The sequence below is a fragment of the Zootoca vivipara genome, chromosome Z, assembly GCF_963506605.1.
Source record: "Zootoca vivipara chromosome Z, rZooViv1.1, whole genome shotgun sequence".
NCBI lineage: Eukaryota > Metazoa > Chordata > Lepidosauria > Squamata > Lacertidae > Zootoca > Zootoca vivipara.
This window is the reverse complement of record NC_083294.1, coordinates 17523698-17810653: the sequence shown is the minus strand read 5'-3', so window position 1 is coordinate 17810653 and position 286956 is coordinate 17523698. Positions and strand designations below refer to the sequence as shown.

Below are 286956 nucleotides of genomic sequence, written 5' to 3'. Positions count from 1 at the left end.
TCAATAGAAAACCCTGAGCTTATAAGGGAGATGAACGTTTTGCAAACTGAGCTCAGGGACGATGGGCTTGTGTAAATAAAACAAGCAGCTACCTGAAGGCTTTATAGTAAATAAATAAATAATTAATTAAGGATGGCCAAAACAGGAAAGTGAGCAGATCACATTTGTTCTTCCAGCATTTGCATTACACCGCATTGCGCTGTTTATTTATTTCATATATTTTTTTACACTGCTACATTGTTTTACAAACCCTCAAAGTGATTTACCCCAGCTGCAAATGTGTAGTGTGGTGGTTAGTGTGTCTGCCTAGGATCAGAAAGCTACAGGTTCAAATCTCTGCTCAGCTGGATCTCTCGCTGGGTGAATTGGGGCTAGCAGTGTTGCTCAGTCTAACCTACCTTACAGGGTGGTTGTAAGGAACCCTGAGCATCTCGGAGGAAGGGGTAGTGTTGTTGGAACAAGCCAGAGAGTCAAGTGGCTTAAGGAAGATCACACACTCCCACAAGAACATTGGGGTTCATTTGTAAGCTTAATATCCTATAACTTTTTAGGGTGGCAGCACCCATACTTTGGAACTGGCTGTAACTCTTCCAGCACCTGCTTAAAACATGTTGACAGTGTAACTGTTTTCAAGGGAATTTGCCTGTTTCATGATTACCACACACTAGGTCAATGTCTTCATCAAGCTATCTGCTTTCTACAGAGATGCAGGTGGGGTGCCCTTAGGGTGGAGGAATATCGCCCAGTGCAGGAGACAAACTCCTAGAGGAATGTGACACACAGAAACAGGACTGATAGCAGCCATGCTGTGTCTCTGGAGCTATAGAACTGATTCCATGTCCCCACTGTGGACATGGATTCTCAGCCAGAGGAGCAAGAAGAGCAGCTGCAGACCTCATAAGATAGTGAAGTGGGGCAGTGGAAGGTGCAGTGTACAAAATAACTCCCCAGACAAGGAAGAGACTTCTGATGGTGGCAGGTGACCCCCTGTGGAGGGGGACAGAGGCAGCAGTGTGCGGAGGAATGACTCATGGTTTCAGTTGTCTCTACATGAATGCACTGAGTATGGGAAATAAGCAAGAAGAGCTTGAGCTCTTAATTCAGGGTGGCAAATATGACCTAGTAGGCATTACTGAAACCTAGTGGGCTGAGATTCATGAGTGGAATGTAGATATAGAGGGGTACAACCAGCTCAAAAGGAAGGGAGGAAGAGGAGCATTATATGTAAAGGATGCGTACATGTGAAGAGATCCATGACTTGGAGCATGGAAGGCAGTTTGAGAGTATTGGGTAAAAACTGTAGGGGAGGGAAACAACAGTGACCTTACTGCAGGTGTCTGCTACAGACCTCCAAGCCAGACTGAACATTTGGATGATCATAGCTGCCAAGTTATCCCTTTTTTACAGGGATTTTCCCTTATGCTGAATAGGCTTCCTCGCGAGAAAAGGGAAAACTTGGCAGCTATGGATGATGCCTTCCCAGAGCAGATTACCAAACATTCTAAAAGGAGATATATGGTTTTCATAGGAGTCTTCAACTACCCCGATATCTGTTGGAACTTAAACTCTGATAAGAATGTAAGTCCAACAAATTCCTCCATTGCCTCACTGACAATTGTATTTCCCAGAAGGTGGAAGAAACAACAAGGGCTCTTGAATCTGGTTGTCACCAACATGGAGAAACTAATTGACAAAGTGAAAGTATGGGAACCTTGAGAGTAAGTGATTGTGTCCTCTGGAGTTTCACAAGTGCGATGCCACATGGTTCTGTCCTGGGCCTGGTGTTGTTCAACATCTTTATAAATGACTTGATTGAAGGAATTGAGAGGGATGCCCATCCAATTTGCAGATGGCACCAAGCTGAGAGGGGTAGCTAATGCCAAGAAGACAGAATTAGGATTCAAGATAACCTTAATAGATTGGAGAACTGGGCCCAAAACTACCATAATGAATTTCAGTGGGGACAAATGTCAGGTTCTGCACTTAGGCAGGAAGAACCAGCTGCACAAAGATAAGATGAGAGACACCTGGCTTGCCACTAGTACACGTGAGAAGGATCTAGGGGTCTTTGTAGGCCACAAGGTTTAGTCAAGATTAAGTGTGTTGCAGCAGCAAAAAGACCAATGACATCAACTTACTAGGAGATTTATAATCAAATTTATAATGGCAAGAACTGTTCAACAGTAGAACAGACTCCCTCAGAAATTAGTGGAAGCTTTTAAGCAGAGGTTGGGTGACCAACTGCCATGGATGCTTTAGTGGAGATTCCTGCATTGTACATAGCTGTCAAGTTCTCTCTTTTTTAAAGGAAAATTCCCTTATGCTGAATAGGCTTCCTCGCGAGAAAAAGGGAAAACTTGACAGCTATGATTGTAGGAGGTTAGACTAGATGACCCTTGGGGATGCCAAAGTCCATTTCCTGTTAGTCACCACCTGTTCAGACCCTATGAGTAGATGTGTGAAATTAGAGGTTTATTTTTTTTTTATTTTACCCCAGTGTGCACATTACATGGGTGGGGAGAGAAATGCAGGCTTTGCTTCTGAGATCATCCAAGACACATGCAATGCACAGGTCTCATTCTGCCTGAAACCTCATCCTGTCTCTGAATGGAGGTTGCAATACCAGAAGAGCCTGGCGGCTGGATCAGCCAAAAGGAGACCCATCTAGCTCAGTGGCCAGTGCCACCACCACAATCCTGATGCCTCCCAGTGGAGAAACATTGGCAGAAGGGATGCAGGCAGACAGCCCCCTCCCCCCAAAAACCCATCACACACACCCCAAGCCCACATCAAAATTTTCCTGACCCCAAACTTGGCAGCCATTTCAGACCCCAAACCTCATCCATCTACTGCGGAGTTTCTCTCCTGAACAGTTCATATATTTCCCATACAGCATTTTAAATTATACGTCTAAATGAGTCAAATAAATTATGGATAATAAAATCCCCTGCACATAATTTCCCAGCAGAAAAGGAGCCTCTAAAGAAATATTTTCTCTGCCACCACCTCTGTTCCCATTCCTTTGCCATATAACATTTATTCTAATATTAAAATGGCAGCCGCTCTATAAATTGTGAATCATTAAGGTGCTCCATCGATTTCTCCCTCCTCCTCTCCCCCACATTTCCTCAGACAGCCTCTGTGTGTGAAGATCAGTCTATTGGATTGAGATTCATAAGCTATTTGTGGGTCAAAGACCAAGACCTCGTGTGCTCGGGCTTCTATCAGCCCAAAGCTGATCAATGCTCATATATATATTTGATATATCCTGCTAAAGTGGAGTAAGTCACCATCAAAACAATTAGGGATGCAGGACCACTTGGATGAGGAATGTGAGAGGGAGGCAGTGGAGTTCCTGTAGAGATCCTGGTGGACCAGCCACAAAGCACCTGACATAAGAAGGTCAAAATAAACTGCTGGATCAGGCCAAAAGGAGCTCATCTAATCCAGCATCCTGCTCTCATAGTGGTCAAATAGACCTATGAACATAGGGATTCAGACTGCTTCTGGACTGGGAGTTTCCATAAGAACAAAACAAGAACCTGTCTGCTGGATCGGGCTAAAGGGAGCCCACCTGGTCCAGCATCTTTTCCTCATGGTAGCTAACCGATACCCTCAAGAGAAACCCACAAGCAGAACCTGAGCCCAAGTAGCAACAGGTCCACAGCAACTGGTATTCAGAAGCATCACTGTGTCTAGGTCTGCCACAATTGATCACTGAAGCTCCTTGACTCTCCAACCCTCCTGTACAGAAAGGGGTTCTCTGCTGGTTGCGTTCAAAGTGGCCCTATCTTAATGACACAACCATAAATGGAGAGAAATCTATCAAAGGTGGCTTCATCTTCAAGAAGGCTTACTGGGATCTGGAATCATGAATTAATGGGGTTCCAGATCTTGGGGAATTTTTAACAGAATCACAGAATTGTAGAGTTGGAAGGGACCCTGTGGGTGCATCTGGACCAACCACCTGCAATGCAGGAACCCCAGCTAAAGCATCCATGACTGGTGGCCATCCAACCTCTGCTTAAAAACCTCCAGTGAAGGGGAGTCCACCACCACAATTGTATATTGATGCCTATTGTTTTGATTATTTCCATCAATCAGTTTGTTCATTTGGCCTAAAACGTAGTATAAGGTAAAGGTAAAGGGACCCCTGACCATTAGGTCCAGTCGTGACCGACTCTGGGGTTGCAGCACTCATCTGGTGTTATTGACCGAGGGAGACGGCGTACAGCTTCCAGGTCATGTGGCCAGCATGACTAAGCCGCTTCTGGCAAACCAGAGCAGCGCACGGAAACACCATTTACCTTCCCGCCAGAGTGGTACCTCTTTATCTACTTGCACTTTGACGTGCTTTTGAACTGCTAGGTGGGCAGGAGCAGGGACCGAGGAACAGGAGCTCACCCCCGTTGCGGGGATTCGAACTGCCAACCTTCTGATCAGCAAGCCCTAGCGCCACCCACATCCCAAAAGGTAGTATACACACACCTAAAATGAAGAGAGAGAAATGAAGACATAAAACTCCCCTTATCACCTTCCACAAACAATGGTCCCGTCCACTTCCTTCCTTTGTTTTGTCTGGGTCTTTCCAGCTTTGCACAAATCCTTGGAACTAGTGGTCCCATTGCTACCACACAGACAATGGTCATCCCATTTAAATCTTTTATTAATGGTGATGCACATGGGATACTGGGGGGATGAGAAGAGAATCTCCTGAAACTCGTAGCAGAACAATAACCGGTTGTGTGTGTCTTTGATCCAGATAATAATGCAAAGACCTGGAAAGTAAGAAGCATTAAAATACTGAAAGGTAGTGAGCTTTGGCACTCAGGGAAATTGCTTGCCCATTTATAAAGTCTATTTACAATTGTTTTCCTTCCCTTTGCAATATTGCAACTAGTGGGAAATGTTCTGAAGTGAATGGATGGGATTTGGATGGTCTGGAGCCAAATCTCGGCAACACTGCACCTTGGGGAGTAAATATTAGGAAATAAATAAATCTAATATTAACGGTTGGTGATGATGAAGACAATGACTCCTTGAATTTCCACTGGGCTTTGCACCTCTAGGCTGGTAAGCGGAAAGCAGGTCCCAGGGAATCACACAGGAACAAATATTGAGGAGGGGAATATGGGAAAAATTAATTTCTGTTTGCTTGATTAAATTAATAGAACACCTTTTCCTCCAAGGTGGTGTATATGGTTCTCCTGATTCCTCGTTTACTCTCCACAACAACCCTATAAGGTAGATTCAAAATGCTTCCCCATTTTCATTGCCTTTTTTCATTCTGGAGCAGTGGAGGGCAGCTCTTGCATTATGGTGCGGCAAAGGTGAGACAAACAATAAACCAAAACAATTTATGGTATAAAATGTTACAGGATTTCTGCAGGAGGTTGCAGGATGTGCACCAATTGGAAACAAAGCAGTCTGTGTCCACCCCAAACCTTTTGCAGATGCACGCAGTCTGTGGGATAACCAGCCTGATATAACCAACAGCTTACGTCCAGATAGATGGATGGATGGATAGATAGATAGATAGATAGATAGATAGATAGATAGATAGATAGATAGATAGATAGATAGATATTGTCCAGTAGCACCTTAGAGACCAACTAAGTTTGTTCTTGGTATGAGCTTTTGTGTGCATGCACACTTCTTCAGATACACACACGATACATGCACACGAAAGCTCATACCAAGAACAAACTTAGTTGGTGTCTAAGGTGCTACTGGACAATTATATATATATATATATCTACTGTGTCAAACCAACACAGCTACCTACCTGAAGCTTAAGTCTAATTACAGAATGAATGGATTAATACCATAGATGGAGGGTGATCCAACGCACAGCATGAGGACTGCATGCGGACCTCAGTGCCTTTTTTGATGGCCCTCTGAAACATTTGACACACCCCAGCTCTCACACTGCCTTCCCAAAGCAGGGCTTTGACAGGGTTCTAGAATCCTCCTTCCTCTTTCTCAAAGTCTGGTTAATACTTTCCCAGCTTTAGGAAACAGGGAGGGCTCTAGAACCCTGGCAGAACCTAAGGCCTCCTTACCAAAGCCCGACACCTCACTCAGCCAGCTTTGAGAAGGCTGTACAACAGCTGTGTGTGTCAGATTTGGGGCTCACTCCCTGTCCCTACCCCCATCCCCATGGGTTCCATGTTGAAGTACACATTTGGTATGAAAAATTGAGCTGCTGTGTCATAGAGTGAGCTGTCATGCCAGGCTCCAGCTCCAAGCAGCAGATAATAACCCCCAGTGCCCCTCCCCAGCTCACCCTTTTAGGGTGTCCACCCTTTTAGGCTGGACAACCAAAAAATGGTGGCACGATAAGAAGGAAGAGAAAACTCTCACGCAGGGCAGTCTCGAGCAGGTAGGGCGCCCTGGTGCTGAGGGGCAGAGATCACTCCAGCGCCCCCACCCTTGCAGGGGGCAGTATGGCTTCCGCACGGCTTTGCCGCGCAGCGCCCCACCTACCGACCTCGCGCCACCGGGACTCTACCTAGAGCCGGCCCTGCTCTCACGGCAGAAATTAAAAAGCTTGAGGTGATATACCACAAGTCAGAAATGGCCACATCTCTTAGAGCATTAAAAGCTGCATGTGCAAAACTGCAGCTCTTAGAAACTGAACAGATACATAACTAGTATGAATTTAGCAACAAAGCTTCTCGACTATTAGCAAACATGGTAAAAAAAATGTAGAAATACAAATCTAATTACTGGGTTCTGCAACCTTGAAAGGACAGTATGTAATCACAAAGTAGAGATCAGCAACATATTCAGAGGATATTAGGCTTCTCTGTACTCATCTGACAACCTGCCTCAATAGAAGTAGATTTTCAGTCAGTGTCAGATGAGCACAGACAGTACCTAAATCAATCCATCTCTCAGGAAGAGGTTCTAGAGTTAATTAATAATTTAAAATTTGTGTGTTTAGACCTTTAAACCTCTCCCCTTAAACAAATTCAGACAAGACTCAAATTTTGGTTTGGTTTTTGGCAGAATTTAGGCCACTACTTTATTGATTACATCAGGTAAGTGGTTGCATAGGCTCTGGTTCATCTAGCTCCCTGCACTGTTGCAGGCAGCGCTGACCCAGGGCACCAGCATAGGTCAGCCTAGGGTGAACACCTGGAATGGCAGAAAGCCAGGGACTTGCTATGTCCACCACCCAGGTGTCCCCCTGGGCTCAGGCACGGGCACAACCCCCTCGCAGGGTTGACCAAACCATTGAGTCCCTGGATTCCTTTAATGGAATAGCCTTCACATAGGGATGGCGAGAGCGTTCCCCCATCCCTATCACCGGAACCAGAGCCTATCCGCAACCTTACAAGTTGTGACGATTTGCTACGCAGCAGGTGAAACCCAAGTGGCACCAGCCAATCAGCCAAGTGGGGGAAATTCCTGCCGTGCCCCTGTCCCAACGACAGACAACACACAACAGCATAGCAAGGTCAAGCACACAAGCCCTAAAAGTAGGGAGAGGTGGGCAGGTGTTCCAATGCACTGACCAAAAGAGGAAGCTCTGGGTCACGTGCATGGGCATATATAGGTCCCTTGATCGGTTTGGCTAGTGTCCCATTGGCCTGATAAAACCCAGCATCAAGGGACCTACCAATAGGGTGTTGTGGCTATCCAATCGTACCCACTCACAACACAAGGGTTTGGTTGCCAGGTCGCACTGCAAGACGTGCCCTCTTTGAGGGAGGACACAATCTGGAAAGTCACCAGTACTGGATGGCTTTATGGGAGAATTTTATAAAGCTTTTTGCAATGAGCTTGCCCCATGGCTGACTAAATTCTACAATTCAGTCCTAGATGGAGGGAAGCATCACAAATGCGGCATTCTTCAAATATTGAAACCAGGGAAAGAACCTATGAGAGCAGAGTCATATGCCAATAGCTCTCGTTATTGTAGATGCAAAGTTGTTCACAGCAATAATGGTCAAATGTCTAAACACTTTTATAACTCAATACATACCTCCACTTTAAATAGGGTTTGTGTTAGCCAGAAGCATCGCAAGTTCCAACAGAAGGGCACTAAACACTATACATGGGTTCAATAGAAAGAAAATAGATGGTGCATTAATCTCTCTTGATGCCTATAAGACTTTTGATAGAATTGATTCATTGATTTATTTGACACACCTGCTAACCAAATTGAAATTTGGATCTAAGTTCTTGCACCTCATTAAGCAACTATACTCCAAATCAAAGAAAGGTGGACCCCTTTCTTTAACTATGTTAATGACCCAAATCAAGACCCAAATCAATATTCTCAGTGGAGAGGTTAAGTAATATGTTTGAAAACTGGATGCAAAGCTTATGTCATAAGTCAATGGCTAGAACGAACACAATTAGATGTACTGCTGGATATGTGTTTAATGGTTCTTGTATTTGTATTCTTTTAAAAACCAACAACATTTTAAAAAGACAAGTTTTTCTGCCTGTGCAATGCTTTCTGAATGCTGTATGGAAAAGCACATGAACCTGATCTTCAGAGTGTTTGTAAGTAAACAAGTTTTAACTTACATAACTTTTAGTCTTTTTCTATGATAAGGGAAGAGGGAAGTACTAGAAGTCATAAGGGCATATTTGAAAGCCTAGATTTCCACGCTTTACTTTGCTGCATGTTTTGTGATTTTAAATCTCTATTGGGGTTCTCTCACCAAGTAGTACTTGCCTCAAACCTGGGTATTGGCACTGAGGAATTCTTCCCTTATATACCTTTTCCTTGCATGGGTTATGAGCCCAGGAAAGAATATTTTCATTGAGATTCCAGTGATGAATGTTTATGTGGACATTTCAGCTTTTTAAAATGAGTTTTTAAAGCCTGCTTTTAAAAGCAGTGAAATATTTTTCCCCTGATCTCTCCCAAGCCATGATGTTCTAGGCAAAGCTTTTCTGTTCTATCATTCTTTTCTTATTCTGAGTTCCAAGGAGACTGATCCCCCCTCCTTTTCTCACCCCTTTCCAAGTAGCCGTTCATTTTTTTCCTGAGGGAGATTTTTGAGAACAATCTCCCATTTTTTTTTCCATTTATCCTGCCATCATCTTTATTCTTTCTGGCTTTTTCTTTCTTTTTACAATGGATATACAATATCCCTTTGCTGCTCACAGCCCCAAACTGCGTAGATTTACAGAGGGTAACTTTACCCAATGAAAGATAAGATACAAAGTCACTCTGAGAACGATAAGGGTTATTTCTTGTGTCCGGCAACAAGAAAAGCCTATAGATGATGCAGCATTAATAATCAGATAGGAACAGTAGGATCATGTAGCAGTGTCTGTTATTATGGGTAGTCTTTCAGACTCCCAGCTACGGTAGTTTACACAAACAACTGTGACACAACCACTCAGATGATTGACAATTTACAGAAAGCCTTTGGATTTACAAGCAAGCATTCTTACTGAGCTTGGATGAAGGAACTATTCAAATTAAAGCTTGAGTCCAAGAGAGACTCTAACAGCCATGTGACACAGTTCCTAGCTATTACTAAGAAGCTGGAACTAGCAGATTTTAAAATGGATAAGTATGCTACTTTAGCCATTTGGACCAAAGTTCGAGACATTTGCCACTTTCTTGGATGACAGTCTAAAGTCAACTCTATTTGATGTCATTGGTCATTTGAGAGAGGAATGTGCTGAAAGGAGAGCAGGACTGATGAACCCAATGACTCAAACTATATGCCCCACTCTTCAGAGGAGTGTTAAGGCTCCATCCAAAAGAATTACTAACAAAGAAATACATATATCCAAATTTTGTGAAGCCCCTAAACCAGCAAAAAACCTCTTCATCTATGCAACCACATCCCAAGGGACAAGAGAATCCAAATAAGGGAAAGAAAGGACAAAGAAAGCAATTTTATTTTGCAAGAGAAGAGTATTGATGTGAACAGCTTTGAAATAAAATCAAACAATTGGTTAATAGATTCTGAATATATGCAGCATATGAGTTATGATAAAGATTCTTTGGAGGCATTGAGGATATTAACCCACAGTGGGTAGAAGCATTCAAATTGCAAACGGTGATAACATAAAGATTTGTGGTACAGGTTTTGGAACCTTAAACTGCAAACTAAGCAATAAATGGAAGGAAAATCGTGGATCAGCTCCTATATGTCCCACAATTAAATTGCAACATGATCAGCATGTCCATTTGGGACAGAAAAGGCTTATTCATACAATATGGAAATGGCAAATGCAAGGTAACCAGAGAAGGGAAGTTGTATGTTGAAACATGTTTGATTTATTATGTCTACAAGACTAGTCTTTCAGCAGACATTGTAAATGTGACACAGACTTTCCAGAAAAATGAAGCAGACCCCGAACTCTGTCATAGAAGGTTTTTTCACAGAGCCATCAGAGCAATCATGGAACAGCAATACAAGGAGCTTGCAACAGGGATTAAGGTAAACCAAAGTGCATCTGACCAGTTTCATATAACCAACATGCTTAAGACTAATTAAGGGGTTAATGCCAGTGCTTTTTTCCTTTAAAAAATGTTTAGGGGTACTCTCATTTTGACTCAAGAAAATCACCATTTTATAGTTCAAATTGGGAAAAATCAATACAGTAAATGGACAAAAGTACAAAGATTCACAAAATGTTTAGGGGTATGCGTCCTCCTGCGTACCCCCAGGGAAAATAGCACTGGTTAATACAGAGGAAAGTGTCTTGCCAGCCTTAGTGAGGTCACTTTCCCTTACCTTGGGAGGAGCTACGGTAAGTAATCAAGCCTATTGTTCAACCTTGCTCCTCACCTGACAAGCTCAGCATATGAAGAGGCAAAGCTGGTTGCTCCAGTTTACCCGCATGGCTCTCACTAGCCACTCTTGAGTTCCTATACCAATAATTATAATTTTAGGAACTTTCACCACTGCAATTTAGTCAAGTTTTACTGCATGTACAACTGTTCTGAATGCTGTATTGAAAAGCATGTGACCTATGGAGAGTTTGTAAGTAAACCCTTTTTAACTTACCAAACGTCTATGCTGGAGGAAGAGGGAAGTCTTGGAACTCACAAGGGCATATTTTAAAGGTCTAAGAGCCTATATTTCCATGCTTTACATTGCTGCATATTTTGTTATTTTAGGGTTCTCTCACCAAAGAATACTTGCCCTAAACCTGGATCTTGGCATCCATGAATTTTTCCTGTATATACATATTTTTCCCTTGCACTAAACAGTCTTCAGATTGTGTATTATTAACCACCCTGAAGAGACTATGTATGCAGTGCAGGAATCACAACCAAAGCATCCTTGACAGGTTACTGCCCAAACTCTGCTTAAAAACCTCCAATGAAGGAGAGCCCCCTACATTCTTAGTATGTTTCACAGTTGAATGGCTCTTGCCCTCAGAAAGTTCTTCCTCATGTTGGAATTTCCTTTCTTCTCATTGGTTCGTGTCTGGAGCAGCAGAAGACAAGCTTCCTTCTTCTTCCATGTGACAGCCCTTCAGATATTTGGAGATGGCTATAATCTCACCTCTCAGTCTTCTGCTCTCCAGGCTAAACAGACCCAACTCCATCAATCATTGCTCATAAGGCTTGAAAGATATTGCATAGGCCCATCTACTCTATTCCCTAGGGCCAAAACAGCATTCAACTCCTGATATGCCATAATTATGGTTTCATGGATCAGAAGCATCAATATGATCCTTCCCCCACTTTGGATATGTTTAGCCTGGAAAAGAGGACTATGAGAGCCATCTTCAAATATCTGAAGGGCTTTGGGAAGGACCCAAATTGACAGATTCAAATGTCAAGAAAGGAGATTCCAAGTAAACCTTAGGAAGAACTTGCCAACAGCAAAATCTGTTGGACAGTGGAAAGGACAGCTCTGGAAGGTGATGGACTCTCCTTCCTCGGGGGGGGGGGGGTTAAGCAGAGGTTGGATGGTCAAGGGATGCTTTAGCTGTGATTCCTGCACTGCAGGGGGTTCAGCTAGATGACCCTTAGGGTCCCCTCCAACTCTGCAATTCTATGATTCTCCCTGTCCTTTGGATGTCCTTCTGCAAAGGACTTCATTAGCATAAAGAAATCATTCCAGCTTGCTATGCAAGTCCAATGTATTACAGTCTCATATATTTTCTGACATAACCGCAGGTCTTTATTGTTACACACTGAGGTCACTGACAAGTAATATATTCAATCGGTTAAGTTATTAGGGAGATAAATAATTCGGGGGCCATCTGAACTGTGAACCTTTACATTTTCCTTCCAATCTCGCCTGCTCTGGGGTAGTAATTCCATTAGGGTTATGAGTGCAGCTGTACATATATGCAAGGCCTTCCAATACAATTTCTTTATGGAGATAGGAATATTAAATTTTAAGCCAAAGGAGGATGTAATTTAACCAGCATTATTTATTGTGGACACAAATCCTTTACAATAGTGCAGGATAAAAGAATTAGGAAAAGGGAGATTCCGTAAACAATCCATACATATAGATATAGATATAGATAAATCAAATGCATTTCTGGATTTAATGAAATTGGATTTGAGGGTTGCCTAGAAACAAGTTTTCTGCTTGATGTTGGAGCAGAAAATCCAGACCCCTTTTTGCCAGCCTTGAGTTAGATTTTTTTCCCTAGACTACACACCAACACAATTATTCAATATTGATTTATGTGATTGCCCCCCCCAATGCATTTCTGTGATAATCTGTGATTAACCTTTATTAAGAAGCTCTTTTGCATAATAAGATGCAAAAAGAAGGGACCCATTGCAAGCAGCAACAGGAGGAGGGAGAGAAAGTTTTAGGATTGGTTCAAATCAGGAAGAGCCCAGGTGTGTCTGACATCAGTTGGGTCTAGTAGGGCAAAAGGCAAGGGGCCACCTGTAAGACGAGCCAGACCTAGCTGTGTCTCCCACTCCTCCTCCCTGTTGAGGTCTTCAAGGGGCAACTCTGAGACTGGACTGGTTGTAAGTCAAAAGGCAGGCAGTTGGGGGCGGGTTGGGGGCAGACTTGCTGCCTAACAGCCAGCACCTCATGTCCTTGGAGGTTTGCCTTTGGCACATAAGAATATAAGAAGGACCCTGCTGGATCAGGCCAATAACCCATCTAAGTCCAGTATCCTCTTCACACAATGGCCAAATACTCCAAAGAACCTGGGAATCTTGACAGGCGGCCTTTGGACTTGGAGGTTCCATAAGAACTTAAGAAGAGCCTGGCTGTTGGATCACACCAGCAGCCCATCCAGTCCATCACCCTGTTCTCACAGTGGCCAAGCAGACACCTCAGTCAGAAACCCACAAGCAGGACCTGAGCACAAGAGCCCTCTCCCCTCCTAAGGGTCCCAGCAACTGGTACTCAGAAGCATGACTGCCTCAGAGTGTGGAGGCAGTGTAGCCATTGTGGCTAGTAGCCATTGATAGTCCTCTCCTACATGAATTGTATAATCCTCTTTTAAAGCCATCCAAGTTGGTGGCCCTCCCTGCCTCCTGCAGGAGTGAGTTCCATAATTTAATTCTGTACAGCACAAAGAAGGACTTTTAGTTATCTGCCCTGAATCTTCCAACACGCAGCTTCATGGGATGTCCACCAGTTCCAGTGTTAGGAACGAGGGATAAAAGTTTTTCCCTGACCAATTTCTTCATGACATGCATAATTGCACAAACTTCCACCATGTCACCTCTTACTTGCCTTTTCTGTAAATTAAGAAGTCCCAAAAGCTGCAACCTTTCTTCATAGGGAAGTCACTCTGTCCCTTGATCATTTGGATTGTCCTTTTCTGTACCGTTTCCAACTCCTCAATATCCTATTTGCTTCCACCTGCCTGTCTGCTGAGCTCTTCCACTGAGGTCCTCCTGCTTCAGATGAAGTACAGTGGGGATGAGCCACCCATGGGTGTCATTTCAGCACCAGGCTTTTCCATCTGACCTAGTTTATCTCTTCTGATCTCTTCTATGCTGCTTTATTTTAATTCTTTATTTCATAAAATATATATACACTGCATGATTGTAAAAGGGGGGGGAGAAACCCTCAAAGCTGGTTACAAAATAATAGAAAAAGAAAATCGGGGGGGGGGAACAACAGTACTTTAAAAGATACACAAGCTTAAATTCAAAAACAGATTAGAATTAACATGGTAACAATATTGTGGCTCCTGGTTTGCAACTGGGGTAATGATGGACTGCAATGGGCCCTATGCAGATCTGGATGGGTTGCAGATTCTGTTTTCCTGGGACATGAATCTCTCTCTCTAGTGACATCATATTGCATTAGGTGTTTGTCTTCCAATCCTACATGATATGTCAAGAATTTCACCCAATATTTCATGGGTTCTGACAACCAATATGCTGTTTCCGAATCCCTTTTCTTTGCCATTTGGGTGCCTGATGCAAATATTCCCCAGCAATGTTTAAAACTGGTTGTCAAAATAATTAAACTTTGGAATAAAGTACCGGTATTTTGAACGGGAGGCTGTGCAGGGAAAGCAGGGGAAAGGGGAAGCCATAAAACTTCCCCTGTCAGTGTTATTAATTTCCTCATAGCAATATATTCAAATATCTCCCATATTTTAATAAGACACTTAGTTTAATGAAAAAGGAATTTGCATAAGAGGAACTCTCTAATTAGATCCTAAAGTCTTGTCCACCTAGATCCTTTACATATTAGTCCGTGTTCAGAACGACAAAAGGAAACTGGGTCTTTTCATACAGGCAGATGGATTAACGCAATGAGGCAGACTCACCGGAATCAGGGGCTTACTCATAAGTAATCTTGGCAGGCAGGGTTATGGGGCCTTCCCCCCTTTCCCAAGCACTGGAGGATCTGGTATGATATAGTGGTTAGAGCAGGCATCCCCAAACTGCGGCCCTCCAGATGTTTTGGCCTACAACTCCCATGATCCCTAGCTAACAAACCAGTGGTCGGGGAAGATGGGGATTGTAGTCCAAAACATCTGGAGGGCCAAAGTTTGGGGATGTCTGGGTTAGAGCATCAGACTAGGATCCAGGAGAGACCAGTGTTCAAATCCCTCACTCGGCCATGAAGCTCACTGGGTGTATCTTTGAGGCCTCTCAACCTCACCTACCTCCCGGTGTCGTCGTGAAGATTCAGTGAAGAGGGGAGGGCCATTATTGTTGTTATATTTATTTATACCCCACTTTTTTCCCTGACAAGACTCAAGGCAGAAAAGGTGGGATATAAATGGAAAATATTAAAAAAGTAAAAAAACAGATCAAGGTTTAGGTAGCTGAATAACCCATTTATGACAATTCTTCATCATCATCATCTTGGGGAACACACACGAAGACAGAGCATTGCAGCCAACTAAATTCTGCTCAGAGTAAATTCACTGAAATTCACTGAAATTTATTGAGTCATGCCCATCAATTTCAGTGGGTCTACGGTAAAGGTAAAGGTAAAGGTACCCCTGACCATTAGGTCTAGTTGCAAACGACTCTGGGGTTGCACGCTCATCTCGATCTATGGGTGTTTGTCCGTGTACATGCCAAGCAAAGTTTTGGGATCAGCTGAGTCGCCGATCGCTGGTGCGGGGCGGGGGCCGGTGAGTGTCACCCCCTCCAGGGCGGTACCCAGGGCAGCCCCCCCCCTGCCCTCCGTAGCAACACCCCTGACAGGCCTATGTGGTTTTTAGTGATAGATTAGAACAAATTGCAATCCAGGGGAGACCCAATTTGCCCTTTTTCTCCAATTGAGCTCTAAAGAGCAGTTTTGCCAGGGGGAAAGTAGCATGACAAGAAGTGTTGTGTGAAACACACGTCAGCATTCTACATGTGTCTGAATAGGTTTACCTAAACAAAATAAGATTCTTGCAGGTAGCAAAAAGGACAGTGAAGGTGTCTGCCTCATATAAATAGGCCAGAAGTTTCAAAGTTTGAGTGGTGAGCAAGACTCACAAGAGGCAGGACTCAGAGAAGCAAACTCAACATCCCCTTCTAACTAATACCAGTATATGTATCTGGTCCAGCCTTCGCAAGCCTGGAGCCCTGAAGATGTTTTGGACTACAATTCCCATCAGCCTCCACATCATATGGCTGTCCTGGCTGGGACTGATGGGAGCCTAGCTGTGCTTGACTGGGGCTGGTGTAAGGTAGTACAAGGCACATGGAGGGCCCCAGTTGGAGGAAATGCAGCCTTCTGACTCTGTTGCTGCTGCCATTTTCATATGGCTGGGGAGCGAGTTCCTTTCGCCCTGGCCTGTCTGTTGAGTCATTTAGGATTCTTCAAGCTCATCATCACCTAACTTGAAATGGGCACTAGGGTGATGACTTTTTTACAACCTCATTGCCCTGTATCATAATTTGATGAGCTTTCATTAAAGATTAGATAAAATCTTACTTTCAAAGAGATTTGATTTAAAAAACCTCTCACACAAAATGATTTTAAAAATTTTATTTATCAGTTTTTTGACCATTTTTGAAGTCACTGTAAGCTGATATAAAATTGAACCCAAGCTCATATATACAACATTATATACGGTCATCAAACACTCAAGGAAGCTTTTTTTAGCTGCAGTAACAGTATAGACGCCGCTAGAGGACGATGTTTTGCTACCTCTCCTGTAGCTTCTTTTCCCAGCATGCCCGGCAGGGTCTGCTGGCTGAGTTTTGAGGTCCCAAAAAGGGGCTTTTACCTTGCGCAGGTGTGACATTTGTATACCCTATGTTGCTAAGAACACTCCCCATTGTGGAATGTGGTGGTGTGTCCAAATTTGATATGAAATATATATATATAGAATTGTTAATACAATTTTATGAAATGGTAAAACGGCATACAAAAAAATTAAAAACTGTGCGTAACCTTTTTAAATATTTCAATGGAATATACCTCATTTTAGTCATTAATAGGCAAAAGTTCATCCATTTGTGCTACAGGAAATAATTTTTGAGGGGGGAAAATTGAAAAAGTCATCACCCTAATGGGCACCAGCCTTGACCACCCTCAAAGCTCTACTAGGCTCCCAGGAATATAGCAGCCTATCCAGAGTTAGGCCATCTGTCCATCTAGATCAGAATGCAACACAAGTGGTGGGGGGAACTCTGGTGCTTTGCTACTGAGCTACAGCTCTTCCCTGAAAATATAAAATAAGATTCTGGTCCTCATGGGCTGAATTAAATAGGAACATAGGAAGCAGCCTAACACCATGCCATGAGTCCATCTAGCTCAGGATAATCTGCATTGACTGCCATTGGCTCTCCGGGGTTTCATTCAGAGGATCCTCCAAGCCCTGCTTGGATATGCAATTTGAAGCTGGGACCATTTGCTTGCAAAGCAGTTTCTCTATCGTGGAGTTTTGGCCCTTCCTCGTCTAAGACAAAGCAAGATTCTAGTCATCATGGTTCTGAATTAAAGACAGGTCTGTGTGACTTGGAGGCCTCCCAGCCCCCTCACCATTAAAACCTGATCCTTATCCCAGGGAAGCAGTGTCGTCAAAACAAAGCACCAGATGACAGTAATACCAATTCACATCCATTTTCAGTCCCCAGGGATTAGCATCTTCTTGCCAGGGCAGGTAGGCTTTGTTGTGACTTAGAGAGATGCCCTGTTTGCAACCCAGCAGGCCCTGCTTAATCATCCCATCTCACTGCACCTTTTAAAAATATATTCAAAGGGCTGGCAGTTTAGGATTGACGACATCCAGGGCAGGCTGGTGTCAAGCGCTCCTAATGAAAATGGCCCCATTTGCTTTGGGTCCTGCCAGCTGCCATGAGTCTCAGTCCACAGGCATATGGAGCAAGCTGGAGCAAGGTCATTACCAGGAGGGCGGAAATTTATGGCATGCAAAGCAACATCTGTGGCTGCACCTTCTAGCTTCCCAGCCAAGTCAGGCTGGGAAGGAGGAGAATCATAGAATTGTAGGTTTGGAAGGGATCCCTAGGGTCATCTAGCCCAACCTTCTGCAATGCAGGAATCCCAGCTAAAGCATCTGTTACAGGTGGCCAACCAAACTCTGCTTATAAACCTCCAACCAAAGAGAATCCACCACCAGCTTCCTCTCTCCTTCTTCCCAGACGTAACCTTCCTCTTTGCAAACTTTTCACTGCATTTTTCACCCAGCCCTTTTGTCCTCTTCCAAATTAAACCACGTAAGCATTTTTGATCCCCCATCCATCAAAAGGCAACAGAGACTCAAGGAGAAAAAATTATATATGCCCCCCCCCTCTATGGATCTCAGTCTCTATTCCGTGTAAACTATCAATCCTTTGCAGCCCATAATTGTTCGCATTACTTTGGTAACATTAATTTCAAAAAAACCACTAATAGGGAAGAAGCTCTTTAAATTGGCAAGGAGATAAATGAGATCCAGTGAGGTGACCTTTCCCCAAACCGCAACGCCATGGAATCATTTTAGTGCCGTTTACATTTTCATCGTTCCTTGAAAAAATGTTGACAAGGCTTTCAGGCAGGGGCCTAATGTCTCATGTCCCCAGGAAAATGCAGCTAGAGAGCCAGCCAGCCAGCTAGCCAACCCTCCTTTTACAGGAGGCTTTTAATTAATGGCCTTCATAAATGAGAACTTTCATTAGTGCCACACCATGATTGCTGCTTCCCCAACATATTTCCCCAGAAGAGGGAAGGTGGGTAATTTTTTACTGCCGACACAAACCACCTCATCCATCTCATAGAATCATAGAATTGTAGAGTTGAAAGAGAATCTAAGGGTCATCTAGTCCAACCCCCTGCAATGCGGGAATATCAACTAAAGCATCCCTGACAGATGGCCATCCAACCTCTGCTTAAAAACCTCCCAGAAAGGAGAGTTCACCACCTTCCGAAGGAGACTGTTCCAATGTCGAATGTCTCTTGCCATCAGAAAGTTCTTCCTTGGATATGTTGCTTGCAGGTAGGTGGCCATTCCTTCCTTCTATGGGAGTGAGTTCCACAGTTTAACTCTGTGCTATGTGAAGAAGGCCTTTCTTTTATCTGTACTGAATCTTCCAACATTCAGTTTTATTGAACGCCTGCAAATTCCAGTGAATGTGGCCCTGTGGGGTTAGTGGAGTAAGCTGGGTCAGGCCCCAGGTCCACCTAGCTCTGTGTTGTCTGCATCATCTGGCAGTGACTCTCCAAGGTTTCAAGATGGAGTCTTTTCCCAGCCATACCTAGCTGTGCCATTGGGAAATGAATCTGGGATCTTCTGGATGCAAAACAGATGGTCTCGAACTAAGCTATATTCCCCCCCTCTGAAGTCTCTAGTCCTCATGGTGCTGAATGAAGGTCTGGTTTTAAAATGTCGGACCATTGGACGAGATGGTTGGACAGTGTTCTTGAAGCTACGAACATGAGTTTAACCAAACTGCAAGAGGCAGTGCAAGTCAGGAGTGCCTGGCGTGCTATGGTCCATAGGGTCACGAAGAGTCGGACACGACTAAACGACTAAACAACAACATAAACTCAGTACTGTCTACAATGACTGACAGGTGCTCTCAAGGGTTTCAAGGTGGCATCTTCCTCCAGCCTTATCTGGAGACACTGGGCTTTGAACCTGCTCTGCCACAGAGCCACAGCCCCCTTCGTTATTTCCCCATATTTGTGTATCGGAGGAGATCACACCTCTCATTTAAAAATAGTGGAATAGTGTCTATCTAAAGTGTGACTATCACACCGTCATTAATGGATCTGCTCCTGGGTTTAAAAGTATTCCTTATTATATAATCTTACACACACACACACACACACACACACACACACACCTTTCTCTTCTCCCCCAGTGCAATTCTCCTGTTTCAATGCCTTCCAGAGGCTTAAAGCAACAACTTGCCATCAGGAGCAGCAGAAGCGATTCCCAAATTAATTTAGATTTCATGCATTCTTGCTACGCCAGCTGGATGCAGCAGGCTCGATCTTATCTGTGAACAGTTCGGTCTGTCCCAGGAGGACACTTAGCAGTTTATAAATCTGTCCGGGCCTTAATGCTGATGACTAGCTTTCACCACAAAAGGTTTTTAAGGGGGTTGCACTACCCACAACCTACAAGATACGAACTGCAGTTCACAAAAACAGCACATGATGAATTTGTCTTGCAGATAATTAGTGTTTGTGGTCGATTCCCCTGCCATATCCTCCTTCTGAACCAAGGTGCAAACATACCTACCCCAGAGCGACATTTAATCCCCATCACTTGGGAGTTCCAAAGATATATTTACATGGTGAAGAAGGATCCCTCCCTTAGGCAGGCCACTCTGGTTTGCAATTATTGTTGTCATTAAAAAATCTCTTTGCCTCTCTTTAGCAAACTTTCGAAGCTGTTTAAGAACATAAGAGCCTGCTGGATCAGGGATGGCTGAAGTTATATCATTTTGCAAAGAAGCAACACTCTGGCCCCAGATGAGGTACATGCATCTAATGGTATGTTAAATGCCATTAGATGTCATGAGCTGAAACACCTGTCTCACCTAGACTGTGAGGAATTGAAGAGTAGAGCTGTGGGGGTGATCCTCCAGAGGGGTGTCCCCTGGCCCCCACCCTCCCAGCCTACAAACATAAGAACATCAGAAGAATCGGCTGCATCAAGCCAATGACTCATCTAGTCCAGCATTGTCTTCTTACAATGGCTCAACAGTTGCTTGTGGGCAGCCAACAAGGAGGTCCTGAGTGCAATAGCCCACTCACCTTTTGTGGCTTTCAGCAACTGGTATTCAGAAGCACTAGTACCTCCAACTATGGAAACAGGACGACCATCGTGACTAGTAGCCATCACTAGCCCTATCCTCCCTGAGTTTGCCAAATGAATACATCTCTCCAGGGCCTGGTGAGCAGCACCCAAGGATACTAAAGGAACTTGTGGGTGTAATCTCAGTGCCTCTGTCTATAATCTTTGAGAATTCTTGGAGAACAGGTGAGTTCCCTATGATGGGTTTTATTAGGTAGGTGAAGGAATATAATTAACTAAATATTACCCCTCTACAGACCCACAAGTGTGGGTTAACAGTCAAAAAGATCAGCTTACTGCTTGCATTTGAAAGTGTGGGGCTGAGCAGTGTTTAAATCCCATCTTAAGTAGTTTAATTGAAAGCACAGGATTTAGCCATTAGCCTGATCTCCCCTTTATTCCCCTTGAATTGACAACACATAAATAAAAATATTGCTTGTGTACTGCCTATGAAACTTAATAAGAATGTACCACTGGACAAGTTGATGTATATATATGTTGTTCTTGTATATACATGAAAATCAATAAAATTATTTGGATAAAAGAAGAAGAAACAGGCTAGAGACTGAAAAGTAAGTTTAAAGCATGTATTTTACTCACAGTCAAGCATTTGTCCTTAGCAGCAGCTTCAAGGGGGGAAGATGGCAAACTAGACATCTCCTGTTGATGGTTTCTTGACAGAGATAATTATGTGGTGATTAATGACAGCCAAGCAGTAAATCTTTGTTATCAGATTTCCTCTGGAAATACAGAGGGGAAAAGGAATCAACCTCTGATACTCTGAAAAAGTGAGAGGTGGCAGGACAGAAGTTTTTAAAATGATGCACGGCATGCAGAAAGTGGATAGAGAAATGTTTTTTCCTCCTCTCTCCTAACAGTGGAACTCGAAGCTGCAGGTTAGAAGATTCAGGGCAGATTTTTAAAAAGTCATTCTTCATGCAGTGCAGTGTTAAAATGTGGAACTCAGTCCCTTAGGAGGCAGTGATAGCCACCAACCTGAACGGCATTAAAAGAAGATTACAGTACACAAATTCACAGAGGAGAGGGCTATCAATGGTGGATGACTATGCTCTGCTTCCACACTTAAAGGCAGCAATTCTGAATCCCAGTTGCTGGAAACTGCAGGAGGGGAGAATGCTTTTCTTGTGCTCAAATCCTGCTTGTGGGTTTCCCGTAATGGGCATCTGGTTGGCCACCGTGAGAACAGGATGCTGGACCAGATAGGCTATTGGCCTGATCCAGCAAGGCTCTTATTATGTTCTTAGGCTTGTCGCCTTTGTGCCTTCTTTTAATGGCTTCCTAGAGGCATCTGACTGGACACTTTGAGAAATAGGATGCAGAGGCAGGTGGCTTTTGTAGGGTCTGATGTGTTAGGATGATGGAAGGGCACAGCCAAGGGTTGCATGGACCCTGTAGGGACAAGCAGGATGGTTAAAGTAAGACAGGTTGGGGATAGCAGAGAAAATAATTATTTGGGATGAGCCCCAGTGCCATAATGGGTCAGTGTGTCTGCCTGTTAACCAGAAGGTGGTGCTTTGACAGCTATGGGACAGCTATGGGCAGGATTTCTGCATTGCAGGGAGTTAGACTAGGTGACCAAGGTCCTTTCCAACTCTACAAATCTATAATTATGTGTACAGTGGTACCTCTACTTACAAATTTAATGCGTTCCGAACACACATTCGTAAGTCGAAAAAAAATGGAAGTCAAATCCCATAGAAATGCATTGGGAGAAAAAAATCGTAAGTCGAAGCAACCCTATCTAAAAATTCGTAAGTAGAAAAAATCCTATCTAAACTGCATCCAAGATGGCGGACGGAGGTCCGTTCGTAAGTAGAAACATTCGTAAGTAGAGTTATTCGTAAGTAGAGGTACCACTGTAATCCTTTCCTCTTCCATGAGGGTTTCCATATGGAATGAAACAAACTCACCACAGTTGTTACGAGAGTTGTAGGTTTCCTCTGAAAGTTTTTGTTCACTGTGGGAAAATAGTTTCTGGACATCTCCACTGTTTCACTTTCCTCCTTGAGGAAATACATCTAGGAAGAATAAAATGTACTTATTTTTCCCTAGTGAGGGAACATTAGATTGGATGTGCCTGAGCTTGATCACTACAGTGTGCTTAGGGCTTTTCACTATATTTTGTATTCCAAGATTTTCTACCTGTGCTATTCTTGATGCTGCATGGAAAAACACATGAACAACACATGAATTTGACCTTTGGAGTTTGTAAGTAAAGCTTTTAAAATCACTAATGGTCTGTTCATTGTGAGGGGGGTAGAAACCAGAGAAGCACTTTAAGTGGACTAAATGGGATGTTTAAAAGGTCTAAGTCTATATTCCTCAAGCTTCACCGTGTTGCATAATTCTGTGATTTAAAATGCTGCTGGAAGCTCTCTCTTGCTGGGGCGTGTGTTTAGCCCTATGCTTTGGATCTACGGATCCAGCCAATTATTTTATTAATTACCCCACTTGGGTGATCTATATGTCTATTTCCCCCCATAACCTCTTTCTTCTAAGAAAGAAGTTGCAAACACTACAATCTTTCCTCTGAGGGGAGTCGCTCCACTCCTTTGATAATCTTGGTTGCCCTTTTCTGAACCTTTTCAGGGTAGTTATTTGTACTGTGGTTACTTGACGTATTTATTATTCCTTTTATTTTTATTACATAATATTGATACATTGCTTGATTGTTTAAAAATACTTCAAAGCCGTTTACAAAAAGATAAAGCCAGAAAATCCAGAAAAAAAATGACAAAGGTACTTTAGAACATGCAAAAAGTTAAAATATAAAAACAGGTTAAAATTCATACAGCCTTAGCTGTACTTTTTGCAGCATATGTCAAAAGCATTTTTTGTTTAAACCAGCCTGTGCAGGTGGTTTTCTCTCCCATCCTTATGAATGAGTGGGAAGCTAAATTGACACTAGAGCACTCTATGATTCTATGATATCAAGAGGCCGGGAGTTCCAAAGTGTAGGCGTTGCCATACTAAGCAACCCCATTCTTACAAACGCAGTATTGGGGATGATGATGTGCACTCATCGACCTTTGCCATAATCATTACTAACTCCAAAATGACAAACACCTGTACTGCTGAATACATTTTTTATTATTCTGGACCCAGTTTCTCTTATTGAAAATAAATAAAAATATACCACCCCCACCCCAAAATAGTGTGGTGTGTGAACAGTCAAAGGTTTTGCAAAACAAAGGGCCTTTTTTGCTTGACAGTTCAGTTGCCTGCCTGCCTGTCCTTGCCTCTCTCCTGCCGCCCTCCCCACACTCTATGCCCCACCACATGGCTCTGTCCTCGGCACCAGAACAAGGCAGCCCCTGATGGCATCTGTGCTAGTCAAGGTCCCAGGAGAGGCCGGCGTCCCAGGAGGTGTTGGCCACAGCTCGGCAAATCTCTCCGCTCCATTAGGCACCAAATTGTGACATTAATTCTAACGGCTCTGTGGAGATGTAGCTGTCAGGAGTGATTTACTCCCCTCCAGATGACAGGGGGACATTTACAAGCCTTCCTGTGAGGCGGGGCAGGTGGCCTCGGGTTGTATTCATGCATCCCAAGCTTGGTGGCGGCAGTAGCAAGTAGGTGGAGGGTTTAATCCTCGGGAGGGGGGCTGCCAAAATGAGTGGGCTTGAGTGCCCTTGAATGATAACTGGATACAGAGGGGGAGAGTTGGTATTAAGGGCTCCCCATCAAAATAGCCCACATAAATCTCTGTGTATGTGTTTAAATGCAGCAAAGTTTTGGGTTTTTTGCGTGCTAGAGAGAGATCTTTTCAAATGTCCTTTATTACTGCCTCTGCTTACCGTAATTCTACATTCCAGTAACAAGAAAAGAATCAGCGGTGCCCAAAAGATGACCAAGAACATGCAAGGAAATTATAAACCAAGGAAAGTAAAAGAAACAATCAAACACATAGTTTGCTAACACTAGAGCTTGAAGACATCTAATGAAACTGAACGTTGTAAGATTTGGGACGGATAAAAAGAAACCCTTCTTCACACAGTGCAGAGTTAAACTGTGGAACTCACTCCCACAGGAGGTAGTGAGGGCCACCAAGTTGGATAGCTTTAAAAAAAGGACTGGGTAAATTCATTGAGAAGACTATTGAAGGCTACTAGCCGCAATGGCTATGCTCTGCCTCCACAGCAATGCTTCTGAATGTACCAGTTGCTGGAAACCACAGTTGGGGAGAGATACTGACAGTAGCAGAAGCTGTCCAGGGGTTCAGACAGGGGTCTCTCTGAGCCCCACCTGGAGATGCCAGTGTGGATTGAAGCTGGGATCTTCTGCTTGCAGGGCAGGTGCTCTGCAGCTGAGCTACGGCCCTTCCCCTGGCGTTAGATCTGCTTGGCACAGTGCTGCAGAAGCACAGAGATCACCTAAAAGTCATCCTGTGAGTTACACACAAGCTTTGTAACAAAGGTTGCTCGCTAATTCACACCCTGATCCCATGTTGTTTGTGATTCACCTGGTTGCCAGGTAGACGCAACCTGCCTGGAAACCTGCCGCACCTGCCTGGAAACTGTTTTGATGAGAGGATTGGGTTGGATTAGCAGCTCTTCATGCGACACGTCCTCTCCTGTTTTTCCCATTCTGTTTCCTTATGTTCACAAGGATCAGGTTTCCTACCACCTTGGCAATGAGAACGATGCAGGGTCAGGCTGCCCCAACATCTTTCTCTCTGCTGAAATAGAGAGCTTATGAGACTTAGGAGGCAAATGAGGAATTGTATTTATCCACAGGGTCATGAGGAGGTTTAGAGAAGGTTCATTTTCCATCCTGATGGAACCCAAGTGTGGCTAGTGGCACTGAAAGTGGCTTTATTGAGGGATTCCTCCATGGAAGGGGATCCCACAGGAATGGTCTTTGAGACCATCAAAGGAATGGGTCCTGGCTTCCAAAGACACCTCAGAAGGACATCAAAAGAGTCTTGTGGCTGAGGCCAGCATCCTGTCATCATAGTGGCCAATCTAGGAATCTAGATAGACTGCCTGAACCTGGAGGTTTCATACAGACACACTGGTCACACAGAAACCCATGGAAACCCCACAAGCAGACATGAGCACAAGAAAACACTGCCTTTCTGTAATTCCCAGCAACTGGTATTATTCAGATTTACTGCCTCCAACAGGGGAGGGAAAACATAGCCATTGTGGCAAGTAGCCACTACCACTGACCAGGCCTGGGCTGCCTTGACTTCAGACCCCTTCAGTCCACAGCCTGGGATGAAAAAACAGACACAGAAGACAGTAGGGGTCATTGGAGTGCCCCCCAACACTCCCCCCAATAGTGACCAGTAAGTGTGGGAGGTTTATGGGGTTAAAACCAGGAGAATATTTGAGCACATTGAGCATGAGGCCTCATTATTCTTTTGCTGACAAATTTATTGAAAGTCTTCACGGTATTTGGTCAGAGAGAAAGAGACAACAGACAGAACACATAACCAACAGGTAATATTCAGCATTACAGGTTATGATATACAGGAGTCTGCTTTGGAAAACACAGGGGTTCCTGGAAGAAGGGGGAGGGGGGATGCTTAGAAAACACCCCTTGCGTGTCCCTTGAGGGCTTTAAGATGGGTGCTTGGAAAGGGTCTGTCTCCAACGTACAGAAAGTCTTTGCCAGAGACTGTGTTAGGGAAGCTTTTGGCAATCAGGCAGCAAAGAAACGAATTCCTTTGCCATGACAGCCTCACAGAGGGGACTTTATCCCTAGCAAACTAATGAAATATGGACCTTGATTTGCAGTAAATGTTTAAGCTGCCATCCTGGATATACAGTACTCCGATGTACATACCCCATTGAGCTCAGACTTACTTCTGAGCAGACATGCATAGAACCTTAATTGACTCATTTGTTTGATTGCCCAGTTAAAAACCTTTTGCTCTCCAGTAAATAGGGCATATGCTTCTCTTCCCCCTTTAGAACTATGTTTCAAATCTTACACACAAATTAATGCAAGGGCCGGGTGGCTTCTTAAAGGACTAGCAACCTAATTATGCTATAAACTTTTACAGATAAAGCCCACAGTTTTATCTGCTGAAATGGATCACAATCCATCAGAGAGGATGCCACAATCTATTTGCCCTGCCTTTCCCTGACCAGTAAGATTGACTTCTGTTTTACATCTTTGGATCATCCAAATTTCTGTTTTATTCACCCTGCCATGCTTTTGCATGTTTTCATATTGATGAGTTGCTGGTTTGGGGCTGTGTGTTTTAATGAAATATTGTTCATTTTTAGATAGTTCACAGTGTCAGCTTTTTTAAAACATTCAAGGGTATTATAAATGCTTTTAAATACATTTATAAGCCTTTGAGGTGCCACGAGGCTTTTTGTTGCTGAAGGGAATAAAACCCTTACAACGAATTGACAGGAATTCCTTTGATCAGGGAATCAGCATCCCATCCCCCCATTTTATGTGGAATTGCAAGGAAATAGGAAGCCTGCAGGTGAAAAAAGGTAAAGGACCCCTGGACGGTTAAGTCCAGTAAAAGGCGACTATGGGTTTGCGGCACTCATCTCACTTTCAGGCTGAGGGAGCTGGTGTTTGTCCACAGCTTTCCGGGTCATGTGGCCAGCATGACCAACTACTTCTGGTATAACGGAACACCGTGACGGAAGCCAGAGCAAACGGAAACACCATTTACCTTCCCACTGTAGTGGTATCTATTTACAGTGGTACATCTACTTACGAATTTAATGCGTTCCGAACGCACATTCGTAAGTCGAAAAAAATTGTAAGTCGAATCCCATAGGAATGCATTGGGAGAAAAAAATCGTAAGTCAAAGCAACCCTATCTAAAAATTCGTAAGTCGAAAAAATCCTATCTAAACCGCATCCAAGATGGCGGACGGAGCTCCATTCATAAGTAGAAACATTCGTAAGTAGAGTTATTCGTAAGTAGAGGTACCACTGTATCTACTTGCACTGGCATGCTTTCGAACTGCTAGGTTGGCAGGAGCTGGGGTAAAGCAATGGGAGCTCACCCTGTCATGGGGATTCGAACCGCTGACCTTCTCATCGGCAAGCCCAAGAGGCTCAGTGGTTTAGACCACAGAGCTACCCACACCCCAAAACTGCAGGGAAATAGGAAGCCTGTGACAACAGAGGACTCACCCCCATTGGCCTCCAGCAACCACCTTCCCACCCAGTTGCCTACACTGCTTGGAGAGAAAGTAAAGAAGTGTGGGGAGATGTGTGGGGTGAGGTGTTTTCTTTCACCTTCTCTCCAATTAGGAAACATGGGTGGAGTGGAACAGAGAAGGCGAGGGATCACAGTTATTGCAGGGGGTTGGACTAGATGACCCTTGGGATCCCTTACAACTTCTATGATTCTGTGTCACCGCCATTCCTGGCAACTACGCCAGGCTCCCTGACAGTCCACAGAAGAACCACTTTTAAAAGGAGTAAATTGAAAAAGCACACAAACCCCATTTCCCACTCCAGGAGATGAATGACACATACAGACCACTGATCTCTATGAGCCTATGATAAAATGAGAACCGGTTCTGTAATTAATACACCTTATTCACAGCATGATGGAAATAATACAGCTAGTAGCCTACAAATTAGGGCCACCTTGGCCATTAAAGAAAAAGAAAGAAAGAACATTGCATCATTGGCGTTTGAAAACCTATGTCTTGGGTGCATGCATTTTTTATAATTAAAAAAAAAGGAAAAAACCCATTCTCCCTCCCTCTCTCTCTCTCTCTCATATTCTTTTAAGAGTCCTCTTAGAAGGGTATTTCCTCAAAATATCTCACCTCTTGGAAGTATTCACACACACACACACACACACTCCTTTCTTCTCACTGTGGAAAACTATTTTGAAGCTATGCAATTTTTTTAAGAGCTTCTGATGGGCCTGGGATGGCAGAAAGGTCAGTCCTTCCATTGAGACATGTATGGAGAACAGCATTATTTTAAAAAATAGAAACAAAACCAAAATCAACATCCCTCCCCAGACACACATATATCTTATGGAAAGCACAAGGTCTGTTAGGTGCTCAGCAGCACAGCACCCCGTGCAGAAGCTGCAACCATCCTTGGGGGAAATACAGTAACTTCCTGGCATTTCCCCATACCATTTGGTGCCATCAGTAGGGTTGTCTGGCCCTGTGGTTCAATGGCAAGTGGCCCAGCCCAGGAAGCACTTCCAGACTGTCAGTCAGGCCCAAAAGGCATCTTGGTCCATATATTTTTCTCACACACATGCCCCTAATATGGGACTAGTCCTGCAGTTGGGGCAGTGGATGTTGTAAGAGGATGTCCTCCATCATCTTTGCTGGCTGATCCCAACGCCAGTTGAAATAACATTGTCATTCCATTTTTAAAAAGTCTCAAGGGAGCGCGCACACCCTAGCCAGAAGTGATGGGCTCCGTCAAAACTGGGCATGATCCACTTCGTCCAGCCATGAGGCAGGACTCGCAGGGAAGTCTGGGTAGCCCCCGCTGCTCCCCGTGGAGAGGTCCGAGCCAGGTCCATTCCCTGCCAGCACCCTCATGGGCTGGGGCACGCCCTGTCCGCTCTGCCCCACCAGGCTGAGGCCACCATCAGGGTAAACCAGGCTGGACATCAAGGGCTGGTGGCCAGGCAGGGCCTGCAAAGGGCTGGTAGGGCGGAGGTCATGATACTGGTCTGGAACTGGGAGTCCACTGTGCTCCAGGGCAAAGCCTCCATTGCCCCCAGCCGGCCGCCCCAGGGCAGGAGAGTTCTCCCCAAGGCTCCCATAGACTCCGTTGGTGTGGCTGATCTCAGAAATAGATGGTTCATCTGGAAGAGAGGGGGAAAGAGAGAGCAGCTTTATTTTTATTTTATTTTATTTTATTTTTACTAGCTAAGAGGACTAGTGGTCAGGGATGATGGGAATTGTAGTCCAATACATCTGGAGGGCCAAAGTTTGGGGATGCCTGCTGTACAGTCATACCTCGGTCTGAGAACACTCTAGTTTGAGTACTTTCAGTTTAAGTACTCCGTGGACCTGGAAGTGTTCCATGGCGCGTGCATGCGCAGAAGCGATCTGCACAGTTCGCGCATGCGCAGAAGCACTCTATCAGCACTTCGCGCACACGTAAAAATGGCGCTCAGATTAAGTACTTTTCAGGGAGCAAATGGCTCTCCGGAACCAACTGAGTACTTACACTGAGGTATCACTGAATGGGAAGTTGTTGTTTTTTAAATGCTTAATGTTTTATTATTTTTATATATATGTTGGAAGCTGTCCAGAGTGGCTGAGGCAAACCAGCCAGATGAGTAGGGTATAAATAATAAAATTGTTATTAATATGAAATAGGGCGTCCCTATTTTCATTGAAGAAATGTTGAAGGGTATGCAATTCTACAATTCAATGTACCTGTGAAGGAGACCTCAGCGTCGCTGTCCGGGCCCTCTTCCTGGATGCTCTCCTTGTCGGATTTAGAGTTCCCTCTCGACCGCTTCATATTCCGGAAGTATTGCCCCCACCTCTGCCTTCCAGCGTCTTTCTTTAGCCGCTTCTCTTTCGCTCTCCGATTCTGGAACCAAACCTGAGGAGGTGGCCAGGAGAAGCTCTTAAATCTGCAACATTTAAGTGCTCCTGAGAAAGCCACTGGCATCCTGGGAGCTGCAATTCACCTCTCGCTGCAACATGGGCATTTCCGCAGAGATGTCCATCTCTCACTTATTTTTATTTTTCTGAGGGTTGAGCACTTGCTGCTCAAGCTCACATTTACAATATACAAAACCTCTGAAGTTGCGGGATTCTGTCACCACAGAAATGCTATTATATATAGTTTCCATCAGGTATAGGTATACCTGTGAGTTTAGGGCGGTATATAAATGTCATAAATAAGAATGAGAATAAGAATAAGACTAAATCCCAGCATATGAACTTGATTCTTTAGTGTAGCAGCAACTGCACTTTGGAACTCCCTGCCTCTTGATATTTTGGCACTTAGAAAGTTTTGTACATTTTCAAGTATTGTTACTTGATTTTATTGTTTTATCTTTTTGTAATCTGCCTTGAATGGTCTTTTTTAACAACCAGGTGGTTTATAAATTTTATAACATAAGCAAATAATATAATATATTGAAGATGCACCACTTTACCCTGGCCTTGTGACAGTAACTTGTTTTAAACTTTGGGGGGGAGTATTCAACTAAGTTTTATTCAGTGTAGATATGTTTGAATTAATGAAACTACCTTAGCCATGGTCATTCATTCCAATAGGTCTACTCTGAGAAAAACTTAGTTGAAAAAAGCCCTGTGTTTTTAAATTGCTGTAACCTTGTGGTGAAGGGCAGAGAAGACATTGAATAAATAAGTATTTATTTGCATTTCTACCTCCAATTAGCCATTTGTTACCTTAAGGTGTCCAAGCAGTTAATTTTTTATTAACAGTTAATTATCCAAGCAGATAAATATTTTTATTTATCACTTTTGCATTACAGTACAACAATTCAAAACATGCATGTAATGCAACAAATAGACAATATTTAACAGCACATTTAAATGCCAAATTGCTTTGATGAATTTATTGCTGTGTTTGCTTTATTTGCATGTTATTGCAATCTTTTGTTGTTCTTAATGCTATTGTGATTATTGTGCTTTGAGCTCAACATCCATTATTGGAAAAGCAAAACAAAAAATATCAAAGCAAAGCAAATATTTATATTAATAATTGTTTGTTTCATAAAAATTATACACCACTCAAATGTAAAAAAAAACCAACCAAGCAACCCCCAAAACAGTTTACAAGAAGATAAATCAATAAAATCAAGAAAAATCTGAAACATACAAATATACAAAAATAGATTAAAATCCACAACAACTTTCTAAGCATCTGGACCCCTTTGTCTTAACGAGAATGTTTTTAGCAACTAAGCAGTTTTTAGCAGCTGCCGAAAAGAGTACTGTACAGTGAAAGCACCTGCTTGCTTGATATCCAGAAGCAGGGAGTTCCAAAGCTACCACACTAAAAGACCAAATCCTTACAAATGTATAATGGGTATTATGTGCCAATTATGTGCCACCTATATTAGTGCCAATTCTGCTGATTGAAGCACTCAATAGGGTGTATGAGGGTAAGGCAATCTCATAGGTAAACTTGTCCCAAGTTGTTAAGGTTTTATATATACTAACACCTTGAACTTGGCTCAGCAGCAAATCAGCAACCATAGCAGATCTCTGAGCACAGCTGTTATATGCTGACAATGCATCAGTCCTGCCAGCAATTGTGCTTCAGCATTCTGCAGTGGCTGCAGCCTACAGTTAAAGCATAAGGGAAGCCCCACAAAGGGCTCAGTGCAGTAATCCAACCTTGAAGCAACCAGTGCATGAACTACTATGGCAATGCTTTCCCAGTTCAGGAATGGCTGCAGCTGTCGCAGTTGGGTGACAGTTGATATTAATAACATATCAGCAACTATTTTCCCAACCCAGCACAAACTCTTCTCTCTCTTTCTCTTTATTTAAACAGTTTATATACACTTAACTATAAAGGTCTCTAAGCAGTTTGCAAAGATGCAATTCCAGAATCAGTAAAAAAAAAAATACAATCAAGCATTAGTTAAAATGTTTGCTGGAAAATGCCTGCCCCCTCCCTTGCCCCACACACCCACCCTCAGGTGGGGTCACTCACCTGGACCACCCTCATATCCAGGCCAGTCTCGGAGGAAAGTTGCTCCCTCACATGTCGGGCTGGCTTGGGGGAATTGTTGTATGCATTTTTCAAGGTTTCCAGTTGTTTGGCTGTGATTGTCGTGCGGGGTCTCTTTGCTGTGGACTCCGCTTCTGCAAATGTCCCCAAGAGGAAAGGCATCAAAGATCCCAAAGCTCCAGGAACCACAAACCTATGACCCTAAATCAGCCCCCAGCCCATCCAATTCTCTGGATGGTGTTTGTTTATATTTTTAAGAATTCTTTATTGGTTTTTTTTCACATATCCAAAACAATACAAGCAAACATCTTTTCACCCCTAACCTTGTCTCCCTACCCTCCTCAGAAGAAAAGGTGTCTAGTAACTTTTACACGTGTGTGTGTCTGTGTGCGTGCGTGCACACTTTTCCATAAATTTCCAATAGGCAGTTGAAAGCCATATTCCTTAGACATTACAAATGAAATAAAGGCTGCCCAAACTTTTTAAAAGTCCTTTGTTATGTTGTTTTTCCTTCTTGTTCTAATTTTACACGTCTGGTTTTCTTCCAAATCTGAGCTGTCTGTTCAGTCCACATAGCTCTGGAAAGAGTTTGCCAATGCTTCATTTCTCTGGTCTCTTTTGAACTAATGGAATAAACAATTCAACATAAATGGGACTGAACTCTATAACAAATCCTGCATAGCAGGAGACTGGATGAGGTGACCTTTGGCATCCCTTCCAAATCTACAATTCTATGATTCAATTCTATGGAATCAATTTACAAATTGTACTGTTCATATTGTACTGTTGGAAAACCTGGCAACCTAAACATGTATTTTTTTTCCAGCAAAGGAGAGATAATTTGGGAATCCAAATATTTACACATGTAGTGAGATTTCAATACCAATAATCAGCCTCCATTAACCCAATAAAATAAACTTTTCCGAATCTTAACTCAAGCTGGATTTAGTTTAATCAAATAAATAGTTTTATTATAAAAGAGTATGTAAAAATACAAGCTCTGAGGCCTCTGACAAAATTTGAAAATTTATTAAACACAATGGATAGAGGCGGGGAAAGAGTTAATTTCAAAATGATACTCTTTATTGCTTAATGTAACTTACGGATCTATGGAACCCCTTCAAAAGATATGGGAACCAGATATCGGAACATAAATTCTTCTAATGGATTGGAATAAAATTTAGGAATCAACACCTCTAAAATCTGTTTCCAATTTTCTTAGGGAAACTGACCCAGTGACTCTGGCTCTGCCCATTTCCACCATATACCCCCTGACAGATTCCCCCTGATAGAATGTGGCCCTCAAAGAAAATACCTCACCCACCCCAGGTGTAAAGAGAGGTTGGAGAACTTCCAAAGCAGATAAAAACTCCATGTGACAATGAGTGTGCCAAGCCACTCCCTACTAGGGGAGGCAACCCCCTCAAAGTAAGCACTACTTTGTGACCATCTATAGTGAAAATGCTCCATAAATATTGGAGATGAAATAACAGGGAGCCTTCTGGGTGCAACCCACCTCTCTGCTTGGCTGTCTCGTAGTCTGCTTTGCAAACCAGGCGACTGTCCTCCATGAGGTAGAATTCGTCCCCTGTGGCCAGCTGCCGCTTGCAGACAACACAGGAGAAGCAGTGGAGGTGGTAAACGAAGTCCTGGGCTCTCCGCACAACCTGCGTTGGAGGAATCCCCTGTTGACAGGCCGCACATTTGGTCCCAAACCTCCTGTTTGGTCATTGAAAGGAACAAAGCTTTAGTTGTGATTCTTGCATGGCAGAGGGTTGGACTAGATGATTCTTGGTACCCCTTACAACTCTACAATCCTATGATTCTGTAAATTAATATGTTCTGATTCCTTCCTTGAAATTTTCCTTTCATTGCTGAAGAAACCATATTCCTGTTGTGGTCCAGGATCATTAGCCTTGCAGAGGGTTGGACTAGATCAGGCGTTTCCCAAACTTGTATCCCCAGCTGTTTTTGGACTACAAATCCCATCATCCATAGCTAGCAGGACCAGTGTTCAAGGATGATGGGAATAGTAGTTCAAAAATAGCTGGAGGCCCAAATTTGGGAAACACTGAATTAGGTAATCCTTGGGATCCCTTCCAATTCTATGGTTCTATGATGCAAAGAAAATGATCCCATGGTCAATTGGCAGCTCCTGGGTGTATTTATTATTTACTTATTTCATAAAATATTGTATGCTGCTCAATTGTAAAAATAAAAAATCTCAAAGTCATTTCACAAAAAAGATAAAGCATTAAAATGATCACTAAGAAAAATTAACAATAATGTAAGAAATTCAAAAAGTTAAAATAATAATAAAGACAAATTAAAACTCATCTTTAATTAAACAACTGCAGCAAAGTCTTTTGAAATAAATCAGCAGGGAGAAATTTTATCTCATAAAATTTATACATTGCTTGATAGTAAAAAAAAACAACCAAAAACCTCACAGCTGTTTCCAAAAAGAATGAAACAATAAAGTTACCAATAATAAGAATTAATAAGAATTTAAGACTTTTGAAAAGTTAAAATAACAATTGACTAAATTAAAACTCACACCAAGTGTCTGGAGAGGTTTGTCTAAACAAAAAAAAAATGTTTTTAGCAGGTGCCAAAAAGAATACCCTGAAGAAGGTGCCTGCCTGATATCAATAGGCGGGGAGTTCCAAAGTGTAGGTGCTACCACACTGAAAGATTTGAGAACTTACAAATGGGGAATTTATTGTACAATTCTGCTGTTGAAGAGACCCAAGAGCATGCTGGGACACCTTCCCAAGAAATGGACACAGAGTGAAATCTGGAGTCAAGCGCACTCATCCCCCTGAAAGTCCATAATGCAAGTGCAAGTGGTACGGGGAGCTGGCTGTCTTTATTCATGCTGGGAGGGGAGTTCTGTCCATGCCCAAGCAAAGCCTGGTTGTTGCAGGTGGATCAGGCCAAAGGGGACGCATCTAGTCCAGCACCCTGTTCTCACAGCAGCCAAATGCCCCCAAGAACCTAGGAACTGAGATAGACTGCCTCTGGACCTGGAGGTTCCATAAGAACATAACAAGAGCCTGGCTGCTGAATTGGGCTGAAGGGAGTCTATGTCATACAGCATCCTGTCCTCACAGTGACCAACTAGATGCCCATTTTGGGAAGCCCACAAGCAGGACCCAAGCGCAACAGCAACTCTCCTGTTCCCCACCAGTGTTCAGGTAACCTGGCCACAATGAAGACAGGTGGCTGGACTAGACAGGCCACTGGCCTGATCCTGCACGGCTCTGCTGGTGTTCTTATGCCTCCAATGGACAACTCTTTCTTTTGCTTTTGCAGGATATGAATTGGCCTGAGTCCTACCTCCGGACAAGGCTTGCGGTTCTTTAGTTGTGATTCCTGCATTGTAGGGGCTTGAACCAGGTGGTCCTTAGGACGATCTCTTCCCCTTCTGTGATTCTTTGATTCTGTGACCTTATTTTGTTGCACAGGGGGTGGATCCCAACAGGGATCTCCCCTTAGGAAACGCACCCCCTTGTGGCCCATTTGATTCCCCCTCCTCCTCCACCCCCAGGACTCACTTAAAGAAGTCCTCCTTGCAGTAGACGCTCTCCCCGCGACTGAAGCACTTCTCCGCTAGCTGGACTTGACAATCACTGCACTTCAGGCACTTGCTGTGCCAGTGCCGGTCCAGCACCTTCAGGATGAAGCGGTCCACAATGTGCTGGTTGCACCCTGCGCATAGCGGGACCTCTGTCAGGGAGAAAGACACAGAGACACCTGTCAAGCCAGGTGTTTGCAACCTTGCAACAGGTTTGATGCAGCAGCAAAAATAGCTAATGCGATTTTAGGCCAGAGCAAGGGAAGGAATAGTACTGCTCCATTCTGCCCTGCTCAGACCTCACCTGGGGTCCAGTTTTGGGCACCACATTGCAGGGGGCTTAACTAGATGGCTTCTCGGATCCCCTCGGTGTAGGACGGAGTGTGAGAGGTGGGGGCACTGAATTTTTTTGCTTTGCACATGGTGCTGCTGAAATTTGAGAGCCCAAAGGCTGCCACTGGCCCCCTTCTAGAATGCTATGATCCTTTAGCTGTGATTCCTGCAGTGCAGGGGGCTGGACTAGATGGCCCTCATGGTCCCTCCTAATTCTGCAATGCTATGATCAATGATTTGAGAAAAAACAAAAAACAAACCATTTTTAAAGCATTCTAAAAGAAGTTTAAAATGTTCTCCCAGCCACTGATCTCAATGTTTCCAGAAACAAAGACTTTCCCTTCAAATTCAACGATTCTATGATCCCCAAAGGCCTTATGGCCGGTAAATACAGTAATAAATAAATTTTAAAAAATTAAAAACATAATAGAATATATCCCTTACAGGTGTTAAAAAGAAAACCTGGAGATTTTAGAGACATGCAGATTAGTTCGCTCAATTAAGTAATTGAGTGATTAATCTAGGCATCTCGCTCTCCCTTCAATTCTGCCTCTTGTACGCCCAGTTCTTCTTGAGCGGTCGCACAGTGCCTTGTGGATGGATGCCGGTGAGCCTTTTGAGGGGTGGGGGAGCGCAATATCTATCCTGCCCCCATTTCACTTCCACTGGGAAGCGAGCCGCTCATTGGCATCCCCAGGAACAGGGAGGTGGGGAAATAGAGAGAAATTGTTTGCTTAAGGCGCAAGCCGATCCTAAGGCACGGTGGCTCAGAAGCAAGGTAGCAGGATCATGGCCTTGGGAGCCGGGTCACCTGTTGCATTGCTCACTTTTACTGTGGCTTCCTCCGCCGCCCCCATTTGTCCTTTTTTTTAAAAAAAGTATTTGTTGATTTTCCTAGGGGCTAGTGAGCAGAGGAGGGGTCTTCCTCCGCCCTCCATTGGTGTGAACCCACCCACATCGCCTTCCTCCTCCACCACCGCCATCAAGTCCCATCAAGAAAACGAATCAAGTCCCATCAAAATCACCGCCAAAAATAGGAAAGCTAAATTATTGCTGTTCATTTTTTCTTACTGATAATTTTATGGTTTGTGTAAACTGCTTTGAGAGTGTGGGTGTGGGTGGGTGAGTTTTTAAACAATACAGCGGTGTATAAATTTTACGAAAGAAATATACGATAAGGATTCCCTCCCCCACCGCGCGCGCGCCCAGTCGCGGGCAGGGTGCGGAAACAAATCAAGGCTCAAAATGTGGTTTTAAAGCATCCAGCCCTGCCTCGTTTTTTCCTGGAACTTTCCTTGCTTTTCCTTCGCGTTTTGTTTCTTTTTTGTTTATTATTATTATTGTTATTATTATTATTATTATTATTATTATTATTATTATTATTATTATTATTTATTCTGTTGTTTGTTTATTTTCCACTCTGGAAATTTGGGTTTTGACGAGTTTCAAGTTCCTCCCCCGCCCCCCCTCTTTTTAAGGGAAGGCTGGTTTTCGTTTTCAGTCGCGGCACTCGTCGTATCCCCGAGAGTATTTTTGTGCGCGCTCCTGATTTATTTTAGATCCTTTCCTTGAACTTTTTCTGGCGAAAGACGTCAGCGCTTCAGATGCATTGCTTCTGACACAGAGGTTCGGGATTTTAGGACTCACCTTAAATTTAGGGTCGTGTGTTGTTTTAAAATTTTTTATAAAATACTGGGTTTTAGTGTTGCAACCCGCCCTGGGACCTTAGGGTGAAGGGCGGGCAATGAATAAATTCATGATGATGATTAATCTATTTGACGTTTATTGTTGTTTTAACCATCACAGTCGCATCAACCACAGGAATACACACACACACACTACAAAATGGAGGAACAGCTTCAACCGAAATATGCCTTTACATTAATTTATAGCAAAATAATATGAAAATGAATGAAAACTGTTGTTGTTGTTAATTCGCATTTACCTATATCTATAAAATTGAAAATAAATCCTGATAGCACTTTATTTAGAAAATTGTACAAAACACAGTGTATAATTTGAGGAGGGCGACAAAAAAGAAAGGTTTTGTCTTTCTTAGTTCAGGGAGACACTCAACTAAACATATAAAGTGTTGTTGTTGTTGTTGTTGTTGTGATGGGGAAGAGGATCCAAGCGCTTGAACCCAATCAAGTTTTTCCCCTCCTGGGCCGGAACTTGACTCCACCCTCCACCAAAAAAGCCGGAATGACTCGTTTGAGTGTCAATTTCTACACATGATTTCCTTTCTCTGGGTTCCAGACACGTTTTGTGAGAAGAGCAACCAACATCCAGGACGGGTCATTTCTTAATCTTTTCTCATGAAAAGCGACCACAAAGACTCTGTGATTGATTCCTGTACTGCTGAGGGCTGTACTAGATGGTTTTTTGGGGCCCCTTCCAACTCTACTATGATTCTACAGTATTAGTCTTCGCAAACGAAATAAATAAAAATACTTTCCAAAACAAAATAACCTTCCCCAAACGAAATTTTAAAATTCCCCAGGTTTAAAATAATAACAATTCTCCAGCTTGACCCTTACTAGGCTCAAGTCTCCGGGGGGTGGGGCTTGATTTCTTTTTACGGTTTTTAGTTCCCTTTTCGCCGGAGAGCAGCTGGAGAAAGGTTCAGGGGCGAAAAAGTCCCCGCCCCCAATCACAAGCCGATGCATTTACCAGGGTCGGGATAACAGTTGCATGGACCAGTAAGACTCTCAGGAACCCTTCCATTCCATCCTTTCTTTAAAAATATGTTATTAATATACAAAATAAACCACAATTAAATAGCATTAATAAATAGTTACCACCACCCTATTTTAGCTATTATTGGGATTTTTTTCTTTAAGAAGGCAGAAAACACTCCGGTCCAATATTTTCTCCGCTGCGACTAAAACAATCTTGTGTGTGCGACTGGCCGGTTGGAATTCACTCTCTATTTTACTTTTTAATAATAATGATAATGATAATAATAATAATAATAATAATTGAATTTTTGATGCCTTTGTAAATGCAAACACAACTCAAAATCGAATATCAAGAACATCCAGGGAGACATTTCTGTATATACTAAAACCCACTCAGTTTCGGAGAAGGTTACATTATATTATTTGCTGATTTCTGATTATTGATATTCATTGTTTCTCTTTCTTTATTATAGGAAGCAGCTGGCTATGGGAATAATAATAATACGGATTGATTGAACCAGACCATACTATATGATGAAGCAATAAAATCATGGCCAACAGCATGGAAATTATGGAGGGAAAATTGTCCCCTTTTTGCCTTTAGCTTTTAAGATAATTTTTCATTTCATTTCATATAATATAATATATACATTATACACAAACATATAATCAATCAATGAGTTTATTGTTCTAGCCAAAGGCCATGAGAAGTCCGTAGCAATATATTCATAAAATAATACAGAGGATACACCCATGATATAAACCAACATCCATTGTGTGAGATAAAAATCTGAAATAATTTCCCCCTGTTAAAGTGGTTCAGTTCTAGAGCTTATGTTGATAGTTTTTAGGCACCCGTTTCCCTTTTCAACCCGTTCTCCTCGTGTGTGTTCCTTTTGCGAAGTATAAGAGTCGTTTATATGATTTACATTAACCGTCCATCCAAGTGCGATTGTGCGCATATATATATATAGTGGGAAAGGTCCAATTCGGAGGACTTTCCAAATCTTCCTCCCTCGCAAGAAGTTTATTGGCGGCCCCGATCCACCGATCATTCTTTTCCCTCTCCCGCTCAGCCAACACCCCCAGCCCTAGCCCCTTTCCGATTTCCCCTTTCCGAGATGGACGGACAACTCTTTTCCGGACGTCTCTCCCCGCACCTCGCATCTGGAGGAGGGGGAGCAAATCCGAAGACAGAATTGGGGGCGCGATCCCTTTCCAACTCCTTCTACCCCGCATTGCCCGCAATATTTTATTTGGGTGGGGACTTGTCTCCCTTCAGATGAGCGCAGCGCCCCCCCCCATCTTACCTCTGCGGGCCAGGAGGGCGAGGAGCGTCTGTGTGCCGACGGGGGACTCCATCCTGCCGCACCTCCAAACTGGGCAAGACGGACGTAGGAGACTGGGGGCGGGGCGGTGAGGACAACTGCGGGACCCGCCCCTTTAAGGTGCGCGGTCGGGGGAAGCCCGGCCTGCCCGCTCACCTCCCCGCCCGCAGCTTCAGAACCACGGACAGCGACAGTGCAGCCGGGTACTGTTTTCTGAAGCAGCCGGCAGGAAAGCCGCTCTGAGTTTTGTTTTACAATCAACTTGTATACGTTTTACTAAATTTTACTAAATAAATAAAGGCCCGGGGGAAACATAAGGAACATACAATTAGCAGAGAACTAAAATGTTGTCTTAAAGGTTTCGAAAGAACTAATAAGAGGAGACTAAAATATTATCATCAATATTTCAAAATAAAAAGTCTTGGCTGCTGGGAGTTCCAGCCAAAGCGTTGCTTCCCTGAGTGAGTGCCTGAGTTGGTTTATTTGCTTCACGGTACACCGTGAAGGAGCCCCTTTGACGCAGAAGACCTAAGTATTCCTGACAGGTGGCCATCGAATCTCTGTTTTAAAACCTCCAACGAAGGAAGTTTACGGTTTGTTTTTTTTAAAGCGAGGGAACAACCTGCCATGCCATGGAGAAGCTGAGCTTTGGGCGTGTGGAAGATTCCTGTCTTCAAATTGGCTTGATCTGCATTCGTGTATTTCTTGTGAGCCGCCTTGAGACCCAGGTGGTCAGACGGATTAAAATATACATAAACCTTACCTTTAAACAAAAAAATAAAAAAATATAACAATAAAGGTTTTAGAAATCACTCAGTCACTCGATCAATCAATCAATCCTTTTTTGTTGCTGCTGAAAGAATCCATGTCCCTCTTCGTTGTCTTTCTATTATTTATTTATTAATTTCATATTTATTTCATACAATTTACACACTGCTTTGAGGGGGGAAACCTCAAAACAGTGTCCACAAAAGATGATTTGACTGAGAAAAATTTCGCAGCGAGAGTTTGAAACTAACACAGAATTAAAACGCTATAACAGGTTAACATTATTTCTGTTATTAATTATTAATTAAGCCTATATTATTTATTATATGTATATCCTGACTTTCCCTTAGGCTCCAGGTGGCCACAAATTAAAAGACAGAGAAAATACAAAAAGTTAAAAACATGCAAAAGAATACATATAAACCAGCCTGATTGTTTCATGGGGAAATGGACTTTTTGTGATGTTTTGGAACAACAATTTCAAACCTTATGCTGCTTTTAACCAGCTGTGACACGATTTCTTTATGTGCTTTATCTTTGGTTTATTATGTTTAATAATAAAAGAGAATGATAATAAAAACATGCAAAAGGTAATCACTGAAAAGGGAACTGAACTTTTCTGCATGCCCTTATTAAGCCTTTGCTCGGACTTTGCTCCCTTGGACGTGAGACCCGTTGACAGATAAAAGGCACTTTGCCAAAAGCCCCTGCCCCCGCACAACTTTCTGCAGCTAGAAATCCTGCCCTTTGGGCTCTATTACTCCCTGAGCTGCTGGTTTTCTAGTGGCAAGGGTCAGTTTTACCAGTGTTATAAATGCCCCGCCCCCACTGGCAGACCCCAAAAGGCGACTTTCTGCACCCTGGCAGGTCCTCAAAGGCACTAATTCCTGCATTGCAGGGGGTTAGGCTAGATTACCATTGGGGATCCCATCCAGCTCTGTAGTCCTATTACAGTACAGTACCTCCAAAGGTGATGGATTTTCCTTCCAAAGGAAACGCAGGAAGAAAAAGGAGCGCAAGGAACAGGTGCCCCCCCCCCTACAAAAAAGGACGGCCCTTTGCTCGGGCTAGAGGCGTCTCCCACTGCCCATGGATCAATGGGTGGGGGTTGCCTGGGGAAATCAAGGCGAGAGCCCAATATCGATGGTGCACAGCAGGCAGGTGGGGTCGAGGAGTTCCCCAGAAGGAGAGTGAGGAAAACAGGCAGGAGAAGATGGATAGGGGTGTTCCTCTGGGAAGGGCCAGGGAGGCCGGACTCCGAAGGGACCTGGTCTTCGAAGGTCCCGGTTTGCCCCGAAGAGGTCCCGAAAGTCCAAGCCTGGGACGCTTTTCCCGTAAACAGAATCATAGAATTGTAGAGTCATAAGGTTTCCCCAAGGGCCATCTAGCCCAACTCCCTGCAACGCAAGAATCGCAACTAAAGCACCCCATGAATCAAACCAGCGTTCCGTAATTTTGCTTGGACTATGTAGATTGACGTCAGATCCTATCTGCATTTTGCAGAATATTGTGTAACCTTTTAAAAAAAAAAACTAAATACACATTATGTGTGCAATGCAAAATATAATTTATGTAACATAAACATTCTGCAAGTCTGCTTTGACGCCATGTGGGTGACAGCATGCAAGGACTATTGCTATTAATTATTCATTAATTTATTCACTTTATTTACCGCCTTTCATCAAGAGACCTCGGGGCGGCTTATAGCATAAGACAAAAAATACATTTTAAGATCAATTTCAGTTACTTTAAAAAGAATGTTGCTGTTTTACTTTTGAATGTATTAATTTTTCCTACCAATAAATTCATGGTTTTATTCTTCTCATAAACCACTTTGAGGCTTTTAAAGCATCAAGTGGGAAATAAAGATTATGAAATAAATAAGTGATAAAACTACATAGTTAGTTATTCAGTTTATATCCCACCCTTCCCCTGAAGGATATAAATTGAAAACTTAATTTATTATTATTATTATTATTATTATTATTATTATTATTTTGGGAATTTTTTTAAGGAAAGCGCTGCTGCTGCTCTCTCTCTCTCTCTCTCTCTCTCTCTGTGTGTGTGTGTGTGTGTGTGTCTCTGTGTGTGTGTGTGTGTGTGTTTAATTGTTTTTAATGATTGCTTTCCCTCCCTCTCTCTGTTTACACTGCATTTTGTTTGTTTCTCTTTTAACTGTGACCTACCTCAAGTTCCTCTCGGGGGGGAAAGGCTATCAAAAGGGATATTATTATTATTATTATTATTAGTAGTAGTAGTAGTAGTAGTATGTTCGCCTCACTGCCAGGCCGATCCCAGCGTCTAAAAAGCGGCATCTCTCTCTCTCTCTCTCTCTCTGGCTTGCCTCATGAGCTAATCTCAGGTCCTTCATACTGTGTGTTGGCAATATGCAAAGTTATTTAAATTTAATTTGCTAATGGGTCGGAGGAAGGCAATTTAATCAGCTAAAAGGTTCCCCAGCTGGATGAGTTACTGCCCGTTATTCTCCAGCCTTTCCTTTTGGGGGTCCTTTTCCTCGAAGGCAGCATCCCACGACGGGTGGGGGAGAAAAGCACCACGACTCTCACCCAGGAAGAGCGAGCTGGCCCCACCCCCACCCCAAGAATTCACGACTGGCAGTGTGGAAGACACCCCTGTCCCTCTTTTGGATGATATGGGGAAAGGTGGCAAAGTGGGGAGGGGGGACGGACAGAGAACACTAGAATCATGTCGGGCTGGTAGAGACCTAAAGGTCATCTCCACCCCCTTGTCTCACAATGCAGGAATCTCAGCTAAAGCATCCTTGACAGATGACCATCAAACCTCTGCTTAAAAGTCTCCAATGAAGGGGAGTCCATCACCTTCCAAGGGATTTGGATGGCTTTTGCAGTCAGATTCTGTCCCCCACCAATGTTTATTGGAATCACCAGGCTGGGTGCTGAGAAATTCTGTTCAGCCCAAAAGCTTTCCAGTGCTATTCTGGGCCACCAGAAATCCACCATTCTTCTTTACCTTTTACCCACAGGGTGTTTGCAGCTCCATTCCTCTGATTGCAATCTGGTTAAACTTCGGGGGGGGGGGGGTTAACTTGTACTCCACCCTGGAAGCTGTTGGTGAAGGGTGGGTAATAAGTCCTATAAAATCACATTGCATTGCATTGCATTGCACTGCACTGCACTGCATTATGTCCTACCTAAGACTATTTTCAACCTGCTGTAACAGGATTTATTTCCCTTTATCTTTGGTTTATTTTGTTTATTAATAAAATTAATATTTTTAAAAGCCCAAAAGGGGGTTATGGATGACTCACTCCTGAATTTCAAATATGTCTTTTTGACTTAGATTCAGCCAGACTTTAAAAAAAAATCATTCTCAGGACACGAAATTCACTGCCCCATTCCAGTTCCTTAGAGTAGAGTGTATTTAAACAAGAAGAAAAATTGAAGATGAGTAGCTGAGAGTCGTAAGTTATCAGAGAAGGCAAAAAATCCCAAAACCCAGAAATTAAACATGGAGAAATGGAGGGAACAAAAATCAATTGGATTTTTGTGGGGGAGGAAGTCTCAAGATGCCCCCAGAGGCAGATGACTGCCTTGAATGGGATGGCATCAGAGGTCATAGATCTGGCTGACACCCCTGTTTTCTTCCCTCAGCATTGGAAAAAAATACATTTGTGAAGGCCATTTAAAAGTATTACCTGTCTATTGGCAGGCCCCACTCAGCAGCCCAAAAACAAAGTCTGCTGGACCCTCGAATTCCACAGAGATTGCCAAAAGGATTTACTCTTCAGGAAGGACAAGGCCAGGAATTGTGCACTTTGATTCTGGCTGTCCATCCATCCATCCACATCCCATCTGGTGTAGAATTCTCATGCCTAAACGTACACAAAGATAATTGTGCTTAACCTAAGCTACCTTGCAGGGCTGGTGTGGAAATTCAATGAGGATTAGAACCCGGGAGATAACCAAGGTACAAATCCCCACTTGGGCATGAAGCTCACTGCGGGACATTGGGCTGTTTACTGGCTTCTCTCAGCCCAACCTACCTTCCTCATAAGGTGACCAAGGGTCTGGAAACCAAGCTTTATGAGGCTACGTCTCTCACATGGAAGATGGAGCAAGCTTGTTTCTTCCTGCTTCAAAGGGTAGGACCTGAACCAATGGCTTCAAGTTACAAGATAAGAGGAAGAATTTTCTGAGTGTAAACAATGGAACAGACTCCCCCAAGAGTTGGTGGACTTCCTTGGAGGTTTTTAATGAAAGGTTGAGATTCCTGCATTGCAGGGGGTTGGTCTAGATGACCCTCAGGGTCCTTCCAACTCTACATTTCTATGATTCTACTGTTCTGGGTACTCAGTGAGGACTAAAACCTTGGAGAGGCCAGGATTCAGATGAAGCTCAATGGGCCATGAAGCTCAATGGGTATGAACTTGGAGGTCTGTCACTGCCTTCTCTCAGCCTAAACTCCCTTGCAGTGTTGTTGTAGGGATTAAACCAGGCATAGGCAACTTGGCCCTCCAGATGTTTTGGGACTACAACTCCCTAGCTAGCAGGACCAGTGGTCAGAGATGATGGGAATTATAGCCTCAAACATCTGGAGGGCCGAGTTTGCCTATGCCTAGATTAAACGAAGAAAGGGAGAGAACCATGTATGCTGAATTGAGATCATTGGAGACAGAAAGGTTGGGGGGGGTAGAAAGGCAATAAATAAATGAATAGTGCAAAAGGGGGCAATACTTTTAAGTCATTTTAAAATTGTACTTTAATGCTGAAATCTGCCCTGGGCCCTTTGGGAGAAGGGCAGGTAATAAATAATAATAATTTCAATTCAATACGTTTATAGCATTAGGCAAAGGTATTGACAATTTCATTGTGATTTAGCAACCTACCAGCATAGCATTAATACTGTAGTGCAGAACATACAAAGAATCCTAGAATTGTAGAGTTGGAAGGGACCTCAGGGGTCATCTATTTATTTATTTTATTTTCTAAAATTTATACATCGCTTGATTGTAAAAAAAACTAACTAACTCAAATTGGTTTACAAAAGGATAAAACAAAAGAATCAAGAACAATTCACAACCATACATCAAAACATACAAAAACATAAAATACTAAATCCAATTTAAATTACTTCCATTCTCTAAGCATCTACAAACAAAGAATGTTTTTAGCAGTCACCAAAAAGAGTTCAGCAAAGGCACAGACTTCATATCAATAGGCTGGGAGTTCCAAAATACAGGTGCTGCCACACTAAATGATCAAGTTCTTACAAATTTGGAATGGGTATCATGTGGCTCAAACATTCTATGGTGTTTAAAACGTGTTTGTGGGTGGGGGGTTGGTTTGTTTTTGTTTGTTTTTTTATGTATTTTGTGTTCTCATTTAGTATTTTTATGTTGTGAACAACCCTGTGATCTTCAATGAAGGGCAGTATACAGTTAGTATTAGTAGTAATTCAACTGCTCAAAGTGGTTGAAAGGAAAGGTTGAGTAGGAAACTGGTCCCAAGTTGTTACGGGCTTTATATACTAACAGTAGCACCTTGAGTGCGTTGCAGAAATCAGTACTGAAGGAACCAATGCATGAACTACTGCGGGCAGCCTTTCCCGGTCCAAGCATAGCCGTGCAACCAGCTGCAGTTGGTAAAAAGCACTTCTGACAACTAAGGCTTCCTGAGCTTCCAGTGAATGACAGAGGTGGATTCAGAAGCACCCCCAAAGTGCAAACTTGCTCCTTCATGGGGAGTGCAAACCCACACACAGGAGAGGCAAATCACCCGTTTCTCGGACTCGGGACATCTAAGCCAACCTCCTGTAATGCAGGAATTGCAGACTTCCAAATAATAGTAATAGAGTAATAACAACAGTGACAAAAACACTTTAAAAAAAACCTCTTAATTTGAAAGACAAATAACAAATGAATAAAAAAGAATGTTTTTTTAAAAAAACAAAAAACAAATTCCTTGTGGTGCAAGCCTGACAAACTTTACTCTAAAGTAAGCCTCACAGAGTTAAGCGGATCTTACTCCTAGGAAAGCGAGTGCAGGGCTGAGGCTCCCAGACCCACCACCTCTGGGAATTGTCCCTATTTATTTCCTTGGTCCTATTTTATTTTATTTTATTTTTTATTTGGGGGTTTAACTTAGCGCCCAAAAAGTTTAACGGCACCCAATAGGGGTAACGTGTGTGTATTTCAAGGGATAAAAGGGCCGCCTGTTATATTATTATTATTATTATTATTATTATTATTATTATTATTATTATTATTTGTTATTATTATTTCTTTCTCTCTCCCCCCCCCAAAAGCACCCCCTAAGGAACAGGCAGGGAGGGCCTTTATGGAGGAGAGAAAAGCCCTAAGGCGCGAAAAATTGTCCTTCTTCTTTCTCCCCCCCCCTCCAAATTTGGTCTTATGTCCACACACAAAATAATTACACCCTCCCCCCAAAATCAGGCCCTCCATTTATTTATTTACTTCTTTATTTATAAAAATATTTATGATTGGCACAAAATATTTGAAGGACTCCTAACCTACATACCCCGCCACCCCGTCTATGTTTCTTCTTTCTTTCTTTCCTTCTTTTTACTCTTAAAAAGAATTTCGATTGCTTTGGTACCATCCGAATAGAAAAAGCGATGCGCCAAGAGGATTGGAGCGGGGGTCTCCCCAGACACTGCTCGATCCCCTGCCGGGGAGGATGAACTTTGGAAAAGGATTCCCTCCGTCGCTTCAGGACAACCCGCCCCCTCCAGCACCAAAAGAATATTTTTTAAAAAATGAATACACTGACATCCAGTAAATAAGGTCGCTGCAGAAAAAGGCGGAAGGAGATTAAAAGCCTCGAAAATTTCCTTACAAGAGATCAACCATAACTAGGAGGAGAAATCAATAATAGTTGTTACAATAGTAACGATGGTAGCAGTGATAGTCATAATAGTTGTAATAATTTGTAGTAGTGCAAAAGTAGTAATAGTAACAGTTGTAATAAAATCAGTACCAATAGTCCTAACAGTTCCGAATATAATAATAGCACCAAAAAGTAGCAACATCCTGACTTGGATCCCCGGCGCCTCCTGCGCTGCTCTGCCCGTCTCCAAAAAGCGACTTGAGGCACCTGCAGCCCCCACCTGCCCTCACCGGAGTGCGGAGCCCCCCAAGTTGTAGCAGCGTCTTCCTGGAGCTCCAACTTCCCATCCCCGCTAACACCGGTTGCCTTCACCTCCATAGATCTCCCCGCAAAGAGGACATCCCCGCAGACCTGCTGGACGCTGAGCGCTCTGCGGGTTTTTTCTTTCCTTCTCTTTCTTTAAAACCATTCCTTTCTTCCATTCTGCCTCCTTTTCTTTCAAAGTTCTTCTCAACCTTTCCTTCCTTAATTTATCTTTCCCCGTTTCTCTTTCCCCCCTTCGGACGCCCAGGCCAGATGGCCGCCCCAACGGCCAAGCCGCCTCCTCCGCGCGCCGCCGCCGCCCCGTCGGGTCCCCCTTACCTGCGTTCCGGCCGAAGGCGCAGGCCTCGGCGGGGGCCGCTTTCTCGGCCCGGGCTCGCTCCAAGAGCATCGTGCTGGGGCAGAAAGTGAGTCGAGGTTCCTGTTGGGGTTTCAGGGAATGGGAAAGGCACGCAAAGACACCCAACCCCAGAGGGAGCTCTGACTGCCAACCTGGAGCTCCGGGCGCTGCTGTTGCGGCTGCAGCGGGTCCTTTTTACATTCCCTCCGCGGAGCCCGGGCTGCGTCAGGTCGACCTCTGGCTATTCCCTGCGTTGCTGGGAACGGTTTGGGGTGGGGGAGAGGGAGGGGGTGACAGGACTAGCAGCAGCGAGGGATATCCCCTGGCAAAGCTTGTGGGCGTCACTTGAGCGGAGCCCCCTCCCCTCCCCAGGGGGCGCTCCTCCTCCTCTTCTCCCCACCTCCCCTCCCCCTTCCCGGGTTCACTTCCCATACCAAGAAGCATCCTTAACATAACAAAGCCCCCCAGAGCCGTTGGCAAGCCAGGCGAGGCGCCGGAGTTGTCCGCGGTGCTGAAGGGACGCCTGGCGGGCTTTTATCCACCTTCTCCTTCATCATCATCATCACCATCATTTAGGTTTCCACTATCTAGGACTCTGTCTGGAGGCGACCGGTCTAGACACCTCAATGAGGACTAGGGTCACGGTGTGTATTTATAAATTTATTTAGTTATCCAGTTGCTATTCTGCCCTTCCTCCAAAGGAGCTCAGAGTTGCACATGGGCTCCTTCAAAGGAAGGGTGGAATGAAATTGAAACTGAATAAATCATTATTATTGGGGTGCAGCTCTGAGGAATTTGCATCCCACCCACCCCCATTTTTGGCTTCTGAGTGCCAACTTTTTGTCCTCTTCCAGAAGACACACTGTTCGACCAGCCGCACCTTCCTAAAAACTTATCTAAAGTTGGTAAAAAGATGCTATTGATACCTAAGACCCAGCACAGCTTTCTCAAAAAACAAACAAGTCAGGCCAGATGAATATCATTTCTTTCTTGGTGGGTCAGGACAGGAGAATTCTGTGGACTTAAGTTTTGATTTCAGCAAAGCTTCTGACATAGTCCCACAGTATATTATTGTGGAGAAGTTGGTAAAATGTGATCTGGACAAGGTAACTGTTAGGTGGATTTGTAGCCAGTTGACTGACTGAACTGAAAAAGTGTTCACCAATGGTTGCTCATAATCCTGGGGAAAAGGGACAAGTGGGGAGCCACAAGGTTCTGTTCTGGGCCCATTGTTGTTAAATATATTTATAAATGACTAGGACGAAGGTTTTGAGGGGATGCTAATCCAATTTGCAGATGGCACCAAACTGGGAGGGGTAGCTAATGCTGCAGAAGACAGAATTGGAATTCAAGATGGCATTAACAGATTGGAGAATTGGGCCCAAACTAACAAAATGAGTTTCAATAGGGATAAATGTCAGGTTCTACACTTAGGCAGGAAGAACCAGCTGCACAAAAGAAGAAGAAGAAGATGGGGAACACTTGGCTTGCCAGTAGTACATGTGAAAAGGATCTAGGGGTCTTAGCAGACCATAAGCTTCATATGACTCAACCTGTAATACAGCAGCAAAAAAAAAAAGAAAAGAAAAGTGAATGCTACCCAGTGTGGCAAATTAGTAGCCAAACCTAACAAATGCATATTCTTACGTAGTTAGCATGAGAAAGGGCTAAGGCCATAGAGCTGTATTGCTGATGCACAGATACTCAGACCATAGAAACTGTAGAAATGGCTCTGTGTGATGTCATTTCCCCTCTTCTCCAGAAGATAAAGTAGTATTCTTGTCCTGCCTCCCTCTCTCTTCCTTTGACCAGTGTTAGATGTAGACATGCCTCTTGCTCCAGCTTTAGGCACAAGCCTGAAGCTGGTTATAGCTGTTACTGCTACTGTTGCTGTGAACCAATGCATGATTATAAAATGAATCTTATTTTTAAATTTACTTTACAAGTTTTTGCCTGATATTTTTGTTAAGTGGGGTAAGAAAGGGGGAGCCAGCTTACTTCATAGCTGAATCTGCTGGAAACAAGGTTTTCCAACCCAATTCCCATGCTTTTAATTTTGCCCCAAGTATTTTGAAACTCTGTCCAACCAACACATAATGGGTGCCTGGAATGATGAATTGCAATTAATATACTGTATACTCTTCTACTCATTAAAACCCATCCCATACAGAGCAGGGTGACCAAGATTCTCAAAGATCTTTAAACCTTATGAGGAACAGTTGAGGGAGTTAGGGATGTTTAGTCTGGAGAAGTGGAGAGGGGATATGACAGCCATCTTCAAATATCTAAAGGGCTGTCCCATGGAAGATGGAACAAACTTGTTTCCTCCTGCTCTTGAGGATAGAACCTGAACCAATAGCTTCAAGTCAGAAGAAAGGAGATTCTTACTAAACATCAGGAAGAATTTCTGAAGGTAAGAGTCAATTGGCACAACCTTGAAGATGGGAGACTCTCCTTCTTTGAAAGTTTTTAAAGCAGAGGTTGAATGGCCATGTCAGTGACTCTTTAGCTGTGATTCCTTCACAGCAGGGGGTTGGACTAGATGACACTTAGGGGACTCTTCCACCTCTACAATTCTATGATTCTATGACCATCCTTGAATTGAAGGGCAGCCAGATGAGACTCCCACCTCTACCTGGTGGAGGAGCTCAGTTTCATTACCTGGGGCAGGGCAAGGGCTTCTATGGTAAACTGTGTGATATTGACCAGATCACTGAATAATTGTGACCATAAATAACAATACTCCACGGTATATGAGGTGTTAGAGGAGGAGTAATACCTCTGGTGAGCATGTCCTGCTCCTTCTGGGATAGTTTGCCCACCTTTGGTCCCCACCCTGTCCTCAGCTCTTACCTATGTCTCCTAGATGCTGTCATCTTCTGACAGCAGCAACACCCCATTAAATTACTTTGACTGGCCAGCTAAACCAGGAGAGAGTAGCTGGTGTATCTCAAACCCTTGATGAATTAGGGCAGAGGTTTCAAACTGTGTGTGTGTAGGTGTGTCATGTGAACACACCCCACACTCCTTCCAGGGCTGGAAATTGGCTAGTCTAACCCCTGCTTTGCTAGTAAAATTTAATTTCTGTGTCACAAAATGATGCATGTCTAAAAAGTGTGTCACCAACACAAAAAGTTTGGAAAGCTCTGAGTTAGGGATTTATTCTGCATGCAAAGACAGGCTCCAGCAGATGAGACCAATAGTGGGTCCAACGGTGAAGAAGGCAGTTTCTGCATGTGCTGCAGAGGGAAGTGAGGCGCAGATGGGGCTCATCAAACCTCCACTGTCTTGCAGGATATCTTGGGGAGAAGAAATAGTTAAGATACAAACCCTACGCAAATCCAGAGTGTAGTCCCTAAGTCAATTGGGTAGCCTCTGATGCTTCCAACCAAAATCCAGCTGCTCCCTCATTTTTATTGGAGGTTTTAAAGCAGAGCTTGGATAGCCATATGTCAATGATGCTAGCTGGGATTCCCGCATGGCGGGGGTTGGGCTGGATGGCCCTTGGAGTGCCTTCCAACCATACAATTCTGACTATGTGAAGAAAGCTTGCATACTAATAAGAGCAAGATAACTGGTGCTTAAATTCTAGGAAGGCATGGGAGAACCTTCCTTCTTCAACCCTTCTCTTCACCAACGATAATCAATCCTGAAGCAGATTCAGTTTCTGCTGCCTTCCAGAGTGTACAGGTTCACCAAAGGGGGTTGATTGATTGCTATTCTATCCCACTTTTCTTCCAAGGAGCTCAAGGTGGTGCACATAATATACTCACAGTGGCCAACCAGATGCGCCAGAGGTAAGCCCATAAGCAGGATCTCAATATAAGAGCACTCTTTTGCTGGGGTCAAGTGAAAGAGGCGCAAAAGTGAGGCAGTAAGAGAGGACAAAAACCACCACCTGCTTTGGTGGAAGGAAGGAGAAACATGCAGATGGCAGGTTAGAATAATAGAATGGTAGGGTTTGGAGGAACCCCCATGAGTCATCTAGCCCAACCCCCTTCAATGCATCCCTGACAGATGGCCATCCAACCTCTGCTTAAAAACCTCCAAGGAAGGATGTTCCTTGCAAACTTGGTAGCCAAACACCATACGGATTTGCAAAACTGCCTGCAAAATCTCAAAACAAAATCAGAACCACAAACCTCGAGATCAAGCACCACTGACCACAGGAAAGCTCACTGCACACCCAGTTCCTTTTTCTAAAACGTTGTCCATGTTGGAAGGGCCTAGTCCACAGCAGCCTTCTGCATGTATTTAAAGAATGTGGCTTCTCATAATAAATCTTGGGATCTGTTGTTTACCTATCACAAATCTAGTTTCCAACACCCTCAACAAACTATAGTGCCCAGGATCCTTTGTGGGAAGGATTAGGGTTTAAATGTCCACTGTGTCTGAAAGATTGTATTCTTCGTCACTGCTCCCAGACAACTTTGGCACTCCCATCCTAGTGAAATTAGATTGGCTTCTTCCTTGCTGTCCTTCACCTGACAGGCCTTTGGGCCTGAAAATAATAGTAACAACAACAACAACAACAACAACAACAACAACAACAACAACAACAACAACAACAACGGTTTCTCATACTGCTGTATGTGCCTTTGTTTTGTTTTATTCTTTTATGATTTAATTACTTTTTACCTATTGATAGAATCATATAATTATACAATTGGAAGGGATGTTGAGGGTCATCTTGTCTAACCCCCTGCAATGCAGGAAAATCAACTAAAGCATCCATGACATCCAACCTCTGCTGAAAAACCTTCCAAGAAGAGTCCACAACCTTCCAAGGAGTTCCAAGTCACTATAGAACAGCTCTTACTGCCAGTAAGTTCTCCCTGGTGTTTATTTGGAATCTCCTTTCTTGTAACTCGAAACCATTGGAGTCCTACACTCCAGAGCTGTTAAGATCAACTTCAATCCCTTTAGTAGGTTTCTGGAGCACCAACTCAGTTTCTTGTGCATTGATGAAGCTATTGTCCCCAGATCCAGGTGTTTCCCTGCTGTCTGTAATATTGTCTCCCTCGCCCTCAAGATTTAGCTTACAGCCCTCCTGATCAAGTTCACGAGACCCTTAGCAAACACATTCTTTTCAACACATTTCCTGCCAGAAGGCCTTCCTCAAGGAAGCAGAGACCCTGGTCAAAGAAGCCAAACTTTCCTGACACCACCTGCACAGCCAATGGTTTACTTCAGAAATTTTCTTCTCTCTTCCTGGGACACTTCCTTTAACAGGAAGGTGTGTTGAAAAAACCACCAGTGCTCCAAGGATCTTCAGCTTCCTGCCCAGAGTCCCCTGCTATACGTTAAAGGCTGCCTGGCAGTTTTGTTTGCACCCACATGAATCTAAAGGAAGGGGTTGTGGTCAGTGGGCTTTATAAGACTCTGTGCCACTGAGGCCACCTGAGCCTCAAGGAACCACAAAGGATCCAGAAGTACCCCCAAGCTATGTATATGCTCCTTCAGAAGGAATGTAATCCCATCAACAGTAGGCAACCTCCTAACCTCCTACCGATACTATTTAGGGAACCACCCCATAACAGTGCCTCAGTCTTATTGGGATTGAGCTTCAGTTTGTTGCCTCTCCTACAGCATATTACCAGACCAGCACATCCACTGCCACAACTGCAGATGTAAAGGAGAGTAGAGCTGTGTGTCGTCGGCATATTTCTGAAAACCTACTCAAAATAACACCAGTCCTCCCTATGGGCACCCCTCCATGTCACTGTTCCAGGACAGTCTACTCTGCTCCATTGAGAAATTCCTCATCTTGCCCGGTGGCTCCAAGTGTGGATAGGTCAGCCTCAAGTTGCTGGACCTTCACTTCCAGCAAGGCAACCAGCTTCCACTTGTTACTAGTGTACTTTTGCACGTTCTCCAGCAGGAAGACAAACATGGCACAGGTTGCAGGTCACTGCAGCAGCTCCCTCACTCTCCATGTCTCTTGGTTCTACACACACTGAGACAGCACTCTGGGCTTCCTTATACTCTCCCACTAAACACCCTCACAAACACCCTGTCCATGAGCTCCCAGAAGCTGCAATCAGTTAAGCAGAACTGCTGCTGGCTGCTAACTCCTCTTCCAACTTACTGCCTCCTTCAGCATGTCTTCTTCTCAACAGTGGCCACAGCCCCTCAGACCATGTGCTCTAGGAGAGCTCACAGCCATACCCACAAACTCACAATCAAGCTTCCAAACAGCTCAGACAAGCAACCAGCCTTAATCCAAAAGAAACAAGCTCACACTCTTCAGACTCCTCAAATCCCCCACAGCCATCCCTATTTACAAGACTTGGTCATGATCTCACAGAGGCTGTAATCAGTAAAACAGAATTATCTTTTAAATAATATATTTTAGATGTTTTTGGCTTTTCACATTTCATCCGTGTTGTTTTAATTTGTGGAAGCTGCTTAGAATCCCACCTGGGATATAAATATAATAATAATTATAATACTATTATTATTTATAGTACAGTACTTTCTCAAGTTGCTGCCCCCTGGCTGCCCCATCATTCCAGAGTGATCCATGTTTCCAACAGGCTGAGCATCCCACCGGGGCAAGCTGGATTGGCAAGCTTCCCCACAGCAGAGTATTCAGGAAATATTTGCTATAGAAACTGTTTCCCTTCAGAAACCTGTTTCAAAAGCAAACTCCCTACACTTCTTCAAGAAACCAAGGTGTGCAAGACCAGCAGAAACACTTTAATGTCTGGAACACTTTAATGTCTGTGTGTGATGTGTGTGTTTGGCAGTTACAGGCACGTTTCAATCCAGTCCGTCCCACAACAGGGAGCTCCAGGAAGAGCAGTAGATGAGCACTTGGAAGGAGGGAAAGCACTTTCCTAGAACAAGAAATACTGCTTTTTGAGGAGAAGAAAAAAATCCCTGATCAAAAACCTTAAAGCTGCAGGCCAAGAGAGAAACCGGGGCTTCCTTCTGGCCTAAACATATGGACGGGGATGCCACAATTTCCGGCGCTTGGACCTCATCCGGAAAAAAAAGTACATGATCATCAGGAAGAAAGAGGATGCAACGTAAAGGACAATGCAGAGGCTCATGTCAATGTTGGAGAACCCTATCCCTAGGAAGTAGACAGCTGACTTCATTTCCTCCTTGGCCAAAGGCTTGTTTTGGTCTTTGGCTAGCAATATGTCCAATACGTGAGACTTGGGATCCAGTTGTTGTTCCCTATCAGGGATCCATTCTTCATTCCTTCTGGTGTGTTTCTTATGGGAGTTTTTGTCTGCCTCTTCTTTGGATCCCTCCTCAGTGTATGTGTAGAGAATGTTGCCACTGCTGTAGTGGTGCTTCAAGAACTGAAGGACTTGGGCTTCATTCCAGGCGTGCAGGCCATTTCTTTTTTCGTGGCAAAGAGGGCAAATGTCTGGGGTCGGCCACTGGAGTTTAGGGAATTTTGGGTCTTCGTTCGAGCCGCCTGTCAAGAGAGGAGCAGAGAAGGCCCCAGTTGGAGCAAATTAGTTCAGGAGCCCTGCATGAATCAAAGAATCATATAATTGTAGAGTTGTAAGGGACCCCAAAGGCCATCTATCCCAACCCCCTGCAATGCAGGAATTGCAACTAAAGTATTCATGTCAGATGGACAGATTACAAACCAAAGAATTAAAAAAGTGAATTTGCTTTACAAATCATTTGTCAAACTGCCAATATAATAATACTGTTAATACAAATCTTTGGTGCAATGACGTTTGGAAGGCTGCAGACAGTTCTGGTGGGCTCACTTTAAAAGGGATAAATGATTGGAAATGAATTTTAAATGTGATATGTTTTCTTCTTTTTTGTATTGTATTGTTGTTGTTTTTTGTATTGTAGGGTTTTTGTATTGTATTGTTTTTTCCTTTTTTGTTCTCTCTGTTTTTTGTTTTTTCTTTGCTCTTTTCAGATTTTTCATTTATTATGCTATGTAAAGTATGCAAATTTCTTTTCTCTTTTAAAAATTTGAATAAAAATTATTTTAACAATAAAAGGGAGATGGAAAACAATCAAGGGGATTGCTCCCTTATGAAGCAAGTGGAGAAATGGGGAGGGCTCTTGTGCTTGGATCCTGCTTGCAGGTTTCCCATTGGGCCAACAGGTTGGTCACTGTGAGGACAAGATGCTGGACACTGGCCTGATCCAGTAGGCTCTTCTTATGTCTTTATGTTGTTGTTTTTATGTCTTTATGTTGTTTGGAGCTATAGCTTTCATTCTTTAATACTTGGTGTCCATGCAAGTGGGCCCTGCAGTCCAATGGTGCTGCTTGGAGTGCCTCTTGTTCAATATTCCAGTCCGCCATTCTGTTTCCCAGGACACTTCCTTCCATTCTCAGTTTGGAGGAAGAGACTGCCATGGTTTGTTAGACCACAGCTTCCTCTGACAGCTTCCTCTGACAGAACATAGAACATAAGAGCCTGCTGGATCAGGCCAAAGGCCCATCTGGGGCAGCATCCTGTTCTTACAGGATGTGAACAGCTGCCTGTGGGAAGCCAGCAAGCAGGAACCAAGTGCAAAAGCCCTCTCCCCTCCTGCGGTTTTCAACAACTGGGATTTCAGAGGCATTGCTGCCTCTTACTGTGGACAGTGTATATAGCCACTGTGACTGGTGAATTTGTCTAATCCTCTCTTAAAGCTATCAAAGTTGATGGCTGTCATTGCCTCCTTCGGGAGCAAGTTCTGCAGAAGTACTTTCTTTTCTCTCTACTAAGCCTTCCAACACCAGATGCCCATGAGTTCTAGCATCAGGAGAGAGGGAGAAATATTACAAACTCTTATCATGTTGCTTCTTACTTGTCTTTTCTCTAAACTAAAAGACTCAAACACTGCAACCTTTCCTCATGGGGGAGTCACTCCATCCCCTTGATTATTTGGGTTCCCCTTTTCTGAAAGCCCAAGGTAGAGACTGGTCATCTTGCCCCAGTCCTGCTTTCACACCTGCCAGACGGGCGTTCACGACATTGTGCTTCTCCCAGAGCCACAGCACAGCCTCATCCAGGGTATTCACATCCTTCAGTGACTCCTCAGCCATCTTTTCAAAGTGCTGAGAGCACGCCTGGCACCCAAAGAAATCCCGAAGGTACTTCCTCAGGACCTGCAGCACCACCTGGGGGTTGTATTCAAAATCTGCAATGAGAGGTAGGAGGCCAGCAAGGCTGAATCAAAACCAAACTCTAAAACAAGCAGTGCCCATCAACATCCCCCATCGCATTTGGGCTGATTCACCTGCAGCTCAATAGAAATGGGACTACAGGGTGATTTGTCATCCATCATTGAGGAGGACTTAGAAATGTGTGGAATGTGTTGGCAATAATCAGACAAAGTCCACAGATCCAAAAAGGAGCACAAGATATATATTACATTAACATTTTCAAATATTTTTTAAATAATTGGTTGTGAAATTCGAGAGATGCCTTAAGCTAGGCAATTAAGGGAAGAGGGGTTTTTTTTTGGGGGGGGGTCACACACATACACAAAACATTTTTAATTATTTATTATTTTTATTGGTCTTGCTCTGCTTCTCCAGGACCTCAACTTTCTGAAGGAGTCTATTCCACTGTCAAGTGGCTCCTACCATCAGAAAGTTACTCCTAAAGTTGAGTTGGAATCTCCTTTATTTTAATTTATCCTCATTAGCTAATACCATAGAAGACTGAATCGGGATTCAAGATGACCATAACTGTTTGGAGAACTGGGTCCAAAGTAACAGAATAAATTTTAATAGGGACAAATGTCAGCTTCTGCACTTAGGTGGGAAGAACTAGCTGCACAAATATCAGATGGGGGACACCCGGCTTGCTAGTAGGATATGTGAAAAGGATCTAGGGGTCCTAGTATGAGCCAACAGTGTGATGCAGCAGCAAAAAAAAAAAAAACTAAGGCTATTCTAGGCTGCATCAACAGAAATATAGGATCCAGATCAAGGGAAGGCATAGTACCACTCTATTCTGCCTTGGGTCAGACCCCACCTGGAGTCCTGTGTCCAGGTCTGAGTGCCACAATTTAAGAAGGATATTGGTAATCTCGAACGTTTGCAATGGAGGGCGACCAAGATGATCAAGGATCTGGAAACCAAGCCTTAAGAGGAACAGTTGAAGGAGGTGGGTATGTTTAGCCAGGAAAAGAGACAGATGAGATATGATAATCATCTATAAATATCTAAAAGACTGTCATATGGACAATGGAGCTAGCTTGATTTCTCCTACTCTGAAGGGCAGGATTCGAACCAATGGATTCAAGTTACAAGAACTTGACTAAACAAGGAAGAACTTTTCAATAGTAAGATCTATTTGACATTGGAACGGAGTCCTTTGATAAATGATAAACGCTCCTTTGGATGTTTTTAAGCAGAGGTTGGATGGCCATCTGTCCGAGAACCTGTCTAAGATGCTTTGGTGGAGGTTCCTGCATTGCAGGGGGTTGGACTAGATGACCCTCAGCATCCTTTCCAACTCTACAATACTATGATTCATTTAAATCCATTGGATCAGGTCCTACCCTGTGGAGCATAGAATCATAGAACAAGGAGGAATACAGAATCAGAGCAGCAAAGAATTGTATAATTGAAAAGAACTCCCAATTGTTATCCAGTCCCCAGTCTAACACCCTGCAAAGTGGGAATCACAACTAACACATCCCTGACAGGTGGCCAAACTCTGCTTCGAAACTGCCAATGAAGGAGAGTCCACTGCCTTCTGAGGAAGTTCAAAATCTCTCCACAGAGCTGTTTTGCAGTAAGATTTGCAGAAAGATCTTGGGAAGCAAAGCACAGGGCTTGCTCATCTGGATAAATATGGGTGAATTATTCGGAGGGGATTGTTTGGATTGCAATTTCTCTGCACCACTCTTGAGGAGTTTAAGACAGACGGAAAGACTCCATGAAAAAGGCTCCTTCCTTTGACCAGGCGAGGGATGCATCTTGTGTAAACAGCTGCCGTCACCCGCCCCCGAACTGCTGCGATTCAGGGTAACCCTAATCTTTAAAGTGGGCAAGTCCCATCAAAGCCCACCTGCGGCTGGCAGGATTAGGGGGAGAATCCGGCTTTTTAGTAGATGGGATTTAAAAGCAAGCAATAAGGGGGGGAAAACACCTCCCAAGACCTAATCCAGCCGCCTGACCCAATTCTTTTGCCGTAAGAAGCGATAAAAAAATGTGGCCTGGTTTCAACGGACAGCAAAGTATGTGGAAGACACACAGAGACATGCAGACCTTCAACTTTCAACCTTCCTCTGGAATGGAAGAGTTGGCAAAGGAATTTCAATAGGGACAAATGCCAGGTTCTGCACTTAGGCAAGAATAACCAGATGCACAAATAAAGCATGGGGGACATCTAGTTTGACAGCAGTGCATGTGAGAAGGATTCAACAGTCCTTATATAAGCCAAAAGTGTGATGCAGCAGCAAAAAAACCTAATGCTATTCTACACGGCATCAACAGTAGTGTCTCAATCAATGAAAGTAATAGTACTATTCTGCCTTGGTCTGACCCCCCTGGAGTCTTGTGTCCACTTAAGGGTACCACAATTTAAGATATGGAAAAGCTGGAATGTGTGGAAACAAGGACTTATGAGGAACAGTGAAGGGAGCTGGGGATGCTTAGCTTGGAGGACAGGACACTTAAAGGATATATAATAGCCATCTTCAAATATCTAAAGGATGTCACACAAATATGGAGCAAGCTTCTTTTCTGCTGCTCTGCAGGGGAGGACCCACACCAGCACACTCAAATGGCAAGAAAGGAGATTCTGACTAAACATCAAGAGAAACGTTCTGACAGTAAGAACTGCTTGACAGTGAAATGGTTTCCCTTGGAAGGTGGAGGACTCTTCTTCATTGTGAGTTTTTAAACAGACGTTGGATGGCCATCTGCCATGGATGCTTTCATTAAAATTCCTGCGGGGGGGGGGGGGGTTGAACTAGATGGGACTTGGGGTCCCTTCCATCTCTACAATTCTACGGTTCTATGATGCTGAATTGCAGCTCTAGCCTGTCATACACTCCTCATCTTTTTATGATGCAGCCTTTTCTGCGACTGAGCCAAATATTTTTCCAAAGATGCTCATCACACAAAGACAGCACTTAGGCAGCTCCCTTACTTTGCTCTTGTGCAAACAAGTGATCCAGCTTTCAGTGCATGGTTGCAAGAGGCAGGGAGGCCAGTGCTTTCCCCAGAACCCCAACACGTTCTGTTGCACTTGAGCTGACTGCTTCCAACTGCAGTGCATGCCCAAAGGATGCCAGACCCGCTCCCACACTCCTAAAATCAGCCTTCCTCTAACTGGTGCCTTCCAGAGAGGCTTTGGACTACAGCTCCCATCAGCCCCAGCCAGCAATGATGCTGAGGCTGATGAGAGTGGTAGTGCAAAGCATCCCTGGAGAGCTGCCTTAGAGTCTCAGAGGGACCAGCCATCTCCTACCTGTGTTGAACAGGACCTGTGGCTGGACAGCTGCCTGGACAGTCAGCACATGAAAGAGCTTCCAGAAGGAGCAAGGGTATCCCCGCAGCTCTGCCCGGCTGCCCTGGCACCCGACCCACTGGATGCGGCTGGGCAGGAACAGCCCAGAAATCTAGAAAAAGCCAGTATGTGTTAAATAAAACTACCATCATCATGCCATTAAACAAATCTTTGGAAGACAGTATGCAGTTCTGATCGCCTCAACTAAAAAATGGGATTACAGATTTGGTAAAAGTTTGGAAAAGGCCAACCAAAATGATAAAGGGGATGGAGCATTTTCCCAAGGAGGAAAGGTTGCATTGTTTGGGACTTCTTAATCTAGAGAAAAGGTTTGTTAAGAGGCAACCTGAAAGTTTTTCTACAGGGTGGATAAAAATCAATGATTTTTTTAAAAAAATAAAAAAATGGGGTTTTTTGATTTAAATCGATTTTTTTGATTTAAATCAGATTTTTTAAAATAAAATGCTTTTTGAGGAAAATATATTACCATCCAAAGGTTATTCCATCATGAAATAAAGATCAGTTTTTTTAATTATGTAGAATAAGGTTGTATATGTTTAATTTTGGGGGTAAATAAATTCCATTAATCCATTCACAATGTCATGCTCTTCCAGAGGTTTTTGTAAGATTATTGGGCAGTTTTTCTGCCTACAAGATATTATCACAGATGCTTGGTTTACTTTTGCAGTTCTCAAAACTGAATTTGACTCAACAGAGATCACATGCCTCTTCTTCACAGCAAAAATGTTATAACATGAACAGGGTTGAGAAAAAGACCTTAATCCTATTGTTCTGCAAACCTATGAATACAGAAACAACCCCTTCAGTGCTAAGTTTCAAGTGGACAGTATTTATGGAGTGGACAGTATTTATGTTTTTCATGTGTAGGCTGGGCTGACAGTCTAAGTTTCTTAAAATATATATACCGGTATTTTGTTTTTGTTTAGCCAAATTAGTTAACAAACATGGATGTTTGTTGTTTAAGCAAATAACATATGCTGTAATGTTATTGTTTCAGTTGAATAAATCTATTTAAATTATTATTATTAAGGTAATGATTGTTTTTCTCCTTCCTAAGCACAACAGTAAAGTTGTCCAAATATGAATGATTAACCTATTAAACTGGGGATAAAAAACTAATATGAAAGGTTGTTATTCTAAAAATCTTCATCTACTTGCATATTAAAGTTATACCAGCAAGAATTAGTCTTTATGTAGAAAACTATGATTTAAATCAAGCCTTACTGACTAGTGATTTAAATCGTGATTTAAATCGTGATTTAAATCAGTTTGATTTAAATCAAATCCACCCTGTTTTTCTACCTCCCATAACACTAGAACTCATGGACATCCAATGAAGCTGAATGCTGGAAGATTCAGAACAGATAAAACAAAGTCCTGTTTGACTATGGAATTCCTTCCCACGTGAGGTACTGGGGGCCACCAACTTGGATGCTTTTAAAAAAGGATTCAACAAATTCATGGAGGGGAGAGTTATCAATGGCTACTAGCCAGGATGGTTATACTCTGCCCTCCACAGTCAGAGGCAGCAATACTTCAGAATCCCAGTTGCTGGAAACCGCACAAGACTGCTCTTGTGCTCAAATCCTGGTATCCCACAGGCAACTGTTGGGCCACTATGAAAACAGGAAGCAAAGCTAGATCGGCCACTGGCCTGATCCAGGAGGCTCTTATTATGTTCATAAATACCTGGACAAGCTGGGATTATTGTAACTGACTGTCATTTCAGCATCTGTTTGAAAAGCTCAAAACACCACCAACACCGATATCAGCAATAGTGACAAGACCTGTAGATGATTCTGCCAGGAGACCATGAGGGGCATGTACAATCAGCAGGGCAAATTGCTTTGAGGTTTTCTTTCCATAAACAGTGAACTACAAATTTTCTAACCAAAATAAATAAAAATATCAGGCACTGGGAGGTGGTTACACCTCTCTGTACCAGATTGCTGGAATCGGAAGTGGGGCGACTGTGCTCATGGTCCAGCTTGAGGACTTTTAAAGTGGTACCTGGACGACCACTCTGAGCACAGGATGCTGGCCTAGAGGGGCTTTGGTCTGATTGAATGCTATTAACTAGCTAGAGGGTGTGCAGAGGAGGGTGAGGAGGAGGATCAAGAGCTAGTCTAGAAACCAAGCCTTACAAAGGAACACTTGAGGGAGGTGGGTATATTTAACAGAGAGTTGAGATCACAGCCAGCTTCAAATGCCTGACAGGCTGTCACATGGAAAATGGAGCAAGCTTGTTTTCTGCTGCTTCAGAGGGGATGACTACATGACCCTACATGACTCTTCCAACTCTATAATTCTATGATCCAACTGCCAGGCATTATGGGACACACAGCTCACAAGGACTGTTGAAAATGCTATTTGTGAAGTGAAGTTGTCAGGCAGCAGTGTATTGGATCACACAGCTCCATCCCACATTTGCTATAGCAGCCATTTATAGCTAGTTGGGGCTAGTTGGGGCTTACCCGCATCTTGTTGTTCAGCAGATCAAGGATGGCATCATATGGAATTCTGTCCAGTGGGAGGCTGTGTAGCCACACTTTCAAGGTCTCCAACAACTTCATCACGGGCTGCTGGCCAGGAAACAGCTGCATGAAAGATGAGAAGGTTAACCACATCTTAGAAGTTTATTCTCACAGACAGACACTGTCCGCCATCTTTGCTCCTTCCACTATGAAGATTAAACAGAATTGGAAAAAGTGGTGATGGAAGGCAGTGCGAGCATGATCCATGCATTGCAAAAAGCGGCAAAAAAACAGTCCTGCTTACTTTCTACACTAGAAAGCAGATGCAGGAGAGACAAAACAAGAAGCTGTTCCTTCAAGTAATGAATAATAATTTATGGAACAGTGCCTCAAGATAAAGTGATGAACAGTGTCTTTCTTTCTAAGAAAAATATTTATCTTATTTATTTCCTAAAATTTATATACCACTTGAGTGCAAAAAAACACCCCACCCTGAAGCAGATGAAGATAAACCAAGAAAATAAATAGTTTAAAACATACAAAAAGTTAAAATACTAAAACAAATTAAAATCCACACATTCTAAGCATCTTGGTAGGCTTGTCTAAACAAGAATATTTTTAGCAAGTGCTGAAAAGAATACAGTGAAGATGCCTGCTTGAGATCAATAGGCAGGGAGTGAGTGACAAAGCCTAGCTGCTGCCACACTAAATGATCGAGTTCTTACAAAAGCAGAATAGGTATTATGTAACAGTGCCAGTTCTGCCAACTGAAGCAGTTAAGCGGCCCCATGTGGGGCAAGATGATCTCAAAGGTAAACTGGTCCCAAGAGGCTAAGGGCTTTGTATACTAATGGCAACCCCTTCAACTTGACCCGGTAGCAAATGGGCAGCCAGTGCAGATCTCTGAGCGGGGGTGTTATATGCTGACAAGTCCTCACTCGTGTCAGCAATCATGCTGCAGCATTCTGCACTGATTGCAGCCTCTGGATCAAGCGCAAGGGAAGCCCCTCATACACTGCATTGCAGTAATCAATCTAAGTAACCCAATACAGTAAGGCTAAAAATAAGTTAAAACTATAAAATCACAATACAGCTAAAAAGTCTGCTAGAATAAATAAATCTTCACTAAGTGCCAAAAGTTCAACATGAAGAGGTACTGCTACCTGACCTCAGGATTTCCACAAAACCTGGTGCACAATAATGGATGCAGCAGGGGCTCCTGGCAGGTCAAAGAAAAGTGGAGCAACCCACTTGTTTACCACTCAGGGGTTTCTCGATCAGCTTGATCCAAAATTAATGAGGCTGAATCTTTTTGAAAATCCTAATGTAGATAGATATATTCTCAAAAGAATTTGTCTTGGCAGCTTGAATAGTCACTGCTACTCAATGCATATATCTATATCTATATCTATATCTATATCTATATCTATCATAAAGGAATGCCAAAACATTTTAAAGTGGCTGGAGGTTCTACTTCTCACTGAAATAAATTATGTTATATATTAATATTATATTATATTATATTATATTATATTATATTATATTATATTATATTATATTATATTAGAAATAATGATCTTCCAGCACTGCAGGTTGTTAGACTAGATGACCCCTGGGATCCTTTCCAATTATATTATTCTTTACTGGAAACTTTGCTACTTTAACTTCTGTGCAACTGAACTCATTCAATGAGCCTGTTGTATGGCTTTGCTTTGCATCTTCTCATTTTTATCTTTTGTTATAATTGTTCTCTGTTTTATATGCATTATAAGACGAAACTTTACAGCAACAACAAAGAGAAAGAGAGAAGGCAAAGGATCAGTTTGATCCTCCTTACTGCACATGAAATAAGGAGAGGCAGCTTTCAGGCAACAAAATTCACACCAGATTCCCCCACACAAATCTCAAAGAGCACTCAGAAGGCTTCTCAGAGGGAGCAGAAAGGAGCTCAGGTCTTATGAAGCAGAGTTGCTGCAAGCAGCATTAGCAGCCAAGGAGCTAATCCTGCAATAATCAAAATCCGAAGCCTGAACACTGAGCAAAGATCCCAGCGACTTAGCGATGCTCTGAGTGCTATTCTTTAGAAAAAGCAAGTACAGTATAAGACACCCAGTAATCTGGCATCAGCCCAGCTGTTTTCACACTGAGATATTTAGGCTCAACAAAATGGAGTTAAAATCTTAGGGATAGGGGAGGATAAAGCCCAGGTCACATCAACAGAATGCAGGCTGCAATTCCCACTGCTCTGTTGGGAGAGAAATACATGTACTCTTAATTTCAGAAAATGCTTGTCTGGATTTTTCATAGAATCATAGAACTGTAGAGTTGGAAGGGACCCTAAGGATCATGTAGTCCAACCCCCTGAAATGCAGGAATCATAACTAAAACATCCCTGACAAATGGTCATTCAACCTCTGCTTAAAAACCTCCAAGGAAGGAGAGACCACCACCTCCTGAGGGAGTCCAAACCATTGTCAAACAGCTCTCACTATCAGAAAGTTCTTCCTAATATTGATTGGAATCTCCTTTCTTGCAATTTGAATCTGTTGGTTCAGGTCCTAACTTCCAGAGCAGGAGAAATAAAGCTTGATGTCATGGACTGGTTGGACACAGAAGAATGGTAGGAGGAACCAGTGGAGCTTGGGGAGTGGCGGTGGGAAAACCATGAGTGGTCAGAGGGAGACTAGGAAGAGAAGGTGTCAGAAGCTGAAGAGGTGACGGGGCTTAGTGAGCAGGGAGAGTCTGTGGCAGAGAGAAGTCCAGAAACAGAGGCAGAAGCTGAAACAGGAGGGTGGTAGGAGAGAGGCTAAGAGAAAGAGAGGACTCAGGCTGCTGAAGAGTCATGGGTGTCTCCCCCTCCTGCTGTGTCAAGCTCCCTACCACCCAGTCTCTGAGAACCAGAAAGAGGCATGAAGCAGGAAGAGCAAAGACAGCCACGCAGGCACAGTCATCCAATGCTTTGATTTTTTTTTGGAAAGCAGACATAGGTGGCTGTGAGGAGGCAGGAACCTTAAGTCTCAGCAACTAATTCATGGGGCAACACCTAGCACAGTGTGATTGACTGCTGGTTCGTCCCTGCCAGTTGCTCCATCTTCTACATAACAGCCCTACAGATATTTGAAGATGGCTCTCATATCATATCCTGTAATCTGCTTTATAAAGAAGCCTTTTTCCACAACTTTTTTGATTTTGTTGCTTTTGAAAGGCAGCAAAAAGCAGCCTTGGTTTTAATTTGACCTTTGTGATGGGCTGCAGGGTTGGTGGCTGTTAATTCTTCCCCTCCACATAAACACATCAAAGTTTACTTTATTGGATGTTTACTTCGGCTGATGCAGAGTCCTCCATGGGGCCAGATTTATGGTGCTCTTACCAAATGCAATAAAAAAATCAGAAACGTTTACCTTGGCAAACAGCAAAACAACATCCTTGAAGGTATTCAGCTTGTCTCCTTCCAGAGTCTTATGAGTGGCGAGCTCGATCCTGAGCAAGTAATGCAATCCGGACTCAAGGTCAGCCATGTACAACTTGGATCTGGAAAACAGGCAACACACATGGAGAATGGGAATTTTCAAAGGGGCAGATGAGTTTGTTTGCCAGGAAGAAAGCAAAAGCACTGGAGAACTGACATCACCAACATGTCAAAAAGAGGGTTTATCCTTAGCAGTCTGTGCTCTGAGGTTGCTGTATCTTCCCAGAAGTAACCAATATGTGGTAGATTCATTCCTTGCCTCAGATGTGGGGGTATTCCCCTCTGGAGCAGCAGAAACTGTCTTCCATGTGACAGCACATTGGGGATTTGAAGAGGGCAATCAAATCTCTTCTCAGTCACCTCTCCTATATGCTAAACGAAGCCAGCTCCCTAAACAATTGCACATAAGGCTTGGTTTCCAGACCCTTGATCATCTTGGTCACCCTCCTCTACATGCGTTCCAGCTTGTCAATATCCTTCTTAAATTGTGGCACCCAGAACAGGACACAGTACTCCAGGTGTGGTATGACCAAGGCACAATACAGAGGTGCTATTACTTCCTTGCTCTGAATGCAAGACTGCAGTTGGTGCAGCCTAGAATTGTATTAGCTTTTTTGCTGCTGTACCACACACTGTTGGCCCATGTTAAACTTGTGATCTACAGCATTCTTGAATGATTTGTATATACCTGCTTGCTTCAGAGGGCAGATCTCAATGGACAGAAGATTTGCCAGGTCATAAACTGCTTCTTTCACCACAAGCCTCCTGTGGGGTACTCAGCTGCTCAAAAACGTCCACATCCCTCAAGGCTGGACACGGTCCAGACATCTATTAGGGTTTTTTAGTGGCTTTTGAAATGTCAGAGTTTCAAAACTTTTGCTGGGGGTTGGGTGTCATCCAAGCAAAACCAAGTATCATGGAAATGCTTTCACAACAACCTGGCTTTTGGGCAGAGTTCTGAAACGGTGATGTGCCCTCATCTGCTGCAGGTGCATGAACAAGGGGGCGACCACCTGCAAAACCTTTGCACTTCATTTCAGTATCAGGCATGCAGAATCACTCTCCCTCTCTCTCACACACAAATGCCTGGGGGAGATCTGCACACCCCAGGACCTTTTGTATGCTGCATCTTGGGGCAAATACTGACACTACCTCATCCCTTGCAATAAACAAAAGCATGTTAGCAGCAAACCTTCCTCCCCCCTCCCAAAAAAGTTGAATTATACAAAATTTTGGTGTCACCACATTTGCAACACTGTAAATAGTTCTAATGGCCTCAAAAAGGTTATTGTAGAGTTGGAAAAGGTTCAGAAAAGGGCAAACAAAATTATTAAGGGAATGGATTGACTCTCCTATGAGGAAAAGTTGCAGTGTTTGTGACTTTTTAGTTTAGAGAAAAGGCAAGTAAAAGGTGACATGGTAGTTTTAACAATTATGCCTACATGGTGGATAGAGAAAGGTTTTACACCCTCTCATAACAATAGAACTTATGGACATCCAACTAAAGCACATTTGCCAGATGTCCATATCTCAGGCCTTTTCATTTCAGGGGGTCTACTCTGAGCAGAGTTGAGCTGTTGCCATGAAAGGGGGAGCCGAGCAGCACCACTTACTTGTCAAAGTCTTTCCATTCTTTGATGTCCTGGTTTTCTTCTTGGTTTTGCCTGATGGCTGTTGGTGGAGGTTTTCTTCCGATGCCAGGGAGTGACTTTAAATAGGAAGAAAAGAAAGACCGAAGCGGCTTCAAACTGTGTATGGAAGGACAGTGCAAAAGTTAAGAACAACTGAAGCTCAACAGGCAGAGAGGAACAACAGTGCATTGACAGAAGACACAATCTTCACTGGGCTCAACAGAAATTCTCCTCTGCAGGTTACAGGGGAAAATACTGCCTCTGAGAAAATATCTCTCTACACACAGATTAAGCCATGATGCTTATTATTATTATTATTATTATTATTATTATTATTATTATTTATTATTATTATTATTATTAAAATTTATATACCACTCTCAACCTGAAGATCACAGGGCAATTTACGGTACAAAAACACAAAAATACCTAACATAGTTACAAACAAAATAATTACCCACCAACCCCCAACCCCCCACAGTTTAAAAGGCCAGGGAGAATAAAAATGCTTTTGCCTGGCAGTTAAAGATATGTAATGAAGGCGCCAGGCGAGCCTCCCTGGGAACAGCATCCCACAAACAGGAAGCCACCACAGAAAAGGCCCATTATCATGTTGCCAACCTCAGGAACTCTTCAGAAGTGAAGAAGGGCCTCAGATGGTGATTGCAGGGTCTGGGTTGGTTCATATGGTTAATAGGAGAGATGGCACTTGAGGTATTATGGTCCTGAGTCATTTAAGTCTTTATAGGTCAAAACCAGCACTTTCAATTGGGCCTAGAAGCCAATTAGCAGCCAGTGCAGTCAGGTCAAGATTGGTGTTACATGCTCAGACTGCCTTGCCCTAGTGAGCAAGCAGGCTAGCAAATTCTGCACTAGCTGAAGTTTCAAACCATCTTCAGAGGCAGCCCCACATAAAACATGCTGCAGTAATCTAACCTAGAGGTTTCCAGAGCATAGACAACAGAACTTAGGCTGTCCCTGTCCAGATGGGGGTGCAGTTGGGCTACCAGCCAAAGCTGATGAAAGTCACTTTGCACCACCAACATCGCCTGAGCTTCAAGCAACAACAATGGATCCAGAAGCACCGAAAAAGTGTTTACCCATTCCTTCAGAGGGAGTATAACTCCATCAAGTGCAGGACACCCCCATCCATCCACTCTAGTAAACTATCCACTAACAGTGCCTCAGTCTTATTGGGATTGAGCTTCAGTTTGTTAGCTCTCCTACAGCATATTACCAAAGCAAGATAACAGACCAGCACTTCCACTGCTACACCTGCAGATGTAATGGAGTAGAGCTGTGTGTCATCAGCATATTGCTGACAACATACTCCAAAACTCCAGATAACTCCACTCAGCTGTTTCAGGTAGATATTAAACAGCATGAGGGAAAAGATCAAACCCTGAATAATCCTGCATTGAAGGCTGCACATCCAAAGAGAACTCCCCACACATCACCCTGTAGAAACGACCATCAAAGTAGAACGAGAACCACTGCAAAGAGAAGCCACCCACCCCTAACTCAGACAGTCACTCCAGAAGGATCCCATGATCAATGGTACAAAGAGGTCAAGGAAAATTAACAGGGAAACATTTCCCCTGTCTCTCTCATGACAGAGATCATCATATAGGGTGACCAAAGCAGTTTCTGTGCCATTTTATTAAGGTAGCTGTTTCTAGATCCCCCTTCCCCTCTCCACAATAATCACTGGCAAAAGGTTTATTAACTGTTCACAGGGCAGGGGGTTGCTTTCAAGAACTTGCACATTTGTAACAGGAAATGTTTATTAATCTCCACACTCTTCTTACATTCAGAAAATTGTAGAGTTGAAAGTGACCCCCAAGGGTCATCAAGCCCAACCCCTTGCAATGCAGGAAGCACAGCTAAAGCACCACTGACAGATGGCCACCCGACCTCTGCTTAAAAGGAAGGAGAGTCCACTAGCTTCCGAGGGAATCCGTTCCAGTCAAACAGCTCTTACCCTCCGAAAGTTCTTTCTAACGCTTAGTTTTAATCTCCTTTATTATCATTTGAATCCATTGGTTTGGGTTTTCCCCTCTGAAGTAGCAGAAAACAAGCTTGCTTTGTCTTACATGTAACAGCTCTTTAAATATTTGAAGATGGCTATCCTATCTCCTCTTCTCCAAGCTAAATATATCCAGCTCCCTCAACTGTTCCTCATTAGGCTTGGTTTCCAGGCCCTTGATCATCAACTGGACACAGTACTTCAGGTGTGGTCTGACCTAGGCAGAGGAGAGCAGTACTGTCACTTTGCTTGATCTGGACACAATACTTCTGCCAAAACTAGAATAGCATTAGCTTTTTTGCTGCTAAATCACACTGTTGACTTGTGTGGTGTGAACTTTACAGTCTACTAAGACCCCTGGATCCTTTTCACATGGACTGCTGGCAACCCATCTTATATTTGTGCATCAAGTTATTCCTGCCCAAGTGCAGAACCTCACATTTGTCCCTATTGAAATTCACCACATCACAACTCACCCCTGCTCACACTTACATGTTGATTAATCCATGGGATCCATTGGGATAGATCAGGTAAGACGAAGGGACAGAGGTAATGCTGAGCTTCTTGAGAAAAGCCGTGTTGGAATCCAGCACTCGTTTTACCACAATGTTTTCATACTGACTCAGGTCCAAGATCACCTGGGTGTGGGTAGAAAAACACAAAGGTTATATGCATGCTGCTGCAAGTTGACCTTTCTCGCTGCAAAGAAAGCCAAAGCTTACTCAAAAGATGTAGACATGCTATGGTTCACTCGCCAGAGAGAGACCAGGACGAAGAACCCACACATATTTCTGCATTGCAGTGGTTTGGACTAGATGACCCTGGGTTCCCTTCCAACTCTACAATTCTAGGATTCTATGTTTACTCTCAAGTATATCCCACTCTGCTCAACAGGATTTATCTGCAATGATGCACAGGATTATAGCCTTGAGCGGCTAACCTAACCCCCCATAGGCAAAGGGTGACCTCAATTCCTTGGCCAGTTCTTGGAACAAAATGTCTTAATATAGGGACATAAACCCAAACACAAATCCCAGCTTCTTTCCACTTCCTACTGCCTCAAAACCTTTTATCGTCACGTTTTCTAATGCGATTCTGCATTAATGAGGACCAGAAATGGAAGGTTAAGTCTCAGGTCCCAGTAATAAGGCCAGATATAATGTCATAAACACCCAGCTTGCAGAAAGGGCTCCAGTCCAAAGACACACAAACACTCATAGCCCAGTGGCCAGTGACCTTCCTTGCAGTCAATAAGCTTTCCTTAACTCACTGAGGCATTTCAAACCCCACAAAAGCTTTTTCCAACATGAGGCACACACAACAGCATGTCTGCCTGCTGCACCCCCTAATGAATTAAGCAATGCATACTCAAACCATGGAACTCCCTCCCACAGGAGTTGAGGCAGTAATGGCCACCAACTTGGATAGCTTTAAAAGAGGATTAGACAAATTCACAGAGTGCTATTAATGGCTACCAGCCACAATGGCTGTGCTTTACCTCCACAGTTGGAGGCAGTAATGCTTCTGAATACCAGTTGCTGGAAACTTGTGCTTGTGTTCCACACACTGGTTTCCCACAGGCAGTTTGTTGGTCATTGTGAGGACAGGATGCTGGCCTAGATCAGCCCCTGGCCTGATTAGGTAAAGATTACATTACCTCTCGCCCAACATACGAGTCTGCGCTTTCAAAGATGACAGCAGTGAAATGCTGAAAGCCTTTATTCAAGAGAGAAAGCATTTCTTCTGGCCTTAAAAAAAAGAGACAACAGTCATTTGACAGGGAATTTAACTGTTTCACAAGTGCAGGATCATCTTTCTTGTAATTACCAGTATGCTTTAACAGATCCTCTTCTCTTTCTCATTCTCTCTCTCTCTCTCTCTCCCCCCCCTTATTCTCTCTCTCTCTCTCTCTCTCACACACACACACACACGTTTATTTCTTTTCTATGTTTTTAGGTTTTCAATTTTGTCTGGAGGCCTCCTTTAGTTCATCAGGGAAAGAGGTGGGATTAAATAGAATCCTAGAATTGCAGAGTTGATAGGGACCAAAGGCCATTTAGTCCAACCCCCTGCAATGCAGGAACAAATAAAGATAATAAGTAACAATAATTTCTCCTTCACTTTGCCCTACTGCCAAGTCCATTGGAGTCCAAATCAATTGCGGAGTGATAAAACCATGTACTGCATGTAGCAGTGTGATTAATCAACAGTAGAAAGGATTCTGGGAGCTTTGATATGAACAGTTAGCAAACAGTTTGGCAAATTTGTTTGCTTCCCAGGAGTAAAAGAAAGTCTTCTGTTTTCGCCTGGCACCTAAAGATATGTGACGGTTGTGTCAGGCGAGAGCATTCCACAAAATGGAAGACTCCACTGAAAAGTGTGGGAATGTTCAGGAATGTGGATGAGGAGATATTGTTTAATATATCCTATCCCCGCTTGCGCTAGCAAGCACAAAACTTTAGCAGAGTAAAACATTCCCCTTTTGCAAAATACACAGCAGAAGAACGTTTGCGCAGGCTTGATTTAAGCCACTAAAATAAAGTGTATTTTCCTGGTATTTCCCCTTTTTCCCTCTTAAAAGAAAAGACACAACACAATGCTCTTAAAAGTATAAAAGATGTTTACTTACAAGCATCTCGAGGTACAGCACACTCAAGAGGTAGACTTGCTTAGTTAAAAGGTAATATATACATTGTGAAGTTCACTTATAAGAAGTGAGACTCCATCTCATCTCTCTCTCTAGGCTGGAGGCCTTGAGGGAGAGACTCACTAAGATGTGTGTAGTCCAAGAGGTCTGGTCCAAGAGAGGGAAAATGGCTGTTTCCTTCAGGATTTATCTGCCACTTCCTCAACTCATTTGCATGTGAAGGAAGAGGAAACTACGCTTAGTCATATCCTCCTCCTCAGTCCTCCAAGTGGACTATCTAGGGATTGTTGTGACTTGACTGCACTTAACCCTTTGCATCCCACAAACCCCTTCTCAGGCAATTCACAACATACACAAAAACATACATAAATAACTTTAATCAACCACCCAAGAGTCCCAGCTTGCCACGAAGATCCTGGAACTTCTCTCTTGGCAGGGGCTTTGTTAGGACATCTGCAGTCATCTGGTCAGTGTTGCAGTAACACATTTCAACAAGTCCATCCTCGATCACCTGGCGTATGTAGTGGTACCTGACCCCAATGTGTTTGGTGCGTGCAAGGAACTTTTCACTTTGTGTCAGCTTCATACTGCTCTGATTGTCCTCCATCAAGCTGACAGGTCCCGTTCTTGGCACGCCAAAGTCCTTCAGGAGCTGATCCAGCCAGGGGATCTCTCTGCAAGCTTCCGAAGCCGCAATGTACTCAGATTCTGTGGACGATAAAGCTACACATTTCTGTTTATAGCTGCCCCATGCAATAGCTCCGTCCCCATACATAAAAACATAGCCACTTGTGGATTTATAATCCTTATTGTCCCCAGCCCAATCCGCATCAGTGTACCCAAGCAGTTTAGGGTCTCTGACAGCTGGCAGTTTTAATTTACAGTCCATGGTTCCCTTTAGATAACGAACAACCCTCTTAACTCCAGCCCAATCATGCTCAGTGGGACAACTTACTTTCCTACTTAGGATCCCCACTGCACTTGCCAGGTCAGGTCTGCATGTGGTAACCAAATACAAAAGTTTGCCGACCGCTGACCTGTATTGCGTGTTGTTTGGCAGCAACTTCGAACCTTGTTGATTCTTCAAGAAGTCTGTGGCCATCGGTGTCGCAACTGGGTGTGCGTCCTGCATCTGCATGCTTTCAATCAGTTCAGTTATCTTTTGCCTTTGGCTGAGTAAGAACGATCCATCCTCTTCTCTCTCAACTTGAATTCCCAAGTAGTATTTCACTTTTCCAAGTTCCTTGACCTCTACTTCCCTGTTGAGGTGTTTGACTATGTCTTTATAGTCTTTCTCATTTGACGTAGAAATTAAAAGGTCGTCAACAAAGGCTAAAATGTACGAAAACTGTCCATTCCTTTGTTTGGTGTACAAGCACTTATCAGCAGTCCCTTGCTTGTACCCAAGCTGCACCAGCATCTCATGGAGTTTCTGGTTCCAAGCCCTCGCTGCTTGCTTCAAACCATAAAGTCCTTTCTGCAGCTTGCACACTAGATGTGCCTCATTTGGTTTAATGAAACCTTTGGGCTGCTTCATATAAATCTGCTCAGAAATTTCGCCGTGAAGAAAGGCTGTCGCAATGTCAATATGGTAAACTGACATTTGCTTAGATGCTGCAATACTTAAAAGTAGTCTGACACTGCTGTATCGAACTGTCGGTGCAAACACTTGATCGTAATCCTCTCCATACTTCTGGGAAAAACCTTGTGCCACAAGCCTAGCTTTGTAGCGTTGCACCTCCCCTTCTGAACCCTTTTTAACCTTGAACACCCATTTACTTCCAATTGCTTCCTTACCAGGAGGTAGTTCTGTGAGTGTCCAGGTCCTGTTCCGATGAAGTGCATCTATCTCCTCCTGAGCAGCTTTCCTCCAGAGACTGGCTTCATCTGGTGGCATCCTCTCTATCTCTTCCCATTTGGAAGGTTCCTGTGGAGACGCCGACCTTGTAAGGTAGGACAGCCGTAATGGTGGAACACCTCTGTTGGTTCTGGATGAGCGTCTGACCTCTGGTCTTTCGACCGCATCAGCTTCCTCATCCTCCTCCAGCAGTGGCATATCCCCATACAGCTGCTCGTCATCATCTTCGTCTCTGGTGCTGCCAGGGGCCTGGACCTCCACGTCTTCTCGGGTGTCACCTATAGGGGGTGCTACGACACTAGAAGTTGGATTAGTACTTTGTATTGGTTCAAAAGGAAAAATCACAAATTCCTCATCCTGTGGCTCCTTGGAACAATCAATGGCAGTGTCCTTTGTATCAACTTTGCCTTGCTCATCGAAGTAAATTACATGCTGCGAACTTGTCTTGCCAGTTTGCGGATCCAAGACTCTATATCCTTTTCCTCCAGAAGCGTACCCAACTAGGATCCCTGCCTTCGCTCTGGAATCAAGTTTGTGTCTGTGCTCCTTGGGCACATGATAGTAGCACAAACTTCCAAATACACGTATATGTGACAAATTTGGGGCTTTTCCATGCCAAAGTTCAAATGGTGTGCGCTCTGCGCCTTTTGTGGGCAGTCTGTTCTGAAGATAGACTGAGCAACGAGCCGCTTCACCCCACAGCCTGTGTGACAAGTTAGCTTCCTTTAGCATGCACCTTGTCATTTCCAAAATGGATCTAAATTTCCTCTCTGCAATTGAGTTTTGTTGGGGTGTGTAGGCAACTGTGGTCACGTGTGATATGCCTTCTCTAGCCATGACGGCCTGCATCTCATGTGAACAAAATTCCCCACCATTATCGGACATTAAAATGGAAGGGGCTCGCTGGAACTTGTTCTTGACCATGTTAAGATAGTCCCTGAACAATTCCACTGTCTCACTCTTCTCCTTGATAAAGTAGGCTACGCAGAATCTCGAGAAATCGTCCAAAAATATCAAAATATATTTATTACCTCCTAGAGAAGACACATTCATTGGTCCACATAGATCTGTATGGACAATGTCCAATACTTTAGTGCTTCTCTTCTCTGCACAACGTGGGAAAGAAGGTTTAGTTGCTTTCTCACTAACACAAGTTATACATTTTGATGTTGGTGTATTTGTGTTGCTTTGCTTTACCTGCAGACCTCTCACAAGATCACCTTTCTGTAGTTCCAGAATAACGTTGGTGTCTCTGTGTCCAAGTCTCTTGTGCCAGAGTTCCAGACTTCCTTCGTCCTTTTGACTTGGTTGCGCCACCTTTGCAGACTGGTTCTGCTGGTTCTCTGAAACATTAAGCTCATATACACCATCCTTTAGTGTGCCTTGAACATAAACTTCATCATGCTTAGTCACAATACATTGTCCTTTTTCAAATGTAATTTTAAAACCTTTCCTGTCCAAACTGGACACGCTGAGTAAGTTGCAATTAAGCTTTGGTGCAAACTTAACTTCAGTTATCTTAGTATTAATTGTTTCATGATCTACGTTGAATTTCAAATTCACAGTTCCTGAACCAATTGCCTTTACAATGTTGCCATCAGCAATCTCAATTTCAGAGGTTTCATCCCCATTAATCTCATTAAAATACTCCTTTTCATAACAGAAATGAGAACTCGCTCCACTGTCAAGAATCCACTTATTGCGCTTATTTTCACAATCCTGGACAGCTAAACTCCTCTCCTGCATCAACATGGTTTGCTCATGACTCCCCTTCTTAACACCTTGTGGTTTTGAGGGGTGGGATTCAACTTTATCCCCATTTTGACTCTTGCAGTTCCTTGCTATGTGGTTTTTCCCATTGCATTTAAAACAAATTATTTCTCTAGATGTCTGTCTGGACTTTCCAAAATGCTTGGATGCATAGCTGCTATCCTTCCTCCTTGGATTCCTTTCTTGAGAATCAAGGCTATCTCTGCATTCCTCTCTTAAATGGTTGATAAGCTCATTAAAAGTTAAATCCTTTGTGTGATCCATTATACTTTTAAATGGAGCAAACGTAGGTCCCAATGATGCAAGCATAAACGTTACTTTAGTCACATCATCAAAGGCTCTGGGAGTAAGGGCAATTCTTTGAACAATCTCAGAAAAATTCTTAAAATGCTCTGTAAATTGTGCATAAATGCGTTCAATGTCCTCTAGGATCTTAGATGCATCATCTTCAAAATTTATCATTGATAGATGCTCATTCCTCAAACTGCTCAAAATTATGTGCTTGGCTTCATCATTTTTAATACTCCAAGCTTCTATCTTAGCTAAAGCTTCTGCATCGGTTCCTGTAGGCTTTTCTTCCTTAATGGCCTGCAGAACACGCCTAGCAGCAAGATAAACTAAAACGCGCTGCTTCCACTGCACAAAATTATTGTCATCCAGCAGCATAAAACTTGGTCTTGCCTCACTATCAAAACTGGAGCTTGCCATCTTAAAACTTCAAAAATTTCCAAAATTCAAAAATCTTTCAAAAATCAAATTCAAAATCTCAAAAATATCTTCACTACCTCTGAGCTTTCTCAGTGCTGTAAACTCTGAGGGAGGGGAGGGGTAGTTAATCCCCCAAGCACACTGCAGAACAAAGAGACCATGTGCTCAACCAGGAAATCCTAACTGGAAAAATCCTACAGAGTTCAAAATCACAATCCAAATCAATCCTTCAAAAATACACAAAATACGCAACTCTGGGCCGCAATAACCCTTTGTGGGAATGTTCAGGAATGTGGATGAGGAGATATTGTTTAATATATCCTATCCCCGCTTGCGCTAGCAAGCACAAAACTTTAGCAGAGTAAAACATTCCCCTTTTGCAAAATACACAGCAGAAGAACGTTTGCGCAGGCTTGATTTAAGCCACTAAAATAAAGTGTATTTTCCTGGTATTTCCCCTTTTTCCCTCTTAAAAGAAAAGACACAACACAATGCTCTTAAAAGTATAAAAGATGTTTACTTACAAGCATCTCGAGGTACAGCACACTCAAGAGGTAGACTTGCTTAGTTAAAAGGTAATATATACATTGTGAAGTTCACTTATAAGAAGTGAGACTCCATCTCATCTCTCTCTCTAGGCTGGAGGCCTTGAGGGAGAGACTCACTAAGATGTGTGTAGTCCAAGAGGTCTGGTCCAAGAGAGGGAAAATGGCTGTTTCCTTCAGGATTTATCTGCCACTTCCTCAACTCATTTGCATGTGAAGGAAGAGGAAACTACGCTTAGTCATATCCTCCTCCTCAGTCCTCCAAGTGGACTATCTAGGGATTGTTGTGACTTGACTGCACTTAACCCTTTGCATCCCACAAAAAGGCCCTGTTCTCCCCCCGGCCCCCTCCCATGGGGGGGGGGGCATAAAAATAGGCCTCAGGCGATGATTGCAGGGTCTGGGTCAGTTCATTCAGAGGGGCTGTCCTTGAGGTCCTGGGTCCTGAGTCGCATAAGAGTTTATGGGGGAGGCAGCTACTGATGGCTACTAGCCAAAAGGTCAAAGCTCTGCCTTCACAGTTGGAGGCAACAATGCTTCTGAATACTAGTTGCTGGCAACCACAGGAGGGGAGAGGGCTCTTATGCTCAAATCCTGCTTGCTGGCTTCCTACAAGCTGCTGTTTAGCCACTGTGATAACAGGATACTGGACCAGATGGGCGACTGGCCTGATCCAGCAGGCTCTTCTTATGTTTGTAGATGAAAACCAGCACTTTGAATCAGGTCCAGAAACTAATTGACAGCCAGTGTAGTCAAGCCAGAATTGGTGTTATATGCTCAGACCATCTTGCCCCAGTGAGCAACCTTGCTCCCAAATTCTGCCTCAGCTGAAGTTTTTAAACTATCCGCAGAGGCAGCCCCATTTATTACACATTGCAATAGTCTAATCTAGAAGGTTACCAGAGTGTAGGCTGTCCCTGTCTATACAACTTATTATACTGAATGCAAAGTACTCACATGATTGGCTCTAAAGGGGGACAAGCAGGAGGTTTCGTTTCCCGGGAGTGATTCTGCAGGAAGTCGATCATGGTCTGACGAACTGTCTGCAGTTCCCGATCAGAGCCTGCTAAGGAGAGAGAACAACAATGAATCATAGATTTCTAGAGCTAGAAATGTTCCCAAGGGTCATCTAGTCCAACCCCCTGCAATGCAACAACAATACAGTCATACCTCGGGTTAAGTACGCTTCAGGCTGAGTACTTTCAGGTTAAGTACTCCGCGGACCCGGAATGTTTACTTCCGGGTTCCGCCGCGCGTTCTATCGGCGCTTCGCACACGTGTGTTATCGCCGCTCAAGTTAAGTACTTTTCGGGGTGCGAATGGCACCTAGGAACCAATTAAGTACTTAACCCGAGGTACCACTGTACACCTCCGTGCAGATTCCTAACATACTTTGTTCTTTCCCCTGCTGACAAGCAGAATGGCTCCATTCACAACTTTCCTCTGATCTGGTAGAGGAGGCACACAGAATTTTGGAACACTTAGTTGCCTGAATCACTCAATGCCACCTGGTGTCTCTGAGAGGAAGATCTGGAGGTGACTACATCTGCCCAAGAAGACCCTGTCAAGAGTCGAACACAGGAAACCCTATTTCAACATTAACCTATGACAGTGGTTTTCAACTGGTGGCCTCTGTCCCTCTTTCCTTCCCTCCCTCCTTTGATGCCCTCTCGCATCTCTGCCTCCCAAAGGCTTGCACGGCTGTTTATTGCAGCAGCCCTGGCTACAACCTCAGCAGGCAAATGGTGCCTCTGGGGTTGGTCAGGGGGTGGTGGTTGCCAGGAGCTGAGGCAGCCTCAGAGTGAGCAAGCAAGTGGGCAAGGGAGCCCAGTCAGTCCACTAGCAGGAGAGGAGGTTGAGGGAACACTCCACAAGGGAGGGTATTCAAGAAAGGGGAAGAGGCTGCCAACTCTGCAGGCAAGGGGTGACAAAACTCGGCTCCTGAGCCCCACAGGGTTGCCACCGAAAGAATGTAGCTCATCAAGGGAGCCATGGACTCAAAATGGTTGAAAACCTCTGATCTATGAGATCACATTAACCTATGAGATCACCTTACTCCACATGTGCCCACTCGACCATTTTGATCAGTGGAACTGGTGCTACTATATGTGCCACATAATAACCATTCTGCATTTGTAAGATCTTGATCATGTAGTGTGGCGGCACCTGCACTTTGGAACTCCCTGCTTATTGATATCAAGAAGGCGCCTTTACTGTACACTTTTCAACACCTGCTCAAAACATTCTCATTTAGACAAAGCTGTCCAGATGTTTAAAAAGTTGTTGTGGATTTTAATCTGTTGCAGTATTTTAACTTCTGTATGTTTTAAACTATTGTACATTTTTATTGATTTTCTTGTTTTATCTTTTTATAAACCAATCTGAGCAGTTTTTTACAATCAAGTGGTAAATGAATTTAATGAGATCATAATAACCATCTTTTGCTTATCAGGCTTTGATGATTGCTGCTTGAGCGTGTGTTTTAAATGTTATGGGCTTAAATAGAGTTTTCTCTTAAGCCAACTTGAGTATTCTTTAGTCTTTTGATACAGGAGTCCCCAGTGTTGCTGCTTTGAGTAAATAAAGCGCATATTCTAGAGAATTGGTCTTACCATGGTAGTTTTCTCCTGTTGTGAAGTCTTTGGCAAAAGCCCTGAAATACTGGAAGAGAAAAGAGAAGAGGGTTTTATTAGAATAGCCACCATCACTGCTCATAATAAACAGAATAACGTAAGAAGATCCTGCTGGATCTGGCCATTGGCCCATTTAGTCCACCATCCTGTTGCTTGTGGGAAGCCTGCACAAGAGCACTCTCCCCACTCCTATGTTTTCCAGCAATTGGTATTCAGAGGCAAAGTCCCAAACGCTGCAAACTTTCTTCATAGGAGAACCACTCCATCCCCTGGATAATTTGATTGCAATCATGTCAAGCACCTCTAGAGCAGCTCAGCTCATTAGACACCAATACTTTTTTTTAAAAAAAAGCAACCTTGAAGCCTTTTAAGTTTGTAACTTGCAGGAGAATCACTCCCGATCATCATTCCTCAAGACATCCAAATGCAAATGAACCACCTCGTGAATTTTTGAATGTTGAAGCTGGTTAGGTAAGCCTGGCAAATGAGAGGATGGGTCTTTCAACACTCATCCCCCCCCCCCCCCGGAAAAAGATCCTCTTGCAAATCTCTCCCTCCCTCGTGGCTTGCCCAGCCCTTTTTCCTGGTTGGGCAACTTCTGAGAACAGGATGCCAGACTAGATGGGTTAATGGCCTGATCCAGCAAGGCTCTCCTTATGTCACCTGGGGAGCCCTAATGACTGGCTTTAGGATCAAACTGGTACCACAAGATTCAAAAGGTGGGGGAGAGAACTCACAAGCATCCCTGTCTGTTTGAATAAGCAGAAATGTTTCTGCCAGGTGTGTTCCTGGAGTCACTTACCCTAAAAGTGGGATAGTACTGAACCCCATAATCTTTGCAGGTCTCATAGTTCACTTCATCCCCGCAGTCCAGCACCCCAATTCTGATGGCAGGTTCCCACTCTGAAAGGAAACAGGCAAAGACTTATTCCTGCATTTCCAGGAAGCAACTGCACTCCATTTCCCCTAAAGACCACTTGGGACCAGTTTACCTATGGGTTGGAATATATGATCCTAGGGTTCTCTTCCAACTTTACAATTCTAAAATGAGCCAATGTGACAGTAACATTTTATGGCACTCCAAGCAATCGGCTTAATCTCTCCCACAGGAGAAGGCGAAGGCTACAAGACTCATTGAGTCAAAATCCCCTCAGATTCTCAAGTTGCATTCATCAGACATGGCACAGTTAATAATACCCTCCTCTGTCAGAGCAATTCCAGCAGTTATCAAATCCAAATTTCTCTAACTGGTGTAAAATCTGGCAATGAGAACCTAATTGGTCTGGTTTTATTATCCCTTTGCCATCAACAACGATCCTGCAAGGTAGGTCAAGCTGAGAGTTCCTGACTGGAAGTCACCTAGCAAAGCTTCATGGCTTGAGCAGAGAACTGAACCCAGGTCTAACTTGTGAAAACCTCAACCACTGTATCACCACCTGGTGAGGGGTGAAATATGGCCAAATATCAGGGGCGTGTGAATCAATGAAAACTGACAAAGCAGTGTAGCCAATTACAGATTTCACTTTGAGGTCCAGGGGCCTCTGGTTGTATGCATGCATTTGAGCCCACCCAAACAAGAACCTGAACTTCTCATTTTTGAGGATACAATGTAGCTCGAATAGTAATTGTAACTCAATGGAAAATAGCTCCAAATCTTACACTGGACAGTTGATACAACTCACCCTGGAAGAGAGATATAATGGAGAAAATGATACATAATTTTATATCAGTGATTTGACATTGTTTTATGACATACGACATATATAGTAGAAGCATAATTTTCAAGGCAACCCTTGTCCCAAGCCTGGCAAATCTAGAATTATTCCTGCAGTGCAGGGGGTTGGATTAGATGACCACTGGGATCCCTTCCGATTCTATTTTTTATTGCGACTTTATTACTTTAACCCATATGCAACTGTACTTATTCTACAAGCCTATTTTCTAGTTATTTTTCATCCTTTAATTTTCCCATTATAATTGTTCTATCTGTTTTATATACATTATAAACTGAAATTTCAAAGAACTTTACACTAAAAAGAACCTGAATTTTTCTTTTTTAAATGTATTTATTGAAGATTTTCAAACACAGAAAACATACAAAAATACAAAACACAAGAAAAATACAAAACACAAAAAATACAAAATACAAAAATACAGAAAAACAAAAATTCTAACTTAAATCTTGATCATAACACTTAAGACTCCCTCGACACTCCCCACCTTGGGTCCCTATTACAATATTATTTAGACAGTATTCATTGTTATTTAACACATCTTAAACATTACTCTCTCAATCCTTTATTTCTATATTCAACTATAATTTATTAATATCACCTTTAATCTAATATTTCAAACCAAATATTTCTACTTTCCCTTTATTCATTCTATTAAAATTTTCCCTTCTGCCTATAATTTTTACTAACAATGATTCATCATTCTAATATTAGCTCATGTATGATTATATTGTTTTAGACATAATAATGTATCTCCCCCCTTCCCCCAGATCCAGATTCTCCAAGAGTTTTCAGCGAAATCCATATGTCATACCAGTATTGGGCCTTCCATTCCATCCTTCCTAACAACATTTATATTCTACTGACCCGCTCCCACCCTTTCCCATAATTTCCACAAGACATTTTTACCCCACTTCTGCTGTTTCGTCCCCCATCCACCTGTACCCTCCTTTCTAACTTCCCAGAGCGTGCCCTGTCCCCCCTCTCTCACTGGGAGGGCAAAAGCACACCCTGGTTCCTCCTTGAGGTGTTCTTGAATCCAATCCTTTTGTGTTCCACATCTCCCACTTGTGGAGCATTCTGCCATTCTTCTTCCTCCTCCTCTTCAAATTGTACAGCTTCTTCATACACCATGGAAATGTCCAATGTTGGTGATTCCTCTTTGTTCTCAGCATCCAATTTTACAACTTCATTTCCAGTCCTATTTTCCGTGCAGCTTTCTCCCTTTGCCTCTTTTACTTGTTTATTATATTCACGCAGCTGCTTGGTATACGAATTCAGTTCCTTTCTAATGTCAAAAACTTCTATTATACTCCATTTTGTTACCCAGTCTGGGTATCCTTTTAATTTCACAAAGTCCAATCGCTGGTCCCTCCAGGGACCTGGACCTGGCTTCCTGGGGAGCTTCTTTTAAGTCCAATTGTTAATAAATTAGATACTTCGTTTCACCTTCCCGACCAGGGATCAGGTTACTGGATCACAGTCTCTCAATTGGAAGAGGTCGACTCCGTTTTTAAACCTCTTCCGTGGCCAATTCTGTTGAATCGTAAACTTTTAGAGTTCTTTTACTCACGGTTGCCAAATTTTGATTTCTTTTGCATGGGAGAATCCACTGCTCTCCGCCGCTGGCACGAAGCTTCGCTACCGTGAGGGTGACAAGGACACTCAAAATGGCCCCCACGACTACCACCCCACTCTACCCGGGGCTCTTAACCGAGCTTACCAGAGAGTAGAGGAGTCAGAATTAGGGCACTGCTGAGCACTTCGTCCCCATAAAGCACAATATGGGGCTCTTTCGGGTAGCCGTGTCGCTTTCGCGGCTTCTCCCCCCCCCCTGCCCCGCTGTGCCGGGTTGCCTTGGAGCTCGAGGCGAACCCCGCCGGACGGCGCTGGCAGCAGACCGGAAGTCCAAGAACCTGAATTTTTCTTTTTGATTAGCTTAAAAAATCCAAGGATCTTCTAGGGAACTTGCCCTTTCGAGTTTGGTGAAAATGTGTGTTCCTAACATTATAAGCCGAGCATTCTCTTCTTGCTACATAATGAGATGGGTAGGTTTTCAGGGAGTGGGAAAAGGGTAAAGTATTCTGCAAAACTTTTTTCCATATAGTGTTGGGATGGGCCTAATCCTCCCTTAAAAAAAGGTAAAGGTAAAGGACCCCTGACAGTTATCTCCAGCCGTGAATGACTCTGGAGTTACAGCGCTCATCTTGCTTTACTGGCCAAGGGAGCTGAGGTTTGTCCGCAGTTTTTCCGTGTCATGTTGCCAGTAAGACTAAGCCGCTTCTGGCGAAACCAGAGCAGCACATGGAAACGCCGTTTACCTTCCCGCTGGAGCAGTACCTATTTATCTACTTGCACTTTGACGTGCTTTCAAACTGCTAGGTTGGCAGGAGCAGGGACTGAGCAACGGGAGCTCACCCCATTGCAGGGATTTGAACCACCAACCTTCCGATCGGCAAGCCCTAGGCCCTGTGGTTTAGACCACAGCGCCACCCATTTCCCAATCCTCCCTACCAGACACAATAAGACCTTTTCGGGACTGAGGACTGCATCTCCTCACTGCAACCCCTTCAGGGGTCACCCATAAACCAAAGAGAGGGAGCTGCCACCCACAAAGTCACTTTGACAAACACACACACAAACTAACTGCAAGTCTTTGGATGCTTGGGGTTTATGGAAGTTATTCCTAGAGAAAAAAATAATTTTTAAAAAAGGAAAAGGAAAACACCCATTTATAAAATTATGCATGACCTGGAGAAAGTGGGTAGAGAAAAGTTTTTCTCCCTCTCTCATACTACTAGAAATGTGTGAGCATCCAGTGAAGCTGAAAAAGAAAGTTCTTCTTAGTCAAATTGTGTAGGGAGGCAGTGCAGGTGGCAGTGATGGAAACCAACCTAGATGGCTTGAGAAGAGAGGGCTTCTGATGTTATGGCTATGCGACTGCTACACTGCCCCTATGGAGGCTTCTGAATAGCAGATGCTAGAATCCACAGGAGGGGAGAGAACTTTTGTGTTCAAATCCTGCTTGCTGGTTTCCCACAGGCAACAGTTCAGCCATTACGAGAAGAGGATGCTGGACTAGATGGGCCATTGGCATGATCCAGCAGGCTCTTTTATCTCTTACTTTCCTCAGAAAAGGGACAAGTGAAAATATGGAAGCCTCATCAGCCCAAGAGAAGGACTCTCCATTATAGGTTTTTAAGCCATCTGTCAGAGATGCTTGTGATTTCTGCATTGCAGGGGGTTGGGCTAGATTATCCTTTGGGGTCTCTTCCAACTCTAAAATTCTATGAGTCTCTGAAACTTGCTGAAGAAATGCCTCCTCCCCTTATCTTTTATTTTCCTTTGGAAAAGCTGCCATACTGACAGCTGAGCAGACACCAGACTAGCTACCAACATCCCAGAGCAGATGGGGGAGCGTTCAGGCAGCCACACAATAGCCACCAAGCCACATTTGTCCCAGGAAACACAAGCACGGAAAGTTTGGCTTGGGGTGATCTGCCTCATTCATGATTCAGCACTGCACTCCCCTTCCCCACCTGTCTCCTCAGGCCTCAAGCAGAAAATGAGCCAGGGGCATCACAAAACCAATGCAAATAGCTTGTCTCCCAACAATGCTAGCCCATCTCCAAACAAATACTTGGTTAAGTGCAGCAGCTGGGAGATGGGTTGCTCAGCCTTCAACAAAGGGAGGGGGGTGGAAGAAGGCAGCCATGCTTCAATTCACCCTTCCATTCACAGGCTCATAGTTATGTTGCAGGCTAGAGATTTAGATCACAGAAGAGTTGGACAGAACCCCAAGGGTCATCTAGCCTACCTCCTACAATGCAGGAATCACAACTATAGCATCTCTGACGGACTGGCATCTAACTTCTGTTAGTCAGCACAAGTTATGTTACAACAGCAAACATATCAACAAAAATCAAGCAAACCTAAATGCTAAAGTTGGGAGATGGATTAACGTGATTAGTTTGTCATGGAGCAATGAAGCCAGCCAGCTTGTTTGCTTACGGTAGAATCCTAGGCAAGTGTACTCTGAAGTAAGCTCCACAGAGTTGAAAATCCATATAACCTAACTCTAACTGGCACATACAGTAGTTATATATAAAACTTGCTCCCAAAGGAGGCACTGACCACCAGCTTGAATGGCTTTAAGAGAGGACTGGGAAAATTCATGGAGCAGAGGGACAGCAATGGCTACTAGCCATGATGGCTATGCTCTGCCTCCACAGTTGGCAGCAGTAGTGCTTCTGAATAGCAGTTGCTGGAAGTCACAAGAAGAGAGTGTGCTTTTGTGCTCAAATCTTGTTTGCTGCCTTCCCACAGGCAATTAATTGCTTGGCCACTGTGATTATGGACTGGTGTGATCCAGCAGACTCTTCCTATGCTCTTTATGTTTAATAAAAATCAAGCGAACCCAAGATGGCTTAACATTATTTATTTGTCACAGAGCAAAAACAATGCTATGTCACATATCCAACCAATTGTTTGCTTATGGCACAATCCTAGGACACCTACTCAGAAGCAAGCTGTGCAGAGTTTAGAGACCATATATGCAAAAATGAGGCAGGTGAATTACAAAAAAAGCTTTAAAAGTGTGAATAACCTTAGCCCTACACCCCAAGAAAAGTCTGAAATTCAACTGACCCCCAAACCTCAATTGCCTCTCAGCCAGTAGTGTCTCAGAGGGGAGTGTCAAAGCAGGGGCCCCACCACCAAAAAGGACCTCCCACATATGAGCATACCACAATCCTCAGAGTCGGAATAGCCAAAACAAAAAACCCAGATGTATATGGGATTAGGTCTCTCGGGTATCTAGGCTTCAAAATGCATATATAGCTTTGTAAACCAATGCAAGTAACCTGAAGTGTGCTCAGTACCACATTGACAGCCTGCGTCATCCTTTTAGGATTGGCCCAGTGTTCATGGCAGGCAACCTTGACAGCAAGCCAGAGCTTCTGAGTCAGCTTCAAGGACAGCTCCAGGTAAAGTACATAACAGTAATCCGATCTCAAAGCTACCAGCATACCTGGCAAGACTCTCTCAATCCAAGGACAGTGATAAGCCAGCAAACTATATTTTGAGAAAATTATAAATTCATTGACAACTACCCTTGGAGATATGTAGGTTCTGTTACCATGATGTACACAGAGAATTTGATATACTTTCATGCTGCAAAGGCCAAGTTCTGAACTCTTGAGGTTACCAACAACAAAAATTTGAAAGCACAAAAGCAAAGGTCTTTACAGCCACAGCAGGCACTGCAACTTTCCAACAGCTTGACCTCACTCTTCCATTGTCTCCCAAGACAAACAAATACCAACAACTTCAAGATTTAACTATCTGGAACCCCTATTGTTTACTAGAGAACCTCTTTTGGTCAACTCAGTAAAGAATTTATTATTATTATTTTTTGCTAACCAATCAAAAAATGTAGGAAATGACTAAGTTTGTCTCCTGTGTCTCACCAAATTGTATCCTGAAAAGACCTCTCAAAACCCACCCACATGCTTTAATGTTTTTCCCCAGAAGATAATCACAGCAGAAAGAGTCCTTCCATAGAACCACAGTTTGAAGGGACCTTGATCGTCATCTAGTCCAACCTCCTGCAATGCAGGTGATAAACAATCTCTGCATATTCCAGCATCTGCACACAGCCACCCTGGAGAACATTTATACAGGGCAAAGCCACACATAAACACTCTGGAGTGGCCTTCAGTTTTACACCCTTACTGCCTACCTGGGATGCAGAAAGTCATGGGCTCTTCTTGTGTTCTCATGTTTTAAACTAGATTTGTACATGTAAACCACATACTTCCCCCAAAGAATTATGGGAACCACAGTTTATCCCTCCCAGAGCTACAATCCCCAATGCCTTTAATAAACTACAATCCTCAGGATTCTTTGGCCATATGCTTTAAATGTCTGGTGTTTCTCCAGACAGCTCTCTCAGCAGAGTTTTGCTTTCTGCATAATGACATCCTATGCAGAATTTAGAGAGCTGCAACCTCTGTGGTTACTAGCCGTGATGGCTATGCTCCACCTCCACTGTCAGCAATGCTTCTGAATACCAGTTATTGGGAACTGCAGGAGCAGAGTGTGTTCTTGTGCTCAATTCCTGCTTGTGAGTTTCCTACTGGAGCATCTTGTTGGCCACTGTGAAGCCAGCAGGCTTTTCCTATGACAGAAGTCTGCTGAGCGGGTTTGGGCAGGGTATGTAATCAGTTAAGCTTTTAAAAGTGGTAATCACAATGTCCTCAGCTGGGAAGCCCCAGGGGAAGGTGGATAACTTCACTGCTTTCTTTCTCACACCCTGAACCAGGAGCTGGAGGAGAATTTCTCATGGTAGAGCCATCAGGAAGCTGAGAAATGAGAAGGGCTGTGGGGTGTAGAATGGCTCCCCACCAGGTCTCATACAGGACAAGAGAAGACTACAATTGTTGAAGCTATACACTGTTATCCCGCTTGCTGCAATGTCTTCTCAATTTGGACAGAGGCCGTCACTGGCATCATCTCAGTCCTAGAAATGGATCTAAGTTTCACATACAAGCCAGCTATGGTGGCCTCTCTGTCAGCCATTTAGAACCTGCAGCAATAAACCCTAATCTGTTACATCCCCCAATTAATATGCCAAATGCATTCAGTTGTAGCCCTGGAGAAACAAGCACTCTGCAAAGAAAGCTGCCTTGCATCCCTTCAGACCATAAACAGCTGCACCCTGCTCTGTTATCTAGATATATCTAGATCTGTATATCTATTTGTCTATACATACATTTTATAAGTAGCAATAAGTAAAATAAAAGGCCTGTTTGTTGTCACCTGCGGCCGTCTGACCAGCCTTCCACAACCTGCTGGCCCCTACAAGATGTTCTGGACTCTACCAAGCACCAACTTGGGGAAGGACTGGGGGAGGAAGTGCCAGGTTTGAATCCCATCCCAAGCCATGGAGCTCATCGGCCTATGCACTCTTCCCACTCTGGCCTACCTCATAGGGCTGCTGTGAGGGGGGGGGAAAGCTCGAACACTTCCCTCCCAAACATCCTTCTCCTCCTCCTCCACCAACAATGATGCTCACTGGAGTGGCCCCTGGACCAGCCACTCTCCTCCACCACCACCACCTCACAGCATAACCTGCTTAAAGTGTGGGAGCCAGTGGTCGAGTTCTGGTTAAGAGTGCCAAAATAGGATCTGTGTGGGACACCAGGGCTCAAATGAACACCCCTCCCCCACTAAGCCATAAAGCTAATGGGGAGAAGATAAATGCATAATAAATAAGGCTGAGAGAGTAAGGGGGAAGGGGAGGGGCGCGCCCCAATCTATTAGGCGCCCCCATCCTCTTAGCTCGCTCACCGCGGACGTCCCCGGCCAGCGCCTTCCAAGTGGGCGCGAACGCGACGCAGTGCCCGCAGGCCGAGGAGTAGAACTGCACCAGCCAGGCCGAGGGCGAGCCCCGCAGAACCTTCCGTATTGTGGCGGCCTCTAGCACCCACACCGGGTCCGCGCCCGCCTGGTACAGCCGCGCCCTGGCGGGAACCACAGCAATCATCATCGACGCCGCCAACAACACACGCCATAGCGGCAGCACCTCCTGCCACCACCCCCATCGCCGGCGCCCGTAGCCGCCGCCGCCGCCAGCCTCCATGATCGGGTGAGCCTGGCTGCTAGGCCGCCCTTAGCAACGGACAGCCGGCCTTGGAAACAGGTCTGGTGAGGACCGATGGGGCGCGGCTACCCGCCCGGGTCACCATTATCCACTCAGAAGGCGAGAACTGGAGCGGGGGCGTGGCATCTCCTCCCCCTATCTCAAATGCCTTCTCTGTTTGGATGTGAGAGAGAGAATGAGGGAGCCCGGCAGCCTTAGCAACGGGCCGTCCCCGCCGGGTCAGGACCAAGGGGGCGTAGCCACGTGTCCGCGTTCTAGTTGCCCAATCAGCGGACATGGGGGGCGTGTTACGCAAACTGGCACGTCGAAGCGTTTGTCGGGTCCGCTGTGACCTCATGATTCGCAACAGGCTTGTATGTGTTTGTTTGTTTTTAAATGAGCAAAAATAAGTCTCTCCTTCCTCAACAGAAATAGGTTCATTATTTCTGGTGAATCGGAAGTACCCCAACTGATACCGAAATACAAACATGGCATACTCATATACATACACAAGCACACATGTATTGTTATGAATTTGTGGGTGCTAGGCGCCCTAAGTTACTGTGTTTAAAATGTAAAAAAATCCTTCAGTAGCACCTTAAAGACCAACTAAGTTTTTATTTTGGTATGAGCTTTTGTGTGCATGCCGAAGTGTGCATGCACATGAAAGCTCATACCAAAATAAAAACTTAGTTGGTCTTTAAGGTGCTACTGAAGGATTTTTTTTTATTTTGTTTCGACTCAGACCAACACGGCTACCTGCCTGTAACTTAGTGTGTTCAGTAGGTGTTCTAATTTAATTAAGGCTTAGAATGTTTTAAACTCTGTAAGACCCATGTGTATTTCAGCCTGTGTATTAGACACTTCTTAATCCTCTAGAATTAGCATGTGTTATGGGCTAATTACCTCCTGTATTGAGGTAATCACCTGAGGGACAGGTATTAGGTTCCAAGTTGGGGCTGCTTTCACTCTAAAGCCAATAGCTTACAAAAGAGGAAGTAATGTGAGCCAAAAAGCTTAGTGAGCAGGAGTTATGTGACAAGCAGAAAGAAAGAGGCAGATAAATGGCTGAGGGCTGTTTGAGGATTGCAGCTATAGAAGAAGCCTCTTGGAGTGTGGTGCAGGAAACCTCCAAAGTAGGCTCAGGTTGTATATATGGGTAAATAAACCATATGCCATACAGACACCACTGTCTCCACTGTGCCTTGCTTTTCCAAAAGGAAATACAGACCTTGGGTAAGTGTACCTGGAATCTGACACCCTCAGAGACTTGGGTGGTGTGTAACAATATACACACAGAGACACAATCTACATTGCTATTTAAGTTCTGCAATTTTCATTTCCCCCCTTTTTATGTGTTACTGTTTCAGATTTGTAATGTATTAGTCTAGTAACATTGCTCTACAATGCTTAAAATGTTAACAAGCTTGATGTGATTAATATGTTAAAAACACAATAATAAAAATGAAATTGTGGAGGGCACCAGGTTGAAAAAAGCTGTAGCAGCACATACAAAAATCTAGAATGGCCGTGTGTGTGTGTGTGTGTGGTATACAATAAAACAGGACATACAAGTACATGGTATAAAAAGAGCAATCTTAGATTTTAGCAAATAATTCACTATCCCTTGTAGCTGTTTTTTTTATTCCAACACTTTATTTATTTCTATACTGCTAAATTACCAAACATATCAAAGCAGTTTAAAACTTTAAAAAAGATAAAAACTATATAAAAGCATTTTAAAATTAATAACCATTTTAGAGAGAGAGAGAAAATCTGACAATAGAATGCACTCCCTCAGAAGGTGGATAGGACTCCCATTTGTTTTTAAGCAGAGGTTAGATGGCCATCTGCCATGAATGCTTTAGTTGAGCTTCCTGCAATGCAGGGGGTTGAACAATATGACCCTCAGGGCTCTTCCAACTCTCTAAGTCTACTAGGATGTGAAGCACCACACCATACATTTAAACACACATTCAAAATGCATGACTTCCAAAGAATCATGGGAACTGTAGTTTTCCCCCTCACAGAGCTACAACTTCACACGTCCCCAGGAAGAGGGATTGATTGACAGTGGAATGAACTCCCTCAGAAGGTGATGGACTCTTCTTTGTTGAAGCTTTTAAAGTAGAGGTTGGATGGCCACTTGTCAGGGATTCTTTAGCTGGGATTGCAGTATTGCAGGGGGTTGGACTAGGTGACCATTGGGCTCTCTTTCAACCCTACCATTCTATAATTATTAAGCCACTCTGGAAATACTGTAGCTCTGTGAAGAAAATAAGAGCCTCCCAACAATCCTCAGCACCCTTAAACTACAGTTCCCAGGATTCCTTGAGGGAATCCTGACTCAAATGGCTGGTGTGGAACCCTTTTTCATTTCAAGTTTTAACCAAGAGACTTCTCTGCTTCCATGTGTGCCGCTGCTTCTTTTTAAAACTGTTTTCAGTGCAGGAAACCACTTTGTGGTCCCTGAACGGAATTTAAATGAACCCAAGGCATTTCAAGGGATGGAGAACAGGACGCCGTTTATACCTCATAGAGGCCCTTGTTTTCAGGAAGGATTGCTGCGTGCGTCAGTGTCTGAAAAAGATGGATGGTGGGCAAATGAAATGCAGAGTTTAACGGAGAAATAATCATTTCCTATGAAAGCTAATGACTCCTCTGGAGGCCGCTACTAAGATTTATTGACCCAAGAGGTTAATATTGATCAAAGGCAAGGCAAAGAAAATATTAGACCTTGAAAGAAGGAGAATCACGAGACGGAGGCCTCGCTGGTAACGATATATCTGGCTGTCAGCCTGGAGAGTGCTGGGCACATAATGGTAAAGGGAGTTTAATATGTCTCCCGTGTTCCGCAAGCCCCATTTTGACTCTCCAATCCGTTATTTTATAGCTAACTCCTTCCCTGGCTCAGCTTCCTGATTAATCTGTTCTAAAGGGCCGCTCTCCAATTGCACCACTTGCTCGAGATGGGTCCTTTATATCCTCTTCGTTAATTTAAAAAAAACTATAAATCGCCCCCCTAAAATGCCACCCTGGCTTTTGATTATGCCATTCCTTTAAAAAAAAGGGGGGGAACATGTGGGTCAAACTTTTCTCCACACCAACAAAGCACTTGAAAATTGCTAAGGGTCTTGATGGACCACTTAATGATATTCTCCCCCTGCCCGCCTTAGCAACTGTAGATGCTGTACGATTCTTTAGCTGTGATTCCTGTATTTCAGGAATCAGATCAGGTGGCCCTTTGGGATCCCTTCCAACTCTACAGTTCTATGATTCTACTAGTTGACCTTCCCACGCGTTGCTGTGGGTTATCCCTGTGGCTGCCCCCACCCTGTGACAATCCATGACGTGTTGCTGTGCCTGACTCAGGGTCCTTGTTTCCCAGGAAAGGGGGAGGGCGTGTCCGTTCCCCCCTGGACTATGTGTTTTTTCCTCTCCCCCCCCCCAGTGGTTGTGTCTCATCCCTGTGATTACTCCCATCCTGTAGTGACCCATGAGGTATCCCGTCCCCCCTCCCCCCACCCTGTGGCTCCCCTCACCCTACATCAGCCCATGACTTATTTGGGCCCCTCCTCCCACCACCACCACCCAGGGTTCCACTTGGGATAGTATTTAAAGGGCTGTAGAGCTGAGGCCTAGTCTGTAATGTGGAGCCGAGGCCTAGTCTGTGAAGTAGAGCCAAGGCCTAGTCTGTGGGCTTTAATGTAGAGGCGAGGCCTAGTCTGTCGGCCTTGACTTGGGCTAGTATTTAAATGCGAGCCGAGGCCTCAGCCCTGTATCTTCATTCCTTGACCCTGGCCTGACTCTGTGGGTTGTCTGGTAATGGCCGCCTTGGTGGTTTCAGTTGCTTGGTTGATGACATCATTATTTGGCGCCGTCCTTCAGAGCTTTGGCTGGTGACAGTGCACGATCTGCCTTTCTATTGGATGCTGCTGGAGTCTTCAGAGTTTCTGCTGGTGATGTCTAATTTGTGCGCCACTTTTTTGTGTTTAATCATTCTTTTAGGTATGAAAAGTATGCTTCTCTGGAATTTTTTTTTTTAATGCCAGATCCCTCCCTGATGGGCTTTGTCCTAAGCTGTTGCATTTTGGTTCAGCGGTTACAGAGGAAGGGTGTTACATCCGCGCACACAGTGGGAACATAGATAGATAGATAGATAGATAGATAGATAGATAGATAGATAGATAGATAGATAGATAGATGGACCTCTTGTAGCCTACACACTTCAGATGAGGACAAGTCATTGGTTTTCATGGAGGTATTTCATGGAGGGAGTAGAAGTTGCTCTGATGGAGACTCATGGGGTGCGGGAAGATCCTCGCCTTGGCAGGAAAAGGAGACATCTTGTTCAGTCAGTGATGGCATATCATTGCTTCCAGATGTCAGAAAATCGTCAAAAGGTGATAACAGATCTTCCTTCATTTGAGACAGAAGCTCATCGCTGAAAGTCGCTTCGTCGCTTCGCAAAAGGCAGCTCTTGACTTGGGGTTCCTCCACAGGTTTGGGGGAACTTGAACCAGGCACTGCCACCCCAGATTCCTCTTTGCTTTGACTATGTATGGCATTTTGATTTCCTTCTGCTGCCAGATCTGTGGTTTCAGGGGAATGCAAACAGGCGCTATCCTCTTCATCACCCAGTGATGCTCCAGTGATCTGTGCAGCAGCACCTTCACAAAGCCTGCTGTTGCTGGAGCAACTTTCATCACCTGAATTTTCTGTATAACTAATGGCACTCTCCAAAACGGACCGGGATTTGGAGGAACCGAGTGAATCCTGGAGTTGGTCAGTGATAGGATTCACACTTTTCAAAGACACTTCAGGTGCTTCTCTTACAGGCATGTGTTGGCTTTTAAATTTGGATGTGTTTCGATCTTCACCATCCACTTCAGCTTTGCTGGGGGTTGATAAAGGGTCCTGACCCTCAGGATGCTGAAAGTCCCAGCTAGGTGAGGAGGTGTTCTTCTCTGTCCCAGTCCATATATGAAACAACATCTTGCCCTTGCTGTTTGCATGAGGCCACTGGTCTGAAACTCTGGAAGAGTTTGCCTCTTCTCTGGTCTCTGGTGTCTGGGCTTGAAAGAGAAGGGGTCTTGGCCTTCCACGGTTTGATAATACCACAGAATCAGATTCGCTCTCTGGCCTGCCTTCTGGGGCCTTTTCCTGGCTGCACATAGGTGGCATGCCATCTTGATTTGAATGGGCACTCCAAGAAGCAGCTCGGAAGTGGTGTCTGCTGCCAGATGACAGCAACTCTCCATCCACACCAGTTTCCGCCTGTGGCACAGCAGAGACTGTAGGAATCCTGTTGCCACTACAACTGTCAGGGGGCTGTTCCTGGAAGGCAAATTCCTCTGGCAGGCTCACATCCGTGTCTTGAGAGGAGTCCTCCTCTTCGAAATCAGAGACAGAAAGGGAACTTCTGGAGATATTGACTAGAACCGCATGAGCCTTTAGAAATTCAGAACCAAACCGGGGACTCCCCAGCGTTTGAGAAAAGCCAAATGATTTGGCAGAGGATGTTTCAGAAGACAAACTCCCTGGACTCCTGTCTGAGGTGGAACTATGAGGATTGTTATCTTCTTTGGGATTCTCTGTCAGGCAAACGTTCTCCCTGCAACGCTCTTCCTCATTTTCCACATGATCTGGAAGGAAATAGAAGACAAGCAGTTCTTACTTGCTAACTGATTTTTTATTTTATTTTATTTTATTATTTTGTCACAAGTAACAGTGCAAATGTTTGAGAGGCACAGAAAAAAAATCAGTGTGCCTGTTTGATATTATCTGGTCCACAACTTAAGGATGCAGAGTGGAGAAATGGTTATTGCACAGAGAGAGAAATGATACTAAAAATATAAGGTCATGATTTTGCGGAAGCACAACCAAGTGGTCAATAACATAACCAAATCCAGATAGAATAGGAAAAATTATAGCCAACCGGATGTCCCAATGGGACAGCTGCAGGCAGGATCCAAGCACAAGAATCCTCTGCCTTTACTGTGGATTCAAGCAATAGGTATCCAAAGCATTGATGCCTCCAACAGTGGAGGAAGAGCATAGCCATTATAGCCAGAGGCATATGAAGTGTGGGCGGAGGGGGTGGTCTGCCCCAGGTGCCACTCGGGGGGTGGGGTGACAAGAGGCGCGCACAGTCCGTATGGGCTGCCTCTCGCATGGCAACCGTATGGGCTGCCGCTCTCGCGCACCATCCATATGGGCATCCGTACAAGCTGCCTCTCGCACAGCGACAGTACGGGCTGCTGTGCATGCGCACTCCATATGGGATGCTGTACATGCACACTCCGTAAGGGCGTCACATGTGCGTCACTGGGCGGTTCGGCCCGCCCCTCGCCGTCCCGTCCCAGGTGCCAGAGAGGGTTCCTCCGCCGCTGATTATGGCAAGTAACCATCAATACTCTTCTCCTCCATGAATTTGTCCAATCCTCTTTAAGCCAGCCACATTGGTAGCCACTACCTCTTGTGGAAGCAAATTCAATAGTTTAACTATGAAGGACTTTCTTTTATCCGTCCTGAATCTTCCAACACTCTCCATTGGAGTTCTCGTGGTATGAGAAAGGGAGAAAAAGTTTCCTCCATCCACTTTCTCCATGCCATGCATTGTTTTATAAACTCCTATCGCGTCACCTCTTGCTCATCTTTTCTCCAAAGTAAAAAGTCCCAAATGCTGTAAACTTTCCCCATCACAAACACATTCTGCAACGTGCCCCACAAGCATCTTTTCTATCCTTACCTGTGATCTCTAAGCCACCAGGCTCTAGGATGGGACCTGCAGATCCTTCCCTGGAAGAATTAAGATGCTCAGCCTCTTGACACCCCAGCTGTGGCTTCCAACCAGGGGATGCTGCTGCCATCACTTGATCCCTGTGTGACAACACTTTCCCACACTTAGTGCCAAGGCTGCATACAGAGAGAGGGCAACAAATCAATTGCGGGGTTATGGAATCATAGAATTGTAGACTAGATCATCTAGTGCAGGCACCCCCAAACTTCGGCCCTCCAGATGTTTTGGACTACAAGTCCCATCCTCCCTGACCACTGGTCCTGTTAGCTAGGGATTATGGGAGTTGTAGGCCAAAACATCTGGAGGGCCGCAGTTTGGGGATGCCTGATCTAGTCCAAACCCATGCAATGTGGGAATCCTAGCTACTACTAGTCCTGTGTCCAGTTATCACAGCTAGCAACCATTGAGAGGCCTCTATGTATTTGGTTACTGTAATTTGTTCCACGTGGGGTTTTCCTCGACCCAGAGGCTGCAGTCAAGGAAGAATTCTTGCCTTATCAAGGAATGAGGACTTGTCGACACCTGTGCTCAGAGATCTGGACTAGTTATTGATCTGCTACCAGGCCAAGTTCAAGGTGTTCCCATTAGTATACAAAGCCCTTAACAACTAGGGGCCAGTTTACCAACAAAATCCCCTTGCCTCACATGTGGCCACTCAACTGCTTCGATCGGTGGAAGAACACGAATCTTTTAGTGCAGCAGCACCTACACTTTGGAACTCCCTGCCTATTGATTTATCAGGGAGGCACCTTCATTGTATTCCTTTCAATGCCTGCTCAAAACATTCTTGTTTAGACAGGTGCTTAGAAAGTGGGTGTGAATTTTCACTTGTTTTAATATTTTAACTACTTGTATTTTTAAAATATTTATTTTTTTCCTTGGTTTTCTCATTTCATCTTTGTCAGCTGCTTTGAGGGTCCCCCCCACACACACACACACAATCAAGTGGTGTATAAATCTCATGATATAAATGAGTTATGGAAACGGAATAAGGTGTCCAAACACTTCCAAGGACAGTGTGTTTGCGGTGGAGCTGGGTTAGCCATCTCTCCCCATTCCTTGCCCCATCAACAAGAAGCAAAAGTGAAGGCAGCCATACTTTCGACAGGCCCGGCTGACCTATAATCAATAGTGACGTGACTTATAGATCAGCTCCATGCAAAGATTTATTGGAGAGCCTTTCCATTAACAAAACATGTAGCCTTCCGCTGGCTCCCAATGCTTGGTTTATGGGAACTGACAGTACATGAAGGGTTTGCGGGGGTAGGATTTGTGGTGGGCTTGTGGAGCAGAGAGTGTGGGCAACGCCTACAGCCTCCCCACTGGAGCATCACAAAGAGCCCTTGGCACTTCCTCAGTGTCACACAGGCAGGCCCTCCTGACTTGACGTGCTCTGGGGAGACAGTGAGAGGCAGAGCCAGGAAATGGAGAAACGGACAGCCCTTGGATGGGATCAGACCAACAGTCCATCTCTCCTGGGCATAAGAATGTAAGAGCCTGCTGGATCAGGCCAGTAGCCCATCTAGGAGGGGGAAACCATGCGTGATACCCTTAGCTCCTGGGGAAGGGGCTAGAACTACAACAGATAAATAAAAATAAGTAAATAAGTAGCACATAACAATGGGGAGTTTTTAACTTAAGTCCTTGTCCACTTGACAGCTCAGACCAGCGGCCACTTTTAAGCCAAAAAAAAGAGAGGAGGGTTTATCTTTTTATTCCTTACGTGTTGTTAGCCTCTTCCTGGAGTCCTCGTCTGCTGCTTCTGCCTCCTGAACTCCCTGAAGATGCTACACTGAAGGATCCTGGACCAGAGGTCTCCTTCTTGCCCCCTTCCTTCTCCTCCTCCGTCCCCAGCACAAGAGCTCTTTCAAAACATACTGGTTCTCCAACATCCTGAAATGGGAAGGGAGAGAATTTATTTTGAGGGAATAAGGCTGAGGTTCCTGCATTGCAAGGGGTTGTGCTAAGACTACCCTTCCTTGGGGGGTCCCTTCAACCTCTCCAGTTCTATGAGCTTGGAAGATGGTGGCTTCTCCTTCATTGGAGGCTTTTAAACAGAAGTTGGATGGCCATATAATCCCCGTTCTGCATTTGCAAGTAATCAATCTTTTAGTGTGGCAATCTTTGGAACTCCTTGCCTGTTGATATCAGGCAGGTGTCTTCCCTGCATTATTTTCAGCACCTGCTAAAAACATTTTGTTTAGACAAGCCTGTGTTTAGAAAACTGATGAGTTTCAATCCATTTATTACTATTTTAACTTTTTGAAAGTCTCAATTTATTGTCATTCATTGTTTTGTAAACGACCTTGATATTTTGTTTTGTTTTAGGATTAAGTGATGTATGAAACGAATAAATAAATAAATGTGAAGTTAGCATCCTGCAAACAGCTGGAAGGGAGAACCCCTGATGGGTCGCTAACATTAGGTACAGAGGTTTATTTATAAAGCCCTATATTTATGCCCATTTCTCACTGTATTCATGACCATTTGAAAAAAGGGTGCACAATTTTTCCAGGGATTGGAGTGGAATAATGTTGGTAATATTGTAGGTGCTAGTCAAAAAGTGGTCTCCACTCCACAGCTGGTGTTTCCCTGGTTAAAACAAATCAACCTGCATAAGGTAAGTATCAAGGCATTATCTTTTTAGCATCAGGTGAATATCTTTTTATTTTTTATCTTCTGGGACCTGTTTAATTGTTTTAATCTTTGCTGCCTGTTTTTAATTTTTGATACTGGTTTTTTCATTTCATTATTATTTTTCCAAATCAAATAACAGTGTGGTGTGGTGGTTTAGAGTGTTGGGTTATGATCTGAGAGACTAGTGTTCAAATTCCCACTCAGCTATGATGATGATGATGATGATGATGATGATGATGATGATAAAGATAATAATAATAATAGTTTGCTGTGCAAATGTGAAACTTATATCCATTGCTCTGCCTGCTTTTGCCTCTGGCCCCACCACTACTATCATGTGGCCCTTGGATGGTGGTTGAGAATGGAATATGGCCCTTGGGCTGTGTTGTCTTTAGCATATGCGCCGCTAGGGTGCAAAGATCTGTCCCAGAGCGGCCAACATCATGAAAAGAACACAATAAGCATAAAAACAGACATCAGTTAATTAAAATACATCTTAAAATTAATTCAGACAAGTTAAAATCCAGGCATGTGGCAATTATCAGGGTGGAATTGAGAGTGGTTAATAATTGCCAGGGCCAACTGTTTTCACTGATCATACAAGGACCTGTGAGTGGGTTGGGAGCCTCCTTCGGGCTTGTTTTATACAAAGGAAAGTAAGTCAAACTGCATACTGCCAAAGGCTTGGCTATGAAGCTCACTGGGTGACTTTGTGCCAGTCACCATCTCTTAGCCTAACCTATCTCACAGGGATGCTAAAATGGGGAGGAAGAAGAGAACCATGTACACTGACTTGAGGTCCTTGGACAATGAAGGTGGTGTATAAATGTAATAAATAAATAAATAAATAAATAAATAAATAAATAAATAAATAAATAAGAACTCAGGGCCATCTAATGAAGCTGAGTGTTGGAAGATTCAGGACAGATAAAAGAAGGACTTCTTAGTTAAACCATGGAACTCACTGCTACAGGAGGCAGTAAGGTGGGTGGCTTAAAAAGAGGATTGGACAAATTCATAGAGGAGGAGAAGGCTAATGATAGTTACTTGCCACAATGGCTATGCTGTTCCTGCACTGTCGGAGGCAGAAGTGGTTGAAGCTATAGCAGGGAGAGAGGGTTTTTGTGCTCTGGTCCTGCTTGCAACTGTTCAGCCACTGTGAGAACAGGATGCAGGATTAAATGCATTAGACTGATCCAGCAGGGCCTTTTCTGGTGCTCTTATGGAACCTCCAGATGCAGAGGCAGACCATCTGGGTTACTAAGTCCTATAGCCACTGCAAGAACAGGATGCTGGGCTTGGTGGCCCATGGGCCTGATCCAGCAGGTTCTTCTTATGTACTCGTGTTCTTAACTTCCATCTCCTGTAAAAAACCAGAAGGATCTTCTCCTGCCCAGAGGCCAGAGGGGGGACCTCTCTGCCAGCCTGAGCAGCTGCTGCCAGCACTGCGCTGTCCACCTCTCCTCCTGCAGGAGCTCATTCTGCTGCTGCAAGAGGAACTGCCTCTCCTGGTGGGAAGACCTGGAGAAGTTCTGCAGGTGCTGGATTTCCACCTGAAGGGAAGCAGAGGAACAGAGGGAATAAGGCTGCCTCCCCTTTGACCTAAGAAGAGCCAGCTGGATCACAACAGTGGCCCGCCTAATCCAGCATCCTGTTCTCACAGCGGCTGAATACTGGGAATTGAGATAGAGTGCTTCTGGGTCTGGAGGTTCCATAAGATGACTCTTGGGTGCCCTGATCAACTCTATGATTCGATGATTCGATGATGATGATGGTGATACTAATAATGTAGAATATCAGCAGCCCTGAAGGAGACCCCCTTTTATAATCCCAAATCATATATGGCTTGGAAAGGAGTGGGAAGTGCAAGCCCCATACCTGGCTGGTGGGATCCGTTGTCTCACTCATTTCACCAGATTCTTTTGCAGGGATGGTTCTGCCAAGGAGCTGGTTGGTGGGAAGGGACTTTAGGCCAGAGACCTGGTGCCCCTGGGGGGGAAAGCTGCCAGCAGATGCCTTAGGCTGGAGCCCTAAAGAAAGAACATACGAGCATCAGAAGAGTCTTTTGGATCAGGCCGAAGGTGGCCCATCTAGTCCAGCCCCCTGTTCTCAAGCAGGACCCGAGTGCAAGAGGACCCCCCCCTTCCTGTGGTGTCCAGTAACTGGCATTCAGAAGCATTGCTGCCTCGTCATTGAAACAGAGAATGGTCATGGTGACTAGTAGCCCTCAATATCCCCTTTCAAAACCATCCTTCGCTGTGGGAGGGAGTTCCACAGTTTAATTATGTGCTGTGGGAAGAAGGACTTTCTTTAGAATCTACCCAATACTATTTGTGTTTGGCAGTCATCAGGTGGTGGCTTTTCTTGTCCTGTTCTGACATTTGCCTGCATAATGCCCTCCTCTCCTTTACGCACATGATCCTGAGTGTTTTAGAGCACAGAGAGTCTCGCATTAACTGTCTGAAGTGTCACACGCCCTATTTAACTCTCAGGAGGAGCAGTTTGCATCTCAAGGTATTATTCAAAAAACACTCTCCAGCCCCAGTCTGCTAAATTGCTTCTTGCTGATGACACCCTTGCAAGGTTTAAGCAGAATCCAACAAAATTCCTAATTAAGATAAGCAACAGATTAGCGTTTTTTTCTTATTTTAGGCTGGACAGCAGTCTGTTCCATCAATGGCAAATTCTCTGCCCTGTTTTAAAAACAGTGTCAGCAATAACCACTTAATCCAAATTCATGAGGCTTCACTTTTAAAAACATCGCAAAATAAGCTGCCTTCTATCTATCGCCACTGGCCCATCTAGCTCAGCATTACCTGCACTGACTGGTAGCAATAGCTCTGCGGGTATTCCCAGCCCTACCTGAAGCAGCCGCAGGGGATTGAATCTGAGAACCTTCTGCACACATTGGCCTTCTGCAGCAGAACAATGGCCCATACCCTACAAATAAAGATTATACAGTAGTCCTTGTGGTTCTTGGGAAAGGGCTGAAGATGCTGGGAACTGAACCTGCAAATCAGGTGTCTGCTTCAGGGATGGGAGGCTATTGCTCTCTGTTTGGGATAAGTGGGTGGTTTAAACCTTGCCAAAGGCACTACTGTACAGTGTTTTTATCACCTTGTGCTTAACTAGTAAGAGAACAGCGCTCTCTGGTGGCATAAAAAAGACAGTGGAGCCCCTCCAGAGGACATACAGTATATTACTGTATAGCTTGCATTAGTGGAGAACAGTAATTTAAGAGGCACCTAATGAGCTCAGATATTGGAACTTTGGAACTCCCTGCCTCTTGATATCAAACAGTTGCCTAAATTGCACTCATTTCAGTGGCTACTAATAACATTCCTGTTTAAACAAGCCTGTCCGGATGCTTAGAAAGTTTAAACTATTGTGGCAAAAAGAAAATTGATATTTTTTTAAATTATGTATACCTTTGTATACATAATTATACTGGAAGGACAGATCATGAAGCTGAGGCTCCAATACTTTGGCCACCTCATGAGAAGAGAAGACTCCCTGGAAAAGACCCTGATGTTGGGAAAGATTGAGGGCACAAGGATAAGGGGACGGCAGAGGACGAGATGGTTGGACAGTGTTCTCGAAGCTACCAACATGCGTCTGACCAAACTGCGGGAGGCAGTGGAAGACAAGAGTGCCTGGCGTGCTCTGGTCCATGGGGTCACAAAGAGTCAGACAGGACTAAACGACTAAACAAACAAAAAACCTTTGTATACCTTTTTGAGCTTTTGATTTGTTTTACAATCAAGCAGTATATACATTTTATGAAATAAATATAAAAATAGAAAATATATGCTGTCTTAATTAATTAATGAGTATTTTATTTCTCCTTTTTGCTGTATGAGCTTGATAAGCAGCAAGTTTCACATTAAAAAGTGATTGCTGCTTTGCAGGGGGTTGGACTAGATGACTTCCAACTCTGCAATTCTATGATCTAAGTGCCTTTACAAATTGTCTAGGGGCAATAATATTTTTTTCCACTCTAAGGTCCAGCACACAAAGAAAGGTCTCAGATGATGATTGCAGGGTCCGAGTCAGTTCATATGGGAAGACAGGGCCCTGAAGGTATTGGAGTCCTATGTAGGTCAAGACCAGCACTTTGAATTGGGCCTGGAATCTAATTGGTAGCCGGTACAGCTTCTGAACTGTCTTCCTGGGCAGCCCCACCTCACTTCTAGGCAGCAGTCTAGCCTAGAAGTCACCAGAGCATAGACACCAGAAATTAGCTGTAACTGGCTTGGGTGTAGCTCGGACACCCAACACCAGAGGAAGGGAGGGAGGGAAGAAAAGGTTTCACAAGTGCATCTCCTCACCCTGAATCTTCTCATGATAGGGCTTCTCCCTGGGGTCTTCCATTCTGAAATTCTGGTGGGGGGAAATGCAGGTTTCCACCAAGGGGCTGGTTTGTGGCCTGATATGAACAGAAAGGGAGAAACATAAGCTGCATTTATTTATTTGCTGGACCGTACTGATTAAAAGCAAAGACCCCTTGGCAGTCAACATAAAATAAAAGATTCTTATGAAAAATCGCAATAATAAAAATAGGCCATGGAAATTAGGGATGTAAGCAATCAAGTGGTGCATACTTTTTATTAATTAATTTGAAATCAATATATCAATCAGGTTCCTCTCCAATAACTAAACAGAGGATTTGTTTCTAGTACGAGAGAGATCAAGACAGCTACTCATCCAGAAAGCAAGGGAAAGTAATTACTTTCAGACTTTAGCATGCCACACACCCTAAGCATAGAAACATAGCATTGCAGAGTTGGAAGGTACACCCAAGGCTCATCTAGTCCAACCTCCTGCAATGCAGGAATCTCAACTAAAGCATATCAGACAGGTCCTCTGCTTTAAAACCTCCAATGAAGGATGGCCCACCACATTCTGAGGTTTTCTTTTGATGAAAATAATAAGAATAACAAAATTTTCATTTGTTGTTCTGCCCTCTTTTCCCGTGGCCCTTCCCACCACTGGCAGGTGGCCCCAGAAGGCTTCTTAGAAGACAATGTGGCCCTCAAGTTGAATAAAGTTCCCCCCGGCCATCCCTGTACAGAAGACGGAAGAGCATCTGACATTCCTGGCAGAGATACCAAGGCCAAGTCAGAGGGACGCAACAAGGAAGCCCCTGGGATCCTCTGCAAAGACTTGACTGCCAAGCTGAGCTAAAGGGATTAGAGGGAAATGTGTGAAAAAGCAAAGAAAAAAAAGGACATTTTATGGAACTCCAAGAGAAGGGACAGAACAGCAGCGGATAGAAGGGAAATGTTTTTATATCATCCACAATTAAATAGGATTGAATTTAAAAGGAGAATATGTAAGGAGGAGCTCTCCCACTGAGCTATGACCCCCTAAAAATAAAGTAAGACTCTGTTTCTCATTTTTGCTCGATTAAACAGGGAACACAGGAAGGCACCAGCCCTACCTAGAAATGCATTTGGGGATTGAATCTGGGACCCTCCTGTACCTGGGATGCTTGGCTACTGCGCTATATGACCTTTCACTGCAACCCCCCCCTTTGTTGATGGTAAAGGAGCAGGGTGCCATGCCCTCCTGCTCTCACCCCCCAGCTCCCAAAGAGAACACCTTAATACCTCTAATCTCTCACCCCACAAAGGATGAGTTCAGAAGAGACCAGGAAAAAGAAAACCCAGCTCAGCCTTTTCTGTCTGGTTTCTACACTTTGTCTCCCAAGCCTGGTCAGCCACAGCTGAGGATCTCTTCCCCCATCTGGACAGGAAGGCGTTTCCTGGGTCTGAAGACACCCAGCTGTTGCTGTCATAGAGACGCCCCCCTTTTTGTGGGGGAGAAGGAATAATAACCCAACCCCCTGCAATGCAGGAATCACAGTAGAGAGACTAGGAAATTCACAGTTGTGCCAAAAGAGTTCAACTGAAAGAAATGGAATCCGTAAGGATTGACCACAGGATCTATCCCAACCTCCTCTTCTCATGCAGCTGCCCCAAAAGGAAGTCCCTGAGCATCTGTGGGGATCCTTTGGTGCACCCAACTCACATGGCCTTTGCCTGGGCTAGCAGTGCCACCCTGTGGTCAATTGTAGAACTGTTCTTCTTTCTTTATTGCATTTAAAGGTAAAGGGACCCCTGACCATTAGGTCCAGTCATGACCAACTCTGGGGTTGCGGCGCTCATCTCGCTTTATTGGCCGAGGGAGCCGGCGTACAGCTTCCAGGTCATGTGGCCAGCATGACAAAGCCGCTTCTGGCTAACCAGAGCAGCACATGGAAACGCCATTTACCTTCCCGCTGTAGCGGTACCTATTTATCTACTTGCACTTTGACGTGCTTTCAAACTGCTAGGTTGGCAGGAGCTGGGACCAAGCAACGGGAGCTCACCCCATTGTGGGGATTTGAACCGCCAACCTTCTGATCAGCAAGCCCTAGGCTCTGTGGCTTAACCCACAGCACCACCCACGTTATTGCATTTATAGCCCACCTTTTTCTCCAGTGAGTTCAAGGGCGGTGGTGATTAGTCCCCTTCTCTTCATGGAGTCCCCACAACAACCCTGTGAGGTAGGTTAGGCTGACAGCGAGTGACTTGTCCAAGTGAGCTTCATGGCCATGTGGGGATTTGAACCCTGCTCTCTCCCAGGTTCCTAGTCCTCATTTAATCCCCATGGGGGTTAAGATGAGAGGCGGTGACTGGCCCCAAGGACACACAGTGAGCTTCATGGCTGAGTGGAGAATTGAACCCTGCTGTCCCAGATCCTACTCTGACACTCTAAAACTACACAACACTGCTCCTCTTCTCTGGGTTCATATTAAAACACACACACACACACGAGCAGGCACCACACAAAGCCAAGCTTTCCAAACTGTGTGTCGCGACACATTAGTGTGTCAGCTGCACTGTGTAGGCATGTCGCGTGAACGCTCCCCAAGCTCCTCTCAGGGCCGGAAAGGGGTTAGTTTAACTTCCGGCACGCTAGTAAAACTGGATTACTGTATCGTGAAATTATGCATGTGTAAAAAGTGTGTCACCAACATGAAAAGTTTGGAAAGTTCAGCCATAAAGGAACTGTTCATGAACAGAAAGTCACTGTGCTTCCCAAAATCCTTGGACTACCATTTGCAGAAGCTGAAAGCCGCAAAGGGGCTCTCCGGGAAATGGAGCACCCAAAATCCTTTTTAAAGATATTTGAATTTTGCATTTGGCAAGGAGAGTTTAGAACAGGCATCCCCAAACTGCAGGCCCTCCAGATGTTTTGGCACACAACTCCCATGATCCCTAGCTAAGAGGACCAGTGGTCAGGGATGATGGGAATTGTAGTCCAAAACATCTGGAGGGCCGGAGTTTGGGGATGTCTGGTTTAGAACATAACAGCATAAAGAGAGACCTGCTGGATCAGGCCAATGGCCCATCTAGTAAATATAAATAATAAATATAATAATTTATTATTTATACCCCGCCGATCAGGCTGGGTTTCCCCAGGCATTCTGGGCGGCTTCCAACAAAATATTAAAATACAATGGTCTGTTAAACATTAAAAGTTCCCTAAATAGGGAAGCCCAGCATCCTGTCCTCACCATGGCCCCCAGCCACATGCTCCCAATGGGAAACCTACAAGCAAGATCTGGGCACAAGAACTCATCCCTCCTGTAGTTTCCAGCAGCTGGCTTTCAGAAGCATTGCTGCCTCCATCTGTAGCATCAGAGCACAGCCATCGTGCCTAGCAGCCATTGATAGCCCTCCCCTCCATGGATTTGTCTAATAATTTTAAAGCCATTCATGTTGGTGGCAGCAGCGACTTCGATAGTTTAACTCTGTGCTGCATGCAGATTAGACCAATTCATAGAGGAGGAGAGGGCTCTGGGTGGCTACAAGCCATGATGGCTCTGCTCTACTTCCACAGTCAGAGGTAGTGCCAGTTGCTGAAAGTCACAGGAAAGGAGAGGGCCCTTGTGATTGGGTTCTGCTTGTAGGTTTCTTGCAGGCATCTGGCTGGCCACTGTGGGGACAGGATGTTGGACTGGACTGGCTATTGGCTTGATCATGCAGGCTTTTCTTGCATTCTGATGGGGCACCACAGCAGCAGTGAAGGTCCATGAGGGTCAGGAGGTGCTTACCTTCGGGTGAGGAACTGCAGGTGTGGTGTGGCAGGTGAGGCACCTGGCGTCTCGGGGGAGGGTCCTCTTTCAGGTCCCCTACTTGCAAAAAAACCTTTAGAAGAAAAGGAAGGATTACTGTATGTTCCTGCGTATTAGATCACTTTTTAACCCAGGAAAATTTTCTCAAAAGTCAGGGGTCATCTCATACGCCGGGTCGTATTTCTTATATGGCGAGTATATCCCAAACTCTATATTTTAACTGGAAAAGTTGGGGGTCGTCTTATATGCCCAGTCATCTTATACGCTGGAATATATGGTATGTATGGACGGCTTTGAGGCCCAAGCTCAGTTTTTTTACAATGAGGATGACGTCTAGGTGTCAAATGGGTTTTAATGGGTAAGAATTGTAGAGTTGGACGGGATCCAGAGGATCACCCAGTCTAACTTCCTGCAATGCAGGAATGTGCAGCTGTCCTGTTGCAGGGATCAAACCCACAACCTAGGCATTATCTGAACCACACTCTAACCAACTGAGCCACCTTCAGTTAGTTTCAATTTATCCCTCCAGGAACCCATGTTTGTGGGTTAAACAGAGTTTTAAAATCCCATCCTTGGCAGCAGATGGGATTAGAAGTATAGGAATTAGGCTGCAAAGCTTCTTCTTGAGCAAGTCCAGCAACAAAGTAATCTAGCTTCCACCTTTCTTACCCCTCTAAGCAAAGAAATCGGACAACAGACTATGATTACTAACTCAACAGTCTTGCATTGGTCTTCAGCTACAGCAGTAGTACAAACAATGCAGGTAAAATACTTAAGAGACTTTCAGGCGGTTCGCAATTTAGCAGAACCTGCTCCATTGGGTACAGTACAGGCCACATGATCTCCTGCAATGATTTTGCAAAAAAAAATGCAGATAAAGTCGCTCAGATTCAGGAAGAGGTAGACTCTACCGTGGGAGCAGGGCCGGGGCGGGGGAGTGCTAGAGTGCTGTCTGGTCAAGTTGCGTGGGATCAATTCCAATCTGTTACTTCCGAGGATGTGGACAGGCTGCTTGGACGAGTGAAACCAACCACCTGTCTCCTTGACCCTTGCCCATCCTGGCTCATGGGTGTAGACAGGGGGGGGCAGGAGGGGGCAGCTGCCCCCCCTAGAAGCAAAAAATTATTGTATTTTACAGACCATAACCAATACTTTGCCCCTCCAAAAACTGAAGTGGAAAGGGCTTTGCTTTAGCAAGAGCAGCTCTCCACTTGCTGGGGGCGGGAACACAGCTGTAACAAAAACACATCAAATAAATAAAGCAAAGTGGCTACCAGTACTTAAGCAGTTAAGACAATGGAGCAGAATATCCCTTCAGGCAAGGTCCACCCTATTCACCCTATTGTTATTCAGTGGGAGTTGTTAATGGGCATTCAGGGATCGCATTAACAGTTCTATTGGCGATTTAATGAGGGTGCAGAGGATTCAATTTGACTAAGGTGGCCCTGCAAGGCTAAAAGGAAGTGAATAAGAAGGGCTGTAGCTTTGATAGACACAGTGATGTTTATAAAAAGCATTGGTGTTCCAGTCTGCCCCTCCTCCTGCATCTGTATACTGTAAATCAGGGGTGGCCACCTCCCAAGAGACTCTGATCTACTCACAGAGTTAAAAACTGGGAGTGATCTACCCCCTTTTGGGGGGTTCAGGTCAAAGCTGTTGAGTTTTTTTAAGGAAGGGAAGCCCTGTTTTGGGGGGTTTAGGTCAAACTTGTTGAGCTTCTTTTAGGAGGGAGGGAGGCCCATTTTTGTTTAGGGCTTCAGGTCATAGTTCAGCTTTTTTTAGGGAGGAGGAAAAATTTGGGTGAGCTTTTTTTAGGGGTGCCAGTGATCTAGCAGTGATCTACCACAGACATCCAGTGATCTACTGGTAGATCACAATCTACCTGTTGGACGTGCCTGCTGTAAATCAAGCAGAGAGAAAGCTGCTTACAAGGCTCCTGTACAGGTGTACCGGTATCTTCCTCTTGCTGCAGAGTTCTAGCATCACAGCGTCACCCAGAGGCACCCACAAATGTGAGTTATCCCTCTCTCTATTTCTTCCTTCCTTTCCTCCCTCTTCCATCCTCAATAAAATACTGGGGGGGCAGATAAGCCCCACATAGAAAGCCCATCAACATGGGGGGGGGAGGACTCTTTAAAATACAGTATTTACCAGTAATTTCTTTGGGGGGGGGGAGGCACCTAGGCCTCTAGGAGTTGGCTGCTATGCCTAGGACAATTCAAGAAAGCAGAATCCTGCATATGCTATGGTAATATATCAATAGAATCATGGAATTGTAGTCGGAAGGGACCACAAGGGTCATCTAGTCCAACCCCCTGCAATGCAGGAATTTCCCCCCAATGTGGGGCTTGAACCCACAACATGGTTGAAATATTATGCTGATATGCAGCAACGCCTCGGAGCCATCGAGACTGCGGCCCTGTCTTGCCTCGCCCTCGCCTGCCCTGCCACCCCCTCTCCCCTGCCCGACCCTCCCATCCTCTTGCTGCAGAGTTCCAGCATCACAGCATCACCCAGAGGCACCCACAAATATGAGGTATCCCTCTCTCTATTATTCCTTCCTTCCCTCCCTCTTCCATCCTTAATAAAATACGGGGGGGGGCAGATAAGCCCCACATAGAAAGCCCATCAAAATGGGGTGTGTGTGACTCTTTCAAATACGGTATTTACCAGTAATTGGGGGGGGGGGAGAGGCACCTAGGCCTCTAGGATTTGGCTGCTATGCCTAGGAGTAGGACAATTCAAGAAAGCAGAATGATGCATATGCTATGGTAATATATCAATGGAATCATAGAATTGTAGTCGGAAGGGACCACAAGGGTCATCTAGTCCAACCCCCTGCAATGCAGGATTTTTCCCCCAAGGTGGGGCTTGAACCCACAACATGGCTGAAATATTATGCTGATATGCAGCAACGCCTCGGAGCTGTCGTGACTGCGGCCGTGCCTTCCCTCGCCCTCACCCGCCCTGCCACCCCCTCTCCCCTGCCCGACCCTCCCGTCCTCTTGCTGCAGAGTTCCAGCATCACAGCGTCACCCAGAGGCACCCACAAATATGAGTTATCCCTCTCTCTATTTCTTCCTTCCTTCCCTCTCTCTTCCATTCTTAATAAAATATGGGTGGGGGCAGATAAGCCCCACATAGAAACCCCATCAAAATGGGGTGTGTGTGACTCTTTCACATACGGTATTTACTAGTATTGGGGGGGGCACCTAGGCCTCTAGGAGTTGGCTGCTATGCCTAGGAGTAGGACAATTCAAGAAAGCAGAATGATGCATATGCTATGGCAATATATCAATAGAATCATAGAATTGTAGTCGGAAGGGACCACAAGGGTCATCTAGTCCAACCCCCTGCAATGCAGGAATTTTTTCCTAAGGTGGGGCTTGAACCCACAACATGGTTGAAATATTATGCTGATATGCAGCAACGCCTCGGAGCCGTCGTGACTGCGGCCGTGCCTTGCCTTGCCCTCGCCCACCCTGTCACCCCCTCTTGCCTGCCCGACCCTCCCGTCCTCTCCAGCCAAGCAGGGTAGCCGCCGCCGTTGCCAGCCCCAGAAGCACAAGGTGGCCGCTGCCGCCGCTGCCGCCACCACGATGTCGTCAGGCCAGCTGGCCCTGTAGCCCCGCCCACGTTCCCACTTTGTGGCCCCGCCCCTGAATGATCATGGCTTGCCCCCCCCCCCTAGTTTTGATCCTGGCTACGCCCTTGTCCTGGCTTATAAAAGCAATCCAGGAAGGGCTGGGCGATGGGCTTCGCGGGTTGGTGAATGCTTCTCTCTGTGAGGGAGCCTTCCCAGACCCGCTGAAAGAGGCGGTTATTAAACCGCTTCTTAAAAAACCATCTTTAGATGTGGCCAATGTGGCCAACTATCGCCCAGTGTCAAATCTTCCATTCTTGGGCAAGGTGATTGAGCGAGTGGTTGCTGAACAACTCCAGGCACACCTGGAAGCAGCGGACGATTTGGATCCCTTCCAGTTGGGATTCAAGCCTCAATGGGACTGAAACTTGGTTGATGATCTCCAGTGGCCTAGGGACAAAGGTGAGAGCTGCTTCCTAGTCCTGCTGGATCTCTCAGCGGCTTTTGACACCATCAACCATAACATCCTTCTGGACCGTCTAGAGGGGTTGGGAGCTGGGGGCACTGTCATACAGTGGTTCCTCTCCTTCCTCCTGGGCCATGTTCAGAAAGTGGTGGGGAGGGATGAGCGTTCAGACCCCTGGGTTCTCACTTGTGGGGTGCCTCAGGGTTCTGTCCTCTCCCCCATGCTTTTAAACATCTGCATGCAGCCGCTGGGAGAGATCATCAGGGGGTTTGGGCTGGGTGTTCATCAGTATGCGGATAATAATAATAATAATAATAATAATAATAATAATAATAATAATTTATTATTTATACCCCGCCCATCTGGCTGGATTTCCCCAGCCACTCTGGGCAGCTTACAAGAGAAAAATGAAATAAAATAATTAAACATTAAAAGCCTCCCTAAACAGGGCTGCCTTCAGATGTCTTCTAAAAATCTGGTAGCTGTTTTTCTCTTTGACATCTGATGGGAGGGCGTTCCACAGGGCAGGAGCCACCACCAAGAAGGCCCTCTGCCTGGTTCCCTGCAACTTGGCTTCTCGCAACGAGGGAACCGTCAGAAGGCCCTCGGTACTGGACCTCAGCGTCCAGGCAGAACGAGGGGGTGGAGACGCTCCTTCAGGTATACTGGACCGAGGCCATTTAGGGTTTTAAAGGTCAGCACCAACAACTGTGCTCAGAAACGTACTGGGAGCCAATGTAGATCTTTCAAGACCGGTGTTATGTGGTCTCGGCGGCCGCTCCCAGTCACCAGTCTAGTTGCCGCATTCTGGATTAGTTGTAGTTTCCGAGTCACCTTCAAAGGTAGCCCCACGTAGAGCGCATTGCAGTAGTCCAAGCGGGAGATAACCAGAGCATGCACCACTCTGGCGAGACAGTCTGCAGGCAGGTAGGGTCTCAGCCTGCGTAGCAGATGGAGCTGATAGACAGCTGCCCTGGACACAGAATTGACCTGCGCCTCCATGGACAGCTGTGAGTCCAGAATGACTCCCAGGATGCGCACCTAGTCCTTCAGGGGCACAGTTACCCCATTCAGGACCAGGGAGTCCTCCACACCTGCCCACCTCCTGTCCCCCACAAACAGTACTTCTGTCTTGTCAGGATTCAATCTCAATCTGTTAGCCACCATCCATCCTCCAACCGCCTCCAGGCACTCACACAGATGATACCCAGCTCTACCTCTCTTTCAAATCAGAACCAGTAAGGCGGTGAAGGTCCTGTGTGAGTGTCTGGAGGCAGTTGGAGGATGGATGGTAGCAGGCAGAGGGCCTTCTCGGTAGTGGCACCCGCTCTGTGGATTGCCCTCCACCAAATGTCAAAGAGAACAACAACTACCAGACTTTTAGAAGACATCTGAAGGCAGCCCTGTTTAGGGAAGCTTTTAATGTTTGATGGATTACTGTATTTTACTATTTTGTTGGAAGCCGCCCAGAGTGGCTGGGGAAGCTCATCCAGATGGGTGGGATATAAATAATAAATTATTATTTATTATTTATTTATTTATTATTATTATTATTATTATTATTATTATTATTTTATTATTACAGTCAAAACTGTTTCAGGCTTGTGCCTGGGAGTGGAGCAAGCATAGAGCATGTCTGGTTGAGGAGAGAGAAAGGGAGGAAACAGGAAGTTACATATTGGGTGCTGAGATAGCTCAGCTGGTAGAGCAGGGACCAGCAACCCAGGAAATGCCTCAGCTCACCTTTCCACCTTTCCTTGATGTTTTTTGCACTGGCTGCATGTTGCTCTTCCGCCTCAGAGGAAAGATCCCACTGCGGTCCCTGACCATGAACTCTGGCAATGGACAAGAAGGCCCAGATCCTCTCCATGGCGACCTGGGTTGCTACTGCTGCTGCTCCTTCTGGACGGAGAGAGTTCTCCTGAGCATGCAGTGATGGACTACGGAAATGGTTGGGCTCCCAAAAGGCATTTTCACATGCTGCAGGTGGAGCTTCAGGCTTTGAGGTGGCAGAAGGTCCCTCTGACAGAGATGGGGGTCCCGTTGGCCACCCTTGGTCCCCTGAAGATTCAAGTGGCCTGTTTCTGGCTCTCAGGCTTTTTGTCTCATTTTCTAGCCGCTCACTGAGGCTCCTGGCGAGAAGGGCAATGGCTCTGACTTTCTCTTGTTTGCTTCTGTGGGGAGAAAGTCTGGACAGTTCCGGTGGGGCAACGTCCAGGTCCCTCAGCCTTAGAGGGCTGTGACTAACACTAATGCGAAACAAATCTGAGCTTCTGGTCACCTCTGCTATCTTGGACACCTCTGGACACTCCTCACTGACAAGACAAAAGAACCAGAAAGGAAGGAAAACATTTTTCAAAAACCCCAAAATAGGACTGGTTGCTTCAATTCTATCCCTCTTCTCAGCACCTGGGACCGATGGCAACCATCTTACCTGGGAAACCCTACCTCACCCCTCAGAAGAGCATGTGATGTTTGGCGGACCCAATGCGAGACTTCCGATTCCTGAAATGGAAAAGAGCATCCACTTTGCAAAAATGCTGGATTTTATTCCCCCCCCAAAAAAAAACCTGGTGCCCTCCAGTTAGAATCTCCTTTCCTGTCATTTGAATCCATTGGTTCAGCTCCTCCCTTCCAGAGCAGCAGAAAACAAGCTTGTTCCATTTTCCATGGGACAGCCCTTTAGATATTTGAAGATGGCTATCATCTCTCAGTCTCCCTTTCTCCAGCCTACCCAGCTCCCTCAGCCATTCCTCTTAAGGCTTGGGTTCCTTTATCAACTTGGTCACCCTCCTCTGTCCACATTCCCATTTGTTAATATTCTTCTTAAATTGCAGCACCCAGAACTGGACCCAGTACCCCAATTGGGATCTGACCAAGGCAGAATAGAGCAGTACTATGACTTCCTTTGATCTGAACACCATACTTCTGTTGATGTAGCTAAAAATAGCATAGAGGGGTTTTTTTTGCTGCTGCATCACACTGTAGACACATGTTAAGCTTGTGGTCTACTAAGATCCATAGATCCTTTTCATAAGTACTACTGGCAAACCAGTTGTTCCCCCCATCTTATATTTGAGCAGCTGGCTATTCCTGCCTACATTTGTCCCTATTGAAAATCATTTTGTTAGTTTGGACCGGCGCTGTGGGTTAAACCACAGAGCCTAGGGCTTGCCAATCAGAAGGTTGGCAGTTCGAATCCCTGTGACGGGGTGAGCTCCCGTTGCTTGGTCCCTGCACCTGCCAACCTAGCAGTTCGAAAGCACTTCAAAGTGCAAGTAGATAAATGGGTACCGCTCCAGCGGGAAGATAAACGCTGTTTCCGTGTGCTGCTCTGGTTCGCCAGATAGTCATGCTGGCCACATGACCTGGAAGCTGTACGCTGGCTCCCTCGGCCAATCATGCGAGATGAGCACCGCAACCCCAGAGTCGGTCACGGCTGGACCTAATGGTCAGGGGTCCCTTTACCTATCCAATCTGTTAAGACCATCTTGAATCCCGATTCTGTCTTCTCCGGCATTACCGTAGCTACCCCTCCCAGTTTGCTGTCATCTGCAAATTTGATGAGCATCTCCTCAATTCCTTCATCCAATTTGTTTATAAAGATGTTGAGGAACACTGGGACCAGGACAGAATCCCGCTGCATTCCCCTTTTTTGCTGCTCTCTCTTGGACTTTTGAATTACAGCTCACCAACCATTCTTTCCACCACTCAAACACACATCTTATATCCTTACTGGGCTCCAGTGACACTTGGTGTACTTTGTGGACGTGCTTCCCCGGTTGAACTTCTCACCCACTTCCTCCTCTGGGTAAGCCTTTCTCCTGCTGCTGTTGCTGAAGGCTTCTTTCTGCTTCCTCTCCACCTCTTTTAGCCTCCTCTTCCTTGCCTCCTGCGCCTCCCTTAAAGCTCGCTTTTCTTCCTGGGCCATCTTTCTCCTTTCTGCCATCTTCTGCACCATAAATTCCCGGACCTCATCAAGATTGTAGGGGATCCTCCTCCTCTGTCCCTCCAACCTGGGCTGGTTCTCCATTCGGGAGGTCTCCTTCATCCTCCCCTTGCGGATGGCTGAGAGTATTCTGGGGCACATCCACCCAGTGTCTGCAGATGCACTGTGGACCTTGGGGGAATCCTTGGTTTCCATCCCATTGGAGCAACCTGCTTTACCCTTGCTTCCAGTTTGCCTTTGCAGATTTCCTGCCTCCCTTTCTAGATCTGAATATTCCTGGCTCCTGCAGCCTTGGCAGATTTTGTTCAATCCTGCAGCACCATCTGCTTCTCCAGCTTCTGCTGTTCCTCTCTCCATGGCATGATCTTTGTGGTGCGTGCCACCTCTCCTTCCTAAAGAGCTTTGTTCTACCTGGGACATGGTCAACAAACCTTTTCCCGGTTCTGTGGAAAGCATAAGAACATCAGAATAGCCTGTTGGATCATGCCAATGGCCCATGTTATCCAGCATCCTGTCCTCACAGGGGCCAAATACCCTTAAGAACCTGGGGATCAAGACAGACTGCCTCTGGAGCAGTCACTTCCATAAGAATCAATCCAAAGGGGGCCCATCCAGTTCAGCATCCTGCCCTCACCATGGTCAACAAGGTGTCCACAAACAGGACCCACTTTCCCTTTCTCTGGTTTCCAGGAACTGGATTTATTTTGTTAAACCACCAGTTAACCACGAGGCAGCAATGCAGCAAACCATGTGTCATGGAACACAGTATGGGAATTGTAGTATGGACAACTCTGAATCCTTGGTTTGAAGCAATGTATGCTGGGAGAGGCAGCAGGGCAGTCTGTGTCTTTAACAGCCCTGGCCGTGTCTCTCTCTGCTTCCCAATTAGCTGCCTGCAAAGGAATGTGTTAATTGCCCTTTCGCAGGAAGAAGACCCAGGTGATACCTGTTACCTCGTGACATGTAAAGGGAGGGGGATGAAAGGCCAAATTAAGGAATCCCTTCCACCTGAGGTCGACTCGCCCTCTACGGAATTAAGAAGGAATGAGGGAAATGTCTTTACCACCTGCCAATATACAATTAGAGAATAAAGTTAAGACAGCTGAAAATGGATGGGTTACATCTAAGGCCATTGGCAAAAGTTAATTGATGTGGTGTTCTCATTGGTGGGATAGCGCAACCCCAGCTGTAAGAGGGGAAGGGGGGGCCTGGGGGCTCTGCCTTCTGACTGTTTGCAAAAGGATGATATTTACTGCCTTACGTATTTATTCTTAGTTAGAGCAAAATTATATACTTATTTTATTGTTTTCTATATCTGTAACCTTATAAGAAATGTGCACCGCTATTTTAAGTTGTATGTTTTATACTTTTTAAATAAATCCTTGAAAAGGAATATTGTTTGGACCCTGAGTGCTTGTCCAGGGTGGGGCAACTAGTCCAGTCCCTTAACCAATTGGCCACATACTGAGTGTTAGGCTGCACAAGCGAGTGGGCCTGGGTTTGAGTAGAGAAACCAAACCAGTTGAATTTCTGCCTGCTTCATAAGGAGTAGCCAGAGGCTTGCAACCTAGTAACAAGACGGAGAGCTATCCCTTTTAGACTCTCTGGCCAGGTGCGAGTAAGAAAGGGTGGTGATAGCGAACTACTGATAATTGTTTTGACTACGGTTCACAAGAGACGTGCCGAGTTGTGTGTTTCCCACCAGCTGCCCAAGTCAGGAGATTGGCTGGGAGGGGCAAGTAGGAGCCAGCATTCATTACACCATGCTTGTTTCAGTGGAGATCTATTTTCACAATTATTTTTAAAGCTTTGCTCTCAAGAAATGGGAGTGGGGAGGAAATGTCAAAGGAGGACCATACCTGGGGTGCCCTTTTCTGCCATCCATAGAGAGCTGCTGTTCCCCGGCTTTGGGTATTTCTGGGGTTGGCCCAGGATCCTCCTGGCCAGCTTCTGGCCTTCCCTCCAGGCAGAAGGACCAAATAAATGGGCTCCTAGATTAAACACAGCAGGAAAAGGGTCTTTGAGGAGTGAGACACTCTCCAACTGCATTTGTACCTGCAAAAACTCTGGAACTCCCTCCTTATTGACATCAGGCAAGCACCTTCACTGAAATCTTTTCAGCACCAGCTAAGAACAGTTTTCTTTAGACACGCCTGTCTAGGTGTTTAGAAAGCTGATGTGCGTTCAAATCTATTCTCACACTATTATTAACTCTTCAGATGTACTAAATTACCGTTGTTACAGATAGTTTTGTTTTGTCTTTTTTTGTAAATCACTTGGAGGGTTTCTTCTATGATCAAGCAGGGTTGTGGACAACGTAAGGATAGCCTGCTGGATCAGGCCAGTAGCCCATCTGGTCCGGCCTCCTGTCCTCACAGTGGCCAACCAAATGCATCTTGGGAAACCTGCAAGGAGGGTTCAAGCACAAGAGCCCTCTCCCCTCCTGTGGTTTCCAGAAGCAACTGGTATTCAGAAGCATTGACCATGGAGGCAGAGTAGAGCCATCCTGGCTAGTAGCCATTGATAGCCCTCTTCTCCATGAATTCTATTCCTTGTTTAAAGCTCTCCTTCACTGGAAGTTTTAAGTGGATGTTGGATGGCCATCTGTCAGGGATTGTTCAGCTGTGATTCCTGTTAAAGACCGGCAAGACTGAACCTGGCTTAAAAGCCAACTATACCAGTTGAACTCAGCAGAGTAGCGCAGGCACAGCGGAAACTTCTTGGTTGCAAGATGAAAGCAAGTTGCAGGAACACAGGTACTCACTGCCACTAGTACTGTGTAACTATATACAGCTTTATTTACAAGAACAAAACAACAAACGGTACATAGATCAGTACTTCTATCTCTCTACAACACAATAACCACATCAGAAACACACCACCAACATAGCTGCCAAGTTATCCCTTTTTTTAAGGGAAATTCCATTACTGTATGCTGAATAGGCTTCCTCGCGAGAAAAGGGAAAACTTGGCAGCTATGCACCAACTCTCCACACAACCCCACAAATTCACCCTTAGTCTAATAAGGTTACTGAACCAATCACCAAGCTGTTGCTAAGGCTCTATCACTAGGCAAATTATCCAGCCCTGGAGATTGCTGAATCACTCTTCTGGGCATGTTGCCAGCTATTAATTGTTATATGACCAGATGCACGTACTCACACAGTGAAAAAACCTCAACAATTCCTGCATTGTGGAGGGCTGGATTAGATGACACTTGGGTGTCCCTTCCAACTCTACAATTCTAGGATTCTTTGCCCACCTACCTGAGCCTCCTTCCCCGCTCCTCCTTCCCATGAATAGATGAATATTTTACAGCCAGTGTGGCTTAATTTTTCATTAACTGCTTCAAATCACTAATTCATCATGGTGCTAAGCACTTTGCCTCTGACCTCTGACTTCCCATCCATCTCACCACTGACAAACGACGAAAGGGACCTTCCTGGGGACTGATGCTGACAGGTTCCCTTGATGAATGTGGGTGGTGGCAGCCCTCCCTGCAAGGGAGGCACGCTAGTCATTTTTCAGACCACTCGTTAAAACAAAGCAGGAGGGAGGAGGAAATTATTGTCTATTTCATACATTTTAAACAGGGTTCAGCGAGCAAAAAAAAAAACCCCTCTGCTGATGGACCAGAAACAGGGGATAAGTTTACAAAGTTATGCCTGGCATAGGGGGAAAAAATAGATAGAGAAAAGTTTTCCTTCCTGTCTCATAACACCAGAACTTGTAAGAATCCAATGAATCTGAAAGTTGGAAGGTCCAGGACAGATAAATGAAAGTCGTTCTTAGTTAAACTGATGGCCACCAACTTCAATGGCTTTAAAATAGGATTAGACAAATTCACGGAGCAGGGAAGGTTTATCAATAGCTAACCCTCATGAGAGAATCAGTGTGGAAGGTGTAGTGGTTAGAGTGTTGGTTGGGAAACTGGGAGAGCAAGGTTCAAATCCTTCCACTTGCACATGAAGCTCACTGTGTGGCCTTGGGCCAGTCACTTTGCCTCTCAGCCTAACCACCTTGCAGGGTTGTTGTTGTGGGGATTAAATGAGGGGGGGCATGCTTGTGTTGGGAAATAACTGGGGAATACCAGTTAATCCTGAAGTCCTGCAAAAGAAAAGAAAAAATGGCTAGCTGGCTGCATGGAATCAAAAAGCATGAAATGCAGGAATGAATGAATGAATGAAGAATTGGTCCAAGCAGCACACATGCAGTCCACCATGACTTTACCTCTCTCTTTCCGAGACATCTCAGGGGGAGGAATAATGTGCGATTTGCGCCTCTTCTCCTTTCCTGGCATTCCTCTGCGACCTTCACCAGTGAGAAAAGTCACACAATACATTAAACTCAGATTTTGACAATGCACCACAAAACCACAAATAAATATATATTTTGGGCAGATTCTCCAGCAGCCAAATCCTGCTATCACTTGGACATCCCAGCACCTTCTTTCCATCAAAGAGTTCTGGGAACTGTAGTTTACCTCATGTTGCCCTGCAGTTCCCAGCAACCACCAGCAGATTACACTGCCCAGAATTCTTTGCATGGGGAAATGTTCTTTGAATGAGCACACAGCCGTTACAAGTGAACTGGTGCAACATTAATAATTTTGACAAAATGGGCAAATTCCTGCACAAGAACAGCTATTAACCATGGTGGTTACTCTCTATCAGAAGCAGTAGTCCTTTGAATACCAGTTCCTTGAAGCCACAAGAAGGCTGATCATGTGCTCGCATCCTGCTTGTGGGCTTCCCATAATGGGCACCTGGAGGGCCACTGTGAGAACAGGAGCCTGGACTAGATGGGGCCCCTTGGCCTGATAAACCAGGGCTCTTCAGGTGCTCTTGTGAAACCTCCAGGCCAAGAGGCAACCTATCTTGATTCCTAGGTTGTTAGAGGCATTTGACCAGTGAGAACAGGATGCTGGACTAGATGGGCCATGGACCTGATCCAGCAGGCTCTTCCTATGCTCTTAATAATAATCCTTTGCAGGGATTTCTGCATTGCAGGAGGTTGGACTATATGATCCTGGCGGTCCCTTCCAATGCTACAATTCTGAGTCCAAAGCAATTACCTGTGTTAACTCACCTTCAGAAGCTGGATCCGGAGTGTCAACAATGTGGGCAGCCACCTTGCCAACCTTCCTCTTGAGAGGCCTTGTACCCAGAGTGGGGGCTCCCTCACCAGGACAAGGGGTCTTGGGCCTCCCCCCTCCCAGAGCACGGACAAGACACCGCCGTTGCTGCTCCAGTATCCGCTGCTGCAACTCCTGAAGCTTCTTGTCTGGAGGGAACTTGCCTTTGAGAGCCTCCAACAACTTCTGAGCAATATGGCAATGTCCCGGGATGCTGGCTTTAGATTTTGCCAGGTGGCCACCACCCTCCATCCCCCAGCCTTCAGCTGGGGGGACCAAGGAAGATGGGCAGAGCTCCATGGACCCCCTTCCGATGGATGGATCTTGGCAAGATGAAGCAAGCTGGGAGTCTCGTTGAGGGGCCAGCCTCTAGCCCAGAGTCACAGGATCCAAGGCCCCAATCCTGGGTGAAGGGGTATCTTGTCCATCCCAAAGGAATCCTCCTTCAGCCTAAGGAAAAAGCCAGGAGAGTCATTGCAGAGTCCCTTCCACCCATTTGCAGAAGAGAGGAATCCAACAGGTGCAGCTTCCCAAGCAGGTAGGAGCAAGGAAAGGAGCTGGGTAATTCAGAGCTGGCCCTGGCGTTTGGCTGCCTAAAGGGGAGGTCAAGGTGACTCTCTGCCTGGACTGGCGGTGGGAAGCAGAAGCTCTGAGACCCTTAGCACCATTCAAAACTTCATTAAACACAATGGGTAGAGGGGAAAAGGATTAGTTTCTGAATTGTACAATATAGTGCTTAATGTAAATTATGGATCTATGGAACAGCTTAAAAAGATACAGGAGTTGGATATTGGCACACAAATTGTTCCTGAGGATTGCAATAAAATTTCAGAATGGCAACCATTAAGGTCTGTTTCCAGTTTTCTTAAGGAAAACTCCTTGAAATCACTACACAGATGGAACTGCATTCCTTTCCAAACGTAAAAATAATAATAATGTTTTCTTCTGTATCACCTTATTGGTGTAGTGATTAGACAATAGAGTGTCGGGGTAGGACCTGGGAAAGACCAGGGTTCATCCATGAAACACACTGGGTGATATCTTGGGCCAGTCACTCACTCTCACCCTAGCCTCCCCACTCTCCATTTAATCCTCCCAAGGCCAAGAGAGCTTCATGGCCGAGTGGGGGGATTTGAACCCTGTGCTCTCCCAGGTCTGAGCTTACAATGGAAAGGTTCGCAACATTAACACCCCTGAAGGTAACAGGTTTGGATTCAAGTAGAAATCAGGCATGGCTCTGTCTCCCAGCTGCCCAGCCTGCAATCTCACATAACTCAACTCCCAACGGTGGCTTTTGTCCTAACTACCAAGGGCGAAGGTGCAGGGTGTCAAGGAGCAGTTTGCCAACAGCACTGCTCGAGCACCGGACAGACGGCGGCAGGATCCTCCACTCACGGCTGCAGCAGCGCAATGACGGCAGCTCATGCCACCACGGCCGGGGGCGGTGGGGCGAGCCCCCCCGCGAGGTGCCATCTTATCACCCCCACCCCTCCTTCCTCCGCCACTGCTAACTACCAGTTGAGGGAAGAGGACTCACCCATTTGTCATCTGGCACAGAGCCACTTCCTTGGTTACTTTAACTACCGATACTTAGGCCATTAGCTCACCAGGAATCTAGCCTGGCTATTTCAGAAATTAAACCAGTACTGGATCCAGGAATTAGAAGGGGGCTCAGGCCAGGGGTGCCAATCTGAATAAAAGATGGGGGTGCAGGTAAGCCCCGCCCCACATATTTGATCACATGCCTCAGCAATACCCATCAACTTGGGGGAGGACGGCCCCAAATCTTTTATGGGGCGGAGCAGAAGGGACCTTGGTCCCCAGGAATTGACTCCTATGGGTCAGGCATACAGTCTAATACCCTCCCCAAATGAATAACAATATTTTAAAACGCCACAGAGGCAGAGACTCATAAATAAATAAATGGGATTTCTTTGTGGGTTACCTGCCTCTCACCAGGACTTCCTGCTGCAGGATTTGGCTAACATTTCATGCCTGGGTGAGGAAACGCATTTCAGGATCTGTATCTCTGCAACATATAGTTATGCTATGGACTCCTGCAAGAGGCAGGTGTGGCTGTCTATTTAGATGGCTTTTTAAAATTAAAGGAGAAGTGGGCTATTGATGGTTACAAACTAGTCTTGATAGCTATCCTCTGCCTCCATAGTCTGCAGGAGGGCAGAGGGCTCTTGTGTTCTGGTCCTGCTTGCTGGTTTCCCACAATGGGAATCTGGTTGGCCACTGTGAGAACAGGTTGCTGGGCTGGATGAGCCACTGGCCTGATCCAGCAGGCTCTCCTTATGCTCTTACAGTTAAAACAGATCATAGATTCACAGAATTGTAGGGATTCCAAGCGTCACCCTTTAAAAACCTGATAAAATAAAGGATACTGTATTTATTTGCAGGTTACCTGTCTCTTCCTGTGACTTCCTGCTGCAGGATTCGGCTAACATCGCATGTCCTGGATCAGTGAATGTGTCTCGGGATCCCTTCCTCTGCATATGCGGAGAGCATATGTGGGGCATTTCATCGCTTTTTCTCTGCTGGCAACAGGCAACACACGCCTCCGGTTTATGTTTTCCCTGACAGCAGCTGTGTGTATCAACACTTGCCTGCCTGGGCTTGCCAGTCCCTGGCACTTCCTTCAGTTGGAAGGAAAGACGAGGAGGAGGACCTTGGCAGCATGCAGAGTCAAGCCTGCACACCTCCCTTTCTGCTGCTCTCTTGTCTTAGTTTGATGCTCTGGGCCCGGAGAATAGGCATTCCACAAAGCTTAATGTTAAACTGTGGAACTCCCTCCAGCAGGAGGCATTGAGAGCTACCAACCTAGATGGCTTTTTAAAAGCAATGCTTCTGGATACATACCAACTGCTGGGAACAGCAGGCGGTAAGAGGGCTCTTCTGCTCAAATCCTGCTTGTGGGTTTCCCTAAGGGGCATCTAGCCCTACAACGCATTCCTGACAGGTGCATAGCTGCCAAGTTTTCACTTTTCTCGCGAGGAAGCCTATTCAGCATAAGGGAAAATCCCTGTAAAAAAGGGATAACTTGGCAGCTATGCAGGTGGCCATCCAGCCTCTGCTTAGAAACCTCCAGTGAAGGAGAGTCCAACACTTTCAGAGACCACAGAATCACAGTGGGAAGGGACCCCGCCAAGGGGTAAGCAAGGCAAGAATCCTAGCTGGCCCAGGATGGGGAAACGGCGGCCACCTGCGGCGAGGCCCCTGTGCGTTCAGCAGTGGGACCTTCATATTTAAATTTTAAATCCAAAGCCGGAGATGGGGTAGAATGGGAAAGACGTTGCAAAGGAATCAAGTCCTTTAAATTCAAGACAAGTTTCCAGTCCTCATGACCCAAGAGGATTTTATTTTGGGGGGGCGCTCGGGGTGGTTGTGGGGAATATAGCCCTGCGTCAACCAGCCCCCCAACTTCATCCTTACAGTTAAGCTTACTTTCTGTATTCGAGGTAGGGAGACACAAGCGCCCGCCCTCCCGCGAAAGCGCGCAGGAGGGCGGGCGGGAGAAGAGGTGGGCGTTGACGTCAGAGCCGGGGGCGGGTCGCCCTGCCTCCAAATAGTCGGGGGTGCGGGTGAGCCGCCGTTGCCGGCCGGCTGGAGACGGAGGAGGTGCTGCCCGCCCCTGCTAGTCTGCCTGCCCTCCCGCAGCGATGTCCCTGCTGGCCCCCGAGAACGCCTCGCCGGAGACCCCAGACAAGAGATTGCATTCCAGGTAGGGCAGAGTGGGGGCTGGACAGACAGCCGAGGCGAGGGGCGCCTCCTCCTTTTCGCTACCCCCCTCAGCGCTTTGCGTTCGGGGGCGAAAGCTTGCCGGGTTCCAGGAGACATGGGGCTCCTCCCCGCTCGGGCCTTGGGAGGTTTTCCAGGAAAGAAGGATGGTTCCCTCGCCCTCGGGGCTGGAGAGAGCCCCCTCCCCGTTTCCCCTTTGCGGGGTCACCCTAACCCCAGGACCGTCTGCATCTCGCGCGCTCTCTGTGTGGTTCTTAGCCATTAATAGGAAATAGTCTACAGTATTTCCTTTTGGGGTGTTTGGAGGGAAGTGTTCCCAAGGAGCTTTGCTGCTGGTTGCAATAGAGGGTCTGCCGAGTCGGACCGCTACAGGTTCCAGCACTCACTGGCAGCAGCTATCCGGAGTTTCGGGCAGAGGAAACTCTTCTCCCCTCCAAATATATATATAAAGTAAGGTTCTGCTTCTCCTGGGATGAATTAAATAGGAATGAAGGATTGCGCCTTCTACCGAGCCAGACTGCTGTCCCATTTAGCTTAGTGTAGTCTACTACACGGACTGGCAGCGGCTCTCAAGAGTTTCAGGCAGTGGGGCATGCTCAGCCCTTCCTCCGAAAAGTACAGTGAAGTTCTAGTCCTCATGGTTCCGAATAAAGGACTTAATTAAACAGGAAGCATAGGGGCCTTCCACACCGTAGCTTGTGGGTGCACCACTGGGGATGCTTTGCAACCCACGGTGACCCCCAAAATAAATTGGGTGAAGCAGGGCTGGACAGCAGTGAGGATCCTGAGGTGCTTGACTTTTTCTTAGGATGTCCTAATGAGATCCTGGAGTCATAGGCTGCACCTGCATTTAAAGTGCTGCAATACCACTTTAAGACAGCTTCCCCTAAAAACTCCTGGGAATTGTAGTTTAAGGGTGCTGAGAGTTCTTAGGAGATTCCTCCACACCCATCCCAGAGCTGCAGAACCTAGTTCCCTGGGGAAGAATTAAACCACTCTGGGAATGGGGAACAGGGGCCTCCTGACAACTCAAAACCCCATAACAAACGGTTCCCATGATTTTTGGGAAATCGGCCACAGCTGTTTAAAATGGTATATAATCCATTTTGTTTAAAGAGCCACATGTTTAAACAGCCACAGCTGTTTAAAATGGTATATAATCCCGCTTTAAATGTCTAGTGCTGGTAAGGCCTCAGAAAAACTGCAGGTGTGTATCTGTGGTTCTTGCATTCCAGGGGGTTGGACTAGATGACCCTTGGGCCTTTCAGCTCCATGATTCCATGATGATTAAGGGCCTGATTTTGCAGAGTCAGAAATGCTGGGGTGTGCTTTAATTGTGTATTGCAGTGAAACTCCAGGATTTCTAAAAAGGCCTTGGGTGCTGGGTCTGTGTCCGGGGGAAGACCACCCTGCAAAGGGGGGTGGGTGGTAGAGAGAGCATAGCCATTGTAGCTAGTATCCATTGATAGCCTCTGCCATGTCACCTCTTCCCTCTCTTTTTCTCTGCCTGGAACCCTGGAGAGCTGTTGATGCTACCGGCCAGAGCAGGAAATGCTCATTTGCATTGGGAAGCTCCCTTATGTACTGAGTCCAACAAGCCCAGCATTGCTTACTTCGACCATCAGCAGCTCTCTGGGGAAAGTCCTAGTCCTCATGGTTCTGAAGAAAACATAACCCGGGGCGTTCTGCATGCAGCACAGATGCTGTGCCACTGAGCTACAGCCCTTCTAGGTTGGACTGAGTTGACTGCCTGCGTTCCTGTGCCATTTGGAAGCCATTTTCCATGGCCAGAGAAGCCTAGACCAGGGCTACTATCTCGCTGCTGGATCAGGCAGCTGTTTCTCTGGGCCACAAGCTGCCTTGCTGCCCCACCCCTTGGCCCAGAAACCACAACCATGTTGGATTTGGAACCTGGTCCCTAGAATGTGGGCTCCTCGGGGAGGCGGGAGAGAATGTCAAGCGTGAACAGAGGCGAGCAACCACTTTTGGAGGGGGCCAGTGTTTCCTTTTCCTTAGCAATCCTCTACTTAGCGAACATAAAATTACAGGGTTCATTCCAGGGACCTGCAGTGAGGCAGCTTCTGGATTTACAAGATTTGCCAGGAGAGGAGAGTCCATGATCCCCAAGCCCCCATGCAATGCTTGCCTGATACTGGAGCATATTTCTCTCTCCTGTTAGAACTCCTGGCTCCCCTTTAAACAGAAAAATAATTACGGGGGGCAAGGGGAGTTTTTTAAAGAAGAGTCTGCTGGATCTGTCCAGCATCCTGTCCTCACAGTGGCTGAACAGTTGCCTGGGGAAACCTGCAATCAAGACCCGAGCACAAGAGCAACACTCTCCTCTCCTGCGTTTCCCAGCAACTGCTGAGAAGCATTGCTGCTTCTAACTGTGGAGGCAGACAATAGCCATTGCGGCTAGTAGCCTTGACAGCCTTCGCCTCTTCCAAGAAATTACCTAATCCTGTTTTAAAACCATCCAGGATGGAGGCCATACTGCCTCCTGCAGGAGGGAGTTCCATAGTTTTGGGCCAACAACTATTCCATCATGGGATTTGAGTTACTTACCTGATTGTGTATATGTGTGTGTGTTTTTTAAAAAATATAGATGGTTTTTTTTTAATGGCATTCAGGGCGGATAAAAGAAAGGGCTTCTCCACGCAGCACATAGTTAAACTACGGAACTGTCTCCTGCAGGAGGAAGTGATGGGCACCAACTTGGGTGGCATTGAAAGAGGTTTAGGCAGATTCACAGAGGAGAAAGTTATCTGGGGCTGCTTGCCAGGATGGCTGTGCTCTGCCTCCACAGCTGGAGGCAGCAATGCTTCTGAATCCCAGATGTTGGAAACCGCAGGAGGGGAGAGTTGCTCTTGTGCCTGAATCCTGCTTGTGGGCTGCCCATAATGGGCATCTGGTCCTCCACTTATGTGGAGAGGATGTGAGGGTAAATGGGCCACTGGCCTGATTCTTCTAATACTCTTATGGAACCTCCAGGTCCAGAGGCAGTTTAACTGAATTGCTAGGTTCTATCTATGGGGTATTTGGCCACTATGAAGAAAGGATGCCATTGGCCTGATCCAGCAGGCCTTAAGTTACTCTTGTTTGCATTGGTGCTGTTCCCACCCCCAGCTCTTTCCAGATCCTTCCACGTCTCTTGCGTATTGAGTAGCTTCTGAAGGAGCTTGCAAGAAAGCAGGGCCGGCCCGTAGGCAGGGCTGGGTGGCGCAATGCACCAGGGCGCCGGACTGCCAGGGGCGCCGAGCCGCTGCGTCCGCGGCAGTCGTCCGGCGCCCGAGCCGTGTGGCGCCTGAGGCGCCCGCCGGAGTCCACCACAGCCGCGCAGTGTGGGAGGGGGCAAGGGCTGACGCTCCCGACGTTCGGGAGACCTTTGCGCACGCGCAAAGCGGGGCGCATGTGCACAGCGCGGCTGTGGACTCCGGCAGCCGCCGTGCAGGGCACATGCGCACAGCGCGGCTGTGCTCAAAGGTCTCCCGAACGTCAGGAGTTGTCCGGCGCCCGCCAGACAGCCGCGAGCCGCAACGACGACTGTGGGAAGAAGGAGGTAGGCCAACTAAGGCCACCTTGTGTGAGCCCCTCCCCTTCAAAAACCAGGAAGTGCCCAAATCTGAACGTGAGCACACAAAGTTACATTATACCAGCTGCCTAGTACCCAGCCTGGTGCCCTGGCCTAAAACGCCCATCATCCCCTGACAGCACATTTGTGCTAGCTGAGGAAGCCAGGACTTGCATTCAAAAACATGTGGACGGCATCAGGTTGGGGAAGACTGGTCAAATGGCCCAGCTAACTCCAAAGGCAGCAGCTCTCCACAATCTTGGACTGAACTGTTTCCCCATCTCCTGTAATAATAATATTTGTTTTTATTGTTACCCTGCCCATCTGACTGGGCTGCCACTCTGATATCCTTTAGCTAGAAAGTGAACTTGAGACTTATGTAGTCAAATTATAAGTTCTGTCACTAAGTTATCACAGGGCGATAGATAGCTTAGTGATAAAACTTTAGAAAATCCAGTACCAATGGTATTTGACTCCATACAAAGTTTTTTTATTTTTATTAACTCCATACAAAGTAATTTTATTGCAAGATTAATTAGATAGTAGTAGTAATAATAATAATAATAATAATAATAATAATAATAATAATAATTTATTATTTATACCCCGCCCATCTGGCCGGGTTCCCCCAGCCACTCTGGGCGGCTTCCAACAAAATATTAAAATACAAAAATCCATCAAACATTAAAAGCTTCCCTAAACAGGGCTGCCTTGAGATGCCTTCTAAAGGTCTGGTAATTGTTGTTCTCTTTGACCTCTGGTGGGAGGGCATTCCACAGGGTGGGTGCCACTACCGAGAAGGCCCTCTGCCTGGTTCCCTGTAACTTGGCTTCTCGTAGCGAGGGAACCGCCAGAAGGCCCTCGGTTCTGGATCTCAGTGCCCAGGCAGAACGATGGGGGAGGAGACGCTCCTTCAGGTATACTGGCCAAGGCCGTTTAGGGCTTTAAAGGTCAGCACCAACACTTTGAATTGTGCTCGGAAACGTACTGGGAGCCAATGTAGGTCTTTCAGGACCGGTGTTATGTGGTCTCGGCAGCCGCTCCCAGTCTAGCTGCTGCATTCTGGGTTAGTTGCAGTTTCCGGGTCACCTTCAAAGGTAGCCCCACATAGAGCGCATTGCAGTAGTCCAAGCGAGAGATAACTGGAGCATGCACCACTCTGGCAAGACAGTCCACGGGCAGGTAGGGTCTCAGCCTGCGTACCAGATGGAGCTGATAGACAGCTGCCCTGGATACAGAATTGACCTGTGCCTCCATGGACAGCTGTGAGTCCAAAATGACTCCCAGGCTGCGCATCTGGTCCTTCAGGGGCACAGTTACCCCATTCGGGACCAGGGAGTCCTCCACACCTGCCCGCCTCCTGTCCCCCACAAACAGTACTTCTGTCTTGTCGGGATTCAATCTCAATCTGTTAGCCGCCATCCATCCTCCAACCGCCTCCAGGCACTCACATTGCCTGGCACTCACATTGCCATAAAGCTCCAAAATATTACCATGAAATTGTTTAAAAGACAGGGGAAGTCTTGGGAGCACAGTATTATTAAATTTAGTCTCTGCTGCTTAAGCTTGGGGCAAGGAAGACAGCACCTCAAGTTTCAGATAGGTTTTTAAATATCTAGGTTTTAAAATATTCCTGCGGTTTTCCGCAACTGGTCTTTGGAAACATTGCCCCTTCCGACTGTGGAGGCAGAGCAGAGCCAGGGTTACCAGTAGCCACTGAGAAGCCTTACCCTCCACAAATCTGCCCACTGCTCTTCTAAAGCTGTCCGAGTTGGTGGCTGCTTCTGCCTCCAGTGGGAGGGAGTTCCACAGTTTACCTATGTCCTGCTGCCTCCCTTGGGAAGCAGCAGTTGTGGTGTGTCCTGCCCGGGGCCCGAGTGACGTTCAAAGGTTCAGCAATTTGTTGCTTTCTCAGTAAACAGTTTATTGCCTTTGTAATTACTGTGGTGGCAGGCTGCTTTTTCTGGTGTGGCAAGTGAGTTCCCTGCCACAACAAAGGGTGGGTTGCTTTCTGCCCCCCCCCCCCATTCCACTGCCCTCCTACTTTCTCCCAGATCCTGGCATGCCCTCCTGGTGGTTGTGTTATTGTGGGTGAGGAGTTGTTTAAGATTGGGTGGCTGTCTGTAGGCAATGAAAGGTCTTCCTCCCAGAGCTTGAGAAAGAGAACTGTCATTGTCTAGGAGAGGTTGTAGATCTCTGATGATGCGTTGTACTGTTTTAACTTGGGAGCTGTATGTGATGACTAGTGGTGTTCTGTTATTTTCTTTTTTGGGTCTGTCTTGCAGCAAGTTCTCTCTGGGTATCAGTCTGGCTCTGTTGATCTGCTGTTTAACTTCATCAGGTGGATATTTTAGTTCTAAAAAGGTTTGCTGTAGATCTCTTAGGTGAGAGTCTCTGTCTGTAGAGTTGGAACAGGTGCGGTTGTAACGTAGGGCCTGGCTGTATACGATGGATTGTTTGGTATGTTTGGGATGGTAGCTAGAAGCATGTAGATATGTTTGTCGGTCAGTTGGTTTTCAGTATAAGGTGGTGTCTATACGCCCACCCTGTGTTTTTATAGTAGTGTCCAAAAAACGTATTTCTTGCATAGATTGGTTCATTTGTTTGGTTGATGGTGGGGTGAAAGTCATTGAATGTCTGGTGGAAGGTTTCCAGGGTCTGTTGACCATGTGTCCAGATAATAAAAATATCGTCAATGTATCGCAGGTACAAGAGAGGTTTGAGTGGGTAGGAGTTTAGGAAACATTCTAAATCTGCTGTGAAGATGTTGGCATACTGTGGGGCCATGCAGGTGCCCATGGCTGTGCCGCTGATCTGGAGGAACAAGTCATCACCATATTTAAAGTGGTTGTGGGTAAGGACAAAATGGCAGAGTTTGGTAGCAAAGTCCGCTGTGATTTTATCTGAAATGGTGTTCCTTATGGCTTGTAAACCATGTGTAAATCGCAGGCTTGTATGTGTGGAGTGTGTTTTACTTTGAGGGGTGGTTTGGGGACCTCGGCACACAAAAAAACAGTTTGTTTATGTTTATGTTTCCTGTTTTCTTTCCCCAAGCAGAGATAATATGTAAGTGTGGTGTCAGCTCCCTAAAAAGGTCAACAACTCTGGGAAATGGGGGGGGGGCGCGCCAGAGGGATCTTTGCACCATGGCGCCAGATATGCTTAAGACGGCCCAAATCTTAGCACAATTTAAATAAAGAAGAGTGAAGCAAACACATGCACACTACTCATGCGAGCTGGGAACAGAGATAGCATTATGGGATTCCGGGGGACAGATGCACAGGGTGGGCAGAGAAGCATTCCCAGAAGCATGGTGGCAGCATCAGAGAAACAATAGTGTCTTTAAGAAATGTGGACAGAAGACAAGCTCTTGTCAGAATTTGGCCAGCTGGGAAAGGGTCAACAGGGTGACTGTCAACTTCAGTTTGTCTGGAGTTTCACATTTCCCTTCTCTTATCTTTAAGAGTTTTACTCCTGCATTGTAGGGGGTGGGGCTAGATGACCCTACAGTTCTACAATCCCATGAGTCTGTTGACTTAATGCAACAACAAATCAATGCAATAGGGGGGGGAAAGAAGTGCAAAAAAAGCAGTGTGTGATATCTGGGAGAGACTTCCTATTAGGTTGAGAGAGGACTTGAGGCCGTTGGCTGAACTAAATTTCATGTTGTACTGTGGAGAGGGAGTCCTCTGTGCCTGTATTTAGAACCACAGAACCGTAGAGTTGGAAGGGACCCCCCCCCCCAGGCTCATCTCGTACAATGCTCCACAGTGCAGGCATCACGACCAAAGCATCCAACCTCTTTTTAAAGATCTCGAATGAAGGAGAGTTCACCACCTTCCGAGGTCATAGAATCATCAAATTGCAGAGTTGAGGGAACCCCAGAACAGTCCAGCACTCTGCAAAGCAGGAATCACAGCTAAATCACAACAGCAACTTGTGACATATAAGACAAAATCTTGCCAAAAGAGCACATAATTTTCCAGGACCCTCCAAGCCTTTTGGCAACACTTATTTTTATTTTTATTTTATCATCATTATCATCACCACCACCACCATCCTCTTATTTCATTTCATAATGTATGTAAAACAGAGAACCATTATAACAACAGATGAAAATTAAAAGATGGAAAAACAAAACTATAAGGTACATAGAATGAGTACAGTTGCACAGGTAGCAAAGTTCCAGTAAAGAATCATAGAATTGGAAAGGATCCCAAGGGTCATCTAATCCAACCCTCTGCAATGCAGGAATATCAGCATTATGAGATTATCAAGTCTAGTTCCAGATTTTCCAGGCTTGGAATGAGGTTGCCTTGAAAATGAAATGTCTGCTATATATGTCCTAAAACAGGCATTCCCAAACTTAGGCCCTCCAAATGTTTTGGACTACAATTCCCATAATCCCTGACCACTGGTCCTGTTAGCTAGGGATCATGGGAGTTGTAGGCGAAAACATCTGGAGGGCCACAGTTTGGGGGTGCCTGTCCTAAAAGAATGCCAAACTCCTGTGTAAAGTGCCTGGCGGTTTTAGTCCTCATTGATTATCAAATTTGGTGTAATTTTTTCTATTATAGCTATATTCCAGAGTGGTCCCAAGGGCCCAGTGTAAGATTTTGGGCTGTTTTCCATTGATCTTCTATATCCTTTTTGAGGTGAGGCGGCCAGGAGGGCTGTGCTAACTCTGGGGAGGAAGGAAGGTTTGCGCAGCGAAGTCTGTTGAGCATCTGGTTGCCATTAAAGACCCAAGTGGGTCAGAGTGCCTCAGAGAGAGGAACAGGAGAAGCTCCCCCTGTAATTATCCAGAGCAAACCCTGACCATGTGATCTGCAAACGGATGTACAGGGCCTGGACGCCGTGTTCCTGGCGAGATGAAAAGAGCAGCTCCCTGGCAGCCGGCCGGACTTGGCAAGGGCTGTCATCATGGATGGATTGAGCCCAGCCAGAAGCCAGCCCAGGCACCTTCTGCACCACACTGGGTTGCTGTGGTTAGCTAATACAGCCTCTGATTTCTCACACTCGGAGGAGCGGCCCAGAGGTTGCTTGGTGTTGCAGAGGCTGCTTTCCAGAGTAACCAAAGAGCTGGAAGACCAATTTTCAGCATCCTTAAGAAAATGCCATCCAGTCCAGTATTCACTTCTCACAGTTTCCAAATGCCCCTAAGAGCCTAGGAGTCCAGATAGACTGCCTCTGGGCCTGGAGGATAGACACTAGGGCTAGTAACCATTGATAGCCTTCTCCATGAATTTGCCCAATCCTTTTTTAAAGCCATCCAGTTTGATGGCCACCACTGCCTTCGATGGCAGTGAGTTCCACAGTTTAACTATGCATTGTGTGAACAAGAACTTCCTTTTGTCTATCCTGAATCTGAATGATCACCTTCTGCATTTTCCCTTCTGGGTGACACATGGCTTGCGAGTAAGTCCCCTTTCCCATGACCTTCAGGAGCCCTCCTCCATTTTCTTTCACCATGGGGGTTGCAATCAATCAATTCCCCATCCCACGCCAACCTCTGTTACTCAACAGTGAACCCTGCGTTTGATCAACACAGCTTGTTGAGGTTAATCGATTTTGGCTAATGTGACACCCAATGAACAGTGTCTGCTTTGCTGTGCTTGGAGTCCTCATTTGCCTTTTATTTTATTTTTAAAATGAACACCCTGCCTTTCTGCTTCAAGGATGAGCTTTCAGAGCAATGCATAATGATGGATAATCAAAATGAGTTTTAGACAACGGCAGATAAAAAGGAAAAGACAGCAATGAGTTAGCAGTAAAAACATACTATTTCATTTCTTCAATTTATATACTACCTTTAATCAAAAGACACAAATCTCAGTAGATATACATATTGATAATGTGATCTTGGCAGTGCACATCATCATGGGAACTCAATGGGAAACAGCCTAAAATCTGACATTGGGCATTTGGGACCCCTCACGATGGACTATAGCTATAATAGAGAAAATTGCACTTAACTGTGATTTTGATGAGGGCTAGACCCTCCAGCAAGGGACCCAGGTGGCGCTGTGGGTTAAACCACAGAGTCTAGGGCTTGCTGATCAGAAGGTTGGCGGTTTGAATCCCTGCAACGGGGTGAGCTCCTGTTGTTCGGTCCCAGCTCCTGCCCACCTAGCAGTTCGAAAGCACGTCAAAGTGCAAGTAGATAAATAGGGACCGCTCCAGCGGGAAGGTAAACGGCGTTTCCGTGCGCTGCTCTGGTTCGCCAGAAGCAGCTTTGTCATGCTGGCCACATGACCCGGAAGCTGTCTGCGGACAAACGCCAGCTCCCTCGGCCTATAGAGCGAGATGAGCGCCGCAACCCCAGAGTCGGACACGACTGGACCTGATGGTCAGGGGCCCCTTTACCTTTACCTTAGAACCTCAAGACACTTTTAAAATGGTTTGGCATTCTTTTATGAAATAATGCAGTGAGACCATCATTTTCAAAAAACAACCCTTTTCACAATCCTGGCATACCGGGAACAAGACTCATCAGATATGCTGATATTCCTGCATTTTCAAGGGTTGGATAATAAGATGACCTTTGGGATACTTTCCGATTCTATGATTCTTTCCTGAGACTTGGGTATTTTAAACCCTGTGCTACTGGACTCATTCTACATTCCAGTTTTATGGTTTTTTCTTTTTCATCATCCTTTAATTTCCATCTGCTGTTCTCATACATTTATATAAAGTGATACACACACACACACACACACACACACACACACACACACACATCCCCAGAAATATCCGAATGTCAGTGCACAAAAAAACTTAAGCAAGATAAAAACCTGAACAATACTAGTAATAAATAACTATAATAATATATTTGCTGTACATGTTTGCCCCCATAGGATGGAAGCCTCTTGCTTGGAGCTGGCCCTGGAAGGAGAGCGTTTGTGCAAAGCCGGGGATTTCAAGGCTGGGGTTGCCTTCTTTGAAGCGGCTGTTCAGTTGGGAACAGAGGACCTGGAGACACTCAGTGCCATCTATAGCCAGCTGGGCAACGCCTACTTCTACCTGAAGGAGTATGGCAAGGCTCTGGAATACCACAGACATGATCTCACCCTAGCTAGGTAAGTGTCCTGCTGCCAGAAGTATGTGTTTATTCTCTCATTATGAACATCAGAAGAGCCCTGCTGGATCAGGCCAATGGCCCATCTAGCCCAGCATCCTGTTCTCACAGTGGCCAAATACCCCAAACAACCTAGGAATCTAGATAGTCTGTCTCTGGAGCTCTTGAGGTCCCATAAGAGTGTCAGAAGAGCTTGGCTGCTGGATCAGGCCAGTGGCTCGCCTAGGCCAGCATCCTTTTCCCATGACGGCTGAACAATTGCCTCTAGGAGAAATCAGCAAGCAGGATCCGAGCACAAGAGGCCTCTCCCCTCCCGTGGTCTCCAGCAACTGGTATTCAGGAGCATTGCTGCCTTCATTGTGGCTAATATCCATCAATAGCCTTCTTCATCCTTTAATCTCTCCACTCCTTTTTTAAAGCCATCCAAGTTGGTGGCCGTCACTGTCTCCTGCAAGAAGGAGTTCCGTAGTATCTGTCTGGCAACGGTCAGCTTCATCCATGCCATGCATATTTTTTATAAACTTTCCTGCATTGCAGGGGGTTGAACTAGATTACCCTTGATTAACATTATGGGCTGTATATATTGGCTAGAGTTAGGACTGGCTGTTATGCTCAGTTTCCTTGAAATAATGGATAGACATTTGTGGGTGGTGAGAGCAACAACAAATACATATAATATACAAAGATTATATAATTTGCCTACGAAATCAGCAGCAGGTACCTTCAATGTATTCCGTTCAGCACCTGCTGAAAACATTCAGGTGCTTAGAAAGTGGATGTGAATTTTAATCTGTTTTAGTATTTTATCTTTTTGTATGTTTTGAAATATAGTAGTGTAAAATTTTATTGTTTTACCTTTTGTAAACAGGTTTGGGGGGGGGGTTTCCTTACAATCAAGTGGTGTGTATACATTTTGTGAAATATATATTCCACAATAGTTCATCGATGTCTGTTTTTAACTTAGTTACAGGTAGGTAGCCGTGTTGGTCTGACGTAGTCGAAACAAAAAATAAATTAAAAAATTCCTTCCAGTAGCACCTTAGAGACCAACTAAGTTTGTCATAGGTATGAGCTTTCATGTGCATGCACACGAAAGACAAACTTAGTTGGTCTCTAAGGTGCTACTGGAAGGATTTTTTTGTTATTTTTTGTTTTTAACTTATTATTCTACAATTTGGGGAGGGGGAGTTTCTGTAAACCACTGAAGTGTGTGTGTGTGTGTGTGTGTGTGTGTGTGTATAATGACAAATATTTTTGTTAATAAAGGACATTATTAAAAGTGGATTGAAATGGAATCAAAAGTCAATGGTTACCTAGTCAGAGGGAAGGGAAGAAAGGACAGAAGGAGACAGAAAGAAGGAAGGGAAGGGCCCCATTGGGGTGCTTCATTCCTTCCCATCCCTACCTGGGTCTTCTTTGTGGTTTTGCTGGAGTGGAGCCACCCAGGACTTGCCTTCTGCTTTCTCTCTGCAGGACCATTGGGGACCGCATCGGAGAGGCCAAAGCCAGTGGCAACCTGGGAAATACGCTGAAGATCCTCGGGCTATTTGATGAGGCCCTGGTCTGTTGCCAGAGACACCTGGACATCTCCCAGGAGCAGGGAGACAAGGTACCTGCACACTAAAAATAACACCACAGGAGGGAAGAAATGCTCTGGGGCCTGATCCATCATGGCCTGATCCATCATGGCTCCTCATATGGATGTCAACAGTGATAGCAGAGCTTCCATGCCCAGGGGCAGTCTTCCTGTGAATGACAAGTTGGGGTGGGTGCTGCTGTTGAGCTCAGGTTCTGATTGTGGGTTTTCCATAATGGCTACCTGGTTAGCCAATAAGGACAAGATGCTGGACTAGATGGGCCACTAACCTTATGCATCCATGCTGAAATCAACCAGTGTAAGAGAGAAACCCAAGACAGCATGAATACCTTTTCTCCCCCACCTCTTCTAGGTTGGAGAGGCGAGGGCGTTATACAATATTGGGAACGTCTACCACGCCAAAGGCAAGCAGCTGTCTTGGAGCTTGCCCCAGGAGCCCAACTACTTGCCCAAGGAAGTCCAGGAGTGTTTGGAGAAGGCTTCCCAATTTTACGAGTGAGTGGCAACCCCATATTGAGGCAGTGAGCCTAGAATTATAGAATTGTAGAGTCATCTAGTCCTTGCAATGCAGCTCCAGTGCACCTAATATCCAGCGGAGGCCGGGCTGCGGGGTCTTTGTAAAAATGCCCCATTCTCTTTCAGCCTCACTTCATTCAAAGATGCTACCCTTGTTGCTCGCCTGCTGTGCCTCAATGCCCCCTTTCATGTGAGATCTTCCGTCCTTGAGGATGGCCCCCTCACCAGAAGAGCCTGCTGGATCAGGCCCATGACCCGTCTGGTCCACCAGCCTGTACTTGCAGTGGCTGAACTGTTGCCTGTGGGAAACCAGCAAGCAGCATTTGCTCACAAGAGCGCTCTCCTTCCTGTGGTTTCCAGCAACTGCTGTTCAGAAACATCATTGCTTCCGACCATGGAAGCAAAGCATAGCCGTTGGGGCTGGTTGCCATTGACAGCCCTCTCCTCCTCCATGAATTTGTCTACTCCCTTTTTAAGGCCATCTAAGTTAGTGGCCATCACTGCCTCCTGTGGGAGGGAGTTCCATAGTTTAACTAAGAAGTATTTGTTTTTATCATTCTGTCCTGAATCTTCCGCCATTCAGCTTCATTGGATGTCCACCAGTTGTAGTCTTAGGAGAGAGAGAGAGAGGAAAACTTTTCTATATCTGCTTTAACTTTTCTATATCTGCCAGGTCAATGATCCACAAGACCACTGCCATCCACAACCTGATTGTGGATGGAGGCTTTGGCCTGGCATGTGTGACAGAGACCTGGCTGGATGAAGCAGATGGGCCTGTCCTTGCCGCTGCTTGTCCACCAGGTTTCTCTTATGCACAGCAACCCAGGCCATCTGGGCGGGGAGGGGGGGTTGTAGTGATTTTTAGGAAGTCATTAGTTTGTACCAGGCGTCCTATTGGTGAGACCAGGTTTTCTGAGTGCATATTCTGGAATTTGGGCAATAAGGGCAGTACAGGATTCCTTTTGATGTACCGACCTCCCCGCTGCACCAAGGATTCCCTGCCCGAGCTGCTTCAGGTCGTGTCGGATGTGCTCCTGGAGACACCTGGCCTGGTTGTCTTAGGGGATTTTAACATCCATGCTGACACGACCTTACAAGGAGCCGCACGGGACTTCGTGGAAAGCATGGCCTCCATGGGGCTGTCCCTGAATAAGTCTGGCCCAACTCATAGCCGCGGACATGCCTTGGACCTGGTGTTTACCTCTATGGATGGTGGTGATCTGACACTAAGTAAAAGCGAAACTAACGAAGTGCCATGGTCAGATCACTACCTGGTGCAACTGGACTTCTCCGCGACCCTTCCCCTCTGCAGGGAGGTGGGACCTATTTGGATGGTCCGCCCCCGCCACTTAATGGATCCAAATGGTTTCCAAAGAGTGGTAGGGGATGTCTTATCCCATGTTGATGGCCTTTCAGCCAATTCCCTGGTGGCCCGCTGGAATGTGGAGTTAACCAGGGCTATTGACTGTTTGGCTCCGAAGCACCCTCTCCGATTGCATGGAGCCCGGACAGCCCCGTGGTTTTCCCCAGAGCTGAGGGTGATGAAACAGTCGTTGAGACGGCTAGAGCGCCGGTGGCGGAAAACTCATTCTGAATCCGACCAAACACGGGCTAGAGCTCATCTTCAAGCCTTCCAAGTGGCAATGGCGACGGCGAAGAGGACCTTCTTCACCGTTTCTATCGCATCTGTAGAAAACAGCAGCAGGAGACTGTTCCAGGTGGTTCGCAATCTATCTGAACCACCTTCGTCATCAGGGCCTGGTAGGGACCCCAATATCTCCTGTAATGCTTTTGCAAAGTTTTTTGGAGATAAAGTCGCTCAGATTCAGAGGGAGGTAGACTCCACTGTGGGAGCAGGGCCGGGGCAGGAAAGTGCTAGAGTCCTGTCTAGTCATGTTTCATGGGATCAATTTCAATCTGTTACCTCCAAGGATGTGGACAGGCTGCTTGGACAAGTGAAACCAACCACCTGTCTCCTTGACCCTTGCCCATCCTGGCTAATAAAAGCAAGCCGGGAAGGGCTGGGCGATGGGCTTTGCAGGGTAGTAAATGCTTCCCTCTGTGAGGGAGTATTCCCAGACCCGCTGAAAGAGGCTGTCATTAAACCGCTTCTTAAAAAACCATCTTTAGATGCAGCTAATTTGGCCAACTATCGCCCAGTCTCAAATCTTCCATTCTTGGGCAAGGTGATTGAGCGAGTGGTTGCTGAACAACTCCAGGCACACCTGGAAGAAGCGGACCATTTGGATCCCTTCCAGTCAGGATTCAGGCCTCATCATGGGACTGAAACTGCCCTGGTCGCACTGGTTGATGATCTCCGGCGGGCTAGAGACAAAGGTGAGAGCTGCTTCCTAGTCCTGCTGGATCTCTCAGCGGCTTTTGACACCATCGACCATAACATCCTTCTGGACCGTCTAGAGGGGTTGGGAGCTGGGGGCACTGTTATACAGTGGTTCCGCTCCTTCCTCCTGGGCCGTGTTCAGAAAGTGGTGGTGGGGGATGAGTGTTCAGACCCCTGGCCTCTCACTTGTGGGGTGCCTCAGGGTTCTGTCCTCTCCCCCATGCTTTTTAACATCTACATGCAGCCGCTGGGAGAGATCATCCGGGGTTTTGGGCTGGGTGTTCATCAGTATGCGGATGATACCCAGCTCTACCTCTCTTTCAAATCAGAACCACTGAAGGCAGTGAAGGTCCTGTGTGAGTGCCTGGAGGCGGTTGGAGGATGGATGGCGGCTAACAGATTGAGATTGAATCCTGACAAGACAGAAGTACTGTTCGTGGGGGACAGGAGGCGGGCAGGTGTGGAGGATTCCCTGGTTCTGAATGGGGTAACTGTGCCCCTGAAAGACCAGGTGCGCAGCCTGGGAGTCATTTTGGACTCACAGCTGTCCATGGAGGCGCAGGTCAATTCTGTGTCCAGGGCAGCTGTCTATCAGCTCCATCTGCTACGCAGGCTGAGACCCTACCTGCCTGCAGACTGTCTAGCCAGAGTGGTGCATGCTCTAGTTATCTCCCGCTTGGACTACTGCAATGCGCTCTACATGGGGCTACCTTTGAAGGTGACTCGGAAACTACAACTAATCCAGAATGCGGCAGCTAGACTGGTGACTGGGAGCGGCCGCCGAGACCAAATAACACCGGTTTTGAAAGATCTACATTGGCTCCCAGTATGTTTCCGAGCACAATTCAAAGTGTTGGTGCTGACCTTTAAAGCCCTAAATGGCCTCGGTCCAGTATACCTGAAGGAGCGTCTCCACCTCCATCATTCTGCCCGGACACTGAGGTCCAGCACCGAGGGCCTTCTGGCGGTTCCCTCGTTGCGAGTAGCCAAGTTGCAGGGAACTAGGCAGAGGGCCTTCTCGGTGGTGGCGCCTACCCTGTGGAACTTTCCCAACAGATGACAAAAAGGAAAACAACTACCAGACTTTTAGAAGACATCTGAAGACAGCCCTGTTCAGGGAGGCTTTTAATGTTTAATAGATTATTGTGTTTTATTCTTCTGTTGGAAGCCGCCCAGAGTGGCTGGGGAGACCCAGCCAGATGGGCGGGGTATAAATAATAAATTATTATTATTCCCTATGCTATACATCATTTTATAAACTTTCTGCCCAAATGCTGCAACCTTTTCTCATAGGGGAGTCATTCCATCCCCTGCATCATTTTGGTTGCCCTTTTCTGGCCCTTTTCCAATTCTGCAATATCTTTTTCACAGGAGGCTGCCAGAACTGTACATACCGTAGTATTTTCCAAATGTGGTCGCCTCATAAATTTGTTTAATGGAATTAGGATCTGGGCTGTTTAGTTTCAGTTCCTTTCCTAATGATCCCTAGCATGGAATTTACCACTCAGTGTGTCATCTTCATCAAGCTCTCGGCTGTGACCCCAAGCTCCTGTTTCTGGTCTGGCACCGCCAGTTCGGACCCCTGGAGCAAGTACATGAAACTGAGATTTTTTTGCCCCAACATGCATCACCTTACACTTGTTTACATTGAATTGCACATGCCATTTTGCCGCCCATTCACTCAGTTTGGAGAGGTCCTTGTGGAGCTCCTTCATATCCCTTTGTTCTCATGACTCTGCTGTCCTGTCCCCCCATTGATTTTCTGTGTGTCACATTTTTATTAAGCTTTAAAATCCTTAGTTGTGAACTTCAGATTTCTTATACATTCCCCTTTTAAACTTTGACATCCTTCCTTTTCTTCCATGCTGCTCTTAATCCCATCCCATTTATGTACATTATTCTAATAAACACTTCACTTAGAACATATTACTCTATTTCATATATTATCTTTTCCCCCTGCTGCTGATATTTCAAATCCTGATTATGATATTTTTTTTCTAGATATTGCAACAAGGGCTTCCATTCTCCCATGAAGGGGCCGTCATGTTGCTTTCCTATTTTTGCTGTTAGTTTTACCAGTTCTGCATTGTTTTCCCCCCATTTATTGATTGCAAAACGAGAACAACAACAACATATTTTCTTTTTGGGGGGGGGGATTCCAGAAAGAACCTCTCTCTCGTGAAGGAGCTGGGGGACAGAGCTGCCCAAGGCCGGGCATATGGCAACCTTGGTAACAGCCACTACTTGCTGGGCAACTTCCCCAAAGCTGTCGCTTTCCACAAACAGGTGAGGCTCAGGTGGGCTTTGCGTTTTGGGGGGGGGGAGCCGGAGCCTTCCATTCTGTGGGTCCCTTGATCTGCCCCCCCCCCCAGCCCCTATGCTGTGATCTGGTGACAGGGAATCTCAGTGTCAAACTACAGACATAAAATAAAGCCAAAATGTTTTTCTTTCTTTCTAAAGCATGTTTCTAGCCCTCATCCATGCAGAGAGTAACTTGGCCTGGACTGGCTGAAAACTCCCAAACTGAAAAGCCTTGTGGGCAGAGGCTGTTCAGCGTTCCTTTTGTAGGGTGTCTTGGAGGGGAGCTGGGCAAGACACCCACACCTCAGTCACGTTCAGCCCTTTCTTCGTGAATTTGCCCAGTCCTCTTTTAAAACCATTCAAATGTGTGGTTCATCGCAGGCCTCCTATGGGACTTCTGTAGTTTAACTCTGCACTGCCTGAAGAAGTCCTTCCTTTTCTCTGTTCTCCACTTCTATGATTCCCACATTTTGCTTCGCTGGAGGCTCATGAGCTGCAGCGTTATGAGATAAACTTTTATCTGTTCATTGCCTTTGCTTTCTACCTTTCATACCAAAGCGGTTTATAAGTGAAAATACTTTTAAAAGCAAAAAGTGACAATATTTATAAAATTTATAAACTGCTTGTTCAAAAAAGTAAAATGAAATCTCCAAGCAGCAAACATGTCTGATTAAAAAAAAAACATTTCACCACTAGAAGTTGGAAATCCCTAAACCAATGGTATGCTACAGTTTGTTATTAGTAGAGTTATCTCAAGAGCGTTAACAAGGGGACAAAAGAAACATGGCCATTTTTATGCTATTCTAGATTGTTCAAATGGTCTGACTTGTAGAAATTCATTTTTGACCCATCACCATCTAATTCCTGTAATGAAGAAATAGGGGAAACAATTAATAATGGAATAGCTGCAATAATAGGAAACCATTGTATTATAATTCACCCGATTCAAATCTGAAGTGGGTTTCCTGTATATACAGAAATTCCTTTATGACGACTCATTACCCTGTATCTAGTTGATTGATTTTGAGATTGTTTTTAGCTATGCTTCTTGCATTTTTAGTTGTCTTTGTTGCACCAAAATTTCAATTTTTTAAAAAACCACACAATTCTCTGTACAAAATGCGACTGAACACACCCAAACAAATGAAAAACAAATTTGTTTGAGATGGCAATCGAAAATGGAGATAAAATCAACAAGTGCAACTGGCTCATGTGTGGTCTTATTTTTATTTATTTATTGCATTTATACCCCATCTTTCCTTTCAAGGAGCTCATAGTAGTATCCATGGTTCTCATCCTCTCTATTTCATCCCTGCAACAACCCTGTGAGGTAGGTTAGGCTAATAGGCCGTAACTGCCTAAAGGTCACCCAATGAGCTTCATGGCTGAGAGGGGATTTGAACCCTGGTCTCCCCCAGGTCCTAGTCCAAGACCAGTACACCCCACTGCCCAGTGTTTTCACCGGAGCTGTTAACCACCTCTCTCTCTCTCTCTCTGCCCACTTCCCTTCCAGCGCCTGGCCATCGCCAAGGAGTTTGGCGACAAAGCGGCGGAAAAGAGGGCCCACAGCAATTTAGGGAATGCCCACATTTTCTTGGGCAGGTTTGACATCGCTGCAGAGTATTTCAGGTAAGAAGATGTCTCCCTACCACTTCTCAACCTGCCATGTGATATTATTCTTATTTATTTATAGCTCACCTTTCCCCCCATAGAGCTCAAGGGGGTGTACATGCTTGTGTTCATTCTTCATTGAATTCCCCACAAGAGCCCTGCAAGATAGGTTAAGCTTAGAGGCAGTGACTGGCCCTCAAGGTCCTCACACCAAGTGAGCTTCATAGCCAAGGGGGAAATCGGAACTCTCATCTCCCAGGTCCTAGTCCAACATCCTAACCACTGCACTGCACTGTCTCTCCCTCTCTGCATGTGTACAAGTGAGTGAGAAATGGCATACATCTGTTGTGGTACATCTCAGCTATTTCTGCAGAGAGGTTGAACACCCCTAGAGACTGGGAGAGCAAATTCCTGCATCACAGGGAGTTGGACTGGGTGACCCTGTCAACAATTCTATAATACTGTGCAATCCCAAGAAGCACTTTCCATTACTGCTTGGCTGGCTGGCCACAAACGTGTTCATTTCCTGTCTGCCGTGCCGTCCTGTAGAAAAATCTAAAATGCAGGAAATATTTTATTCGCTTCCATTCAGAGCATCCTGCTGCCACCAGGAATCTCCTCTGATTCCCTGTCCATGAACTTTAGATAAGCTCAGACGAACAAATCCTCAGCAGGCACAAGAGCTACGATAATAATAAAAATTAAATATTGTAACATTGGCCTGGATATCTATTTCAAACCTATATTTACGGTGATATATTAATTCAGCCAACCAAGATAAGTGTGGAGGCTTTTGAGAATTTGAAAGGCTTTCACGCTTTGGTAACATTTCCTTGGTCTGAATAACGATAATAACACAATATGTTTAACAAGGAAGAGTCTTGTGGCAGCCTAAAGTTCCACCAGTTTATTACTGCATAAGCTTTTGGGGACCACAGTCCACTTCACCATCATGTCCACAGAAGCTTAAGCTGCAATAAATCAAATTTATTAAAATGAAAGATAATAATTGGTAAAATGATTAATAGATTGAGGTGCTGCAAGACTCTGTGCTTTGCTGCAGGAGTCTGCCATACTTATTCTATTCAGTTTCCTGCAGGCTTACCTTTTTTTTACGGTTTAGAAGGGGAAAACTATCTCTACTCGCTTCCAAAAGAAACCCACCACCACTTTACTATCCTGTTTTAAAAAATGTAGTTTGAGCCACAGAGTTGTTAAACAGGGCTTTAAAATGCTTGAGGTCTCCCATCCTTTGTGTACATCCCGGAAAGCCCCACATGGGCTACCCTGCCACTGAACAGAAGAAGAGCCTTCTGGATCAGGCCCCGGACCTATCTGGTCCAGCATCATTTTAGTCCAGCCATCAGGGTGCTTTACCTGTGATTTCTGCAGTGCACAGGGTTGGGCTAGATGACCCACAGGGTCCCCACCAGCTCTACAATCCTAGGATGCTATGAAATCAGCCTAGTGGGTTTATGGAAGAACAGGTCTTTTTGGGTAATGTTTTGGAACAACACCTTCAAGGATCATGTCCAGCCTTAAGCCGTTTTAAACCTTTTCTTTATGCTCTTTATTTTCGGTTTACAGCATTTTGTTTAATAAAATACATTTTCTAAAGGAATCTGCTTTTTAATGCAGGAAGGCACTGCAGCTCTCCAGGCAGCTGAAGGACCAAGCCGTGGAGGCTCAATGCTGCTACAGCCTGGGGAACACCTACACCCTCCTGCAGGACTATGAGAAGGCCATCGATTATCACCTGAAACACCTGGCCATCGCCCAGGAACTGGGAGACAGGTGAGGAGGCAGTGGTGCAGCCAGGCTTAGAATCATATCATAGAATCCTAGAGCTGTATTCCAAGGAGGGACTCCCAGGGTCATCCGCTCCAACCCCCTGCAATGGGACTTGATGGAACTTCTTACAGGGAGCCCTCTTTGGACAGCCATGTGCATGGCAGGGTGGGCAGAATTTGTTCATTTAACTATGCTTTCAAATGCGTATTTCCATTTCTGCTGGTCGCTGTTTTCAGACCTGGTTTTAATGCCTATGGCATTGCAGGGAGAGATCGGGGCAGTTCTTTCCATGGCCCATGAACTGCAAGTGGCCCACGATGCCATTTTGACAGCCCTTGGCAATTTTCAAGAGGAGGCGGGGAAACATTGAACATGAATTATGAATATATATTTTGTGCCATGCTTCATGTGTATTACATTCGTTTCATAGTTAAATATATTGAATAGGAGCTCAGGACTGCAATACCTCAAGGACCTCCTCTCCCCCTATAAACCATCTTCAACTAGGCCTTTGGCTGGTTAATATTGCACAGCCTTTTGAATTTGTCTGCGGGACTGGGGTGGTTATTGTTTGGCGGTTTTGTTTTACTTAATTAGTTGTTTTTATCTTTTTTTTTTATTCTGTGACCTGCCCTGAGAAGGGTGGTATATAAATCTAATAAGGTTGTTGTTGCTGTTGTTGTTGTTGTTGTTGTTAGGTGGGCGAATAATACATGTTGATAGCCAGCTGAGGCCACAAGGGGGAGACAGAGATTTTGTGTGGAGTTGCACTTTGTCTTACTGAAGCAAGAAATCACTTGTGGAATTCAGCATAATAATACTAAAGTTGTGTAGATGGGGAAATTCCACTTCCCATCACCCCAAAGGCTGCTTCAGGGGTTCTCTCCACACATGCAACCCAGTTTTGGGAGCAAGAGGGGAAGTCTCAGAGTGGTTTACAGCCTGCATTAAGACATCAAATCAAAGAATCCCAAAATAAAGCATTCCCAAAGAAAATAAAACATAGTATAGACATTCCAAGCAATGCAATTAATGGGAGACTAAAATATTGTCTTCAAGATTACAAAAGAAGACATTACAAAGGTCAGTATAGCACTCACAATGAATGCAAGAAAGTTGACAAACTGTACAGCAGGAAGAACTTTCTGACTGTAAGAGCTGTATGACAGTGGAACAGACTCCCCTGGGAGGTTGTGGACTCTCCTCCTTTGGAGGTTGTTAAGCAGAGGTTGGATGGCCATGTGTCAGGGATGTGGAATTTCCTACATTGTTGGGGGTTGGACTAGCTGATCCTCGGGGTCTGTTCCAGTTCTACAATTCTATGTCTATATGTCATTCTACCTGACTGGGTGGTGCCTGGCAATCTCTACATGCCTTGAGTTGTCATGATGCAGGGAGGGGCATGATAGGAACATAAGTGAATAAATATACCTTTCCTTTTCAGAGTGGGAGAAGGAAGAGCTTGCTGGAGCCTGGAAGATGCCTACATGTCTCTCGGGAACCGTGAACAAGCCTTATACTTTGCAGAGAAACACCTTGAAATCTCCCAAGAAGTAAAAACATTTTTTAATTTGTTGGTGGTCTGTCACATTTAATTACTTTATAATGTTGGGGGTGTCCATAGACCTTTAGCAGCTGTTCAGTGCTCCTTGCACATTAGGATTCCCGCTCTGCAGGGGGTTGGGCTAGATTACTGCTGATTGCGTGACTGCTAATTGCAGCCTCTGGGAGCTTGTGACCAGGACTTGTAAACAGGGGTGTTTGCAGCGGCATTTAATGGGGGAGGCCAGGAATGCTGTCTCATGGGCAACATAGGACCAAGGGGCATGGATGGCAAGGGAGCTGCTGTAGTGACTTGCAACACCTTTGCCGTGTTTGTCTAAGAATGTTTCTGGAACATTGCTGGAAACCACACAGGGGCAGGGGACAGGGAGGGCTCTTGTGCTCAGATCATGCATGTGGGCTTCCCAGCTGGGAATCGGGTTGGGTTCCCTCCCAACTCTACAATTCTATGATTATTTGACCACAGGGTTGACTGCTACAGCTCAGAGGGGTTCAGGCAGAGTTTTGTCCCTCTTTGGGGTCTGAGCTGGGAACAAATGTGGGTTGTTGGGGGTTTTTTTAGTGCAAGAAGGTAAAGAAAAACTGCTCCAAGGAGCAGGTGTGGCTAGAAACTGGCCTTTCAGGATGAGGCCCTGTGGACATGTCATGTTGGAAATCTGGGATGCCAGGACCCAAGTTTGGGGCAAGTACTCTTTGGTATGAGAAACCCAGCAGAGATTTAACATCACAGAACCTGCAGCAAAGAAAAGTGTGGAAACATAAGCTGTATAATGTTTAAAATGTTACCTCCCCAGTTGCTTGGTTACAAAATGGTAAAAGCTCCTAAACTTTTGGTATAGGAAAACAACTCATTTCAAACTCCATTTTGAAATCAAAGAGGCTGGAGGGAGCAGTTCAGAGTTCATGTGTAGACTGAGTATAACAAAAGACTTAGTTGCCCATTTCCTCCCAAGGTGAGGGGAAGGTGAGGGCAAGTGACATAGGCAGAGCCTGGCAGGACAGCTTACTCCATGGCCTTAATCCCTTCATGCAGTAATTAAACTCACAAGCAGACTGGTTATATGAGGCTGCTTACCCTATATATTGAGATGGTGGCATTGTAGCTCAGTGGTATAGAGCACTTGCTTTGCATGCAGAAAGTTCCTATTTATTCAGCGCTTGCTTTGCATGCAGAAGGTTTCTATTTATTCAGAACCATGAGGACTAGGACTTTCCTTTATTTTTAGGGGAAGTAGCTCAGTAGCTCCTGCCAACCTAGCAGTTCGAAAGCACATCAAAATGCAAGTAGATAAATAGGAACCGCTACAGCGGGAAGGTAAAGGGCGTTTCCATGTGCTGCTCTGGTTTGCCAGAAGCGGCTTTGTCATGCTGGCCACATGATTTGGAAGCTATACGCCGGCTCCCTCGGCCAATAATGCGAGATGAGCGCGCAACCCCAGAGTCGGTCACGACTGGACCTAATGGTCAGGGGTCCCTTTACCTTTACCTAGCTCAGTAGCAGAGCACCTGCTTTGCATGCAGAAGGTCCTGGATCCAATCCCTTCTGGCTTTTCCAGGCTGCACTGGGAAACGTCTCCTGCCTGAAGCTTCAAGGAGCCACAGCTGCCAGTCAATGTGGACGATACCAAACTCAATGGACCAATGTCCTCACCTGGTATCTTCCTCTGGACCATTACAATTCAGCCCTTAATTCAGACCTATGAGGACTAGAATATTCCTTCGTTTTAGGGAATGGTAATGAATCTGCCTGAAGCTCTTGAGGAGCCACAACTGCTAGTCAGGGAGGAGCTAGTCACTGTGCTAGATAGACCAATGGCTGGATTCAGGATCTTATCATGACAGTTGAGGGCATCCTCAAGAGTATCCTGATTTTACGTGGTTCCTGCTCTGCAGGGGGTAGGGCTAGATGACACATGGGTGTCCCTGTCAGCTCTACAATTCTATGAAATGGGAAAGGAAGACAAGGCAGAGCGAAGCCTGAGGACCTTCTCATCAGTGTTACACCCCCTATTATTAACCCTTCAGCTGTTCCTGATAAATACACTTTGCTGTCCTCTGAGTAGCACAGATTACTCAGCAACAGATGGGAAGAGAACAATGGGAGGTTCCACGGAGGTGGGTAGCTGGGTAAGGGCTTGGATGTGAGGAGGAGGAAGAGGAGAGTTCCCTAGATAATATAATGGCAGAACTGGCTTGAAGTCGGGGCTAACACATATGCTTCCTGGCTCCGTTTCAAAAGAAGACCAAATAGGTTTTCTTTTGAGGGAAGGCAATCCAGATTCTTGTATATTTCAGAGCTTTGCACTCTAGATAGACTGCCTCTGGACCTGGAGGTTCCATAAAGGCATAAGAAGAGCCCTGGAGCTGGATTAGGCAAAGAGGGGTCCACCTAGCCCATAGCCAAGCCAGTGCCTCAGTAGGAAGCCCCCAAGTAGGACTTGAGCTCAACAGAATTCTCCCTACTTGCAATTCTCAGCAAATGGCATTTCTGCCACTTAATTTATTAATTATTTATTTCCTAAAATTTGTACACCACTTGATTGCAAGAAAAAGAGAAGAAGGAAAAACCACCCTCTGGTTTCCAGAAAAGATAGAGCAGTAAAATTAACACTAAGAAAAATGTATAGCAATAATTTGCAGCATACAAAAAGTTAAAACAACAGTAGACTGGTTATTTGTTCTGTTGTGATTCCTGCATTGTGGGGGTATGGACTAGATGAGTCTTGGGGTCACTTCCACCTCTACAAGTCTATGATTCTATCTTAACTTATCTATTGTATTCATCCACCTTTGCTGTATTGCAGGCATCCCCAAACTACGGCCCTCCAGATGTTTTGGCCTGCAACTCCCATGATCCCTAGCTAGCAGGACCAGTGGTCGGGGAAGATGGGAATTGTAGTCCAAAACACATGGAGGGCCGAAGTTTGGGGATGAGTGCTGTATTGCATTCGCCTGACTGTTACTGGCTCAGAAATTATCAATATCTGGACTGCTGAAGACATTTTTATCGTTCTGTGTCTAGATATCATTACAGCATTGATTATATATACAGATACACACACACACACACACACACACACACACACACACACACACACACAAAAGCACACACAAAAGCACACACAAAAACCAGACAGTAACAAATTAAAACTCGCATCTGGACAAACTTGTTGAAACAAGAATGTTACAGCAGTTGCTGAAAAGAACCCAGCAAGCATGCCCACTTGAAATCACGAGGCAGAAGTTCCAAAGATGTGTGCTTGTTCCATGAATTAATGATGGCTAATAATACTTTGCAGGTCGGAGATCAGGATGGGGAGGCCACAGCCTCCTTAAACGTGGTCCAGCTGAGGGCAGTCCTGAGCCTGAAGCAGAACGGAGAGGATCTGGAGACCCCCGTGGCAGGAACCGGTTATGAAGTGCAGGGTGAGTCAGAATTATTATTATTCATATTGAAAGTGTCTGCAGGTTCTAGTCCTCATCGATACAGGATTGTGCATAATTTTCTCCATTATAGCTGTATTCCAGAGTGAGGGGTATTGAGTGCTCAATGTAAGATTTTGGGCTGTTTTCCACTGAGTTGCCATTACTATTCATGCTGTCAAGATCATGTATCAAATTCTTTTGACAATATATGTCTACATTGGTATCATCAAAAAAGTATTCAGTCACATTAATTTTGGGCAATTTCTTTAGTAATATTTATCATTAAATTCCAAACATCTTGCACCAACTGGCACTCCCACCATAAATGATAATACCGGTATATACCAAGATCATTGCAACCCCTCAGACAATTAAGCAGTATTAGAGAAAACATATTTGACATTTGCAAAGGAGGACAAGACCATCTTCAAGGGATTTCAGGTGCCTCAATATTTGTTTATGAAATAAAATCATGCCATGTATTTATTTAAAAGGTCATTCAAGCTCTGCCCTTTAGAGATTTTTAGTTTCTTTTTCAGCCCAGATGAGAACTGCTGGCAGCACTTCCCTGCACCCCAGAGTCCAATTTGGCCTCCCTCTCCTTTTGATAGGAGCAGCGCTAAGGACTGAGCTTGGGTAAACTTGAGTGCATGATTTCTGGCGTGGGAAGAGGATTGGGAGCTGCATCAATCCAGCAGAGCTCTTGATCTGGAGCTCTCAGGGGCAGCAGTGACCTCATTCATCAGGCCCTTGAATGGGCTCCCATGTTGAGACCTCATCAGGAGCCGGAGGACAAAATGTTCCTGAAGAGGAAAACAGAAAAGAAAATGCAAAGTTATTTATTTTGTTTATTTTTTCAAAGTGGTTTACAAAAAAAAGGGAAAATAAAAGTTCACATCAATACTTTAAAACAGACCAAAGAAAGTTAAGATATTAAAAATGGGCTAAAATTTACATTCTAAACAGGAATGTTTTGGGCAGATACCAGAAGGATTTCAGCAAAGGCACCTGCTTGATATCCATAGGCAGAGACTTCCAAAGTACAGGTGCTACATAGCAAGAGGCTTACAAATGCATCTTTGGTGGCCCAGAGAGGCAGTGGAACTTAAGGGACATTGTGCAGAGGTGAAATTAGCTGGAGGCTTTTTTGGCCATATCGTTGAAACAGAAAGGAGAGGAATGGAGGCAGGCTTCTAAACAATGTTGGGCTCCAGCTCCTAGCAGTCAGCATGGCCAATGGTTAGCAATGATGGTGGGAGTTGTAGTCAGCAACATCTGGAGGGGAGGTACCAGCTTGAAGAATGCCTTGTGAAGATGGCCCTGCTAGGAATTTTATTGTCTTCAATGCTCTGATACTGTGAAATCTTGCTTGGGATTTCAGGGCGTGAGGGCTTCAGAACTGGAGCCTCTCTTGTTTTGATTTATGACCTTCATGGCTTTGATGAAAAGTTATCTTTGGAAATGTGTGGCCAGTTGCCGCTGGTGTCATTCTCCCTAGAACTGGGGTAAATCCCTAATCTTGGATAAGAGACGTTTTCTTCACTTTCTCATAAAAACCACAGACCACAGCCCCTTCTGAAACATGTGGATTCAAACAGTACTGCCAGACACAGACATGTAACAAGGGAATATGAGACTCTCAGTTGGAAGCTGAAGAGCCTTGGGAGCCAGGTGGCCTTTTCATCACAAAGGGCTGTCTCCATGTGCTCAGCATGGCCATGGGAGCTGGCTGGCATTCTGATGCATTCAAAGTCAACAGACGCGCCCCAACCACAGCACTAAAGTGGTGCCTTTCTCCGCTTTGTTTGCACACCTCCAAGGAGACGCAGGTCAGCAAATGCCACTTTTTGCACCTTCAAGCAGGGAATTCTGTTCTACTTGGGGCTACTCTGAGAACAGGCTGGAGCTAAACAAGTCCTTGTTTGTCCCCTGAGAGCCAGGCTCTCTGAATTGCCCCAGCTTTAGTTATGATTCCTGCACTGTTATCCTTATCCTTCCACTGGCAAGTGAAAACTTTCTTTTTCCAACAGACTTTGGGGAACTGACTGCTTTTAATGAAAGGGCTGATGTCATGCTGTTTTTATTGTAATTATTTGTGTGGTTTTAACAGAGTTCTCTCTGTGTGTGGGGGGGGGTTAATTCAGTCAGTATTTGTTTATTACCGGTTGCTTTTCCCCTATGTTTTTAACTGTTCTTGTTTTTATCTATAAGATGCTTGAGTCCCTATCAAGGAAAAAGGCGGAGTACAAATATGTGGGAATATGATGCATATGCTTGCGCTCCCGGTTATAGAATTGTAGAATTGGAAGGTACCCTGGGGCGGTCATCTAGCCCAACCCCTGCAATTCAGGGCGGGGACACTGCATCCCTCTGTCTAATTTCATGCGGCCTTAAGTCCCAAAGCTCCTTGTGAATGATCAGTTCTTGAGCATTATATCCCTTCTTCAGAGAGGAAGTGGGGTGGCATTGCCAAATATTGAACCTTGCTTCATTCACTGCCTGTTCTGTACAGTGTCTGTAGGGAGTTGCCCAGTAGGGAATCCAGGAAAAGGTTGCCTACACCTCAAGGAGAGGCAGGTGGGGCTCTTCAACCTAGGAAGGTAGCCCATCTAGGAAAAGGAAAACCCATACCCAGCCAGCCATCTCAGTGCAGAGCCGGTTGTGACTAGTAGGGGTTGTGGTGGGTTATGAGGCGGTGCCGTGTGGTGGTTAGAGTATCCGACTAGGACCTGGGAGTGTCCAGGGTTCAACTCCCTGCTCGGTCATGAAGCTCCCTGGGTGTGACCTTGAGAGGCCAGTCACTACTTCTGTCAGCCCTACCCTACCTCGCAGGGGTGTTATGGGGATTGAATGAGGAGGGAGGAACCCCTTTGAGCTCATTAGAGGGGGAAAGGTGGGATATAAATGCAATAATTAGAAAATAATAAATTTGGGGGCAAGTGCAGATTTGGAAGGAGGGCTGTGTTTCCATTCACCTCTTGCATTGAAGAGTGCAAATCTGGGAGATTCGCTTTTCAATACAAACTCCAAACTTGGCTCCATGGCTGTGACCTTGCCAGGGCTGTGGCCTCCCAACAGAAGCAGGGAGATGCAACGGCTGGCCTTATCCTCCCAGCTCTTTTGTCAGCAAAAGATGTAAGCTGTGGGCTTCCTTTGACAGGCCCACTTGTTTTTCTCCTTGAAGGACTCGGGTTTGTTGTTTTAATTACAGTTCTTTGGCTGATTCAAGATGCCGTCGGACTTAATTACAGCTTAGCTCAGAGGCGGCTGGGATTTCTAGGGCGGCTGGGGTGCTATATCTCCCACTTATTTTGAGAAATGTCTTTGCCACTGATGCAAGAGGCTCTCAAAGTAATCGGGAAAAGGCGTGAGGGATCCGGTCTCTGCAAGGCTCAATAATCCCTGACAGGTAGTCAGCCAACCTCTGCTTAAAAACGTCAAATGAAGGGACTACAACTCCCACTGCAGTCAACGGCCAGGGATTATGGGAGTCACAGTGCAAAAAGTGCCCCACGGAGGCTTTTTTTAGTGGTACAGTAGTTTTTAACTGGTTGGTGTGTTTTTTTAATGCATTGTTTGATTTTGTTTGTAAACTGCTTTGAGGGTGTGTGTGTGTGTTTACAATCAAGTGATATATAAAAATTTAGGATACTGTAGATCAGTGGTTCTCAAACATTTTGCTTGGGCCACACTTTCAGAATAAAATTTTGCTCACACTGATTTTTTTTATTGATAATTAATGCATTGGAAAACAAACGGAAACATGTTTGGGGGGGGGGGGAGAACAACCAGCAGTGCTTGATTTATAACATAGAACATTTATAACATATTATACTTTATAATATGTTCATGGGACATGCAGAAAGTATAAAACAATGCGGCTGCATAAGAATGTAAATCATTCCCAAAATGCAATTATAAGTGAGCCTCTTCCATATGTGCCTTAAATGTACTTACAAAGTGCATGAGAGGTGTGAGTTTGCTATTGCCAAGTAATCTCATTTATATTAGGTCCGATTTGAGACAAACAAACTCTCATCTCCTCATCAGCACAAATAAGCCTTTGTCTCTTCCGATCTTTCATATTTGTCAGAGTTTAAAATCCCTGTTAACAACAATATGTCGTGGAGAACAGTAGAAGAGGGGTGATTCTGGATCACAACCAGGATTTGTCCTTGGTATCTCTTGATACACTTGCTCTCATTTTGAAAAGACATCTATCCATATTCTGCATATATATATATATTGACACTATATTACACTGAAATCTTTAAATGTTTCTTTGATTGCCCTTGAATTTTCCCCTCCACACTTTCCATCCTTTCCTGCCACATCAGTGTGGCGAGTCACACCCTTTAAGAACCACTGCTCTGTACTGAAGCAAATCCTGCCATGTAAAAGATTTCCCAAGTCTGCTCTGATGCCATGTGGATGACTGCATTCAAGATTCATAGAACCATAGAACTGCAGAGTTGGGAAGGATACCAAGGGTCATCTAGTCCAGCCCCCTGCAATACAGGAATCGATACAGGAAACTCAACATCTGGACATGCATTTGTCCTGGAAGACAGCACTTCCTGCTTGGGAATTATTTCGATTAATTTTCCCCAATAGTTTGCAATTAAACAGACAAACAAAAATCATAGCAAATAAAAAATATGAAATAAATATATAAATGTATTCCTGCATTGCAGGGGGTTGGACTAGATGACCTTTGGTGTCTCCTCCAGCTCTACAATTCTGTAATTCAATTATGTGATTCTATACATTTGGATAACTGCCTCATCCACGACACCTGCCCAGGTGACCTTATATTGCTGCAGCTCAATTAATGACTTCTGCTGTTAATTATTATTTTTTAACTGGGTGTTTGTTTGTTTGTTTTCGGCCATGAAGGTCACATCAAGACGGTGGTTGGCCAGCTCACCCACCCATCTCCTGTTGCTTTTTCAGGGGCAAGGCCCAAGATGATCCAGAGGAACCGCATGAGCAGCCTTGAGTTCCCATCAGAAAAGGTAAAGGGAGACATCAGTTGATGGTGGGGAAGAGGAGGAAGAGGGATCTTGAAGACATATCTGTTTAGGCCAGCATCCCCCTGTACTTGAACTTCCTGATTGATGGGTTTTAATCGGGGGTTTTTTATAATCATAATAAAAAACAAAGTTTTAATTTTTATGCTTTTTAAGTGGCTTGTTTTATTCCACATTTTATAGTAATCCTGAAAGTTTTCAGTGCTTCAATGGAATTCTTTTACCACATGTTTTAATTACAGACAGATTTTATACCTGTAAACAGCTTAGAAGCCATTATAAATCAGTAATGACAGGCCACATTCAGCCTGCGTCTCCTTCCTTTCTGGAATGGCATTCCTCTCTAGAGTGGCAGGGCATGGAGGGTGAGGGAGAAGGGGCAGCCTCTGTCGCCTCTGTCATGTGGCTCCCAGAAGATCACTCCTGAGGGAATGTGGCCCCCAGCAAGAGGGAAATGCCTTGCAGCAAGGTGTCTCCATCTACAGCAATGACCTCTTTGTCACTTCTCCTCAGGATCAGAACGGAGACATGGAGATCCCTGGGAAAGAATTCATGTCGCTGTCGGTCAGATCCAGGAAACACAGGGGAAGCCAGTCCATCCCAGACAAGAAGATTCCACCACCCAGCGAATCCCCGTTGGAGACCAGTGACGTACGGTTTCAGCTCTCCCGACTGGTAAGGAGATGAGGCGGGCATGAACAGTACCCCTCACCTAAAAATTCACAAATTGCTCTTCTTCCTAGGTTTTTTGGTGTCCGCTGTGAAGGACCCCATTGCATGAATGCCTTTCATTTCATTCTTGCTTATTTCATAACATTTATACACTGCTTGATTGTAGGAAAAACCTCAAAGCAGTCTACAAAAAAAAAATTAAAAAATCAAGAAAAAATTGCAACAATACTTCCAAATATACAGAAAGTTAAAATGCTAAATAAGTTTTAAAACACACTTTCTAAGCATCTGGACAGGCTTGTCTAAACAAGAATGTTTTTAGCAGGCACTGAGAAGAGCACAGTGGAGGTTCCAAAGTGTAGACACTACCACATTAAAATATAGATTTCTAAGGAATAATTTGTGTATTAATTTGGAGTAAAGGATTATATCTAAGTATTATTTTAAGATTAAAATTGTTAGTTTTGGAATTGTATAATCAGGAAAATTGCTAAGATGGGATATAATTAGACTCGGGAAGGAGGGAGCGGGGGAGTCGAAGTTATGATAAAGATATTAAAATACTAAGATTGTAATTTTTTTATTCTTTTTTCCTTTTTTCTCTTTTTTTCCCCCTGGAATTTTGTCCAGTTTCTTATTTGTGCTGTTTTGGTTTTTTTCTCTTCTTCTTTACGTCTTCTTATTCTTTTTATACAGTATTTATACAGTATTTTATTAGAATGATTTTGTGATTGGAAAATGTTAATAAAGATAATTTAAAAATAAAATAAAATATAGATTTCTTGCCAATGTGGAGCAGGTGTTATTTGGCACATGTAGTAGTGCTATTTGGAGTGGTTGAGTGGCCACCTGTGGTGCAAGGTGACCTCACAGGTAAACTGGTCCCAAGTTGTTAAGGGCTTTATCTCTCATCAGCGATAGTGCTGCAGCATTTTGCATTAGCGGCAGCTCGTGGTCCAAGTGCAAGAGAAGCCCCACATAGAGCACATAGCAGAAATCTAGCCTGGAGGTGTTTTTTTTTAGGTCATATTTAGGAAAGTTATTTATGCTGCGCATAACTGAACGACAGAACTACCACCCACAGGAGGCAGTGGTGGTCACTCAATTGGGTGGCTTTAAAAGAGAATTGGGCAAATTCATGGAGGAGGAGGTTACCTGTGGCTACTGGTGATGGTGGCTATGCTCTGCCTCCACAGCTGGCAGCAGCAATGCTTCTGAATACCGGTACCTGTTGCTGAAAAGTGCAGGAGGGGAGAGTTATGTTCAGGTCCTGCTTGCTGGTTTCCCACAGGCATCTGGTTGGCCACTGTGAGAACAAAAAGCTGGCCTAGATGGGCCATTGGCCGATCCTACAGGCTCTCCTAATGTTCGGGTTTGTGGAAGCATGTGGCGTCCTCCTATTTCTCTGCTGCTGTGGTTTTCACGTTGGGCATTTGCTTCTCATTCTCCTGGCTGAATTTGGACTTATTATCTTAAAGGTCACCTTGAGCATTCTTGGAACGAAACGGAAGGGGGGGGGGAGGATCTGCCTCTGACTTTGCAACAATTCAACAGCCCCAAATAAATAGGATGAAAGTGTGTTTTGTTGCTAGGTGAGATTCAAGCACCTGTCTTATGCCTGGTGCTCATTGCATGCTACATTTCCCCAGATGTGCAGGAAAGGTACAAGAATCTCCCGCCTGGGTGGGGGCTTCCAACTATATCCAGTCATTGCTCTTGTGAGGAATTCCAACTGGCTTTCCATCCATTAGCTGGGATTCCTGCATTACAAGGGCTAGAAGACCCTTGGGGGGTCTAGAAGACCCTTGGGAAGGCTAGAAGATCCTTGGGGTCCCCTTCCAACTCTACAATTCTATGCTTCTATGCCTTGGAAAGTAGTGAACTCTCGTTCACGGGGGGGTGGGGGGTTAAGAAAGGTTAGGTATCTGTCTGTCAGGGATTCCTTTGCTGCGATTCCTAGGCCACCCGCCTCCCTGGCAAGGCCATGTATAGTCAACGGAAAGCGCAGAGAAGTCACACTGACAGCTTGCAGATGTGTGTTCCTCAAGATTGTTTAGATATGGAGCCATTTTTGGAGCATGCTGTTAGCATTATACTCTTGCTGGGACTGAGATGCCCCTTTTGAGAAATAATAGGGGGCGCGTGCGATGAGGCAGCCATCTTGCGGCACCCACTGTGCGAAACCTGCCTATCTCTTTCTATATCTGCAGCGTAGGGGAGCCCTCCTTGGACCCCCGCAAAGAGGGAGCTTTGCCCCACCCTCTGCGACAATGTGCCTAACGGAGTGGGCGGTTTTGCTGCAAGGCAATGAAAATGACATTGGCTGAGCCATTTCTCAGGAACCGTCACTTCTAAGGAGAAAAATAGGAATGAGGTAGAATCAATCCAGGCCTCTAAAACTGCAAATATTTAATTTCTCGGGGTGTCTGGAATGCTTCACTTGTCGTTTCCAACTGTTGTTAGCTGCTTCTAATATGGCCATTGTCTGAAATTAACGCCTCCTTATAGAATCAAAAAACTGTGGAGTTGGAAGAGACGTCAATAGTCTTCTAGTTCAACCTCCTCCAGTGCAGAGATCCTGGTGTCCTCCAAAGAGTGCAGAACAGCAGCTAAAGCCCCCAATACTTTACATGGAAAACTAACCCATTATTACATGGGAAATTTGTTGTGATGTGGGGTTTGTGATTTCAGCTCTCTTGACATAACATGCTGGAGACAGTTCTCTAGTAACAGTTCTTTATTAAAGTGAACAAGACTGACTCTGAGGGCAGGAAGGCTACATTTATAGGGACAGGGAACTACGGTAGTTAGAAAGGGATACATTTTGGAGGGAACAATATCAGGCAATCCCAGTGCTGCCTTTTGGAGGGAACCAATAAGACAGAGGATCCAAATACAGCAGCTTAAATGAACCAATAGTAGCTGTACCCTCTGGAACCAAAAGGCAGTTACTTTATCCTAATGCAAATACAGACAATAATAATACAGAGATAAAATCCTTTGACTCAATACACAACAAAATTTACCCATTATTTAGAAGGGAAAATAACAGCGACCTCTTTTTTTTCTCTGTTTGGTGGGATTTTATTGACTACATTTTTTTTTTAAAGAAAAAGACTTTTGTCTCTTCCACAAGCCTTTCAAGAAATCTGGGATAAGGAGTCCAAATTACAAGAATTAATAATAGAAAATGATTTTTAAAAAACCATTGGGGAGGATGTACAAATTCTTATTGGATTGGGAATTAAAAGATGAACTAACTAAAAATGTAATGATAAAGTGGGCTACAGATAATTGGCAAAACGATCTCTATAAATCAGTGGGAGGAACTGTGGAAAACTGATCTAAATTTTACGGCGTGTGCGACAATTAGAGAAAACGTATTTAAAATGTTCCACAGGTGGTATGTAACCCCAGAAAGGATTGCAAAAATTTATAAATCTGGAGAAGGAAAATGCTGCAAATGCCAAAAGAAAATTGGAATTTTTTTATCACTGCTGGTGGACTTGTCCAAAGGTAGCTGACTTCTGGGATAAGATACAGTATACGATAAAATGAAAAAGATGATGAAATGTACTTTTGAGAAAAGCCCTGAAATTTTTCTATTGAGTCTGATCCCATCTAATATACCAAAGGATAGAGCAGGCATCCCCAAACTGCGGCCCTCCAGATGTTTTGGCCTACAACTCCCATGATCCCTAGCTAACAGGACCAGTGGTCAGGGAAGATGGGAATTGTAGTCCAAAACATCTGGAGGGCCGAAGTTTGGGGATGCCTGGGATAGAGTAAACATCCTACTCTATGCAAGTGCAGCTGCCAGGATTCTTAAACTTTTTTCTTTTGTTTTTCTTTATTTTTCTTTTTTCTTTTTCGCATTGTTATTGTTTCTTTTATGTATGCTTTTTATTATTCCTGGTGTAAATATCCTTTGTTTATACCAATTTTTTTTTCCTTTTGTCTTTGTAACCTTTTAAAATTACCTGAATAAAGAATTTATTTTAAAAAAGGGGAAAAAAGAAATCTGGGATAAGCAACAGGTAATTGGCTGAGAATTTTTCTCAATGTACTATAGAGATTTTTGCTCTTGGTACTCCTTGTGCCTCTGATGGTTTCAATTATGGGCTTACCTTTCTGTATTTCTTGCAAGCACATCACTTGCTCTCGCATTTCTTTTTACGGTAAATATTCATAAAAATTATTACACTTTGTAGCCGAGATGGTCATACATCAAACAACTTTGCTTGTCGAGAAAAGTAGTGAGGGGAAGAAAAAAAGAAAAGGAAATTATATAAAGGAGAAAAGAGTTAAGCATAGCAAGAGAGAGAGAGAGAGAGAGAGAGAGAGAGAGAGAGAGAGAGAGAGAGAGAGAGAGAGAGACTTTATTATTGGAAAATATCTGTTTCCAATGGTAGAGCAGATAATAGGAATAATAGCCTGGGTAGAATATTCATAGAGAGAGCTGATATTCTGCCCCTCCAAGAGAATTGTAGTGTCTGCCACCTTTTCAGTTTTCATGTGTTTGCATGCTTATATTATTGTATGGGTTATTTGTGAATCTGGGTGCAACCAAACCCCTTAGTAGTTTATTGGACTTTTTTTATTGAAATCTGAAGGGTTTGCAGAAGGTATTTATCACTAGAATTGTCATGTTTATTCAGAAGCTAAGGGTTTAATAGTATTGATCTTGTAACTGAATGCTTCTCCAAAGGTGTTTGGAAAGTCCATGTACTTCATATTGATGTTTCTAGTTTGGTAAATGATAATGCTGTATCATTTGCATACTGTGATATTTTGAATTCTTGCAAGCCAAAGTTAATTCCATTAAGTCTTTGGTTGGTTCTTATCAAACTTGCTAATGGTTCTAGAAATGTTTTGCAAACAATAACAGAGATAATGAGCACCCTTGACATGCACCACACTAGTGATTTTAATGGCTTTAACAAGTAACAATTGGTAATGAAAACTTTCACTCATGGGTCCTTATATAAGATGCCAATCCATTATTTGAATCTGCCAATAATATCATTTATTGAAGGGTTCTTATTGTTCTTGCTAGAATAGGCCATGCAGCCCTATCAAAGCCCTTTTTGCATCCAAAACAAAAACTTTCATTTCTTTCTTAATTCAACCAATATTCTGTTTTGTTATATTGTAATTTCCTATTTTTTTATAAAACTAGTTTGATCTGGATTTACATTTTTAAGTACACTTAGAAATTATGGAGAGCCATTTTGGCATCTTGGTTTAGTAAAGAAATTGGTCTATACATTTGGGGTTCTTTAGGATCCTTATCTTGTTTAGGAATAAAATTAATTATAATTTTTGATCATGAATCCTGGAGTTTTTTTAATGAGAGAGATGCATTGTTGTATAGTAAGATATTAATTTATTGGGAAGAGGTTTATCAAATTTGCTGGTCAAGCCATCTGGCCCATATGCAGTGAAAAAATTATGTTATGTACCTTTTCCTTGGTGACTTTTGATTCCAAGACTTTGAGAACTTAAGCTGAAACTTTAGGCATCATAATGTTTAGAAAGGCTTTATCAATCTGTTCTTTAGTTGGGTTTTGTGGTGTATCTAAAGATTGATAGAATTGTTGAAAATAATTTGCTATTTCTGCTCAAAAAGCTGTTGCCCTTTTATTTTTATGTTCTATAGATGGAATTAAGGTTTTTGATTGTCCATCTTTTAGTTGATAATGAATAATAATAATAATAATAATAATTTTATTAATACCCCGCCCATCTGGCTGGGTTTCCCCAGCCACTCAATTTAGATGGTCTGTGTTACTGTGTTCAAACAATTGTTGTTTGATCAAATGTATTTTTTGAATTTTTCAGTTTGAAGTTATTGATACACATCAATATTATGGAATTTTATTGTCCCGCTGCCTCCAGATCATGTCTTTGTTTGTGATTTATTTATTTATTTCACTTATATACCACCTCTTTCTTCCAATGAGTTTAAGGTGGTGTAGCTGATTCTCCTCTTCCCCATTTCATCCTCACAACAACCCTGTAAGGTGGGTTAGGCTAAGAGATGGTGACTGGCCCAAGGTCACTCAGTGAGTTTCATGGCTGAGTGTTTCTTTTTCTATGATTGTTTTGAATTAATAATAATAATAATAATAATATTTATACCCCGCCCATCTGGCCGGGTCTCCCCAGCCACTCTGGGCGGCTTCCAATAGAAGAATAAAACACAATAATCTATTAAACATTAAAAGCCTCCCTGAATAGGGCTGCCTTCAGATGTCTTCTAAAAGTCTGGTAGTTGTTTTCCTTTTTGACATCTGTTGGGAGGCTGTTCCACAGGGCAGGCGCCACCACCGAGAAGGCCCTCTGCCTAGTTCCCTGCAACTTGGCTTCTCGCAACGAGGGAACCGCCAGAAGGCCCACGGTGCTGGACCTCAGTGTCCGGGCAGAATGATGGATGTGGAGACGCTCCTCCAGGTATACTGGACCGAGGCCATTTAGGGCTTTAAAGGTCAGCACCAACACTTTGAATTGTGCTCGGAAACGTACTGGGAGCCAATGTAGATCTTTCAAGACCGGTGTTATGTCGTCTCGGCGGCCGCTCCCAGTTACCAGTCCAGCTGCCGCATTCTGGATTAGTTGTAATTTCCGAGTCACCTTCAAAGGTAGCCCCACGTAGAGCACATTGCAGTAGTCCAAGCGGGAGATAACTAGAGCATGCACCACTCTGGCAAGACAGTCTGCAGGCAGATAGGGTCTCAGCCTGCGTACCAGATGGAGCTGATAGACAGCTGCCCTGGACACAGAATTGACCTGCGCCTCCATGGACAGCTGTGAGTCCAGAATGACTCCCAGGCTGCGCACCTGGTCTTTCAGGGGCACAGTTACCCCATTCAGAACCAGGGAATCCTCCACACCTGCCCGCCTCCTGTCCCCCACGAACAGTACTTCTGTCTTGTCAGGATTCAACCTCAATCTGTTAGCCGCCATCCATCCTCCAACCGCCTCCAGGCACTCACACAGGACCTTCACTGCCTTCACTGGTTCTGATTTGAAAGAGAGGTAGAGCTGGGTATCATCTGCATACTGATGAACACCCAGCCCAAACCCCCTGATGATCTCTCCCAGCGGCTTCATGTAGATGTTAAAAAGCATGGGGGAGAGGACAGAACCCTGAGGCACCCCACAAGTGAGAGCCCAGGGGGTCTGAACACTCATCCCCCACCACCACTTTCTGAACACGGCCCAGGAGCAAGGAGTGGAACCACTGTATAACAGTGCCCCCAGCTCCCAACCCCTCTAGACGGTCCAGAAGGATGTTATGGTCGATGGTGTCAAAAGCCGCTGAGAGATCCAGCAGGACTAGGAAGCAGCTCCCACCTTTATCTCTAGCCCGCCGGAGATCATTAACCAGTGCGACCAGGGCCGTTTCAGTCCCATGATGAGGCCTGAATCCTGACTGGAAGGGATCCAAATGGTCCGCTTCTTCCAGGCGTGCCTGGAGTTGTTCAGCAACCACTCGCTCAATCACCTTGCCCAAGAATGGAAGATTTGAGACTGGGCGATAGTTGGCCAAATTAGCCGCATCTAAAGATGGTTTTTTTAAGAAGCGGTTTAAATCTCTTTCTTTTTGGGTAAACTGTTTCCATTCATATGGGGTTTTTTAAATCAAAAATTCATGAATATGGGCTTTTGCTGCATCCCAGACTACCAGCCAGGCAGGGCCTTAGTTGGGGTGCGCAGGGAGGAATGGGCCTTCGCTGCGTCCAAAAAGCGGCGCCTCTGAGGGGAGGGGAGGGAGGGAGGGAGGTCTAGCAGGGGGGGAGAAACACCCGGGACATGCCTCTTTCCTCTCGAGGGGAGGGGTCTCCTGTGAGCCCCGCGTGGCACCCTCGTTCCCTCTTGGGTCGCGGAGTTGGGGCCCCTGCGAGGCTCCCCTAGACCCGAGGGCTTTTCATTCCGCCTTTTAGCAGCGCTGTAAGCGGTCCTGAGGCCTTTGGGCACGAAGGGCTCTTTGGGCATTCAACCAATGGCAGCAACGACCCTAATGGCGGAGTCTCCTTCCCCCCCATGCCCCCCCCCGTGAGGCTCCATGTCCCAGGTCTCCCCCTTGGCCCTTGCTGTGTCAGGTCAGAGCAGCCAGGTTGGCTTGCACTGTCCAAAGCTCCTGCCGCAGCCTCGGACAAGCTCCTCAGGGGCCCAAGGTGGATCTGGCATCCACACACGCATGGCACTCTTACACGCCACCCCAGTCTCCACAGCACCAGGAGATTCCAGGGTTAAGGTCCTTCACTCTGTGGTTCCTTTGGAAATGTGGCACATTGGAGACCACCGTGTCCCTTTGATAAATGGCTTATTTACACAATATCTAGCATCTGAGCCTGCCACCCCAAAAGGCACCAGGCTGGCACCTGACTTGTATTTTAACATGCTAAATTAGAAGGGGAGTCCAGGTGGCCCACAGACCGTGCCCTCTGAGAAATGCACACATTTGACCCAGGTGTGTACTTAACAGCTCTCCTATTCTGTAGAAAAGTAATGGGAAGTTACACATATATACAGCCTGAGCCTACAACAGGGGCCCACAGCATTATGCTCTCAAAGAGTTCTTGCTTCTCCCATGGCTACAGTCTTAGATGCCAACAGAAATCAGCCATAGCCCTCTATCCCAGCTCGCTGCCTATAGACTGACACCTTTTCCTTAAGCTCACATCAAGGAAACTGTAATCCTAAACATAGCTCTTAACTAACAGAGCTAGAGGAGGGGGCCCACTGCTCTGCTACGTGGTACAGATTTTGCTAAGGACCTTTGCTTTCTTAATGGCTGCCATGGTCAGCCATTGAATCCCTGCTGCATCTGCAGAGGGCAACCAAAATGGTCAAAGGCCTGGAAACAATGCCTTATGAGGAACGGCTTAGGGAGCTGGGTATGTTTAGCCTGGAGAAGAGAAGGTTAAGGGGTGATATGATAGCCATGTTCAAATATATAAACGGATGTCATATAGAAGAGGGTGAAAGGTTTTCTGCTGCTCTAGAGAAGCGGACACGGAGCAATGGATTCAAGCTACAAGAAAGAAGATTCCACCTAAACATTAGGAAGAACTTCCTGACAGTAAGAGCTGTTCGACAGTGGAATTTGCTGCCAAGGAGTGTGGTGGAGTCTCCTTCTTTGGAGGTCTTTAAGCAGAGGCTTGACAGCCATCTGTCAGGACTGCTTTGATTGTGTTTCCTGCTTGGCAGGGGGTTGGACTGGATGGCCCTTGTGGTCTCTTCCAACTCTATGATTCTATGATTCTAGGTCATCTAGTTCACCCCCATGCAGCTCGAACCCACAAAAGGGGGGGGTGCCGGAGGGATCTTCGCACCATGGCGCCAGATATGCTTAAGACGGCCCTGCAGCCAGGTTTCCTCTGGCATAATATTCTGACTAAAATAATTAATTCAAAATGTTGTGCTATCTTATCTCTAATTTTGCAAAATGAAGTTGTCTAACCGCCATTGTTTATCAGATGAGGTTTCTGCAAATTATTTATTTATTGAAACTGGGGAGTGATTGGGTGGATTTGAGTTTCATTCATCTTTCCTTAGAAAAAATATATATACAGAAATATAAATTATTAACATGAGAATAGAAAGTGAAATCTTTATCAGTAGGATGGCAGAATTTACAAATATATGTTAATCTGTGTTCTTCCACCTCTCATTTCTTATGATGGTATAGTACTCTTATTAAATCCTAGAATCATAGAATTGTAGTGTTGGAAGGGATCCCAGGGTTCATATAGCCAATCCCCTACAAGGCAGGAATTGCAACTAATCACTTTCTACTATGCATCTTATCACAAATATCCAGAGAACCAGCTTTATCATTTCTGCTTATGAATTTAACATCCCATGCAAGCCTTGGTTCAGCTTTTATGTGTTTGTCGCATGAAGTTCTATTTTGCTGTTTGAGTTAGGTGGATAAAATTCAATAAAATGCTTTCCAAAAAGAATAATATTTCACCCAATATATTATATTGTACAGTATTAGGCTCAGTCACAAGCTACCTGAAGGGTTGTATCCTGATGTATGAACCTTCCTAGGCTCTGAGGTCTATGGGGGAGGCCCTTCCCTCCATCCTGAACCACTCCTGGGCCTGTTTGGTGGTGGGGGGCGGCATGGGACAGGGCCTTCTCAGTGCCGGCTGCTCCCAGACAACTTTGGAACTCCCTGCCTGGAGAAGCCAGACTGACTCCCCCTTTACTGACATTCCACCAGCAGGCAACTGTTTTATCCTGGCTGGCCTTTCATTGAATCAATTGTAGAGTTGGAAGGGAGCCCAAGGTCATATAGACCAACCCACTGCGATGCAGGATCCCTTCATGGATCAATGCCTTGTCGTGGCGAAGGGGCTTGAATAACTCAGAGAAGCTATGAGCTATGCCATGCAGGGCCACCCAAGATGGACAGGTCATAGTGGAGAGTTTTGACTAAACGTGATCCACCTGGAGAAGGAACTGGCAAGCCACTCCAGTATCCCTGCCAAGAAAACTCCATGGACAAAGACAACAGGCATATAAAAGTTATGACGCTGGAAGATGAGCCCCTCAGGTCGGAAGGCGTCCAACATGCTACTGAGGAAGAGCGGAGGACAAGTACAAGTAGATTCAGAGCTGATGAAGCGGCTGGGCCAAAGCCGAAAGGACGCTCAGTTGCGGATATGCCTGGAAGCGAAAGGAAAGTCCGATGCTGTAAAGAAAAATATTGCATAGGAACCTGGAATGTAAGAACCATGAGTGGAGGTAAGCTGGATGTGGTCAAAAATGAGATGACAAGAATAAATATCGACATCCTGGGCATCAGTGAACTAAAATGGAAGGGAATGGGCGAATTCAGTTCGGGTGACTATCATATCTACTACTGTGGGCAAGAATCCTGTAGCAGAAATGGAGTGGCCCTCATAGTCAACAAAAGAGTGGAAAAAGCTGTAATGGGATGCAATCTCAAAAATGACAGAATGATCTCGATACGAATCCAAGGCAGACCTTTTAACATCACAGTAATCCAAGTTTATGCACCAACTACCAGTGCTGAAGAAAGTGAAATTGACCAATTCTATGAAGACCTACAACAACTTCTAGAAATGACACCAAAGAAGGATGTTCTTCTCATTACAGGGGATTGGAATGCTAAAGTAGGGAATCAAGAGATAAAAGGAACAACTGGCAAGTTTGGCCTTGGAGTTCAAAATGAAGCAGGGCAAAGGCTAATAGAGTTCTGTCAAGAGAACAAGCTGGTCATCACAAACACTCTCTTCCAACAACACAAGAGACGACTCTACACATGGATATCACCAAATGGGCAGCATCGAAATCAGATTGATTATATTCTCTGCAGCCAAAGATGGAGAAGCTCTATACAGTCAGCAAAAACAAGACCTGGAGCTGACTGTAACTCAGATCATCAGCTTCTTATAGCAAAATTCCAGCTTAAACTGAAGAAAGTAGGAAAAAGCACTGGGCCAGTAAGATACAATCTGAATCAAATCCCTTATGAATACACAGTGGAAGTGAGGAACAGGTTTAAGGATTTAGATTTGGTGGACAGAGTGCCTGAAGAACTATGGATGGAGGCTCGTAACATTATACAGGAGGCAGCAACGAAAACCATCCCAAGGAAAAGGAAATGCAAGAAAGCAAAATGGCTATCCAACGAGGCCTTACAAATAGCGGAGGAGAGGAGGCAAGCAAAATGCAAGGGAGATAGGGAAAGATACAGGAAACTGAATGCAGATTTCCAAAAAACAGCAAGGAGAGACAAGAGGGTCTTCTTAAATGAGCAATGCAAAGAAATAGAGGAAAACAATAGAATGGGGAAAACCAGAGATCTGTTCAAGAAAATTGGAGATATGAAAGGAACATTTCGTACAAAGATTACCATAATCAAGGACAAAAGTGGTAAGGACCTAACAGAAGCAGAAGACATCAAGAAGAGGTGGCAAGAATACACAGAGGAATTATACCAGAAAGATATGGAGGTCTCATACACCCCAGGTAGTGTGGTTGCTGACCTTGAGCCAGACATCTTGGAGAGTGAAGTCAAATGGGCCTTAGAAAGCATTGCTAATAACAAGGCCAGTGGAAGTGATGATATTCCAGCTGAACTATTTAAAATTTTAAAAGATGATGCTGTTAAGGTGCTACACCCAATATGCCAGCAAGTTTGGAAAACTCAGCAATGGCCAGAGGATTGGAGAAGATCAGTCTACATCCCAATTCCAAAGAAGGGCAGTGCCAAAGAATGCTCCAACTACCGCACAATTGCGCTCATTTCACACGCTAGCAAGGTTATGCTTAAAATTCTACAAGGCAGGCTTAGGCAGTATGTGGACCGAGAACTCCCAGAAGTGCAAGCTGGATTTCGAAAGGGCAGAGGAACCAGAGACCAAATAGCAAACATACGCTGGATTATGGAGAAAGCTAGAGAGTTCCAGAAAAACGTCTACTTCTGCTTCATTGACTATGCAAAAGCCTTTGACTGTGTCGACCACAGCAAACTATGGCAAGTTCTTAAAGAAATGGGAGTGCCTGATCACCTCATCTGTCTCCTGAGAAATCTCTATGTGGGACAAGAAGCTACAGTTAGAACTGGATATGGAACAACTGATTGGTTCAAAATTGGGAAAGGAGTACGACAAGGTTGTATATTGTCTCCCTGCTTATTTAACTTATATGCAGAATTCATCATGCGAAAGGCTGGACTAGATGAATCCCAAGCCGGAATTAAGATTGCCGGAAGAAATATCAACAACCTCAGATATGCAGATGACACAACCTTGATGGCAGAAAGCGAGGAGGAATTAAAGAACCTTTTAATGAGGGTGAAAGAGGAGAGCGCAAAATATGGTCTGAAGCTCAACATCAAAAAAACCAAGATCATGGCCACTGGTCCCATCACCTCCTGGCAAATAGAAGGGGAAGAAATGGAGGCAGTGAGAGATTTTACTTTCTTGGGCTCCTTGATCACTGCAGATGGTGACAGCAGTCACGAAATTAAAAGACGCCTGCTTCTTGGGAGAAAAGCAATGACAAACCTAGACAGCATCTTAAAAAGCAGAGACATCACTTTGCCGACAAAGGTCCGTATAGTTAAAGCTATGGTTTTCCCAGTAGTGATGTATGGAAGTGAGAGCTGGACCATAAAGAAGGCTGATCGTCGAAGAATTGATGCTTTTGAATTATGGTGCTGGAGGAGACTCTTGAGAGTCCCATGGACTGCTAGAAGATCAAACCTATCTATTCTTAAGGAAATCAGCCCTGAGTGCTCCCTGGAAGGACAGATCGTGAAGCTGAGGCTCCAATACTTTGGCCACCTCATGAGAAGAGAAGAATCCTTGGAAAAGACCCTGATGTTGGGAAAGATTGAGGGCACTAGGAGAAGGGGACGACAGAGGACGAGATGGTTGGACAGTGTTCTCGAAGCTACGAACATGAGTTTGACCAAACTGCGGGAGGCAGTGCAAGACAGGAGTGCCTGGCGTGCTATGGTCCATGGGGTCACGAAGAGTCGGACACGACTAAACGACTAAACAACAACAACAACTGCGATGCAGGAATCCCAGCTAAAGTTCCCTGTTTTTAAGGAAAGGGTTTTTTAACTTATTTGCAGAGAGCTGGGCTAGATCAGTGTTTCTCAACCAGTGTGCCTCCAGATGTTTTGGGACTACAACTCCCATCATCCCTAGCTAGCAAGACCAGTGGTCAGGAATGATGGGAGTTATAGTCCCAAAACATCTGGAGGCACACTGGTTGAGAAACACTGGGCTAGATGACCTCCTGCGGAAGTGAGTTCCAGAGTTTAACTCTGAGAAGAGGACTTCATTTTATCTATCATGAATTTCTCAATATTCAGCTTTGTTGGTTGTCTAGTGATAAGAGAGAGTGAGAAAAACTTTTCTCTACCAGCTTCCTTGCTCAGTTTGCAAGGCTGCCCTTTCCATTGATGGATCCATGTGGAGAGGATGTGAGATGCCTCCTGGTCTCTGCAGTCTCTGGCTCCTTACTGGCCTATCTCCAGCAATTTTGGGGGGGGGGGTTGACACACAAGTTGTGGACTCACTTTGACATCTGGATTTAGGGTGGCTGGTGGCTGATGCACACACTGAGTGGCAGACTGGCTTTTTCCATGTGGATGGCAAAGGGCACCCTTGTCATTGATGGCTGCCTGGTCGCAAATGTTCGCTCTTTGCTGCCTCTCCTTGCAGAGATGAAGCCTCATCCCTGATCCCAGAATGAGGTTTGCTAATGATTTATTAAAGGTGCTTTTGGACAGTCCTAAGAAAATAAGAAGAGCCTGCCAGATCAGGCCAGTGGCCCATCTTGTCCAGCATCCTGTTCTCATGGTGGCCAAATGCCCCTACGAACCTAGGTATCTAGATGGACAGCCTCTGGACTGGTAGGTTAGATACAGGTGAAACTCGGAAAATTAGAATATTGTTGAAAAGTGCATTTATTTCAGTAATGCAACTTAAAAGGTGAAACCAATATATGAGATAGATGCATGACATGCAAAGCAAGATATGTCAAGCCTTTATTTGTTGTACTGTAATTGTAATTATTTGTTGTTAGGCAGGTATGTAATTAATCAAATGTAATAGCGATGTTTATTTTTGTTTAGTTTCCTATTATTGTAACTATTTGTTTTATTACTGTGGAATTTCCAAAAGAAAGCATTTGTAAAAATTAAAAGAAAGATAAAAAAAAATAATAAGTTGCATTACTGAAATAAATGCACTTTTCGACGATATTCTAATTTTCCGAGTTTCACCTGTAGGAACACACAAAGAGCCTTCTGGATTGAGAAGAATACAGTGAAGGCACCTGCTTGATATCAATAGAGGGGAGTAATAATAATATCTTTATTACGGTCATAGACCAGCGAAAATAGAGGGGAGTTCCGAAGTGCTAGTGCTGCCACACTAAACAATCAAGTTCTTACAAATGAGGATCAGGGATTACCTGTAGCCAGTTCCACAGACTGAAGTGGACATATATATGGAGTAAGTGGACCTATATATGGGCATATATATATATGCTTTTGCAGGCAAACTGGTCCCAAGTTGTGAAGGAAGAAGAGTTTGCATTTGATATCCCGCTTTATCACTACCCGAAGGAGTCTCAAAGCGGCTAACAATCTCCTTTCCCCTCCTCCCCCACAACAGACACCCTGTCAGGTGGGTGGGGCTGAGAGACTTCAAAGAAGTGTGACTAGCCCAAGGTCACCCAGCAGATGCATGTGGAGGAGCGGAGACATGAACCCGGTTCCCCAGATTACGAGTCTACCGCTCTTAACCACTACACCACACTGGCTCTCCAGGACTTTATATCCTGACATTAACCCCATGCCCATGAACTTGGCCAAGTAGTATATTGGCAACAAGTGCAGATCTTTGAGCACAGGTGTTAAATGCCAGCAAGGCCTTACTGCTGGCAGCAGTCATGCTGCATCCCTGCAAGGATGCCTGGTTTTGCACCTGTCAGTTAAACTCTGAACTAAGGCAGGTTCGTAATGAGTTCATATGCAGAAACTGCCACTGACCTGGAATGTCAGTAAGGAGCAAAAAGCACCAGGGGGGGGGCTGATTAGCTGCAATTCTTGAATTGCAGGGGATGGACAGGTCACAAATGTCTCCCAGTGTTTCCAGAACACTGCTGTTTCCCAGTGTTTCCAGAACACCATATCTTGAGAGAGGCACCGTTCCTGAGAACAGGGGCAGACATAGTAAGGTGCTGCTCTGAGTAACAATGGAGTGTGGGGCTTCTGGGATCTTTGGTACTTGGAAGAGAGGTTCCTTCTCCCCCCCCCATCCCTGATAGGGGTCCAAAGGTGCTCTGGCCAACATTACCTTTTGTGGCTACTCAGCTGCGAGCCATATATTCCCAGAAGGCAAAGGTCTTGATCTGCTCCATCAAAACCAGAAGAAAAAAATAGGAGGATTTGGCGCTGGAGTCCACCTCTCCCCATGGTAGTCAGCCAGCTCTCTAGAGAATGGTAGTCAGCCAGCTCTCTAGAAGGCTCCCTTGTCTCTAAAGAGAGCATAGCCTGGGGGTGTTTTGCGTGGGGCTGGTGCAAAATGCGAAGAATTTTGGAGTTTGTTTCTTGTTTGAGAGTTTTTTGTTGTTCTTGTTCTATTCTTCTTCTCTCTTTGCTGCTCCGGCTGCCTGACTCAGCCCACTGTAAAAAGCCTGTATACTTTGTTAAAAGCCCACGGATTTAGCATTGCAGGGGACTGGAACAGATGACCCTCGGGGCCCCTTCCAACTCTACTACTCTATGATACACAGCACATAGTTAAACAATGGAACTCAATCCCCAAGAGGCAGGGATTGCCAACTTGCATGGCTGTAAGAAAAGATTAGACAAATGCATGGAGGGCTATTGATGGCTGTGTTAGCCCCTTTTGTGGGTTCAGAAGCATTGCTGCCCATGTTAAGGCAGAGCATAACCATTGACAGTCCTCTCCTCCTCCATGGATCCATCAAATCCTCTCTTAAAGCCACTCTCAACTGGTGCGTCCCTGACTCCTGCGGAAGGGAGTTCCGCAGTTTAACTAGGCACTACCTAAAGAAGGACTTTCTTTTATCTGCCCTGAAGCTCCCTGGGAAACCGTCACTGCCTCCCAGGGTTGCTGTTGTCACTTTGAGTTCCTTGGAGAAGCAGGTGGGATAGAAATGGAATAAATAATTACCTCCCAACATTCAGCTTCACTGGATCCCCACGAGTTCTGGAGTTATGATCAGGCTGTCCCTCCCCCCTCCCTCCCCCCCTCTCTCTCTTTGGGGGTAGAAAAGAGGGAATATCACCTTTCCCCCAGTGCAATTCTTGCTCCCATCCCTACTCTGAGGCTACTGGGGGCGGTGTCTGGGCTCCTCCCCGACTGCGCTGGGCCTGGCAGGCGACTGGCCGCCTGGCGAGACTTTGCCTCTGCCCCCGCCCAGGCGCACCATTCACGCGCCTCAGCTGGGAGAGGAGAGCGGAGGTTCTTGCTCGCTGCAGCGGCGGCACTTCGGAGTCGGGATGCCCGGAGCCCTTCGCTGAGAAGGCAGGTGCGTCCCGCGTCCCGGGCGGCGGGGGGGGCTTGGGGGGAGGGGGGGCTTCCCTCCCGTCTGAAGTTTGTAATACTCCCCCCCCCGGATCTTCCCCTTTCTCCAAAGGGGCCAGGAGAAGAGGCGCATCAGTGCCCGCCCCGGGAAGAAGATGCTAGCAACAGCCCGGGCAGGTGTGCTCAGTCGGACCCCAGGAAGGGAAGATGTCTCCCCAACGGCACCTTGCTGCAGCGCGTTCCTCCGCTGATAACCTTCTTCTCCGGGCGACTGCTTTCCCGCCCCCACCCCCCTGATAGCAAGTTGGCCGGGTGCCCCAAAGAGCGGGGGGGGGCTTCCCCAGGCGATCCCACAATCAGTTAACACAGTCGAACTCGTGGGGCAACCAGTGAAGCTGAAAGTTGGACTCAGAGTGGATAAAAGTAATGAATTTAAACTGCAAAACTCCCTCCTGTGGGAGGCAGGTATGGCCACCTATTTAGATGCCTTTAAAAGAGAGATAGACAATTTCAGGGAAGAGAGCATTAGTGATTACTACCGGTAGTAATGCTTCTGAATACCTAGAAACCTCAGGAGGGGAGAGGGCTCTCGCTTCCCATGATGCAGGCATCTGGTTGGCCACTGTGAAAACAGGGTGCTGGGCTAGATGGGCCACTGGCCTGACCTAGCGGGGCTCTTTTGATGTTTTCATGGAACATCCAGCTCCGGAGGTAGTCTATCTCAATTCTTAGATTCTTTGGGGTATTTTTTAAGCATTGCTTTTTGTCTCCATCTGAGGATTCTTCCTTTGCCCCCACCCTGCCCCCATTGATGACAGTCATTTAGAGCAGTGTTTCCCAACCTTGTGCCTCCAGATGTTTTGGGACTACAACTCCCATCATCCCTAGCTAGCAAGACCAGTGGTCAGGAATGATGGGAATTGTAGTCCGAAAACAGCTGGAGCACAAGGTTGGGAAACTGGTTTAGAGCAATGGATGAAGGATGGGCAGAGTTGGGCTCGCTTTGCTCCAACCCTGTCACACACAACCCTGCAAAATTAGCTGCCTCTTCTTTTTCGTCAGAAGCAAGTTCTCAGAAGTTCTCTCACCCACAAGGGTGATCAAGATCCTGTGATTCCTGGTTGGACTAGATGACCCATGGGGTCCCTTCCAACTCTACCATTGTAGGATGCTATGATCCAGAGTCTAGAGCAGCCCTTCACCACCCTGGTGCCCTCCATAAGTTTTGGATTGTGACATCCATCTCCTCCTGCCAGCACAGCTGTTTGGAAGTCAGTTTGATCAGCTGAGAGCCAGCCAAGTGGGTGAAGACTGGAGCCCTCATTCTCTGGACTCTTGTGGGTGGCAGTGATCCATGGGGTGCTCCTGAGAGTGGGTGGCCAAGCAGAGGGAGAGTTTTGTTCGTTCTTTGCATCACACGGCCAGCCTCTTCTGGAAAACGCTCAAAGCTCTGTTTGCCATCCACCCTGTTTTTCAACAACCCTGCAAAGAAAGTCAGGCAGAGGAGTGGCAACTGACCCAGAACCACACCAGGCAGCTTTGCGGACTGTACATCCCCCCCCCACTAGATGGTGCTGGGGATTGAACCTGTATGCAGAGCAGGTGCTGTCTCCATCCAGCTACAATCCTTTAAAAAAAGTTTATGGTTCTGAATTAAATAGGAAGTAGGAAGCTGCCTCAGAGCAACGGGTCAGGCGATTGTTCCATCTCGATCACTACTTTCTACACTGTCTGGCAGCAGCTCTTTGGGGCTTCAGGCAGGGGGCTTTGCCAGGCCTACCTGGAGACACCATTGTGGATTGAACCTGCAACCTTCTGCATGCAAGGCAGGTGCTCTGTCCCTCTGCTGCAGCTAAAAATAAAGCAAGATTCTAGTCCTCATGGGTCTGAATAAAGGGCTGAATTAAACAGGACTCTAGGAAGCTGCCTTATACCACTTCACTAGACCATTGTTTCACATTGGTTTTGTACTGTAAATGACGTTTTTGTGCGCTCTGGCTTCAGTCACGGTGCTCCGTTGTGCAAGAAGCGGTTTAGTCCTGCTGGCCACATGAGCCGGAAAGTTTGTCTGTGGACAAACGCCGGCTCCCTTGGCCTGAAAGCAAGATGAGTGCCACAACCCCATAGTTGCCTTTGACTGGACTTAACCATCAAGGGGTCCTTTACCTTTTTACCCTTTACCAGTACTACTATAAACACTGGCTGCCAGCAGTGGCTGTCCAGGGTTCCAGTCAGGGGACTTTCTCCTAGCCCTACCTGGAAATGCTGAGATTGAATCTGGGGCCATCTGCATGCAAAGCAGATTCTCTACCTCTGAGCTACAGCCCCTTGAAATCTCTAGAGCAGGCATCCCCAAACTGCGGCCCTCCAGATGTTTTGGCCTACAACTCCCATGATCCCTAGCTAACAGGACCAGTGGTCGGGGAAGATGGGAATTGTAGTCCAAAACATCTGGAGGGCTGAAGTTTGGGGATGCCTGCTCTAGAGTGTCACACACACACGTACGTACACACATCTAATTTGGCCCATGGAGTGAAGGTCAGGGTAGTCACCTGAACCTGACTCTCCAGCTCACACATCTTCCAACAAACCCATCCAGGTTTGCTGGGAAATCATAGAATCATAGAAGGGAAGCAAGGGTCATTTAATCCAACTCCCTGCACTGCAGGAATCTCAGCTAAATCATCCATTGCAGGTGGCCATCCAAACTCAGTTTAAAAACCTCCAAGAAAGGAGAGTCCACTACCTTTCAAGGAGGTCCATTCCACTGTCAAACAGCTCTTACCATCAGAAAGTTCTTGTTTCATCATAATCTCCTTTCTTGTAACTGGAAGCCATTGGTTTGGGTCCTACCCTGAGGAACAGAAGAAAACAAGCTTCCATGTGACAGCCCTTGAAAATGGCTATCACATCTCCTCTCCATCTTCTCTTCTCCAGGGTAAACATGCCCAGCTCTTTCAGCCGTTCCTCCTAAGGCATGGTTTCCAGACCCTTGATCATATTTCTCATCTTCCTCTGCCCACCTTCAATCTAGCTTGTCCTTACCCCCCTTAAATGGTGGTGCCCAGAACTGGACACAGGCAGATTAGAGTGTTAGTATGACTTCCCTTGATCTGGGCACTCAACATCTGCTGACGCAACCTAGAGTAACATTAGCCTCTTTTGCCGCTGCATCACATTGTTGGCTTAGTATAAGCTTGTGGCTCATACTAAAACCCCTGTACCCTTTTCAATCCACTGCTGTCAAGCCAGGTATCCCTCATCTTTTATTAGTGCATTTGCTTATTCCTGCCTAAGTGCAGAACCTGACATTTGTCCCCATTGAAATCCATTTGGTTTGTTCAATAGGGACAAATGTAAGGTTCTACATCTAGGCAGGAACAACCAGATGGTTAGGTTATAAACAGCACTCAGGGAGCCAGGGCTGGACTTGGAGGTGGCAATGGCCAAAACGTAGAATCCTAAATTGTATTTGGAAGTGACCTTGAGGGTTATCTAGTCCAACCCCTTGCAATGCAGGAATCAGTGGCCTTTCTGTTTAAGACAAGGTTGTTAGTGGCTGTAACCACCTCAACCCCACAAAGGGCCTTGAATTACAAAGGTGAGGTTAACCTTCAAGCTTGCCACGGATTTGGGGGACCAACAGTGAGTTTGAGGATGAAGTAGTTGAATTCTGAATCCGGTTTCACTTCAGTTTGGGTGGGCATAGGATCCTTTCTCCCCAGAGCCATGTTGAGTCAGGATGGCATGAAGCTAAACATGGGAAGATTCGGGATTAAAGGAAGTGTTTCTTCACTCAGTGCATAGTAAAAATGTGGAACTCCCTCCAGCAGGAGTCAGTGGTGGTCACCAACTTGGATGGCTTTTGAAAAAGGATTGGACAAATTCATGGAGGGGAAGGCTATTAATGGCTACTAGCCAGGATGGCTAAATTCTTTCTCCCTCCGTGGTCAGAGGCAATAATGCTTTATAAATACCAGTTGCTGAAAGGGAGAGGAGAGTGCTCAGGTGCTTTGGGGTTTGCTTTGAGGGCATCTCGTTGGCCACTGTGAGGACCAGATGTTGAGAGTACGTGGGGCACTGGGCTGATCCAGCAGGATTTTCTTAAGCTCTTATGTCAGAAGATGCTATATTGAACACTGGAACTTCTGTGACCCAGTCTCTCTGCAACAGTGTTCCACAGGAAGGATGGCTTTAAAAAAAAGAAAAGACTGGGCATATTCAGGGAAGAGATGGCTACTAGTCAAGATGACCCTGGGAGTTTGGGAAGTGAGAGGGCTCTTGTGCTCTGGTCCTATGTATGGGTCTCCCATTGGGGCATCTGGTTGGCCACTGTGAGGACAGGCTGCTCGACTAGATGGGCCCACTTTGCCCTGATCCATCAGGGGCTCTTCTGAGGTTCCTGCAGATTGTTACAGTTCTGCTATTCAGAACTGAGTAATTCTAGACTTTCAGATACTAACATGGGGAAGAAGGGTTGATTCACCAGAATCACAGAATTAGAAAGGACCCCAAGGGTCACGTAAGGCTACCCACTGTAATCTCATCTAAACCATTCCTGACAGCTGTCATAGAATCATAGAAACATAGAGTTGGAAGAGACCACAAGGGCCATCCAGTCCAACCCCCTGCCAAGCAGGAAACACCATCAAAGCATTCTTGACATATGCCTGTCAAGCCTCTGCTTAAAGACCTCCAAAGAAGGAGACTCCACCACACTTCTTGGCAGCAAATTCCACTGTCAAACAGCTCTTACTGTCAGGAAGTTCTTCCTAATGTTTAGGTGTCCATCAATGTTTTGCTGTCCATCCACCCTCTGCTTAAAAACCACCAAAGAAGGAGAGCTGGCCTTCCTTTCCTTCTGAATTCCTTCCCTTCCTCAAAGAACCTTCCTCAAAGAACCAAGGCAATTTAATCTCATTCTCATTCTCACTGAGTCGTCTTTCTGTTTTAAGTGCCATAAGGCCGGCAGCTAACTTTAAATACTTGTGGGGGCTGCAGGAGGCGAAGTGTGGGGAAAACTCACTCCTAGGAATAGTATTTATAATCAGCAGGTGGTGCCATTGGAGGAGGATGGAATTGGAATAGGCAGCACAACAGCTTAACTCATAGTGGGGCATGAGGCTTAACTGGGCTCAGAGGAAGGAAGTTTTGCAAACTTGGAAGACCTCCTGGTGCCCTTCAGATGCATTGGACTACAATGCACACCAGCGCCCAGGCAGCACAGCTATCAGATGACTCTGGGGCTGGTGCAATTTGTAGGGGAAAGTGTTGTTTACAGAGAACCAGCCTGGCAGCTGATTTAGACCCAGGCTACTCAAGGGATTTTTTTTGACCTGCACATAGTTTTCCTCCAGGCTCAAGAAAAAGCAAAAATAGAAGGAAAGAGAAAGAAGTTGGGTGTTCCTGCTCAGCAGGTGGTGGCAGCAGGGGTTGTTGCCCCAGTGCAGTGGGTGGCCAGTCACCTGCCCAGGCCAACCTTGATAGTCAGTTCCCAGGTCACACAGGAGGCTTCTTTGGGCTTGTCCTGGACAAATATCTACTCTAAAAGGTAAAGGGACCCCTGACCATTAGGTCCAGTTGTGACCGACTCTGGGGTTGCGCGCTCATCTCGCATTATTAGCTGAGGGAGCCGGCGTACAACTTCTAGGTCATGTGGCCAGCATGACAAAGCCGCTTCTGGCGAACCAGAGCAGCACACGGAAACGCCTTTTACCTTCCCGCTGTAGCAGTCCCTATTTATCTACTTGCACTTTGACTTGCTTTTGAACTGCTAGGTTGGCAGGAGCTGGGACTGAGCAACGGGAGCTCACCCCGTCGCAGGGATTCGAACCCAGCTAAAGAATCCCTGACAAAGGGCCACCTGCCCTCCATTTCAAAACATCCAGGGAAGGATATGATAAATAATAATAATAATTAATAGTAATACTTCAGTTGTGAAGCTCACAATTTCCATTTATCATCCTCCCCCTGCCGTGCTGCATGAATTCTGCCCCATTTCTGCTCTACAAGACTTTGCCACAGAGAGAAAAGAGGAGCACAGATTCTCTTCTGGGCATTTGGGGCTTTTCATTTCTCATCCTTCTACCCCCAACCCACCATGGGCACAGACCTGCTGTGATTCCTGCATTGCAGGAGCATTGACTGGATGACCCTTGGGGTCCTTCCCAACTCTACAATTCTAGGATTCTGTGACAATGGGGACAACAGCAAACACCAACGCAGCTGTGCAAATGCCCCCAAATTACAGCTCTTCAGAACAAAGCGATTGGTGGTTGACCCAAATGAGCACCTTTTGCCAGACAGCCGGGTTATTTTTATCCCAGCCTCCCTGTATGCAGGGAAGCCCCAGAGCTCTTCCTGACAGCCTAACGCCCAAAGAAATGGCCAAAAATACAAGCAGCCGCATGGATCCGTTATTGTATGCATACACACTCTGCCCCACAGGAATAATAGAATCGTAGAGTTGGAAAGGACTCCCAAGGGTCATCTAAGCCAACTCCCTGCAGTGCAGAAACCACATCCCTGGCAGACAGCCACCCAACCTCTGCTTAAAAGCTTCCAAGGAAGGAAAGTTCACCATCTTCCGAGGCAGTCTGTACTGAGCGAGTCCCTCTATTCCACTGTCGGAACAGCTCCTGCCCTCAGGAAGTTCTTCCAAATGTTCCTTTCTTGTCATTTGAAGCTGCGGGTTCATGTCATGAACAAGCTGCCTCCGTCTTCCAGGTGGCAACCCTTCGGATATTTGAAGGTGGCTCTCATGTCTCCTCTCAGTGTTCTCTTTTCCAGGCTAAACCATAGCTGCCAAGTTTTCCCTTTTCTCACGAGGAAGCCTATTCAGCATAAGGAAATTTCCCTTTAAAAAAGGGAGAACTTGGCAGCTATGGGCTAAACATCCCCATCTCCCTCTCAACCATTCCTCATCAGGCTTGGTTTCCAATACCACCTCTGCACACCTTTCCAGCTTGTCAATATCCTTCTGCAGAGGGTCTTTTTGGGGGTGGGGGTTGCTCAAGATTCCACAAGTGGTCTTTAAACCTGGTTCCCTCTCCAGGAACCATCAGAACAAGAGAGAGAGTGAGAGAGAGTTATTGCATAAAAAACATAAGAAAAGCTTACTGCATCCAGCCAGTGGCTCATCCAGTTTAGCATCCTCGTCTCACAGCGGCCAACCTGATGCCTGTAGGAATCCCTCAAGCAGGATCCAAGCACAACAGCCCTCACACACACACACACGTGGTTTTTAACAAGTTTTTATAAAAAAATAAAAAGTTTATTTATTATTCAGTAATTTACAAAAATAAAATTCAAACTCAAATCAAGTTTGTTTGCAAAATACAAAACTCAAATAATACAAGTTCAAATAACAGGTTATTGCTAACAAAAGAAAAAATACTAACAAAAGAAAAAGTACCCCTTGCCCAGCCTTTCGTGCCCTCCACCTGCTCCACCCTGTGCTAACTTCCAGCCTATTCTCTGTTTCGGTTTACGTATCCAAATTTCTTTTTGTATGCCTTTTGCATGTTTGGTTCATTCTGTTTTTTTAATTTATATTTTTTGAGCCCTCCACCTGTCTGCTAAAAGGTCAGCATTTTCCACAATTTTTGCTTTATATTCGTCAAATTTCTTCCAGTCTTGATCAATTTTCTGCTTTGATATCCCTTTACTTTCTCCTGCTTTCCTTGCCATATTTTGATATCTTACCATTTTGATTTGCTAATCTTCTATTTTCGGAATTATTTCGCTTTTCCAATTTGTAGCGGTCAGAAGTCTGGCTGATGCGGTAGCATACATTGTTATACACCTGTCTTTTTCCTTTATGTCTTCACTTAGCATTCCTAGCAAAAATAATTCAGGAACTTTCTTAAAAGAATATTTCAATATTTTGTTCATTTCTATATAGATCTTATCCCAAAATTCCCTGATGATTTTGCATTGCCACCATATGTGCATATACAAGCCCACCTCCTCATGACACTTCCAACATGTATTATCACTTCCTTTGTATATCTTCGCCAGTTTCGCTGGGGTAAGATGCCACCTGTATTGCATTTTTAGGACATTTTCTCTTAAATCATTATTCGGGGTGAATTTGATATCTCTGATCCATTATTTCTCCCATTTCTCTATCATTATTGCTTTTCCTAAATCCTGTCCCCACTTGATCATGACTTCTTTCGTTTGTTCCTCTTTTCAACTTCAGTGGATTTTGTCAGGGGACTGATTTGTAAATCCGGGGACTGTCCCCAGGAAACGGGGACGTCTGGTAACCTTACTCTACCCCAGAAGCCAGAGATTCCCCAAACCAGCAGGGACTGGGTTAACAGCACAGCTTGCTACTGAACACAGGGAAATAATTCATCTTCTAGCAATGCTGAAGGGAGAAAATAAAACACACACACTCACTTGGCTTCTATTTAAGGCAGCTTCGAAATTAGCCACCCAGTGGAGGAATCTGGCCTTTTGAGCTGCTTGAAGACTGACCAGGAATTAAGAGAGAATTTTTTAAAAAAAATCTCCTCCTTGCCACCCAATGGGGTTTCGGGGGGTGGGGTGGATCTACTAATGAAAGATAATCCAAGTCTCAAGAAAAGCCCACAGCCAGTGGGTAGAGGGTGAAAGCAGAGGCAGATTTCGGGAGTAGTGGTAGGTAACTCCCTAATGAGGAGGACAGAAGTGACAGGATGTCCTGGGAGTTGTGCTATCTTCCAGGTACAAAGGTTAACAACGGGGCAGAGAAGTTGCCACAACACCTTCCTTTTGATTCATAGGGGGTACAAATGACACTGCCAGACACAGCCTTCAGCATACAGCAAAGGGACTATGAGAGTCTGGGCAGGGCTTTTGAGCACAGGCGGTTTTTCCATCAGTCCTTCCCGTTGAAGGTCATGGCCCAGGAAGAAAGAGGAAAATACTGGAAGTAAACCACCGGCTGTTCAGGGAAGGTTTGGCTTCCTGGTCCATGGTCTCTGCTTCCTTGAGGAAGAACTACTTGCCAGAGATGGCTCACACCTGACATTAGTTGGCGAGAATTTGTTTGCTAAAGGTCTCGCAAACCTGATCAGGATTGCTTTAAACCAAATCCTGAGGGCGGGGGAACAATATTACAAACCACAGGGGAATACCAGGTACTGGGAATAAGAGCTTCATTGATGCACAGGAAACTGAGGTGATGCTCCAGAAACCTCCTAAAGGGCAGGGAACTGCAAGAAGGAAGCAGCTGGAGGGAATGGCTCAAATGCACAGAGCAGGGACACCATCTTGGGGGGGGGGGACTGAGGGCTCCCTCAAATTTTTGAGGGAAGTGCCTCCTCAAAATTGCACGACTCCACACGACATGCTCACCTCACTCTCACACGCTACAGGGTGTGCTGATGTCACACAAGCCGCATGGCATGCAGACAACATTGTCAGCACACCCTGCGCATGACATGAGAATGCCCCATGGTGTGGGTGCATGACATCAGCACTTTCTTGGTCAATGTATGCCAATGGAGAGGGGAGGGGAACATACCGGTAGTTTTATTGTGCCTTTGAATTTATCCCAAACTTTCCTGCCTGCTTCTCACCTCAACATTTTGCAAGTTAGGTGTCTTCCCGCTTATAAAACGTACTGAAAACCATCAACAGCATGCTGATATAGTGGCATCTAAGGTTGATCTTGTCTGCTTCATACACTGAGCCACCGGGTCCCAGAGTTTATGCTCCCTTTGCTCAGACACTGCCAGCCCTAATTCTTGCCACTGTCATGTCACAACATTCACTTTTTTATTCTTTAGGATTTTCTTATGCACTACTCTGCTCTCACTCATATTTCCCTTATTAATTTAAGAACGTTCTCTCCCCCCCCAAAAAAAACCCATGATAGCTCATAAAATATTTTGTTTTGTCTCCTTGCATTGCCCATCAACTCACCTTCTTTGGTTTCCCTGTATGCCACTTGTAGCACTAGGATTGATCAGATAGTGTCTGATGACTGTGTTAATATACAGAAAATCCAAGACCGTATTTGTTAAATTGTTCATAAGGTGATGTCGCCAGAATCTTATGTATATCGTCATTCACCTTCAAATACCATTTCACTCTCATCATACCCAAAGATTTGCCAGCTGCACACAGGTTCTGCTGGGAGCAGGCAGTCCAGAACAGGGGCTAAAATAATTGAAAGTGGGAAACAGTTCTTACCAGGACATCTTTTGTTTTCAGCAAGCTGAAAAGTGGTGGTGAAGCTCTGAAGTAGTCTGTGACACTTCCTCCCTTATTGTGTAGAAAAGTAAGTTGGCCATTTGAAGCATCCGCTGGACACGCATCTAATATTTTAAAAATCATGCAGGAACGCCCCCCCCCAATTCTAGTAGTTTCCATCCTTGAGGGTTGATTCTCTTGTCCATAGAAGTGCGAGGGAAGAGGGGGGGGATATCCTCCAAGTCTAGCCTTTGTGGTACTAGAATTCTCTCTGAACCATCCAGATGCTGACGTTAAAATCCCTGAATAGTAGAATTTGGGCACCCCACTTATTTGAGCTATAAGAGTTGTGGGATCCCTCCAAATCTTAGCCACCACAGCTAAATATTAATGCAGGAAAATGGGCCTCCTGCCACTGCATTAATCTGTAGTGGCAGGAAATATTCACATAGGAGACCAGACTCCACAGCACTGATTTCCCCAGCTTAATCGGGGGGGGGGGGTGTTGCCTAACCCTCACTTCCTCATCCCTTTAATTGCTTCTTAACTGATGGAAGACTTTCCTGGGAGCATCCCGGTAAATGCAAGGGGCTGATATGCTATAGCCAAGTTTCTTGTAGGCAGATAATATATTTTTGCAGGAGCATTGTCAAATCTTTGTCTCATTTCCTGTTGTCCCACCGTGCCAGGTTCCAAGTGACAAGGGAAGCTCCACATAGAGTGCATTATAATAATCCAGTGTTTTAATGATATTAATACTATTTTTGAATATATATATATATATATATATTCAAATCTTGCCATCTGATTTTGAAGAGCATGTAGGAACTGTGATGCATTTAAGACAGCTGAGTTCTGGTTTTGATGATCCACTTTAAATATGGTGGGAAATTGGGACTGGAAAAAACTATTATTATTTCTTCTTTGCAGAAAATCAAGCGGGCGCCTTCGGACGAGGAGTGCTTCTTTGAGCTGCTGAGCAAATTCCAGAGCAACCGGATGGATGACCAACGCTGTCCCTTGGAGGAAGGCCAGAAGGTGCCCAAAGAAGCTACGGTGGCCACCCTGGTGCCTGCCCTGGAGGAGAGGACCTGTAAGTTTTTGTTGAGCTGCTCCCGGGGCCCTTGCTGTGCTGGGCTATATTAAGTCCCCTTCTGTCTTAAAGGAAGATAAAGGAAGGAAGTCTTCATGCAGCACTGTTAATCTGTGGAACTTCTTCCTGCGGGTGCCATTGAGGGTCACCAACTTGGAGGGCTTTAAAAAAGAATTAGACAAATTCATGGAGGAGAGGGCTATCAATGAAGCTGGATGTTGGAGGGTTCATGGCAGAGAAAAGAAAGTCATTCATGAAGCACAGTGTTAATTTGTGAAACTCCCTCCCCCGAGGCCATGATGACCACCAACTTGGATGAACACATTCTGAACTCTGTGCTGAATTAATAAGTCTATCCTTTTATCTGCCCATAAGATAAGCTCTGCAGCTAAATCAGGCCAAAGGGTCCCTGTCTAGCCCAATATCCTGTTCTCACAATGGCCAGGCAGATTTCCCAAAGGGAAACCCACATGCAAGATAACTCTCCCTTCCTGGGGTTTCTAGCAACTAGTGTAATCAAGAAGCGTTTACTGCCCCAACTGTGGAGGCAGAGCATAGCCATCTTGGCTAGTAGCCATCAATAGCCTCCTCCTCCTCCTCCTCCTCCTCCTCCTCCTCCTCCATGAACTTGTCTAATCCTCTGTTAAAGCTGTCCAAGTAGGTGGCCATCACTGTCTCCTGTAGTTCCACAGATCAATTCTGTGCTGCAAAATGAATCCTCTCAACATTCACCTTCATTGGATGCCTGCGAGTTCAAGTTGACACTTCCTTGCATCAAGATATTAAGCAGGGGTTTGTGTGCATGGACCAAGAGAGGGGGGAAAACCAGGCACAGGAGATGCAGGCAGAGCGCCAAAGCTGCGAGGCAGGCAGGAGGCAGTGTTGAAAAGGTCAGGCTGTGTTATGACAAGGAGCGGGGTTGAGCGAGGCTCTCTCGCTCCTAAAAATAGAAGGAGAGCTTCTTGTCGTCCCTGCTGATGCGGGAGCGCCCCTGGGGGCTCTTGCTTTCCTCCACAGGGCCCACACCACCTCCTGCTTGCTTCAGAGTATTTGGACACAGCGCCTTATTGCTTCATAAGAACATACAAAAGCACTGAGGGATCAGGCCAACGACCCATCTAGTCCAGCCAACCTTGACATCTGAAGGGGGGGCATTCCACAGGGGGAGCGCGACTACTGAGAAGGCCCTCTGATTGGTTCCCTGTAACTTCACCTCTCACAATGAGGGAACCACCAGAAAGTCCTCGGAGGAGGACTTCAGTGTCCGGGCTGGACAATGGAGGCGGAGATGCTCCTTCAGGTATACAGTGCCGAGGCCACTTTAAGTCAATGGCCATCACTTCTAATTGTGCTCGGAAATGTACTGGGAGCCAATGTAGATCTTTTAGAACCAGTGTTAAATGGCCCCGGCAGCTGCTCCCAGTCACCAGTCTGGCAGCCACATTCTGGTTTAGTGGTAGTTTCCACGTCACCTTCAAATGTAGCCCCACATAGAGGGCATTGCAGTCCACAGTGGGGGCGGGGATAACCAGGGCATTTACCACTCTGGAAGACAGTACGCAGGCAGGTAGGGTCTGAGCCTGCGTACCAGATGGAGCTGGTAAACAGCCGCCCTGGGCACAGAATTCACCAGTGCTTCTATGGACATCTGTGAGACCGAAATGGTCTCCAGGCATCACACCTGGTCCTTCAGGGACACCGTTACCCCATTCAGAAGTAGGGAATCCTTCCACCTGCCCCCCAGAAAAAAGTACTCAATCCAGTGACCACCATCCACCCCCACCCCCAACCGACTCTGTTCACACATCTGTCTAAGCTAGCGGGCACATCTTATGCCAGGAGTTCTGCAGGGTAACTATGTGTGTTGCAAGCTGCTGAGCAAGGGCTGTTGCTGGGACTAATTCTGGGCAGTGTGTTCCACAAGATGCTGGTCTTTGCTGATATAATCCTCGATTACTTCAGAGCAAGCAACCTGGAAGAATTTCTAATCACTGCACTACACGTTGTTGTTGTTGTTGTTGTTGTCGTTGTTGTCGTCACCATCATCATTGTCACAGAATTGTAGAGTGGGAAGAGATTACCAACAGTCATCCAGCCCAGCCCCCTGCAATGCAAGAATCACAACTAAAGAATCCCTGATAGGTGCCCTTCCAATCTCTGCTTAAAAACCTCCAATGAATTCTGAATTCATAGGGTTGGGAGGGAGTCTAAGGGTCATTTAGTCCATCCCAGGGTCTCCCCAGGGTTCTGCTTTTTAATGTACTCAGTTATACTGTAAGCAATTTTTTTTAAAAAAAACTTTATAAATGACTTAAATGTAGGAATTGAGAGGGATGCACACTGTATTTGCAGATGATGCAAAACTGGGAGGGGCAGCTAATACAGTGGTACCTCCGGTTACGAACTTAATTCATTCTGGAGGCGTGTTCTTAAGCCGAAACCATTCTTAACACGAGGCACGCTTTCGCTAATGGGGCCTCCCATGACTTCTGCTCGCATCCCAGGGCAAAGTTTGCAACTAGGGGCATCTTCTTCCAGGTTAGCGGAGCTTGTTACCTGAAGCATTAGTAAGGAGGACAGTACGTAACCTGAGGTTCCACTGTACCGCAGAAGATAGAATGAATTTCAATGAGGACAAATGTCAGATTCTGCACTTGGGCAGGAATAACGAGATGCACAGATATAGGTTGGGGGACACCTGGCTTGACAGCAGTGGATGTGAAAAGGGATCCAGGGATCTTAGTAGACCACAAGCTTGACATGAGTCAACAGTGTGATGCAGCAGCAAAAAAAAGAAAAGAAAAGCTAATGCAGTTCTAGGCTGCATCTGCAGAAGGAAGGAATGGGAACTGAGCTTCACAACTAAAGTATTATGGTTATGATTATTATCTCCTTCATTGGAGATCTTAAAGCAGAGGCTGGGTGGCTACCTGCTAGGGACACTTTAGCTGAGTTTACTGTCTTGCAAGCGGTTGGACTAGGTTTGGGGGTCATCTATTCTGTTTCTGCAGTAACATTTCTTTCATCCTGTGCACTGGCAGCCCAGTCCTCAATGGCCTCCCCACAGACTGAGGAGCTCTTCGACCTCATCGCCAGCTCCCAGAGCCGGCGGCTGGACGACCAGCGGGCCAGCGTGGGCAGCCTGCCAGGCCTGCGCATTACCCCCAACAACCTAAGCCACCTCCGCAGGGAGGGTGGCACGCAGCAGGAGCCAGGAGACGAGTTCTTCAACATGCTCATGAAGTGCCAGGTATGTTTTGAACATGGCTAATCACTTGACATCATTAAACCCACTTCAGAAACTGTCAGTTCCTGGTTTATGAAAATCTTGGGACTTATTTTTTTTGCTCTTTTCTTTTGGGGGGCGTTGATGTTGTGGAGGGGTACTCATCCAACTCTGAAGGGGTCATTTTCAGAGCACTGGTCCATAGAACCACTGAATTTCAGAGTTGGAAGGTACCCCAAGAGTCATCTAGTCCAACCCCAGGCAATGTAGGAATCGTAGGTAAAGCATCCAATGATTTAGAAATATCTGTACCACGATACATTTTTAAATGTCTGAGTGCATATATGCAAACTCATGTGAGACTTTTTAAAATCAGAAAGAAGCTGACCATTATGGGGGAAAGATGTATTCTCAATTGCTTGCATAGGCCAAACAAAAGGGGAAAGTATTCCAGAGAGCAAGCATCCTGTTCTCACAGTGGCTAACAGATGCCTCCATTAGGAAACCACCAAGGAGGATCATAGCACAAAAGCGCTTTCCCCTCCTATGAGTCTCAGCAACTGGGATTCGAAAGCATTACTGCCTCCAACTGTGGTGGGCAGAGCATAGCCATCATGACTAGTAGCCATCGATAGCCCTCTCCTCCGTTACATTAAATGCTCAGTTTCTTGTTGTTATAAAAATAGCCGATCAACAACACTCCTGCAGGTGATCTCAGTAATGGAGCTAGAATGTTATAGTTTCAGGCAGTCCCTTAGACCTAAGTTGTTCAGGGCTTGACCCCAGCTCAGGAGATGGCCACCAACTTGGATGGCTTTAAAAGAGGGCTGTTGAGGACTATTCACCACAATGACTCTGCTCTGCCTCCACGGCCACAGGCAGCAATGCTGCCGGAAACCACAGGAGGGGAGAATTGGTGTTGCACTGGAATCCTGCTTACTGGTTTCACATTTAGGTACTTGGGCGGCCACTGTGAGAACAGGATGCTGGACTAGGCAGCCAGAGAAGATTATAGCATGGAATCATAGCATTGGCAAAGACCCCCATTGGTCATCTAGCTCAACCTGCTGCAATGCAATTTCTGGGCAGTATTCCACCAGCTACTGGTCCTTGCTGATAAGGTTCTCATGACTTGGGAGCAAGTGACCTGAAGGACCATCAGTGAGTCTTGGTCACAAGTTAACTACGCCAGTGTGACGTGGTGGTTAGAGTCTGGGAGATCAGGGTTCAAATCTGCCATTGGCCATGAAGTCCACTTTGGGGCAGTCACTCACTCTCAGCCAACCTACCTCGCAGGGTTTTTGTGGGGTGGGGGAGAACCATGTACATCCCCTTTAGATCATTGAAGGAAAGAAAATGCAATAAATAAATAATAATCCCAAGGATCATTTAGCCCAGGCATCCTCAAACTTCGGCCCTCCAGATGTTCTGGACTACAATTTCCATCTTCCCCGAACACTGGCCCTGTTAGCTAGGGATCATGGGAGTTATAGGCAAAAACATCTGGAGGGCCGCAGTTTGGGGGTGCCTGATTTAGCCCAACCTCCTGCAGTGCAGGAATCACAACTAAAGAACCCCCAACCTTTGCTTAAAAACCCCCAAGGAAAGAGAGTCCACCACCTTTGGAGGTCATAGAATTGTAGGGTCTGAAGGGACCCCCCCAAGGATCATCTAATCCAACCCAGTCCTAAACCACCTGGCTCTGCTCCTCTCTATGATGCCTCCCTCCTTCACTTCTTCTTCTCATTCCTCCTCCCCTCTTGCCCCTCCCTAGTCCTCTCGCATCGATGACCAGCGCTGCGCAGCCCCCGATGCCACCCCACGCGGTCCCACTGTGCCAGATGAAGATTTCTTCAGCCTCATTCAGAGGGCCCAGGCCAAGCGCATTGACGAGCAGAGGGTGGACCTGGCCTTGGGTGAAGAGGAAGCCAAAGAAGAGGAAGCACAGCCCAGGCCCAGCTAAGACCGGTCCCCTGTACAGGGTCTGGACTGAGCCCTAGTGCTGTGAGGACACAGGCGCTGGGGGCAAGACACTGGGGCAATCTCAACTGTAGCAGTCCCGCCTCAAGGGAGTGGCTCTGAGCAAGGCCCATTTCTTGGAGGGGGGCTGTTATCCTAGAGATGCTGGGGATGGAAAGTTGAGTTTGCCTCTACCACTAGGGGCAGTCTACCTCTAAGCTCCTAGAGACATTCATAAAAATGTACAGTTGGAAGAGTGCCCCTAAAGTTCATCTAGCCCAGCCCCTTGAAATGCAGGATTCACTGCTAAAGCATCTCTGACCGATGGCCATCCATTGGCTACAGGGAAGAGGACAGGAGCAATGGGGGAGGGGGTTGCTTTTCACTCCTTCCCACATCTCCGAGCCCAGTCGAAACTGGAAATCAAGCCAACTGCAGGAATATCTCTGCCAAGATTCAATATATTCACTAATTTATTCTCTCTCATATATATATATACATAAATATATATATATCTCAAAAGAGGGGTGTTAGACAATGTAATTTCATTGAGGGGCGGGGTCCTTTATCTGCATGGTACTTTTCCCCATCCCCGTAAAAATCCAAGAGCTGCCAAATGAATTTTGTGGGAGAAGAGGGGTGCTTATTAAACATTTTTGGAACTCAACGTCTTTTGGTGTTTTATTTCATCTTCCAACTCTGAAAGCAAGAGGAAGCTGGGAGGGGGGAGAAGAGTCTAATTTGCCCCACATGGCGTTTTGGGGGCGGGGGCAACAGAGAAGGGTCACTCCCAGCTTCCCTGCCGTTATTTGGCAAAGGGCTAAACCACATTCCAGGTGGCTCAAGCCATCCCTTCTGATGGATCCTGAAACCAGAATCCTCTCTTGGGATTTGGCCACCAGCCCCCACTTGAAATATTATTTTGCCATTTTTAAATAGCTGATGCTCCTTACAAAATCACACCTCGCCACTGTACAGGGTGCAACTTGGGGCCTGGCCCTCTTCTATGGATTTGGAAGCATAAATTGCAGGGTGCAGAGGCACTCCCAGTGGCCATCTAGCTGAGCCCCCTGCAAGGCAGGAATACAACTAAAGCATGCCTGACAGGTGGTCATCCAACCAATCATGACATTGGATGACCAGCATATGGGTGGCCCTGCCTGGCTATCTGCATGGGGGAGATAAAAGAACAGGCCCACCATGGCAAGCACACCTGGTGCACAGCTTTGCATATAATTAGGGTTTAAAAAACAAAAACAAAAAACCCAATGTTAGGAACATCAGAAGTGTCTGCTGGATCAAGTCAATGACCCATCTAGTCCAGCAACACTTGCAGGGCCGTCTTAAACGCCCCTGCCGCGGTGGGCGGGTGGGCGCGGTGGGCGGGCGGGCACAGCGCGATCTCTCTGGCGCCCTCCCGCCCCGTTTCCCAGCGCGGTGGGCGGGTGGGCGCAGCGCGCAGCGCGGCTCCCACAGGCGCAGCTGCGCGGCGGACCGGCCGGTCAGCGGGCGGGCACAGCTCGCGGCGCCTTTCTGGCAGGCCGGCGCCATGGTGCCCTGCGCCACCGGGGGTCTACCTAGAGCCGGGCCTGAACACTTGCATGTTAGAAACCAGCAAGCAATCCAAGCACAAGAGCTTTCTGCCCTCTTGTGGCTTCCAGAAACTTATATTCAGAAACATTGCTGCCTGCAACTGTAGGGCTCAGAGCTTGGCCATCATGGCTAGATGCCATCAACATCTCTCTCCTACTGCATGAATTTCTCTTATCCTTCAAAGGCATCCATGTTGGTGCCATTAGCTGCCTTCTGTGTGAGTAGCATAGTCCAAGAAGGACTTTCATTTATCTGACCTGAATCTCCCAACGAACAATTTCATTGGATGTCCATGAGTTCTAGTGCTATGAAAGAGGAAGAAAAAAAATTTCTCTCCACTTTGTCCAGGCCATGCATAATTTTATAAACTTATCTTGTGTCACCTTTTCCTCACCTTTTGTCCAAGCTAAAAAGTCCCACACACTGCAACCATTTTTCATAGGGGAAGTCACTCCACCACCTCTCTTAATCATTTGGGTTGCCCTTTTCTAAATGTTTTCCAACTTTAATATCCTTTGTGGAGTTTATAGTGTATTGACATTGCACTCAACACTGCAAGAGTCAAAGTACTAAGGGGTCATAAATCAAACACAATCAGATTCTTCCTCCCATCCTTTCACTAGCTCCGTTTTAAAAATCTTTTCTGATGTACTGCTGCCCTCTGGTGGAAAATCTCACACCCCACACAAAATACCTGTTACAGGTGTTGGTCTGACGTAGTCGAAACAAAATTAAAAAAATTCCTTCCAGCAGCACCTTAGAGACCAACTTAGTTTGTCATTGGTATGAGCTTTCGTGTGCATGCACACTTCTTCAGATTCAGATGCATGCCCACGAAAGCTCATACCAATGACAAACTTAGTTGGTCTCTAAGGTGCTGCTGGAAGGAATTTTTTCATTTTGTTTCGACAAAATACCTGAACATCTTTTCTGAGGCTGCCAGGCCTCATCTGGAGCAACCTTTTGCCAACCTGCTACCCTCCAGGGACTTTGGACCATGGTTCCTCCCATAAAGCAGAAGGCTATATTGGGAGCTGATGGGAGATGTGGTACAAAATGGCTTGAGGGCACTTAAAAATGTTCACCGTCAAGCCATTTAAAAAAGTGTCAATGTGCTTGAGGATTTACGGCACTTCTCCTGGAACAGAGCCAGCCCAAGCCACCCACACCCCTTCTTCTCATTGAGTCCTCTCAGTTTGGGAAAGTCAGTCCCATGCACCTTCCACTTACAAGGTTGAGAGTAATGGCTGTATTGGCTCAGCACACCAACACCCTGCAAATTTCAATCGGAGAAGCACAGATCTATAAGGACTAGAATCCTACTTTTGCCTGCTCAGTGGCATAGCATTCTCCTTGCATGCAGAAGGCCCAGGGTTCCCTTTTGTTCAGAACCATGAGAACTAGAATATTCCCCAAACCACATTGTCCAGCATCAGTCCTACTCAGTGGCCTTGACACACACCTGATGTGCGAGTCAGGAGCAGCTGTGACTACTCAACTTATAATAAAATTTGGAAGGAAATAAAAAATGATACGGAAACTTGGTCTAGGTTAAAACTGACACTATGGGGAAGAATTTTGGACAAAAAACATGAACATCCTCCCAAAATTGTTATTCCTCTTTCAAATGATCGCTATTATAGGAAAAATGGAGTGCATACATGGAGAAAAGATTTAACTAAGTTTATATGGCAGGGCAAGAAGCCACCTATTAAGTATAAATTGTTAATGGATAAAAAAGGGGTGGCTTCGCTCCTCCAGATTTAAGAACATACTACGAAGACTCATGCCTATGTTGGATCAGAAAATGGATGCTGTTAGACAACACAGACATACTGGATATAGAGGGTTGGAATAATAGGTATGGATGGCATGTGTACCTTGCGTACAATAAGGTCAAGCTTGGTACATAAAGGGTTCTTAAATCATATAATTAGGAACTCACTGTATAAAGTGGGGATAAAATATCAAAATTTACTAGAACCCAAAATACTGTGGAGACACTCAGTAAAAAAATATATGGGGGAAATGGGGGGAAAGTGGGCTGCATACAACCAACTCCTAAAAGAAGAACATGGCCAATTGAAATTGAAAACTTTTGAGGAAATTAAACAACATTGTACAGTACTGGTTGGTTGCAATACCATCAATTAAACATTTTCAATTTGGACAAAAAAAATTGCTTTGGAAAAGAAGAATCTAAATTACGAAAAGAACTATTAGAAAACACAAGGAAATTATTATCAAAAGCCTATAATTTACTGTTAGAGTGGGACTTAAAAGATGAGGAAGTAAAAGAGGTGATGATCATGTGGGCCCAAGATTTCAGATATACCATCTAGATAGAGCAATGGGGAAAATTGTGGAAGCAAGATGTTAGATTTACTGCTTGCTACACAATAAGAGAAACCTGATGAAGATGATGTACAGGTGGTACATGACCACCATCAAACTGGTCAAGATATACAGATTAAAATCAAAAATCAGATATTGATATGCATTGGCTGAAGTTCATAAAGTTAAGGGTAAAATACCGAAAGATGGTTACTGGGGAATAAGTAAATAATATTAATTACAAGTAATGAAAAACAAAAGAAGTCAAGCTCTGGTGGAGGGAAGACACAATGGTAGAAATAAGGAAAATATACATTTACACATAGATTTTTATATATAGCACAATCTGGAATGGATTGTAAAGAATGATAAAATGTGTAACTGAATGTAATATTGCAAAATAAAATAGAATAAAACCAGAAAAGTCAGCGAATGTGTTATTGGCACAGCATCTGATCAGAAGTGAGGGCAGCGGAGGCATCTGGTCTTTCTGCTTCTCTTTGCTCTTAAGAAGCAGCCACGGATAGCGACTGTCTCAAGGAGACGCAGGCCATCAACAGCAGCCTCTCCAAGCCAGCTTAGCCCAGCGGTTCCATCGACCAACGCATTGCTTGGATCCCCCAATCGCTTCCAGCAAAAATTTAATAAATTGTTATAAAAAGTAAAGAAAGTTGGTGTGAATCTTAACCGGTTGTATAGTATTTTAACTCACTTTATGTTTAAATTTTTTATTGTAAATTTTCCTTGATTTCAATTTTTTAAAACTTTTTGGGAACCACTTTTAGGGTTATTTACAATTGAGAAGAAGTGAGGGGCCAGGAGGTTCGAAGAGATGAATTAAAGTATCTGAAATAACTGCCACAAAGTCTTTTTGTATCCCCGCCACTCGAAAGAGACTGGAGCAATCCAGTCACATCAGACGTCCTCCTGCGTCTCCATCGGGAGGCTGGTCCGAGGTTCCTGTCTGCTGAGGGTCCTCCAACAGGATTTCCCAGGCATCTTCACCAGCCACACGCCTAACTTTCTCCCCCCTAGCTGCGAGGATTTCTTCCACGTTCCTGAATTGCAAAACAAACAAAGGTTTTATAAAAGAGGCAGCAGCCCCACCCAGGGCAGGAACTACCGTAGCAGCCTGAGTTTGAAGCGGGGCAAAAGTCTGCTGAACTGGGTGTACTGCCCTCTCATGCCTCCATTCCCTATGCAGTATGTAAAATGGGAGCAGCAGCAACTGAAAATGTTACCTGTAACAGACTAACATTTATCAAAATATGCCTTTTTAGCAAAACGGTTGCCAATTTTGAGCCCAGCCCACTTGCATTACATGTGTGCATGAGGGAGAATCAGTGTTTATACAGTCAAAGAAGCACAGAAAAAGAAGACTAGGGCAGATAAAACAAAGTTCTTCTTCAGACATCACATCCACATTTGTGGAACTCACTCCCACAGGAGGCAAGTGATAGCCAGCAACGTGGATGGCTTTAAAAGAGGATGAGCCAAATTCATAGGAGGAGAGAGCTATCAATGGCTAATAGTCATAATGGCTCTGCATTGGAGGCAGCAATGCTTCTGGATACCAGATGCTGGAAGCCACAGGAGCGGGGAGAATTATTGGGCTCAAATTCTGTGTGCAAGTTTCCCATTATGGGCATCTGGTTAGCCCATAGCTGTCAAGTTCTCCCTTTTTTAAGGGAAATTCCCATATGCTGAATAGGCTTCTTTGCGAGAAAAAGGAAAACTTGACAGCTATGGGTTAGCCATTGTGAAGACAGGAGGCTGAACTTTGACCTGATCCAGAAGGTTCTTCTTATGCTCTTGGGGGGGGGGGCAGTGTGAAACAATAACCCATGCACATGTATTTAATAATGCTTGGTGGGTTGTTGGATACAACCATGAATGATTCTAAATTAAAACTTAGAGAATAGATCCCTAACTTAGGTCCATTAATTTCAGTGTGCTTATCCTGAGCATGATACATGTTACATACACAACCGTAAATTTTTAAATCATTTTCATCTTGCACACTGATGAGAACTCTCTTCTCAACATATTCCATGAAGGCCAAGGAAGCTGTATCTACAAGAACGTTGAAAAAGGCCTGCAGTTGTCCTCACAGTGGCCAGCCAGATGTCCTAATGGAAAAAGCCCTGAAAAGGTTCCCCACTTGTTCTTCCCAGGAACTGGCATGCAGAAACACACCACCTCTGGTAAAACATAGCCATATATAGATAACAGGATTGTGCAGTTAGAAGGGATCCAAAGTGTCATCTAGTCTAGCCCCCTGGTATGCAAACCTCTTTCTGTCCATCTCCTCTTCTGTGCCATGTTCTTTTAGATTGTAAGCCTGTGTGGGTTGGTTGTAAGCCTTTTTTGGCTTAAACGTGGGGTGCAAATGCTCCAAATAAATAAATTCAATGTGTACACTTTGGCATACTTGCCTACTATGGGATTTAGTCCCACCCACCACCAATATACAGACCCTCACCCGGGAAGAAAAGTCATATGAAAAGTCATAGAATGGTAGAGTGGGAAGGCACCCCAAGGGTCATCTAGTCCAAACCCCTGCCATGGTGCTCGCTCACCTTTTCCCAGCCAGGTCCGAGAACCAGCCCAGGTTATCTGCAATGATGTGATGGTTTTGGCAGCCAGGACATTTCACAATCACCACACCATGGTGATATGCTGCCTTGGAAATGGTTTTGGCTGACCGCGTCCCACACACCTGAAAGGGAACCCAAAAAACAACTTGACCATTGTGGGCAGAAAGAGTCCCCCCTCTCCTCTCTGCATTACTGCCCTGTCAAACTCACAAACTCCTGTTGAAAGTCTGAAGCTACTGTTGCCAGTCTGTAGACAACACTGAGCTAGATGAACCCCAGTATTCCCTATGGAAGCAGCACACTGCTCCTATTGTCATTAGTTTTAACCTGTAGCTTATTTTAACTTATTTTAACTTTCTCAATGTTTTAAAGTATCGTTATTTTTATTTTTTTGTTTTATTGTTTTATCTTTTTCGTAAATCACTTTTATTTTTACAATCAAGCAGTGTATACATTTTATCAAATAAATAAAATTAACACTCTTGCCTTGTTACCCCAAGTTCTCTCTCTTAACTATATGACCCTCTGGGCAGAGAAATCGTTCCCTGCTTTCCTTTCTACTCTTCTCCACCAGAGGACGCCATCCTAAGTGCGACTTGGACTACTACTCCCATCAGCCTCATCACACAGGACTTACTTGCTGGACTGATGGACGTTGTAGTCCATCCAATGCGAATCTAGGCTGCTTCCTTCATCTTGGGGAAGGGGCTTCTCTTTCGCTCGCTGCTCCAAGAGCTCCTGCCCCCCTTGGCCCTGATAATCGGGCCTCATTTTAGATTCCCATTGTAATCACTATGAAGCGCGGTAAAGAAAGGCCCGGCCAAGTTTCCAGGAGCAAAGATGGCCGCCACGCCGTCGCCGCCCACACTGCGTTTCCATCCCCCAGGGCTCTCTGCTCCGCCTCGCAGCAGGTTCTTTCGGCCTTTTCTCTCGCCTCACCAATCACTTCAGACATATACGCACACAAACTCACGGACCTTACACGTGTACACGAGCCTGTACCCCGACGCGGCCTTCAAGTCCTGAGTCGCCTTCTCTTCCTGGTGCGCTCCACCGCTCAGGTTGCGTTGCTGGAGAGCCGTGGCGAAAAAAGAAGACGGCGGTGGAGGGAAAGGGGCCGTTCGCCAAAGACCTAGCCCCCGCGTTGTTCCGAGCCTGAAGCGCCCCGTCAGGGCGCCAAGGCGCCTCAAAAGCGCTGAGCAAGCCGCCGTTGTCGCCATCTAAACCCCGGGCAGCAAATAAAAAATAAAAAAAATCACTAGGTAGCCGCGGTCGCCATTTTAACTCCGGGCAGGAAAAGGCGGGAGGGAGTTTCCGGCCTTTTTAAACCAGAGGTCCTTTGAGATGACTTTTAAAACCATGGACCACACGGGCTGAAAGCTGCAATAGCTGTCTTGGATTTCAGAAAAATAAAAAAATTCCTTCAGTAGCACCTTAAAGACCAACTAAGTTTTTATTTTGGTATGAGCTTTCGTGTGCATGCACACTTCTTCAGATACAGTGAAATGGAAGTTTCCAGGCATTTATGTAGAGAAGGGGTGGGGAGGGGTGGGGATGGGGAGGGGGGATCACTCAGAAGGGTGGTGGAAATGGGTGATTGACTGACTGATAGCTGTTGATGACCGGAAACGACTGCAAATGGTTTTGCATGAAAAAGCAAGGGTGGAGATGGCTGAAGATCGCTTATCATGTATAATGAGATAAGAACCCGATATCTCTGTTCAAACCAGGTCCCTCCATGGTTTTGAGCTTGGTGAAATCTCACATTGGATTTCAGACTCCGTGGCCTTCCCCAGCCCTAGGTAGAGATGCTATTGCGGAATAAAGCAAGATTCTAGTCTTCATCGTTCTGAACAAAGGGCTCAAATAGGAATCCACCTTTGAGCAAGTTGAGCTATCTAGCTCAGTATTGTCTACTACTCTGACTGGCATCATCTCTTCAGGGTTTAAGATAAGGGTATTTCCCAGTTTACTTGGAGATGCTGCCATAATCTTCCACCCAAAATATAGCAAGAGCCTAGTCCTCACAGTTCTGTCCTGTTAAAGGGCTGCAAAAAAGTAGGTACATAGGGACAGCCTTCGAGTAAGTCAGACCCTTGGCTCAGCATTGCCTGTACTGACTGGCAGGGGCTGAACCTGGGACCTTCACTACTGCTAAGCTGTGTCCCTTCATGAAAGAAGAAAGCAAGGTTCTAGTCCTCATCCTATATAATAAAGTGCAAGTGTCTCTTGCGTCCAGTCCCTGTGTCCCTGGGTTTGCGCTACTGCACATGTGCCCCACGGATTGGACGCAGAGACTGGACGCACGTACACACACACTCTCCCCACCCCCACCCCCCTGAACAGTGTTGAGAGGACATAATGGAAGGCACCATTGGGGATTCCCCCCTCAAGAAAAAGTAAAGAAAGGTGGAGTTATGAGAAGGGGGGGTAGTGTCCGAAGAGGAAAGGAGACAAAATTGTGAGGGAAATTGGTGACAGTTTGGGGAGGGGGGGGGAGAGTCCGACTCTGAGGGGAAGGGGAAGTTGCCCCATGTCGGACCTCCTGCCTGCCTTCTTCCCTCCCTCGCCCTCCCGCCCTTCAAGCTCTGGCCGCCACTCCCCACTCGACTGGAGGGAAGCGCAGCCGCAACTTTCCCCTCTCACGGCTGCTTCTTTTTCCCTTAGCTCGCGCAGGCAGCGCATCCCGGAGAAGCCCCACTCGCTTCTCTCTCTCTCTCTCTCTCTCTCTCTCTCTCTCACACACACACACACACACACACACACACACACACACAAACCGCCCGCCTGCCGCCACAGCAAACCACCCAGGGGGAGCCTGGGGCCCTCGATGCACATCCCCGCCGGTGGAGGCGGAGACGGAGGTGACGCCTGCACGGTCCCAGGGCTTCCCCTCCGTTCCCGCCCGGCTAGCGCCCATTTACTTAACGGGCTGAATTACACTAGTAGTGAATAAAGGGCTGAATTAAACATCGGCATAGGAAACTGCCTTCTACCTCGTCAGAATACTGGCCCCTCTAGCTTAATATTGCCCACACTTGTGGTGATGATTTATTTAATGTATATGCTGCCCTTATACCCACAGGTATAGGCACCAGGGTTTCAGGCAGAGGATTTATTCCCAGCTCCACCTGGTGATGCTGCTGGGGATTGAACCTGAGGGCCTTCTGTGTGCAAAACAGGTGCTCTCCCACTGAGCTACGACCTTTTTTCCATTAAAAAAAATGTGCCTTTGATCAGTGTGTGCCAGGGTACAGTCCCCTGCCTTGATACAAAGCAGGAAATATAGAATTGCAGAGTTGGAAGGTACTGTACCCCAGAGGTTCATCTAGAGTCCAACCCCATGCAACGCGCCAGACCAGACTCCTTTGTGTGCAAAGCTGCTTTTCTCCATGGTTCCCGCAACAAGAGCTCCCTCCTCTGAATTGGGGTCTCTTGTAAATCTGAGGCTCATATATATGGGGGGCTGAGGGGCCTGCCATTCAAATGGTGTGCGTGCACCACGCCATGTGCACCCCCCAGAAAAAATATTTTATTCAAGTTGCCACCCATGTTGGTGATGTTGTCTGGTTTTGAAATGTGCTCTCTCTTTAGAGCACAGGGATTTCTACCTTTCTTGGTTTTGCCAGAGTTGCCCCATCAATGGGTGTGGTCCTCAGAATATAGGATATCTGTGGGTGCGAAGAAACCCTTGACCTTTCATCCCATGAAGCTGAACTTTGGAAGATTCAGAGCAGATTTTTAAAATGTGGGATGACCAGCTTCATATAACCAAATGCTTAAGTCTACTTAGTGCACGAAGGAATTAATGCTATAGAATAAGCTGTCCTACCAGGCTTAGCAAGGTCACCAGAGAGCCCTATCACTTGGTTGTAGCTCTGGAAATGGTGCTTCTTCTTTTGGGATGAGGATACTGAAGTGGCCAGCTAAGGTCATTATGTTACAAAGAAACTTATTTGACAGTTGAGCAACCTCCTCCATTAAATTCCAACTCTCACCATGCACAGAACCCAAAGAATTGGAAGAGGCCTCGGGGCTTCATCTAGACTGCCCCCTCAAACCCACAGTATCATACTCAAAGCCACAATCCATATTTATACAGACAATAAGTAGAGTTTAACTGACAGTTTCCAAAGTCAAACAGAAATGTTAAGTTCAAACTCTTCTGAATGGTTTGTGTGTGGGAAGTTCCTTTACCTATAGGCAAGCTCCACGTACTATATTGATGTTATTAATTTGAACCTTTTCCAATGTAATCCTTCTGCATTGTCCTTCCCAGGGGCACTTTCAAAGAGTGACAAAGATCCAAAAAAGTGAACTCAGCACAATTGGATGACAGCCATGAACCAACAGAACAGCAGGGCTAAAGCAGAAGAGTGTGGCAAGCTTAGGTAGGGATCAGATTTACAGTAACTATATTTTACTATGATTGCTCCTGCCTTGGGCTATCTCTCCTGAAGGTTGTGATGCGTGTGTGAGCCTTCTAGTGCACAGTCCCTTTTGTGGTGGTGCTGTCACCAAGCGTAGGCCCAACAATGCTGTCGGGCCATCACCATTTTCAGGTGAGTTTCAGGTGTTTTTTTGTTTTTTACAAACTATTGAAAAATGTTAAAGCAATTACCAAGCAATTGCCAAGTCTTCGAGGACAAATGCATGTCCAGATATTTGTTTTTTTTAAATAATCATTTTAAAAATTAATCTTTATTAAATTTTAAAGCATGTACAGGTGTTGTCTTGAATTCAGTAATTCACATGGCATTCAAGCAGACTTGTAAATTCTCTTACATTACAGGTTAAGTTCTCATCTAGAACATTTAACTAATTTCTCCATATTGGCTGCTGTGACTGAAGCAGAAGGGAAATCACTGCACTGTTGTTAATAAAATATTTAAATTGAGACCTTACAAACCCATCTTCCATTTTAATTCCTCTTATCACCTGATAAGTGTTCCATAAGTGCTATATTCCACACATCTTGGGTCCAACTTTCTGTGGTGGGGTTTCAGTTGTGTACTAGCAAATTCAGATGGTGCAAATGAAAGCTGATTTGGAGCTCTTGCAGATCACACCCACTTCCCCCAAAAGACTGGACTTTTTGCTACAAGGAAAATGTAGTGTGTGGAAAGTGTGAGATGATCATTCTTGGCTTTGACACAATATCTAACCTCCCCACAAACAAATCAAAGTGAAAGCTCACTAAAGAGCCAGTGTCCAATCTTCCTACAAGTGAATCAGGTTAACAGCTCATAAAAAGTCACCTATAAATGCCCTGTGTCCCTTGGGAACTAGAAACCTTGTTGTTGACTGGGTTGTGTCCAAGACAGTCCCTCCAGGATCCACAATTCCTTTTTCTGCGGAGCACACACCCTCAGGAGCCTTCAGTGTCTGTGTTGTCACTGCCTGATGTGTTCTCCCAGTCCACGGTGTAGTACTTGCCCTTCTGGGCTCTCCTCAGGGCCCTCTTTCTGCAAAGTTAAGATCCAAACTTGTTTAAAGTGTGGGGGGTGGGGATTTGTTGCGCCTCAGATGTTGCTGAACTACAGTTCCTATCATCTCTGTGGTGGCTGATGGGAGTTGGAGCCCAACCAACTCTGAAGGGGGTGCTGGTGTCCTAACCCACCTTTGGAGGCATGAGTGCCCACAGTCCTTCAGTCTAAGGAAAGTGCTGGACTCTCCTTGGTTGGAGGGTTTTAAGCAGATGTTGGATAGCCATCTGCCAGGGATGCTTTAGTGGCAATTCCTGCATTGCAGGGGGTTAGATTAATGCAGCGTTTCTCAACCACTGTTCCGCGGCACACTAGTGTGCCGCGAGACGCTGGCTGGTGTGCCGCGACGTGCGGCGACGAGAAGGGCGATTTGCATTGTCATGTGCCTGGCGGCCGCCAATACACATCACTGACCCGCCGGAAAGCAATATTTCTCCTCCTCTTTCCCAAAGCTCAGTGCAAACGAGCCTGGCGGCCGCCAATTCTCAGCACTGACCCGCCGGAAAGCAATATTTCTCCTCCTCTTTCCCAAAGCTCAGTGCAAACGAGCCTGGCGGCCGCCAATACACAGCGCTGACCCGCCGGAAAGCAATATTTGGCAAGTGTTTCTTACAGTCATAATTATAATATAGGGCGGCACAGAGTTAAATTTTTAAACTTTTTAAATGGTGGTGTGCCTCGTGATTTTTTTCACGGAACAAGTGTGCCGTGGCCCAAAAAAGGTTGAGAAACACTGGATTAATGGCCCTGGGGTCCCTTCCAACTCTACAGTTCTATTACAGTTCACTTGCTATCTAGTCCAGCATCCTTTCCTGACAGTGGCCAACTGGGTGCTTCAATGAGAAGCCTGAAAATAGGATCTGAGTGCAGCAACTTCTGGGATTCCCATGAACTTGGGGGTATTTAGAAGCATTACTGCCTCCAACAGTTGAGGTTAGTAACCATTGGTAGCCTTATTCTCCATGAATTCATAGAATCATAGTTGGAGGGGACCCCAAGGATCATCTAGCCAAAGCCCCTGCAATTATGAATAAAAGTCCATAATTAATCAAAACAGCCTGATTATTACTAACCATCCCCAGAGGTTGGTCACCTCATCTCATTCCTCACAAGTCTCCCTCTGCCAAATAGATTGAGGAAGACCAGAGAATAAGGCTATCCATGGCTAGCAGCCACAATTACTATTCTTTGCCTCCATTGCTGGAGGCAGCAATGCCTCTGAATCCCAGTTGCTGGACAACACAGGGCAGGGGGAGAGAATGCTCTTGTGAAGGCATCTGAAGGTCATCCTGTTGAGGGAAGTTTTAAATGTTTGATGTTTTATCGTGTTTTTAATATTCTGTTGGGAGCCGCACAGAGTGCCTGGGGCAACCCGCTCAAATGGGCGGCATACAAATTTATTATTATTATTATTATTATTATCATTATCATCATCATCATCATCATCAAATCCTGCTTGCATGTTTCCTGTTGGGGCATCTGGTCAGCCATTGTGAGGACAGGATGCTGGATTAAGTAGCCTGATTCAGCAGTCAGGCTCTTCTCCTTCCTGCACTTTGTAGCAACAACATGGGGATGGGTCTGCATTAGGCAAGTGTATGGGGCATGTGTGCTTTACCTCCGGTAATGCTCAAAACTGTCCTTCATTCGCCGGCGCCCCTTCTCTGCCACCTCCCCATCGAGTGGACTGCTTTCCTGGAAATGCAAAGCAGAATTGGGGCCTGATTAATTTCAGCCATGCTACTTTGCATGGAAGGCTCCTCCACAGCTAGAGCTGAACTCAAGGTAGGTTACAGTGAGGAGCATCAGGAAAGGTGATTTGTGTTAGATCCATGCCCAGAATTTGGCATCTAGCGAGCAGCTTGGAATCCCTGAGACTCCTGATGGGTGTTTCAGGTGGTAAATGCCTGGACCCCTGGAATTTTATACTGCTGTGGAGACTGGAGTGGTGTGTAACATTGTCAGTAAGGAAAATTAACAGCAATAATTTAAGACTTTTGAAAAGCTAAAACAGCAATAGTCTCAAAACAAATTAAAACATATGGTATATAAATATACAAATAAAGATATAAAATACCCCTGGGGATGGAAGAAGCTGGATTTTGCTGAATTGCTGGTTGGAGGATTCTGCAGAGAGATAGAGAAAGAGAGAGAGAAGGGAAAGGGTTAATTTTATTGACCAACTATTACTTGCTGTTCAGAATTTAAGGCCTAGTGTACCAGCTTGCATCCAGGGTTTTCTGGTGTAAGATAGGCATGTGTAAAGCCACTGCATTGCCCATTTGTGAATATTAAGATCCTGGCTGCTAAACAGACCAAAGGCTCATCCAGCCCAGCCTCTTTTGCCCAGTAAACAACTAGCTGCCTACCTCAAGCAAGACAGGAGTGTAGGAACAATGCAGTCATAAGAAGAAAAGCCTTGCTGGATCAGATCAAAGGGGTTTCTTCTAGTCCAGCTTCCTGTTCTCACAGTGGTCAACCAGATGCCCATTGTGGGAACCCTGCAAGCAGGACCCAAGTGCAAAAGCAATTCTCTCCTCTTGTGGTTTCTAGCACCTGGTATTTAGAAGCATTGCTATCTGTCTCCAATTGTGGCAGAGATGGCCACAGAAAGTGGTATCCTTGGTTGAAACTTTCTGTTGAGTTGCAAATGCAAGCTGCTGGCACTGTTGGCACAAATTAGTTTTGCAAGCCCTGGCTGAGAGAAGCATTTCTGAAGTGGGATACCAGAAGCAACCTAAGCAGTAGAGAGCAAGACCAGCAGCCCCTGGAAGAACTTGCCTTTGTTTGCACCTTTCATGTCTTCATCTGGGTTTCCAAGGGGAGGAAGCTTCATGCAAGGAAGGGAGAAAGAGAGTTAACATAAGAGCCTGCTGGATCAGGTCAGTGTCCCATCTAGCCCAGCATCCTGTTGTCACAGTGGCCAATGAGATGCCAAAGAGAAACCAGCAACTAGGATTTGAGTAGAAGAGCACTCTCCCCTCCTGCAGTTTTCAGCAACTGCTATTCAGAAGCATTACTGCCTCCAACCATGAATGGCAAAGCATAGCCATTCTGGCTAGGAGCCATCAACAGCCCTCTCCTCCATGAATTTGCACAATCCTCTTTTAAAGCCGTCCAAATTGGTGGCCATTGCTGACTCCTGGGGGAATGAGTTCCACAGTTTAACTAAGAAGGACTTTATTTTATCTGTCCTGAAGTTTCCAATATTCAGCTTCTTTCTCTAAACTAAAAAGTCCCAAATGTTTCAACCTTTCTTGATAGGCAAGTCACTCCAACCCTTGATTTATTTGGTTGTCATTCCGTTGATATAGGCTTATAACACCGTGAACCTTTTCCAATTCTAAAAAATCATTTTCAAGAATGGGAAATAAGAGCCTCTGCTTGCAAATGAACAACACTGATTTATTCTTTACTCATGAACAGAAAACAAAAGCAATCAGAATCAGGCACATTTTCACAGAACTTCAGCACAAGGACCCCCAGCTAATCAGTGACATACATACAAAAAAAAATCCCTTGAAGAAGTCCTCTCTACTAATAATCCCATTGCAGCTCAGGACCACATTTGTTTGTCCAACAGCAACAAAACTGTAACCTTCAGAAGACCCTGGCTGCAGGATGAGGCCAAAGGGGGCCTATCTAATCCAGCATAATGGTCTCACATTGCCAAACATACATCCCAAAGATAAGTAGCAGCCACCATTCTAGGGTATACCGACTCTGTCGATGGAAGCTCCATTTCGGAATCATAGGAATCTAATACTGCAACTGGATCAGGGCAAAGGGGACTCCAGCCTTCTGTCCTCAAAGTGGCCTACCAGATGCCTATTATGGGAAACCCCCAAACAAGACTCAAGTGCAATAGCAACTCTCCCCCTTGTGATTCCCAGCCACTGGTATTCAGAAGTAGACTTCCCCTGGGCACGTAAGTTCTGTGCTCACAAAAGACTTCCACGAGAAGGGCCCTGCAGCTGTATCATGCCAAAGGGGTCTCCATCTAGTCCAGCATTCTGTTCTCACAGTGGTTGGCCACGTGCCTCATTAGGGGGCTCCTAGCCTGGATTTTGTTGACAGAAAAGGAAATGGGTTCACCCTCTCTTTTGAATTTGGCATCACATCTTCCACCTGATGTCAGGTGATGAACAAGTGGGCATAATTTCATTTATTGGTTTATATTTATTGATTGATAAAAAATATATATATACAGCTATTCAGAAAAAATGTAAACATTTATACACAAAACCATGCATAAAATAGGTTAAAATCAGAAAAAGATGTATTCTTCATTCCCTGCATAAGCCTGATGGAATGCAAAAGTTTTCAGCAGGCCAGGCGTTGGAAAGTTGAAACGGAAGGCATCTGCCCAAACCATTTTGTTGGCTAAATATTTAGACTTGGTAGACTGGAGGTTTTTCACCCCAGTCAGTTAAAGGTTATTTGCTAACCAGACCCCTGACCCTGACCCTCAGCCCCAAATGAAGCAGACAAATGACATCAGAACAGCAGAGGCACTGAGCCAAGAACGTTGATCACAACTCACTTCTTGGGAGCTTCTGGAGGATTCTTCGAAATCTGAAGTCTGGAATTGCAAGATCATTGTAAAAGGTTAGGAAGTGGGAAGAATTAAATTACACACCTGTGCACACATTTCCAGAGAAAGTACAGCATGAACAGGTGTGACGCGTCCCATTTGGCTGCCACGCCACTCACTTCTGCCAGCACCGCCACTGCAAAATCTCATGGCAACACTCACGCTCCATGAGATCTCACCGGAAATCGCCAATGCCAATGCTAGCACTGCTTCTCTTCCAGCAATGAAGGCAAAGGAGGCAGTTGAGGAGGTGGGGTATCTATGGAACACTACCTTGGGGACTTCTGCTACCTGAGGCACCTGTTTCACCCTGCTTCATGCATGGGCCAGACCTAGGCATGAGGTTGCAGCCTTGGTGAGGGGTTAGTAGGCAGGGAAGGAAGGAAGGGGCACCAAGGCAGAATCTTATGTCTCTCAATGGCTTATGTCTCTCAATGGCTGCAGGCTGTGCCATTGGAACTCTCTGTGCAGTCCTCAAGGGCCACATAGGGCACATTGGCCTCCAAAGTCACTTCCAGACTCAGTGTTAAGACCGTGTTCATGGAAGACGATCTTACTTGGCTATGAGTGATCACGGAAGAAGAAAGAAGAAGAAGATCGCAGCAGTCAATTCCCCAACAATCCAGGTTACTGAGACAAGAAGAGCAGGAGAGGATGCAGCCAGCACACCAGAGAAATGTGATAAATTGCACTCCAGGACCTAATTCAATGAACAGTTACTCTGAAGTATGGTACATTTTCAAGCATTCTGAGGGTTTGGAGTAGTGGTTCAAGTGTCAGGCTGGAAGCAGAAAGACATGGGTGCAACAGCAGCACATCCACTGGCACTTCCAAGCAACTGGCACCTAGAGGCATTCTGCCTCTCACAGTGGAAGTGGAGCACAGCTATCTTGGCCAGCAACCACTGCTCTCCATTAATTTGTGAAGATCCCTTTTAATGACATCCACATGAACAGCCTGCTGGATCAGACCATAGGCTCATGTGGTCCAGCATCTTGTTCTCACGGTAGCCAGCCAGATGCCTATTATGTGAAGCCTACAAGCGGGGTTGAACTAGATAACCCTTGGGGTCCCTTCCAATTCTATAATTCCATGATTCTAGGACGTGAGCGCAACAACAACACTCTACCCACTTGAGAGACCCAACAGTTGGAGGAAGAACATAATACAGCGCCTGGGTGCTGAATCAGATGAAAGGGGGCCCATCTAGTCCAGCATATTGTTCAAACAGTGGCCAATCAGGTACCTATTGTGGCAAAGCCCAAGTGTTACAGTAACTCTCCTTGCCTGTAATTCCCAGCAACTGGTACTCAGAGGCAGACTGCCCATGGGAAAGGAGGTTCTGCTATCTCGATATACAGTACCTCCTTAAGAAAAGCTGTTGGATCAGGTCAGTGGGGGTACCTATTCCAGCATCCTGTCTTCACAGTAGCCAACCAGATGCCCATTATGGGAAAACTGCAAGCAGGATTTGAGCATAAGAACACTTTTTCCTCCACCTGCGGTTTCTACCGTGTTTCTCCAAAAATAAGACACCATCATATTTATTTTTCCTCAAAAAAAACACATGGTGGCTTATTTTCAGGGGATGTCTTATTTTTTTTATTAAGTATGGTTATACCGGCAGGTTAAACTGCCTATCACTATGGCTTATTTTCGGGGTATGGCTTATTTTCGGGGTATGGCTTATTTTTGGAGAAACACAGTAGCAACTGGTATACTCAGAAGCATTGCTGCCTCCTCTTAACATGGTGGAAGGGAACAGGCTCATGGATAGAGACACACCAACCAGAGGCAGCGCCTGGAAGAGTTAGCCTACCAGTGCCGAAGGGTCAAGGTGCAACCTCTTCAACTTGGCTTCAGTGCTGAGCAGCTGACCCTCTTTCTGGAAGAGCTGCAGCTGCAGCTCATCACATTTCTCTCCCAGCTCCCGAATCTGCTTCCGGTAGAGATCCTTGTCCAACAGGCTCTTGGAGAACTGCTTGTGGAATCCCTCTTGGGTCAGGAGGGCCTAGCAAGGTGTGGGTGGGTGGGGAGAAGATTATGCTTATGATTATTTTTATTATTGTTGTTATTAGTTAGGAATGTGACTGCTCTGAACTCTCTCCATCTAGACCCAGGTTGTATATATGTATATGAAAAAAGCAATATATCATAAAAACACCACAGTCTCCACTGTGCCTCACTGGCCAAAAGGAAAAACAGACTCTGGTAAATGCACCTGGAACCCCTGGAATCTCATACCACTCAGAGATTGGGATGCCATGAACATTATTATTGCGCCCTTCCTCAAAAAGGAGGCCAGTTAGGTGAAAAACACTGTAAAATATTCTTTCATTAATTTTTATTAACATTATTTTAATTGATTACCTGTCCTTACGCCTAAGGTCCCAATGTGGGTTACAACAATCCAAAATACTTCAAAAACAATGTCAAAAGTCTTACAATTACTATTGTTCAATTACTATTGTTCAATTACTATTGTTCAATTCCTATTGTTCATTTGGGGGCAGAAAACCAGTTGCTGGAAGCCACAGGAGGGGAGAGGGCTTTGTGCTCAGGTCCTACTTCTAGGGTTCCCTTTGGGGCATCTGGTTGGCACTGTGAGGACAGGAGGCTGAGATAGGTGGGCCCCTTTGGTCTGATCTAGCAGGTTCTGCTTACGTTCTTATGGAACCTCCAGGCCCAGAGGCAGTGTATATTGATTCCTAGCTTCTTATGGGTATTTGGCTATTTTTTGAGTGGGGAGGTGCATGGGGACATTGCCCTGGCAGCCCCTACCTGATCTCTTTCAGAAGCCACCTCCTCCATCTGTTTCAGGATGACCTCAATGCGGTCCTGGTATATCTGGGCATCATTCTGCAGGGATGCACACTTCAGCTCCAGCATCTCCTTCTCTTCCACAAGCTGCCAACACAAGGACAGAAGGCATTGGAAGGCTAGCAATAGAGATTTCTCCTATGCCACAGAGGTTGGATGGCAACTTGTCTTGGAGTCTTCAGTAGGAACTCCTGCATTGCAAAGGGTAGGACTAGTCAGTGTTTCTCAACCTTTTTTGGGCCACGGCACACTTGTTCCGTGAAAAAAATCACGAGGCACACCACCATTAAAAAAGTTAAAAAATTTAACTCTGTGCCGCCCTATATTATAATTATGACTGTAAGAAACACTTGCCAAATATTGCTTTCCGGTGGGTAAGTTCTGTGTATTGGCAGCCGCCAGGCTCGTTTGCACTGAGCTTTGGGAAAGAGGAGGAGAAATATTGCTTTCCGGCGGGTTAGTATTGAATATTGGCGGCCGCCAGGCACGTGACAATGCAAATCGCCCTTCTCGTCGCCGCACATCGCGGCACACCAGCCAGCGTCTCGCGGCACACTAGTGTGCCGCGGAACAGTGGTTGAGAAACGCTGGACTAGATAACCCTGTGAAGTCCCTCTCAACTCTACAGTTTTATGAAACTACACCAAAAAGAGGCATACTGGATACATAGATTCGGATCATTAGCACCCGCAGGGTTAAATCTCCAAGCAGAATTTAGTGCCTTTCTATGAACGAGGAATTTCAAGGATATGGTGGGGGACGTTTTTATCCTATTCATGAAATTATTAACAGTTGTATATCTTTAAGAGTTTCTGGTGTTGTACTTCTTGTAAGGATTTGTTGATTTGAAATGATTTACTGATTGAACCTTGTATTTAACCTTGTAAGTAACTGTTGCATTTCATCAATCTTTGAGAATTGTGAGCTTCAGTAGTCTTGTTAAGCCTTTACACATGAACCTTTGGTGAGTAATTTTAAACATTTCTGTATGATGTTTTAAAGAAATGTATAAGTATTTATGGTGCATCATATGAATTTCTTATTACTTAAGAAAGAGTCCATCCTCTGAGGAAACCATTCCTGTGAAACGGGGAAGAAGCTGGCCGCCCGTCGGATGAGATAGGAACGTATGGGAACAGATAAGAACACATGATACATCATAGCACTTTATTGTCGGACTTGATTTTTTCACTTTATACTGGACTTTCAAGACTTTGAGCATGAGATTTTGTATACATTTTTGAATCTCCTTGTATATGTGAAGGTTGTTTATACATTTAATATTTGCACCTCACGGTGGTTTGCCTTTTCATCATTTATACAGTTTAGCTGCATGAAGCAGCTGACTCCCTTTTATCCCTCCTGCAATGAAATAAATGCTTTACTTACTTATTTGAGGACACAGTCATGCATTATCCTATGCAACAACAAGAAGAAATGCATGTAAAAATATTTTTGGGTAGAAATGCAGCAAGATAGCTTCTGACACATGTCTGAAGCTGCTACATTAAAGATGGAGTTCATGCAAATGTGGAACAGGTATTATGTGGCACCTGTAATATCAAATCATGTACTTCCTCATTCCTCTCCCTACAGAATACCCCACACCCTCATAAAGGGGTCCCCAGCCAGCCACCTACTTTATCCCGCTTGTCCTCTGTCCGCCGCAGCATCTGGCGCAGGTCATAGATTGTGTTGACCAGCTTCTGGTGCTCCCCCAGCATCTGTGTCCGCTCTGCCTGCAGGGCCTGAATGGAGATGTCCTCCTCCTCAAAACTACCTGTCTTGGTGACCTTGGAGCAGAAAGAGAAAAATGCGTGTGAGGCCCATCTTTCTCAGTAACAGAGTATTTGCCTGGCATGGAGAAGATGCCTAGATAGACTATGTGTGTGGCAGCTTTCTATATTTCTATCTAATTCAGCCCTTTACTCTGAATCGTGAGGACTAGAATCTTATATTTTTTTAAAGGGAAGGACTGTAGCTCAGTGGAAGAGCATCTGCTGTGCATGCAGAATGTCGCCGGCTCAATTCCCAGTGACATCCCAAAGCAGAGCTGGGAATATCCCTTACCTGAATCCCTGAAAAACTGCTGCCAGTCAATTTCCACAAATGGTCTGATGTAATATAAGGCAGCGCCCCATATTCCTGTTCAAGTCAGCCCTTTTTTATGAACCCTGAGGACTGGAATCGTATCTCCCTGGCTGGAACCCTGGGGAACCCCTGCTGCCAGTCAGTGTCAACAATACTGAGCTAGATGGTCCAAAGGCACCATCAGAATAAGGCAGTTTCCTCTGAGCTGACTGCACCCTTTCCTGACCCTGTCTTGGTAACCTAGGGGTGTGAGCGAACTGAATGCTGCAACTAGTTCTAGGTGAAGACTGTAGAGAAAGTTCTACCTCCCTTGTTAGAGGAGTAAATGCCTCTGAATAACAGTTCCTGGGGATCCCATGTGGGGAGAGCACTGCTGCTGTGCTCAGGTCCTGCTTGTAGGCTTCCATTGAGGTATTTTGGTGGCCACCTTCAAGACAAGATGATGGCCTGGTCCAGCTGCTAGGTTCTTCTTAAGGTGGCCTGTTTTGATAGCAGAACCTTCATGCTCAGGGACACTCTACCTCTGAATACTGGATGATGGGGAACAATAGCCAGAAAGTTGCTGTTTTACTCAGGTCCTGCTTGAGGACTTCCCATTGGGGCATCTGGATGGCCCCTGTGAGGACTGGATGATGGACTCGATGGGCGCCATTGGTCTGATGTGGCAGGGCTCTGCTTATGTTATTATAGAACCTCCAGATTCCCAGGTTCTTGGGGACATTTGGCCACTGTGAGAGCAGGATGCTGGGCCCTCTTTGGTGTGATCTAGCCGCCACTGGGCTCTCCCTCCCTTTTTATCCGTCATTTTCATTCGTTCATTCATTCATTCATTTACCTACCTACCTGGCACTGTGCCTACCTGCAGGGTGCTCTCCAGCTCCTTGTTCTTAGCCAGGAGCAGTTCCTTCTCCCGCTGTATCTCCCACACCACCTCGTGGCTGGGACGCTGTTCAATGGCGTGCTTGAGCTTGAGGGTGTGCTTCCTCTCCAGGCGGCAGTCATCCTCTGCCTTCATCAGGCTGTGTCTCAGGCAGTCAATCTGAGCAGAGGGAAGCAAAGCCCATGGAGGGGAGACAGACGAAAAGGAATAATAGAATTGTGGGGCTGGAATGGACCACCAAGAGTCATCTAGTCCAGCCTCCTGCCATACAGAAATCCTGGCTAAAGAATCCCAGACAGATGGTGGAATTGAGATGTTTTGGGAGTGGAATGAAACCTTGGATACAGAGATGTAAAGACATCCTTAGCTGGCAGTGATAGAGCTGAGAGAGAAAGGACTCTTGTGTACAACTTGGAGTAAATTCCTAGGGGAAAGCTATCAAACCTCTGTTTATTTTATTGGGAAAAGAATGGAAGGGTCATTTTAAAATCATTATGGAAAACACGAGCAAATAAAACAGGAAATGAGAACGGAAGGTATGGAACTGGGTACGAATTAATGAATACATAGCAAGGAAAGAACTATGGAATGCTATTTTAATATATGAGCACAGCAGAGAGACACTTTTGTGAACAAAGATGGAAAGACTTATTGTTTAATATGGAGGAATTGTTGTTGAGGTTATTGGAGACAAAGTTGAGTAGAGAAAAACCATTGTTGACACTTATTAACTACAAAAATTAGAGAGCACCTTTTGGACTTTTTGTGTAAAAAGGAAAATGAATTAATTTGAGACATTTCAGTCAGGAGATTGGGAAAATATTGCCCAACAGAAAGTAGATCAATTGGATGTCATTCTAGAGTGAATTTTTGAATAAATTATTTTACATAACTGACAGAAAATTGGAAGTCCTTTTTTATTTGTCTTCTTCTTTCTTTCTTTCTTTCTTTCTTTTTCTTTTTTCTTTTGTTTTCCTTTGGTGTCCTCTGCTTTGAGCCATTTTGGGGGTCCAAAGATTGCACACACATGTAGGTAATGGATGGTGAGAGGTAGGGAAGGGAAGACCTCCCAGAATAAGAGCCTGGGAGCAGAAAGGTGAGTGCTGGGAGGTTTCACCACTTTCTGTGGGAGGCAAGGGTTAAGAACTACTTTTGAAAGAGGACTTTGTGTTTCATTTTCTCTTTCTCTGTTTTAATTTCATTTATTTTATCTTTTTTTATTATGAAAAATCTTTAATAAAATCTTATTTTGAAAAAAGAATGAATCCTGAACAGATGGCTATCCGATCTCTGTTTTAAAACTTCCAGCAAAGTCGGCCACCTTTTGAGGTCCCATAATCATAGAACTGTAGAATCAGGAGGGACTCCCAAGGGTCATGTAGCCCAGAAGAATCCCTGCAGATGCCCATTGATGCATTTCTTCTCTATCACCCTGAGCCACGTTTCAAGAACCAACCCTTTTCTCCCTGCTCTGCTTTAACTGCTCCACCCTACTCCCACTCCTCAGCTGCCACAGGTGATAAGATGGTTACCAACCTCCAGCTGCAGGTCCCGGTTCTTCATGAGTGCCACATTCTTCTCCTCACTCTGCCGAGCATAGCGCATGGCCAGCTCGTAGTTCTCGTCCTTGCAGCACTTGAGCTCCCGGCTTAGGCTGTCGCGCTCCTCCTTCATCTTGTGGGCCCGCTCCTGGTGCTTGCGCAGGACGCTGTCCCGCACCCTCATCTCCCTGATGACATCCTCCTTAGCCCTGAGCAGGACACCCGTCTCCTGGAGCTTCCGCCTCTCCTCACGCACAGCATTCTGGAGCTTGGAGATCTCGCTCATCAGCAGCTCTGTCAGGCTGGACTCCCCAGCCGTGTCTGTGGGGAGGAAATAAAATTGTAAAGTTGGAAAAGGCAGTCAAGAGTCATCTAGCCCAACCCTCTGCAAAGCATGAATAGCATTTAATCAACCCCATACTCTCAGCATGTCATTTTGGGGTTGCCAGGATCAGCATCTCTCACCTATCAGGTGTCCTGGATAGGTGAGGGGTGTTTAAACCCACCAGCAAAATTTATTATATTTACCTATAATCATTGAGAAAACCCGGGTGGGCTCATTGCCTGTGATTTTCTTATAGAGGTGAGGATAGTAGAGCTCCAGGCTCTCAAGAAAGGCCACGAAGCCCTTCTGACCTGTCCGCTGAAGAATGTCAAGGAGTACCCCTGAAAAAAACACGGAATAAAAGGGTATTTAGCCTAAGGTATCAGAAACTAGGTTGGAGGATGTGTGGGAGATACAGTCAAATTTAACAATGCCTATTCTAGCTAGTTCACAAGTGAATGAGTTAAGACCATGGGGCTATATTGGTGATATGCAGACTCAGACCATAGAAATGTAATTGGTACATTTTCCATCCTCTCCTTGGAGAAAAGAAGCAAAAAGTACTTGCTGCTCCTTCTCCCCCCTCTCTCTTCAACCAGCCATAAAGGGGGATGTGCCTCCCCTTGCTCCAGCATCAGGTACATGCCTGAAGCTGTTTCTGCTCTAAACACAAGTATTTTACCTGCATGTACTTTTAATGTTGCTACTAACAGCAAATGCTTAACTGCGAGTAAACTTACTTTAAGTGAGTAAACTTTACTTTTAAGCTTACTTTTCAATCTGTAACCTGTTTCTTTGATAAACGGGGTAACAAAGGGGGAGATCAACCTAATGACTAATTCCTATGCTTTCAATTAAACTGCCTAAAACTCTGCTCTCCCCATCACTTTTAAACATAAGCGGTAAACTGATCCCTTTGTCTGTTAATCCACACATGCTGGGAATAGAATATAGTTACATATATTCCCTCACCTACCTAATAAAATAAATCAGGATTGCTGTGAGTATCTCAGAACCCCCCCCCCCCAAAAAAAAAATTCCTGACACTGGCCTGGTTTACTCATTTATTTGTTTCATAAAATTTATACAGCACTTGATTGTAAAAACAATCAGACCTCAAAACAGTTCTCAAAAAGATAAAACAAGAAAATCAATAAAAAATTAAAACATACAAAAATAAACTAAAATGGATTAAAAATTACACCCACTTTCTAAACATCTAGGCCGGCTTGTCTAAAAAATGTTTTTAGCAAAAACTGAAATGAGTACAAAAAAAGGTACCTGCCTGGTATCAAAAGGCAGGGAGTTCCAAAGTGCAGGTGCTGCCACAGTAAATGACTGAGTTCTTACAAATGTGGAACAGGTATTTTGTGGCACATGTGGTAGTGCCAATTCTGCTGATTTGAGTGTTCAAGTGGGCACATGTGGGGTAAGGTGATCTCAAAGGTAAACTAGTCCCAAGTGGAGTCAGCCTGGTCAGATCATGGGACGAGGGTCAGATCTGCACCATACCATTAAAGCACATAGCTTTCCCCAAAGAATCCGGGAAACAGCAGTCTAACGGTACTGAAAATAATAGCTCTGTTTAAGGGAGAAACTACTGTGATATTTGTTGTGGGAAGCTATGTGCAAGGCTAGAGGTGAGTGAGCTATTGAAAATTTACCTGCTTTCCTTTTCCTGATCACAAGGCTGGGGTCGTTAAGGATCTGTTCCTCATCATCGTGGTTGATGACTTTGCACTGGCGGAGGTAAGGGGTTATCCTGGACGGGTCAACCACTGAAATTAGCTTTACACGGTGGTTCTCCAGATTATTCCAGCAGCTTTCATTGTCATCATCCGGCTCAGACATGGCAGAGGGCAAAATAAGGAGTGCCTTCCGCTCTTCAAAAAGCACTGGGGGAAGGTACAGATGTGCCCTGGAAGGTCAGCGAAATAAGGTTTCCATCCTGTACTTGTCACAAATGGTGCCATTTCTGTTCTGCTGCAATTCAGCTTCTGCTAAATATACATGTAATTTTTCACTATCTATTATGGTCAAAACTAACAAATTGTTATAGGTAAAGGTAAAGGGGCCCCTGACCATCAGGTCCAGTCGTGCCCGACTCTGGGGTTGCGGCGCTCATCTCGCTCTATAGGCCGAGGGAGCCGGCTTTAGTCCACAGACAGCTTCCGGGTCATGTGGCCAGCATGACAAAGCTGCTTCTGGTGAACCAGAGTAGCACATGGAAACGCCGTTTACCTTTCCGCCAGAGCGGTCCCTATTTATCTACTTGCACTTTGATGTGCTTTCGAACTGCTAGGTGGGCAGGACCTGGGACCGGACAATGGGAGCTCACCCCATTGCAGGGATTCGAAACACCGACCTTCTGCTCAGCAAGCCCTAGACTCTGTGGTTTAACCCACAGCACCACCCCAATTTCTGAGCAGTGTTGAGACTCCAAGGGTTCCAGGCACTCACCCAGGGTTCAGTTTCGTTGGAATGAAGGTCAGCAGAGACCAGAGGCGCCAAGTTCCATTGGGGGTCCATTAGTCACAGTTTTGGATCAAGCATGGAACAAGCAGTGTCTCCAGCTTCCAATCTGCTTCCAGCTCAGTTCATACACACCTCTTTGGCCCTTGTTCTCCTGCCTAGCAGCTACAGTAATATTTAGTATGTTTGTGGGGTTTTATGCCAGTGTCACTTGAGTAGGTTCTCTATTCATTTATTTTATATGTATAATGTCTCACATCAAATGTAAAAAAAGGACTATATGACTTGGAAAAAGACAATGCACATTTTTTGTGGTAACCATAAATTTTTTTAAATTTTTTTTTAAAGCAAAACAAACACACAGCTTCTAAAACAGAGAGAGGGCTTCCCCCTGCAGAGTGGGACACCCTCAGCCTGGCCCTTTTCTGCTTCAGCTTCCTTACCTACAGATCAAAAACAACAAGATGCTTCACCCACACCCTGGTTTAGATTTGTGTGTTTGGATAAAACAGCAGACAGAGAAAGAGCGAGCCGGAAACTCCCCTGAATTGCTTCTGACCTCAAAGGTGGCCTTATGACACAAAGGACACCCTTCTCCCTCCCCTGACTCAGCATATCTAAATCTGGCAATTTTAGCTTTTCCCGCTTTCAGATGTTTTCCTGACTTACATTCTTCACATTTCCAGTTTGTTATATTTTAAGTTTCTCTGAGAATTCACCAGCGTTTTAGTGCTGGAAGATTCAGGGGAGAAGGAAGGACTTCTTAACCCAGAGCATAAACTATGGAACTCACTTGAAGGGCTTTAAAATAGAATTGAACAAATTCATGGAGGATGAGAAGGCTATCAAAGAACTACAAAATTGTAGTTGGAAGGACCTGAGGGTCATCTAGTCCAAACCCGTGCTGATGGCTACTAGCCGAAATGACTATGCTCTGCCTCCACTGTCAAAGGCAGTAATGCCTCTGAATACCAGTTGCTGGAAGCTACAGGAGGGGAGAGTTGCTCTTGTGCCCAGGTCCTGCTTGCCGGTTTCATTTTGGAGCATCTGGTCTACCACTTGTAAAGGCAGGATGCTAGGCTACATAGGCCACTGGCCTGATCCAGCAGGCTCTTCCTATGTCCTTAGTGCAACTTTCTCTTAATATGCACATGCTTTGCTGGCAATTTGGCCTACCACACAAAAATATTTGCAAAGCAATTTCCCCAAATTTGACACATTTCTGTGTTTCATTCCGTTTTCATTCCCGCTTATATGCATTTTTATGCACACTTTATCTTGATCTCTACCTTTTTGCATCTATTACAACCGAGGTATGACTGTACTTGTCTGGTGAACTGCATTTCACATTTCAGAGAAGTGCTTCTTTTTGGTATTGTTTCAGAATCGAATCCCCACTACCCACCCCTTTCCATTATTAACTGAGCATTTCTAGGGTGAAATCTATTAAACTGTTCCAGGAGGAAAAAAGCAAACAGAGATCACTTTTAGAGTTTGGTATCCCTGCTATGGTGATGAACGTAGAGGAGGATTCTTCTATTTTTTATTGTCATATTTAATGCCTATTGATGCAACATAAGAAGCTGCCTTCTACTGAATCATACTGAATTGATCCATCTAGATCAGTATTGCTTGCACTGACCGGCAGCAGCTCTATAGGTTTTTCAGGCAGAGGAGTCTTTCCCAGCCCGACCTGGATTGAGCCTAGGACTTTCTGCATGCAAAGCAGGTGTTCTGCCAGTGAGCTGTGGCTCCTTCTTTTGACATACAGTAAAATATTAGTCCTCATGGTTCTGAACAAAAGGCTGGATTAAATAGAAACATAGGAAGCTGCCTTATACAAACTGAATTGGTCCATCTATTTAGGTCCATCTGCACTGACTGGTGTGGGTGTCTTGTTCTACATGCAAAGCATGTGCTTTCCCACCTGAGCTGCAGTCTTTCCCCTAAAACCAACTTAAGATTCTAGTCCTCAGTTTTAAGTAAAACAGGAATATAGGAAGCTACCTTATTCAGAGTTAGGTTCAGCCAGCTCTGTCCTTTCGACACTGGCTGGCAGCAGCTCTCCGTGGTTTCAGTTAAGGAGTGCTTCCCAGCCCTACATTAAGATTCCATTGGAACTTTCTGCATGCAAAGCCAGTGCTTCACCACTGAGCTACAGCCTCCCTCCCTTCCAAATGTAATAAACAAGCCCTTCCAGCAACCCAAAGCCAAATTCAAAATACTATTCAAGAAACAACACAATGCATACCCTCCAACATTTCTCTGATGAAAATAGGCACTTATTATTATTATTATTATTATTATTATTATTATTATTATTCATACCCCACCCATCTGACTGGATTGCCTCGGCCACTCTGGGTGGCTTCCAACATATATAAAACAATAATAATAATAATAATAATATTTATTATTTATACCCCGCCCTGGGTATCTGGCTGAGTCTCCCCAGCCACTCTGGGTGGCTTCCAACATATATAAAACATTAATAATAATAATAATAATAATAATTATTATTATTATTATTATTATTATTATTATTATTATTATTATTATTTATACCCCGCCCTGGGTATCTGGCTGAGTCTCCCCAGCCACTCTGGGCAGCTCCCAATTGAATATTAAAACAACACAGCATTAAATATTAAAAGCTTCCCTAAAATGAGGATAGCTGCTTATTTCCTTGACATCTGATAGAAGGGCATTCCACAGGGCAGGTGCTGCTACTGAGAAGGCCCTTTGTCTGGTTCCCTGTAACCTTGCAATGAGGGAACCGCCAGAAGGCCCTCGGCGCTGGATCTCAGTGTCCGGGCTAAATGGTGGGGGTGGAGATGCTCCTTCAGGTATACAAGACCAAGGCCGTTTAGGGCTTTAAAGGTCAACACCAACACACGGAAACGTACTGGGAGCCAGTGTAGATCTCTCAGGACCGATGTTATATGGTCCTGGCGGCCGCTCCCAGTCACCAGTCTAGCTGCCGCATTCTGGATTAGTTGCAGTTTCCGGGTCACCTTCAAAGGTAGCCCCACGTAGAGCGCATTATGAAACATAAAAAATTTAAAAACTTCCCAATACAGATGCAGAAGGCTCCAAGTTCAATCCCCAACAGCATCTCCGAGTAGGGCTGGGAATGCTCCCTGCCTGAAATCCTGGAGACCCACTGCCAATCAGTGTAGACAACAAAGGTCTGACTCAGTACAAGGCAGCTTCCTATGTTCTTATATTCCCACACACCTGTTCTAATAGAAATCTCAGGAAGCCTTTGGCTACTAGCCATGTCCTCTCCTTTCCCCAGGCCACCTCCACTCCAAAAAGATGTGTGAGAGGTTGCCGTTCCCTTCTTCCCTTTTCCCACACTCAAAGCAATTAACTTAGACTCACCTCCTGAACAGAGGCTCCCCAGAGACCCCCCTGGGAGTGGCCCAGCAGCCCCTCTGCCACGCTGGATAAAGGAAAGGCCAGCTGGCAAGCAAGGCAGGCCACAAAAAAGGGAACTGGCCAAGGCAGCGAGAAACAACATCCACCCCCCTGGGGAAGAGGAAGTTGCAGGCCAGGACAGTGTGGGAATCAGAATTGCATTTCCGTGCTATCTAGAGACAAACCCTTGGCCTGGTGAGTTTCCAGTGTTTGTCTTGCATGTCTGTCAAAAGCTTTTGCAATGCAGGGTTTGGGACTAGATGTCCCTCTGTACAATTCAGGGTGTCCAGATTTGAGTGCAAACCATCTCAGCACACACATCATACATTTAACACACATGGCTCCCCACCCCGAATCCCGGGAATGCATATTTTAAGGATGCTGGGAATTGTAGCTCTGGGGCGGGGGGGGGGAGTATAATTCCCAAGATTATTGGATGAAGCTGCAGGGTTTCAATATAGTGCTACACACCACCCCTATCTTTAAGTGGAGTGAGATTTCAGGAGTTCCAGGAGCTTTCCCAGGGTTCCTACTGAAAACAGCCTCCTCTCCACACACACACTAAGAAGAATATGTTGTGGATAGGATCTATGTTATCTTATGGTTGCTTTAAATATGCACACTATTTTTCAGGGCAGAGGTAATTATAACATATAATAATTTCTTGTGTTGTATTAGACATTATAAATTTTAATATATAATAATTATTACTATTATAGTACTGTATATAATATCATGGAATTGTAGGATTGGAAGGCTCATCTAGACCAAATTCCTGCAATGCAGGAATCCCTGACAGGTGGCTATCCAAACTCAGTTTAAAAACCTCTTAGGAAGGAGAGTCCACCACCTTCCTAGAGAGTCAATTCCACTGTCAAACAGCTCTTACCGACAAAATGTTTTTCCTGCTAGTCAGAATCTCTTTTTGCTACTTGAAGCCTTTGTTTCAGGTCCTACCCTCCAGAGCAGGAGAAAACAAGTGTACTCCATCTTCCATGGAACAGCCCTTGAGATACAGTGGTACCTCGGTTTGTGACCGCAATCCGTTCTGCGGAGGTGTTCGCTTGTCGAGGCATTCGCTCGCCGAAGGCACATTTCTGCGCATGCGCTGCGCAGATTACTTCTGCACATCTGATGCCGTGGAACCCGGATGTAAACACGTCCGGGTCTGAGGCGTTCGCTCGCCGAAGCGTTCGTAAACGGAGGTAGTCGTAAACCAAGGTTCCACCGTATTTGAAAATGGCTATCGTATCTCCTCTCGGTCTCTCTTATCCAGACTAAACATACCAAACACCCTCAACCATTCCTCATAAGGCTTTGTTTCCAGACCCTTTATCATCTTGGTCATCCTCCTCTGCACACCTTCTTCAACTGGGGTGCCCAGAACTAGATAAATACCATATATTATAATATGTAAACTTTTACATTATAAAAGTATGTATTGTTCAGGACCAGGAGTAGAGCTCTTGCCTGGGCTTCCTCCTCTACTTCTCTCTGCACATGTTCTCAGTTCAGCCTCACTGGCATCTTGCTAGTGGAATTTGGATCATTTTCAGACTTGGGGCTTGGCCAACAAGATGAGCTTGCGGTAGGTTTCAGAAACCTTTGCATGCCTAAGGCCCCAGGTTCAGCCACCAACGGGATCTAGGTAGAATTAGTGAAGACTACTTCTCTGAAACTGCCAGTCATTGAAAAAAAAAACCTGTGCTAAATGGACTCTGCAAGGCAGTTTCCTACATAATCACTTCAAACAGCTCTTTATTCAGAACCATGAGGATTAGCATCTTAACTTTTTCTGGAGGGAATGCCCCTTAACTCACAGGAAAGGGCCATAGCAGCTCTGTAGGCAGAGCAGCTCCTTTACATGCAAAAGCCCCCAGGTTCAACCCCCAGGGGCAGCTCCAGTTCTGGTGGGTAGAGAATCACACCCTCTCCACCCCACCCCAAAAAAAACACTAGACAGCCACTGAGAATCCTTGTAGGTTTTTTCTTTAGAACTTTTTGCACAAAGCATACAACCCTGTCCTCTTCTGTGGTCCAAATATCATAGAATTGTAGAGTTGTAAAGGTCCCCCAAGGGTTATCTAGTCCAACCCCATTCAATGCAGAAACCACAGCTAAATAGATTTATTTATTACTAGCTGGCCCTGCCATGCGTTGCTGTGGATTAGTCTGTTAAATGGGCCCAGGGCCGTCTTAAGCATGCCTGGCGCCCTGGCGCCGCGGTGCAACGGATCCCTCCGGCGCTCCCGCCCCGCCCCGTTTCCCAGCGCAGCGGGTGGGCAGGTGCAGCGCGACTGCCACCCGGAGGGCCAGAGCCCTGCGCAGCCCAGCCTGGCTGTCCGCCCCCTGTTGCGACGTTCCTGCGTGCGGCGGAGGCGGCCCCAGGCCCGCGCGCCTCCGGAAAGCGGCCTGAAGCCGCTGAACAGCTGAGAGGCGCGCCTGGGGCAGCCTCCGCCGCACCTCTCAGCGGGCGCAGCGGTGCCCCTGGTGGCCTGATGCCCCGTGCCGCCGGACCCGGGCCTAGAGACGGCCCTGAATGGGCACTCTAGAGTCCCCCTTCAGATTCCCCTGTTGGCCCCACTGTGGATTAGTCTGCTAAATGGGTCCCCCTTCAGACTCCTCCCCCACTCATCCCTGTGATCGGCCCCACCCTGTCCCGACCCATGACCTTTCCCGCCCCTCCTCCCCCCACCCCCCACCCAGGGGAGCCCCCATCTCTATTCGGCCTAGTCTTCAAACCTCTACTCGGCCTAGTCTGCAAAGGTGAACCGAGCTGTTGTGGAGTGGGCAGGTTTCCTACCTGCAGTACCAGTATAGGGTGGCACTAGAGGCTGCTGTTGTGGAAGGTCTCCTGATTCTATTTCCCAGCATGCACTTTAGGGTGAGTTGTGTGTTTTTGAGGTTCTGGGGGTTTTACGTTGCCCAGGTGTGACATTTGTCTTTGAAAACGGTCTGAGCTTGCTATTCCAGTCACATTTGACTTTGTGTTAAAATTTTAACGCAATCGATCCAGCGGTTGTGTTGAACATTGGAGAGGAACACACATGCCCAGTTTACATTATATATAGATTTATTTTTAGTTCATAGAATTTATTGCTTGATTGTAAAAACAAAAACAAAAACACCTCAAAGCAGTTTACAGGAAAACAACAAAATCAATTAAACATGTACAACAGTACAAATATACAAAACCAATTAACTGCAATGCAAGATCTTCTGGTCTGGTGTTTTTAAAGGGCATAACAATAGAGAACTATTTAAACCCCCACCACAGCCATCAAGAAATCTTATGTCGATAGGGTTTATGGCTAATACATCTGTAGCTACCCAAAACAAAGGGGGCTGCTCTCCCACAGTGAATGAAAACTGCATTAATCAGTTGGATAAGGGAAATATATAGGACAGCTCATTCTCTCCCACACAGAGGACCACAGACACAAAATTATTTGTATTTATGGGAGTCTCTGTGTAAACCAAGAGAGTTCCAAACTGGTGTGCTGAAGTATTGCTAGTGGTAGGGCCAAGGTGGACCACCCTCTCCGTCTCTCTCTCTCTGAGGTGTTGAAGATGTCTAGACAAAAAGCAGAGACAAAGATTCACACTTGGAATTACGCTAGAAGGTAGGTTGATGGGAAGGGTCAAAGCACTTGTTACTGATGGAGAAACACTGGGAAGGGACGTAGCTCAGTGGTTGGAGCAGTGGTACCCAAAGTGGGCAATAACACCCCCCTGGAGAGCGGGGTGCTGCTAAGAGGCAAGGGGAGGGCAGAGGGCACCAGAACTGATAATTTAAGACTCCTGCTAAGTGACTTTAAACCAGGCAATGGGAAACTTCATCCAGCTTTAAGAATTTACTGAACAGTGAAGTCGTTCCTAAATGTGCTATCTAAGACTCCTAAGTGACTCTCAGACTTGAAAAGCTGGTATCACTGGATCAAGTTCATCAGTTTTGCTGAAGGTCTGATTCTGAATAAATGTACAGTTAATTGTGACTGTTTTGAATCATGTAATTGTAGAGTCAGAAGGGACCAAGGTCACTAGTCCAACCCCTGCAATGCAGGAATTGCAGCTAAACACCCCCGACAAATGGCCACCCAAGCTTGATTTTAATTGTGTAACGTTATCTTCCTTAGTGGGTTGTGCAAACCATTATTCCAAATAATGCTTTTTATAAGGTAGGAGGCTCTGGAGATGAGTTGATGGAAAGCAGAAGGCAGGAACCACTGGGTTAGAGCACCTGCTTTGCATGCAGAAGGTCCTAGGCTCAACCCCACCAGTAGTGTTTCCAGACAGGAATGGGGGAGAAAGACCCCTAGGCATGAAACCCTGAATCGTCAGAGCTGCCTGTCAGTACAGACCACACAGAGCTAGATAAACGACAAATATGTTCCTGTGTGCTGGCTTCACTCTTTTGTAAGTTCATGCTTTCTGGGTGGAAGTGAAAAAAACTCAGCCAAAAAGAGAGGGTACCTTGATCCAAGGGGCTGCTGAGCTGATTCCTCTCACCGCTGCCGTTGCTTTTTCTGTAGCCGGGAGCTTCTCCGAATCCCAGGGGAACTGAGCTGGTCCAACTCTACACTGCCTATCCCTGCCTCCTGCAAGAGAGAAAGAGAGAGAGATGCATAAGATAATAATAGAATTCTATTAAAATTCTTATTGTGGTGGATGCGCTTGATGAAATGACACTAATTTCCAAATTCCTGATTTAAAATCACTTAGCAGGAGTCTTAAATCACCACCTCCAGCACCCTCCCACCACCACCTCTTTTCCTTTTAGCATCTCCCACCTCAAAGTAATCCCACTACCTCCCAGGAGATAGTGCTACCCACTTTGGAAACCTAGAATCCTAAAACTGTAGGGTTGAAAGGGACCCATGGGTCATGTAGTCCAACCCCCCACCTCAAGGATAAATTGTTTAAAATAAATAGGTTTACCTCCTTCTCCTCCACAGCCTCCCAGGGCTCACCCGCTGCTGCTCCACAGGATCCTGCCCCAGTCTCACCACCTTCTTCCTCCTCTTCCTCAGACAGTGACAGTGACGCACACGAGTCTTCCTCCTGGCTGCTTTTGCCCCACTTTCTGCCTGATAGGGTTGTCGTCACCCTGGAAGGAGCCAGTGCTGCAAGGGCAGCTGGGAAGGTGAAGGCGGCCAGGAAGCGGCTTCTCAGGAGCTGGTAGGCAGGGTTGTCCTGTAGGCCCTGCTGCACCATTGCCCGAAGCTGGGTGTTGCGATCTGGCTGGCCAGGCCCCTCACCCTCCTCTCTGGAGGCCACGAGAGAAACCACACTGTGCTCCAGGGCCCCTTTGTTCAGCAGCAGCATGGAAAGGGCTTTCAAGCTACACAGGAAAGCAGGCATGTAAGGCAGGCTAGGCTGTAGCATTGCTGACCCTCCTTTGGCCCACTCCTTCGTCACCGCCGCTTCTTCGAGAGAGATGAAGCTGTAGTCAGGGGTGATCTTGTCCTTTTGCAGCGGGGCAGGGTGGGGTTGAACTACTGGGTCCTGGACAATTCCCAGGGTGGCAGGGTGGGAGCTGTCTCTGGAGACCTGGTTCTGGAGGGGTGCCGGCTTCACATGAACAGGGCAGGGCTGGGCATTCTCCAATGAAACGTCAGGCAAAGGGGGTGCCGTGGAGCATGAGGTGGCAGGCAGGAGAGGAGGCGACAGGCCACTCTGCTGAAACCCATTGTGGTTCTGTGGGTTGCCACAAGTGGCCACCGAGTGTGGCTTCTGTGGCACAAAGGCCACTGGAGCCATGCCTGCAGCATTTGGAACCATGAGAGCAGAAGATGCCTCGGCCGCTTGGTCCAGGTTTTTGGGTGGTTCTTTTGTGGGTGGCAGTTGGTTTCCCTGGTTGGGAATGCCGACAATGGTCATGGGGACAAGGCCCTGCGTGGTCAAGACCCAGGTGATGGGGAGGACCTGCTGCCCAGGGACTGCGCTGGCCCCAGGCTGGGAGACCACTCCTGGTGACGCCAGTGCTACGGGCACTGTGTTGGCTGGGCTCTGCTGCAAAACAACAGGAGGCAGGCACAGAGCCCCCTGGATAGCAGCAGGATTCAGAGAGGTGGGCAAATGGGTAGCTTGCCCTGTCGGTGCTGGGTGCGCCAAAGGCGCGGCAGTGCTTGTGCCGGTTGCAGTCTCCCCACTGTCTTGACCGCCATTCCCAGGGGGATCCTCTCCCCTCCCTGTTTCCGGAGATTTCACTTGACTTCCCAGCGATGGGACTGAGTGCACTGGAGGGAGCGCTGTCAATGGTGACCCCCTGGTGTACGGCAGCTGGCTTGCTACCTGGGCACCGGCTGGAACCACTGGCTGCTGAATGATTACCGAGGGGTGCAGGAGAAGCTGTGGGACCTTCCGCAACCTCTTCTCCCGTAGCAGTTCAGAGACGGTCTTGGGCTTGGACATCGGGCAACGCGGGGAAAGGGCCCTCTTCGAGGAAGCAGGAACCAGTCCCTCTTTGGCCTTCAGGGGGATGAGCTTCTTGCTTGGGTTTTGAACGGCCACCTGGACATTCCTGGGCTGGGCTGGGCAAAGACAGAAGAATGTAAATCCAGCATCCTGTTCTCACAGTGGCCAAATGCCCTAAAAACCTTGGGATCAAGGTAGACTGCCTCTGGGCCTGGAGGCTCCATAAGAAGCCATGGAGAGCCTGGCTGCTGGATTTGGCCAAAGGGGGCAGCATCCTCTTCTCAAAGGGGCAAGTGTCGGACCAGGAATCGGCTTCACCCCCTGAGCAGCAGCCTGAAGAAGCAGAAGGCAGAGTGACCCCACCTGCTGCTGATCAGCCTTCTTGTTCCTGATGTGAACCAGCAGGCTCCAGCTTTCTTAAGCAGGGTTTCCAGCCTCAGTCAGTTACTGGAAAAAACATTTGTTGTTCCCAGGCAGACCTTGCTGCTTCTTGCTTTTCGTGACCTTGGACTCTCGGCTTTCTTGACCCCTGGACTATGTGAACTGAGATACTCCTGACCTTAGGACTAGACTGAACCTTGCATACGGACTCTGCCTCCAGGCAAATATCCCCGAGACTTGGCTAGTTGGCTGGCCTCTCCCACTACTAAGCTCTGCCATGGGTGGGCCACATGGGACTATGACAGCAACCAGATGCCTCAACAGAAAGCCCACAAGCAGGACCAGAGCACAACAACAACTCTCTAGTTTTTGTTCGCCAGTCTAGGACCTGGGAGGCCCAAGTTAAAATCTCCCACTTGGGCATGAAGTTCACTGGGTGTGACCTTGGGTCACAGTCACTGCCTCTCAGCCTAACCTAACTCACAGGGTTATTGTGAGGAGAATTAAATGGGATGAGGAGAACCCTGCACACACCACCTTGAGCTTTTTGGAGGAAAGGTGGAATATAAATGCAATTTACAAAAGAGCAGCAAGAGTGCTTCTGACTGCCATATTTTCCACATGGAAAAAATGGCAGCCACTTTCTTCTCCCCTGAGCAGGAAACATGTTAATGGACCACTCCAGGCCAGGCCAAAGCAAGGGGCTTGCAAAAGAGAAGGTGGGCAGCTCTTCCCAACCCAAAACACCATTGTGTAGACTGACTGGACTGTCGAGACTAGTTTGGAACAACATAAAAGGACAAATACCTTTTGGATCTTGCGCAGAAGGGGCCTGCAAAAGAAGGGAACAATTAGTTGCTTTGGGTGGCAGGCAGCCTTGGCCCATGTCTACCTCCTTTCCAAGAATTTCTCCTGCCCAGTTACCACTGAAATGGTTCTAGGGGCACTCCAGATGCTGGCCACTGAGGATAGAAGTCCATCATCCTCAGCAAACAGCATGACCAATGGTCAGGGATGAAAAGAGCTGTAGTGGTACTGATTTAAATAGGAAGGAGGCAGCCATCTTATACCAAGTCAGATTCATTGCTCCATCCAATTCAGTATTGTCTACACTGACTGGAAACTAGGGTTTCAGACCAGGGTCTCTCCCAGCCCTACCTGGAAATACCATTGGGGAGCTTCTGCATGTGAAGCAGGTGAACCACCCACAGGTCTATGTATCTAAGCCATGACACAGCTTCAGGCAATCAACCCAAAGTCTAGTTGATCTGGAGAATTCATTATATTAGCCGCCATGAAAAGTGCGGCAGTCCCTGCTCGACAACCCCCAAGCTGATTCCAACAATCACTGTTGTTCAGACGTCCTACAAATCATAAAACTGTAGGGTTGGGGCCACAAAGATTCATCCAGCACAACTCCCTCCAATGCAAGAATCACAGCTCAAGAATCCCTGACCGATGGCCACCCAACCTCTGAAGACACAGCAGAGCTTGGAAAAGGGTTATAAGGAGATGTGGCAGGGATCACATAAAGCTGCCCTTGGGTTTGATTTGGAAGCTCCTGCTGGTACAGAATGCTGTTGCCAGATTGCTGATGAGAAGTTCTGGTCGAGAACAGGGGACCCCCTTGTTAAAACAGCTGCACCAGCTGCCCATATCCCATCAAACCAGGTCCTTGTATTAATTTACAAAGCTCTGATCAGTTTAGGTCCTTTATACCTTACGGATTGCCTTAACCCATATAATATCACAGCTTGATCTCTGAGATCATCTACAGGAGCATTGTCAGTCATTCCCCGAGTTGGTGAGGCTTACTTGACAGCAACAACAAAGTGAACCTTGAGTGCCACTGGCCCAGTCTGTGCAACTCTCTGCCACTAGAGATTCAGAAGGCACCTTCTGTGCCAACTTTTAAATGCCTGCTAAAAACTTCACTATTCCTCCAGGCTTATGCAAGCAATTAGGAAGACATTCTTCCACGTTGGTTAGGTGATGTCTGTTTTTAACTTTTCAAAGGGGTTTTTCTTGTGTGGTTTAATGTCTGTTTGTTTGCTGTAAACCACTTTGATAGATTTTTTAAATGGCACAAATATTTTTATGATTAAATAGAAATCATACCTGCTCTGTCTTTTCTCCCTCCCTAATGGCAGACTTCAGCAGCTCCCCCTGCCGCGTCTTCCTCCTGTGGATGACTTTCATGCAGCCGTCGATGTCAATCTGGAGCAGCTGCAAGGCAAGAGTCAGACTAAGCAGAGAAAAGGCATGCTCAAAGGAAAGCAAATAATCCAATGTAGCCCACGCTTGGTGATGGGAAGAACGTACCGTAAAAGCCCTGCCGCCAAAGGGACCCATCTAGTCCAGCAACCTGTTCTCAGAGTGGCCAACCAGATTCCTCAATGGGAAGAAACCCACAAGCAGGAACTGAGCACAACAGCAGCAATTCTCCCCACCTGTCATTCCCAGCAGCTGACATTCAGAGACATGACCTGCCTTGCACACTGGAGTCGGTATATATAAAACCTAAGAAGAGTCTGGCTGTGAGATTAGGCCAAGGGTGATCTATCTGGTCCAGAACCTTCCTAAAAACGTAGGAATCCAAATAGACTGCCTCTGGACAGTCAGCGCATGGCTGCTGGATCAGCACCATCTAGTCCAGCATCCTATCCTCACAGGGGCCACCCTATATATATATATATATATATATATATATATATATATACTGTACAGTATATAAATGTCCAGTAGCACTTTAGAGACCAACTAAGTTTGTTCTGGGTATAAGCTTTCGTGTGCATGCATACTTCTTCTCAGAAGGGTAGTAGGAAATGGGTGATTGACTCAATGGGTATGGTAAACCTGTTGAGGACAAAAAGCAAGGGATAGTATGCAGATGATTAGCATATGTAATGAGACATGAATCCAATACCCATTGAGTCAATCACCCATCTCCTGCTACCCTTCTGAGAAAAACCCCACCCCACCCTCTCACTATATATAAGGGTCTGGTGACTTCTGTTTCAGTGTATCTGAAGAAGTGTGCATGCACGAAAGCTCATACCAATGACAAACTTAGTTGGTCTCTAAGGTGCTACTGGACAATTTTATATATATATTTCGACCATGTCAGACCAACACAGCTACCTACCTGAATCAGGGGTCACCCAGACACCTCAAAGGGAAGCCCCCAAGCAGGACCCAAGGACAACGGCAATGCTCCCCACTTGCGATTCCCATAAAGTGGAATTCAGAAGGATTTACTCCCTCCAACAGTGGAGGTAATTCATTGTCATTGTGGCTAGTAGCCGCTGAGAGGCAAATAGACTAAGGCTGAGCACCATCCAAGTTGGTAGAAATGACCACATCTTGTGGTGCAATGGGTCAGTGCATCTTCATGTTAAACCAGGAGGCTGGTAAGTTCAAGCCCACCCAGGGTTGCGTTGGGCAGGATTACTGCAATGCAGGGGGTTAAACTAGATGGCCCTCAGGCCAACTCTACAATTCTATTATTCTAACTGTGCCCTGTCATTCCATAGTGGTCTTTCCTCTGAAAACGTCTAGAAAACACGTAAAGGAGCCTCAGCTGATTGCCAGACTCTCCACTAAACTAACACTGGTGATACACACAGCATTCCCACAGAACTCCCCACACACACACTCACCTGGATGAAGAGGGTGAAGAGGGGTGTGCTTGTGAGGCAGGCAGCCTGCAACTGCTTGGAGATTAATTCCACTGGAAAGAAAGAAAAAAGTGAGAGTCTACCAACAGGACCAGAACCTTGAGCCAAAAAGAAAAGAAAAAGCACTTGTATAGTCTCCTCCTCTCTTAGTGCCATGCTTCTCATTGCTCAAACTCATTATGTCTGTAGGGATAAAAAAAATTAAGACCATAAAAGCTTGCTGCACCTGGCCAGTGACCCATCTAGTCCAGACTGTTGTTCTCACAATGGTCACCCACACCCACTTATGGGAAGCCCTCCCCCCTCCTGTGGCTTCAAGCAACTGATTATTCAAAGTCCCACTGTTCTGTCAGTGGAGGCAAAGAACAGCCGCCCTGGCTAGTAGCCATTGAAAGCCCTCTCGTCCATGAATCTGTCCAGTCCTCCTTTAAATCCATCCAGGTTGCCTGTTCTGGGAGTAAACTCCAGAGTTTAACTCTGCACTGCATGAACAAGGCCTTTATCTATCCTCAATCTTCAAACATTCAGCTTCATTGGATGTCTCAGAGCTAGCACTGTGAAAGGGTGAATAACTTTTCTCTCTCCACTTTCTCCATGCCATGCATCACTTTATAAACTTCTATCATGTTGCCTTGTATATATACCTTTTCTCTAAAAGCAACAACACCCAAATTATAAGGGAGTCACTCTGTCCCCTTGATCTGAAATGTTTTGCTATGTGCGTGAAGTTATGCTTTCCCAAGAAAGGGCTTAACCATCATGTATCCATCATTCACTTGTGCACACACACACTCTCTTCAGTCGAAGAAGAAGAAGAAGAAGAAGAAGAAGAAGAAGAAGAAGAAGAAGAAGAAGAAGAAGAAGAAGAAGAAGAGGAGGAGGAGGAGGAGGAGGAAGAAGAAGAAGAATCTGCTCAGAAGTTGCTGGTGGTCAGACCTTTAGACCTACGAGCAGCTTCTGTCTTGAGGCGCTGGGCCCAGTCCTGGACCAGGCTCCCAGCCCAGGGAATCACAGCCACCATCAGCCGCCGGAAAAGGGTGGTCTTCCACATCCCATCCTTCTGTCCCTTCTGGGGCTGGCCTCCTTCTCTGCTGGCTGGTGCCAAGGATTTTGCAAGATGTGTTTGGAATGTGAGGGCAAAACGCTTCTTCCTGTTGATTTCCTGCTGTGGAAAGAGATAGAGAGGAGTAAATCCTGTCCTCTGCCCGAAGGATACTCGGGTCCACTAGGGCCACAGTGGCTCATTTGTAGAGAGACCTGAAAGGAGCCAACACTTTTTGGCATTCAAAAGTTTGGGAAGTGGCTTTACTATAAAAGCTGATCAACAAACTACGCACTTCCAGTTCACCGAGTAAAAAGGATAAATTTGCAGAGAGAGATCTGGTATGATTACATATGCCAATAAGGAAAAACATGGACAAAAGTATGTTCAGTCTTCTAAATTTATTGTACCAGCCTGGTGGGTGTTCCTCTTGCTGCTGCTTGCCCAATGAGGTGTTTTCTTTAAGCTGCTTTAATTGTAAATATTAAAAGGAAAAGAGAAGAAGGAGGCAGAACCATGTATGTCATCCTGAGCTTCTTAGGGAGAAACAGCAGGTTATAAATTTAATAAATAAACTCTGGAATACAGTACAGTGGTACCTCGACTTACGAAGACGATCCGTTCCGCGGCCGTCTTCGTAAGTCGAGGTTTTCGGATGTTGAAGCACGCCGGGCACGCGTGGCGAAAAGACTTCCGGGGTTGTTGACTTCAGAAGTCGAAACCTTCGGAAGTCGAAGTGTTTGGATGTCTAGGTATGGCTGTATGTTTAAAACTGTTGAAACCCGCCTTGAAAGCAAAAGGGTATCTTGGTGGAAATGGAAATGAAACAAACTCATCCAACTAAGCAGGCCTTGCTAAAAGCCATTTGAACATATTTATAAAAACAACACCACACTCACATGGGGGAAGGTACGAAGCCCACTGCCCCATCATGCCGACTTAACTCTGAAGCCCAACAGCCAATCTGAACTGAATGCCTCTAAATATCATCAAGCATATTGGCAAGAAAAGTGTTGGGATCCATCTATCTAATCTACTATGTTTTATATCCCAACTTTTCCCCCAAGGAGCTCAAAGTAGCACACATGGTTCTGTCCCACTCCTCCACAACAACCCTGTGAGGTAGATTAGGCTGAAAGGCAGTGACTGTGAGCCAGTCAGTGTCACAGCAGAGTGGAATTTGAACCCAGGTCTCTCCCAGGTCCTAGTCCTCTTTTAATCCCAACAACAACCCTGAGAGGTAGGTTAAGCTGAAAGGCAATGACTGTAACGCAAGGTCACCTTGTGAGCTTCATGGCTGAATGGGGGGATTTGAACCCTGGTCCCTCAGGTTCTGTGGGACCCAGGTGGCGCTGTGGTTAAACCACTGAGCCTAGGGCTTGCTGATCAGAAGGTCAGCGGTTCGAATCCCTGTGACGGGGTGAGCTCCTGTTGCTTGGTCCCAGCTCCTGCCAACCTAGCAGTTCGAAAGCATGTCAAAATGCAAGTAGATAAATAGGAACCGCTACAGCGGGAAGGTAAACGGCGTTTCCATGTGCTGCTCTGGTTTGCCAGAAGCGGCTTTGTCATGCTGGCCACATGACCTGGAAGCTATACGCCGGCTCCCTCGGCCAATAATGCGAGATGAGCGCGCAACCCCAGAGTCGGTCACGACTGGACCTAATGGTCAGGGGTCCCTTTACCTTTACCCCTCAGGTTCTAGTCTGACACTCTAACCACTTTACTACACTGTCTCTCAAGGGAAGTTCATTCTCCTAAACCTAAGGGAGCCAGGAGGAGCATCTGAACCATGGGAGGGAGACCTACGTTTCTCCGCTGCAACTCGTAGCTGTTTCTCCTCAACACATATTTCACATAAGCCAAAGACACCCTCCAGGAGTCCTTCATCCTCTTGGGATTCTGCAAACAAAACAGGGAGGAGAAACGCCCATCAGCCAAACACAGATCTCAATCTATTTTCATTTAAGGGAAAGAAAGTCCTAGAAAGAAACTCTTTATATTTTCAAAAGAATTGGTCTTATATATGATGTTGGTAGCTCAAAATGTCATTACAACTCAGCAGAAAATAGCCCAAAATCTTACACGGGATACTTGGTATCATTCGCTCTGGAATACAGTTATAACAGAGAAAATAATAATACATAATTTGATATTTTAATGAGGACTAGAACCTCCAGGCACCTTTTATAGATATGGAATTCCTTTATGACACTCATAACACTTAGCAATGCACCCTCTAAGCCACTGCAATCTGCCAAATCCAATAGCAGAACTCTTGGTGAAGGCAGAATTCTGTGCCACTTTTCTCTTACAAGTCACTTCACTGATTTCCTAGTATTGATAAAGAATGACTCTCCATGAAGAAAAATTTCCTCAGGAAAAACTGAGTGACAGCAGAGGTCTGTCACCCAACCTGCATTGGGAGCAAGGCAATATGGCAACTGGGGGGGGGGCACCTTTCCACTACAGGGTAAGTGCAGCTCAGAATCTGCAAATTCCTACCTAGTGGAGTGAGTGGGACAAGATCCCCTCCTCCCTGTAGGAAAATAATAACATGAGCACAAAAACTGATCGTAGACCATAGACCACTTGTGGGCCTGGAAGAAATGGAGAAATGGACCAGCTGCAGAAAGCTTTTCCCTGCCTGATAGCAGAAAGGTCATTGGGATTTGCCACAGTAGGGGAAGCCAGCTCATTTACAGGTCTGGGTTTGATTCCTTACAGGACGAGGTACTGGAAAGAAGTTTCTCCCTCTGCCTCTTCTTGAGCAATGAACAGATGCAGCCCTGAAGAGATAGCAGAAGGAACTTCGCTTCATGTACATACAAAGCTGGTTGTTTCCCTTTAACATGAAGTAAGTTTCTAATCCTTGTGGCTCTGAGGAGCATATGAAGATGCTTTCTATGGAGTCAAATGCTTTAGTCTCTCTAGCTCAGCACTCTCTCTACACTGATTAGCAGTGGCTCTCCAGGGTTACAGACAGGGAACATTCTCTAAGCACTGAAGTGCAGCCCTTCCCCTCAGCATAAAGACTATAACAATCCTCAAGGTTCTGAAGGATGGGCTGAAATATAGGAGTCTGCCTTGAACTGAGTCAGACAGAATATGTCCACCTAGCTCAGTTTTTTTTGACACTGACTAGCAGCAATTGCTCTCCAGGGCTTCAGGCAGGGATCTCCCCCAGCCCTACCATTGGGGACTGAACCTACACGCAAAGCAGACACTTACCAGATACAACCCTTCCCCTAAAACTAAAGTAAGATCCTGGTTCTGAAGAAACAGAAACCTGGAGCAGATGCTCTGCCTCTGAGCCAGGGCCCCTTCCCCACGTACCTTGCTGCCTTCCTCCACCAAGCTCTCCTTCGCTCCAATCAGGGCAGGGGGCAAAACACTGGGAGGAGCAGTGGCAGGGGGAGAAGCCTCTGCCTCCTGGGGCTGCTCTTCCTTCTCCCCTGCCATCAGGACCCTGGGGGACATCCTGCGCTTCTGGTGTACGTTGAAGCCCTTGGACAGCAGCGTGACAGAGGCCAGGTTCTCTGATGATATGCCCTTCCTGGTAGGTACCCAGAGGTCAATGCTGGGCACCTCCCAGTGCCCACCAGCCATGGCCTTGCGGGTCCTGGCTGCCTCCTCCTTCACGCTCTCCTCCTCTTCCTCCTCCAGGTCCAGCTCTAGGTCAGAATCTTCACTGCTGGACAAGTAGAGGCTGGGCTGCCGAGGCTTTCGGTGGGAGGAGCCCTCCTGCTTCGGCTTCCGCCTCCTCTTCTGGAAACAAGAGACAGAAAAAAGAGCAACCTCAGATTAATCGCAAGGACAGCTGCAATAGCCAGTTCACATTTCAAGTGGCGTTGGTGGCATAGTGTTAGAGCGACAGTTTCCACAAGGGGCAGTGAGATACCATGGGGGGAGCTAAGAGGCAAGGAGGTACAAGGGGGGCGCTGGAGGTGGAAATAATGGGTACCAGACTTTAAAACCTGGCGCCCCTGGATCAAATTCATCAATTTTGCAGGAATAATTCAACAAGATGGGTTCAATCTGATTTTGAATAAACATGCAATCATCTGTGACTTTTGATCTTATTGGGCGATTGTCTTTCTTAATTGGCCATGGAGCACACATGGCACACATAGCTTTAGATAAATTCATGGAGTAGAGTTGAGTCCCTCATACAGAGCACAGTTAACTAAACTCCAACAGGAGACAATGATGGCCCCCAACATAGACAACTTCAAAGGAGGATTGGAGAAATTCATAGAAGAAAAGGCTCTCAGTGCCACTAGCTACTATGGCTATGCTCTGCCTCCATGGTCAGAGGGAGTAATGCTTCTGAATACCACATTTTATTTTTTCAGGGAATGGCTAAAGCTCAGTGGTAGAACATTTTATGTGTGGTAAGCCGTCCAGAGTTGCTGGAAAAACCCAGCCACATGGATGGGGAATAAATAATTTTTTTTAAAAAAATTACAGTATCTGCTTTGCATGCAAAAGGTCCCAGAAGGATCTCTATGACTGGAACCCTGGGGAGCCCCTGCTGCCAGTCAGTGTCAACAATACTGAGCTAGATGGTCCAAAGGCACCATCAGAATAAGGCAGTTTCCTCCGAGCTGACTGCACCCTTTCCCCACCCTGCCTTGGTAACCTAGGGATGTGGGTGAACGAACTGCTGAAATGCATTCTAGGTGGGGCTATCCTTGAAAACTGCAGAGAAAGTTCTACCTCCCTTGTTAGAGGAGTAAATGCCTCTGAATAACAGTTCCTGGGAATCCCATGTGGGGAGAGCAGTGCTGCTGTGCTCAGGTCCTGCTTGTGGGCTTCCATTGGGATATTTGGGTTGCCACCTTCAAGACAGGATGATGGGCTATGATGGGCCCCCTATGGCCTTATCCAGCAGCCAAGCTCTTCTTAAGGTGGTCTGTCATGACCGCAGAACCTTCATGCTCAGGGACACTGTACCTCTGAATGCTGGACAATGGGGAACAACAGTCAGAGAGTTGCTATTTCACTCAGGTTCTGCTTGGGGGTTTCCCATTGGGGCATCTGGCTGGCCCCTGTGAGGACTGGATGCTGGGCTGGATGACTGCCATTGGCCTTAAACGGGCTCTGCTTATATGTTCTTATATTTATGGCAGCACTTCCAAATCCCAAAAGGACTCTAGAAGTTTAACTTACCCGATAGCCCAGCAAAACTTTCCACTTGCTGAGGCACTGAGTCCCTGAGCGATGGGGCAACTCAGATGCTACCTTTGCCCAGTGACCTATAGGAAGTAGAAGAAGAAGCAGTTCAGCCGTTTCACCCACCATAAACCACCTGCACTGGGAAGTTGTTGGTGTTGCTGAACTACAACTCCTCTCTTCCTCCCTGGTCATAGGCCATGCTTGCAAGGACTGATGGAAGTTGTGGCCAAGCAACATCCAGAGGGCTAAAGGATCCCAGCACCTGCTATATCTTAAATCTTAGAAGTGTAGAGTTGGAATTGTTCCCAAGGGTCCTCTAGTCCAACCCCCTGCAATGCAAGAATCACAACTAAAGCATCCTTGACAGATGGCCATCCAACCTATGCTTAAAAACCACCAATGAAGGAGGCTGAGGAGAACATGTAGAATGACAATAGTGCAGCACAACTATTTTTACTGTTATTCAGATTGCACACTAGCCATGAAATCCCAGGAACTACAATTTCTGTGCCCCAAGTTTTAAAGTTCTCCAAGGAAAAAGAGTCTGCCACTTTCCAAGGTAATAGAATCATAGAATTGTGGCGCTGGAAGGTACACCTAAGGGTCATCTAGTCCAACTCCCTGCAAGGAAGAGCCGCCTTACCCACTCCATATTTCTCAGTCAGCTCAATGAGCTTCACTTCCTCCTCCTCACTCCATTTGCCCTTCTTGATCTCACAGTGCAGGGCATGCAAATACCTGCAGCAATTGTGGGGGGGGGGGGAGAGAAAAAGATGTTACAGAGTGTTACACTCCTTCTGTCCTCAGGCCACTGCACCTCAACTCAGTCAATCTGTCAGTTTGAACCCTACCCTCTGGGGCAGCAGAAACAAGCTTGCTCCATCTTTCATGTGAGGGGGACACACTGACCTGTCTCGGCACTGGATATCATTCCTGCCGGGCACCTCCATCCGAATCTTGTACCAGTCCTGTGCTCCATATTTAGCAACAGCCTTCAGCAGCATCTGTTGGGGGACGGGACACAAAAGCCAATTCTTCGCATGACATTTATTATTATTTATTAAGCTTAGTGGTCGCTTGCTACCTAAAAGGTATTTGAACAACTTGCATTGAAAAACACAGAACTGCATTAGATGTGTAGTCTAAATAAGCACTAATGTCTCTCTTCTATGCTGGAGAGAGGTAGTGGTGATGTAGTGGTTAGAGTCACAGTTCCCAATGTGAGTGGTAGGATGACTAGGGCAAGGAGGCAGACAACAGTGCTGGAAGTGTCAGTGCCTCTCTGTGGAGAGGAAAGCTGCTCTTTCCATGCCTGGCAGGGCTCTGTCAGTCTACCCTTTTTAGGAAAGTGTTTCCCATATCACCAGCTCTGTTATCACTGGACTTGAGCCCATATAATAGTCTAAAATACAAATACCTTGTACACTTTTTATTATGGAAACAACCTACTGAAATCCCATAGTGATGCTAGATGATGTTGCTCGATAAGAAAGCCTTACCCACCCAATCTCAGTGAAACTAGGCTCCCTTTCTGAGACAGAAAATGCTTTTGCTCCACCTTCCATACAGGAATGCTTGTGAAGAGGATATTTAAATTAACATTTCTCTGATAAATTTGAAGGATATATAGTATTTGCTGTCTCCGAAGACCCATCAGAATATCTCTCTCATCCATCTCAGTACTTCCCATATATTCCTATTTAATTTCCCATATATTCCTATTTAATTCAGTCCTTTGTTCAGAACCTTGAGGACTAGTATCTAACTTTATGTTAAAGGGAAACGGCCATTGTTCAGTGACAGAGCACCTGACTGGCATGCAGAAGGTCCCAGGTTCAATCTCCAAGTAGGGCTGGGAAACAACTCCCTGACTGAACTATTAGAGAGCCGTTGCTGCTGCCAGTCAGTGTAGACAATACTGAGCTATATGGACTAAAGATCAGCTTATTAGGTTTACACTAATCCCCTCCCACGAAGGCAACAGAAAAGGGCCCTTACAGCATCTTCCTCTGGAGTCCAGGCTCCTCGCTTCAAGTTGGGGTCCACTCTCTTGGTCCACCTATAGATCAGCTGGGCGGAGTCCCTGCCCTCCATAAAATAGGCAACTGTAGATGGATAGAAGAGGGTGTCTTTTATACCAGGAGGAGCCTTGCCCCATTTACCACTATGACATGGAATCAGAGTTGGAAGGGACCTTAAGGATCCTCCAGTCCTAACACCTGCAATGTAGGAATTGCACGTAAAGCAGGGATCAGCAAACTTTTTCAGCAGGGGGCCGGTCCACTGTCCCTCAGACCTTGTGGGGGGCTGGACTATATTTTTGGGGGGGGGAATGAACAAATTCCTAACCCAGAGATGCATTTTAAATAAAAGGACACATTCTACTCATGTAAAAACACACTGATTCCCGGACCGTCTGCGGGCCAGATTTAGAAGGTGATTGGGCCGGATCCAGCCCCCGGGCCTTAGTTTGCCTACCCATGAACTAAAGCATCCCTTACAGATGACCACCCAACCTCTGCTTTAAAACCTCCAAGGAAGGAGGCTGAGGTTACTATATTGTTACTATTATTCTGATTGCTCAGTAGCCAGGAAATCCCAGGAACAACTGTGCCCCTTGTTTGTTTGTTTGTTTACTACTGCTGTATCATAGAAATATATCACAGCAGTTTACAACAATACAAAACCATAAAACCAGTCAGTAAAAAATTAAAAGCAGGCGTGCTATGGTCCATGGGGTCACGAAGAGTCGGACACAACTAAACGACTAAACAACAACAACAAAAGCAAAAGAATTAAAAAGAAATGTCAGTAGACAAACATCTTCTTAATTGCCTGTGTAGGTGTGGCAGCACAGAAACGTTTCCAGCAGGCATTTTAAAAGCTGGCATGGAAGGCACCCATAGATTTTCTAGCGGCAGGGAGTTCCACAGGACTGGGCCAAGGACACTAAAGGCTTGGTTTCTCATTGTCATCAATTGAGCCTCACCAACTTGGGGAGCAGCCAACAATGCCCCAGTGGTTCTTAGCATTCAAACTGGGATATCATAAGTGTTCAAGTGATCCCAGAGGTGCACTGGACCTAAGCTGTTCAGGGCTTTGCAAATAATACAAGGTCCTTGAACTTGGCTTGGTAGGAGATGGGCAGCCAATGCAGCTATTTTAACAAGGGTGTCCCATGTTCTCAGCCAGAAGCTCCTGTCTTCAATCTAGTCACAGCATTATGCCCCAGCTGGAACTTCCAAACCAGAACCAAGGGCAGCCCCACACAGAATACACTGAAGTAGTCCTTCCTCAAGGTTACAAACGCATGGACTACAGCAATCAGGCTATCCTCATCCAGGAACAGCTAGGCCACAGTCTTGACATGGAAAGCTATGAAAGAAGGGGAGGTACTGCCATTGTGAGGAGGAGGGTCTTTCCCCCAAGGACACTACTTACTTTTCCGGTACGGAATGTGCTTCCCAACCCTCATTTCTTGGACCAGCTGCAGGAGTATCTCGTCCTCTTCCGGGCTCCACTCACTCTTCTTTAATTCCTTGTTGAAGGCCTGGAACGTCTGCAGGCATTGGAAAGCTGTGCGCTGTGTCTGGAGAGTACAGGAAAGCAAAGAGGAGGGGTGAGGAGAAGAAGAGGCTGTGTGAGGTGGAAGAGGAGGCACAGGTGGAGCAGCTGTCCATGTTAAGAGTTCCCCAAGTTGGCCTTCCCAGGGAGGAAGAGTCAGGGGCAAAAAGCACATTAAGAGGGCATTGCAGGAAAATAGGCCAAGCATCAACATACTACTAGGGGTGCTCTTCCACTTGTGGAATGCCTTCCCCTCACAAAACTGCCAGGCACCAACCTTAAAAATCAGGTTACTTAACTCAAACTTTTAGCAACTGCTAACCTCCCCACTTAATTTCTAAAGTCCATCGTTTCCGTTCTAAGATTAGTTCTTTGATCATTGATCTACTCCCTATCTGGGTGCATTGTTTTAATGCCTTGGGGGGCGGGGAATAGGATTCCACAGGAGGACACTAATAGGCAAGGGGACAGCAGGCTGTGTAAATAACCATCAGACTAGTATCACCGGATCAACTGCATCAATTTTCTTGAATTAATTAAACTGAATAGTTTTAACTGGATTTTAAATGAATGTGCATTTAACTGGGACTGCTTTGAGTTTTATTGTGTATTATTCCTGAGCATAGCACAACACTATTCTGAAAACAGTGGTACCTCGGAATACAGGCACTTCAGGTTACAGACGCTTCAGGTTACAGACTCCGCTAACCCAGAAATAGTACCTCAGGTTAAGAACTTTGCTTCAGGATGAGAACAGAAATCGCACGACGGCAGTGGGAGGCCCCATTAGCTAAAGTGGTACCTCAGGTTAAGAACAGTTTCAGGTTAAGAACGAACCTCCATAATTAACCTGAGGTACCACTGTAATGCTTTTTACAAGGCTAGGGTGGGGGCACTGGGGGGGTGTTTATGGAACCAAGGGGATGGGGCCCTAAAATGTTTGGGAACCACTGCTCTAAATAAATAACAATGAATAATATTCGCACAGCAGCATTAATAATAATAATATTATAATAATAATAATAATTTATTATTTATAACCCGCCCAGCTGGCTGGGTTTCCCCAGCCACTCTGGGCGGCTTCCAACAGAAAAATAAAACACAGTAATCTATTAAACATTAAAAGCCTCCCTGAACAGGGCTGCCTTCAGATGTCTTCTAAAAGTCTGGTAGTTGTTTTCTTCTTTGACATCTGTTGGGAGGGCGTTTCACAGGGCAGGCGCCACCACCGAGAAGGCCCTCTGCCTAGTTCCCTGCAACTTGGCTTCTCGCAACGAGGGAACCACCAGAAGGCCCTCGGTGCTGGACCTCAGTGTCCGGGCAGAATGATGGAGGTGGACACTCCTTCAGGTATACTGGACCGAGGCCATTTAGGGCTTTAAAGGTCAGCACCAACACTTTGAATTGTGCTTGGAAACGTACTGGGAGCCAATGTAGATCTTTCAAGACCGGTGTTATGTGGTCTCGGCAGCTGCTCCCAGTCACCAGTCTAGCTGCCGCATTCTGGATTAGTTGTAGTTTCCGAGTCACCTTCAAAAGTAGCCCCACGTAGAGCGCATTGCAGTAGTCCAAGCGGGAGATAACTAGAGCATGCACCACTCTGGCTAGACAGTCTGCAGGCAGGTAGGGTCTCAGCCTGCATGCCAGATGGAGCTGATAGACAGCTGCCCTGGACACAGAGTTAACCTGCGCATCCATGGACAGCTGTGAGTCCAAAATGACTCCCAGGCTGTGCACCTGGTCCTTCAGGGGCACAGTTACCCCATTCAGAACCAGGGAATCCTCCACACCTGCCCGCCTCCTGTCCCCCACGAACAGTACTTCTGTCTTGTCAGGATTCAACCTCAATCTTTCCCCAGACTCCTTCCCACCCCTAAGTCAAGAGCCCAATCCATGGGCCTCACCCCCAACTCCAGGGCGATGGCTTCCCAGTCCTGGCAGTTGCGCCTGGTGGCAATTTCCTTCATCTTTTCGACCTCCTCCTCATTCCACTCCCTCTTGCTGATGCTGGGGTGCTCGAAGTTCTGCCAGTACTTCCTCAACTCCTTCGCATTGCGGGTTCCTTCAAACTAGGGAGAGGTGGGAGAGTAAAAGGGACCACACAGCCTGCACCACGAATAAAAAGGCCACAGGCCACATGAAGCGCAAGGGGCCACCCTCCTTCCATAGCTGCCCCATCACAGGATTTTTTAAAGCAATGAAGGGGAGCCCACCTCACCCCTGCCCACAATGACTCACATTTATGTTGGCGATCTTCTCCCAGTCGTGCTCATCCAACCTGTTCCCCAACAAAGATTCATCTGGCAGTTGGCTAGACTCCGCAAGAGAAAGAAGCGACATTTAGGGGAGAAACCAGCACCCAAGGGAGCAGAGTGAGCTGTGCTACTGCCCTCTTGCTCACTCACTAAGCGCTGCAAGGTGGGACCTTAACTCTCAGTTCTGGCACCCTCACAGGCCCAACTTCCCACTTGGTGGAGCCGCAGGAGAGGGCCATATTGATGGCGGCTGTTCCTAGGCTTTGGAACTCCCTTCCTAGAGAAACTAGACAAGATCTGCAACCTAGCTAAATATAGAGGCAGAATTCTTACATAATAATGATGATATCTAGTTAGGTTTAGGGATGATCACAGTATGCTACAGTCACAACCAAGCAGATGCCATAGTGGACTTTCTTGTAAGATGGTTGAAAAATTCTACTTGGTAATGGAAAATGTTTTATCACTCATTGGCATAAGTCTGGGGCACAGGTGATGGTGTTACTAAAGGTGTTGACTCATTAAAAGAATAATACTTAACCCTTGTATATTTTGCCATTTTTCTGCTTCAACAAATAGCATGCTTAGGTACATAGGGAGCCATTTAGGGTCAGTGCCATCTAGAGAATTTCAGCAGGCCTCATAAAATGGAAGGCAGGTAACATAAACTAATTTAATAATGTCCCTTGATAAATTTAATAATTTTCCTAGAGAAAATAGACAACATCCCTCCTTGTTGTTTTCCTGCTAGCAGGTGAAGATATTCTGACATGCCTTTGCAAACTGATTGTTGGTTTTTTGTTTTTTTAAAAAATGGAAGGGCTTTTAAATAATGCTGTGCTATTTTTACTGTTTGTGTTTTAAGAAATTTGTTTTTTATATTGTTTTATTTCTATCACAATTCAATTACTCCTTGACAAATGTATTTCATATGTTTTTACTTTTTAGAATTTTGCCTGTGTCATTTTAATTTATATAAGCCACCCTGAGTTCCAGCCTGGGGGAAAGACAGGATATAAATAATTATGAAAATAATAATTAGCAGGCTTCTTACTTTATATCTTCTATTTCCTGTGTTGTTTCCTGGATCTGCTTCAACAAAATCTGCCTCCCCATCTCATCCTTCAGTTTTTCCCGCTTCTCGCTGAGATAGTCAACCCTGGTCAGAAACATTTCCAAAACATTTAAGAGACATTTACATATGTGTAAAAAGAATCATGCAACAAATGCAGTGGGAACAATACTAGAAAATCTGGACACCAAACTTTGTATCTCTCAACCACGCCCTAAAACTCATGTCAAGTTCAATTTCAGTTCCTTTGCACACAAGTCAAAGCTAAGGCATATCTCGGATAGGGAAAATTCATTTTTAACCTAGAAACCTTGGGGTTTTGTGTTGCTACAAAGAAATGAGCATCAGTCTCAAAGTGCTGTGAATATTCACGAGGCAAATGCTATTTTTGTTGAAGACAAAAGCACAGCCCCACTGTTTCTGAACTATGAGGAATGGCAAAGTATAGATGACTCACAAATTAGGCACATATAACCTGTGTGATTTCAACTTTACAAAGCTAAAATTGCACAAATTAAATACACAGAAGGCAGAGAACTGAAAAGCTCTTTCCATGTCAGTTTTCCAGGTGTGGAAAGAACTCTTAAGCTCTCAGAGTTGCTTGCCAGGCTCTGGGAGACTATTGAGGGATCTTGCAGAAACTCAGACAGCCAGAACCCAGGAAGCAAGGTGGAAAGCTTAAAAGCAGTTAAGTGCTGTGACATGTTTTTAAAGGGCATTTCCCGGTTTTCAAAGGGTTGTTTTGGGCTATATGGGGTTCCACCTTTATTTGATATCCCCAGAACATAACCCCTCCATAAGCCACAAGTCAACTGTCCAAACGTTTTTGAACAAATAAATACAACTAAGAGGTAACAAGAATTGGAAAATCAAGACACTTCTGGGCTAGATGGTGCAAAGGCCCTGATTCAGTACAGAATAGTCTGCTCTCCCAGCCCCACTTCTTTGGGATGGGGGAGCGCTTTGTGGGAGCCCCCTTCTGTACTTACTTCAAGAGCTTTGGCTGAAGCAGGTGCTGCAATTGGTCACTCACGACAGACTGACGGAGCAGCAGCTTCTCTTGGCTTTTCCCTATGGAAGACCAAGAGGGGTTGGGGGGGGAAGGTGTTACAGAAGGTCATCAAGCAGCAGGAAGGAAGGCCAGGAGCCCAAGGGGAGGTGAAGCTAGGGGCAACAAAAGGCAGAGCCTACTCTCTCTAGTCTGTCCCCATCTCTCTCTCAGTAGTGGCTATGTTCCTATTTGGGATTAGTGGGGTGGAAGACAGGGAGCCCAAGCCTATGAGAGGTGGAACCAACTCAATCTAGCTTTGCCCCCATCCTCCTCCTCCCAGCTGAGAGGGCAACACTGGGGCTGGGAAGGGGAAGCTGGCAGGCGGGTCCATTATTGTAGGAGTATCTCCCCATTCTTATTCCATCCCTGAATTCATTTGGTGCAGCTAGAGCTTGACAGCCTGAAATCTGTGTGTGAGCTTTACTAAACCTTTCCTAATAGAACAGACAGACTCTTTTTAAGTAGAAATGTGCACACGACTGTGTACTGTTACAGCTCATAGCACAGCTGAAAGGAATGGAAGGTAAACAGATAAGATATAACAATAGAACAAAATACTAGCAGATCAACCAATCACAGTACAGTGGTACCTCAGGTTAAGAACTTAATTCGTTCCGGAGGTCCATTCTTAACCTGAAATTGTTCTTAACCTGAGGTACCACTTTAGCTAATGGGGCCTCCCACTGCCGCCGTGCCGCCAGCGTATGATTTCTGTTCTCATCCTGAAGCAAAGTTCTTAACCCGAGATACTATTTCTGGGTTAGCAGAGTCTGTAACCTGAAGTGTCTGTAACCCGAGGTACCACTGTAGTTACACTAAGTCCTGGGTAAAGAAGAGAACAAAGATATAACTGATAACTGATAGATAACTGAAAGCAATTTTTCATTTAAAACATGTATCTACTGGAGTTTCTTTGGGGAACGTGGGTTAGGGCACACCCTTTACAAATTCCTCCAACATTCTGGTGTTAGCAATAGAATGAGAAGGTTGGGGTGCACTGCTCAGAACAGCCAAACAATCTCTGAGAGGTTTAATAATGATGCCAACATGTTGTAACTGTTTAACTGTGAAGGGAAGAATTGCTGAAATTGTCTGATTAAGTGGTCATCAGCTATGTAGCTGGACACGTATAAAAGATGGTGCCCGACAGCATCCAAGGGCAACCTCTTTCTGATTTTTCAGGAGGCTAACCCTATGTATGTTTGTATTAATAAGGCCTAATTTCTCACTTAAAGCCTGTGTCTACTGGCGTTCCTTTGGGGAACTCTATATAAATTCTTCCAACATTTTGGTGTAAGTCATAGATGAGAAGGTAGGGGTGGGCAGGTGAAAAGAGCCAAAGGATCTCTTGAGTGGTTTAAGAATGATGACAGTATGTTGGATGGGATAGATTGTTGTAATCATTTGGTTATTTTGTAATTACATGTGTAGCTTAGCAGTGTACAATAGACTAGATTTAAGAGCATGGAAATTGCAGCCTGCCCCTGATTTTTTTCAGGAGACTGACTCCTACATACGTTTGGATCAATAAAGGCCTAATATTTATTTTTTCACATTTAAAGTCTGTGTCTATTTGGTGTTCCTTTGGGAACCCCAGCTGGGGCACACCCTTTATAAATTTATCCAACAGCACCCCCACCCCAGACTGCTGTTATAAGGCAGGCAAGTGGGGGCTGACCAAGGGCAGACGGAGGTTGGTGGGTCATTTGCCCCATTTTTCCCAGTGGACTAGACTCCCTGCTGCTGATAGGAAAAATCCAACCATCGTCATTCACTCCCTTGGCTTCCATTTGTTGGTAACAGAGAAAGAAGGTGGTGGGCTCTCTTCTTTGCTGGAGTTTTGAAAAGCTGGTTGGTCACCTGTCAGGGATTCTTTAGCTGCGATTCTGGCATTGCAGGGAATTGGTATAGATGACCCTTGGGGTGGGGTGGGGGTCCTCTTTTAACTCTACAATTCCATGGTTCCAGAAGCCAAGTCAGCTCACGCTGAATGTTTCAATCAATTCAAACCTAAAATAAATATGTTGTTGTAGCTCCCCAAATCCCTCTTACATTTGATAGTGAGCAGCTCCGCAAAAGACTTGATGCCTTGTCTTGCTTTTTCCCTGGTGTCACTGTTGGCAGGAGGGCCCTAAAGAGGGGGAGGGGGAGAGAGAAAGGGCACTACAGATGTCACAAAATAATCCCACTTTGGTCCTCAATCTCTGTTGCCAGACAAGCCCCACTGGTGGTTTTCAAAAGTGTCTGCATAGTGTCAAAAGTGTTTGCATGGTCATGGGTTGCTATTATTTGTTTGTCTTAAAAAACTTGTGCTGCTTAAATGTAAAAAAACAAACAAACCTCAAAGCAGTTTACACACACACACACAAAAACCCACCATTAAATATTATAAATAAGAAGAATTTAACACTTTCCAAAAGTTAAAACAGTGATAGATTAAAAACAGATTCAAACTTCCATCAGATTTCCAAAAATCTGGGTGGGCTTGCCTAAGCAAAAAAGTTTTTTAGCGGGCACTGAAAAGAGTACAGGGAAACACCTGTCTGATGTCAATGGCAGGGAGTTCCCAAGTGTAGGCACCGTCACACTGAAGCAGGCATCCTCAAACTTCGGCCCTCCAGATGTTTTGGACTACAATTCCCATCTCCCCCGACCACTGGTCCTGCTAGCTAAGGATCATGGGAGTTGTAGGCCAAAACATCTGGAGGGCCGCAGTTTGGGGGTGCCTGCACTAAAGGATGGATGTATTGCAGATATAGAACAGGGATTACAGGGTTACTGTTAAGAGGGCCAGCTCTCCTAATCAAAGCAGTCAAGTGGGTGTATAGGGGGGGGGAGAGCCTATCTTATTCTATGTGTTGCTGCACTACAGCTCCCATCAGCCCCTGCAGCTGGCATGGCCAGAGATCGGGGCAATGAGGGGAAGTCCAGCAACAACTGGGAGGTCTCAAGTCAGCCCCCCCTGGTATAAATGATCTCATTGGTACCTGGTTTGCAAACAAAGAGCAGTATCAAGCACCAGAATTTGGCCTCTTCATCTTCCAAGATGCATGGTGGTTGGAGCATTGGGCTAGGGCCTGGAAGGCCAGTGTTGAAGTCTCCCACTCAGTCATGAAACAATAGGTGATGTTTGTCCACTCCCTCACTCAGCCTAGCCTACTTTGCAGGGCTGTTGCGGGGATTAAATGAAGACTATGAACTGGGACAGAGAAGAGTTCAAATGCCCAACTGTCATGAAGTTCACTGGATGTGAACTTGGACTAGTCACTGTCTAACCTACCTCAGACTAACCTACCTCACAGGGTTGTTGTGGGAATTAAATGAGGACTAGGAAGTGGTAGAGAGCAGGGTTCAAATCCTCATTCGTCCTTGAAGCACACTGGGTGTGGCCTAGGGACAAGGACTGCCTTGGCCTCACGTAACTCACAGAATTGTTGTGAGGATAAAATGGAGAGGGGTGAGAAATTGTGATGTGTGTGTATGTGTGTGTATGTGTGGCTGTAGTGTTTTTGTTTTTGTTTTTGTTTTTATGGGAAGGCATTCAATTTTGTTGTACTATGTACAATGACAATCTATCTAAATGCATATGCCACCTTGAGCTCTTTGGAGAAATGGTGGGATATGAACGTAATCAATCAATCAATCAATCAATCTTGCCATAAGACAAGGGGGCGGGAAACTAGGAAAGGAGACAGGGTTGTCCACCTCCATCCCCAGGAGGAAGAGAGGCCAGCAATGGATACTTACGAACCCTGACGTCATGTCCTTGAAGTATGGCTTCATGAAATGGCCCAGAAACATATTTGCTGGCAAGGTTTTGCTGTCGCTTGACTTAGTGCCTCTCGTCCCAGCCAGCTCCCATGTCAGCTTTTCCTGCAAGGCATTGAAAAGAGAGACAGAGAAGAAGAATCGTAGAATTGTGGGTTTGAAAGTGCACCAAGGGTCATCTGGTCCAACCCCCTACAATGCAAGAAGTTTAGGGAAGCGGTTCTGAAACTTTTTGGGGCCACTACCCCCTAGGTTCAATGAACTCAACCCCACTGCCTCCTACCCTATAAAAAGTATTATTCGGAAGAGCAGCTTGCATGACCCGCTGAGGAAGATAATAGCACAGTAAGATTCAAAACAGTAACAATTGCACAGTCATTCAAAATCCAATCAAACTATTGAGTTTCATTAATTAACCAAAAAGGTGAATGTGATCCAGTCATATTAGATATTCCATTAAAATATTTGTATGCATTCCTACTATGAAAATGTAAGGGAATTGATAGCATAAAATATTTATTTATAGCTACACACAGGTCTCGTTTACTGAATACAATGTGGTCCCTGGGTTTCCTGCAGGCATCTGGTTGGCCACAGTGAGAAGAGGGTGTTTTTAAACTTTTTATTAGTGCTTTTATCTAGGGTTTTTTAATTGTGTGAGCTGCCCTGAGATATTTTGGCGAAGAGTGTATATACATTTAATAAATAAATAATAATTAAAAAACTTAAAGCACCAGAGCCCTCACCCTTCCAGCAACTGTTATTCAGAGGCACAGTTGTGATGGCAGAGCACAGCCATCATGGTTAATAGCCAATGAGAGCGTTCTGCTCCTCCATTAATTTGTCCATTAATTTTAAAGCAATCACTGTCTTCTGCTGGAGAAAGTTTAACTCTGTGCTGCAGTTAAGAAATCATTTCTGTTATATTTCCTGAACTTTCCAGCATTCAACTTCCTTGGATGTCAACACATTCCAGTGTTATGAGAGAGGAGTACTGTAAAACTATTCTCTATCCACTTGCTCCATGCACTGCAAATTTTATAAACTTCTATCATGTCACCTCTTCCTCACCTTTTTTCTAAACTAAAAGGTCCCAACCTTTGCTCATAAGGGTGTCACTTCATTCCCCCTTGATCATTTGGGTCACAATTTTCTGAAGCTTTTCCAACTCTGCAATGTTCCTTTTGAGGTGAGGTGACCAGCCTTCCAAATCTGGCTTCACCACAGATTTGTATTACTATATTGGCAATTTTATTTTCAATCCCTAGCAAGGAATCTGCTTTGTTCAGGCTACAACACAACTCCACAAATCCCCAGAGAGAGCTGAAACATTCCAGAGTATTCTTAAAGCAGCCCCACCACAACACCGACCTGCTGCTCTCTGTTCTGGGCCAGCCAGAGGGTGATCTCCTCAATCTTCTCCTGAATTACCTCCTGGTAAACCATGTTCATGTGCAAGCAGGTTTCCAGGGACTGAGGGAGATGGATGTCCACTTCACTCCCCACTCCTTCCTCCCCATCTAGGTCTACCTCCTGATCCAGAAGGAGAAAAGGAAGAGTTGATCAGATGGCTGGAAAAAACAGACTTTACAGAAGGTAGAGAAGCGGGCAATTGATTTAGTTGGATGCATCAAGGGCATAACCCTTGAAATTCCTACAGACAATATCACCTTCCTTTGCAAATGTCAAACATGTTTTCTCCCGAGGTTTCTGCAACCAGAAGGACCGCTTCTGCGCATATGCGCGCGGCGAAACACTTCTGGGTTTGCTGCTTTTACCCGAGGGTAATGTAAGCCAAGGTGCTACTGTATCACTTAGTTACCAGAGGGGCTGAAATAAACTTGGTTCATGTTATCACGTATAGTGGGAATGCAAGTTGGTGCAAGATATAGGGAATTTGATTTTCATGGAAATAAATATACCAAAGACACTATGGCTTGTTGTCCAAAATTAAATTTTGTGAATACTTCTGATGCCAATGTAGATATATTGGCAAAAGGTCTTATATATAACCTTGGCAGCTCAAACTATCATGGCAACTCAATGGAAAACATCTTACACTGGGAGCTCAATACCCCTGACTCTGGAAGATAGCTAGAATGAACAAAATTACGCCTAGCCTGAGATACAGAACTAACTGCCAGACACTTTTATATGGTCTGGCATTCTTTTACAACATCTACACTTTCAAGACAACCTTTACTGAAAGCCTGGCAAATCTGGAACTAGATCCGATAATTTGATAACACTGATAGCCCTTTCTTGGATTTTGTTATTTTATCCCACATGCAACTAGACTTGGTCTACATGCCAGTTTTATAATTTTGCTTTAATTGTCATCTGTTGTTATAATTGTTCTCTCTGTTTATATACACTTTAATAACTGTACCAAATAAAAATACTATTTTCTTGCAGCATAGAATCATTGAATTAAAGTGTTGAAAGGGACCCTGAGGGTCATCTAGTCTAACCCCCTGCAATGCAACTCATTCATCTTTTTTTGTTTTTTTGTTGTTCCTGTGAAGCCTCTGCCAAAATGACTACACATACACACACACATAGAGGGATATATGTTGTCGTTTCTGCATTGCACAGGGCTGGAATAGATTACAGACACTCTGAATTTTTGACTCTTCCTCAGAAATAAACCAGCAGCAACAGCAACAGATGTATCCACTCAACCCACCTCTGGATCTGAACCACAGCCAAGCATTTCTTCTAGCTATCAGTCAACCCTCCTGGTCCTTGTATCATCTGCAGTAGCATCCAGTGAGGGAGAGGAGGAAGACTAAGAACTTCATTCACCCCTCAATGGTAACTGCAGTGAGTTTTTAAACAGTTTTTAAATGGTTTTCTAGGGAAAGTTCTGGGTTTACATAATTTTGCTTATAAGCATGAAGACCAAGAATGTAACATAAGATGCAAGTTACCTGTAAATAAATTATACGCCAGCCACTTTGGGAACCTTTTTCACTGAAAGGCCCAGTGCCCTGCTTATGTATTTATTAAATATCCAATTAAATTTCTAGCCCACCCTTTCCTCCCAAAAAGCCCAGACCTTGAGACATTTCATGTTTCTTCTCACAAGTGATCTCATGAGCAGAAAAGTGAACTGGAATTTAATAATAGCTTAGAGGGGCCTAGATGGAACTTCCACAAAGAAGGCCAAAGTCCTTTACCCTTATGGAGACTAACTTTTTAACAACAACAAAAAAGGATGTGATTGTGTATGTAACACATAGGTAAAGGTAAAGGGACCCCTGACCGTTACGTCCAGTCGCGGACGACTCTGGGGTTGCGGCGCTCATATCGCTTTACTGGCCGAAGGAGCTGGCGTTTGTCCGCAGACAGCTTCTGGGTCATGTGGGCAGCATGACTATGCCGCTTCTATTTACCTACTTGCACTCTGACATGCTTTTGAACTACTAGGTTGACAGGAGCTGGGACCGAGCAACGGGAGCTCACTCCGTCGCGGGGATTCGAACCGCTGACCTTCTGATCGGCAAGCCCAAGACTCAGTGGTTTAGACCACAGCGCCACCTGCATCCCTGTATGTAACATATTAAACCTCCAAAACAGGAAGATATTATTTGAACCAGTTACTTGCCATGTTGTCATGAGTATCAGAATCATCATCATCATCATCAAGGTCATCTGACAGGAAAGGAAAGGAAATATTAGACAGGACAGAATACAGGCAAAGAAAGCAAAAATTTCAAGCAGTCATGGGAAGGAAGACAGCCTAACTCTTGACACTCTTGGTGTGTAGGGGTTAAGTTAAGCTAAGGTACTAAGTAGGTTCACATCACAGCTTGCTGGATAGCCTTAGAAAAGCTATAATGTGCTACACAGGGAGAATAACAGCAGCATATCGTACAGGCTTGCTGTAAGGATTAATCAGATCATATTTGTCCGTCAGGACCGTGTTTAAAAACAAAGGTGAGTGCAAATTTAGGATGCATGTGAGAAGCACTCTGAGGGCTACTACCAGATAAACACTTATGATGGTAGGCAGTGGACATTCCCGGGCTTATGTAGAGATTGAACCTGAGGCCCTCTGTATGCATACAGATAAATGGCACAATGAAGAATGATGAACCACTGTGGTGGTATTCTGGATGTATTTGAACTAAAATCCCACAAACTCTAATCAAGTAACAATCCCATCTCCTACCAAGGCAGCCTCAAGATCCTTGTATTAATTTACAAAGCCCTGAGTCACTTAGGCCCAAGGTACCTCAGGGATCACCCAAACCTTTATAATATCCCAGCTGAATCACAGAGATCACCCGCAACAGCATTGCTGGTTGTTCCCTGAATTGGTGAGGTTCATTTGACAAGGAGTTCTGGGTGTCATCAATCCAGTCCTATGAAACTCTCTGCCACTAGAGATGTAGCAGCTGCTGAAAACTTTTCTATTCCACCAGGCCTACTACACAGGCAATTAAGACAACATCCTTCTACAATGATTATCTGATGTCTATCTTTAACCTTTTGTGGGTTTGATGGATGGTTTTTAATGCTATAATTCACTTTAATATATTTATTATATGAAATAAATGTGGGTTGTAGAATACATAAGAAACACTTAACAAGCATCGCACCTTCAATGTCGGAGACCAACTCAGAACTAGAGCTTGAGATTTGGGACTCGTTGCTTGGGATGTTGGGGCCCAGGCTCCTTTCCAGCTCTTCAATCTCCCGACGGAGTTTCTCTCTTTCTGCATCTATATCCATCACTTATATCTGCTACCAAGAAGAGATAAAGACAAAAAAAGAACCATAAGAAAGAAACAATCATTAGCAGTGATTCCTGTATTGCAGGGGGCTGGACTAGATGGCCAATGGGGGTCTTTTCTAACTCTGCAAATCTTTGGTTCTATGAATCTGTGCACTTAGGCACTCCTACACATTAAGCAGTACTAGAAGCACTGATCTGCAATAGGAACATGAGAACCTGCTTTATGCGCATGTCGGGGGGGGGGGGTTCAGGTTCCTGAAGGACTTGGCTTTCATTATGGGTGGTACCCATAGCTCAGTGGTAGAGCACACAGAAAGTCTCAGGTTCAGTCCCAGGTATGGAAGGCTCTCCAGTAGCAGAGCTGAGAAAAGACCAGAGAAATGCTGTAAATCAGCACAAATGCTACAGAAATGCAGGATTGTTAAGAATCCGCTGTCAATATAAGGAAACTTTCACTTAACACAGGATTGTCAGAAGCTGCCAAGCCAGAAGCTGCCAATTAATTATTATTTGGTGATAGTTTGAGTTAATGTTTTATATGCTATTATATTCTACTGGGTTAATGAATATTAATTTTATATGTTGTTTATTTTAAAATTACATTTTTATTATGACTTATTGGCATTGTGTAATGTTGTGTGTAATTTTGTTGTATTTTTTGCTGATCCAGCTTGTAAAATGCAATATAGCAATACAGAAACGTGGTATACAAATTAAAAGTAAAAAGAAATGAAGTCAGACCACTGGCTCATCTATCCTAGTACTGACCGCAACTCTCTAGGTTTTCAAACAGTTTTTCTGAAGCCCTACACAGAGATGACAGAAACTGAAGTCTTTTGCTAGTATGTGTTATAAATTTGTAAAGTTGTAAATTTCCACTTTTAGTTTTTATGGTTTTGAATTTAAACACCAGCCTAAGAAGTTGCTTTTTGTTGAATCAGATCCTTGGTTCCTCTAGCAGAGTGCTGCCTGCACTGACTGGCAGCATCTCTATGTCAAGCTGCAGTGCAAGCCCCACGAAAACCTTAACGCTTTGCCCCTTTGCAATGGCAAGACATTGGCATCAGTCTGTCTCAAGAGATAATAGAGAGCCCATCGAGGGATGAAATCAAACTGCTGCATTAGCAAGTGATCTCCTGGGGCACAAGTTTGGGCAGTGTGTATGGAAGCCCTGGGCTGCCCACATGACATGACCCCACTCTTCAGTCTCACTGCTGTGGTTCAAAGGAAAGCAGGGCAATAGAGTTGGCACCAACTTGGCTGCAAAAGTTGCCCAAAGGAGGCGTACAAGGTGCACTCCAGACTTGTGTACGGTTTACTCCCTAGCCTTTTATTCTCCCAAAAATATCCCACATGACAGTAGAGATTTAGGTTCAGTTTTCCTTCTCCTAGATGGGCTACCTTCCCAGGGGCAGATGAGCATTGTCTGCCACTTACTCCCTTCTACAGCATGTGCAAGAAATTGCCATCTTGTCCATTTGACCCAATATTGGTCTCTTCTGCTCAATCCATGGTAGCCTGTGTTCTCATGCAGAGGGTTTGAGAGCCATCGGCTACCCTAACCTGGTTTAGCGTGCCAGTCAAAACCATTTCTGATGGGTGGCTACTGTTGTATGTTGCCAGCTTCTAGGAGCCACAGGAGAGGGGTGAGTGCAGAGTGGGGACCAAAGGTGGGCAAACCACCCCAGAAGGAGCATAATGTGTCCCCCACCAGATGCGTACCTAGCACCCAATGCACCACCCCAGGGCAAGAAAACCTGGATGATCAAAGGAAGTCTTAGCTGCACCATCTAGGAAGGAGAGCCTCTGCCCATAGGCAGCTTGCACCAAGAGGCAGGCCCTCTACTCACCGCATTCTCACAAGGAGCATCTGCCCGGAGGGAGTAGCGAAAGACTGGGCTAGCAGGGCAGCAAGGGCGTCTGGGGCCCCCTTATGCTGAAGAGGGGAAGGACGCTAAACCCAAGCCGAGACACACTGTAACCATCTCTGCCAACGAAGCCAGAAAAGGCACTAGTCCACAGGGAGGTATTTGTTCCCTCTCGCAACCAAAGTTGTTCGTCCTGATCGCCTAAGAGGAGATCTGACTAGCCACAGGCTGGCTAACAAGTCTGGTCACAGCAGAGGCACAAAAGACGGCAGTTTCAGCAGACCGGCGGACTTGCTCACCAAGGGACTGCCTGGAACCGGAAGTCAACAAAACTGAACACCTAGAAGCGGCCCCTTCAGCGTCCCAACAACCGTTCAGCCGTGACCCGCCCCTTCCGCTCTGCCGGCAAACCAATAGATGCCCGCTCCTGCATTGGCGCCGTAGCCAATGCCAGGGCAAAAAGGAACAGCCCACGTGCTCGGCTCTGCCTAATGACCGCGTGGCCTACTGAGTTTGAAAAAGGAAAAGGAAAAAGTAGCTTGGCCGCAAGTGCGAAGTTTGGTTGATAGGAGAAGCCAGGCAAACGCCAGTATCACGTGTGAAGACTACAGCCAATTAGGAGAGCAGGTCGCTCTGATCCCTCCCCTCCTTCAGTAAAAGGTGTGTCTGAGGGGTCTAAAGGTGTGTCTAAGCAGCAGATCCCGCCCCATTTTCTTCCGCATGCGCAGTGGCAGGAAGAAGGAGGGGAGAGACTACAGGTGGGAAGGAAGCGCATGCGCAGACCACCTTCGCCCCAAATTTTTTGTTGTTCTTGTCGTCATTTCATTTCTGTACAGTTTTATATTTTTAAGAAGCAGGTTTACAAGCTACATTTAAATATCAACTAAAACAACCCAGAACAAAACATTTCCTAAGAAAGTCAAATATATTGTACATTCAAAGCAACATACCGGTAATTAACAGGAAACTAAAATATTATCTTAAAGATTTCAATATAAAACATTACAACAAATGAGGCTCAGTACATAATGCACATGTAATTTGTGACTCTTCAAAATGTATTAGAGGTTGAGTCCCTTGCTTTTTAATTGTTATAATTGCTATTTAATTGTTAATTATGCTATTTTAATTATTCCTTAATCATTAACCAAGTAATTTATTAACATATAATTAGGCAGTACTCCACCCCACTGGTTTTCTTTTAACAATGATTTTTATTATTTCATTATTTAAAATATCACTGCTCATTTCAAGAAGTGATGTTACAGGAACCAGGCAGAGGGCCTTATTGGTCTGGCGCCCACACTATGGAATGTCCTCCCATCAGATGTCAAGGAAATAAACAACTACCTGACTTTTAGAAGACATCTGAAAGCAGCCCTGTATGAGGTTTTTAATGTTTGAGGTTTTTTGTGTTTTAATATTCTGTTGGAAGCTGTCCAGAGTTGCTGGGGCAAACCAGTTAAATGGGTGGCATATAAATATTAGTAGTAGTAGTAGTAGTAGTAGTAGTAGTAGTAGTAGTATACTATTAAGGTAGGTCAGATTCAGAAAGCGAGGGAATGGTTCCAGGAAGCTTCCTTGGGACACTTTCTTCTTTGGCAAGGGGTTTTGGCGGGAGAAGAATCTGACTCTTGGAATCCGCAGGCTAATAGAGAAGGCTTCTGGGAGGGTTGGTGTCAATAATATGCCATAGAGAGGGCAAGATCTCTGATTATTTTATTATTTTGATCTCTTAGCCAGTCACCCTCTTTTGATAATTTTAAAGTGTGCATACATAGCAGGCCACACTCAACAGAAAACCAATCCTTCACCATTCAAAATTAGGAAATATTCTGTTAAAAAATAGACACTATATTTCACCACACAGAACAATCTCAAAGCTATCTTGGCTGCCTTAATTAATTCATAAGCAAAAGGTCCTAGTACAGGTGATGATGAATTTGATGCAAATATAAAAAATGAATGAATATACTTTTTGGACAGAGTGCGGGAAGTGAATCAATATATAATCCAGGGACAACTTTACATAATTTCTTTCTCTTAGTATCTTAAACTTGTAAAGCTGCTAGTGTGTGGGGGGGGGGGGACCCAAACTTCACTAGGGCTATGCAATGTCTAGTTTCCCATATTGTTGTATGTTGTTGTTGTTCAGTCGTATCCGACTCTAGTGAGCACTCAGGGCTGATTTCCTTAAGAATAGATATATCACCAGCTAAACATCATAATAAATAGAAATAACACCTCTCCAGGGAACAAGCCTGGGCAATGTATATAGAGGTCCTGGACTGCACTGACAACAAGATTCCCCTCTCAGCTGTGCTCCTAAGCAAAGCACCAATTTGGAAACAGAAATTGCCCAAGGAGGTGTACAAGGCACCACCCAACGGACTTCTGTAGGGTTTGTTCCTGAGGAAACAAATCAGAAGCCCTTAAGAGCCAGCAACCATTTCTCAGAACCAGCATTAGAAGAACCACAATTGAGCACAGAAGCTCTATACAGTACAGTACAGTACAGTACAGAACAGTACAGTGGTGCCTCGCAAGACAAATTTAATTCGTTCCGCGAGTCAATTCGTTTTTTGGAAAATTCGTCTTTCGAATCGTAGTTTCGCATAGAAATGCATTGATATTTCTCCCCCCCCCCCATAGGAATGCATTAATTAAATTTCAATACATTCCTATGGGAAACCACGATTCGCAAGATAAATTTTTCGCAAAATGAATTTGTCTTGCGAGTCTTGCGAAAAATTCATCTTGCAGGGCATTCGTCTTGCAAGGTACCACTGTAGTACCTTTTCCTAAAAGGAAGTCTTTGTGCAATTCTGGGGTTACACCACTAGAGGTGCATTTGGCATGTTTTTGGTTTTTTTGACTGAAATAGCATGTTGTTGTTGTTTAGTCGTTTAGTCGTGTCCGACTCTTCATAACCCCATGGACCAGAGCACGCCAGGCACTCCTGTCTTGCACTGCCTCCCGCAGTTTGGTCAAACTCATGTTCGTAGCTTCGAGAACACTGTCCAACCATCTCGTCCTCTGTCGTCCCCTTCTCCTAGTGCCCTCCATCTTTCCCAACATCAGGGTCTTTTCCAGGGAGTCTTCTCTTCTCATGAGGTGGCCAAAGTATTGGAGCCTCAGCTTCACGATCTATCCTTCCAGTGAGCACTCAGGGTTGATTTCCTTAAGAATGGATAGGTTTGATCTTCTTGCAGTCCATGGGACTCTCAAGAGTCTCCTCCAGCACCATAATTCAAAAGCATCCATTCTTCAGCGATCAGCCTTCTTTATGGTCCAGCTCTCACTTCCATACATCACTACTGGGAAAACCATAGCTTTAACTATATGGACCTTTGTAGGCAAGGTGATGTCTCTGCTTTTTAAGATGCTGTCTAGGTTTGTCGTTGCTTTTCTCCCAAGAAGCAGGCGTCTTTTAATTTCGTGACCATCTGCAGTGATCAAGGAGCCCAAGAAAGTAAAATCTCTCACTGCCTCCATTTCTTCCCCTTCTATTTGCCAGGAGGTGATGGGACCAGTGGCCATGATCTTGGTTTTTTTGATGTTGAGCTTCAGACCATATTTTGCGCTCTCCTCTTTCACCCTCATTAAAAGGTTCTTTAATTCCTACTCACTTTCTGCCATCAAGGTTGTGTCATCTGCATATCTGAGGTTGTTGATATTTCTTCCGGCAATCTTAATTCCGGCCTGGGATTCATCTAGTCCAGCCTTTCACATGATGAATTCTGCATATAGGTTAAATAAGCAGGGAGACAATATACAACCTTGTTGTACTCCTTTCCCAATTTTGAACCAATCAGTTGTTCCATATCCAGTTCTAACTGTAGCTTCTTGTCCCACATAGAGATTTCTCAGGAAACAGATGAGGTGTTCAGGCACTCCCATTTCTTTTAGAACTTGCCATAGTTTGCTGTGGTCGACACAGTCAAAGGCTTTTGCATAGTCAATGAAGCAGAAGTAGAGGTTTTTCTCGTACTCTATAGCTTTCTCCATAATCCAGCGCATGTTTGCTATTTGGTCTCTGGTTCCTCAGACCCTTCGAAATCCAGATGCACTTCTGGGAGTTCTCGGTCCACATACTGCCTAAGCCTGCCTTGTAGAATTGTAAGCATAACATTGCTAGCGTGTGAAATGAGTGCAATTGTGCGGTAGTCGGAGCATTCTTTGGCACTGCCCTTCTTTGGAGTTGGGATGTAGACTGATCTTCTCCAATCCTCTGGCTATTGCTGAGTTTTCCAAACTTGCTGGCATATTGGATGTAGCACCTTAACAGCATCATCTTTTAAAATTTTAAATAGTTCAGCTGGAATATCATCACTTCCACTGGCCTTGTTATTAGCAGTGCTTTCTAAGGCCCATTTGACTTCACTCTCCAAGATGTCTGGCTCAAGGTCAGCAACCACACTACCTGGGGTGTACGAGACCTCCATATCATTCTGGTATAATTCTTCTGTGTATTCTTGTCACCTCTTCTTGATGTCTTCTGCTTCTGTTAGGTCCTTACCACTTTTGTCCTTTATTATGGTAATCTTTGTACGAAATGTTCCTTTCATCTCTCCAATTTTCTTGAACAGATCTCTGGTTTCCCCCGTTCTATTGTTTTCCTCTACTTCTTTGCATTGCTTGTTTAAGAAGGCCCTCTTGTCTCTCCTTGCTATTTTTTGGAAATCTGCATTCAGTTTCCTGTATCTTTCCCTATCTCCCTTGCATTTTGCTTGCCTCCTCTCCTCCGCTATTTGTAAGGCCTCGTTGGACAGCCATTTTGCTTTCTTGCATTTCCTTTTCCTTGGGATGGTTTTCGTTGCTGCCTCCTGCATAATGTTACGAGCCTCCATCCATAGTTCTTCAGGCACTCTGTCCACCAAATCTAAATCCTTAAACCTGTTCCTCACTTCCACTGTGTATTCATAAGGGATTTGATTTAGATTGTATCTTACTGGCCCGGTGGTTTTCCCTACTTTCTTCAGTTTAAGCTGGAATTTTGCTATAAGAAGCTGATGATCTGAGTTACAGTCAGCTCCAGGTCTTGTTTTTGCTGACTGTATGGAGCTTCTCCATCTTTGGCTGCAGATAATATAATCAATCTGATTTCGATGCTGCCCATTTGGTGATATCCATGTGTAGAGTCATCTCTTGTGTTGTTGGAAAAGAGTGTTTGTGATGACCAGTTTGTTCTCTTGACAGAACTCTATTAGCCTTTGCCCTGCTTCATTTTGAACTCCAAGGCCAAACTTGCCAGTTGTTCCTTTTATCTCTTGATTCCCTACTTTAGCATTCCAATCCCCTGTAATGAGAATAACATCCTTCTTTGGTGTCATTTCTAGGTGTTGTAAGTCTTCATATAATTGGTCAATTTCAGTTTCTTCAGCACTGGTAGTTGGTGCATAAACTTGGATTACTGTGATGTTAAAAGGTCTGCCTTGGATTCGTATTGAGATCATTCTGTCATTTTTGAGATTGCATCCCATTACAGCTTTTGCCACTCTTTTGTTGACTATGAGGGCCACTCCATTTCTTCTACAGGATTCTTGCCCGCAGTAGTAGATATGATAGCCATCCGAACTGAATTCGCCCATTCTCCTCCATTTTAGTTCACTGATGCCCAGGATGTAAATATTTATTCTTGCCATCTCATTTTTGACCACACCCAGCTCACCATTATCCATGGTTCTTACATTCCAGGTTCCTATGCAATATTTTTCTTTACAGCATCGGACTTCCCTTTCACTTCCAGGCATATCCGCAACTGAGTGACCTTTCGGCTTTGGCCCAGCCGCTCCATCAGCTCTGAATGTACTTGTACTTGTCCTCCACTCTTCCTCAGTAGCATGTTGGACGCCTTCCGACCTGAGGGGCTCATCTTCCAGCGTCATAACTTTTATATGCCTGTTGTCTTTGTCCATGGAGTTTTCTTGGCAGGGATACTGGAGTGGCTTGCCAGTTCATTCTCCAGGTGGATCACGTTTAGTCAAAACTCTCCACTATGACCTGTCCATCTTGGGTGGCCCTGCATGGCATAGCTTATAGCTATGGATATAGCTTATCCATGAAGGGGCTGAAATAGCATAGCATTATGTAAAAATAATAACAGGAGTAATGGATTGGAAACAGCCTTAAATACCTCAGAAGGAATATACCCTACAAGAAAAGCAGGTCCTACAGGTAATTTATTACAATATATATTACAATATATTACAATGTATCGGACAACCAATCTCAGTGATCATTGGTAGGAGGAGGAGTTACGCCAAGACCAGACCATGTCATTACCAAGGAAGCAGATTTAGTCACTGTTTGAGGACTATCCCTGCCTCCAGGTCTGGTCTTGACTGGATGGATACTGGAATCAACAAGGGAGACCCACATGACCTGAAGGTGCTGCTGTGCAATGCCAGCTCAATGATTCATAAGACCGCTGCCATCCATGACTTGATTGTGGATGGAGGACTTGACCTGGCATGCGTGACAGAGACTTGGTTGGATGAAGCAGATGGGCCTGTTCTTGCCGCTGCTTGTCCACCAGAATTCTCTTATGCACAGCAACCCAGGTCATTGGGGGCGGCAGTTTTGCAGGGGTTTTTAGGAAGTCATTAACCTGAACCAGGTATCCTATTGGGAGGACCCAGTTTTCTCAGTGCATGTTCTGGAAGTTGGACAATAGGGGCAGTACAGGATTCCTTTTGGTGTACCGACTTCCCCATTGCACCAAGGATACCCTGCCGAGCTGCTTCAGGTTGTGGCAGATGTTCTCCTGGAGACAGGACAACCTGGTTTGGTTTTCCTAGGGGATTTTAATATCCACGCCCACACCACCTTACAAGGGGCTGCTCTGGACTTCATGGAAAGCATGGTTTCCATGGGACTGTCCCTGAATAAGTTTGGCACAACTCATAGCCGTGGACATGCCTTAAACCTGGTGTTCACCTCTATGGATGTTGGTGATCTGACACTAAGTAAAAGTGAAACAAAAGAAGTGCCATGGTCGGATCACTTCCTGGTGCACCTGGACTTCTCTGCAACCCTCCCCCTCTGCAGGGAGGTGGGACCGATTTGGATGATCCGCCTCATCCACTTAATGGATCCAAATGGTTTCCAGAGAGTGGTAGGGGATGTTTTATCCCATGTTGATAGCCTTTCAGCTGATTCCCTGGTGGCCCGCTGGAATGTGGAGTTAACCAGGGCTATTGACTGTCTGGCTCTGAAGCACTCTCTACGATTGCATGGAGCTTGGACAGCCCCATAGTTTTCCCTGGAGCTGAGGGCAATGAAACAATGGTTGAGATGGCTAGAGCACCGGTGGCGGAAAACTCATTCTGAATCTGACCGGACACGGGTTAGAACTCAACATCGAACCTACCAAGTGGCGATAGCAACCGCGAAGAGGACCTTCTTCACCGCCTCTATTGCATCTGCAGAAAACAGCAGCAGGAGACGCTTTCAGGTGGCTCGCAATTTAACGGAACCACCTGCACCATCGGGGCCTGAAAAGGGTCCCAATATATCCTACAATGATTTTGCAAAAAAATTTGCAGGTAAAATCGCTCAGATTCGGAAGGAGGTAGACACCACCATGGGAGCAGGGCTTGGGCGGGAGAGTGCTAGAGTCCTGTCTAGTCAAGTTGCATTGGATTAATTCCAATTCCAAAGGTAGTCAAGTTCTGCGCTAGAACCATAAAAATCCGAGCCGACCTAGTAAGTAGTGCTCAAAAATTTCAGGACAGAGCCAAAGATGATCCATTGCTACCATTTGTTGTACCCTCCCAAGTAGTGATATATTCTTTAATAATTTTTATAATGGTTGAAATGGTTTATATTTATTGCTTATATTTTAGATTGTATTTTGGATTGTTTTATGTATGTATGTGTATGCTGGTCGAGAACCGTAACAATAAACTAAACTTCCAACTCTGAGGATGTGGACAGGCTGCTTGGGCGAGTGAAACCGACCACCTGTCTCCTTGATAAAGCGAGCCAGGAAGGGCTGGGCGATGGGCTCTGTGGGGTGGTGAATCCTTCCCTCTGTGAGGGAGACTTCCCAGACCTATTGAAAGAGGCGGTTATTAAACCGCTTCTTAAAAACAACTTTAGACCCAGCCAATATGGCCAACTATTGCCCAGTCTCAAATCTTCCATTCTTGGGCAAGGTGATTGAGCAGGTGGGTGCTGGACAACTCCAGGCATGCCTGGAGGATTCGGACCATTTGAATCCCTTCCAGTCAGGATTCAGGCCTCATCATGGGACTGAAACTGCCTTGGTCGTGTTGGTCGATGATCTCCGGTGGGCTGGGGACAGAGTTGAAAGCTGTTTCCTAGTTCTGCTGGATCTCTCAGTGGCCTTTGATACATAGCTGCCAAGTCTCCCGTTTTTCGCTGGAAACCCCCGGATTTTAATCCGTTTCCCGCTGTTAACCCAAATAGAAAAAAATCCCGTAAATCCCCCGATTTCCTACCTGCCAGGGAGGCTCCTTCTGCGCATGGCCGGACATGCACATAACCGATTTCGGGTGCCGCTCTGCCCATGTCTGGGCACTGGAAATCAGGCAGAGCTGCACCAGAGGTTGCTTCTACGCAGACATGAGTAGAAGCGACTTCCGGTGCCGCTCTGCCCATGTCTGGGCACTGGAAATCAGGCAGAGCCGCACCAGAGGTTGCTTCTATGCAGACATGCGTAGAAGTGACTTCCAGTGCCACTCTGCCCATGTCTGGGCACCGGAAATTGTGCAGCGCCGGCACCAGAAGTTGCTTCTACGCATGACTTCCAGTGCCGCACTGCTGCTGATCCCGGATTTTTCAACGGGAAACTTGGCAGCTATGCTTTGATACCATCGACCACAACATCCTTCTGTACCATCTGGAGGGGCTGGGAGCTGGGGGCACTGTTATACAGTAGTTCCGCTCCTTCCTCCTGGGCCATGTTCAGAAAGTGGTGTTGGGGGATGAGTGTTAAGACCCCTGGGCTCTCACTTGTGGGGTGCCTCAGGGTTCTGTCCCCTCCCCCATGCTTTTTAACATCTGTATGCAGCCGCTGGGAGAGATCATCAGGGGGTTTGGGGTTGGGTGTTCATCAGTATGCGGATGATACCCAGCTCTACCTCTATTTTATATCAGAGCCAGTGAAAGCTGTGAAGGTCTTATGTGAGTATCTGGAGGCAGCTGGATAATGGATGGCAGCTAACAGTTTGAGGTTGAATCCTGACAAGACAGAAGTACTGTTTTTGGGGGGATAGGGGAAGAGTGGGTGTGGAGGACTCCCTGGTCCTGAATGGGGTAACTGTGCCCTGAAGGAGCAGGTGCACAGCCTGGGAGTCATTTTGGACTCACAGCTGTCCATGGAGGTGCATGTCAATTCTGCATCCAGGGCAGCAGTCTACCAGTTCCATCTGGTATGCAGGAAAAAAAACCAGCCAGATGGGCAGGGTATTAATAATAATAAAATAATAATAATATCATATATGAGATTCTGCTATATCAAAAGACAAGGGAATTGACAGACTGAAATGAGCATCCTAGGTCAGAAATTAAGGTAAAGGTAAAGGGACCCCTGACTGTTAAGTCTAGTCGCGGGCGACTATGGGGTTGCTGTGCTCATCTCGCTTTACTGGCCAAGGAACCAGCGTTTGTCCACAGACAGCTTCCAGGTCATGTGGCCAGCATGACTAAGCTGCTTCTGGCGAACCAGAGCAGTGGACGGAAACACCATTTACTTTCCCGCCGGAGTGGTACCTATTTATCTACTTGCAACTGACGTGCTTTCAAACTGCTAGGTTGGCAGTAGCTGGGACCGAACAATGGGAGCTCACCCCATCACGGGGATTCGAAACGCTGACCTTCCGATCAGCAAGCTGATGGTTTAGACCAGCGCCACCCGTGTCCCAGGTCAGAAATTAAACATATGTTTAATTTTACTTTTAGTTTAACTTCAGAAATGAAAAGGGCTGCAAGTAAAGTTGGTTTTCAACATTGTGATATTTCACCAGCTAAGCTCCCGTTGCTTGGTCCCTGCTCATGCCAACCTAGCAGTTCAAAAGCACAAAGTGCAAGTAGATAAATAGGTACTGCTTTGGTAGGAACCTATTCTGGCTCCCCAGAAGTGGCTTAGTCATGCTGGCCACATGACCCAGAAGCTACCCCGGAGTCGTCCACGACTAGACCTAACGGTCAGGGTCCCTTTACCTTTACCTTTAAAGGTAAAGGGACCCCTCAACCTCGTGACCGACTCTGGGGTTGCGGCACTCATCTCGCATTATTGGCCAAGGGAGCCGGCGTACAGCTTCTAGGTCATGTGGCCAGCATGACAAAGCCGCTTCTGGCGAACCAGAGCAGCACACGGAAATGCCATTTATCTTCCCGCTGTAGCGGTACCTATTTATCTACTTATCTACTTTTTATCTACTTGCACTTTGATGTGCTTTTGATCTGCTAGGTTGGCAGGAGCTGGGACCGAGCAATGGGAGCTCACCCCATCCCATCGTGGGGATTTGAACCGCCGACCTTCTAATTGGCAAGCCCTAGGCTCTGTGGTTTAATCCACAGTGCCACCGTGTCCCTTTACCTTTATGTAGAGTCTAATTGGGGTAATGTCCTGCCAACTGCTACTGCTTAGGTGTTTAAAACAGATAAATTTTTTATTACCTTTAAGATATTGTTACAACTGTGACTGTAATATACAGAAAACCTTTAAGTTAGCACATTTTTTCTAAAGCTGTGAAAGTAATTAATAGCATACATATCAAAGGTAACGTGAGAAATTGTGCCCACAAATTTAAGTATTACTAAACATGAAAAAATCCAATTCTGTGACATGAGGGAGATGCAGAAACACAGAGAAATGAACACACACAAACACACAGTAGGGGAGAAGGGAGCTATGAGGCTTAAACAACAGGGCAAGATTCGTTTGCATTTTTAAAACTAAACCCGTTTATCTTTCCACAGGACAAGCTGCTACATTTACATAAGGTTTACCAGGCTTTGGGAGGGCGGTGTCTCAGGGCTTTGGCAGCATCCTAGAGCCCTTCCCAAAATTGGGCAAGCACTTACTAGACTTCCTGCTTTGGGTGGGGGCGGAGCTCTAGGCATGCCAGAGCCCTCATTGCTGCATTCCAAAAGCCACACAAAATGGACGGACTTTGCAATCTTTCCTGAAATGGCGCCCTATGTGGAAACCCATGTTTGGCGCCCTCAAGTGGATTTTTTAATTGTGTGCCACCTCAGCTAAGAGGCGCCCAGTGCAGAGAAACTGCCAGCACCTCTCAAATATTGCTGGCACTACTGTCAATCCAGCACTGCCACTACAGCTGAGCAAGGTGCCTGCCTCTGGGAAGGAAATTATTGGGCTCTGGCAGGGTTCTAGAGCCCTTCTTGTCCTTCCGAAAGATGGGCAAGCGCGGTTCTGTTGGTTTATGGTTTTACACCTCTGCCCCCACCCTCAAAAGGACAGGATTCTCCTCAACAATCAGCTGAGTGGGTCAGATTTTGCCACCAGGTACAAGAAAGATCCACTATTAATGTTGGTTCCGCTTCATTATCAGCACTGAAGTGAACTCTCTGGAGTTCAAGTCAGTCCGTCTTCACAAATCCCGTCTACATGAGAGGAAAGACAGCTATCCTTTCAAGTGAGATAAGAGGATGGCTCTCCTGAGGTAATAAATCAGAAGCCCTTAAAAGCCGAAAACTGAAGGGCAACTGCTTTTCTCAGAAACCATCATTAGAAGAAACACAATTACGCACAGTGGTTCAATTGTACCTTTATGTACAAAGAAGTGTCTATGCAATTCTGGTGTTCCACCACTAGAGGTGTATTCAGATTTTTTTATGGTCTGAAATAGCATAGCTCTATGTAAATACGAAAAAGAAAAAATGGTTTGAAAACGGTAATTAGTACCTCAGGAGAAGGTTATAAAAGAAAAGCAGGTTCTACAAGCAATGTATTGTATCATATATGAGGTTCCGCTACTTGAAAAGGAATGGATAGTGAAATTAACCTTCTTCATAAATGTAGGTCAGAAATGAAAAGGGAGGCAACTAGGGCTGGTCTCTGTCTGCTTTTCAGCATCGTGATATTTCACCAGCTAAACATCGCGGTATACCGAGATAACACAATGTATGAAATAAGGACGGAACTGTGTAGAGATGAACGAGGTAGTGTCCTGCCAACTGCAGCTGCTACTGCTTAAGGATAAAAAATGAACACATTTTTACTTACCTTTAACATATTGTTACAGCTGTGATTTTATAATACAGATAATTTTTAAATCAGCATATTTTCTCTGAATTAAAAATGTAAAACTAATTAGCAGTATAGCTATCAAATATAAGATGAGAGATTGTTCCCTAAAAATTTAATTCTATTACTAAACATGAAAAATACCAATTATATGATATGAAGGAGACACAGAAACACACAGAAACACACACATAAAAAAGGGGGGAAGGGAAGAAAGAGACTTAAAGAACAGGGCAAGGATTATTTTTATTTTTATTTTCCAATTCTGAAGTAAATAAGCCCAATTGATTTTTCCATTGACTTGGAGCGGCTGAAAGGGTTCTGGCTTTCGGAAGAGGGGTCAGTGCTCCGACAGCATCCCAGAGCCATCGCACCGTGCTCCAAAAGCCACACAAAATGGATGGACGTTGCAATCTTTCATAAAATGGCGCCTGTGAGAAGCCTGTATTAGCGCCCTCAAGTGGATTTCTTCTTAATTGTGCATCTCTCAGCTCAGCAGCGCTCTGTGCAGAGAAACTGCTGTCACCACTGTCAATCCAGAACTGTCACTGCAGCTGAGCCAGGCACCTGGCTCTGGGAAGGACACTCCCAGGCTCTGGTAGAATCCTAGAGCCCTTCTGTCATTCCAAAAGGTGGGCAAGCACAGTTTTGGAGGTTTATGGAATTATGCTTCTGCCCTCCCTCCCAGCACCCGCATTCAGGATCCTCCTCCACATTCAGCTGAGTGGGTGAGATTTTTCCCCCAGGCAGAAGATAGACCTACCCTTAATGTTGGTTCTGCTGCTCCATCTTCGAAAAAAAAACCTCTACACTGTAGGGTTGCCACCTGTCCCATATAATACAGGATTGTCCTGTATTTCAATGTAAAATGCTATGTCCTGTTTAATACAGTTTTGCCCTGTATTTCAGATCTCCTCTCTTTCTGCCTTCCCACCCTCTCTCTGCCAAGTTAGGGATCCTCTCTAAATGTATGTGTTTGAAAGGGTGTGCAAAAGATCATGTACTATAGCTCTGGGTAGCCAACAAAGACTGATTTACGAATTCGTGTGTGTGTGTGTGCGCGTGCATGTGTGTGTGTGTGCATGTGTGGCAAATTCCTGAGAGCTGATCCTGTTAGGCTGCAATAAATTGTAATGTATTACTTTGAAGTCACTTCAGCACTAGATGAAAAAACAAAAACAAATCACCAACCACCCTGCCCTGTACTTTGACAGAACAAAGGTGGCAACCCTAACGAGAGGAAAGACAGTTGTCACTTAACGTGAGATAAGGGATGGCTCTCCTGAGGTAAGAAAAACAGAAATATTTAAAAGCCAAAAGCTGAAGGGTAACTTCATTTATCAGAAATCATCTTTAGAATAACCAAAATTAAACACATTGCTTCAAATATATATTTTTGTACAAGGAAGTATCTATGCAATTATGGCATTCCACCACTAGAGGTGCACTTCAGATTTTTAAAAGATTGAAACAGCACATACACGATGTAAAAATGAGAACAGTAGTAATGGGCTGGAAACAGCCTACGTTTTATTTTACCCAGAACAAAGACCCAGTTTGGCACCCCCCCATGTGCATTTCCGTACACACACACACAAGCTGCGAGCCTCAATGGCGTCCCTCTGGAAGCTTAACTTGTGCAGAAAACCTAGCTGGCTCCCCTCCCCAAGCCATGGCTCTGATATGCCGTACAAGAAAAGCAGGTCCTACAAGCAATGTATTATATAATATATGAAATTCTGCTACTTGAAAAAACATTGAAATTGACAGTGAAGCAAGCCTCCTTCATAAACATAGGTCAGAAAAGACAAAGGCTGAAACTAGGGTTGAGCTATGTCTGCTTTTAAACATCGTGATATTTCACTAGCTAAACATTGCGGTATATACCGAGATAACTCGATGTCTGGAATAAGGACAGAACTGTGTAGCGGCAAACGAGAGAATGTCCTGCCAACTGCTACTGCTTAGGGGTGTAAAATGGATAAATTTTTACTTACCTTTAACATGTTGTTACAACTATGATTCTATAGGACAAATGATTTCTAACTTAGCACATTTTCTCTAAAATTAAAACTGTAGATGTAATTAGTAGATGTTAAGGTGAGAGATGGCTCTTGTGTATTACTCAATGCAACAAAAGACAAGTCCGTGATATGAGGATGACACAGAAAGACAAAGAGAGACAGACAGACAGACAGACAGACAGAAAGAAAGAGAAAGACGGAAAGAGAAGGAAGTAGCAAGGCTTAAACAACAGGGCAAAATTTATTTGTATTTTTTAAAACAGACCCAGTTTACTTTTCCTCAGGACTAGCAGCAGCTTCTAAGCCGAAAAGATGCTTTTGCATTAAGTTTACTTATGAGGGCTCTGGCTGCACCCCAGAGCCCTTCCCTCCTCCCCAAAGCTGGGCACAAACTTTCGGCTTTCAGAAGTGGGGGCAAAGCTCTGGCAGCATCCCAAAGTAGTCGTGCCCTGTTCCAAAAGCCACACAAAATGGACGGACTTTGTAATGTTTCATAAAATGGTGCCCTGTGAGAAGCCTCTGTTGGCGCCCTCAAGTGGATCTTTCTGGTTGTACTCCACCACAGCTGGGCAGAGCCCTGTGCAGAGAAACTGCCGGCATCACTCTCAAATACTGCACTGCGGCAGAGCAAGGCACCTAGTTCTGGAAAGCTTACACCATGCTTTGGGAAGGAGATGGGAGGGCTCTGGGATGCAGCCAGAGCTCTCATGCCACTGCATTCCCAAAGTCAGGTAAAACTTTATTCCACCTTTCTGGGAGGCCTTGGTTTCTGGTTTTATGTGTTTTCTCCCTATACAAGATACTCTTCCACATTCAGCTAGGAGGGGCCTCAGATCCCCACCCCTAGCATCCTGCCCTGACAAACCAATGACCTACAAATCCTTGCAGCATAATCAAGAATGGAGCCACAGTTAATAAGTGAAGCTGCCTACACCACCTCCTTCTTGTCACTTGCTTCTGTTCTTGTAACACTAGCTAGCAGATGGGTAATAAGGCTGAGGCAAAGGGATATGCACTACAAAGACCCACCTTTAATATTGGTTCTGCTGCATTAGCAGCACTGAAGTGACTTCTCTAGTGCACAAACCTGGGCAGTTTGTTAGAAAGTCCTGGGCTGTCCAGATGACAAGAGCCATCCTCTCTCAGCCACGGTGATGTGGTTCAAAGGAAAGCAGTGCTATCTATACGTTTGGCACCAGCCTGGTTGCAGGAGATTCCCAAAGCAGGCATCCAAGTTGCCATCCAGCCGCCTTAGGGACTCTATTCCAGACTTGGGTAGGGTTTACTCCTTAGCTGTTTCTTCTCCAGAAGATATCCCGCAAGGCAGCAGGTATGGATTGTTCTGTCTTCATAAACGCCCCTCTGCATGAGTGACAGTTCTCAGTTTAGTGAGATAAGGGAATGGCTCTCTTGCTCTCTTGCAGGAACAAACCAGAAGCCCTTCAAAGTCGACAGCTGAAGGGCAACATCATTTCTCAAAAACCTTCATTAGAAGAACCACAATTAAGTGCAGAGGTTCAATTGTACCTTTTTGAGAAATTCTCTTTGCAATTCTGGTGTTCCACCATCAGAGGTGCATTTGGGATTTTTTAGGACTGGAAAAGCATAGCACTATGTAAAAATGAGAAAAAGAATAATGGACAGGAAACAACATTAAGTCCCTACAGGCAATGTATTGTATTATATATGAGGTTCAGCTACTTGAAAGGGCATGGAAGATTGACCAGCTAAAATGAGTATCCTACAGAGACATAGGTCAAAAATGAAAGGGGCTGCATCTAGGGCTGTGCTATGTCTGGTTTTCAACATCGTGATATTGCAGTATACCGGTACCAAGATAAGACCATGTCTGAAATAATGATGGAACTATGTAGAGGTAAACAGGATGTTGTTCTGTCAACCACTACTGCTTAGGGGTCTAAAATGGATAAAGTTTTGCTTACCTTTAACATATTTAAAATATTTAACATATTTACCATTAACTGTGATTCTATATACAGACCCAAAAAAGAAAATAACAGAACACCACTAGTCATCACATACAGCTCCCAAGTTAAAACAGTACAACGCATCATCAGAGATCTACAGCCTCTCCTGGACAATGACAGCTCCCTTTCTCAAGCTCTGGGAGGAAGACCTTTCATTGCCTACAGACAGCCACCCAATCTTAAACAACTCCTCACCCACAATAATACAACCACCAGACTTAACATGGACACTGGTACCAGAGCCTGCAATAAACCCAGATGCCAACTTTGCTGCCACATACACCCGGACAACATCATTACTGGCCCCAACAACATCCAACATACCATCTCAGGACTATTTAATTGCTCATCTTCTAACATTGTGTATGCCATCAAATGCCAACGGTGCCCTTCAGCTCTCTATATTGGACAAACAGGCCAAACCCTACGCCAAAGGATAAATGGACATAAATCTGACATCAGGAACCATAAGACTGAAAAACCAGTAGGAGAACACTTCAATCTCCCAGGACATTCTATACAAGATCTCAAAGCAGCTGTTTTATTACAGAGAAATTTCAGGAACAGACTGGAAAGGGAAGTTGCTGAATTGGAAATCATTACCAAGCTTAAAACCATGGAAGCACCTGGGATGAATAGAGATATCGGATTCTTATCTCATTATGCATGATCAAGCTTTCTTTAGCACCTCAGCCCAGGACTAATTGCAGCCATCAGCAGCCATTAACACCCATCTACAGGTTTACCACTCCCATCAGCCCATCTCCCATTCCCACCCACCCCCACCACCCTCTGTATATATATAGGGTCTGACACTTCTGTTTCTAGTGTATCTGAAGAAGTGTGCATGCACACGAAAGCTCATACCAAAATATAAACTTACTTGGTCTTTAAGGTGCTACTGAAGGATTTTTTTTATTTTGCTGTGATTCTATAGTACAGATAATTTTTAAATCAGCATGTTTTCACTATCATTAAACTTGTAGAAGTAATCAGTAGCATAGATATCAGAGGTAAGGTGAGACATTATTTCTATAAATTTAACTATATTACTAAACATGAAAGAAGACAATTCTGTGACAGGAGGGAGACAAATAAACTCACACACACAAACACACAGTAGAGGAAAAGTAAGGAATGAGGCTTAAACCAGGAGAAGGTTCATTTGTATTTTTTCAACTCTGAAGTAAATTACCCCAGTTTATTTTTCCATGGAACTAGATGCAAAGAGCTGCATTTGCATGGTGTTTATCAGGCTTTTAGATGGCTATGTCAGGGCTATGGAAGCATCCCAAAGCCCTTCCCTTATTCCCAAAGCTGGGCACTTACTAGGCTTCCAGCTTTTGGGAAGGTGAGCGCAGGGCTCTGGCAGGACCCTAGAGCCTGCCTCCATTAATTGGAACGTAGTAAGCTGTCAAAGCCCCTTCATGGATCCATACCTTGTCGTGGCAAAGGGGATTGAATAACTCAGAGAAACCATGAGCTATGCCATGAAGGGCCACCCAAGATGGACAGTTCATAGTGGAGAGTTTTGACTAAACGTGATCCACCTGGAGAAGGAACTGGCAAGCCACTCCAGTATCCCTGCCAAGAAAACTCCATGGACAAAGACAACAGGCATATAAAAGTTATGACGCTGGAAGATGAGCCCCTCAGGTCGGAAGGCGTCCAACATGCTACTGAGGAACAGCGGAGGACAAGTACAAGTAGATTCAGAGCTGATGAAGCGGCTGGGCCAAAGCCGAAAGGTCACTCAGTTGCGGATATGCCTGGAAGCGAAAGGAAAGTCCAATGCTGTAAATAAAAATATTGCATAGAAACCTGGAATGTAAGAACCATGGATAATGGTAAGCTGGATGTGGTCAAAAATGAGATGGCAAGAATAAATATTGACATCCTGGGCATCAGTGAACTAAAATGGAGGAGAATGGGCGAATTCAGTTCGGATGGCTATCATATCTACTACTGTGGAATCCCATAGAAGAAATGGAGTGACCCTCATAGTCAACAAATGAGTGGCAAAAGCTGTAATGGGATGCAATCTCAAAAATGACAGAATGATCTCAATACGAATCCAAGGCAGACCTTTTAACATCACAGTAATCCAAGTTTATGCACCAACTACTGGTGCTGAAGAAACTGAAATTGACCAATTCTATGAAGACTTACAACACCTTCTAGAAATGACACCAAAGAAGGATGTTCTTCTCATTACAGGGGATTGGAATGCTAAAGTAGGGAAATCAAGACATAAAAGGAACAACTGGCAAGTTTGGCCTTGGAGTTCAAAATGAAGCAGGGCAAAGGCTAATAGAGTTCTGTCAAGAGAACAAGCTGGTCATCACAAACACTCTATTCCAACAACACAAGAGACGACTCTACACATGGATATCACCAAATGGGCAGCATCGAAATCAGATTGATTATATTATCTGCAGCCAAAGATGGAGAAGCTCCATACAATCAGCAAAAACAAGACCTGGAGCTGACTGTAACTCAGATCATCAGCTTCTTACAGCAAAATTCCAGCTTAAACTGAAGAAAGTAGGGAAAACCACCGGGCCAGTAAGATACAATCTAAATCAAATCCCTTATGAATACACAGTGGAAGTGAGGAACAGGTTTAAGGATTTAGATTTGGTGGACAGAGTGCCTGAAGAACTATGGATGGAGGCTCGTAACATTATGCAGGAGGCAGCAACGAAAACCATCCCAAGGAAAAGGAAATGCAAGAAAGCAAAATGGCTGTCCAACGAGGCCTTACAAATAGCGGAGGAGAGGAGGCAAGCAAAATGCAAGGGAGATAGGGAAAGATACAGGAAACTGAATGCAGATCTCCAAAAATAGCAAGGAGAGACAAGAGGGTCTTCTTAAACGAGCAATGCAAAGAAATAGAGGCATAGCTGCCAAGTATCCCGTATCCACCGGGAAAACCCCTTTTTTCTTACCGTTTCCCGGCGGTCTCCCGTTTAGGTTAAAATCCCGGTATTGTCCCTTAAATCGGCTTCGGCCCGGCGGCCATTTTTCTGGTGCCGCTTTGCCCTTCTATGGGCACCAGAAAATGGCAGCGCCGGTGCCAGAAGTCGCTTCCGTGCATGACCGGAAGTTGCATGACGCAACTTCCGGTTGCGCTTTGCCCTTCTACGGGCATCAGAAAATGGCGGTGCCGGCGCCGGAAGTCGCTTTTACGTGTTTCCGGTCATGCGCGGAAGCGACTTCCGGTCATGCGCGCGCTGCAGATCCCGGATCTTTACGTCCGGAACTTGGCAGGTATGAATAGAGGAAAACAATAAAATGGGGAAAACCAGAGATCTGTTCAAGAAAATTGGAGATATGAAAGGAACATTTCATACAAAGATTACCATAATAAAGCACAAAAGTGGCAAGGACCTAACAGAAGCAGAAGACATGAAGAAGAGGTGGCAAGAATACACAGAGGAATTATGCCAGAAAGATATGGAGGCCTCGTACACCCCAGGTAGTGTGGTTGCTGACCTTGAGCCAGACATCTTGGAGAGTGAAGTCAAATGGGCCTTAGAAAGCACTGCTAATAACAAGGCCAGTGGAAGTGATGATATTCCAGCTGAACTATTTAAGATTTTAAAAGATGATGCTGTTAAGGTGCTACACCCAATATGCCAGCAAGTTTGGAAAACTCAGCAATGGCCAGAGGATTGGAGAAGATCAGTCTACATCCCAATTCCAAAGAAGGTCAGTGCTCCAACTACCGCACAATTGCACTCATTTCACATGCTAGCAAGGTTATGCTTACAATTCTACAAGGCAGGCTTAGGCAGTATGTGGACCGAGAACTCCCAGAAGTGCAAGCTGGATTTCGAAGGGTCAGAGGAACCAGAGGCCAAATAGCAAACATGCGCTGGATTATGGAGAAAGCTAGAGAGTTCCAGAAAAACCTCTACTTCTGCTTCATTGACTATGCAAAAGCCTTTGACTTTGTCGACCACAGCAAACTATGGCAAGTTCTAAAAGAAATGGGAGTGCCTGATCACCTCATCTGTCTCGTGAGAAATCTCTATGTGGGAGAAGAAGCTACAGTTAGAACTGGATATGGAACAACTGATTGGTTCAAAATTGAGATAGGAGTACGACAAGGTTGTATATTGTCTCCCTGCTTATTTAACTTATATGCAGAATTCATCATATGAAAGGCTGGACCATAATAATAAAAATAATAATAAATTTTTATTTATACCCCGCCCTGCCCAGTCAAAAACCGGGCTCAGGGCGGCTGACACCAACAGAATTACAATAAAACATAAAAACAATTAATTAAAATACAGATTAAAATACAGTATTAAAATTTAAAGTGCAGCCTCATTTCAAGTAGTCCATAAATTCAAGCCATGAGGGAGGAAAACACAGGGTCAGGCTGAGTCTAACCCAAAGGCCAGGCGGAACAGCTCTGTCTTGCAGGCCCTGCGGAAAGATGACAAATCCCGCAGGGCCCTGGTCTCCTGGGAAAGAGCGTTCCACCAGGTTGGGGCCAGTACTGAAAAGGCCCTGGCTCTAGTAGAGGCCAATCTAGCCATCTTATGACTCGGGATCTCCAGAATATTATTATTTGTGGACCTTAAGGTCCTCCGCGGGGCATACCAGGAGAGGCGGTCCCGTAGGTACGAGGGTCCCAAGTCGCATAGGGCTTTAAAGGTCAAAACCAGCACCTTAAACCTGATCCTGTACTCCCCCGGGAGCCAGTGCAGCTGGTAAAGCACTGGATGAATGTGATCCCGCGGCCGGGACCCTGTAAGGAGCCTCGCCGTGGCATTCTGCACCCGCTGGAGTTTCTGGGTCAGCTTTAAGGGCAACCCTGCGTAGAGCGAGTTACAATAGTCAAGCCTGGAGGTGATCGTCGCATGGATCACAGTGGCCAGATCGGGGCGAGAGAGGTAAGGGACCAACTGCTTGATACGGCGGAGATGGAAAAATGCCACCTTTGCTGTGGATGCAACCTGCGCCTCCATGGAAAGGGAGGCGTCAAAGGTTACACCCAAACTCTTGACAGAAGGCGCTGGTACCAATTGAGCCCCTGCAAAAGATGGGAGTCGGCCCCCCAACCCCATGTCGCCCCGACCTAGCCAGAGGACCTCTGTCTTTGAAGGATTTAGCTTCAGTCGGCTCCCACGTAGCCATCCAGCCACAGCTTCCAAGCACCTAGTGAGTGAGTCCGGGGCCGAGGCAGGGCAGCCGTCCATCAACAGATAGATCTGGGTGTCATCAGCATATTGATGACAACCCAGCCCAAAACTCCGGACAATCTGGGCAAGGGATTGAATCCCAAGCCGGAATTAAGATTGCCGGAAGAAATATCAACAACCTCAGGTATGCAGATGACACAACCTTGATGGCAGAAAGTGAGGAGGAATTAAAGAACCTTTTAACGAGGGTGAAAGAGGAGAGCGCAAAATATGGTCTGAAGCTCAACATCAAAAAAACCAAGATCATGGCCACTGGTCCCATCACCTCCTGGCAAATAGAAGGGGAAGAAATGGAGGCAGTGAGAGATTTTACTTTCTTGGGCTCCTTGATCACTGCAGATGGTGACAGCAGTCACGAAATTAAGAGACGCCTGCTTCTTGGGACAAACCTAGACAGCATCTTAAAAAGCAGAGACATCACCTTGCCTACAAAGGTCCGTATAGTTAAAGCTATGGTTTTCCCAGTACAGTAGTTATGTATGGAAGTGAGAGCTGGACCATAAAGAAGACTGATCGCTGAAGAATGGATGCTTTTGAATTATGGTGCTGGAGGAGACTCTTGAGAGTCCCATGGACTGCAAGAAGATCAAACCTATCCATTCTGAAGGAAATCAGCCCTGAGTGCTCACTGGAAGGATAGATCGTGAAGCTGAGGCACCAATACTTTGGCCACCTCATGAGAAGAGAAGACTCCCTGGAAAATACCCTGATGTTGGGAAAGATTGAGGGCACTAGGAGAAGGGGACGACAGAGGACGAGATGGTTGGACAGTGTTCTCGAAGCTAGGAACATGAGTTTGACCAAACTGCGGGAGGCAGTGCAAGACAGGAGTGCCTGGCGTGCTCTGGTCCATGGGGTCACGAAGAGTCGGACACGACTAAACGACTAAACAACAACAAAGCTGTCAAAGTAGATTCATCTGGTCTACCCATTGACAGAGACAGGTGCATTGGATGAGCCGGCGGAGCTGTCAAAGTAAGCTAATCCGGTCTACCCATTGAAAGTGTGGGAGCGCGTCTCTCCGGAGGACGAGATTTCGGCCAGCCCTTATTTACGGGGGGCCATATGAACAAAAGAAACGAGGGTTACGTAAGGGGGTGGGGGTGCTTGTGGGACTGTGTGTACACATATTTCACGTGTACACATATTTCACTTTGTACACATATTTCACGTGTACAAAGATTGGGGGGTATTTCCTACAACATCTGTGACATGAGGGAGACAAAGAAAAACACAAACAAACAAACAAACACAAAGAGAGAGAGAGAGAGAAGCTGAGAAGGGAGGAAAGATGCTTAAACAACAGGCCAAGGTTCATTTTTATTTTTTACAACTCAGAAGTAAATAACCACAGTTTATTTTTCCACAGGACTACCTGTGGCTTTGAAGCTTATAAACTGCATCTGCACATGGTTTACCACAAGGCAGTGTCAGCGCTTTGACAGCATGCCAGAGCCCTTCCCTCCTACTAAAACTGGGTAATAATATGCATATCCTTACAGCAAAATAAAGAGTGGAGGATAATTAATAAATTAAGCTGAAAACACCTCCCCCCTGCTACTAGCTTTTGTTCTTTTCACACTAGCTAGTAGATGGGTGACAAGGCTGAGGCAAAAGGATATGCACCACAAAGACACACCTTTAATGTTGATTCTGTTGCATTAGCAGCACTAAAGTGACTGCTCTGGGGCACAAGCCTCAGCAGTACTAGGTTGCCCAAATGACAAGAGCCATCCCCTTGACTGTGCTGATGTAGTCCAAAGGAAAGCAGAGCTATAGACCTTTGGAATCGCCTTGACTTCAGGAAATGCTCAAAGGAGGCATACAAGGTGCCATCCTTAGGGACTCCACTCCAGACTTGTATAGTGTTTACTCCTCAGCGTTTTCTTCTCCTGAAGAAGGCAATGGATAAGGATTGTTCTGTCTTCACAGATGGTCCTTTAAAGTGAGATAAAGGGGTTGGCTCTCTTGCAGTACGAAAACAGAAGCCCTTAAAAGCCAACAGCCAAGGGCAACTTAATTTCTTAAGAACCATCATTAGAAGAAACACAATTAAGAGCAGAGGTTAAATCATACCTTTTGTACAAAGAAGGTGCTATGCAATTCTGGGGTTCCACAACTAGGAATGCATGCAGGATTTTATTTTATTTTTACGTCTGAAAAAGCATAGCACTATGTAAAAATTAAAACAGGAAAAATGAACTGGAAACAGCATAAAGTACCTCAGTAAAAATATACCTAACAAGAAAAGTAGGTTCTACGATTTTCTGCTATTTCAAAAGGCATGGAGATTGACAGAAATGAAGAGGGCTGCAACTACAATAGGACTGAGCTCTGTCTGCTTCTCATCATTGTGATATTTCACCAACTAAACATCGTGGAATACTGAGATAAGACGATACCGAGATAAGACGATGTCTGAAATAAGGAGGGAAATATGTAGAGGTGAACAAGGTATTGTCCTGCCAACCACTACTGCTTAGGAGTCTAAAACGGATACTTTATGACTTAACTTTAATATATGATTACAACTGTGATTCGACAGTACAGGTAATTTATAAATTAGAACATTTTCTCTAACATTAAAGCTGTAGAAGTAATTAGTAGCATAGATATCAAAGGTAAGGTAAGAAATTGTTCCCATGAATCTAAATATGTAACTAAGCATGAAAAAAGGCAATTCTGTGACATGAGGGAAACACAGAAGCACAGACAAATATACACAAAAACAACAGGTCAAGGTTTATTTTTATTTTGTTCGGGTCTCAATGCGGCTTCCAAGCCGAAAAGCTGCCTTTGCAGAAATCTTACGTGTTGGAGCTCTGGTAGCAACCCAGAGCCCCTCCCTCCTTCCCAAAGTTTCCTGGCTTCCAGAAGGGGAGGCAGGGCTCTGACAGCTGCCCAGAGCTCTCATGCTGCGCTCCAAAAGCCACACAAAATGGAAGGACTTTGTAATGTTACATAAAATGGCGCTCTGTGAGACCTGTGTTGGCGCCCTCAAGTGGATCTTCTTAATTGTGCACCACTTCTGCTCAGAGGCGACTTATGCAGAAAAACTGCTGACGCGGTGCAAGGCACCAGGCTTTGGGAACCTTACTGTGCTTTGAGAAGGAGATAGGATTGCTCTGGCCTACTGCCAGAGCCCCTCATGCCACCGCCTTCCCAATGTCAGGTAAGCAGTCCTGCACCATCCTGGGGGCTCCTGTTCTGGAGGTTTCTGGTTTTGCGCCTTTTTTCTCCTATACAGGATCCTCCTCCACATTCAACTGAGAGGGACCTCAGATTTTGTCCCCAGCATCCTGCCCTGTCAAAACCAATAACTTAAATATCACTGCAGCAAAATAAAGAGTGGACAAACATTTCCTAAGTGAAACTACATATGCCTCTCCCATGCCACTTTTATTGTCACACTAGCTAGTGGATTGGTAATAAGGCTGAGACAAAGGAATATGTACAACAAAGACCCATTCTTAACGTTGGTTCTGTACTGAAAGGACCTCTGCGGCACAAACCTAGACAATTTGTACAGAGCTCCTGGGTTGCCCAGATGACAAGACTGGCTGCCCAGTTCGTCTCGCATCAATGGTCCAAAGGAAAGCAGAGCTATATGTTTGGTACCAACTCGGTTTCAGGAATTGCCCAAAGGAGGCCTACAAAAAATCAGAACCACCTTGTGTAGGGTTTTCTGCTTTGCCTTTTCTTCTCCCAAAGGTAGCCCACAAGGCATCTGGCATGGGTGCAGCCAAGGTGGTGCAGGGGACCAGCTGCCCTCCTCTAAATCAAGAAAAAGCTTTATGAGCCAACCGATTGTGTTGTCCACATCAATCCTGACCCCCTAAAATAAACCCTGCCTAAACCAGCAGGTAAGGATTGTTCTATCTTCACAAGGGCTCCGTGTAGGGCTGGGCCATGGCTGGAAGCTATTGAAGCAATCAGTAGCACAGATATCAAAGTTAAACTGAGAAATTGTTCCCTAAAAAATTAATCCTATTACTAAATATGAAAAAGCCAATTCTGTGACAGGAAGGAGACACATAAACACACACACACACACACACACACACACACACACACACACACACACACGGGGAGAAGGGAAAATATAGGCTTAGAGAAAATATAAAGGTTTATTTTTATTTTATTTTTCAACTCTGAATAAAATTACCCATTTATTTTTCCATGGGACTCATTGCGGCTTCTAAGCCGAAAAACTGCCTTTACATAATGCTTACGTGTCAGGACTCTGGTAGCATCCCATAGCCCCTCCCTCCTTCCCAAAGCTGTTCAAGCACTTAGTAAGCTTCTGGCTTACGGAATGGGAGGCAGGGCTCTGGCACTATCCCAGAGCCCTCCCACCGTGCTCCAAAAGCTACACAAAATGGAAGGACTTTTGTAACTGTTACATAAAATGGCACCCTCTGAGAAGCCTTTATTGGCGCCCTCAAGTGGATCTTCTTAATTGTGCACCACCTCAGGTCCGCCCGCCCTCTACATAGAAACTGCTGGCACTGCTCTCAAATACCGCACTGCGGCAGAGCAAGGGGCTTAGATCTGGGAAGTTTACCTTGCTTTGGGAATGAGATCACCACCACCTTCCCAAAGTCAGGGTAAGCAGTCCACCACCTTGCTGGGGCTCCTGGTTCTGGAGGTTTCTGGTTTTATGTGTCCCCCCCACCTGGATCTTCATCCACATTCAGCGTAGAGAGGCCTCAGATTTTGTGTTCCCACCCCCCACCCCCACCCCGCATCATGCCCTGACAAAAATCAATGGCATACATATCCTTGCAGCAAAATAAAGATTGCAGCCACTCTTTAATAATAATAATAAGTGAAGCTTAATAATAATAAGTGACGTTATAAACACCTCTCCCCTGCCACTTGCTTCTGTTCTTGGCACACTAGCTAGCCGATGCATAATAATAAGGTTGAAGCAAAACGATATGCACAATAAAGAACCACATTTAATAATGCTGATTCTGTTGCATTGGAAGCACTGAAACTCTGGGGCACAAGCCTGGGCAATCCTGGGCTGCCTTAATGACAAGACCCACCCTATTGGCTGCACTGATTTGCTCCAACGGAAAGGGGAGTAATGTGTTTGGCACCAATATGGCTGCAGGAGTTGACTGAAGGAGAGGTACAATGTGCCGTCCAACTGCCTTAGGGATTACACTCTTGTTGTGTGTAGGTTTCACTCCTTAGCCTTTTCTTCTCCAGAAGCAATCCCACAAGGCAGCGAGAATGGACATATCAAGGGGGTGCTGGGGGCAGTTCTGCACCATCCACCCCACAACAAAAATCCTATCCACTTGAAATAAATCCTGGCTATGCCCATGGTAGTACTATTACAGTAGGTAAGGATTGTCCTGTCTTCACAAACCCCCTCTAAATGAGAGACATGTTGGTTAAAGAGAAATAATGGGATGGCTCTCCTGAGGTAACAAAACAAAAGTCCTAAAACAGACAGCTAAAGGGCAACTTCATATTGCAGAAAAAGGAAGAACCACAATTAAGCGCAGAGGTTCAATTCTACCTTTTTTACATGGAAAGCTCTACAGTATATAGAATTATAGGGTTGTATCATTTTTTAGAACTGATCTTTTTAGTATAGCACTGTGAGAACAGGCATAATGGAAATGGAACATTATTAAGTAGCTCAGTAAGAGATTACTCAAAAGAAAAGCAGGTCCTATAGGCAATGTATTATATCAAATATGGAGTTCAGCTACTCAAAAAGGCACTGAGATTGACAGACTGAGATGAACATCCTTCATAAACATAGGTCATAAATGAAAAGAACTTCAACTAGGGTTGAGCTCTGACTGGATTTCAACATTCTGATATTTCACCAGCTGAACATTGTGGTATACCAAGATAAGACGATGTCTGAAATAAGGATGGAAGTACGTAAAGCAAACAGGGTAATGTCCTGCCAACAGCTCCTGCTTAGGGTAGGGTTGCCATATTTCAAACAGTGAATATCTGGACAGAAAATGTATAGGAAAATCTGGATGTATGGCAGCCCTTCTTCCATGAAAATAGTGATTTTGCCCAGAAAAGCTCAACAACTTTTCCATCCAGATTTTCACTGTTTGAAATATGGCAGCACTAAATAATGGTTGTCAGTTAAAATAAGATGAGGGAATGGGTCTCTTGAGGTAAGGAAACAGAAGCTCTTTAAAGACAACAGCTGAAGGGCAAATTCATTTCCCAGAAACCATCATTAGAAGAACCACAATTAAGCACAGAGATTGCATCATACCCTTTTGTAAGAGGCTAATTGCAATTCTGGGTCCACCACTAGAGATGTAGTTGTGCTTTTTAAAGGACTGAAATAGCATAGCGCTATTAAAACTGAGAACAGAAATAATGGACAAGAAGAAGCCTTAAGTACCTCAGGACGAATATACCTTACAATGGGAGCAGCTCCTACGGGAAATGTATTATTTCATATAGGATGTTTTCTGCTACTTGAAAAGGCATGGAGATTGAGCAGCTGAAATGAGAGCCTACATAAAAATGTAGGTCGGAAATAAAAGGGCTGCAAATAGGGCTGGGCTATGTGGGGGATCCAACAGCATGCTATAGAATGTCACCAGAAAACCATCACTGTATGATGATATAACACAGCATTTGGAATAAGGAAGGAAGTACTGTATATGTATAGAGGTGAAAGGGGTGAAGTTCTGCCAATTATTACTGCTTAGGGGTCTAAAACAGATAAAAGGGAAGAAGAGGCTTAAATAAAAGGGGAATACATTTATTTCCCCACGCTCTGAAGTAAATGACCCTGGTTTCAACAGAACTGGGAGCAGCTTCCAAGGCAAAAAGCTGCCTTTGCTTAAGGTTTAAGTGTCAGGGCACTGGCAGCATTTCAGAGCCCTTCTCTCCTTCCCAAAGCTGCGCAAGAACTTTCCAGGCTTTCAGCTTTCAAAAGGAGGGCCAGGGCTCTGGCAACAGTGCCCCAAAAGCCACACAAAAGGGAAGGACCTTGTAATGTTTCATAAAGTGGATCCCTGGTCATAACCAGGCATTGGAGAGACCTGTCAGGAGTAAGCATGGACCAATGGTACCAAGTAGTATGGGAAATAGCCTTACTAGAAAAACTAACCAACAAGCTGAAACTGGCACGGGGACAAATAGAAGAGGATGCCTTCACCTTGGTATGGTTCCCCTTTATCACACACACAGCCCAACAAGATAATGAAAAATTTTTACCACCAGCATACAAATCAGTATGGCTAACCTGACCCAAAAATACCCACCCACCCCACTCACACATGAAAACAAAGACCATCATAGCCAATCACAAATGAACAGCTACACCCTTGGCCAACCCCAATCTCTCTCACCATCAAAAGAACACACGCGAATAAAGGAATACCAACACAAACAAAGCTGACATCAAGCCCTACATATATTAAGCAAAACAGAAACATCGTCACCTACTCTCACCCCCATCCACCCTCCCACCCCCTATCTACCTTGTTTTCCCTCTTTCTTCTTAGTGTCTTAACAAATGAAACTGATTTGCAAAAATGATACATGTTAAAATATGAGTGACACTGCACACACCTTTTTAATTCAAGAAATCTTTAATAAAAAAACTTTAAATAATAATAATAAAATGGATCCCTGTGAGAAGCCTATATAGGCACCCTGAAGTGTATCTTCTTAACTGTGCGCCACTTCAGCTTGGTGGCAACTTGTGCAGAAAAACTGTCGGCACAGTGCGGAAAAGGAAGGCGCCAGGCTTTGGGAACCTTACTGTGTTTTCGGAAGATGGGAGGGCTCTGGGCTGCTGCCAGAGCCCTCACACACCGCCTTCCCTAAATCCGGTATGAAGACCTCCACCTTCCTGGGGCCCCCTGTTCTGGTAGTTTCACCCCCCCCCCAGAAACAGGATCCTCCACATTCAGCTGACAGGGCCCTCAGATTCTGCCCTCCCCCCAGCATCCTGCCCTGACAAAACCAATGACGCACATATGTTTGCAGCAGAGTAAAGGATGGAGTCTAGGTTCATGAGTGATGCTGCATACACCTCCCCCCTTGCCACTCGCTTCTGTTCTTGTCATGCTGACTAACAGATGCACAATAAGACTAAGGAATATGCACAACAAAGACCCAGACTTAATGTTGGTTCCTGTTGCATTAGCAGCACTAAAGTGATCTAGAGTTAGTTCTGGGCTGCCCAGATTGGTTCTGCTGATGTGGTCCAAAGGATAGCAGAGCTATATGTTTGGCACCAATTTCACTGCAGATGTTGCGTGAAGTAGGCCTAAAGGAGATAATTTTTAAATAAGAAAATGAATCTTTCAGATCAGTTTTAAATTAGCACATTTTCTCTATAATTAAACCTATGGAAGTAATTAGTAGTATAGATATCAAATGGATGTCAAACTCAGCCAAGAGCATAAGGTCGAACAGATTCCTCACTGGCCTTGCAGACAATTTCATTGTCCAGAAAGTGGGAGAAACAACAAGAGGATCAGCCGTTTTAGATCTGGTCCTAACCAATAGTGATTACCTGGTTAGTGGGGTAGAAGTGGCAGGATCATTAGGTGGGAGTGACCATGCTCTTCTGGAGTTTATTATGCAGCGGAAAGGAGCAACCAAGAATACTAAGACTCAAATCCTAGACTTTAAGAAAGCCGACTTCAGAAAACTTAGAGAAACGCTGGGTGAAATCCCATGGACAGTAATACTAAAAGGGAAGGGAGTTCATGACGGTTGGGAGTTTGTTAAAAGGGAGATATTAAAAACACAACTTCAGGCAATACCAATGAGACGGAAACATGGAAGGTGCCTAAAGAAGCCAGGGTGGCTATCTAAAGAACTTTTAACTGAGTTAAGATTTAAAAGGGATATGTACCAAAAATGGAAAAAAGGGGGAAATCACCAGAGAGAAATTCAAACAAATAGCCAGCACGTGTAGAGACAAAGTCAGAAAAGCTAAAGCACAGAATGAACTCAGGCTTGCTAGAGAGGTTAAAAGCAACAAAAAGGGCTTTTATGGGTATGTCCGTAGCAAAAGAAAGAACAAGGAAACAGTGGGGTCACTTAGGGGAGAAGATGGTGAAATGCGAACAGGGGACAGAGAAAGGGCAGAACTCCTCAATGCCTTCTTTGCCTCAGTCTTCTCCAAAAAAGAAAACAATGCCCGACCTGAAGAATATGGAGCAGATGATTCAGCAGGGGAAACACAGCCCAGAATAAGTAAGGAGGTAGTACAAGAATACTTGGCTAGTTTAGATGTATTCAAGTCTCCAGGGCCAGATGAACTACATCCAAGAGTATTAAAAGAACTGGCAGAGGTGATTTCAGAACCACTGGCAATAATCTTTGAAAATTCCTGGAGAACAGGCAAAGTCCCAGCAGACTGGAGGAGGGCAAATGTTGTCCCTATTTTCAAAAAGAGGAAAAGAGAGGACCCAAACAATTACCACCCAGTTAGCCTGACATCAATACCAGGAAAGATTCTAGAGCAGATCATGAAGCAAACGGTCTGTGAGCACCTAGAAAGGAACGCTGTGATCACTAAAAGTCAGCATGGGTTTCTGAAAAATAAGTCATGTCAGACTTATCTGATCTCATTTTTCGACAGAATTACAAGCCTGGTAGATGAAGGGAATGCTGTGGATATAGCCTATATTGATTTCAGCAAGGCCTTTGACAAGGTGCCCCATGATATTCTTGTAAAGAAGCTGGTAAAATGCGGGCTAGACAATGCTACCATTCAGTGGATTTGAAACTGGCTGGCTGACCGAACCCAAAGGGTGCTCATCAATTACTCCTCTTCATCCTGGAGAGTAGTGACTAGTGGGGTGCCACAGGGTTCTGTCTTGGGCCCAGTCTTATTCAACATCTTTATCAATGACTTGGATGATGGACTTGAGGGCATCCTGAGCAAGTTTGCAGATGACACCAAATTAGGAGGGGTGGCTAATACCCCATAGGACAGAATCACACTTCAAAATGACCTTAATAGATTAGACAACTGAGCCAAAGTAAACAAGATGAATTTTAACAAGGAGAAATGTAAGGTACTACACGTGGGCAAAGAAAGAAAGAAAGGCACAAATACAGGATGGGTGACACCTGGCTTGAGAGCAGTACATGTGAAAAGGATCTAGGAGTCTTGGTAGACCACAAACTTGACATGAGTCAGCAGTGTGATGCAGCAGCTAAAAAAGCCAATGCAATTCTGGGCTGCATCAATAGGAGTATAGCGTCTAGATCAAGGGAAGTAATAGTACCACTGTATTCTGCTCTGGTCAGACCTCACTGTGTCCAGTTCTGGGCACCACAGTTCAAGAAGGATACTGACAAGCTGGAACGTGTCCAGAGGAGGGCAACCAAAATGGTCAAAGGCCTGGAAACAATGCCTTATGAGGAACGGCTTAGGAAGCTGGGTATGTTTAGCCTGGAGAATAGAAGGTTAAGGGGTGATATGATAGCCATGTTCAAATATATAAAAGGATGTCATATAGAGGAGGGAGAAAGGTTGTTTTCTGCTGCTCCAGAGAAGCGGACACGAAGCAATGGATTCAAACTACAAGAAAGAAGATTCCACCTAAACATTAGGAAGAGCTTCCTGACAGTAAGAGCTGTTCGGCAGTGGAATTTGCTGCCAAGAAGTGTGGTGGAGTCTCCTTCTTTGGAGGTCTTTAAGCAGAGGCTTGACAGCCATATGTCAAGAATGCTTTGATGGTGTTTCCTGCTTGGCAGGGGGTTGGACTGGATGGCCCTTGTGGTCTCTTCCAACTCTATGATTCTATAATTCAAAGGTAAGGTGACAAATT

General features: G+C 45.3%; 7 protein-coding genes across 19 annotated transcripts; 1 reads left to right on the top strand and 6 right to left on the bottom strand.

Annotated features, from left to right (window-relative positions):
* Positions 1-29033: 29033 nt before the first annotated feature.
* On the bottom strand, positions 29034-48515 carry LHX3 (LIM homeobox 3). Its single transcript, XM_060270565.1, has 7 exons — positions 48446-48515; positions 35847-36045; positions 33806-34008; positions 33737-33739; positions 32272-32423; positions 30006-30177; positions 29034-29425 (listed from the first exon to the last, which is right to left on the bottom strand). Exons 1-7 carry the CDS (start codon positions 48513-48515, stop codon positions 29034-29036), a joined length of 1191 nt encoding a protein of 396 aa, XP_060126548.1.
* Positions 48516-55147: 6632 nt separating this feature from the next.
* Positions 55148-90246, bottom strand: QSOX2 (quiescin sulfhydryl oxidase 2). Of its 2 annotated transcripts, none has more exons than XM_035113176.2 (12): positions 89773-90246; positions 81492-81592; positions 80669-80717; positions 79014-79119; positions 72186-72276; positions 71021-71166; positions 68485-68619; positions 66804-66933; positions 63403-63525; positions 60869-61019; positions 57390-57578; positions 55148-55896 (listed from the first exon to the last, which is right to left on the bottom strand). In XM_035113176.2, the coding sequence occupies exons 1-12, from the start codon at positions 90062-90064 to the stop codon at positions 55403-55405; spliced, it is 2007 nt and encodes a 668-aa protein (XP_034969067.2). In that variant the 5' UTR covers positions 90065-90246; the 3' UTR covers positions 55148-55402. The 2 variants fall into 2 exon arrangements, with proteins under 2 accessions (XP_034969067.2, XP_034969066.2); XM_035113175.2 differs by having other exon boundaries at positions 79014-79122; positions 89773-90245.
* Positions 90247-91124: 878 nt separating this feature from the next.
* On the bottom strand, positions 91125-123371 carry CCDC187 (coiled-coil domain containing 187). 4 transcript variants are annotated; one of them, XM_060270129.1, is made up of 14 exons: positions 123168-123370; positions 120712-121207; positions 119854-119934; positions 117483-117614; positions 115411-116066; positions 114109-114179; positions 113418-113989; positions 107605-107698; positions 103832-103929; positions 102366-102443; positions 101382-101533; positions 98590-98759; positions 96816-96982; positions 91126-95709 (listed from the first exon to the last, which is right to left on the bottom strand). In XM_060270129.1, exons 2-14 carry the CDS (start codon positions 121055-121057, stop codon positions 94331-94333), a joined length of 3996 nt encoding a protein of 1331 aa, XP_060126112.1. In that variant the 5' UTR covers positions 121058-121207; positions 123168-123370; the 3' UTR covers positions 91126-94330. The 4 variants fall into 4 exon arrangements, with proteins under 4 accessions (XP_060126113.1, XP_060126114.1, XP_060126112.1 ...); XM_060270130.1 differs by lacking the exon at positions 120712-121207 and having other exon boundaries at positions 91125-95709; positions 123168-123371; XM_060270131.1 differs by lacking the exon at positions 123168-123370 and having other exon boundaries at positions 91125-95709; positions 117483-119730; positions 120712-120735.
* Positions 123372-124340: 969 nt separating this feature from the next.
* Positions 124341-189587, top strand: GPSM1 (G protein signaling modulator 1). Of its 3 annotated transcripts, XM_035113168.2 has the most exons (14): positions 124341-124484; positions 134930-135151; positions 136624-136759; positions 137100-137242; positions 141767-141890; positions 143419-143534; positions 145155-145310; positions 146752-146860; positions 150170-150296; positions 155250-155311; positions 155840-156001; positions 184174-184336; positions 187378-187586; positions 189337-189587. In XM_035113168.2, exons 1-14 carry the CDS (start codon positions 124423-124425, stop codon positions 189523-189525), a joined length of 1980 nt encoding a protein of 659 aa, XP_034969059.2. In that variant the 5' UTR covers positions 124341-124422; the 3' UTR covers positions 189526-189587. The 3 variants fall into 3 exon arrangements, with proteins under 3 accessions (XP_034969059.2, XP_034969061.2, XP_034969062.2); XM_035113170.2 differs by lacking the exons at positions 124341-124484; positions 137100-137242 and having other exon boundaries at positions 135014-135151; XM_035113171.2 differs by lacking the exons at positions 124341-124484; positions 134930-135151; positions 136624-136759; ... (4 more) ...; positions 146752-146860; positions 150170-150296 and adding an exon at positions 150303-152298.
* A 3745-nt stretch (positions 189588-193332) lies between these two features.
* DNLZ (DNL-type zinc finger) lies at positions 193333-197325 on the bottom strand. Its single transcript, XM_035112555.2, has 3 exons — positions 197023-197325; positions 196028-196167; positions 193333-194506 (listed from the first exon to the last, which is right to left on the bottom strand). Exons 1-3 carry the CDS (start codon positions 197263-197265, stop codon positions 194359-194361), a joined length of 531 nt encoding a protein of 176 aa, XP_034968446.1. The 5' UTR covers positions 197266-197325; the 3' UTR covers positions 193333-194358.
* Positions 197326-200767: 3442 nt separating this feature from the next.
* Positions 200768-219749, bottom strand: CARD9 (caspase recruitment domain family member 9). 2 transcript variants are annotated; one of them, XM_035112375.2, is made up of 13 exons: positions 219639-219749; positions 215447-215700; positions 213986-214123; positions 213453-213778; positions 211896-212075; positions 210586-210738; positions 208907-209032; positions 207945-208136; positions 206075-206113; positions 204313-204361; positions 203609-203658; positions 203150-203226; positions 200768-201510 (listed from the first exon to the last, which is right to left on the bottom strand). In XM_035112375.2, the coding sequence occupies exons 2-13, from the start codon at positions 215631-215633 to the stop codon at positions 201414-201416; spliced, it is 1614 nt and encodes a 537-aa protein (XP_034968266.1). In that variant the 5' UTR covers positions 215634-215700; positions 219639-219749; the 3' UTR covers positions 200768-201413. The 2 variants fall into 2 exon arrangements, with proteins under 2 accessions (XP_034968266.1, XP_060126281.1); XM_060270298.1 differs by lacking the exons at positions 207945-208136; positions 219639-219749 and having other exon boundaries at positions 215447-215768.
* Positions 219750-222947: 3198 nt separating this feature from the next.
* SNAPC4 (small nuclear RNA activating complex polypeptide 4) lies at positions 222948-265770 on the bottom strand. Of its 6 annotated transcripts, none has more exons than XM_035113164.2 (24): positions 265741-265770; positions 252681-252822; positions 251684-251730; positions 249448-249609; positions 248056-248181; positions 246361-246439; positions 244247-244328; positions 243240-243344; positions 242169-242241; positions 241835-241999; positions 239808-239955; positions 238365-238471; positions 237276-237370; positions 237010-237104; positions 236361-236446; positions 234525-234956; positions 232998-233090; positions 231086-231314; positions 230132-230202; positions 228591-228698; positions 227280-227304; positions 224613-226207; positions 224148-224272; positions 222948-223248 (listed from the first exon to the last, which is right to left on the bottom strand). In XM_035113164.2, the coding sequence occupies exons 2-23, from the start codon at positions 252811-252813 to the stop codon at positions 224180-224182; spliced, it is 4149 nt and encodes a 1382-aa protein (XP_034969055.2). In that variant the 5' UTR covers positions 252814-252822; positions 265741-265770; the 3' UTR covers positions 222948-223248; positions 224148-224179. The 6 variants fall into 6 exon arrangements, with proteins under 6 accessions (XP_034969055.2, XP_034969053.2, XP_034969057.2 ...); XM_035113162.2 differs by lacking the exon at positions 265741-265770 and adding an exon at positions 254668-255583 and having other exon boundaries at positions 252681-252825; XM_035113166.2 differs by lacking the exon at positions 265741-265770 and adding an exon at positions 254668-255583 and having other exon boundaries at positions 231098-231314.
* Between the last annotated feature and the right edge of the window lie 21186 nt (positions 265771-286956).

Coding starts and splice junctions, on each gene's coding strand:
- LHX3 (XM_060270565.1), bottom strand. CDS start 48,515: ATGCTCTTGGAGCGAGCCCGGGCCGAGAAAGCGGCCCCCGCCGAGGCC. Junction 36,046..48,445: donor CGCCTTCGGCCGGAACGCAG/GTAAGGGGGACC, acceptor CTGGCTTGACAG/GTGTCTCTGTGTCTTTCTCC. Junction 30,178..32,271: donor TGGATATGAGGGTGGTCCAG/GTGAGTGACCCC, acceptor CCACCTCCTCAG/GTTTGGTTCCAGAATCGGAG.
- QSOX2 (XM_035113175.2), bottom strand. CDS start 90,064: ATGGAGGCTGGCGGCGGCGGCGGCTACGGGCGCCGGCGATGGGGGTGG. Junction 66,934..68,484: donor GAATGGAAAGACTTTGACAA/GTAAGTGGTGCT, acceptor CCTGTTTTCCAG/ATCCAAGTTGTACATGGCTG. Junction 63,526..66,803: donor TTGTTTTGCTGTTTGCCAAG/GTAAACGTTTCT, acceptor TCTTTCATGCAG/CTGTTTCCTGGCCAGCAGCC.
- CCDC187 (XM_060270129.1), bottom strand. CDS start 121,057: ATGGAGCTCTGCCCATCTTCCTTGGTCCCCCCAGCTGAAGGCTGGGGG. Junction 117,615..119,853: donor GATGTCTCGGAAAGAGAGAG/GTAAAGTCATGG, acceptor TGTTTAATCTAG/GAGCCCATTTATTTGGTCCT. Junction 98,760..101,381: donor CAACGGATCCCACCAGCCAG/GTATGGGGCTTG, acceptor TTCCCATTTCAG/GATGTTGGAGAACCAGTATG.
- GPSM1 (XM_035113168.2), top strand. CDS start 124,423: ATGTCCCTGCTGGCCCCCGAGAACGCCTCGCCGGAGACCCCAGACAAG. Junction 136,760..137,099: donor CCCAGGAGCAGGGAGACAAG/GTACCTGCACAC, acceptor CACCTCTTCTAG/GTTGGAGAGGCGAGGGCGTT. Junction 150,297..155,249: donor AACCGGTTATGAAGTGCAGG/GTGAGTCAGAAT, acceptor TTGCTTTTTCAG/GGGCAAGGCCCAAGATGATC.
- DNLZ (XM_035112555.2), bottom strand. CDS start 197,265: ATGGCGACAACGGCGGCTTGCTCAGCGCTTTTGAGGCGCCTTGGCGCC. Junction 196,168..197,022: donor GGCTCGTGTACACGTGTAAG/GTCCGTGAGTTT, acceptor GTTCCCTTTCAG/GTGTGTGGGACGCGGTCAGC. Junction 194,507..196,027: donor TCGGACCTGGCTGGGAAAAG/GTGAGCGAGCAC, acceptor TTTGCAATTCAG/GAACGTGGAAGAAATCCTCG.
- CARD9 (XM_035112375.2), bottom strand. CDS start 215,633: ATGTCTGAGCCGGATGATGACAATGAAAGCTGCTGGAATAATCTGGAG. Junction 212,076..213,452: donor ACCGGGACCTGCAGCTGGAG/GTTGGTAACCAT, acceptor CCCTCTGCTCAG/ATTGACTGCCTGAGACACAG. Junction 206,114..207,944: donor ACCTTGACCCTTCGGCACTG/GTAGGCTAACTC, acceptor TTGCAATTCCAG/ACTTCAGATTTCGAAGAATC.
- SNAPC4 (XM_035113164.2), bottom strand. CDS start 252,813: ATGGATATAGATGCAGAAAGAGAGAAACTCCGTCGGGAGATTGAAGAG. Junction 248,182..249,447: donor CCCAGAACAGAGAGCAGCAG/GTCGGTGTTGTG, acceptor AATGCCTTGCAG/GAAAAGCTGACATGGGAGCT. Junction 239,956..241,834: donor CCATCGCCCTGGAGTTGGGG/GTGAGGCCCATG, acceptor TGTACTCTCCAG/ACACAGCGCACAGCTTTCCA.